At 37.1% G+C, this 288358-nt stretch overlaps 10 protein-coding genes across 23 annotated transcripts; 4 read left to right on the plus strand and 6 right to left on the minus strand.

Annotated features, from left to right (window-relative positions):
• Positions 1–16732: 16732 nt before the first annotated feature.
• Positions 16733–19774, minus strand: LOC307165630 (potassium voltage-gated channel subfamily A member 2). The gene is made up of 2 exons (XM_079883461.1): positions 19693–19774; positions 16733–18459 (listed from the first exon to the last, which is right to left on the minus strand). Exon 2 carries the CDS (start codon positions 18319–18321, stop codon positions 16843–16845), a length of 1479 nt encoding a protein of 492 aa, XP_079739587.1. The 5' UTR covers positions 18322–18459; positions 19693–19774; the 3' UTR covers positions 16733–16842.
• A 10574-nt stretch (positions 19775–30348) lies between these two features.
• Positions 30349–40626, minus strand: kcna3a (potassium voltage-gated channel, shaker-related subfamily, member 3a). Of its 4 annotated transcripts, XM_079884935.1 has the most exons (4): positions 38847–40626; positions 33540–33668; positions 33214–33310; positions 30349–30925 (listed from the first exon to the last, which is right to left on the minus strand). In XM_079884935.1, the coding sequence occupies exon 1, from the start codon at positions 40470–40472 to the stop codon at positions 38925–38927; it is 1548 nt and encodes a 515-aa protein (XP_079741061.1). In that variant the 5' UTR covers positions 40473–40626; the 3' UTR covers positions 30349–30925; positions 33214–33310; positions 33540–33668; positions 38847–38924. The 4 variants fall into 4 exon arrangements, 2 of the variants coding, with proteins under 2 accessions (XP_079741061.1, XP_079741060.1); XM_079884934.1 differs by lacking the exon at positions 33214–33310; XR_013822642.1 differs by lacking the exons at positions 33214–33310; positions 38847–40626 and adding an exon at positions 35912–37080 and having other exon boundaries at positions 30470–30925.
• Positions 40627–42279: 1653 nt separating this feature from the next.
• On the plus strand, positions 42280–117400 carry ngfb (nerve growth factor b (beta polypeptide)). Of its 4 annotated transcripts, none has more exons than XM_079884361.1 (4): positions 42280–42359; positions 44087–44238; positions 112276–112388; positions 113801–117400. In XM_079884361.1, the coding sequence occupies exons 3-4, from the start codon at positions 112313–112315 to the stop codon at positions 114409–114411; spliced, it is 687 nt and encodes a 228-aa protein (XP_079740487.1). In that variant the 5' UTR covers positions 42280–42359; positions 44087–44238; positions 112276–112312; the 3' UTR covers positions 114412–117400. The 4 variants fall into 4 exon arrangements, with proteins under 4 accessions (XP_079740487.1, XP_079740486.1, XP_079740488.1 ...); XM_079884360.1 differs by lacking the exons at positions 42280–42359; positions 44087–44238 and adding exons at positions 50653–50730; positions 53059–53164; XM_079884362.1 differs by lacking the exons at positions 42280–42359; positions 44087–44238 and adding an exon at positions 58075–58080.
• Positions 117401–121800: 4400 nt separating this feature from the next.
• tspan2a (tetraspanin 2a) lies at positions 121801–140402 on the plus strand. The gene is made up of 8 exons (XM_079884709.1): positions 121801–122049; positions 129375–129477; positions 133870–133967; positions 135561–135635; positions 135719–135802; positions 135882–135947; positions 137709–137792; positions 138018–140402. The coding sequence occupies exons 1-8, from the start codon at positions 121981–121983 to the stop codon at positions 138081–138083; spliced, it is 645 nt and encodes a 214-aa protein (XP_079740835.1). The 5' UTR covers positions 121801–121980; the 3' UTR covers positions 138084–140402.
• A 929-nt stretch (positions 140403–141331) lies between these two features.
• Positions 141332–149149, minus strand: slc25a55a (solute carrier family 25 member 55a). 2 transcript variants are annotated; one of them, XM_079884707.1, is made up of 10 exons: positions 149029–149149; positions 147704–147814; positions 147071–147196; positions 146610–146665; positions 144347–144437; positions 144126–144244; positions 142055–142247; positions 141799–141953; positions 141632–141707; positions 141332–141514 (listed from the first exon to the last, which is right to left on the minus strand). In XM_079884707.1, exons 2-10 carry the CDS (start codon positions 147718–147720, stop codon positions 141355–141357), a joined length of 993 nt encoding a protein of 330 aa, XP_079740833.1. In that variant the 5' UTR covers positions 147721–147814; positions 149029–149149; the 3' UTR covers positions 141332–141354. The 2 variants fall into 2 exon arrangements, with proteins under 2 accessions (XP_079740833.1, XP_079740834.1); XM_079884708.1 differs by lacking the exon at positions 149029–149149 and adding an exon at positions 147909–148052.
• Positions 149150–151318: 2169 nt separating this feature from the next.
• tshba (thyroid stimulating hormone subunit beta a) lies at positions 151319–154949 on the minus strand. Its single transcript, XM_079884161.1, has 2 exons — positions 154772–154949; positions 151319–152420 (listed from the first exon to the last, which is right to left on the minus strand). The coding sequence occupies exons 1-2, from the start codon at positions 154928–154930 to the stop codon at positions 152130–152132; spliced, it is 450 nt and encodes a 149-aa protein (XP_079740287.1). The 5' UTR covers positions 154931–154949; the 3' UTR covers positions 151319–152129.
• A 4434-nt stretch (positions 154950–159383) lies between these two features.
• slc5a8l (solute carrier family 5 member 8, like) lies at positions 159384–170938 on the plus strand. Its single transcript, XM_079883983.1, has 15 exons — positions 159384–159861; positions 160478–160543; positions 160754–160805; positions 161904–161971; positions 162351–162505; positions 164280–164420; positions 164534–164663; positions 164737–164825; positions 168440–168552; positions 168669–168736; positions 168869–168955; positions 169216–169406; positions 170056–170165; positions 170250–170338; positions 170762–170938. Exons 1-15 carry the CDS (start codon positions 159508–159510, stop codon positions 170879–170881), a joined length of 1833 nt encoding a protein of 610 aa, XP_079740109.1. The 5' UTR covers positions 159384–159507; the 3' UTR covers positions 170882–170938.
• A 519-nt stretch (positions 170939–171457) lies between these two features.
• On the plus strand, positions 171458–174236 carry LOC307165904 (uncharacterized protein). 2 transcript variants are annotated; one of them, XM_079883975.1, is made up of 4 exons: positions 171458–171559; positions 172249–172768; positions 172859–173023; positions 173293–174236. In XM_079883975.1, the coding sequence occupies exons 2-4, from the start codon at positions 172270–172272 to the stop codon at positions 173532–173534; spliced, it is 906 nt and encodes a 301-aa protein (XP_079740101.1). In that variant the 5' UTR covers positions 171458–171559; positions 172249–172269; the 3' UTR covers positions 173535–174236. The 2 variants fall into 2 exon arrangements, with proteins under 2 accessions (XP_079740101.1, XP_079740102.1); XM_079883976.1 differs by having other exon boundaries at positions 171459–171559; positions 172862–173023.
• On the minus strand, positions 174008–182446 carry sycp1 (synaptonemal complex protein 1). Its single transcript, XM_079883957.1, has 31 exons — positions 182305–182446; positions 181906–182032; positions 181701–181779; positions 181484–181527; positions 181153–181317; positions 180992–181059; positions 180816–180889; positions 180650–180708; positions 180463–180529; positions 180264–180337; positions 180040–180148; positions 179866–179960; positions 179539–179723; positions 178843–178910; positions 178691–178752; positions 178490–178606; positions 178286–178390; positions 178041–178144; positions 177579–177696; positions 177086–177156; positions 176910–176991; positions 176755–176817; positions 176208–176324; positions 175987–176097; positions 175450–175542; positions 175088–175213; positions 174877–175005; positions 174723–174794; positions 174516–174623; positions 174274–174357; positions 174008–174182 (listed from the first exon to the last, which is right to left on the minus strand). The coding sequence occupies exons 2-31, from the start codon at positions 182029–182031 to the stop codon at positions 174042–174044; spliced, it is 2916 nt and encodes a 971-aa protein (XP_079740083.1). The 5' UTR covers position 182032; positions 182305–182446; the 3' UTR covers positions 174008–174041.
• A 315-nt stretch (positions 182447–182761) lies between these two features.
• Positions 182762–218099, minus strand: slc16a1a (solute carrier family 16 member 1a). 6 transcript variants are annotated; one of them, XM_079883968.1, is made up of 9 exons: positions 217963–218099; positions 215592–215667; positions 213079–213115; positions 212824–212922; positions 196599–196746; positions 190544–190792; positions 185649–185792; positions 184372–185166; positions 182762–183667 (listed from the first exon to the last, which is right to left on the minus strand). In XM_079883968.1, the coding sequence occupies exons 6-9, from the start codon at positions 190758–190760 to the stop codon at positions 183438–183440; spliced, it is 1386 nt and encodes a 461-aa protein (XP_079740094.1). In that variant the 5' UTR covers positions 190761–190792; positions 196599–196746; positions 212824–212922; positions 213079–213115; positions 215592–215667; positions 217963–218099; the 3' UTR covers positions 182762–183437. The 6 variants fall into 6 exon arrangements, with proteins under 6 accessions (XP_079740094.1, XP_079740091.1, XP_079740092.1 ...); XM_079883965.1 differs by having other exon boundaries at positions 212824–212927; XM_079883966.1 differs by having other exon boundaries at positions 212824–212927; positions 213079–213161.
• Positions 218100–288358: the final 70259 nt, after the last annotated feature.

The following is a 288358-nucleotide window of genomic DNA, read 5'->3' on the forward strand; positions in this document are numbered from 1 at the left end:
AGTACTAATATTATTATTGTACTGCATATGTACATATGCATAAATGCCTTTGTGCATAGGATACTTGGAAAGACAACTTGGAATTTTGAAATCTTCAAGTTTATTCTTAAAAAAAGTGGAAAGGAAGAGCACTCAACATTGAAATTCCAACTCTGAAACTGTTAATGGTAAACATTGACTTTAAAGAAGAGACAGGTAACATTAAGTACGATTATCCCATCAAGCTTTGAATGTTACATCAATCATTGAATATTGTATTTCACAATGCTTTGAATTTACTTTTAATTTCCAGGGTGATGAATATAAAATCATAAGTTAATATCCATTTCTTTCTCTATCTTGACTCATTTGATTGCCAAAAGCCACTTTTACACACACTACTGTTCAAATGTTTGGGGTCAGTAACTTTTTTTAAATGTTTGTGAACAAAATGCTCACAGAGACTTGATCATAATAACAGTAAATTTATGAAATATTATTACAATTTAAAATGATGGTTTTCTATTTTTAATATATAATAAAAGGTAATTTATTCTAAATAAGGAAAAGGAAAAGCTGTATTTTTAGCATTATTCCTCCAGTCTTTAGTGTCACATGATCCTTCAGAAATCAGAAATTCAGAAATCTAATATGCTGATTTTCTGCTCATTTCTTATCACTTTTGAAAACAGCTTAATTTTTTTATGGGAACCCTGATACGCTGATACTTTTTTTTCTGCATTGTTTGATGAATAGAAAGTTAAAAAAAAGAAATGAATTTAAAATTTAAGCTTTTTTTTTTTAACATTATAGATGGTACATGTTATATCACTTTTGATCAATTTTATGCATTCTTGCTAAATAAAAGTATTTATTTCTTTAAAAATATCTTACCCACAATTTAAAAATTATGATAGCTGGATGGCGCTTGCTGAATTAAAGTAGGCAATTCCAGAGAGGCTAGTAATAGCGAGCTAGCTTTGAAAGCATAAGATCCTCCAAAACACAACAGAGTCTGCAAAGTGTCAGGATACACAGCGTTAAATTACCTCATGTCTCAAAGCACATAACGTTTCAATAATAATGAACGTAAACAACGTACAGAGCTCTTGTGCCACCTGACTGCTGCAGATTCATTTTGCCGTTGATAGTGTTGAGATAGAAACGCATAAATCCGAGTCTGAGGACGTGAACATCTCTAGCTAGAATGTCACGGGATGCCATCTCGTAATTACGGTTACAACATGGCGTAAATGCTGCATAAGCTCTGTGTTTTGGTTCAGGAGGAACTGTAAAAGGTTTCTGCTGTTTGCTTTTGTTTTTTATTGACTGTCTGTCTACAACTAGTATTCTATTCTAGTATTCTATTCTGAACATTGCCACACATTTTAATGTGCAGAACCACCCATCCCCCCTCCCCTCCCCTCCCCCCCCCCCACTGCACACACACATACACACACAAGTTTGTATAATGCACACATCACATATGTTTCTGCCTCTTTCCAACATATCAGCTCAGGGGGGCTGAATTGGCATCACTGTCAAACACATAAGCACACACATTTGCACACACTTTAACTTGCATAGAAACACACACAAATCACATCACACACATCTCGGGCTCTGTCCTCCCCCATCAGCTCAGGGGACCTGACTCGGCACCCAGTATCGCTGTCAAACACACACAAGCGCGTACGCTCTCACACACAAACATCTGCAGCAGTGCTCAGCCACTCAACGCAGTCCAACTTTAAACTGCTTATACAGGAGATCCAGTGCAATTCTGTGTAGGGTCCAGAGGCAGAAGTAAAAGGGGCCATTCATCAAGTCTTCTTTTAGCTTCTTGCTGATGTCTGGCAACTGCAAATGAGACATACAAAAGGTAACAATGTATCTAAGTGCTGCAGGACACCGATTTGGTTCCAGACAATCTGCATGTCTCTACAAATGTTCAGCAGAGCCTGAGTAAGGGTTTTGAGTAGGTCGCAAAAGTGCTGAATGATCCACTGTGAAAAAGGTGAGGAGAAGTTGAATGTCACCCAATTATTGATTGACGGAGGGCCATGAGACATTGGTGGCTTAAGTGTTCACTGTATCAGTTGATTGGATATGTGCTAACCCATCATACTCTGAACAACATGAATTCATGTCATGCTTTAGTTTCAGGGATGACACAACCATGGATCGTTCATGGGCCGCCTGATGCATGCTGAACACAACAGTGGATGGCGTTTCGCAGTTTCCCAGAGTTTGGCTGCACAGGTTTTTGACCACTTTATCTTGTCATGTTTACAAAGGTACGTAACAGGCTACTTCTGTGACGGTCAGTTAGTCGATCAACTCGTGTTTTGCGCATGAGTTTTGACATTTTAAGATTTCGTGTGCAAAATTATGAACAGGTTGTTGTTATATTTCTAGCTGATACAGCAAGCACTTTGATTGCAAGTGGCATATTTAAAAGAGTTTTCTTTGGGGCACTTGAAATAAATGGGATCCTTAAGCACACTTCCGCTTTGTTTTTAAAGTTAGATCTTTGTAGTTTCATACTAGCCTGGGTTTCCCCATGCTGCCTTGCGCACAGCGCGATTTTATTCACACTGCTAGGCAGCCTGGATTCCATGGACCAGATTTTCGCCTCAGCGAGGGGACCAATCACAGAACGGGGAGGGAGCAGCAAGACGATGACGACGTCTATGCGACACACCGAAGCAGTTTGTTTATATCTATGGATCCAACATGGCAGCAGATGCGAAGTTACCTTTCGATGCAGCCTTAGATAGTGTTCTAAGTAGTTTAGAACGCAAGATTATTTTGAAAAAAAATCTCTGACCCATCGTCTTCTTCCTCGTCGAATTTCTGTCGCTCTACCACGTCATCTCTGGTATAATTGAAACGACTGGCTATGAGCTACGTACAGGCGCATTTGACAGACATTCGTAGCGCCCAATAAACAGCTCTTGGCATTCGTAAACCACGCCTCAAATACGAGAAAATGAACATGTGGTTCCCAGACCACGTCTCAATGAGACGAGGTCTGACGTTAGCCAGGCTAGTTTCATACCGCAACAGTCTCTCTTTCTTCTCGCAGTGTATCTTTTAGATGCTGCATTGAACGTTGGTTGAGTCGTTCAAAATTTGCGGCATAAGTTTTGTATTTTTATGAAGGCATGAGTAGTTTACAATTTTTTATTTTTTACAAGACATTCTGTTGCACTTATAAACTTTGCGTTTGTAAAAACTATGTTAATAAGATGAGCTATTCCTTTATATTTTGATGTCTTTGCGCCAGAATAAGCTGCACAATTTACCATGTTGATAGTCAAAAGTCTCGCTATTCGAAACTACATCCCTCAAACTTTGGGAAAAAATAATTATGTCAAAAGTACAATCATTATTTAAAAAGAAAATTTCCTATGTGTTGCCCCCTGCATTTGATGGACCACCCAGGCCTACATGTGTACTCAAAGCTAGAGAACTGATCCTTCTGCCTTCCACTCATTTTGTTACATAACACCTGAATTGATTCAGTAGTCTTGTTCTCATTCACTATGTACATCATTCATTTTAAAGCTGAGGTTTCTACCTCTTGTTGTCGTTTTCAACCACACATGCTTTCAAACAACACGTGACTTTTGTTTGACGCACAATAACCCCACCTGGGAAAAACAGTCACAAGTCAAATTTCATCTAAGCTGATACAAACACAGTTGGCAGTTTTTGTGTCAACTAAAGTAGCTACTGAGAATCAATTTGAGCTTATCTATGCATATGATAATGGCATATAGAGGACTGTGAGGGGCAATTAGTGCAGTGTCATATTCCAAATAAGAGCAAAATCCCTCATTCTACATCCCAAGGTTCCTGTGCGCCAGAAGGCTGACTGTAATTCATTCTTGACGTCCTTGCCAACTTAAGCAGAACTGGTGCCAGGAGGCGAGGGTTCGCAAGATTAACAGAATGAACGCCCAGTCATGAATTTGAAACGGGAGACAGAAAGAGATAAAAATGAGAAAGAATGTAATCTACTGCAATCTTGCCAGATGAAAACTGTATAGAGGGAAAACTCCTCCAGTCATAGGTGAATTTTTTTTAATCGTAATGGAAAGGGTGGTGGACTGAAGTTTTGCAAGGTTTAGTATTTTCCTGTCTTGAGATAAGTAAATTATTTTGGCTAGTTTATTAATATTGTTATTAATTAAATTTCATCTAAGTAATGTGTTTTATGTATATATATTATAATAATAATATATATACATAAAACACATTACTTAGATGTGTTATATATACATAAAACACATCTAAGTAATGTGTTTTATGTATATATATTATTATTATAATATATATATATTAGAGATGCTGAATGATATGAACATTTTGGCCGATGCCTATAAATCTTTATATTTGAAAGCTGATAACCGATATATTGGCCGATAAATCTAAATCCAAAGTTTTATATAATTTTTGAGAGCCTGATTACAAAAACAAAAGTCTCACCTGTAAAAGCCATGTCCCAAACACACAATTATAATGTTCTCATTATAATTTTACGTAGCCGACATGACAGACTTGTTTCACTTAACTGTATTTTCCTTTTTGAAGTGATTCCAATCATATTTCAAGCAATTCAAAACCATCATGTTGAACAGTGCACATCTGAAGTGTTTCAGCTGAAGGAAATAATCCATTATTTATCGGCTTTAATATATTAGACAAATTTTCTTATCAGGCCGATAACAATAACATTAAAAATTAACCGATATCTGCCGAGACCGATATGGTGGCCGATATATCGTGCATCCCTAATTTATATATACATATATATATATAATCATAGGTTTAGAGGATTGCACAGAAAAGAAAAAACTAAAATTTCAGTTCCTGTAGGAAGTTTTACATTATGTACCTCAACTGGTTACACTTATTTTAAGGTGATGTAGTTAACTTAAGTTATTGTAGGGGTGGAACGGTACATGTATTCGTATTGAACCGAAACGGTACAGGCGTCACGGTTCGGTGCATACATTTACATGGAGAATACACGGTATAAAAATAAATAAAACTCGCGTGCAAATTAATTAATGTAATGCGGAACTACTGTTAGATACGCGGGTTCTTTAGGGACACCTAATCTGTAGCCCCGCTTTAGCTCTGAAGCGCGATGTCATTCTCTGGCGATGTTAAGATTGCAATGCTGGAATATGTTGTGTGTGCGTGCGTGTGTGTGTGTGAGGCGCGGGTGCGATCGAACAGTGGAAACATAAAAACATACTCCGTCATTTTGTTTACAGGACATCATTCAAAATACAAAGTGTTTAAGTTACTGTTAATTAAAATTTTTAAGGAAAACAAATATATTAATTTGAAATGTAGCAAATTCATTTTCAATTCATTCAGGTACAATTACCAAACATATCTCAAGGTCTTTTTGTCTTTTTATTAATTTAATTAATAAACTAATTATATAAAACTATTGTCAGTGCACTACAAATAAACTGGTTCTATGCCTTTACTTTATTAATAAAAAAAATAAAAAATAAAAGTAATTTATTTTCCTTTGGTGGTACAGCCTGAGACATGCACAAGCCTTCTACATTTTTGTTCTGCTTTTCCCTCCATTGTACCGAACTCGTACCGAACCCGTACCGAACCGTGATGTCTGAACTGAGGTATGACCGTGACTTCTGTGTACCGTTCCACCCCTAAGTTATTGTACTTTCTCAAATAAGTACTTAGTAATCTTACATTACTATAGAGTTACAGTTAGGGTTAGTTTGTAATTATCCATAATGTATTGTTATTACTATAGCAAGTACATGTAGTAACGTGTAACTACATCACCTTAAAATAAAGTGTTACCAACCAACATTTATACATTCAGAAAATGTTTTGAATATACTACTGCAGGTTATTTAATAGGAACTTACATTTTTCACCACATTATTCTGTTATATTTCTTTTTATCATTTTTTTAACAGTTTTGTTTTAGTGTTTTGATGAGCAAATACACTTTTTCCTTTTAATTGTCTTAAGTTAAGTGAAGCCGGCTACATTTGCTTCATTTGCATTGCTGCATCACACCCATTAAAGGATTGAGCTGCAGCTTCCCGATGAGGCCAGAAATGATCCACTCGCCCATAGGGATCGTGCCTATAAAGGGTTCTGGATGTAGTCCAGAGCATCACTCAGATGGTATAAATCAGCAAAAGCCCCTATAAATAGAGATAGAGGCTGCAGTGTAGAGAATTTATAATTTTTTGAGAGACCACTCGCTTGTTACTTAAGCGTCATTCCATCATCTAATGATTTCTCAATAAACAGACCAAGATACACTTAAGGTTCCCACCTATTTTGGAAGCGATCTATCTGTACCTGCCAGTTTTGAAAGCAGCCTGTTAGCGCAGCCAACCCTCTTAATTAGTTCTGCAGCGGCTCTCACAGGTGCGCGCCAGCTCTCCAGAGTCCTTTACTCTTGTATCAGTCTCACTCTGTGGAGCCATCTGGCCAGCCTATTGTACAGCAGCAGAGTAGTCCCACAACACCGGTGTTGTTTGCGTTGGATAAGCAGAAGCAATCTGGAATGCAAAAACAGCGTATTAGAGAATCAAGGTTTAAACTGAGTTACATCTGAAAATAATGGTGCCTGAAGGTAGCCGTGCCCCTCCTGATTATTCATAGCTGGAAAGCACGGGTTGATATATTTTTGGGCAAATTTCCCAGAACAAGCTGTTTCACACTAACTTGCATATATTGCAATATTCCTTTAGACTTTTTTTCCATCTATAAACTTCTAACATTCATGCTTGTGTACTCATCATGACCTTGGAGACGCTGTGCGCAGAAAGAATCATTACAAATATTTGCTTTTTTTTTTTTACAGTGACCACAAAAGTTTGTTGCACACAGACAAATGTATGAATTGCATTGCATATTGCATTGCATAGTAATATAAACTAAGTGTAATGCAATGCCAAGTGATTGTAGACCTTCTAACTGGACAACCAGAAAGTGTATACACTTTTTTTAAAATTTAAATTAATACGTTCATTCAAAATTACACTGATCAAAAGTGACATTAAAGACATTTATAATGCTACCAAAGATTTTCATTTTAAAAGTAAATACTGAATTTTCTATTCATCAAAGAATTCTGAAAATAAAATGTCACTTTTCCACAAATATATTTGACGCAGCACAACTATTTTCATTATTTATAATGATAATGAGTTTTCTTGAGCTCTAAATCAGCATATTAGAATGATTTCTGAAGGATCATGTGACACTGAAGACTGGAGTAGTGATGCTGAAAATCCAGCTTTGCTTGGATTAAATTACATTTTAAAATACATTAAAATATACAAAAAGTTCTTTAAATTGAAATAATATTTCAAATCATATATATTTTTCTTTTTACTGTAGTTGATCAAATAAATGCAGCCTTATAAGAGACTTCTTTCAAGAACATTAAACTGACCCCAAACATTTGAGCACTGCAAAAAAATGTAAAATAAATGTAAGTAAATTTTTTTTTTTTCATCTTTATCATTTAAAACTATCATTTGTGAAATGTTTTACTTGGAATTTTTGCTTCTGCTATCTCTCTTTAAAATAAAATTCACCACGCTGGATATTTATTGACATTCATACATTTTTAAGTGTGGCTTTAGTGTCCAAATGCTTTTTTGCGGCCACTGTAGTATGGCTATTTTCTGGCGTGTGAAGAGTTAAATGTCTCTCGCCTGTGTAGTCTTACATGTGAAATGAGACTTAGGCTATTAAGGTGTACAGTTTGTCTATAGTATTTCACAGACCTGCCCATACCGAAGCAGACTGTCTATCACCTTAGCAACACTCTCACGGACTCTCACAGTCGAAGGGACTCTGCTTTTAACACAGACCAGGCTGTGCTTTTCTGCTGTATGCGATCAATAGGTCTGAGAGTAATGGAATGGCTCCATTGATTTTATGCAGTCCAATTCACTTACAATGAAATTATGCTTTCTATAAACAAATGGGTTTTAACATTTACACCTCCTGGGTCTTTAGTTTTACCCGCAATGATTCTTTAAATACTAGTTTGTTTATGGCCTGGTTATGAAAATGTGTCAGGCGATAATTTTAACATTGAAAATAATGCATGTTGGGGGGCATTTATTGTGTTGCTTCAATATTTTGTTTTGCAGAGACCTGTACATCTCGTAACTAGAGGGCAACCACCTGAGGGGGATAGTTCACCCAAAAAATTAAATCATTTATTCACCCTCATGTTGTTCCAACCCTGTATGAGTTTCTTTCTTCTATGTAGAAAACAAAAGAAGATATTTTAAAGAATGTTGGTAATCAAACAGTTGACAGAAGCCAATGACTACCATAGTATTTTCCCCCCTGTTATGGAGGTCCCATAAGGAACTGTTTGATTACAAACATTCTTTAAAATATCTTCTTTGGTACTATAAACACATACAGGTTTGGAACAACTTGAGAGTTAGTGATGATAATTTAAAATTTTAGGGGAACTATCTCTTTAAGCACATTGATCAAGGGAACAGTGGTGTAGCTTATAAATCACCTTTCTGGGGTTTGAATGTACAATCTTTGTTGAACAAACTTTTCGAGTTGTGTGTCTAGGTAATTAACAGGAGAAAACGCTCATCTTCTTTTGATGATTGTTAAGAAAAGTAATCTAATACTCTCAAAGACAACCTCTGGCTATTGTTTCAAGCATGGTCAGGCTCAAATAGAATCTCCGCCCACAGAACTGTCTGTCATTCACAAAGTTCCAAACATTCCGCAGACTTATAAATATTTTGGCTAATTTGATTATGCTTTTAGCCACCAAGATGAATGTAGTACTTTCATTTTCTGTTTGACACTTGTTTGCCCAAAAAATATTCAATATCATTTTTTTGTAGGATAAGATTCACAAAATTGGCCAAAATATAACAGTTTTGATCTATGTTTTCTGAAACCTGAATACAAAACCATTGCTAGAGCTTTTCTGAAGTTGGACTTTGATTCAAAACCTTATATTTCCCTTGGGACAACAATCCCCTGTTAGACTGCAGTGACTCCAGGCCGCTAGAGAGCGCTGTCTGCCCTCTCCTGCAATGACTCTCCCAGCCACTAGGTGGCACCAACTGCTGCTCTCTGTAGGGAAACTGTTAGGCTGCAATTGGAAAGCAAGAGCACACCGTATAATAAATCATCAACGCATCTCTGGGTTCCAGTGATTCCTCTCAGGGGCTGGAAGTCTAGGCTCGAGTAGGAGAGGTGGTGGTGGAGACTGAGACTAGGCTGGTAGGACTGGAGCAGCTTGAGATATGGACTGGGTTGCTGGGACTGGAGAGGCTTGCTGAGCAGTCTTAACTAAAGAGTTCACAGGAGGTGGTGCAAGCTAGTGGCTGGGAGGGTCATTGCAGGAGGGAGCAGACAGCGCTCCCTAGCGGCCAGGAGAGTCATTGCAGGAGGAGTCTTAAACCCCTATGTAAGGAATTTAGTGTACAATTATTTACTTATGAAAGCATTTTCCATGTTTAAAAATTAGTGAGAACAAAAGTGTTATTTCAATTTGTCCTTTAGCATTTCTGTCCTTTTCTCTCTAGTGACGTTCCCTCTGTAGTAGACATGCACAGATACTGTGTGGTGCTGAAACTTGATCTAAGGAGCCCTTGTGTTGTTGCACACTGCCCCTAGTGGACAAGAGCAAAAAAATCATGTGCTTAAAGGAAAAGTGTTTAGAATAAGCCACTGATGCACTTTTATTGGATGCTTTTAGATCACATTCACGTTTGAAACAAAAAAACATAAAAATAAAACTGTCCTCATTTATGCATTTAAGTAAAAAAAAATCCCTTTAATATTAGGGAGTCAAGAGAGAATTAAACCTCTTACCCTTGATCTTAAACTATCTATAGTCTTTGGGTCTGATAAGCCTTTTTTTGTTGCATTATTTAAATTCATGTTACCTTAACCAAATTGAATTATTATCTATGACATTTCTGTTGCTTTCCATAGGAAAGATTCCCTGTTGGAGAGAGAATATGCTGAGCTTGCAGTTGGTGATGAAATATTAACTCAAGGCGGATATTTTAAGACTTCTCATATCTCTGGTAGGTTGCAAGAATCATGCTGTACCCAACATCAATACAGCTTACATCACTAGACTCAGCAGGAGACACGGTCATATAGATTTGTGACGGAGGTTATAAATCTGAGGAGGTTTATGATTACAGAATGACAGAAAAACTGATGAGTTTAGATTTAGAATAAGAGGTTGGAGCTTCAACTCAGTCGGCCTCTGGGAAATCCCATTTATTTGTTTTTTTATTTGTTAATATAACTTCCCCCATGGATTTATTCTTAACATCTCAGTGATTTAGTTGATAAAATCCAGATTTTATCAGATCTTTTACTGAAAATAACTGACATATGCAGCTAAATCCAACAGTATGTGGCATATCTGTGGTAAACAAACACAGCCGGTTAGGGCAGTGTGAGTGAAGTATGACTCGACCTCCCTCTGGTTCACCAGTTTTCCATCTCTCAGGGTGGAGGGTGTGGCTCAGGAGCCCGTGTTCTTGGATCTGAGTCCAGGCCATATGGCAACTGAACACTTGGGAGCTGAAAGGAGATTTGAGGAGATTTGAATACTGTCATTAGTGAAGTGTTGCATTATAAAATAAAACAGTTTTTCTTTTTCTATATAAGATTACAAGCAGCTATACCAGTATGTTATTTCCAGGTTAGGGCATAATTAAACAGTATACATTGTAGAAACAGTCTGTCAGAGTATATGTTTTGCAGATAATAATAATAATCATACAATATGATGTAGCTTGTGGTTTCAGAATTGCAAAGCAATGCTTTGAAGCATTCTGAAATGGCCGGGTCAAATTTCGCCCCCAAATCAAAAGAATAAAAATGACTATTATTTTTATTGTGTTCATTATTTTGTATATTATATATAGATATTATTTATATATACTGTATTTATATATTTTTTGCATTGTGACTTTTTGTCATAGCAATGAAGGACAGCAGTAGATTGATATTTAAATTGTACGATTGTAAGTATACATCATAGTGATATTCGTTGTACTAAATTTAATGTAATTTAAAATAAAATTAGATTAAAAACAAAGAAACAAACAAACATTACGACCGAACCATATGATTTTAATTATTGTAATGACAATTTGTCATAAAAATAAAATAAGTAAATAAATAAATAATAATAAAAAAGTTCTTAAGATAGTCTGTTTTCTATATGACCCAGGCATTTATTTGTGAGATTCACCCATACAACCAAATATATGATCCTGTTAGACAGTGAAAATATATGTGCATTATATTTCATGGCACTGCCTTTAGAGGGCATCTATTCTCTCCTCTCTTCAATGAAACATTACCTCATTATATTTCAGGGCACTGCCTTTAGAGGGCATCTATGCTCTCCTTTTCAATGAAACATTACCTCGGGCAGCACCAGCACACAGAGGGATTGAGATTTCCAGAATTTAAATTCTGTATTTGTAGCCTTATAGCAATGCTTAAGTAAAATGAGCTAGAATATCTTTTTATAGCCTATGCAAATAGATTCCTGACGGGGGTGTCAGTCCACATTCATATAAATGATAAAACTGAAACATATTCAGTCCCCCCCCAAAAAAAAAAAAAACTGCATTAGAAAGGAATCATTCTTTACTCTGGAATGCAGTATAGCTACTGTGATATGAGAGCGACACAAACATAATCAATATTCTATGAATAGGGCGAATTAGGATTGATTTGCTGGCAAACAAAATCTTTCACATAACCTATCCATAGGTGTCATATTTGATCCCGCACCTCCCGCTCCCTGTCATCTATTCTCGTCTCCTCTGAACATTCTGTCCTCCTCCTATTGTCACACAAATTCTCTCTTTCTCACCTTCCGCGCCCAACTCTCTAGAGCTTATGCCAATATACATTCCACCAGCCTTGTCTATATCGTCCTCTTAGACACGCATACAGTTCCCCATGATTTTTGCTTCCAAAGAAATGGCTATTTTTAGCATACCCTCATCACTGTGGAAAGTGCAGAGGACTATACGCTGAGCACTTAAAGCGGAACGAAATCAAAGATGCCACCAGGCACCTTTCCCTGAATGGTTTCAAGCTACCAACCTTTTTTCCTCTGGATGAGCTAATAATATCGACATCAAAAAGCTCCTAGTGTTCTGAAACAGTGCACTGCTGTCATTATTTCCTTTTCTAAAATTATCTGCAAAATAGTAGCTCTGAGCAACTCAATGACATTTAGACAATGCACGACAACATGGAGATCCATTGAAAGGAACAAGCAACACAGCTTTCGGGTTTCATATATCATCTTCATTGTTGTATTTGCTTTAAGACAGTATTGATCATTTGGAAGGGTTATATGCATGTCTCCGTCCATAGATTGTCCACTGGTGGTGCTTGTAAAGTGCATCTTTACATCAAGTAACACTGAAGACATTTTGTTTTTCAGTGCTTTACATCCTAAAAAGTCATGGTTGCGTTATAGTGAATATTATAGACCGGATCACACTAACAGGAATGTAAAACATTCAGTGTGTTTTGGGGGTTGTCCTTTACAGCCAGAATGGGTTGAAATAGACTACATTCAGCTCTCTGCCAATTGAGGTGTTTGTATAAGTCTAGACTCCCTCTGTCTGGCTGTTGAGCACAGACTATAGGGTCTGAAGAGCTTTACACACACACACACACACACACACACACACACACACACACACACACACACACACACACACACACACACACACACACACACACACACACGTACACACATATAACACTGTATTGCATAACTAAGCAATAGGAGAGACTTTCTTTCTTTCTTTCTTTCTTTCTTTGCAGTCTCAACAACATTTGATGGACAGATGCAGGGCTTGTCTCAATCACAGCAGCCTACTCATATACTCAAGGCCAAAGGCAATCAAAACATGGTACAACATGTTCTTGCAACTTCACTGTATTTTAAACCTCTATCAAAATCTCACTTTATTTAGTTTATTCACTATATTTAATTTATGCTTCAAGTCAACAAGGAATCTAAATATTTACTTTCGTAATAAAGTTCCTGGATTTATTGTGTATGATTAAACAAAGAGAGAAAATTGGCCTTTGAAATGATGTTCCTTTTCTGCAACACACATTGGATAACATTAACCAATAGGCAAATAGGTATTTAGGCATTGTTTTGGCAAATTCACAATCAGGTTTGGATCTTTACATATCAAGTGCCAGCCTACATTTTCCCCCATTGAAAATACTATTTCACCAGAAAATGCATCACATTACTAAAGTAAAATGGGTTGTGAATATTGATTCATGTTGCCTTAACATTAAACATTGCTTTAAAGTTTAAAATTATGTTATTAGTATTTAATTTTATTTAAACCAAATTCAATTCAATTGGTGTAAATCTGTGTGATAAATGTCATATAATTAATAATAGTAATACAGCTTTATTAAAAGGTGGTTCTTTGGTTATATAGTTTTGATTGAATTTGGCCTTTACCCAAAAATGAAAATTAGCCCATGATTTACTCAACGTGAAGCCATCCTAGGTGTAAATGACATTCTTCTTTCAGACGAATACAATCAGAGTTATATTAAAAAATGTCCTGGCTCTTCCAAGCGTTATAATGGGAGACAGTGGGTATATTTTTTGGAAGTCCATCAAAGTGCATCCACCCATGATAAAAGTGGCAATTGCCGTAAGTCGACTTGCGTACAACCATCTGCCCGAAGCTAGTTATTTTAGTCGATAACATTTTAAATATGGATATTTTTCTTACACAAACACATCGCTTCACTTCAGAAGACCTTTATTAACCCACCAGAGCCGTTCCGAGCACTTTTATCATGGGTGGATGCGCTTTGAAGGACTTCCAAAAAAATATACCCATTGACTCCCATTATAACGCTTGGAGAGCCAGGACATTTTTTTATATAACTCTGATTGTATTAGTCTGAAAGAAGAATGTCATATACACCTAGGATGGCTTCAGGGTGAGTAAATCATGGGCTAATTTTCCTTTTTTTTCTCCCCCTGTCATTTTTTTAAACGAAAACACTGTGGAGACAAAAAATTTGATTGCATAAGTTGATGTACATCCTTCTAAACCGTGGCAATGCATGGACTGATTATAAGATGCTTACAAATATGATTTTGTGACATTCAATGCTGTCATTTAGCCTTTCAAATGACATTTAGGAAATCAACACACAATGCAAACGTAATGTGAGAAGCTAGTGCACCTGCAAGCTAAGCAATGACTGCGGGTTTCCAGTGTTTCAGAGATGTGGAAAAAAGAAGGCTTCAGAGAGGTACTGTTATAGCCCTGACATTTGACACAGCCAGGTCTAGCACCAAAATCACAATAATATATGTTATTGCCACACATTAAAAATGAAGTTACAATGACAATGTGTTTTAGGATGATACATCTGATTCACCAACAGCATACTGTCCAATGTCATGCATAGAAAACTTGCTGTTTGCCTGCATTAAAGCTGAAGTGTGTAATTTCTGCTCTCCTAATGGAATTACCAAAATTATATTTTCAAAACAGACCGTCCAATCTGCCATTGCTCAGTTTCACGCTAATATCACACCATTGGTTGAGTCAATTTTGTGGTGTTGGGCTGCTTAAACAGAGCAAAGATTTGAAAACACCAAAAGATTTGTTTTGGGGAAATCAGTCCATGAAGGGATTAATTACCGCTTAGATCAAATAAATTATTTGAACATCAAAAAATACACACTTCAGCTTTAAAGCATCCAAACAAGTTTAGTACATATCTTAGGCATTGACTATACACCGTATGGTGAAATTGAGTTTCATACACTTTGTTAAACCTACCCCAACTGTGCGCATTGCAGTGATGTCTATACTCTGAATTAAAACAAGATAACATTATTAGCAGCAGCTGTGAACGCAGTATCTGCTTCTAAATGAGCAGCATCAGCACATACAGTTTGCAAAAAAAAATATATATATTAGAGAGACAAAAGACAAAGGCACCTGCAGCCCAGGTGAGATACTGAAATAGATGTGGTTGAGAAACCTTCTAAGGGTGCACACAGTCATGTGCCACATCAAATAATAGAGCCAAATCTTCAATCCATCCATAAAAAGTCAAATTTGGTGTCTAAAGAGAAGCATGAAAACAATAAGATGCTCGAGATAATGGCTATACTTGATACAATATAGTGGCTATACTGCCTTGATAATGGCTATACTTGATAATATAAGTTTGAGTAGAGGATGCAGCAACTGTGAGTGGAGCCAGAACTTTTGTAGAAGGTCAATCAAAAGAAGACGGTATTGACTTACATAGTTTCCAAAGCTCTCTGCTGATTCATTGTTAGCGATAAAACAGTCTTTAATGCAAGAGACAAGAGACCTGTGTAAGCCTGTATATCTAGATTTCAAGGTCACCTGAAACTAAGACAATCAATGTCCCAGCAATCAATGCCCTAATGCTGCACTGTCTGTCCAAATGCAATGCTGAGTGTCTTTTTATAGATTCACTTGCAAAACAAAACCTGAAAAAAGCACCTTTGGATCACAATAAAACAGATAAAAATAGATGATCCTGTATATATGTATTATTTACAGAGCAAGATACATATTGTCGCAATATCTAGCTAAGTTTCTGTATATCACTTTCTCTTGAGCTGAAAATCCATGCCATTAGGATTGAGGATTGAGGCCATGCAACACTATAATACCAGTGTTTTTTCTCGATCCAAGCCAAGTAAAAGAAAAGACAAAACATCTAACACACTCTTATCAACACCTGAAAATTTTTTCAAGACGATAGACAAACCAGTGATTAAAAATAATCTGACATCATTGCTACAAATGTGCTTGGGGACATTAAAGTGTGAACTACAATATGGCTCATTAAGTGGCAAAGTTATTTGAATATCAACTACATTTTGGACTATCTCTGCAGCTCGCAGAATATATACACTGAACAGTATCCTCTTACACACAATACATCAAGCTTTTTTTTTTCTGTGGCACTAGGGTGTTATTTTGCTTATTTTTCATTTAGCATTTTCTGTATGCTCTTTATCCTGAAGAACTGCAAATAAAAATGGTTAAAAGGTGATATGAGATGAGAAAAGAAAAGCCGTTGAACAACAGTGGACACAGACACTGTAGACTAAAAATAACAAAATATGACACATAGAGACATTCATCTTGTCTTCAAAAGCTTTGCAGAAGGATAATCAAGGAGTAGATACAAGTGTTGTCCATACATATGTATTTTGGATCCACACACAACTGTCGACACAGAAGCAGGCCGCTTCAATGACATTCCCAGCTGATCACTGTAATAACACTAAAATAATAGACAACCGTCTTGACTCTATGTGAATATTGGTGTTCTTAACAAGCAGCATCAGAGTGGATGAAACTTCTGTGAGTATTCTTTGTATCATATACGTGAACTGCGTGTGACGGCAAACCTTTTTAACAGCAGATGAAGCACACAAATGACGTTTCTTTGGCGAAGCTTGGCTTTGAGAGTAAGATGTTGACTGAAATATGACACTCATGTGCTGTTTATTTGTGTTCCACAGTTCCAGATAAATACTTGGCTCCTGCTCCGGATAAGGTGTTGGATGATGCAGATGACTCCATGCGAACACTGATGAATACTTGGATTGTGGATGGATTTGGATGTACGGTTTCAATGAGGTATTGGAGATCAGAAATCTCATGTTAATAACAATCCTCCTTCGAACACTGTTTACTAGTCCTTTTTAAATTCTAAATTAAGTTGGACCTGCTCCCCAAATGACTAGACATCTGTCAGCATTTTTTTGATATTAACATAATTTGTATTGGCTAAAGTGCAATTGGCTGTCTTGAGGTTCTCGTCCTGAATGTCCTCGTTGCTGTTGTTGACACCTTCTTGGATCTCAATGTAGTCGGACTTGCTGATGGTGGATCCACTTCGACTTCCCTTCAGCTCTTCTTGGGAATCGACTTTGCTAACCTGGAGATACTGTGCTTGCTCTTCACCTTCTGTTTCTCGATGGTAGAAGTAGTTGAAGTTTGAGACGATGACGGGCACTGGAAGGGCAATGGTCAAGACGCCAGCGATGGCACAGAGAGAGCCTACAATTTTTCCTCCAATGGTTGTGGGCACCATATCTCCATAACCAACGGTTGTCATTGTAACCACAGCCCACCAGAAGGCATCCGGGATGCTGTAGAACTGCGACTCGGGTTCGTCAGCTTCTGCGAAGTAGACAGCGCTAGAAAAGAGGATAACTCCGATGAAGAGGAAGAAGATGAGTAAACCTAATTCTCTCATGCTGGCTTTGAGTGTTTGGCCAAGAATCTGAAGTCCTTTTGAGTGACGGGAAAGTTTGAAGATTCTGAAGACTCGTACGAGTCTTATAACCCTCAGAATGGCAAGAGACATGGCTTGTTGCCCTTGCGGCACCTCTTCCACTCCCTTCTCCGCCAGCTCCGTTCCCAGTGTAATGAAGTAAGGAATGATGGCCACCACATCAATCATGTTCATTATGTTCACAAAGAAGCTGGCTTTACTAGGGCAGGCAAAAAAGCGCACCAAGAACTCGAAGGAGAACCAGATGATGCATAGCGTCTCTAGAATGAAGAAAGGGTCTGTGAAGTAGTTGGATGTGTAAATGGTTGTGAAGTTACCACCGGCAATGGGGACTGTCTGCGTCTCCTCCTCATCGCTGTGGAAGATGGGCAAGGTTTCCAGGCAGAAGCTGACAATGGAGATAAGGATGACCATGACTGATATGATCGCTATAATCCTGGCTGGCCCAGAACTTTCTGGATACTCAAACAGCAACCAGACCTGCTTCTGAAACTCATTTTCAGGCAACGGCCTTTCCTCCTCCTTGATAAAACCCTCGTCCTCCCTGAATATCTCAATCGCTTCATCTCCGAGCTCATAAAAACGGATCTCTTCCGAGAACACGTCCAAAGTGACATTGGCGGGTCTCCGCAACCTTCCGCCCGATTGATAATAATAGAGGATGGCGTCAAAGCTAGGTCGGTTTCTATCAAAAAAATACTCGTTTCTTAGAGGGTCAAAGTACCTCATGCGCTTCTTGGGGTCCCCCAGTAATGTTTCTGGGAATTGCAAAAGGGTCTTGAGCTGTGTCTCGAAACGCAGACCCGAGATGTTGATGACCACTCGCTCACAGCAGTCCTGCTCCGTTCCGGGGTCATAGTCCTGAGGAAGACCAGGGTGTGCTGCCGCCTCATCTGAGGGGTCGCCCGTGGCCACAGTCATAATGCAGGAGGGTGAGGCCTGCACTTTTCACCGAGGCAGGGCACCACAGGATGGGAAAATGCAGGGTGGGAATCCACACAGAAGGGGGCTTGACACCGTAGAGCACTAAGGGCCACAGCGTGCTACTGGATGGGTCGACTGAAAGAAAACAAAGACAACATGCGGATATCTTTAATATTGTTTCCCTGTAAAAAAATATAGGATAAAAAGTTATACAATATATGTTTTTACAGTGCTTTAACTAATTAAAATAAGTTAAGCAATAAGTTATACAAGATTCAACTAATTTTTTAAGTCAGTTTAATGTCATTTAAGTTGAAATGACTTAAACATCCAAGTTAATTGAACTAAAAATTGAAGGCAGTAACTTTTTTTTTACAGTGTATAAAGGCTGTCTGCAACAAAAGAAGGGTGAACGCAGGTAAAGTGATACACTTTCTGATAATGTGTCATGCGCCAGTGTTTAAAAAAAGGGTGCGAAACATTACAATTCTAAATCATTTTAATTTTAAAATAAGTGTTTTTATACATTTAATATTTAGTCGTTTTTTTCCTCTATATGCTGCATTGGACTTTGCCTACTTTCACTCTAAAGGAAAAAAGAACTAAGAGAAGTAAGGGATAAAATGTTTATGATGACGTTTCTTGTACTGAAACGGGTAAATCTTCTGCATTTTTTTATGAATTATGTTTATCATAATACAAGTATGTCCCTAGTATAGTAATCATAAGAGATACCACACATGCCATAAAAAATTGCAAAGCGTAGGCAAAAGAAGATCTAAAAATATAGCGCACAATTTATATAGAACAGCATGTTCTACATAGTTATACATTCACATGCGAAGCAGTTCCTTGGTCTTCTTAAAGAACCACAATATAATGAAACTCTGCGTCAAGCCGTGTCAGTTCTGTCTGGTGTTCGGCAATGGACAAATATCCATTGACATAAAACTGCATCTCTCACAGTGCTGTCACATAAAAGAGGCCCTTCTCTATGAGACATGCACATCCTACATAACTATGCTGCATCCATACAGCGTGTGCAAGCGTGTGTGTCCCATCCCTTTCTCCTCCTTTTCCATGAAATACCCGAACATTCAAAGAACCGCATATGCCGTGCTGTTCGTACATATTTGCTGGAATGTTGCTCGTCCCAAACGGTGCCAGCATGCTTTAAAATATTCAGCAGAAGCAGCCTATGAAATATTAAACTGCAAGAAAATACATTTTAGGTTAAATAAGACTTGGTGGTCCCTCTTTCTTTTTACTCTGATAATGAAACAGACATACACATAGCAAATAAAAGAATAATAAAGCTTCCATATATTCAATAGTCCAGAGTACATAATCAGAACTGAGACATTTTACCTGCTTGAATAAACTTCTAAATCACCCCTGTGGTTCCTCAGGTTCCCAGAAGTCACGACAGCCTTCTCGAAGTGAGGATAGCAATCCGGCGCCTGTGTGACCGATGAAAACGGCAAACTCATCTGATTCCTTAAATCCTGACTGCTACTGTCCGCTGTAGCTCTCGGCACACCGGCGTATTGTGCATAACGGGGCAGGCAGGGAGGAGGGGCAGAGAGGTACAGTATGCGGTTGTGTCCTCATCTACCCCAAAGCTTCCTCACCGCAGGTTGTTTGAGAAGGACACGGAGGAAAGAACAGGAAAAAAGCATATGATGCAAAGGAAGGGCGGTCTCTTCATTCCACATTAAGGAGGCATTAAGCAGGTCGCCACAGTCTTTGCTAGACAGGTTGCAACAAACGACAGTAGAGGTGAATGTGAAACATTTGCAGAAGGCACAGGTCAGGCTTGTCCTGCAAGTAAGTAATGGTCTTTCAGTGATCACATCCATTAATTAGGCAGGCAATATGTTACATTAATGGGAATGCTCTTTATGAAACTACTGATAATTGCGCAACTTATGAGGGTCAGTGACAAAGTATGTCTGAGATAAGAATTTTTTTCTTCAATACGTGATTTACAAAAAAGGTTTCAAACCTATTTCAGTACCAATATATAGATAGACAGATAACCTTAACACCATATGTAATAAATGTAGTTAATTAATATTAATCAGTACTTATTTGAGTAAGTACAATGCAACTATGTCACCAATAAAGTGTAACCATATATATATATACTGTATATATATGAATAGGCAAGAAGTTTTTGATCTGAACAAAATGTTATTTATTTATTTTTTGTCACATGACAAAGTTGGTTAGACCCCACTGACTTTGATTTGGGAGACAAACGTTTTTCCAAGTAATATTAGAACACATTTCCCTTTTACAGCTTTCCCCCAAATTGCTAATAATTATAAAAGAATATGACAATATTTTCAGGCTTGAGCACCCCCCCTCCCCCCCCCCCCCCCTCCCGGACAGTTTTTTAAATTGTTTTTTCTTCTTTAAACTGCATAATAATCTCTAAATGACCATTAACTTAGAGACTGAATGTTCATAAAAGAGGTGTTTAAGTAATTGTCTGTATGAATTGTGTTTTTACATCACTGAACCATGAACCAATCTAAAATAAATTATTAATATTGTAGCATCATCTCTTAATGACAAGTGATGACACAATCACTGTAAAAATGTGTTGTCTGGTATCCTTAATTTGTATATTAATAGTTTTATTCAAACCAATTTTGTTTTTCATTTGACTTAGGCTAATCAATCATTAGGTTGAATCAAGGGTTAGAGATATAGTAGAAAAATAACCCTAAATGAACCAGCTGCACCTGACCACTTTTAAAAATGATTGTAATACAGGAAAAACGCAAATTCTATCACGTTGTCATGTTGACATGGGAACAGATGCAAAACATTAAACATAAGAAGTCTGCAGCGACAGACATCTCGAATCTCTTCCTACCTGTCCGTCTACCTCGCTTGCCGACGTCTCAGTAGTTGTATCATTATGTTCACACAACAAGCCATTAGTCAGCTAGTTAAAGCGTTAAATGGAATCTGCAGTCAATCGTTGCTGTGCATACCAAAAGACTCTTGGATTACAGTCCGCGCTACCACTCCTCACTTTATCCGCAGAGTGGGCAGTTTAAAGGGGACGCGTCACGCATGGTGTTTCCACGACCCGCACTGTCAAAATGCTATACATTTTTTACGGAAAAATAACGTGAAATGTATATTGATATTCTATAAGACAATACGTGCTCGTTGTTTTGTTGTTGTCTCTCACAGTTGCTAGTGGCCAAATATGATGCTTTTAAAAAAAATTTGTCTCCATTTGTGTTTTTCCCTAGATGGTAGCCTATGCAGTGTATCAGATAAGTAGGACGTCCAATTGTATATATAGTGTATATAGCCTACCTTATGTACCATTTTTTGATGTCAGTGAAATAACTAAATGGAATAGTGTACTGTTTACTGCATACTTCAAACTATACCTGCCCAATTGTGGAATTGTTTACAGTATATGCAATTATGCACAGATGTGATACTGTAGGTATCCATGTATTCCACGAATGTTGTAAATCTTTATAGGCTATATGCACAATATGCATACTTATATAATGCAGAAATTGTATTCCGAACAGCTATTTTGACCTTTCTGTCTATCCATGAAGCAGAGGCATTTTTACACTGATCGGATATGAAGGTTGAGGCATGGAAACCACTGACAGAAAACAATACATACAAATTGTCTTACTGCTAACAAAAGGAACAGATTTGGCCATTTGCTGCAGTGGTAAATCAGTAAGGGACCTTTTTCTTCCCTAGAGTGGTTACAGCTCATGCAGCAAAACTGGATTCACTTCACTGTGAAATTTGATTCATTAATTTAAATTTGTTGCATTCCACATTTGATTTACAAATGATCAACCTATAGATTGCATTGCGAATTAATGATTTGTTATTTGATATCAGTTTAATTTCCTTTACCGCATTGGTTGAATTCTCTGTGCTTTCGAGGGATGATTTTGCATACAAATTGTGCTGAGGGGTTTGTGACAGGCTCATCGCTGTTTGTTTTATAGCCAGAGCCTGCATGTCAATCATGCACACATGTTCAGGAAATCTCTCTGACGGCTGAGCCATTATTCATGAGAGAGCCAATATAAAGGAGTGTGCATGCACTTCGCCTTGCATTATCTCACGTTTTAATTAAAACTGAGAGGTTCGTGTAATTCTGTGCTTGGGTGAGATGTGTTTAAGACTGGCCAAAGAGAGGAGACGCAAGCGTGAGCGAAGCCCCATTGATCCTGGGTCAATCTAGAAGCCCTTTCACGGTCACAAAAATATACAAGTTCAGTCACAAGGGACAATGCAGTCGATCTAGGCTATAGCAGTTGAGTTAAGAGTGGTGGTAAGGAAAAGCTTTTAAGGCTATTAAAATTGCTCTATATCCTGTCTGCATGTGGTGCAGTTGGGTTGACTTATGCATTTGCACATAGTTTGTCTTAAAGCATATTAAAAACACCACGTAGACATATAAACAACATTAAAAACTTGATTTTCACCACAGGGGAACTTTAAAAGATTAGATTATGTAAAATCACTCTGATTTGAATGTGATAACAGTAATAGTAGCCAATCATCTGAGCGAACTACTAAATCATGTGGCTTGTCAGTTCACACAACTGAGGAAAAATGAAAGATCTGCTTTGTTGTACATTTTTTGGAAGATGCTTATGATGCTTAAACACTTTACTTAAGTTTCTGCTTAAAGGGATAGTTCACCTGAAAATGAAAATTCTGTCATCATTTACTCACCCTCAAGTCGTTCAAAACCTGTACGAGTTTATGTCTTCTTCTGAACACAAAAGAAGATATTTTGAAGAATATGGATAACCAAACAGTTGATGGACCCCATTGACTTCCATAGTATTATTATTTTTTCTATACTATGGAAGTCAATGGGGTCTATGAACTGTTTGGTTATCCATATTCTTCAAAATATCTTCTTTTTGTGTTCAGCAGAAGAAAAATAATTTGATACAGGTTTGAAACAACTTGAGGGTGAGTAAATGATAGAATTTTCATTTTTTGGTGAACTATCACTTTAAGTGGATTTGTACAGTGTTTTTTTTAATGAATCAATTCAATAAAACGTATTACGTAAACTCGGACAACAAATGAAAGACTACCTGCTAACGTAAAGGTCTTTAATCTGTAGAAATGGTCACTGAATCAGTGCACAAATCTGAACAATCTTTTGGTAAATTGATTCAAAAGACTCGAGTCACTAGGGTGACACAGCAGGTTTCTTTGTGTTTGTTGCCAAAACAAAAAAATATTTCAGCATGCACATTTAACTTGAGTTTTATAATGAATCATGACATAAATCTTAAGAGTCTGAGTGATTCTTCATTGTTTTTCAGCACTGCTTGAGTTTGAGCCAGGAGGTTGCAGATAGTGGCAGGAATCCAGAACCCAGAATCAGCTCAAGGTCACTTTCTCACTGCAGCAGATCCATCCCAACCTGCAGCGACACACCCCCATACAGATACGGACAATGACATTACAACTTGTTTAACTGCGTGTAATGGAGAAAAGAAACAAATCTTGCATAATTAATAATTATTTGTCTTGATCCCATGCATATTACAAACACGATGATATAAAACTATGTGCAGTCACCTATTCATATGATCAAGACACAATTTTGTGACTAAAACTAGATTATGAAAGCCAAAGTATACAGATACAGTCTCATTCTGCCATCATTGGATGGTGGTCCTCTTGTTACTATGGCGACAGGCACCTAGAGCCCCTCTACAGACAGATTGGAGGGGATGAGAGCTGTGATGACATCACACAGACATGAGGAATCACTGGCTTTGGGCCACAGATGTGATATCACGCTTGCAGGGTTTTCTAAGTGATCCACAACTGAAGCGGAAAGAAAGAGCCATGACTCAGTATTTAATGGACATCCTCATGCAGTAAGATGATTGCATTTAAAGGGATAGTTCACCCAGAAATGAAAATTCTGTTATTTATTACTCACCGCATGTTGTTCCAAACCCGTAAGACTTTTGTTCATCAAATCTTTTTGATGAAATCTGAGAGCTTTCTGTCCCTCCATTGACAGCTACGCAACTACCACTTTGACGCCTTAAAAAGTTCATTAAGAGATCGTAGAACTAATCCATATGAATTGAGTGGTTTAGTCCAAATTTTCTGAAGAGACTCGATTGCTTTATGATGATGAACTGATGAACAGATTGAATTTAGACTTTTATTCACATTTAAACATTGATCAGCGAACAGAAGCACAACCGAACATGCTTGACACACGAGAACAAACCTCATTGGTTCTTGCTGAAGCTCAATCATTTTGCGTAACACGAGAATGAATCTCATTGGTTCTTGCTGAAGCTCTATCATGCTGCATAACACGAGAATGAATCTCATTGGTTCTTGCTGAAGCTCTATCATGCTGCATAACACGAGAATGAATCTCATTGGTTCTCGCACGTCAAGCGAACATGCTTGAGCTTCCGTTTACCACAAATGATGTGTGAGTTGATAGTTTATATGTGAATAAAAGCCTAAATTCAATCTGTTCATCATATAAAGCGATCGAGTCTCTTCAGAAGATTTGGACTAAACTGCTCAATTCATATGGATTAGTTCTACGATCTCTTAATGAACTTTTGAAGCGTCACAGTGGTAGTTGCGTAGCTGTCAATGGAGGGACAGAAAGCTCTCAGATTTCATCAAAAAGATCTTAATTTGTGTTCTGAAGATGAACAAAAGTCTTACGGGTTTGGAACGACATGAGGGTGAGTAATTAATGAGAGAATTTTAATTTTTGGGTGAACTATCCATTTAATTACCAATTATTTACCCTGTTTTCTCATTCTTATGGTTAGTGATTTGAACAAACTTCTAAATCTAAGTGTTAAGCATTGGCATGTAATCTTTTTTTTTTTGCTATGGACGTGAATAATACCTCAAATCATCCAATAATAATACCTTGTCCAAGCATTCAGATTGACTTTACCTTATTTTTGCTTGCCAGATAATAAAACAATTGAAGGGTAGACCCGAGCCGCATCTACGGACCATGACATCAGAGACCTGGAGGTGGGTTCTTTTATCTTGGGCCAGTAAGCAAATGCCCAACCAGAAAACTGAACCAGAGCACAAAACTGTTCACTTCTAAAAGACAGGAGTGAGTAAAGGCTCCCTATTAAACCATTTTGAAGAGCTTCCTTTAACTGACCTTCACTTTTCTCATCTTATAAGCTATTTCCCCCTTTATCTGTTATTGTATTGGTCAGTATTGACCTTCTGTTCCTGTGGTACATTATAGGACCACAAACCTTTATTTCAAGTCAAGTTTTTTTTTCTTTTAACTTTGGACCTCATGGATTATAAAGTCTTTGCTCTGTTCTCTAAGTGTACAGTATCCTCAAGGGCAGACCTCTAATGTGCTCCCGGAGTCTCCCTTTAATTTCACACTCCATTTCTTGTTCAGCTGCACAGCCATAAATACCACTGTCTGTGACACCATGGAAAAACCAATTCCATGTTAACAATTTTTATTTTATTTTTGATGTAGAGCCATTATAAGGAACTGCCCTTAAAGTTTGTATTAACTTGCAACGGAAAGTCCAATGGCCAGACCAAGATTAGTAGAGTGAATCATTTCAAACCGAGTCATATTTCACCCAAAAATCAATAGAATCAATAGGACAATAAGGAAAATTAAGTTTTTTTTGGTGGTTGCATTATGACATTATTTTTGCATTATGATTAGGCACATTTTTCACCCAAATTCTCATTACTGTAATGCAAAAAATAAAATAAAATCTAATTTATGTAATAAGAAATTCATCATTAAATTGCGTTTCATTAAAAAGAGAATTTATTGCACTGCCTTAAATTTATGATGATAAAATCATTGTGTGAATCTTTTGTGAATCACCTTTACAAATAATGATACAAAAAAAAAAAAAAAAAATTGTCATGATATACTTTAATGATCCTTGAAATATTTGTAATGTTAAATGTCTTTAATAATGTGGTGAAATGTGAAGGACTCACTAACATTGGAGGGAGATTAACCACTATGTTACTTATGAACCATAGCATAAAGATAACAAAGTGGCATGAAATTAGATAACAGATCAGATTGCTCTTTAGACCAAATGTGATAAGCACAAAACTTTTTTATAAAGTTGAGGGGGTTTAACATCTCCAAGCACTTTTGCACTTAAAGTGGTTATCGTACAGTCCAATCTCCACTGGTTTAATAGCCTGTCAGAGGGAGTTACTGCTGAGCTAGAATGACACACTTCTGGGTTTGTGCGTGGCAGAGCGGGACAGAGAGAGAGGGGGAAGACCCCAGCCTTTGCAGGAGAGCTTTAGGAGGACACATATGCTTGTGTGAACAAACACACACATAACATGCATCAGCTGGCCCCCCCGGTGAGATGTGCCGTGGCTCAGCTGTTTCGTTCCAGCAGTGAATGAGTATCTTATCACACATACACAGGCTGAGGCCTCTGTACACTTATCAAGATCCTCATGTTGCACAGAAATACTTTCTGCTTCACTAAAGCTATTTTTACTATAGGGTATTGCTAATTTAACACAGAACTCCTAGTGAAAAACTACACCACCCATAATGCTGTACAGAAAATTACACCAATCAGCAAGTTGAAAAAAGTTTGTGCCAAAATAGCTTTTAGCTCCGCCCACTCCCATGAACACTGCGAATGACGTAATCGAGTCAGTCTCTCTAAGCTCTCAAAATACTTAAATATTGGTATATAAGCATATTTTGCAATAAATGTAAAATATATAGTTTTTATATATAATCAACATTTGTAGATGAGAAGTACTCAGTCACCAAAGTACTCACACCTTTGTCATTTTGTCAGATTTTCTAAAACTTTTTTTGCTTCAAATCAAAGTTTATAATGTTGTTATGCACCTCATAGCTGATTGGCTTTGTTCATGGCTTATAACTCTTTAACAAAGCCTTTTTAAAAATGAATGGAAAAAAACTGTGCTCTGAAAAAGGGGGCGGGCACTGTTGCTCTATACAGTTAGCGAACATCCTGAAGCTGCTGAGAGCGGCGTTAATATGAATATGTAAATATGTGTTTCCTCTCAATATCCAAATAAACGCACAACAAAAATGACAGCGGTGAGAAAACCGTAGTTATATAAGAAAGCATCTGATCATAGCCATATGGATGTTTGCGCAAGCTCTGCAATTCAGCACTCCACTAAAGTCATGTCACGCTTATTTATAAGGCAATACAGTGGATTGCTTTAAAGCAGCAGCTTTACAGTACCAAACATAAAAAAGTGTCAGTGTCGCTTTCAGTTAGAATTTCAGCTTCATTTTCTACTATAAAGCAGCCCTCAAGTGTGTCCTTGTATTTTTACTCGCAGACATCCGACCTCGACTGAACAAAAGAAATGAACTGGAGAAGATTTCCACGTCAAAGAAGGCGGAGTTTTGGCCTGATTTTGTTCGAAATGACATCACACCAGTTTGTTCTTTGATTTCGCTTTAAAGGGATAGTTCACCCAAAAATGAAAATGCTGTCCTCATTTACTCACCCTCATGTTGTTCCAAACCTGTATGACTATCTTTCTTCTGCTGAACACAAAAGAAGATATTTTGAAGAAAGTCGGTAACCAAACGACTGATGGACCCCATTGACTTCCATAGTAGGAAAAAAAAAATACTATGGAAGTCAATGGAGACCAGCAACTGTTTAATTACCAACCTTCTTTAAAATATCTTCTTTTGTGTTCAGCAGAAGAAAGGAAATCATACAGGTTTGGAACAACATGAGGGTGAGTAAATTAGGACAGCATTTTCATTTTTGGGTGAACTATCCCTTTAAGTATATCAGGGCCTTTAGGGTGTTGCTTTGGTATGTGATTGCCAGGGCGTTTTGGGTGGACACAATAGGGTGTTACTAGGTGTTTGCTATGGTATGTGGTTGCTAGCATGCTCTGGGTGGTTGCTAGGGTGTTTTTTTTTTTTTTTTTACCTTATCAAGTACAAGTAGGAAGTTCAGTTTAGTTGAAGACATCAAATTAATTTACAACATGATGCTGCATAAAGTGATGTGAAATTGTAATGTCGTGTACAAAAATATGTGCTTTCATGTAAAATCTAGAGAGATCATGCAGCTCTGAGGCTCTGTGGGTTGTTCTGGCCAAATCCCAACCATATGGGACCGCTGTAGGTCTGAAACTAGCAGACTAACTCAGTGACTCTTCAGCGGCCAAACACTACTCTGTTGCACTCTAGTATTTGAGAAAACAAGTATTTAGGGTTCCACATGTCTAATTCTTCTTTTTTAGCTCAGTTGTTCAAATATTGTTTAAGAGGGATGTGGAAAGATTGTTTGGTTTGCTGTCTGTAATGGAAGAGGCTTTTGTGACTTTTAAAGTTCAGCTTTGTTGTAACTATTTGCTGCGCCACCTACGCCCTACAGGACCTGGATCATTATAACTTCAGGTTTGTGATTAATAAAACTATATTATTAATATTTTATGTTTCAAGTTTAAACATAACATGTTTTCATCTACTTCATCTTTGAGACAGAGCCTGTGTGAAACTGATTCCATTCTTCTGCGTCTCATTTCCCAGAGAGAAAGGAGTGTTTTAGGAGACTTAAATCACACTTAAAAAGACTGCATTGCATTACATAATAAAACACAAAACGAGAGTCGTCTGCACTCAAATGCAGAATTATCTTCACTTTTCTGAACCATTTTTGATCAACTGTTGCTTTGGTAATTTTTAGTGGATGTATGAAATCAGTTCTCCTAAAGTTCACACGGTTGTCCTAGCAGAGTAACCACAGGTGTAGATCATCACATTTAGGCCTGCTATGAACATGAGGTGAACATGATTTCACCAAGTACAACATGTTCCTGGATCAAAGTCTTTGTTGATCCTGGTACAACATTCCTATCAACCAATCATATTTAAGGGACAAGTTTACAGTTTACTGTATGTCAAGTTTAGGCTTATATACAACCAGGGTTAGATGCATCTACATCAGTGTCATTCACTTGTCATTTCCCCCTGATTTTAGGGATAAATTATGGGTAGGGTTAGGGGATAGGACTACATTTTTCGGACAGAAATGTTGTTCCAGGATCAACAAAATATGAACATGTCTTACTTGGCAAAGTCACGGTGACCATGGTGATACACTAACTTTGATTACCAGAAAGTGTCTAAGACTTTGTCAAGAGCAGGGCAAATTAGAGTCTGGATTAAAGGTGGTATCAGCGATTTCAGGCCCAAACATAAATGTTCACATTCATCTAATCTTACCTAACGATCCGCTAGCTGCCCGCCCCATAAGCATGCCGTCAAAAAAACGCGTCTCTGTAGGCAGCCTAGACTCTGAGATCTGCACACAAAAACAGTTGTTTTCACCCGGTTTAGCCAAACAATCAAAACCAAAATAAATAGTGTTCCAACCAATCACCGACAGGGGCGGGTGTTGTGAGGTTTTCGCGTGCAGCCGTCATAGGCAGCCGTGCACGAGCGCAAAACCTCACAACACCCGCCCCTGTCGGTGATTGGTTGGAACACTATTTATTTTGGTTTTGAGTTGTTGTGAAACCATTTGTTTTTGTGTGCAGATCTCAGAGCCTAGGCTGCCTACAGAGACGCGTTTTTTTGACGGCATGCTTATGGGGCGGGCAGCTAGCGGATCGTTAGGTAAGATTAGATGAATGTGAACATTTATGTTTGGGCCTGAAATCGCTGATACCACCTTTAAGACATGCTTTTTTTGTGTGCGGTAAATGTTGCAAAAAACAGTAAATTGACTAGTGCAAACCTTAGTAAACCACCTTGCATGATTCAATTAAATCCTCTCCTCCTATAAATTTCACATCTGAAAAGGAAACTCCTACAAATTTGATTTTTAACGCCAAAAGAGCTGTTAGTAAATCTGGCCCTTTGTCTTTTTGAACAATTCATCAAGTATTTTATCATTTAAAACCTACTAAACATCTTTTTTTGTTAAATGTTTTGTATAAAGTGTGCACGGTTTGATATTTTGTCATCTAATGCAGTGACCTTCACACATTTTTAAGTGTGGCTTTTCTAAACCACTGTATATGGAAGTAATTCAGCACGATGAATTCATCATATCATTTAGGCAATATATGACAAAAAAAAAAAAAAATCAGTCTGACTATTTATATGGTCAAAGAGCAAGAAAGATTTAGTTTTCACACAGTTCTCACATCTGGCACAACAACAGCTAAACTGTAAATACATGATGGACACCATAAAACAGCTTGATTAATATCTGCCAGATAGCAGAGGGCAGTAGTTTCATAGATTATCAGCTCATGTCCAACAGTTCAACAGTTCAGTTCTCTTCATATTGCTTTCTCCTTATTAAATGGGAACCTGCAGAATTTACCCCCAAAAGGCCCCTTCTAGAGAGTTGCGGCTCACTGTGATCCAGCCAGATGTAAATGGAAAGTGGCAGCAGAGATATGCGAGCATCTTCCGTGTTGTCTGAAGGTGAGTTCACTTCTGTTTTGGTAGCGGAAAGGTTAACGGCCTCCGTTTCTATTGGTCATTGGTCCTAGGCACTGCGTGGATCTCCCCCGAAGCCTGCAGAAACAACACGCAACGCATTACACACACAAACGTATAACGCTGCTGGAATGTGACAGATGAAATGAGGCAGTTTATTCACACGCTCAAGTGAGAGGGAAACACATCTTTCAGGCTGAGAGACTTTTATTATACCGCCTACTTGAGCACAGCTCTGTATTCTAATGTCTCTCTCTCTGTCAGGATTCTCTCACTCTCTCTTTTAGTCAACCTCTGTCTCTGGCTAATTAAAGAACTGAAGCAGACGTGACAATGATAGAACAGTTATATCACTCAAGAGCAAATGCGAGATGACTAAAGGAGATTATTTACATATTGTGAGCGCGAACACATGCACCTAAAATGAATACAGCGACAAATTGCTCCAGTAACCCAACAACGCCATAAGCTTTAAGAATCAAGGCAGAATTACAAGCATTAGTGAAAAGAATCTGCTCTATTTAATAGAACCTTCAGGGTTAAGTAAACAAAAACTTTTGTGTACTTGTAATTATCTGTGAAAGGGTTGCAATTTATATTTGTTTTCATATTATAACAGGAAAAATGTCTTGAAATCATACACCCGAAGGGCGCAATTTGTGCCGGAACAGGTCAGAAATGGATCAAGCATCTCTGCCATTTGATCCTCCACTTAATCATGTGAATTCCTCACAAAGGCATGACTCATGATTCATGAAAGCTTTAAATAATAATGTTTGCTGTCAATAACTTGCAATAATTATGTATAATTTGTTAATTATGTATAAGCATACAAAAGCACACATGCTTGCAGGCTGAGTTTGATGCACCACGACTCTCCACTGGAGTGTGTTTACTTTTAATTGCTAGCTAAATGAACTTATTACCACACTAATTTACTCTAATGCAAGATATTGAAGCCATCACTGTAGTAATGTTATTTCAATGCACCTGCCATCCTAAACTACAAATGAGTATGTGCATCGCAACATCCAGTAACTACATCAGAGCAATAAAACTCATTTGTTATTACTTATGTAGTACACTGCTATTCAAAAATTTGGGGTCGTGAGATTTTTTAAAAGATTTTTTGAAAGAAGTCTCTTATGCTCACCAAGGCTGCATTTATTCTATCAAAAATACAGTAAAAACAGTAGTATTATAAAATATTATTACATTTAAAATAACTTTTCTGTATGAATATTAAAATAAAATTTATTTTTGGAGATGGCAAAGCTGAATTTTCAGCATCATTGCCCTCAGAAATCATTCTAATACACTATCAATGTTGAAAAGAGTTGTGCATTTGTGATCAATTGAAAAGAACAGCATATTTTTAGAATAGAAATCTTTTAAATATTATAAATGTCTTTACTGTCACTTTTGAATAATTTAATGCATCCTTTCTGAATAAAGGTATTAATTTGTTTAAAAAATCGTACTAAACCCATACTTTTGAACGGTAGTGTATATCATATAAGTACTTTGAATGTTATGCTTGAATAAAGAAGATATGAGGGGCTTTTGATATGAGGGGCTTTGTTTTATTTTTAATTTCAATGACCGTATATTAACCTAATTTTATATTAACCTAATTTATTTTGCTCTGCAGGGAAAAGAGCATTCAATCTGCAAATCAATACCACACATAGCACATTCCATTCACCACAAAACAATCTCATGCCAAATAATCCATTTGTTGTCTTCCAGAACAAAAATCATATGCCCTATAATCAGTTGGCATGTGCTGTATTAGTTCAGTGATCATAGAGAAACTAATACTTTTACTCAGTAAGGATGCATTAAATTGATCAAAAGTGACAGTAAAGACATTTATAAAAGATTCGTATTTCAAATAGGCTAAATGCTGTTCTTTTGATCTTTCTATTCAACAAACAAACAAAAAAAAAAAACAGTTTTTAACATTGTTAATAATAATCAGAAATGTTTTTTGAGCAGCAAATCAGCATATTAGAATGATTTCTGAAGGATCATGTGACACTGAAGACTGGAATAATAATGCTGAAAATTCAGCTTTGACACCATAGTAATAAACTACATTTAAAAATATATAAAAAAATAAAACAAAAGTTTAAAATTTTAAATTGTGATAATACTTTAACAATATTACAGTTGTTAAACTGTATTTCTGATAAATAATAAAGAGACTTTCAAAAACCTGAAAAACATCTGACCCAAAACTTTTGAATAGTAGTGTACATTAAGTGATATAGATGCATTAAATTCTGCTGTTTCTTTTTTTAACCGCATGTGAACAATTAGGATTATACTAAGAATCAACTGCATTTTCACAAGTTCACACTTACATTTAATCAGACAGAGTAATGAACATGCATATTTGGCATGCTGTCCGTGAGAATTTGGCCCGAACCCAGAGTAGCCTGCCCTACTCCGGTCATATCCCTGACCCTGGGTGGGAGAGGAACAATCGAGAGGAAAGAGTTGGGGGTGGTGGAGTGATGCTGAAAAACTGTCGTAGGATAGATGTAAGTCGACTATATATAAAGGCCAGCTCTCATGCTGATTATGTATATTATCTGAACATGCTCCTCCTGAACTTTGTTAATAAAACACTTAACACCCTATTGGACAGCAAAAAAAAAAATACCAGAATAAAATGCAATCGCTTTACCTTCTGAATCCTGTTGCCTTCGTTGTTTTGGAGTATGTCACAAGAGTGTTTCACCCTTTGTCTTATTAGCCTAATATCCGTCAACGGCAAACACTAGAATTCCAGTGGACATTCTTCCATGTTGATTCCCTGTGAAAAAAGCACACAAGAAGGAAGTTAACTTTATCGAAGAAGGATTAAACATTGTTATCAGCACCTTTTAGGAAAGAGTTAATGGACTTCTGAGTCTCAGTGTGAGTTTTGAGAGGTGTAATGCAAGCCACGACACCTCAGACGGCAAGCTTCCATGTTAACGCCTCGAGAATAACAGCTCGCAAATGTGAGAGTCAGTGCAGGCACCAAACTAACACACATACTCTATAATAAGAAATCATCATAGACAAGCCCTTCCATGACACAGGGATGCTTGAAGGTTTCAGAGAGACAGAGGACCGAGTATGGAGGGAATCGGGCATGATTTATTTTTGTCATTTTGTCCATATGCTTGACATAAAAGCTTGTGGTGAGGAAAACAAACAACAAAGTTGCTTTCCAAACAGCAATGTTGCCAGATATTTAATTTTATGTTAAATTCATGTATGTTTTTAATTTATGTACATGGTCTAGCTGGCAAATTTAAAGTGTTTTTGAACGTTTGCACAGGAATACTTTGTCGTCTGAGCAGTGGTTGTTCTGTTGCATGGACCCGTCACTTGATGGCAGCACTGAGCAACAAGTCAGCAAGGACCTATTTGATTCATACCAGTAAAAAACAACATATCAGGTGTTAAAGTTTTAGTTCCCCGTAAAATATAAATGATCCCATTATTTACTCACTCCATCCTATATGACTTTCTTCTTTCAGCCAAACACAAAGGAGTTATATTAAAAAATATCCTGGCTCTTCCAGCTTTATAATGGGAGTGAATGGTACCTTAGATTTTGAAGCCCAAAAAAGCGCATCCATCCATCCATCATAAAAGTAATCCATACGGCTCCAGGGGGTTAATAAAGGCCTTCTGAATTGAAACGATGTGGTTTTGTACGAAAAATATCTATTTTTATTATTTTATAAACTATAATCACAGTTTTCGGGTAACGGCCGTACACAAGTCGAGTTCCGGCGTAAGAGTGACCTCTGACTCGACGCATGACGTATGTAGGAGTAGCGTAAGCTTAGATGAGAGTAGACGCCTCTCACGGTTCAAACAAATTGGACTCGGCAACAAACTCCCACATTTCTCTTCAAAAATTCTTCTAATTTGTGACGGGTGTTTTGTTTTTCTTGCATTCATCAATACGCCATATGTCGGGTCAGAGGTCACTCTTCTGCCGGAACTCAACTTGCGGAACTCGATATTTAAAGTTATAAATATTGATATTTTTCGAACAAAAACGCATCGCTTTGCTTCAGAAGGCCTTTATTAACCCCCTGGAGTCGTACGGATTGCTTTTATAATGGATGGATGCGCTTTTTTGGGCATCAAAATCTAAGGTACCATTCACTCCCATTATAAAGCTGGGTGGAGCCAGGATATTTTTTAATATAACTCTGATTGTGTTTGGCTGAAAGAAGAAAGTCGTATACACCTTGGATGGATTGAGAGCGAGTAAATGATGGGATAATTTGACTTTTTGGGTGAACTTACCCTTTAAGAATCATTAAAAATAAATTGAGCAATAAACTAGTTGTTTTCTTTCTGAATGAGGTTAATAACAGTCATGCTTGTCTTCTGTTTCTGCTCTAATTCTAGGAGACAGAAGAGCACAGGTCTAAAGCCTGAGAGTGATTGTCTGTGACTGAGCGTTTGGAACGTGTCTGGCGGACTGCCGTGCGTCCTCTTACACCCGTCAACGGGAGTGTCAGCGTGAAACCTCCGGTAATCAGCTCACGCTGCACCTTGCGTTCTGTTTTCTCCACAGGAGAACGAAATAGGGAACGCCTGAGTGAGCCCATAACCTGAACAATCACGCTTTGACAGCTACAAAGGAAAAGCACCCGAGCCACGGGCGATAACAACAATCCACCACAACCTACTTCGCGCTCTGGAGTCATGCAGGCAATTTGCATGCACAACATTTCGTGCTTTTCTGTCTGTCTGTCGGTCCGTTTCGCCAATATCAATCGTTTTCCACATGCAACACATTCAGTCATTTGTTAAAGATTAAAAAATGGAAAGATGTGGGAGTGCATCAGCTCTCGATGGTTTGCAAACCCAAGGTTATGCAAATTATTTGCAGAATCTGTTTTACATTATTGTATAAAGGATTCAGATAGATCCTTTTCTGATCACAATTCTCGCTCTCTATTTTGCCAGTCAGGCTTTGTGAACCATCTGGAGCGTTGCTCTGACAACGGGGGAGGATGTCATGGTAACATTAACGGGGGTTACCCAGGAAACCGTAGTCGCCATGGAGACTGCATCACAAGGCGGACTCAAGGCGCGATCTCTCTCAGTCTTTCAGTCTCCGTTCTCGTTGTCTGCCATTCCATTGAGTCCAACAGCTTTTTTTCACCGACCATCCAAACCATCTTTTCAGCTGCTTCTTTTTTTCATAATTCAAAACCACAGTGACGTCTCACTTTGAGGGGAAAGCGCGAACACACTATTTTTAGGCTCGATGAGATTTGAATTTTACATAATCTGGAGATGATTATATCTTCTATATATAGATGACTATATAAAATAAAGATCTATTTCCTTTCAATCAGTACAAACCAATTTCATTTGGTACAGGCAAGTCAAATTCAATAGACACACATTGCTTTGATTACATTATTAATAAAACGAATTGTTTTTTTCACATTCATTGAGTCTGTACTGGGTGATTCTTCAATTAGGGGAACTTTTTGACTATACTTTTTGAAAACTTTTTAATCTATGTTAATCTATGCTATTTATCATGGAATAAAGCTCAGATGGCCTTGATAACCTTGAGAAAAAGTTAGTCAGTTATGAGCCAATTAACCTAATTTAAAAATACATAATAAATGGATTGTTTCAGAATTAAAACAATATTTACACCTAATAGAAATCCACTCTAAGGTCATGATTTCTTTAACTCTAAACTCTAACTCTAACTCTAAAAATTAATGATATTCTGTCACATATTATCATAACCAAGTAGAAACATTTTCTTGGAAAGACTAAAAAAAATTCTGTAGTGACAGCAGTATTGGGGACAGCAATACTTTGTTATAAAAAAAAATTCTAATTTTACACATAAATAGCAAATTAATAAAAAATATGGTTTATTTTAAGTTACATTTAATATAGATTTATGGTAGAAGAGAAGTTAAAAAGTCATCGTAGGAGACAATTCTGGCAAATTAAATGAGGAGATCAACAGTGCTGGTTCCGGAAGTATTTTTTCCATTCATTTTTCCCATAGGAATTTTTAAAAAGGCTTTGTTACAGCATTATAAGCCACGAAACAGGCCAATTAGCTATGAGGTGAATCACAACACTACAAACTTTAATTTGAAGCAAAAAAGTTTTTGAAAATCTGACAAAAATACAGAAGTTCAAGACTGTGTACTTAACGCTTTAGAGATGGAAAGAACTACAATCCCATGAAGCATTGCGAACAGCATAATCACATATTCAGCATAAAAACAATGGAAAAGTATAAAACTACACATTTACAAATGTTAATATATATATATATATATATATATATATATATATATATATATATATATATATATATATATAATTATTAATTTTTTTGTGCAAAGTTTATTGCAAAATATACTTGTACATACAAACATTTAAGTATTTTGAGAGCTTAGAGAGACTGATTCGATTAGTCATTCGCAGTGTTTATTGGAGTGGGCGGAGCTAAAGAGCCATTTTGGTTCATGTTACTTTTTTCGACTCACTGATTGGTGTAATTTTCTGTACAGCATTATGGGTAATGTAGTTTTTCACCCGGAATTCAGGCATTAAACACGATTATTTTAAAAATAAGCTGAAATAATGTGGGCTGGCAGTTTCAGCAGAAGCTGAAATACTATGGATTAACAACCTCGTAGCTCACAGTAGGTCAGTCAGTTTCTTGTTCAAAATAAATTTCCCTATGGAAAAAATGAATGGGGTTTTTACCTCTGGAACCCGACTGTTTCACCCTATTAAAGAGATCTATTCTTTAAAACAAGGATAGGATTTTTTTTTTATATAAAAGTGTTTTTCTTTAAAATCATCCTAAATGACAGAAAAGTTCCCCTAATTGAATCACCCATATATTCAACAAAATACATATGATCAACACAGCATTATCTTCATTTTGTTCACATTAATAGCGACACATATTCGGTTGTTTCACTTTGCCACAAAACGTAAGATATTGCGAATACTAATGTATTATGATGACTATATGTTAACACTGATAACAAACGCAGACTTACGAGCACAATATATGCAGTGTGAGTGGTGCTTCTTTTTACTCCCTGACCTGAACCTTATCCTTTGTGCTGTAAACAAATGCAACACGTGAGTCGGAGTTTGGCACCTTTCTACCAAAAAAGAGCCCTGATTTACTTCAGTCTAATATGCTGGCTTGTCTAAAACATGTAGGGTACAACGGATCTAAAGGCCATCGGGGGTAAAAGGCCCTTTGATTTACTTACTCCCAAAACTCTGAAAAGCAACAAAAACTACCACATTACTTTCCTAAACACCTGTTGATCTTAAGTTTTGCTGAAGCTGATTTAATCTATAGTTTTTCAGTACCTGTTGAATAAGTGTATCTTAACCAAAAACTCTGTTACAGAAGGTTGATGATGCTACCTGTAGTCCAACCAACTGTGTTCTGTAATTGGGAGGTAATAGTTTTAATTTTGTGAAAAGAGGGCTAATATTACTGTAACTGGTTCAGTCACAATGTGAAATATGACTGTGCTTACATTGTAGTGCCATGAAATGCCAAAAGTGAGTAAATAAACTAAAAAAAGCTACATGGTTCGCTGAAGTGATCATTTTGAACAAGTATGTACTTAAATGTACACTAAAATAGTGCTGTCAGATCAATTAATCTTGATTAATTGCATCTAACATAAAAGTTAGATGCTTTTTATGTTAGATGCGATTAATCGCGATTAATCGATTTGGCAACACTACTGTAAAAATCTCTTGCTATATCAAAAGTATTTGCATATGGTGACAAATTCTTCCCTCTAGTTGCCTTTTAAATCAAAACATACTAATTGTTGCATTTACTTTATACAATTTAAGTTTCTCCAATAATAAACTAATAATAATAATCTTTTCACCTGTCATGTACTTTGGGACCAGAACAAAAAAAGGGGGTCTTTTAGCCCCGTCGTACCCTAATAACACGGCACCTTACATTTTCAGCGGTGCCATCATGATGATTGTTGTAAGACTGTCTGGCACTGCACATGATTTACACGTCTGTGAAAATCTTTTTAATATTCACACAGTTTTGATTGTTCTGGTTGGAGTAGTTTGTCTGTTTGAAAGCACTATTTATTCCTTCCTCTACGACCATATATTCCGATTTACTGAGTGAGGATGTGCTCTGTGTCCGTTTCAGATCTTCTGTGGAGTTGAGATGCTGACAGCTGCCGACGTGGAGGTATTGTGCATGCTCTTCCCCATCGGTTTCCCGGTGATAAAAGTAATTGAAATTGGACACAATGACAGGGACGGGCAGCGCAATGGTCAATACGCCAGCGATGGCGCACAAAGAACCCACAATTTTGCCTCCTATGGTTACTGGATGCATGTCTCCATAGCCGACAGTGGTCATGGTAACCACAGCCCACCAAAAAGCATCAGGGATGCTGCTGAAACTCGAGGAAGGGTCGTCAGCCTCCGCGAAGTAGACGGCGCTGGAGAACAAGATGACCCCGATGAAGAGAAAGAAGATGAGGAGTCCCAGCTCCCTCATGCTGGCTTTTAGGGTCTGGCCGAGAATTTGGAGGCCTTTGGAGTGGCGAGAGAGCTTGAAGATGCGAAAGACCCTCACCAGACGGATCACGCGGAGGATGGCGAGAGACATGGCTTGCTGACCGTTGGCCTGGCTCTCAGCTAACTCCGTCCCCAAAGTGATGAAGTAAGGAATAATAGCCACAATATCAATAATATTCATGATGTTTTTGGAAAAAGTAGCCTTGCTGGGACACGCAAAGAATCGCACGAGCAGTTCGAAAGAGAACCAGATGATGCAAAGGGTCTCGATCACAAAGAAAGGGTCTGTGAAAGTGCTGGACACAAAAGGACCAGTGCCATTTACAATAGGCGAGACAGGAGTTGGGTCCTTGTCATCCCTAAACTCGGGCAGGGTCTCCAAACAGAAAATAACAATGGAAATCAAAATGACCAAAACAGACACAATAGCAATGCCCCTCGCAGGACCAGAGCTCTCTGGGTACTCAAACAAAAGCCAAACCTGTCTCTGGAATTCGTGGTCTGGCAAAGGTCGCTCTTCTTCTTTGATAAATCCCTCGTCCTCGCGAAATTTCTCCATGGCTTCCTCGCCAAGTTGATAAAAGCGAATTTCCTCCGAGAAGATGTCAATGGGAACATTCACGGGTCTCCGAATACGCCCCCCTGATTGATAGTAGTACAGGATGGCATCGAAGCTCGGTCGGTTCCTGTCAAAGAAATACTCGTTTCTGAGCGGGTCAAAGTAACGCATCCTCTTTTTCGGGTCCCCGAGCAACGTGTCCGGGAACTGGTTGAAAGTTTTCAGCTGGGTCTCGAAGCGCAGTCCCGAGATGTTGATGACCACTCGCTCGCAGCACTCGTGGTCGGGCTCGTATCGATCCAGCGACAGGTGACTGGGCAGCGCCGCGCTCTCCTCCAACATGTTATCGCACGCGACCACTGTCATGATGTCCTTCTCCGTCTCCGCGTACCCGTGGTTGTCGGCGTTGTTCCCTCTGTGGCTGGCTGAGGGTGAGTCAATGAGGTTGTAGTGGTCATCCATACAGGTGAGGAGACGGAGCGGCAGAGGGCGACCCGCCTCCCCTACCTAACATCGGGTGAATTGAGGGTTTCTCTGTCGCGCGCTCTCTTTTGCTTCTTAACACACTGTCGCCGCCCCACGGAGCTTTATAAACACATGTCTACTCCCGCCCACGGCAAACATATGCCTGACACATTTCCAACACTCGCCCAATCGGAGCGCAACGAGAAAAGATAGTCGATTCTCGGCGCGCGCGCGCCACTGTGTTTTGCCTTGCGCGCATTACGCAAATCATTCACATAAAGTATACAAAATACGACTCAAGTTTAAATAATTGACCATTACCAAATAAGTGCTCTCCCACACAGTGTGTGAATCATACAAAGACTTTTAAGCAATGTATGTTTTTTTGTTGTTCTAAGGTTCTTTTCTTGCAACCAAAATCTTTTACGTCCTTAGGACATGTAACAGTCACCTATCTTTACAAAACTAGCCAGTAACGTTTTTTGGTGATTAGCCTATATAGTGATACATCTCGTTTTCCCATTCGATACTAAACGTAACTGTTGCAATGTGTACTTCCTCAGGCGAGCGCGATTTCCGAGTTTATTTAGTTTGATATGATAGTTTTATCTTCTTGTAAGAGTGCATACCGACAAATCTGTCATTATCACTTGCAAATGACAAATACAATAAATAAAAATGTAAAAAATCTAGAAACTAATTGTGTCTTAGAATCTCAAATTGGTTTAAAAACAGATCCAGACTTCGTAGGATTCTCATCGCGCAACAAACGTCATGTACGTTGTCAGGATAAAATGCCATTTGATGTATTGTTTACAAAAGGAAGAGTGTGTTGAAATGATGTCAAATGATGTCATAATAGGCTGTTTGCTTAAACGACGCAAGTGTGCTTGTTTTATAATTTTTGCAAAAATAGCTTAGCGTACACAATTACTTCCGTTTCTATACATTATGATGGTTATTATGACTTAACGCATGAATTATTGTCTTGTGTCTGAACGTTCCAATGAAGACACCGGAGCTCTCCATGGTGCTGAAGATGTGCGCGCGCTTCAGCGAGCACGCGAGGGAGGAAAACGTGTAGAGACTGACCTGTATCTGCTGAAGAAAATCACATCTTCGCAATTAGACGTTTATATCACGATGTTTTATCAAATTATCAAGGCGAAAAGAGTCTGGTGAAAAAAAAAAAGAGAGTAGTTGGTAATACTTTATTTTACAGTGACCCTTACACATTTTACATGTAGTTATTATAGTAATAACAGTCAATTATGCATAGTTACATGGAAATAAACCGAACCTTAATCCTAACCCTACAGTAATTATATAGGAAGTACATGTAGTTAATTACTATTACTTAGTACTTAATTGTATAATTACACTGAAACAAGGAAACCTCAAAATAAAGTGTAACCACACACACACACACACACACACACACATGCATGCATGTTGTGTTTTCATGTTTTATGGGGACATTCCATAGACATTTTATACTGTAAATACTCCATATTCTATCCCCTAATCCCCTAAAACCTACCCATCACAGAAAGCTTTCTGCATTTTTACATTTCAAAAAACATAATTTAGTCTGATTTATAAGCTGTTTTCCTCATGGGGACAAACAAATTACAGAGAAAAAAAAAAACTTTCTCACAAAGGCTCTTTATTTTGCTTAAATGCTTTTGGTAGTGTTCAGTAGAACAACCTTCGCCACTGCAAAGTCAATAAAAGCACATTTATACAGAAAAATCTTTTTGCAAGGACAGATAGATTGAATTTGCTTTTTCTTCAGATTTGAGAAGAATGATGTTGTGAGCCTTGATGTGTCCCTTGCACTCAATCTTATCTTCAATGAGTGGTTTGACACGCAGGGAGGAGAGGGTAATACAGATACTCTCTTCATATTCAGCCTTCACCATCGTCATCACAGAGCTGTTAAGATGGCAGCTCTCTCCTACATTTCACCCTCTCTCTTCATCTCGTTCAAGCACATACTGGTCCTCAACTCAAGTGGGAACTTGTTTCCGTAATTGCGTTTCTGTCTGTGTGTCCTTGTTCCTGAGCTCATGTTAAGCAATCCTCATTTCTGATAATGGAATCCGTTCTCCACTGTGATCCGTAGCTGGTGTCTGTCATGATTGCACAAGCAGGGATTGGCTAGCCATTGATTAAACTGGTTATTTGCACAGCATGAGCCATCAAGAGAGCACAGGGGTGATTCATCTTTGTAAAAAAAGAGCTCAGAGTAATTAAATATTTATGAGCATTTTTGGTTTTGCCCTTTGTATGAGCCTGCAAATAGTAATGCATTATTAATCGGAATTTAAAGTGAAACTATTCTTTAAATGACTGGTCGGGTGGCTTTAGAGATGAATTCTTGCAAAGCAAATGCAACAGAAAATACCACAGGGGGAGGGAAATAAAATACAGATTAAGTACTATGAGACATTGTGTCTAGACTGTCCAGCAAATATTAGCTTGGTGAAATGTAAGGCCTCTGTGCCACTAATTTGCAACTCGCTGGTGAGCAAAAGCAGAAATCGATGGGGGTTTGGAGTCACTGATCAGGAGGCTAAGCTGGAGATCATTACATGTTCACATTGGTCAAGGTCAGTGCAGGATATAGAAATATTTTCAGGACTGCCAGCAGTCAGAGACAGGCCTAATCACAAAATAATGGCAAAAGATCTGTGTGGATATCTGTTGAATGTATTTTTTTTATATTTTTTTAAACTATTATGGCGATGATCCTCAAAGGCTGGTCAGTTATCATCTACGCTATTAAAAACATAGGTTCTAAAAGTGGGTTTTCGCAGCAATGGAACAAAAGTTTTGGGTTCCCCAATTTAACCTTTCAGTGAGCAGTTCTTAAAAGTAACCATTTTTCTTTCTGTGAAGAACATTTTAATGATCTAAAGAACCGTTTTTTCCCCCACTATTTTGTGTAATGGAAAGGTTCTGTTTAAGGATCTTCATGGAACCATTGGTGCCAATAAAGAACCTTTATTTTAAAGAGTGTATGATACTGTGTGTGGTATGGAAATAAAAAAAGAATGGCATATTGTCTTGAATGATTGTTTTTTTATGTATTATTTTTAGAAAAAATCTAAGAAATTATATTTTGCAGAAGAAAGAAAATGAAGCCTATTTTAGGGTCATTAATATTATTTTTGCATAGAGACCATATGTTAATGATAATTAAGCACATTTCCCCCCAAATTCTCATTATTGTAATTATTCTCAGTGGAGATTCTGATGAAAAAAATATTTTTTTGCAATACAATGATTTCTTCAATTTAAATCAATTAATTTAATGGCAGAACAACATGATATTTGAACGCTTTAAATAATATATTATGTTTTATTTAAATTACAATGTTAAGATTGGGAGTTGGATTTAATGAAAATATGTCACAATGCCAATGAAAAGTCTTAATTATCTTAATTATTTCATTTTCTTTTAGCAGATATAATTATTTTTCTCTGATTTTGGCTGAAAATTATTTTGTGAGTCAAACCTAACTCATCTTCTCTTTTTATATAGAATAAAGCCTCATGTTTTGGCAATATTATTGAATGCATCTTCTTTTCTCACCCCTGCTAATTAGGCAGTGCTACCAATCAGAACATCTGCTGCCATGGTAATTAGAAAAACAAACACACATCAATGACTTGGACACCTATTTCCATGGGAGTATCGCTGACACCTCCTCAACCCTGCCAACCATTTTAACCATGGGGAAATATAACATACACACAGGTATGCTCCCATATAGGTACATGCACACACAAACTTACAGTTGCTTTGAAAACAATGTAACATCTCACGCAGAAAAATTGCAATTAGAAGAGAATGAGCAAGCAAAATGATGCGCATTGTTCTTTGTAATAATGGCATTCATTTGTATGTGTTATTCTTGTTAAATGAGAAAAGCAAAACAAATAATTTTACACATCACCAGTCTGGCATTGATTTGGATTAGCACTTCTAATCCACTTGAGTGTGCATGGCCAGTTGTGGGGCTTGTTGTAATATATGGGGTAAGTCGTCACAATAGGATCATGAAAATTTAGATAAAGTGTAAAATTTTGGCCTACAGCAATTGTAATCGTAAACATTTAAAAGATATGTGACAACTTATGTATTTCTTAAACATGAACAGACTTAGAGAGAGAGAGGATGGAAAATGGTCATAAAAATTGGTCAAATTTTTTTTTTTCATTACAATTGGTCTTCAGAGGGGGAATTTATTTTATATTGTATTAATATACACTACATTGTGCAGTAAGAATTTTATACTTTTATTAAAAAAGGATGCATTAAATAAATCAAACGTGACAGTAAAGACATTTATAATGTTACCAAAGATTTCGGTTTCAAATAAATGTTGTTTTGAACTTCCTGTTCATCCTGAAAATAAAAAATAAAAAATCATCACACAGTTTTCACATATTAAGCAGCACAACTGTTTTCAACATTGACAATAATAAGAAATGTTTCTTCATGTGACACTGAAGACTGCTGAAAATTCAGCTTTGCAATCACCGGAATAAATAATATTTTAGAATATATTAAAATAGAAAACATTTATTTTAATATTTCACAATATTACTGTTTTTATTGTATTTTTGATCAAATAAATGCAGCCTTGGTGGGCATAAGAGACTTCTTTCAAAAACATAAGAGAGATACGAAGGGTGAAGGTCAAAGGGAAGGAGAAGCCGTGGAGATGAGTGGCCGTAACTCGTCTCTCTTTATTTCTCTCCACACCTCTCCTCTTTAGGGCTCTGTCAGTGTAAAAAATAGACTGAGAATAGACTGGTTAATCTCGACATGCCCTTGGGGGGGCATGTGTGAATGCACCTCCCGTAACGTTATCCTGACAGTGGGTCTGTTTGAGACACACTCCACAGATTGTCTGCATGTGTCTTTCATCCATTCTTCCACAACGTCAGCGAGAGTTCTCTACATGCTTCTGTTGCCAGAGGACATCGACTGTTTCAGTTCATCAGCTGCAGATGTCTGAAGAATGCTTGATGTGGAGTTCACATCAGTCAACACGCACTGAACAAGCAGGGCAGCGGATGAGATTCATTTGAACGTCTGGCATTAGGCATGTCAATGAAAATCATTCTGCGGTTAGTAGTATGAAAACAAACAGAAGGATGACATTTCCTTTATTCTGTGGCTCAAATAAATATTAATTTCGCTGCTATTTTCTAGAGAGATGTTTTGTGGTGACTCATCATGACTGACACTTATTTTCACTTCCAACAATAAACCAAAGATTCAGTTGAGTAATATTTTGACTGCTGTGTGATAAACATGCCAATATATATATATATATATATATATATATATATATATATATATATATTTCCTACAGCAGAACCAAAGAAACGCTTTCCATGTTTTTGGCATATTAAACAAATATGTTGCAATGACTCTTGCATACAATAGAGTTGGAGTAGATGCTGTATTTGGAGGTTAGTGTATTGAACGTGTTATAGTGTTATTGTGTTCCTGGGTGTTGTTCGTTCAGCCAATTAAATATTGAAAGTATCAATGTTCTTTTTACATATTTTCAGTGCACAGTGTTTTTTTATAGAAGATTTTACAGATGCTTTTATTTGCTGTAGCTTACAATTCATTTTAGATTTGCTCTCTCATACACTACCATTCAAAAGTTTGGGGTTGGTATGATTTCTCTTATATGCTTAACAAAGTTGTATTTATTAAAAAAAATTAAAAAATACAGTAAAACCAGTACAAATATTTTTAAAATGTATTCTTTTATCAAATAATTCATTCATTCTTGTGATGACAGAATTTTCAGCATTATTACTCTTACTCAGTCTTCAGAAATCATTCTAATATACAGATTTGCTGCTCAAGAAATATGAATTAATTTATTATTATCAATGTTGAAAACAGTTGTGCTGCTTAATATTTTTGTGGAAACCTTTATGCGTTTAAGAAACTACAAAAGAAACTAAAATCGAAATATTTTATATCAATATAAATGTCTTTAATGTTAACTTTTGAACAATTTAATGTCTTTGCTGAATAAAATGTTCATTTCTTTCAACAACAACAACAAAAAATCGTACTAATCCCAAACTTTTGAAGGATAGCGTAATGGGGCCTGAGGCCATCAATCTTTAAAAATGTCCATTATGAAAATGAGTAAAAGACATGTAAAGATACCTTAAAAGTCAGTGTACTTGTGTCTATTGTCATTGACATCAAACCTAATGCGGAAGGTAGCATTTTTAGAGAAAAAGCTATCCAATGGCTTCAGAATGCTTGCAATACAGTGCACATTCTGTAAAATATCTTCTATGTTTGGAACGACACAAGGGTGAGTAAATGATGACTTTTGAATAAGTTATCCCTTTAAAATTGTATTATATGATATAAGCAGCCATATAAAGTATATATAAAGCCAACAAGCAAACCTGTTCACTGGTGTAAAACACCTAAAACACTTTAATAAATGTGCAAAGTGCTTCAAAACAACTGGATCGTTGCGCCCCTCCCCCAATACTCCTAATGCTTCCTTTAGGAGCTGTCAGACAGGCAAGCCTAGACACACATGCAATCTGCTCTACAGGGGGAAAAAGGTTCCCCTACCCCCGTGTCTCATTTATCACACCAGGTGTTCAATAAACACACACACACATAGACACACAGGTAGACAACTTGCCCTCCATACACTGCAAACCAATGGAAAAACAAACACTCATGGTGGTTTGCAGTTGGCATACATACATACTACAACATCTATTTATGTGCACAAAAAAAAGCCATGCACACACACACACACACACACACACACACAAACACGCACGCTCCTGCATAATACATGCGCGCACGCTCGCACACTTATAACCCATAATCCACCCACACAGAAATTGAGAAGGGTTTTCCCCTGGTGCAGAATTAAAGAGCTCACGCGTTCCCAGCCCCCTCTTCCTCTTACCTCTCCCTTCCTGCACCTCGGAGCTGGGAAACACTGGCAGCTGAGCACCTCACAGGGCGTATTCATTATGTAGAGCGAGATTACCCTGGACACGCTCTATAGGCTTCCATAACATAAATACATGCCCTGTGTTTATATCACACATAACAAAACTGTTCTTTTTTTGCAGTCTATGGTTTATATGCAGATGGGTGAGGTTATTGCCAATAACGTTTTAATACCATAAAAAAGAACACATGCCCATACACAACAATTATGGTATAGCACAGTGAATTATGCAAAAAGAGCAGGGCTGGTTTATCATAAAGGAAGCTAAGTGGCAAGCTGAGGAGACCCGATAAGAAAGAGAGTGAAAAAAGCATGAAATATTTCCTTATACAAACACTTTTTTTAAATTTCTGAAGGAAATGTGCCGGTTTGCACGTACAAACGTCAGCACCAGGATGCTAGGCTGCTGTGGGTGGGTGCCAGGGATTTTATTTCAGTTTTTAAATTTATTTGAGGCTTTTTACAGTTCAGAATCCTTATGATATATACAACATGGCGTGATCACACCTAAACTGTATGCTAAAAGTGTGTCTGCGTGGGTCTATAGCAATACCCTGCACTAATGAAACCAGAGTGCTCACAGCTGGCATCAGGTAATGTGTTAATATTGGTAATTGAGGTGAGCTGTGTGAAATGTTATCTGAATGGACTTTCTCCATAAAGAACTGATTGCAAGGAAGGCATCAGGACTCCCACTGGCTCCAGTTCCTGAACTAACGCACTTAAAAAACAATCTCAGATCACTCTTCAGGTTTCTGGTTAATATAATGACACATTTGAGATATGTTGTGCAACTTGGATTGATCTGTGGATTATTACTGTGGCATATTGAACTGCGTTGAGATTCTACCGCATGTTCATAACAGCTGTGTGTACTGTATTTTATATTGATCAAATGTCTTTTTGCATCTCTGTCATCTTGTGCGTATATGAATTTCAATGTGATGTTTAAGAGAGAGCTTTATAGCATGCTGTTATCACTGGCTCAGGTTAAAGTAGACTCACCTGATTTTATTTGAAGTGTTTCAGATTACACTGAAATCAATCAGTATGTGATATTAATAGCAGTGGGAGGAACCAAATTGCCTCTGAAAGGAAGGTAAGGATTGCCATTTAAATGATCCAAGCTTTCATATCCTAACTAGGTCAGGCAGATGACATCAAATGTTCACCACTTCTGTTTGTGTCTGTGGGTGACATGTATCGATGCTGTGATGTTTTCTGGAGCCAGTTGCTAAAAGCCATTATGTTAAGACTGTGTCTAAAGAACTAGTATGACCAGCTAGCAGTCAGGCTGCATTTACATAACTCGACCCAATTCCGATTCGTTCCTCCCATGTGGCACAGATCGGATATGACCCACGAACGTGAAACGTGCATTTGCGTATGCCATGTTAGTGGACGGTTCGGAAGTGGACAGCAGCGAACACTGCTACATTCACTCAGGCTTCAACAAGGGCTCTCCTTTTTTTCCCTCTGCCTTAAGAGAACAATGTCTTGCTGACCATTAAAGATTGTGCAGAAAGCTTGTATTATCATTTCGTCTGCGTCCATTACAAACGGCGCCATTCTTACTTCCTTTCCGGGTCAGTGCGTCTACCTTGGGTTGTTTCACCAAATGTAAATGCAGATATGGGATAAGGGTCACTTTAACAAAAAAGAAGTAAGCTGTTCGTCAAAAAAGAAAAGAAAAAAAAGGATATAGTCAAGTATTGGAATTGGGCATCTGGACCTGCAGTGTAAATGAGGCCTTAGTTAGGGATAATCAGTCTTACTTTTTGGTATTAAATTAGACCAATCTACATTTTTATGTAACTGACTTCAAAAAGTTCTGAACAGTATAATGAAAAAAATATGATGACTAACTTGAAAGAATATTCTGAGCAGTTTATGCAACCGGCCCCTGATTAAATGCATGAAAGCCCATTGTGGGAGACCTGTAATCTAGATGCTGTGAAACTGTCAAACCTTTCTTTTTTTTCCTCTAATTATTAGAGAAAAAAATTATAATTATATTTTCTCCAATTATGTTTTTCTCTAATATAAATACACTACAATTCAAAAGTTTGGAGTAGAAACGAGTTTCAAAAGAAACACGACAATGTATAAAAGGCTCCATTACCTTGTATCTTACGTTATGGCCCCGTAGAAGCAGTTTTTGTAAATATAGGCTAACGATTGCATCATAACCACGCGACTCTCTGTCGCACAGTAGAGAAATTACCGTATGGACAGGAGGAGAAGTTTGCGGGCAATCGGGGGGACGGGTCCGTCTCTGCAAGTTTCGGAAGGGAATGATTCAGATTTCTCTTAGCACAGCTACTAGAAGACAGACGGGTTGCTCACGTCACATCCACGTCTTCAAGCTCCGTTTGAGTCTGCGCAGTACGCACAGCCATCAGGAAGTGAGTGCTTCTAATTGACTTCACTTTTCGCCATTGAATCCAATTGGGTCGCTGTGTCCATTTCTTTTACTGTCTATGGTTCACACGGATCCGTGAAAACGACTAAACAATGTTGTATTATGCTGCCAGGCCAGTAGTTGGCGATGTCACTTTGTAAAGAAACCCTATACTGAACACATAACATATGTACATGCGCATGGCTCGTTTTTGTCATAGACAGTAAAAGAAATGGACACTGCAACGGTGCAACCCCATTGGATTCAACTTCAAACTTGCAGATTCAAACTTGCAGAGACGGAGAGTGTGAGTCCATGAGCTAGGAGCAGGAGAAACTTTTGCTAAGTATTCTGATTAATTATTTTGTCATTTTGCCTCCATGTCCCCCCGCGAGCTTCTCCTCCTGTCTATACGGTCATTTCTTTACTGTGCGACAGAGAGTCGCGTGGTTATTACACAATCGTTAGCCTATTTTTACAAAAACGGCTTCTACGGGGCCATAACGTAAGATACAAGGTAATGGAGCCTTTTATACATTGTCATGTTTCTTTAGAAATAAATAATGGACAAATGGAGTCTTTAAACGCCTCAGATGTAAAGTTATTCGCTGTCAAAGTGACGCCAAAATGAATGGGAGTCAATGGAATGCTAACAGCAGGTGATGGTCTGCTAATCAATGGCGGCCCCTGGGAAAGCTTCAATGTTTTCCGAATGATTGCCCCCCTGGTGTGAACGGGGATCATTTTGACAGGTGTTGTCTGGATGCGGAAAATGCCGTTTTTATTACATCGTTGTGGGTTAAACGTACCCTTAGACTTGGTGAGCATAAGAAACTTCTTTCAAAAACATTGTTACCAACTTTTGAATGGTGAGCCACGGTATGTGTGTATATTTGCCTTTGTTCCTTCTCTAGTTAATTTTAAGTGGTTCTGCGGTGTGACCATGTGACCAACTATTTCCAGTAACCTCAATTAGTATAAGGTCATAAAAGCTCAGTGTATATTAATTATAGAAGAAATAATTTTTAAAGAACAGCTTTAGTGAATTCTTGCATGTCACACCACAGGATAGGCTACTACAGAAACTGCTTGATTTAACATCAACTATAAAGGAGGCTTTTTGGATTTGATGGTTTAAGGGCATGAAGAATGAGACAATTAAAATGATATGAGAGATTATGTTGCGTCATTGTCCAACCCATAAAAGCCCTTAGATAATTATTTGAATTGACTGTAGTGAAATGTATAATCCTCCACAAAAAAAGGAATACAAATCCTTGTAAGAAAGGCACAATGAATACAAGCACCACAAATGATTTTGATTCCATCTTAATGATTTTAATTTGGTTCACTTCGGGATCTCTCTCAAGTGGAGGGAAAAGTGGGTTAGATCTCAAGAGTCGACTCCGTGTTCTAGAAGCAACATGGATATTTTTCTTGCACGTGAGTCTTGCGAAATGTTTATCTTCCGGTGAAAATAAAACCGTGATTTAATGAAGTTCTACGCTAAAAATAATGAAACCGACATGAAGCATTTGAAGCTGCATGCAATTTAAATAATTCCAGCTTTGTTATTTTATTTACAATAGAAATGTGTCTGTATAATGCATCAAGAAATGTTGTCATGCACAATGAGACCCAGACTCAAGACATAGCAGCAGAAAATCTATACAGAATGAAGCATTCCCTCTAATGTGAGGTGCATTATAAATAGTTTGCAACAATGCACAGCACTATAAGGATCTATGTCACATTAGTATGGACTTTGAGGTGCATTACAAATGCATGCGTTATGCCATCAAAGTATACCTTAAATAGAAAGTAGTACCAGAAGACATGCTTTGTCTTTTCCATTCTAAAGATATAAACACCTTAATATTTTTATATAAACATGTTTAAATTTTTAACAGTGTCAACATTAATTACTGTGGAACAGTCAGATTACTTCAGTGTCCTTAAATACAGCAATTGTATCTGAAGATTAAACAAAAATTCAAAGCAGAAAGGAACTGAAAAATTGAATAACAGTAACTGACAGCTAGGGCACAGTGACACAAATGCTTGGTTTGTTGCTTTTGAGGTTAGTGCATGTTACCGTAAACCTGAAACATTGAAGTGAACATGGTTTTGTTTGGGAAAAGTTGGAAGATCCGATTCTCCATTCGAGTCACAGAAGCCACAGGCCGCTTGGTAATTATTGCAGTCGTCTCACTTTCCACCCATGCTTGAGTTACAGCTAAAGGGTGAACAAACTAACTATAGAGGCCAGTGGGCTTTGGGTTGGATGAGGACGCCTCATTTTTGGGCTGTGTTCCAATCTGTTTCTGCACCCATTAGGCAGCATATGAGGATTTGTTAAATGTTAGAGCAGAGCCATCATCTGACCCCTGGAGTCATCAGGCAACGAAAGGTCACTTCCCTCCGTCTGTTAAATGCCACGGAAATGTCATTAACATAAAAATGGACAGGAAGTAACTGAACGGGTTCTAGAATGCCATTCAGAATGGACAGTTCAGAATCCTCAAGAAAGGAATCATAAAACCATTTTAAAAGTCTGTTCTTTGGTTGGAAATATACAGTAACTCTCTCTTCCTCTAGTCTACAGCATTCTCTCTTTGACATCCAATGCACAGTTTTTAATTTATAAGTAAATAAATTTAGCTGGCAGTCAATAAAGTGATCTTAGTTTTTTTGTGTATGAATCTTCTGATTTATAAAAAAACATGACAAAAAATAAATAAATAAAATAAATGCACGTCTTCTATAAATGAACATCTTAAATTTCGATATTAAAATTCATTATGATATTATTCCTTTTTATATATTTTAATGTAATGAAGAAAAACATCTCATTAAAAGGTTGAAATATATATTTAAATAAAATATTTGATTATTTCTTGAGAATACAAAGTAGTCAAATGGTGAATATTTGAATGAATGAATGAGTAAATAAATAAATATTTTTGCAATGGAAAGTACATTGATAAAACTTATAAAATAATGATTAATGCAATTAATTTGTACTCAGTGGTTACCTAGCTTTACATTTATGGCATCAAAACATTTTAAGGTAAGGCTTTCAAAAGCTGATACGCATTTCCTCAATGATATTTGCTTCTGATACTTTGCTTGTTTTTCTGTATTTCAGGTGCTGATTGGTTTTGAGGAACTGTAATGTTGATCTGCTAGATTTGAGGGTCTGGAATTGCATTGTTAATCTCAAAGGGCTAGAGTGATGAATGGAGGAGAGGAAGGTAGGAAAGCCCAGTCAGGGAATCCTAATGACTTTATTGATTGTGACACAGACATGTATAAGAGCCTGACATCACAGAACGCCATCAGAGTTCATCTCCAAAAAATTGCCCACAAATCTCATCTAAACGACTCTGACAAATGATTCTTTACATACAAGTAGGAAGGAGCTCACAGCACGCTACAAGATGCAGTTATCCAAATTACTGAAGGAGACATTAACAATGGAGGCATAAATTACTAGATTAAAAATGTAGTCTGTTCAGTCTGCTCAGTAAACCAAATCTGCAGAACATTCTGGTAGCTGTGAGACGAAACATCAGAGCGCTGCAAATCTGGGATGTTTATAAATGCACATGGCTAAATGTGTCAAAGCCTAAATTTCCCAGCATGTTAAGATTTGAGAAACGAGCGTCCCCATTTCCGCTCCATCCCCCCAAACGATCCCCCTCCCAGCTGTAAAATCCCATTCCAGTGTGCCTGTGTGCAATTGCCTCAACCCAGTGATTTATGAAAAGGAGGAAAAATCTCTGTGCAGATGGGACTGAGAGGTTAGAAAGAGGTATAAATATTCCTGATCACGAGCAGGGACGTATTTAGCTCCCCCCGAGGTCCCTCCGTAATAGACGCTATGTCTTCTACTGCCATTAACTCATAAGAACAGACGTGGCTGCATGTTACAGGGACAAGGAGAGCAAATTACGTGGAACCTCTCACGATCACACCTGTGTACTATTCTCTAGCATAACCTGGGTGTCGTTATTGTCACCTTCACTGTTAGAATATTGACACTGGGATTGTTTTCTGAAAGAAAAGCGCTAGTTGAAAGCACAGCTGTCCCTTTGTAGTGCGAATTGAGTCTTTGTTAGTGATTCTGTTTGATGATTTCTAATTGAAAAGAACATATCACAGTGTTTTTTCATTGTGTATGAAAAGTTCATGCTATAAAATCAATAAAAACAACATGCACGTCCTTTGAAATCCTTCGCGTGCAAATAATAACCGATTTAAATCTAAATCATCGTGTGAGCTGGTTTGCTGTCTACTGTCTATAACATCTGCATTTATAGGCATTTTAACGTTATTAAATACTGTATGGCTATCTCACCTCCAGATTTATCTGATTAGTTCATTGTTTTACAACTGACACTGATCCATGTCAAAAGTTGAACTATTGTTTTACAACTGACACTGATCCATGTCAAAAGTTGAACTATTTTTAACAAGACACGTCTACTGCATGTTTACATAGACCATCAATTAAAAAATAGGGCAGATGGTAACAAGTGGAACACTCTTCATAGCCCCTTCTAAATGAGTTTAAAGTCACCACGAAATCACAATTGAAAATTCGTGATTTATCCATGCACATCATTTTTAAATTCATGATCCCTCATAATCTTAAATCAAAAACATTGACTTCATATTCCCTTCGCAACGACATCTGATTGTACGGACAATAATCCCTTCTTTAGCAATCTGTCCACTCACATGAGATTGCAGCAATTATAGCAAACAATCCAATCAATCCCCAAATGGACAAGATCAAGCCTTATTTACAAGTACATGTAAGGGATAATCCACGACTAGCTGTGCATTAAACGATTTTAATATGCGACATGGAGGTAAAGAACCGCCCGACACTGCAGATTGCAGACAAATTGTTTAATGCACACGATTATCCCGCGTATACCATGGTCATTTACCAGCATTGACAAGTTAAAGCTGTCACTGATGTTTGTAATGCTAAATTTGACTGGAAGGGTTAAAATTATGGTTATTTTTTCAGCTACCATTCGTTGGATCTAGCATTCTGCCCACTTTAAATCAGATACAGAGATGAAATGCAGTAATGTGACATTTATTTGACTAAATTATAACATTTATTTGAATGAATTAGTCTATCGAGAGAGAGAGAGAGTGAGAGAGAGAGATGTGTGTGTGAATTACCTTTCTGTGCAGTGTCTTTCTACTATCAATGAAGCTGTGAGTTTAATTACTTCAAAAACAGCGACTTTACAACCTTTTTTCAGTGTAATATAATGTAGTGATTCAGAAGCAAAGTTAAGAGCTCCGATCGGCACATAGCTGTACATTAAACGGTTTTACTGCACCCCTTCCAGCCAATTACAATTATATATATAGTATATTAGAATGATTTCTGAAGGATCATGTGACACTGAAGACTGGAGTAATGATGCTGAAAATTCAGCTTTGCATCACAGAAATAAATTATATTTTAAAGTATATTAAAATAGAAAATTGTTATTTTAAATTGTAATAATAATTCATAATATTACAGTTTTTTTTCTGTATTTTTGATCAAATAAATGCAGGCTTGATGAGCATAAGAGAATTATTTAAAAAACGGTACTGTGTGTGTGTATATATATATATATATATATATATATATATATATATATATATATATATATATATATATCAAATGCAGTTAAATGTGCTCTATAAACATACTTTGACTTGACTTGACTACAATGCCTTAAACTTATAATTTCAAGCTTGATAGCTCGCTAGGTTTTGGAACAATTAATTATAAATATTTCTGAACTGACTTTGCAGCTTTCACAGTAATTTCACTCAAATTATATCTCCTCTTTGCTTTAGTTATTAGAAATCAACAGCAACACCTTTATGAAATCTTGCTAGCATAAGTGGACATGGGTTTACCATATTACATTATACACTGACCTGTAGATGGGATGCAAGTGGAAGTCAAGCTTAATTAACTAATTAATTGAAACTTCCAGCTGCTGGTTTGCAGCATCTGTTGCATCTGTTGCAGTCTCCGGTGAGAATTAATGTAGGCCTACGCTCTCTGCTAACAAGCCTTTGGTGGGTCAAATCCGCTCCCTTTAGAGGACTTCAAAAACATTATACATGCATATGCAATTTGCAAAGTATGTTTGGAAATACAGTCATCTGTTAAAATGAAATGTTCATCAGGCTGGTTGTGTTAATAGCTTTATCTAATTTATGTATGTGTTGCTGCCCTGGTAAACACTGAAATGGGGGCAGTCCAGTCAGTGTCCAAAAAGTTATCAATGCCCTCTTGTGGTTAAACATGGAGCCAGCGATGAAGATAAATGTTTGGGAGGATTGGCTGCAACACAACTATTAAATTGGGAAATTTACTTTTTGACTTTTATTTATTGTGAAACACTCCAGCTGGGCAGTTTAGAGATAACAGTTGTTCTTGTATAAACCTCTTCACACCACCCAGTAATGTATTTCTACAAGTACATTTGTTGCAGCCTTTAAGAAACAACAATGAATATGTTTGATGGACACCACAAGGAGGCAGCAAATATATATTACCATTGAGTGTTCTCTGTCCATCAGTGTTCTCTGTCTTGGTTGTGTGGTTTATATAGTAATATTTTAGTAGCCTAGTGTTTGCTAAAGCAAGAATCACTTATCTCTCTCTCTCTCTCTCTCTCTCTTTTTTTTTTTTTATTACTCAAGCTTTATGTTTGGGATTTGAACAAACCATCCAGCAACCACCTAGCAATGCCATAGCAACATGTGAACAACCACTCAGAACACCTTAGCAATATCATTGCAACACCTTGGCAACCACATACAATCAAATTTAATTAGTTAAGTGCAATTAACACATGCTCATGTTTAAGAAAATCAAAATATATCATTCTTCCAAAACATAAAAAAAAAAAAAAAAAAACACTATATAAAAATGTTTCCCGTTTTAGCGGGAAATTGTGTACATTGGCCTATGTCACTCACCCGTGCGTTTCTCGTCATATATCCATAAATAAAGAGAAGTTGCTCAGGCTACTTTGACTAGTGATGGTAGAAACAAAGCTTTTCGAAACTTTGAGTCAATTGAACCAATTGTTTCGCAATGTGATTCAGTGTTTCGAAGCGCTCGAAACTCCACACGCTAGTGACTCCTGCTGGTCAGAACATTGTAAATGCAACAAAAACTTAGTTCAAGCATATGTAAAAACACCTTTTACAAAACAACTGTAAATGTTTTGTTGAAGGTTTAATCTATTAGATGCAGTAAAAAATAGTATTTATGGGTTGTTTTATTAAATTGTAGGGCTTGTTTATTTTATTTTGTGTAGAGCTCAGTTAATCATACCAATAAGAGACTTTTAACCACAACTCTTCCTTTTTATTATACAAATGTGCACAATATCCCAGTCACAGTCGTGCCGCGTTTTTTTTATAAGAAAATGCCACTTTTGTTTTGTTTGCACAAATTTGTTTTGTGGCTTGATCTCTTGAAGTTATTTACTTTTACACTATAAGCCTGATGTTGGAATACGTTTATTGACGTGGTAGATTAAAAATTAAAAAATATATTCTTTTAGTGTCATAATTATTATAGTTAAGCTAAAACTAAAACCTTGAAAAAAACCTTGTTTCTTGAAATAAAATAAACGTTAACTGAAATAAAATAAATATATATAAACTTACAATGCTTGATGTGCTAAAATAACTGAAATAAAAATGTATTAAAAAAAATACATAGACTAATAAAAATGACAAAAACAACTAAATTAAAACTAACTAAAATTAAAATAGAAAATATAAAAATAAAAAATAAAACTAATTCAAAATATTAAGAAAAAGAATAATACCTCAAAATAGCACTGTAGGGAAAAAATCAAATGCCAAGACTAACAATGCTTAAGTCTTATAATCTAGAAATTATGTTTATCATATGATTAAGAAAGAGTATTAGAGCAAAAGACAAAAGCTATTGCCTTATTTATCCAGCCAAGCAACCTTACTCCAAAATCCCTGGCTTGTGTTGTAAGATTAATTACAATGGAATTTCCCCTCCTTTTCCCCCAGTGACAGAGGAGAACAATGAACAGTTGAATGAAGGTTGAATGGACAGATTGGAGAGGAGTGTAAATGACAGTGGGAGGTAAACCCAAGAGATGACACGGGTCACCACATGTGCGAAAGAAATCTGATGGATTTTCTATTATCTAGTTCTCAAAATAAATTGACAAACAATAGCCTGACTGTGTATTTGTGACCTAAATAACAATTATTTGTTTATTTTTATTATTATTTGTGCACTATAATTGTCATAAAGCTGTTATAGCATCATATTTTTAGTCAGTATATTATTAGCTGAATAAACTGAGGCAGTGCCTGAGGGTCGTTTAACCCTTCGGGAGCCATTCATATGGAGAGGGTCTTTGTGCTAATTCTTTGAGAGATGGTAGATTTTTGGATCTCTTCTTAGATTTCAAAGGTGAGAGGGGTCACTTGATCTGCTGGTGCTTGTTAGGAGGGGCTTCATGACATGCAATAGCTTAGGAGCTCTTCTATAATAATGTCAGTATAGTGTTTGTGTGTGCGCACATATAGTGTGGGTGGGAATAGTAGCTTGGCAAACCTAATTCCCTAACTGGTAATTCATCTTCCAAGCTGGACTTCCAGTTGATTTCCAAGTGATAAGCTTTAGACAAATTGGTGTGTTTTTAATTTGCCAGAGAATTCTAGAACATTAGTTGACATTGCTTATTAGTCAGTCTGATTGAAGAGATCATTATGAGCACTGTTAGGTGTCAGGCTTATTTATTCCTTGAACATTCCTATTAATCTTCCCTGAGGGATATATTTTGGATTCAAATGTTTTAGCAAATGTTTTTTGTCTGAATGCTCCTGACCCGTTTACCTTAAACACTATTTATAGCCTGTACACAGAAACTTTTTTAAAAAGCCATATAATCTTCCGGAGAATGCTGAAGAATTAGTGTTTATCCATTAAATCAAAGGAGTTTTTCTTGATCTGCAGCATTGAGGTCAAATCAATTATAGTTCATATCTTGACCGAATACCTGGAGTCTTGTTTAGTTTCTAGATCCTATAGATCCTACTACTCTAGATTAAATCCTAAAGTAAACCAGACTTTAATCCCCGGTTTCACAGACAAGGCTTAAGCCTAGTCCCAGACTAAAATGCAAGTTTGAGCTGGTTTAACTTAAAGCAACTTCACAGACATATCTTAAAATATGTCATTACCATTGTTTTGTCTCAAGATGCAGACCAGGTAATGTTTTTTTTTTCTACGGCATGTTTATGAAAGCTACTCAAATGTCCTAATTGAACTAAGGTCTAATCCTGGCTCAATTTAAGCCCTGTCTGTGAAACCAGGCCTATATGTTAGATAACGTGTTTGTCAAATTTCATAGCCAATTATGTACAGTTAGCATTATTTTATCTAATTTTATTTTTTGCTTATTGGGGAAATTGTACACAAATGTTTTCTGTTCCTTTTCTTTTACTGCTCAAAACTTATTTTATTGCAACAGGCCGGCAGAGAGGATTGTTCATCGCTGTTCAAATCAGATTTGTTTTATGCTCTTCCATCATGTTTCACTTATCACATTGTGTTGACAACTCTTAAGTACTGAGCGATATAAGCCGTGATGCGGGCAGACAGGTCTCTTCATAGTGTTTCCTGTACATGCCGATGATGTGTGTGGGCAGATGTTTGTAACGTGGCAGTGTTATGTGTCACTGGAAATATCTACAACATCTGGAAAAAAAACTATTATATGAACTGATGAAACAGGTGGAGGTCTTTCCATTCTCTAGCAACATCTCCAATAAAAGAGTTTTTTTACCGACCACTTTAGTTTTCTTTCTCCAATTTTTTGAGAGGAGATATTCCTTTATAAAAGCATCCAAAATTCCTTTAAGCTCCATCCACACACAGAATAGAATAAGCATATTTTAAGCCAATACATCAACATCTCTCATCATCGGGGTGGGGGAACGGATTTCGACAGCTGAACAATTTGCCGTCGGATTCTGTTCCCCCTATGTTTCTTACACAATGAGGTTCTAATATGTATTACATATAAACAAATTATTACCCTCTTTAGCCTAGTGGACAGTGCACAGGAATTTAGTATTTTTGAGCTTTGGGCAACCCGAGTTCAAGTCCCAGCTCGTCCAACTTTCTTGATCCTATACTGTCTTATCATAATAAAAGGCAAAAAAATATTTTTTAAACTGATGCCAGTTAAGCTCCATCCACACAAAATAGAATCAGCATATTTTAAGCCATTACATCAACACCTTTCATAATGGGAGTGGGGGAACGGATTCTGACAGCTGGTTTGTTTGCCATCGGATTCTGTTCCCCTCATATTTCTAACACACTGAGGTTCTATTATTTATCAAATTGATGCTGGTTAAGCTCCATCCACACACAGAATAGAATAAGCATATTTTAAGCCAATACATCAACATCTCTCATCATCGGGGTGGGGGAACGGATTTCGACAGCTGGACAATTTGCCGTCGGATTCTGTTCCCCCTATGTTTCTTACACAATGAGGTTTTAATATGTATTAAATAGAAGCTAATAGTTACCTTCTTTAGCCTAGTGGACAGTACACAGGAATTTTTTTTTTTTTTAGCTTTGGGCAACCCGAGTTCAAGTCCCAGCTCGTCCAACTTTCTTGATCCTATACTGTCTTATCATAATAAAAGGCAAAAAAATACTCTTTAAACTGATGCCAGTTAAGCTCCATCCACACAAAATAGAATCAGCATATTTTAAGCCAATACATCAACATCTCTCATTATCGGGGTGGGGGAACGGATTTCGACAGCTGAACAATTTGCTGTCGGATTCCATTCCCCCTATGTTTCTTACACAATGAGGTTCTAATATGTATTAAATAGTAGTTGTAAGCTAGCCTCATTAGCCTAGTGGACAGTACACAGACTTTCATTATTTTTGAGCTTTGGAGTGACCCGAGTTCAGGTCCCGGCTCGTCCAACTTTCTTGATCCTATACTGTCTTATCATAATAAAAGGCAATAAAATATTTTTAAACTGATGCCAGTTAAGCTCCATCCACACAAAATAGAATCAGCATTTTTTAAGCCATTACATCAACACCTCTCATAATGGGAGTGGGGGAACGGATTCCGACAGCTGGTTTGTTTGCCGTCGGATTCTGTTCCCCCCATATTTCTGACACACTGAGGTTCTATTATTTATCAAAATTGATGCTGGTTAAGCTCCATCCACACACAGAATAGAATAAGCATATTTTAAGCCAATACATCAACATCTCTCATCATTGGGGTGGGGGAACGGATTTCGACAGCTGAACAATTTGCCGTCGGAATCTGTTCCCCCTATGTTTCTTAGACAATGAGGTTCTAATATGTATTACATATAAACAAATTATTACCCTCTTTAGCCTAGTGGACAGTGCACAGGAATTTAGTATTTTTGAGCTTTGGGCAACCCGAGTTCAAGTCGCAACTCGTCCAACTTTCTTGATCCTATACTGTCTTATCATAATAAAAGGCAAAAAAATATTTTTTAAACTGATGCCAGTTAAGCTCCATCCACACAAAATAGAATCAGCATATTTTAAGCCATTACATCAACACCTTTCCTAATGGGAGTGGGGGAACGGATTCTGACAGCTGGTTTGTTTGCCATCGGATTCTGTTCCCCCCATATTTCTAACACACTGAGGTTCTATTATTTATCAAATTGATGCTGGTTAAGCTCCATCCACACACAGAATAGAATAAGCATATTTTAAGCCAATACATCAACATCTCTCATCATCGGGGTGGGGGAACGGATTTCGACAGCTGGACAATTTGCCGTCGAATTCTGTTCCCCCTATGTTTCTTACACAATGAGGTTCTAATATGTATTAAATAGAAGCTAATTGTTACCTTCTTTAGCCTAGTGGACAGTACACAGGAATTTTTTTTTTTTTTAGCTTTGGGCAACCCGAGTTCAAGTCCCAGCTCGTCCAACTTTCTTGATCCTATACTGTCTTATCATAATAAAAGGCAAAAAAATACTCTTTAAACTGATGCCAGTTAAGCTCCATCCACACAAAATAGAATCAGCATATTTTAAGCCAATACATCAACATCTCTCATCATCGGGGTGGGGGAACGGATTTCGACAGCTGAACAATTTGCTGTCGGATTCCGTTCCCCCTATGTTTCTTACACAATGAGGTTCTAATATGTATTAAATAGTAGCTGTAAGCTAGCCTCATTAGCCTAGTGGACAGTACACAGACTTTCATTATTTTTGAGCTTTGGGGTGACCCGAGTTCAGGTCCCGGCTCGTCCAACTTTCTTGATCCTATACTGTCTTATCATAATAAAAGGCAATGAAATATTTTTAAACTGATGCCAGTTAAGCTCCATCCACACAAAATAGAATCAGCATTTTTTAAGCCATTACATCAACACCTCTCATAATGGGAGTGGGGGAACGGATTCCGACAGCTGGTTTGTTTGCCGTCGGATTCTGTTCCCCCCATATTTCTGACACACTGAGGTTCTATTATTTATCAAAATTGATGCTGGTTAAGCTCCATCCACACACAGAATAGAATAAGCATATTTTAAGCCAATACATCAACATCTCTCATCATTGGGGTGGGGGAACGGATTTCGACAGCTGGACAATTTGCCGTCGGATTCTGTTCCCCCTATGTTTTTTAGACAATGAGGTTCTAATATGTATTAAATGGAAGCAAATTATTACCTTCTTTAGCCTAGTGGACAGTGCATAGGAATTTAGGTTTTTTTTTTAGCTTTGGGCAACCCGAGTTCAAGTCCCGGCTCGTCCAACTTTCTTGATCCTATACTGTCTTATCATAATAAAAGGCAAAAAAAAATACTCTTTAAACTGATGCCAGTTAAGCTCCATCCACACAAAATAGAATCAGCATATTTTAAGCCAATACATCAACATCTCTCATCATCGGGGTGGGGGAACGGATTTCGACAGCTGGACAATTTGCCGTCGAATTCTGTTCCCCCTATGTTTCTTACACAATGAGGTTCTAATATGTATTAAATAGTGATTAAAAACTAGCCTCATTAGTCTAGTGGACATTGCACAGACATTCATTATTTTTGAGCTTTTGGCAACCCGAGTTCAAGTCCCGGCTCGTCCAACTTTATTGATCCTATACTGTCTTATCATAATAAAAGGCAAAAAAATATTTTTTAAACTGATGCCAGTTAAGCTCCATCCACACAAAATATAATCAGCATTTTTTAAAGCCATTACATCAACACTTCTCATAATGGGAGTGGGGGAACGGATTCCGACAGCTGGTTTGTGTGCCGTCGGATTCTGTTCCCCCCATATTTCTGACACACTGAGGTTCTATTATTTATCAAAATTGATGCTGGTTAAGCTCCATCCACACACAGAATAGAATAAGCATATTTTAAGCCAATACATCAACATCTCTCATCATTGGGGTGGGGGAACGGATTTCGACAGCTGGACAATTTGCCGTCGGATTCTGTTCCCCCTATGTTTCTTACACAATGAGGTTCTAATATGTATTAAATAGAAGCAAATTATTACCTTCTTTAGCCTAGTGGACAGTGCATAGGAATTTAGTTTTTTTTTTAGCTTTGGGCAACCCGAGTTCAAGTCCCAGCTCGTTCAACTTTCTTGATCCGATACTGTCTTATCATAATAAAAGGCAAAAAAATACTCTTTAAACTGATGCCAGTTAAGCTCCATCCACAAAAAATAGAATCAGCATATTTTAAGCCAATACATCAACATCTCTCATCATCGGGGTGGGGGAACGGATTTCGACAGCTGAACAATTTGCCGTCGGATTCCGTTCCCCCTATGTTTCTTACACAATGAGGTTCTAATATGTATTAAATAATAGTTGTAAGCTAGCCTCATTAGCCTAATGGACAGTGCACAAACATTCGTTATTTTTGAGCTTTGGGCGACCCGAGTTCAGGTCCCGGCTCGTCCAACTTTCTTGATCCTATACTGTCTTATCATAATAAAAGGCAAAAAAATACTCTTTAAACTGATGCCAGTTAAGCTCCATCCACACACAAAATAGAATCAGCATTTTTTAAGCCATTACATCAACACATCTCATAATGGGAGTGGGGAAACGGATTATGACAGCTGGTTTGTTTGCCGTCGGATTCTGTTCCCCCCATATTTCTGACACACTGAGGTCCTAATATTTATCAAATTGATGCTGGTTAAGCTCCATCCACACACAGAATAGAATAAGCATATTTTAAGCCAATACATCAACATCTCTCATCATCGGGGTGGGGGAACGGATTTCGACAGTTGAACAATTTGCCGTCGGATTCTGTTCCCCCTATGTTTCTTACACAATGAGGTTCTAATATGTATTAAATAGAAGCAAATTATTACCTTCTTTAGCCTAGTGGACAGTGCATAGGAATTTAGTTTTTTTTTAGCTTTGGGCAACCCGAGTTCAAGTCCCGGCTCGTCCAACTTTCTTGATCCTATACTGTCTTATCATAATAAAAGGCAAAAAAATACTCTTTAAACTGATGCCAGTTAAGCTCCATCCACACAAAATAGAATCAGCATATTTTAAGCCAAGACATCAACATCTCTCATCATCGGGGTGGGGGAACGAATTTCGACAGCTGGTTTGTTTGCCGTCGGATTCTGTTCCCCCCATATTTCTGACACACTGAGGTTCTATTATTTATCAAAATTGATGCTGGTAAAGCTCCATCCACACACAGAATAGAATAAGCATATTTTAAGCCAATACATCAACATCTCTCATCATTGGGGTGGGGGAACGGATTTCGACAGCTGGACAATTTGCCGTCGGATTCTGTTCCCCCTATGTTTCTTAGACAATGAGGTTCTAATATGTATTAAATAGTGGCAAATTATTACCTTCTTTAGCCTAGTGGACAGTGCATAGGAATTTAGGTTTTTTTTTAGCTTTGGGCAACCCGAGTTCAAGTCCCGGCTCGTCCAACTTTCTTGATCCTATACTGTCTTATCATAATAAAAGGCAAAAAAAAAACTCTTTAAACTGATGCCAGTTAAGCTCCATCCACACAAAATAGAATCAGCATATTTTAAGCCAATACATCAACATCTCTCATCATCGGGGTGGGGGAACGGATTTCGACAGCTGAACAATTTGCCGTCGGATTCCGTTCCCTCTATGTTTCTTACACAATGAGGTTCTAATATGTATTAAATAATATTTGTAAGCTAGCCTCATTAGCCTAATGGACAGTGCACAAACATTCGTTATTTTTGAGCTTTGGGCGACCCGAGTTCAGGTCCCGGCTCGTCCAACTTTATTGATCCTATACTGTCTTATCATAATAAAAGGCAAAAAAATACTCTTTAAACTGATGCCAGTTAAGCTCCATCCACACACAAAATAGAATCAGCATTTTTTAAGCCATTACATCAACACATCTCATAATGGGAGTGGGGGAACGGATTATGACAGCTGGTTTGTTTGCCGTCGGATTCTGTTCCCCCCATATTTCTGACACACTGAGGTCCTAATATTTATCAAATTGATGCTGGTTAAGCTCCATCCACACACAGAATAGAATAAGCATATTTTAAGCCAATACATCAACATCTCTCATCATCGGGGTGGGGGAACGGATTTCGACAGTTGAACAATTTGCCGTCGGATTCTGTTCCCCCTATGTTTCTTACACAATGAGGTTCTAATATGTATTAAATAGAAGCAAATTATTACCTTCTTTAGCCTAGTGGACAGTGCATAGGAATTTAGTTTTTTTTTAGCTTTGGGCAACCCGAGTTCAAGTCCCGGCTCGTCCAACTTTCTTGATCCTATACTGTCTTATCATAATAAAAGGCAAAAAAATACTCTTTAAACTGATGCCAGTTAAGCTCCATCCACACAAAATAGAATCAGCATATTTTAAGCCAAGACATCAACATCTCTCATCATCGGGGTGGGGGAACGAATTTCGACAGCTGAACAATTTGCCGTCGGATTCCGTTCCCCCTATGTTTCTTACACAATGAGGTTCTAATATGTATTAAATAGTAGCTGCAAGCTAGCCTCATTAGCCTAGTGGACAGTACACAGACATTCATTATTTTTGAGCTTTGGGGCGACCCGAGTTCAGGTCCCGGCTCGTCCAACTTTCTTGATCCTATACTGTCTTATCATAATAAAAGGCAATAAAATATTTTTAAACTGATGCCAGTTAAGCTCCATCCACACAAAATAGAATCAGCATTTTTTAAGCCATTACATCAACACCTCTCATAATGGGAGTGGGGGAACGGATTCCGACAGCTGGTTTGTTTGCCGTCGGATTCTGTTCCCCACATATTTCTGACACACTGAGGTTCTATTATTTATCAAAATTGATGCTGGTTAAGCTCCATCCACACACAGAATAGAATAAGCATATTTTAAGCCAATACATCAACATCTCTCATCATTGGGGTGGGGGAACGGATTTCGACAGCTGGACAATTTGCCGTCGGATTCTGTTCCCCCTATGTTTCTTAGACAATGAGGTTCTAATATGTATTAAATAGTGGCAAATTATTACCTTCTTTAGCCTAGTGGACAGTGCATAGGAATTTAGTTTTTTTTTTTTAGCTTTGGGCAACCCGAGTTCAAGTCCCGGCTCGTCCAACTTTCTTGATCCTATAATGTCTTATCATAATAAAAGGCAAAAAAATACTCTTTTAACTGATGCCAGTTAAGCTCCATCCACACAAAATAGAATCAGCATTTTTTAAGCCATTACATCAACACCTCTCATAATGGGAGTGGGGGAACGGATTCCGACAGCTGGTTTGTTTGCCGTCGGATTCTGTTCCCCCCATATTTCTGACACACTGAGGTTCTATTATTTATCAAAATTGATGCTGGTAAAGCTCCATCCACACACAGAATAGAATAAGCATATTTTAAGCCAATACATCAACATCTCTCATCATTGGGGTGGGGGAACGGATTTCGACAGCTGGACAATTTGCCGTCGGATTCTGTTCCCCCTATGTTTCTTAGACAATGAGGTTCTAATATGTATTAAATAGTGGCAAATTATTACCTTCTTTAGCCTAGTGGACAGTGCATAGGAATTTAGGTTTTTTTTTAGCTTTGGGCAACCCGAGTTCAAGTCCCGGCTCGTCCAACTTTCTTGATCCTATACTGTCTTATCATAATAAAAGGCAAAAAAAACCTCTTTAAACTGATGCCAGTTAAGCTCCATCCACACAAAATAGAATCAGCATATTTTAAGCCAATACATCAACATCTCTCATCATCGGGGTGGGGGAACGGATTTCGACAGCTGAACAATTTGCCGTCGGATTCCGTTCCCTCTATGTTTCTTACACAATGAGGTTCTAATATGTATTAAATAATATTTGTAAGCTAGCCTCATTAGCCTAATGGACAGTGCACAAACATTCGTTATTTTTGAGCTTTGGGCGACCCGAGTTCAGGTCCCGGCTCGTCCAACTTTCTTGATCCTATACTGTCTTATCATAATAAAAGGCAATAAAATACTCTTTAAACTGATGCCAGTTAAGCTCCATCCACACACAAAATAGAATCAGCATTTTTTAAGCCATTACATCAACACCTCTCATAATGGGAGTGGGGGAACGGATTTCGACAGCTGGACAATTTGCCGTCGGATTCTGTTCCCCCTATGTTTCTTAGACAATGAGGTTCTAATATGTATTAAATAGTGGCAAATTATCACCTTCTTTAGCCTAGTGGACAGTGCATAGGAATTTAGTTTTTTTTTTTAGCTTTGGGCAACCCGAGTTCAAGTCCCGGCTCGTCCAACTTTCTTGATCCTATACTGTCTTATCATAATAAAAGGCAAAAAAATACTCTTTAAACTGATGCCAGTTAAGCTCCATCCACACAAAATAGAATCAGCATATTTTAAGCCAATACATCAACATCTCTCATCATCGGGGTGGGGGAACGGATTTCGACAGCTGAACAATTTGCCGTCGGATTCCGTTCCCTCTATGTTTCTTACACAATGAGGTTCTAATATGTATTAAATAATAGTTGTAAGCTAGCCTCATTAGCCTAATGGACAGTGCACAAACATTCGTTATTTTTGAGCTTTGGGCGACCCGAGTTCAGGTCCCGGCTCGTCCAACTTTATTGATCCTATACTGTCTTATCATAATAAAAGGCAAAAAAATACTCTTTAAACTGATGCCAGTTAAGCTCCATCCACACACAAAATAGAATCAGCATTTTTTAAGCCATTACATCAACACCTCTCATAATGGGAGTGGGGAAACGGATTCCGACAGCTGGTTTGTTTGCCGTCGTATTCTGTTCCCCCCATATTTCTGACACACTGAGATTCTATTATTTATCAAAATTGATACTGGTTAAGCTCCATCCACACACAGAATAGAATAAGCATATTTTAAGCCAATACATCAACATCTCTCATCATTGGGGTGGGGGAACGGATTTCGACAGCTGCACAATTTGCCGTCGGATTCTGTTCCCCCTATGTTTCTTAGACAATGAGGTTCTAATATGTATTAAATAGAGGCAAATTATTACCTTCTTTAGCCTAGTGGACAGTGCATAGGAATTTAGTTTTTTTTTTAGCTTTGGGCAACCCGAGTTCAAGTCCCAGCTCGTCCAACTTTCTTGATCCTATACTGTCTTATCATAATAAAAGGCAAAAAAATACTCTTTAAACTGATGCCAGTTAAGCTCCATCCACACAAAATAGAATCAGCATATTTTAAGCCAATACATCAACATCTCTCATCATCGGGGTGGGGGAACGGATTTCGACAGCTGAACAATTTGCCGTCGGATTCCGTTCCCCCTATGTTTCTTACACAATGAGGTTCTAATATGTATTAAATAATAGTTGTAAGCTAGCCTCATTAGCCTAATGGACAGTGCACAAACATTCGTTATTTTTGAGCTTTGGGCGACCCGAGTTCAGGTCCCGGCTCGTCCAACTTTCTTGATCCTATACTGTCTTATCATAATAAAAGGCAAAAAAATACTCTTTAAACTGATGCCAGTTAAGCTCCATCCACACACAAAATAGAATCAGCATTTTTTAAGCCATTACATCAACAAATCTCATAATGGGAGTGGGGGAACGGATTATGACAGCTGGTTTGTTTGCCGTCGGATTCTGTTCCCCCCATATTTCTGACACACTGAGGTCCTAATATTTATCAAATTGATGCTGGTTAAGCTCCATCCACACACAGAATAGAATAAGCATATTTTAAGCCAATACATCAACATCTCTCATCATCGGGGTGGGGGAACGGATTTCGACAGTTGAACAATTTGCCGTCGGATTCTGTTCCCCCTATGTTTCTTACACAATGAGGTTCTAATATGTATTAAATAGAAGCAAATTATTACCTTCTTTAGCCTAGTGGACAGTGCATAGGAATTTAGTTTTTTTTTAGCTTTGGGCAACCCGAGTTCAAGTCCCGGCTCGTCCAACTTTCTTGATCCTATACTGTCTTATCATAATAAAAGGCAAAAAAATACTCTTTTAACTGATGCCAGTTAAGCTCCATCCACACAAAATAGAATCAGCATTTTTTAAGCCATTACATCAACACCTCTCATAATGGGAGTGGGGGAACGGATTCCGACAGCTGGTTTGTTTGCCGTCGGATTCTGTTCCCCCCATATTTCTGACACACTGAGGTTCTATTATTTATCAAAATTGATGCTGGTAAAGCTCCATCCACACACAGAATAGAATAAGCATATTTTAAGCCAATACATCAACATCTCTCATCATTGGGGTGGGGGAACGGATTTCGACAGCTGGACAATTTGCCGTCGGATTCTGTTCCCCCTATGTTTCTTAGACAATGAGGTTCTAATATGTATTAAATAATATTTGTAAGCTAGCCTCATTAGCCTAATGGACAGTGCACAAACATTCGTTATTTTTGAGCTTTGGGCGACCCGAGTTCAGGTCCCGGCTCGTCCAACTTTATTGATCCTATACTGTCTTATCATAATAAAAGGCAAAAAAATACTCTTTAAACTGATGCCAGTTAAGCTCCATCCACACACAAAATAGAATCAGCATTTTTTAAGCCAATACATCAACATCTCTCATCATTGGGGTGGGGGAACGGATTTCGACAGCTGGACAATTTGCCGTCGGATTCTGTTCCCCCTATGTTTCTTAGACAATGAGGTTCTAATATGTATTAAATAGTGGCAAATTATTACCTTCTTTAGCCTAGTGGACAGTGCATAGGAATTTAGTTTTTTTTTTTTAGCTTTGGGCAACCCGAGTTCAAGTCCCGGCTCGTCCAACTTTCTTGATCCTATACTGTCTTATCATAATAAAAGGCAAAAAAATACTCTTTAAACTGATGCCAGTTAAGCTCCATCCACACAAAATAGAATCAGCATATTTTAAGCCAATACATCAACATCTCTCATCATCGGGGTGGGGGAACGGATTTCGACAGCTGAACAATTTGCCGTCGGATTCCGTTCCCTCTATGTTTCTTACACAATGAGGTTCTAATATGTATTAAATAGTAGCTGCAAGCTAGCCTCATTAGCCTAGTGGACAGTACACAGACATTCATTATTTTTGAGCTTTGGGGCGACCCGAGTTCAGGTCCCGGCTCGTCCAACTTTCTTGATCCTATACTGTCTTATCATAATAAAAGGCAATAAAATATTTTTAAACTGATGCCAGTTAAGCTCCATCCACACAAAATAGAATCAGCATTTTTTAAGCCATTACATCAACACCTCTCATAATGGGAGTGGGGGAACGGATTCCGACAGCTGGTTTGTTTGCCGTCGGATTCTGTTCCCCACATATTTCTGACACACTGAGGTTCTATTATTTATCAAAATTGATGCTGGTTAAGCTCCATCCACACACAGAATAGAATAAGCATATTTTAAGCCAATACATCAACATCTCTCATCATTGGGGTGGGGGAACGGATTTCAACAGCTGGACAATTTGCCGTTGGATTCTGTTCCCCCTATGTTTCTTAGACAATGAGGTTCTAATATGTATTAAATAGTGGCAAATTATTACCTTCTTTAGCCTAGTGGACAGTGCATAGGAATTTAGTTTTTTTTTTTTAGCTTTGGGCAACCCGAGTTCAAGTCCCGGCTCGTCCAACTTTCTTGATCCTATACTGTCTTATCATAATAAAAGGCAAAAAAATACTCTTTAAACTGATGCCAGTTAAGCTCCATCCACACACAAAATAGAATCAGCATTTTTTAAGCCAATACATCAACATCTCTCATCATTGGGGTGGGGGAACAGATTTCGACAGCTGGACAATTTGCCGTCGGATTCTGTTCCCCCTATGTTTCTTAGACAATGAGGTTCTAATATGTATTAAATAGTGGCAAATTATTACCTTCTTTAGCCTAGTGGACAGTGCATAGGAATTTAGTTTTTTTTTTTAGCTTTGGGCAACCCGAGTTCAAGTCCCGGCTCGTCCAACTTTCTTGATCCTATACTGTCTTATCATAATAAAAGGCAAAAAAATACTCTTTAAACTGATGCCAGTTAAGCTCCATCCACACAAAATAGAATCAGCATATTTTAAGCCAATACATCAACATCTCTCATCATCGGGGTGGGGGAACGGATTTCGACAGCTGAACAATTTGCCGTCGGATTCCGTTCCCTCTATGTTTCTTACACAATGAGGTTCTAATATGTATTAAATAGTAGTTGCAAGCTAGCCTCATTAGCCTAGTGGACAGTACACAGACATTCATTATTTTTGAGCTTTGGGGCGACCCGAGTTCAGGTCCCGGCTCGTCCAACTTTCTTGATCCTATACTGTCTTATCATAATAAAAGGCAATAAAATATTTTTAAACTGATGCCAGTTAAGCTCCATCCACACAAAATAGAATCAGCATTTTTTAAGCCATTACATCAACACCTCTCATAATGGGAGTGGGGGAACGGATTCCGACAGCTGGTTTGTTTGCCGTCGTATTCTGTTCCCCACATATTTCTGACACACTGAGGTTCTATTATTTATCAAAATTGATGCTGGTTAAGCTCCATCCACACACAGAATAGAATAAGCATATTTTAAGCCAATACATCAACATCTCTCATCATTGGGGTGGGGGAACGGATTTCGACAGCTGGACAATTTGCCGTCGGATTCTGTTCCCCCTATGTTTCTTAGACAATGAGGTTCTAATATGTATTAAATAGTGGCAAATTATTACCTTCTTTAGCCTAGTGGACAGTGCATAGGAATTTAGTTTTTTTTTTTTAGCTTTGGGCAACCCGAGTTCAAGTCCCGGCTCGTCCAACTTTCTTGATCCTATACTGTCTTATCATAATAAAAGGCAAAAAAATACTCTTTTAACTGATGCCAGTTAAGCTCCATCCACACAAAATAGAATCAGCATTTTTTAAGCCATTACATCAACACCTCTCATAATGGGAGTGGGGGAACGGATTCCGACAGCTGGTTTGTTTGCCGTCGGATTCTGTTCCCCCCATATTTCTGACACACTGAGGTTCTATTATTTATCAAAATTGATGCTGGTAAAGCTCCATCCACACACAGAATAGAATAAGCATATTTTAAGCCAATACATCAACATCTCTCATCATTGGGGTGGGGGAACGGATTTCGACAGCTGGACAATTTGCCGTCGGATTCTGTTCCCCCTATGTTTCTTAGACAATGAGGTTCTAATATGTATTAAATAGTGGCAAATTATTACCTTCTTTAGCCTAGTGGACAGTGCATAGGAATTTAGGTTTTTTTTTAGCTTTGGGCAACCCGAGTTCAAGTCCCGGCTCGTCCAACTTTCTTGATCCTATACTGTCTTATCATAATAAAAGGCAAAAAAATACTCTTTAAACTGATGCCAGTTAAGCTCCATCCACACAAAATAGAATCAGCATATTTTAAGCCAATACATCAACATCTCTCATCATCGGGGTGGGGGAACGGATTTCGACAGCTGAACAATTTGCCGTCGGATTCCGTTCCCTCTATGTTTCTTACACAATGAGGTTCTAATATGTATTAAATAGTAGCTGCAAGCTAGCCTCATTAGCCTAGTGGACAGTACACAGACATTCATTATTTTTGAGCTTTGGGGCGACCCGAGTTCAGGTCCCGGCTCGTCCAACTTTCTTGATCCTATACTGTCTTATCATAATAAAAGGCAATAAAATATTTTTAAACTGATGCCAGTTAAGCTCCATCCACACAAAATAGAATCAGCATTTTTTAAGCCATTACATCAACACCTCTCATAATGGGAGTGGGGGAACGGATTCCGACAGCTGGTTTGTTTGCCGTCGTATTCTGTTCCCCACATATTTCTGACACACTGAGGTTCTATTATTTATCAAAATTGATGCTGGTTAAGCTCCATCCACACACAGAATAGAATAAGCATATTTTAAGCCAATACATCAACATCTCTCATCATTGGGGTGGGGGAACGGATTTCGACAGCTGGACAATTTGCCGTCGGATTCTGTTCCCCCTATGTTTCTTAGACAATGAGGTTCTAATATGTATTAAATAGTGGCAAATTATTACCTTCTTTAGCCTAGTGGACAGTGCATAGGAATTTAGTTTTTTTTTTTTAGCTTTGGGCAACCCGAGTTCAAGTCCCGGCTCGTCCAACTTTCTTGATCCTATACTGTCTTATCATAATAAAAGGCAAAAAAATACTCTTTTAACTGATGCCAGTTAAGCTCCATCCACACAAAATAGAATCAGCATTTTTTAAGCCATTACATCAACACCTCTCATAATGGGAGTGGGGGAACGGATTCCGACAGCTGGTTTGTTTGCCGTCGGATTCTGTTCCCCCCATATTTCTGACACACTGAGGTTCTATTATTTATCAAAATTGATGCTGGTAAAGCTCCATCCACACACAGAATAGAATAAGCATATTTTAAGCCAATACATCAACATCTCTCATCATTGGGGTGGGGGAACGGATTTCGACAGCTGGACAATTTGCCGTCGGATTCTGTTCCCCCTATGTTTCTTAGACAATGAGGTTCTAATATGTATTAAATAGTGGCAAATTATTACCTTCTTTAGCCTAGTGGACAGTGCATAGGAATTTAGTTTTTTTTTTAGCTTTGGGCAACCCGAGTTCAAGTCCCGGCTCGTCCAACTTTCTTGATCCTATACTGTCTTATCATAATAAAAGGCAAAAAAATACTCTTTAAACTGATGCCAGTTAAGCTCCATCCACACAAAATAGAATCAGCATATTTTAAGCCAATACATCAACATCTCTCATCATCGGGGTGGGGGAACGGATTTCGACAGCTGAACAATTTGCCGTCGGATTCCGTTCCCTCTATGTTTCTTACACAATGAGGTTCTAATATGTATTAAATAATATTTGTAAGCTAGCCTCATTAGCCTAATGGACAGTGCACAAGCATTCGTTATTTTTGAGCTTTGGGCGACCCGAGTTCAGGTCCCGGCTCGTCCAACTTTATTGATCCTATACTGTCTTATCATAATAAAAGGCAAAAAAATACTCTTTAAACTGATGCCAGTTAAGCTCCATCCACACACAAAATAGAATCAGCATTTTTTAAGCCATTACATCAACACATCTCATAATGGGAGTGGGGGAACGGATTATGACAGCTGGTTTGTTTGCCGTCGGATTCTGTTCCCCCCATATTTCTGACACACTGAGGTCCTAATATTTATCAAATTGATGCTGGTTAAGCTCCATCCACACACAGAATAGAATAAGCATATTTTAAGCCAATACATCAACATCTCTCATCATTGGGGTGGGGGAACGGATTTCGACAGCTGGACAATTTGCCGTCGGATTCTGTTCCCCCTATGTTTCTTAGACAATGAGGTTCTAATATGTATTAAATAGTGGCAAATTATTACCTTCTTTAGCCTAGTGGACAGTGCATAGGAATTTAGTTTTTTTTTTTTAGCTTTGGGCAACCCGAGTTCAAGTCCCGGCTCGTCCAACTTTCTTGATCCTATACTGTCTTATCATAATAAAAGGCAAAAAAATACTCTTTAAACTGATGCCAGTTAAGCTCCATCCACACAAAATAGAATCAGCATATTTTAAGCCAATACATCAACATCTCTCATCATCGGGGTGGGGGAACGGATTTCGACAGCTGAACAATTTGCCGTCGGATTCCGTTCCCTCTATGTTTCTTACACAATGAGGTTCTAAAATGTATTAAATAATAGTTGTAAGCTAGCCTCATTAGCCTAATGGACAGTGCACAAACATTCGTTATTTTTGAGCTTTGGGTGACCCGAGTTCAGGTCCCAGCTCGTCCAACTTTATTGATCCTATACTGTCTTATCATAATAAAAGGCAAAAAAATACTCTTTAAACTGATGCCAGTTAAGCTCCATCCACACACAAAATAGAATCAGCATTTTTTAAGCCAATACATCAACATCTCTCATCATTGGGGTGGGGGAGCGGATTTCGACAGCTGGACAATTTGCCGTCGGATTCTGTTCCCCCTATGTTTCTTAGACAATGAGGTTCTAATATGTATTAAAAAGTGGCAAATTATTACCTTCTTTAGCCTAGTGGACAGTGCATAGGAATTTAGTTTTTTTTTTTAGCTTTGGGCAACCCGAGTTCAAGTCCCGGCTCGTCCAACTTTCTTGATCCTATACTGTCTTATCATAATAAAAGGCAAAAAAATACTCTTTAAACTGATGCCAGTTAAGCTCCATCCACACAAAATAGAATCAGCATATTTTAAGCCAATACATCAACATCTCTCATCATCGGGGTGGGGGAACGGATTTCGACAGCTGAACAATTTGCCGTCGGATTCCGTTCCCTCTATGTTTCTTACACAATGAGGTTCTAATATGTATTAAATAATATTTGTAAGCTAGCCTCATTAGCCTAATGGACAGTGCACAAACATTCGTTATTTTTGAGCTTTGGGCGACCCGAGTTCAGGTCCCGGCTCGTCCAACTTTCTTGATCCTATACTGTCTTATCATAATAAAAGGCAATAAAATACTCTTTAAACTGATGCCAGTTAAGCTCCATCCACACACAAAATAGAATCAGCATTTTTTAAGCCATTACATCAACACCTCTCATAATGGGAGTGGGGGAACGGATTTCGACAGCTGGACAATTTGCCGTCGGATTCTGTTCCCCCTATGTTTCTTAGACAATGAGGTTCTAATATGTATTAAATAGTGGCAAATTATTACCTTCTTTAGCCTAGTGGACAGTGCATAGGAATTTAGTTTTTTTTTTTAGCTTTGGGCAACCCGAGTTCAAGTCCCGGCTCGTCCAACTTTCTTGATCCTATACTGTCTTATCATAATAAAAGGCAAAAAAATACTCTTTAAACTGATGCCAGTTAAGCTCCATCCACACAAAATAGAATCAGCATATTTTAAGCCAATACATCAACATCTCTCATCATCGGGGTGGGGGAACGGATTTCGACAGCTGAACAATTTGCCGTCGGATTCCGTTCCCTCTATGTTTCTTACACAATGAGGTTCTAATATGTATTAAATAATAGTTGTAAGCTAGCCTCATTAGCCTAATGGACAGTGCACAAACATTCGTTATTTTTGAGCTTTGGGCGACCCGAGTTCAGGTCCCGGCTCGTCCAACTTTATTGATCCTATACTGTCTTATCATAATAAAAGGCAAAAAATACTCTTTAAACTGATGCCAGTTAAGCTCCATCCACACACAAAATAGAATCAGCATTTTTTAAGCCATTACATCAACACCTCTCATAATGGGAGTGGGGAAACGGATTCCGACAGCTGGTTTGTTTGCCGTCGGATTCTGTTCCCCCCATATTTCTGACACACTGAGATTCTATTATTTATCAAAATTGATACTGGTTAAGCTCCATCCACACACAGAATAGAATAAGCATATTTTAAGCCAATACATCAACATCTCTCATCATTGGGGTGGGGGAACGGATTTCGACAGCTGCACAATTTGCCGTCGGATTCTGTTCCCCCTATGTTTCTTAGACAATGAGGTTCTAATATGTATTAAATAGAAGCAAATTATTACCTTCTTTAGCCTAGTGGACAGTGCATAGGAATTTAGTTTTTTTTTTAGCTTTGGGCAACCCGAGTTCAAGTCCCAGCTCGTCCAACTTTCTTGATCCTATACTGTCTTATCATAATAAAAGGCAAAAAAATACTCTTTAAACTGATGCCAGTTAAGCTCCATCCACACAAAATAGAATCAGCATATTTTAAGCCAATACATCAACATCTCTCATCATCGGGGTGGGGGAACGGATTTCGACAGCTGAACAATTTGCCGTCGGATTCCGTTCCCCCTATGTTTCTTACACAATGAGGTTCTAATATGTATTAAATAATAGTTGTAAGCTAGCCTCATTAGCCTAATGGACAGTGCACAAACATTCGTTATTTTTGAGCTTTGGGCGACCCGAGTTCAGGTCCCGGCTCGTCCAACTTTCTTGATCCTATACTGTCTTATCATAATAAAAGGCAAAAAAATACTCTTTAAACTGATGCCAGTTAAGCTCCATCCACACACAAAATAGAATCAGCATTTTTTAAGCCATTACATCAACACATCTCATAATGGGAGTGGGGGAACGGATTATGACAGCTGGTTTGTTTGCCGTCGGATTCTGTTCCCCCCATATTTCTGACACACTGAGGTCCTAATATTTATCAAATTGATGCTGGTTAAGCTCCATCCACACACAGAATAGAATAAGCATATTTTAAGCCAATACATCAACATCTCTCATCATCGGGGTGGGGGAACGGATTTCGACAGTTGAACAATTTGCCGTCAGATTCTGTTCCCCCTATGTTTCTTACACAATGAGGTTCTAATATGTATTAAATAGAAGCAAATTATTACCTTCTTTAGCCTAGTGGACAGTGCATAGGAATTTAGTTTTTTTTTAGCTTTGGGCAACCCGAGTTCAAGTCCCGGCTCGTCCAACTTTCTTGATCCTATACTGTCTTATCATAATAAAAGGCAAAAAAATACTCTTTTAACTGATGCCAGTTAAGCTCCATCCACACAAAATAGAATCAGCATTTTTTAAGCCATTACATCAACACCTCTCATAATGGGAGTGGGGGAACGGATTCCGACAGCTGGTTTGTTTGCCGTCGGATTCTGTTCCCCCCATATTTCTGACACACTGAGGTTCTATTATTTATCAAAATTGATGCTGGTAAAGCTCCATCCACACACAGAATAGAATAAGCATATTGTAAGCCAATACATCAACATCTCTCATCATTGGGGTGAGGGAACGGATTTCGACAGCTGGACAATTTGCCGTCGGATTCTGTTCCCCCTATGTTTCTTAGACAATGAGGTTCTAATATGTATTAAATAGTGGCAAATTATTACCTTCTTTAGCCTAGTGGACAGTGCATAGGAATTTAGGTTTTTTTTTAGCTTTGGGCAACCCGAGTTCAAGTCCCGGCTCGTCCAACTTTCTTGATCCTATACTGTCTTATCATAATAAAAGGCAAAAAAAACCTCTTTAAACTGATGCCAGTTAAGCTCCATCCACACAAAATAGAATCAGCATATTTTAAGCCAATACATCAACATCTCTCATCATCGGGGTGGGGGAACGGATTTCGACAGCTGAACAATTTGCCGTCGGATTCCGTTCCCTCTATGTTTCTTACACAATGAGGTTCTAATATGTATTAAATAATATTTGTAAGCTAGCCTCATTAGCCTAATGGACAGTGCACAAACATTCGTTATTTTTGAGCTTTGGGCGACCCGAGTTCAGGTCCCGGCTCGTCCAACTTTATTGATCCTATACTGTCTTATCATAATAAAAGGCAAAAAAATACTCTTTAAACTGATGCCAGTTAAGCTCCATCCACACACAAAATAGAATCAGCATTTTTTAAGCCATTACATCAACACATCTCATAATGGGAGTGGGGGAACGGATTATGACAGCTGGTTTGTTTGCCGTCGGATTCTGTTCCCCCCATATTTCTGACACACTGAGGTCCTAATATTTATCAAATTGATGCTGGTTAAGCTCCATCCACACACAGAATAGAATAAGCATATTTTAAGCCAATACATCAACATCTCTCATCATTGGGGTGGGGGAACGGATTTCGACAGCTGGACAATTTGCCGTCGGATTCTGTTCCCCCTATGTTTCTTAGACAATGAGGTTCTAATATGTATTAAATAGTGGCAAATTATTACCTTCTTTAGCCTAGTGGACAGTGCATAGGAATTTAGTTTTTTTTTTTTAGCTTTGGGCAACCCGAGTTCAAGTCCCGGCTCGTCCAACTTTCTTGATCCTATACTGTCTTATCATAATAAAAGGCAAAAAAATACTCTTTAAACTGATGCCAGTTAAGCTCCATCCACACAAAATAGAATCAGCATATTTTAAGCCAATACATCAACATCTCTCATCATCGGGGTGGGGGAACGGATTTCGACAGCTGAACAATTTGCCGTCGGATTCCGTTCCCTCTATGTTTCTTACACAATGAGGTTCTAATATGTATTAAATAATATTTGTAAGCTAGCCTCATTAGCCTAATGGACAGTGCACAAACATTCGTTATGTTTTAGCTTTGGGCGACCCGAGTTCAGGTCCCGGCTCGTCCAACTTTATTGATCCTATACTGTCTTATCATAATAAAAGGCAAAAAAATACTCTTTAAACTGATGCCAGTTAAGCTCCATCCACACACAAAATAGAATCAGCATTTTTTAAGCCAATACATCAACATCTCTCATCATTGGGGTGGGGGAACGGATTTCGACAGCTGGACAATTTGCCGTCGGATTCTGTTCCCCCTATGTTTCTTAGACAATGAGGTTCTAATATGTATTAAATAGTGGCAAATTATTACCTTCTTTAGCCTAGTGGACAGTGCATAGGAATTTAGTTTTTTTTTTTAGCTTTGGGCAACCCGAGTTCAAGTCCCGGCTCGTCCAACTTTCTTGATCCTATACTGTCTTATCATAATAAAAGGCAAAAAAATACTCTTTAAACTGATGCCAGTTAAGCTCCATCCACACAAAATAGAATCAGCATATTTTAAGCCAATACATCAACATCTCTCATCATCGGGGTGGGGGAACGGATTTCGACAGCTGAACAATTTGCCGTCGGATTCCGTTCCCTCTATGTTTCTTACACAATGAGGTTCTAATATGTATTAAATAGTAGCTGCAAGCTAGCCTCATTAGCCTAGTGGACAGTACACAGACATTCATTATTTTTGAGCTTTGGGGCGACCCGAGTTCAGGTCCCGGCTCGTCCAACTTTCTTGATCCTATACTGTCTTATCATAATAAAAGGCAATAAAATATTTTTAAACTGATGCCAGTTAAGCTCCATCCACACAAAATAGAATCAGCATTTTTTAAGCCATTACATCAACACCTCTCATAATGGGAGTGGGGGAACGGATTCCGACAGCTGGTTTGTTTGCCGTCGGATTCTGTTCCCCACATATTTCTGACACACTGAGGTTCTATTATTTATCAAAATTGATGCTGGTTAAGCTCCATCCACACACAGAATAGAATAAGCATATTTTAAGCCAATACATCAACATCTCTCATCATTGGGGTGGGGGAACGGATTTCGACAGCTGGACAATTTGCCGTCGGATTCTGTTCCCCCTATGTTTCTTAGACAATGAGGTTCTAATATGTATTAAATAGTGGCAAATTATTACCTTCTTTAGCCTAGTGGACAGTGCATAGGAATTTAGTTTTTTTTTTTAGCTTTGGGCAACCCGAGTTCAAGTCCCGGCTCGTCCAACTTTCTTGATCCTATACTGTCTTATCATAATAAAAGGCAAAAAAATACTCTTTTAACTGATGCCAGTTAAGCTCCATCCACACAAAATAGAATCAGCATTTTTTAAGCCATTACATCAACACCTCTCATAATGGGAGTGGGGGAACGGATTCCGACAGCTGGTTTGTTTGCCGTCGGATTCTGTTCCCCCCATATTTCTGACACACTGAGGTTCTATTATTTATCAAAATTGATGCTGGTAAAGCTCCATCCACACACAGAATAGAATAAGCATATTTTAAGCCAATACATCAACATCTCTCATCATTGGGGTGGGGGAACGGATTTCGACAGCTGGACAATTTGCCGTCGGATTCTGTTCCCCCTATGTTTCTTAGACAATGAGGTTCTAATATGTATTAAATAGTGGCAAATTATTACCTTCTTTAGCCTAGTGGACAGTGCATAGGAATTTAGGTTTTTTTTTAGCTTTGGGCAACCCGAGTTCAAGTCCCGGCTCGTCCAACTTTCTTGATCCTATACTGTCTTATCATAATAAAAGGCAAAAAAAAACTCTTTAAACTGATGCCAGTTAAGCTCCATCCACACAAAATAGAATCAGCATATTTTAAGCCAATACATCAACATCTCTCATCATCGGGGTGGGGGAACGGATTTCGACAGCTGAACAATTTGCCGTCGGATTCCGTTCCCTCTATGTTTCTTACACAATGAGGTTCTAATATGTATTAAATAATATTTGTAAGCTAGCCTCATTAGCCTAATGGACAGTGCACAAACATTCGTTATTTTTGAGCTTTGGGCGACCCGAGTTCAGGTCCCGGCTCGTCCAACTTTATTGATCCTATACTGTCTTATCATAATAAAAGGCAAAAAAATACTCTTTAAACTGATGCCAGTTAAGCTCCATCCACACACAAAATAGAATCAGCATTTTTTAAGCCATTACATCAACACATCTCATAATGGGAGTGGGGGAACGGATTATGACAGCTGGTTTGTTTGCCGTCGGATTCTGTTCCCCCCATATTTCTGACACACTGAGGTCCTAATATTTATCAAATTGATGCTGGTTAAGCTCCATCCACACACAGAATAGAATAAGCATATTTTAAGCCAATACATCAACATCTCTCATCATTGGGGTGGGGGAACGGATTTCGACAGCTGGACAATTTGCCGTCGGATTCTGTTCCCCCTATGTTTCTTAGACAATGAGGTTCTAATATGTATTAAATAGTGGCAAATTATTACCTTCTTTAGCCTAGTGGACAGTGCATAGGAATTTAGTTTTTTTTTTTTTAGCTTTGGGCAACCCGAGTTCAAGTCCCGGCTCGTCCAACTTTCTTGATCCTATACTGTCTTATCATAATAAAAGGCAAAAAAATACTCTTTAAACTGATGCCAGTTAAGCTCCATCCACACAAAATAGAATCAGCATATTTTAAGCCAATACATCAACATCTCTCATCATCGGGGTGGGGGAACGGATTTCGACAGCTGAACAATTTGCCGTCGGATTCCGTTCCCTCTATGTTTCTTACACAATGAGGTTCTAATATGTATTAAATAATAGTTGTAAGATAGCCTCATTAGCCTAATGGACAGTGCACAAACATTCGTTATTTTTGAGCTTTGGGCGACCCGAGTTCAGGTCCCGGCTCGTCCAACTTTATTGATCCTATACTGTCTTATCATAATAAAAGGCAAAAAAATACTCTTTAAACTGATGCCAGTTAAGCTCCATCCACACACAAAATAGAATCAGCATTTTATAAGCCATTACATCAACACATCTCATAATGGGAGTGGGGGAACGGATTCCGACAGCTGGTTTGTTTGCCGTCGGATTCTGTTCCCCCCATATTTCTGACACACTGAGGTTCTATTATTTATCAAAATTGATGCTGGTTAAGCTCCATCCACACACAGAATAGAATAAGCATATTTTAAGCCAATACATCAACATCTCTCATCATCGGGGTGGGGGAACGGATTTCGACAGCTGGACAATTTGCCGTCGGATTCTGTTCCCCCTATGTTTCTTAGACAATGAGGTTCTAATATGTATTAAATAGAAGCAAATTATTACCTTCTTTAGCCTAGTGGACAGTGCATAGGAATTTAGTTTTTTTTTTAGCTTTGGGCAACCCGAGTTCAAGTCCCAGCTCGTCCAACTTTCTTGATCCTATACTGTCTTATCATAATAAAAGGCAAAAAAATACTCTTTAAACTGATGCCAGTTAAGCTCCATCCACACAAAATAGAATCAGCATATTTTAAGCCAATACATCAACATCTCTCATCATCGGGGTGGGGGAACGGATTTCGACAGCTGAACAATTTGCCGTCGGATTCCGTTCCCCCTATGTTTCTTACACAATGAGGTTCTAATATGTATTAAATAATAGTTGTAAGCTAGCCTCATTAGCCTAATGGACAGTGCACAAACATTCGTTATTTTTGAGCTTTGGGCGACCCGAGTTCAGGTCCCGGCTCGTCCAACTTTCTTATCATAATAAAAGGCAAAAAAATACTCTTTAAACTGATGCCAGTTAAGCTCCATCCACACACAAAATAGAATCAGCATTTTTTAAGCCATTACATCAACACCTCTCATAATGGGAGTGGGGGAACGGATTCCGACAGCTGGTTTGTTTGCCGTCGGATTCTGTTCCCCCCATATTTCTGACACACTGAGGTTCTATTATTTATCAAAATTGATGCTGGTTAAGCTCCATCCACACACAGAATAGAATAAGCATATTTTAAGCCAATACATCAACATCTCTCATCATTGGGGTGGGGGAACGGATTTCGACAGCTGGACAATTTGCCGTCGGATTCTGTTCCCCCTATGTTTCTTAGACAATGAGGTTCTAATATGTATTAAATAGAAGCAAATTATTACCTTCTTTAGCCTAGTGGACAGTGCATAGGAATTTTTTTTTTTTTTTTAGCTTTGGGCAACCCGAGTTCAAGTCCCAGCTCGTCCAACTTTCTTGATCCTATACTGTCTTATCATAATAAAAGGCAAAAAAATACTCTTTAAACTGATGCCAGTTAAGCTCCATCCACACAAAATAGAATCAGCATATTTTAAGCCAATACATCAACATCTCTCATCATCGGGGTGGGGGAACGGATTTCGACAGTTGAACAATTTGCCGTCGGATTCTGTTCCCCCTATGTTTTTTACACAATGAGGTTCTAATATGTATTAAATAGTAACTAAAAGCTAGCCTCATTAGCCTAGTGGACAGTGCACAAACATTCATTATTTTTGAGCTTTGGGCGACCCGAGTTCAGGTCCCGGCTCGTCCAACTTTATTGATCCTATACTGTCTTATCATAATAAAAGGCAAAAAAATATTTTTTAAACTGATGCCAGTTAACCTCTTAAGTGTCACCGGCCCACCGGTGGGCCCAAAATCATTACATATTTAAAACAGTAATATCCTATAATAAACATAAACTAATCTTGACAAACTATATATCATTTGAAAGCTTACAAACTCTAGTTTTCATATTTGGTGAATGATTTCCAAAATAAATTAGAGAGGAGCTGTAATTTATCAATTTGCAACAAGAATATTTTCATATTTATAAGGCGTGTTCAGACCTTTATTTTGAAATAGCAATGAACATGAAAAATCATGAAAGAATGGATGAAACCTCAGTTTGTTTTCATGCCAAGAGTTCAAAAGATATCATCCATTCAATTATTTTAGAAAAAAATATATTAATATGTTTTTAATAACGCATATGGAAATGAAGGCGCCCTTATATGGGCAGTAATGGAGTCTGGTTGTCACCTAGTGAAAATGTTTGGTACTGCGCCCAAACAAAATCTCACTGAAAGCTCATTTTTTGAGATATCAACCTAAAATTTGAAACACAACTTATTCAGATTTTTGGCTTTGATTTTCTAGCAGTTTTAGAGTCGGCCAGGTTTTAAAAATATATATTTTATATAAAATATGAATAATTAAATTTTTTAAATTGTACATTTTCATAAACACAAACTTATATAACTTTTTTTTTGTTTCACTTTCTTAATTTATTTCACTTCAACAAAAATCTGCCAAATGTCGTCTTTAAAACAAGACCAATTTTACGTCTATACTCCAAAGCATTCTTTAATTACAACCATTTAAAGTCGAAATGTGCATTTTCATGTATATTTAAAAAAAGGGGGGTGACACTTAAAGGGTTAAGCTCCATCCACACAAAATATAATCAGCATTTTTTAAAGCCATTACATCAACACCTCTCATAATGGGAGTGGGGGAACGGATTCCGACAGCTGGTTTGTGTGCCGTCGGATTCTGTTCCCCCCATATTTCTGACACACTGAGGTTCTATTATTTATCAAATTGATGCTGGTTAAGCTCCATCCACACACAGAATAGAATAAGCGTATTTTAAGCCAATACATCAACATCTCTCATCATCGGGGTGGGGGAACGGATTTCGACAGCTGGACAATTTGCCGTCGGATTCTGTTCCCCCTATGTTTCTTACACAATGAGGTTCTAATATGTATTAAATATAAGCTAATTATTACCTTTTTTAGCCTAGTGGACAGTGCATAGGAATTTAGGTTTTTTTTAGCTTTGGGCAACCCGAGTTCAAGTCCCGGCTCGTCCAACTTTCTTGATCCTATACTGTCTTATCATAATAAAAGGCAAAAAATACTCTTTAAACTGATGCCAGTTAAGCTCCATCCACACAAAATAGAATCAGCATATTTTAAGCCAATACATCAACATCTCTCATCATCGGGGTGGGGGAACGGATTTCGACAGCTGAACAATTTGCCGTCGGATTCCGTTCCCCCTATGTTTCTTACACAATGAGGTTCTAATATGTATTAAATAGTAGCTGTAAGCTAGCCTCATTAGCCTAGTGGACAGTACACAGACATTCATTATTTTTGAGCTTTGGGGCGACCCGAGTTCAGGTCCCGGCTCGTCCAACTTTCTTGATCCTATACTGTCTTATCATAATAAAAGGCAAAAAAATACTCTTTAAACTGATGCCAGTTAAGCTCCATCCACACACAAAATAGAATCAGCATTTTTTAAGCCATTACATCAACACATCTCATAATGGGAGTGGGGGAACGGATTATGACAGCTGGTTTGTTTGCCGTCGGATTCTGTTCTCCTCATATTTCTGACACACTGAGGTCCTAATATTTATCAAATTGATGCTGGTTAATTTATATTGGTGAAAAATGTCCGTCTTTGTGGGTATACAGGAGGTACTGTATGGATGCACTGTATGAGTGATTCATTGAATCATTCAGCTGACTCGCGAAATCAAGAGAAAGAATCAAGTCGCTATGTGAGTTCAACTTGGGTTGCGTTTAAGTCCAATTTTTCTATGCCCTTCCCTCGCTAATTTCTCTCCGTCTTACGTTGCATGAATGCCCATCACTGGCGGAACCCCAAAAATGATAACAATACAATAAACTATACAATTATTACGCAGTTAAATGTCAAAAGAACTACAATATCATATACTAGAGTTGCGTGGGGTGGGGGTAAATTAAGCGTAATCAAAATCATTTTGCCTTGTGGTCTATGGATCTGCCTGAAGTGTACATAATGGCTTTGTGCGAAATCGCAATCTCTCTTGAGTAGGTACTTATTTTGAATAAGTAATTACTTAATGACCATTTAAAAAGTATGTTCTAAGTAGTATGAATGTGTGTAGTGTGAATGTTTTCACACATTCGCCATGTTGTCATTGTCATGTTTAGTACCAGCATCAGTTGCGTCATTTAACTGCCATTCACAAATCCTCTCCTGTGTCCTCACGGGATAGTAAAGTGTCCAATGTATTCACACTACAGAATCTCAATGGAAGAAGTAGGTTATCCGGGTACTTTTTAGCTACTCTTTTATGAGTAGGCTACAGTGAATTTGGATATTCTACTTTTGTATATACAGTAGTAGATAAGTATGTGATTTCGGATGAAGCCATTGAGTAGACACGCTCCCTCTGTCAAAATCCAGGGGTCGAGGGTCCAAATTAACTTCCCTCGCCCACTTGACAAAGTTAAATGCACTTCATTCCCCTGAGGGAAGATTGCGATTATATGTCTTAACGTGGAGTTAAAGGAATAGTTCACCCAAAAAAGAAAATGTACTCAACATCAAGTTGTTCAAAACCTTCTTCAGAATATCTTCTTTTTTTTAAAAAACATAAGAAATTCTGAAGAATGTCGGTGACCAAACAGTTGACTTCCATAATCCACCCCAAACCGTATTCGTGTTTACGGCCAAAACCATTCACACAGAATGTCCTTTTTGTATTCCAGTGCTGTGTTTTTCCATTGTTTTTCTATGTAAATGTGGGCTAAATGGATGTGTTTGACCGTTGCACATGTCTTGCGTCTTTTGCAACTTCTCAAAACATTATTTTTTATTTATTGCCCTGTGTCTCATGCAAAACTCAAACAATGTTCTGTGTAATTGCTTTAATATACAGTATGCTCATATGTCAACACTCCATATGGTATGACCTTCTCTTTAAATAAACAGGAACAACAGCTTCAGAAAACAGTTTGTTGAGTGATGATAACCTTCATTCTCATTTTAGACTAGTTAAAAAATGGGACAAAATACAGATAAAACAATCATCAGCACTTAACTAGCAGTTGTTAAAATGTCTTTCAGATTCTCATATAATAAAGGATACAGCATGACCCATATAACTAGTGTAATGTCAGAAACTGAAACACTTATATTTTATTCTTTTAAAACCTCTCAAGGATTTGTAAGCCATTCATATAAAAGAGAAAGACATTTCTGTCTGAGAAGAACTGAACTCGACAGGAAATAATGCCTACATTGAAGAAAACGAACAAAGGGTGCCATGTTCAGACTGTCAGTTCAAAATTCTATTATTGTGGCATAAAAAAACTATTCCCCCTCAGGATAAAAATGCAAATTCTGTTCAAACTATGCTACATATTCATATAGAGCAACAGTATAGCTGCCGGTTTTGTTCATATTAAAGGCACTATTCATATTAAAGGTCATTAAGCACTTAATGTGATGAAAATGTGATGTATTTTTCATCCAGAGAACAGAGAATGCAGAGAACATCCCTAAAATATCTAAAAGCTTTGGAAGATAGAGTCAATTTCATCTAGTATACAGTATATTTAATAGTGTAATATGTCCACAGTCTTCAAAATATTTTCTTCTCTGTTCCACAGATGAAAAACAGTCATACAGATTTCGAGCAACATGAAGGTGAGTAAATGACAGAATTTTAATTTTTGATTGAACTATCCATTTAAATTTGAAGTGTGTAAGCACTACAAACATCCCTCTGTCTTCCATTGTTCAACTAACAGCCCAAAATAGGTTCATCGGGCTCAAACAAAAAAATTCAGCTTTAATTGTCATATGCTGAGATGAATTGAAAACTCTTTTGGCTTAATGGCTAAACACTAATTCTTCAACATTCTCCAGAGGATTATGGTTTTTAAAAAGATTCTGTGTGCAGGCTATAACTAGTGTTAAAGGTAAAAAGGTCAAGAGCATTCGAAAAAAAAAAAATCATATAGAACATGGATGAAATAAGTGTGCTCTGTTTTGTGGTCTGTAATTATATATCTCAATGTGTAGAGTTTTCTTTCTACCAAGTAGTTCACATAGATTTCCAGTCATTATCACAATCACAGCACTAAAGCCTGGTTTTTGGCAGTTTCTCATTGACGTAATCAACCGAACACATTCAAAGTCAATATTTTCAAAGAGGCTGTTGTCTGTTCCAAAGAACATAAAATGGCGGGATTTTGCGAATTCCTCATAGCTATCCATGTTGTTTTCAGGGAACTGAAATCCAGCATGGAAATCGACCTTTACATCTGACACAACACAGATACTGTCTTTCCATGTGTCAGAAGCGAAATGATGTTCGTCCTGATGGCTCAAGGAGAAGGTCAAAGGGTCATTTGGCAGCAGATTCAGTCTTCAGAGTCTGAATTCCTTCACTCTGACTGTATGGCAGAGTCTTGAGAAGCTGCAGATCTGATGAGACTTTCTTCTCATCTTATGAACAACAGTTGGCTCATACTCGCGTCAAGAGGAAATGACTTTTTCTAGCCACTCTTCATCTCAAGTGGGGGGGGGGGGTGCATAAGTTCAGTATTGTTCACACTGCTGTGTGTTTGAGTTACATAAATAGTATTGTTGAGATCATTATGCTGCTGCAGTACATCTGTATCATTTTCCAACTATGGATCCTGTTTCTGTGTTGTCACACTGAGTGCATTTGCATGTATAAAAGAAAGCTGATAGCAATAAGAAAGGCATTTACATGAGACTTTGAAATCATTGTATTTTTATCTCCAGTTTTGATGTCAAAACTTAGACTTTGAATAAGCTGACAGAAAGTGTGTTTACATGCAAAGCAAGATAAGGTTTATGGACAGGGTTAGTTAGTTAGGTTAGTAGTACAATATTGTATAATATATGCTTAATAACAATAACAGTATTTATGTATTATTAATAAATAATAATTATATAGAAAATGATTAAGTAATTAAAGTATTTGTGGCTGAAAAAACTCCATTTCCAGGTCTGAAAGTCCCTGATTTCTCCTGGAGCAGGATTGTGGAAATCACACAGTGGCATGTTTCCCCATAGCATTTATGATTTCAGTAAGTGTGTGAATTATAATCAATCCTAGCTTTACCTGAATTTTCTGAAACCGAACTGTCGGCTATATTTGTTAAGACTAGAATTAAAGTCTTAAGTAGTTCTCTCATCTACGTTGCCGTTTCCATTGTGTTCTGGCCTGCGGTTTTACATTATTTTTACTCCTTCTCCATTTTTCTTTGCCTCATGCGCTACTGTACTGCCTTTGAAGTCTTTTGAAGATATTAATCCTTCTTTCATGCTTGATTCAAAATCCTCACTGATTAGTTTCATGAAAGAATTTCAAACAACCAAGGAATTTATTTTTCATCCATTCTGGGTGTTTTTTTGAGGGGGAAATTAATAGGAAATGATCTTGTAATTCTTTTCATCTGACTGCGATTCAGAGGTGGACGGTAAATGCGAACAGATTTCATCCATCCAAAAGGTCTGTTTGCACTTATTCTAGAAAACTGTGAAAGTTGAGCTGCTTCCTACATATCACATAATATGTGTAGAAAAAAAGAGATGTGGCTGTTGAGCCACATGTGCCTTTGTTAGAGATACAGTATGTTCAGTATGTTCCTATCCAGTTACTTTTTTCACACACTTCCAAAGACATCTGATGACAAATGACTGGAGCTAATAGATTGGTCTGATACAAAACCTGCTAAATGTGTGGTATAGTTCCCTAAAAATGAAAATTCTGCCATTGTTTGCTCACATTAATGCTGTTCCAAACAAGTTTCTTTTTTTCTTCTTCTGCATAACACAAAATAAGAAATTTGGAAGATTTTTTTTGTCGATACAGTAAAAATCAATGGGATCCAAAACTTTAAAATAAAGGTTCCAACAACGCCATGGAATAATGACCATTCCACAAACCCATTCTGGGTTCCCCAAAGAACCTTTCAGTGAACTTTTTTACACTATAAAGAACTATTTGTACAATGCAACGGTTCCATGGATATTAATAGGTTTTTTGTGGAACCATCAATGCCAATAAAGGACCTTTATTTTTAAGAGTGTATTGGCGTTCATTGTGTGGACAAAAAAAAAACCAAAACACCTTTTCCAAATGTTTTGCAGAAAAAAAAAGAAAGTCATACAGGTATAAATTACATGAGAGTGTGTTTTGGTTTGCTTTCTTGGTCGGGCTGGTCCATTGGCTTTGGAGCTCTACTACTTTGGATTGTTGTTTTACATGTGATTCCGATATGGATGGTTCTTGGCCAGAATAAGCTTTTATTGCCAGGTGCACACTGTAGTGCACGATTTTAGTCCAGATTTTCACTCATTTTGTGGAAATCGCCAACAAATGCCTGAAAGCAGAGGCAAATCGGTGCTTGTTCACGTGAGTGTCAATCATGTAGTGTGTATGATCAAAGATGAGATCTGAGAGAAGCGCTGATGCATCGCCAATGCCTGAGATATTTATATTTATGAAGTTCAAGGAGAGGAGTCATAGACCTGCAAGAACATCTGCAAGCATGGCTTCTGCAAGCAACCACACTCTCCTTCATATTCTTCTTTTTTTCTTCTTTTTTGCTGCAAATCAGCTTACAGGCAATTTGGATCACAAGCTTTTTGCGTGCATCATTTTAACAAGAAGAAATCCAGTCTTGCGCGAGAACTCTTGTCTGTTGCGTGATCTTATGTTATTTCCTGTATCAATTCTCACGTGTGTTTGGCTGTGAAACATTGTCTGCGATTCTTCCTATTGAAATGTTGTGTAATGTGTCAACATTACCCTGTCGCCGATCCGTCGTGTAATGTGCACACAACAGCAACTACTTATTACTCCAGTTAGACATGTAGAGTGAGAAGAACAGCGATCTGGCGACTTTGAAAATTGTGCAGTGTTTACCCGGCATTCGATTTTATCTAAAAAAACAGCCAAGGAGTAATATCGTTAGATAAAATAAAAAAAACTCAACACAATTTTCTTGTGGTCACTTCAGTTTTGTCATATTAGTCAGCACAAGTTTTTGTACCACTGTCGGTTTTCATGCTTATTAAAACTATGCAGATCACTCAATGGCTTCTTTTCCCTGTTGTTTTTTGTTGAGAACAGCAGAAAAACAAGAGTCCTGCTCCCCATGCCAACATCAACAAGAAACAATACTGTTTGGAATGTCACGGGCTGCAAACCTCAAAATTACATTTACACAGTTACACATGGCCTGAAGACTTTTACTTGATTGTCTGTCTGCAAACATGACAAATTCCTATCACATATTCCCTTAAATCCTTTTCATGCAGCAAGCAACATCATCAACCACTGAGGGAGTTTTATAGATTGTGATGGGCTTTGATTTTGACATCATTATGCATCACTACATACGACTTTGTGCAGTTGTGAGAATCTATCACTCCGTCTCCACCAGTGAAAGGCAAGACCTTTGTGTAACACCCTGAAGGAAAAACATTGAGGAACTGAGTTGGATATCTGCAGTACAATCCAGAAGTTATTTTTATTAGTGGTGTGTGCCAAGATGAGCATCGTTATTATTTCTGATGAATAATAGTTAAATACGTTGTTGCATTTTATGGATTTCTTTTAATTGACAAAATATTTTCTATCTCCATTCCTTTTGCCTTGAAATGCAGTGTTTTAGAGAGTGTTGCAATTCAGTCTTCAGATGGAAAAACACATGTTTATGAGTCTTTGATTGGCCCCAAAATGTAAACAAACGTGTGTTGCTGGGCAGCTTCATCACTGTGCAAATGAGCCTTGACGAATCTGGACATTGCAAAATGTCATAGAACTAACAAGGACTGACTTGCATTGGAATGTTTCGGTTAATGTGCATTTGTTAAAGAAATCTCATTATAAATATATTTCATTTTTGGAATTACCTCAGGATGTAGCAAAGACTTTGGAAATCCTGTGCAAGTACCTCTCTGAATCTGTGAATCTGTAATATTGTATGAGTTGCATTTGTACAACAGTTCTATTTCTCTTTGTTTTATACTGCTAATAGTGATGTTCAGGTGATGTCTGCCACGCGGTCTATCTACGGCAACGGCACTAGATTAGTGACTGATGGTGTCACGTGTGAAATTCCAGTGATTGCTGTTGTCTCTTCGTGTTGTTTTGGTCTTCAGCTTGCTATTTTAAGAGGTTAGCATATGCACTCTGTACAATCCTTCATCAACAAACACAAATCACAGAGGGTTTCAACTAGTTGAGTCACATTTAACTTAACCATATGCAGACTCAAAGGTCCTGCTGGGAAGAATTAAATTTCTACGCTTCAAACAGTGAGACGGATTAAGTATAGAAGTTTTAAACCTTAGTCACTAGCTATTAGCTAATTTGGCTGCTCTGTGCTATGAGATTCCAATGGGGTTTTATAATGGATTTTTTAATTGATGAGTAAAATAAGGTCTGTGGTAAACATATGTTGACAATACTTGCCAATTGTTATACAAAATAAATTACACACACCAATATTGAAAACATGAGGGGCTGTTATGTTTATTTAAAAAAATATGTTTCTAATAAGGAACTAGATAAGAACGTTTGGGGTGTGAGGGTGTGTGTACTTTATGTTGTAGAACAAAACATCAAACTATTGCCAAGTTATGTTTACCACAGACCTTATTTTACTCATAAATTTAAAAACCCCATTATAAAAACTCATAGGAAAATCTCGAGGGAACCAACAGCGAATTAGCCAAGTCAAGTCACCTTTATTTATATCACGATTTATACAATATCAGTTGTTTCAAATCAGCTTTACAGTGATAATAGGAAAATGATGCATTTCGTCTGTTGTTCAGTTGAAGTCAGTTCAGTGTTGATTCAGTTCCGTTGTTACTAAATTAGTTTTTTTCATCAGCTCTGCAAAAAATGTTCTCATACAACAGCGTCAGTACAGTCAGATCAATAATATTGTTGAATATTAAGTCTCCCCAACTAAGAAAACCAGAGGCCACAGTGGCAAGAAACCCAAACTCCATCAGGTGACAGAATGGAGAAAAAAATCTTGGGAGAAAGGGAGACTGAGCCAGTCCTCCTTTGGCCAACGAACGACCGAACGAACACAAGTATCGTATGTTTATTATTGATACTTGTTTGCACCACTCTATAATGATGCATTGCTTGTCAATTTCTAGGATCTAATGGACACTTTTCACAATCCAATCAAATGCAAATGGATAAAACACCTCTATTTTTTTCTCCTTGAATATTGTATTGCACTCAACATTCATATTACTCTATATTAGGATCATTGCACATTTAATGGCTTTTCAAGGGATCATTCATTAAAAAAAAAATTTCATAACATTCAGAATTTCAATCCTTTCCTCTACTGCATGGTATATCCAATTTGGAAGACTTGTAATAGAGTTGGTTTAACTACTTTTAACTAACTTTTTTTTTTTTTGTTGCGGCGTAAATTACCATATTTCTTATATGGAAAAGAGCAGATTTGACTTTCCACAGAACATTTCATCAGAAGACAATCATGCAGGTTTTGACCAACCTGGGTGAGTAAATAATGAGAGAATATAAATTTTTTTTGGTGAACCGTCCCTTTAAGAATTGAAAATTACTTTCTTTCCATAGTAAACTAAAAGCTGAAACCTGTCAGGTTTTAGGACCTGTGGATTCCCCTTCCACAGAGGAGGCACTAAGACAGGGGACTTCTGGCTCTAACTACCACAGCAATCAATTTCTCAACAACAGGAGCTGCTTCGGACTGGATGACAAGAGCATTCTGTTTCCCCAATTCAGGATTAAGCATTGGAGCTTTAATATTGGAATATTTAAACATAAATATATAATCAAGGCATCATCTGATTAACTTTCTGAAGCGATAGAGAGTGAAGAAGAGGAGCAGAGAGGTAGGACAGTTTGACACATGCATGCATATAATACTTTAGAAGTGAAGTTGTGACCATAAATTGTGAAGTCTTTGTGCCCATAAAAATAACAAAACAAATATTGATTTTTAGTTTAACCTTAGTCCACTTTTTAACTGATTAATTTAACATTCTTGTGCATAATCTTATCTTGTTTTTATCTAAACTATTCTTCTCTGTACTTTATACAGAAAAAGTCAATTTTTTAAAAGTCAACATGTATGCATGTAATTGTATGTAAGAGAGTTTATGACAATACCTATATGATTAGCTTTGTTCACAGTCTTCAGGGGTAACCAACAATCCCATTTGTCCTTTCTTTGGGGGGGCTTAACGGGTCTCCCTCCCTTTAAACTTCAGGATCATCAGGTTACCATTGCGATACGGGCCATAGCAGCGCTTTCAGCTGCAGCACACATGCACAAAACCTCTACTCACACATGACTCATATTACCTCAGTCATACACTGGTGAGGCTGTAGCATCAGGTCAGACATACCTTTCATATTTTTCATATCATGGAAGTCTGCACAAACTGTCAGCGCTTTTTCTTTTTTTTAATGATTTTTTCCTCTGTGTTGTAAGGCAGCCATCTCAGTTACCTACATCACTCATTACTGATTCATGAGAACCAGTCATTACAAGACATAATATGTGCAGTACAGTATACACATGGAAGCCATGAAAGACGGCCTTTGACATCAGCATTCTTGTGAAGCAAACTTTAACTTTTTGTAAGGACAGTGCAACTTATAAATGATCAAGTGTTTAATACTTCTATTTTGAAGATGTTTTTAAAGGAATGGTGCACACTAAAAATAAAGTTGCTGCCTTAAATTTGTAAGTACATTCAACATGGATGTTTAAGTCAATTCAACTTTAATTAAATTAAACTGACTTTAAAAATGAGTATAATGTCGTTCTCTTGCATTCCCCCCCCCCCCCCATAAAACGATCAAATAACCCTAAGATGTAAAAAACTATCAAACCAACAGATAAGACTATCATATACTGAAAGTATGAGGAGCTGTTCATTTCCTTCTGATAGGAAACCAATGAAATACTATCAGCATACTTGAGGGAAAGATTATCATCATCACACTGTAATTCATTAATGAGAACTATATTGGAGACAATACACAGTATTTAAAACCAAGCCGTCAGACATGATATTATTGATAAAGCTGAGGTCGATCTTTTAAATAATCCTTAATCCATGAAATCATCCAGCTAATACCTAAATCATGAAGGCGCTTTAAAAGAAGATGAGTTTGGACCTTATTAAAAGCAGATGAGAAATTCATGAAGAGAATTCAAACCTGAAAATCTGTCTTTATTTATTAACCCTCACATCATTCCAAACTCTTAATAACTTTTCTATCTTCCGTGGAATACAAAAGTAACTTTTTAATGTGTTTGTAATGAATGGGAACTGAAGTACGGTGGCCGAGAGAGCTCAAAGATGTTTTCTTAATTTGCTGGTGTTTTTTTTCTTCTTCTGTTTGCATGTGTTTTGTACAGTTGCAGCGTGTTGAGCTTTCTCGGCCACCGTGCTGGAGTTTTCTAGCTTCAAGAAGGAAAAGCACCATAAAAGAATCACAAAAATTTCAGCCATTATTGACTTGAAGGATTTGAAATTTTTGTAATTTTCACAGAAAGCTATCATATGACTTCAGAAGACTTTTTAGTTGCGCACGAGTCATGCAATATGGACCACTTTATACTTACCTTTACTTAATGTACTTAATTTTTTTATTTTTGGTCACTTTCATTAAAAGTAGACAATAGAAAATAGTGGCCTGCATGGTTAAATATTCACCTTTTGTGTTCTGCATAGTTTGTTCCACAGGTTTGGAAATTACATTAGAGTAATTATCATTTTTGTGTAAACTATCCCTCTCTAAGCTAACTTGCATTTCATGCTGTTTAACCAGATGTTTATTCGGGTCAATTGCCACATAGCAAGCCAGGTTCATGGACTCTGATGTTCTCCAGACACCTGACATACTTTTAGCTTCATACTTTGAACACAACAGGTTGTCTTCTGCCCTTTAATGAAGATCCAATTTCTTGTGCCATTTCTCTTTTAGAAAGGACAGTGTTTGGGTAGGAGAAGCCGGTCCTCTCAAAGCCAAGTGATCTGTACTATTGGCTTATATTCAAGGCTTTTTAAGGCTACTAAGCCACGCACACACAAGTTTTGTAACTGAAAAGTAAATTGTTCTGTGTGTGCACAAAATACAGGTGTTACATCTTGCATTTGAGATGGCTGAAGTAGTGATAACCATAGAAACAGTTTGGCATCTCAAGGTTGTAAACAAGAACATGGATGTCATCTAAATTGTTTGGTGTGAGCTATTTTGAAGCAACATTAGCTGAATAACAGATACTACCGTTAAAAGAAATGAATACTTTTATTTAACGAGAAAGCGTTAAATTTATCAAAAGTGACAGCAAAGACTTTGTCAAATAGATGATGTTCTTCTGAACTTTCTATTCATCAAAGGCCCTGTTTACACTTGGTATTAAGATGCGTTTTGGTCGATCGGATCTCCAGTGGATGAGGGAGACACATTTCCGTTCACACCTGGTGTTTTAATCCGTCTCTTTTGTCCACTTTAAACCACTTCTGTCCTGATTTATTTAAAGGGAGGGTCTGTATTTAGTCTTCAAACCAAATCCTGTCTGGCTAACGCGCTTCCCGTAATTTTACGGATTAAGTCAGTAGGCGGAGAGTAGTGGATCTTGGACACATTCGACCACATGAGCGTTTACACTACGAACGCGATCCGGTCTAATGGTCTACCTCTGGAAGTGGTCGAAAGTGGACAAGCTCAAACGTTTTAGACTCCATTTGCACCTGTATTTAGCGTCGTCCACTTGTGATCTGATCGACCAAAACACATCTCAATACCAGGTGCAAACAGGGCCAAAGAATCCTGAAAAAATTTATCACAGTGTCCACAAGAAATTAAGCAGCACAACTGTTTTCAAAATTGATAAGAAATGTTTCTTAAGCACCAAATTAGCATATTAGAAGGATTTCTGAAGGAATATGTGACACTGAAGACATAAAAATTCAGCTTTGACATTACGGTAAACAGATATATTTTAAGTTGTAATAATATTTCACTGTATTTTTATTGTAAATTCAACCTTGGTGAGCATAAGAGACTTCTTTTAAAAACATAAAATCTTAACGATCACAAACTTTTGAATGGTATTCTTCAATTTTTATCAAACTGGTTTTTAACATAATTTTGAATAAGCCAAGATATACATGTGATTATTTTTTTCATAGTATTGCACCACAGACAAGCTGTCACAAAGATGGTGGTGTTACTTTTCACTTTTCACATAAAATGAGTTTTTCAGTTTTGTAAATAGCCGAACTCTGTGTAGTACAGAAAGAGATTGAATACTCAGAGAGGAGTGACAACCGTAATTAGCTGCAGTATCTATGTGGACATTGTAAAATCAAAAGCTGCTTCCCAACTTCTGTCCGTATGCTTTGAAATGTTTATCGGGAACCGTCAGGTACTTTAAAATTGGCTGTAACTTTCAGATTTCAACATCTGCCAACACGTTCTTGCAACAGGAAAAAATTTCCATTTGGCCTGAAATTCAAGAACAAAAGGGAAAACTTGACTTGCTGTCTTGCCATAGACCCTCACAAGACACCATTCTCTTTGGGATTTAAGTCCACCTGCCCTCTTTCCCACAAGCGTCTGGGGCTTTTCAGAGGGGTTTATGGTGTCAGCCTTGAGGGGGTTATTGGTGATGACCCTGGGGCTTCCTCCTTTGAGCCAGGGATTACCTGAAGAATAACAAGAGAAATGGGGCGAAAAAATCTGCAGCACTGTGAAAGCAAATACCCCGAGATCGAGAGGTGAAGGGGAACTGAGAGGTGATAATCAGAGCTCAGACTAAATAGAAATTAACAGCTGGATTTGCAGTCAAAATGGTTTCAAGAGGTGTTTGAAACAAGGACTGAAGGGGCACTGAAAGGGGAAAAAAAACTTTGTTTACCGTATAATAAATTTCAAGCATGTGCTAAATGGGATTCATGTGTGTTCTTATGAGTTATCAGCATGGTGGAGTGGAACAGGCAAGGGTAATTTCTGTCTTTCATCCCTTTGAAGAACAGCGACTGAGTTTTAAAGTGTCTTAACACGTGGTTTCAATTCAAAGGCACTCCAATAAATATCTCTCTAAATGTATGCCGTCAGTCCCCATACAGTTCTAAATCGGATTTTTGATGTAAACTATCCAGCATATTTACCATTTCTCCTCCAAATAGTTTCCAGAGATACAGGTGTTCGCCCGTGAAATATTCTCTGACACATCCTTTTATGCCGTGCTCTGTAAACTATTGGAACATGTCGGAGGCCTTTTCCTCAGGCTTGGATCACCGCCAGCTTCGTTCGCTCTTTTCAACCTGGCTTCAGGGAGCTGTGTGTTTAAGGACTTGAACTTCTAATTCCCCTGCAGTTTAGCTTTCAAACCTGACATAACAAGCTCTTATACAGTTGCTACAATTGGGTTGTCATGTCTTGCTCTGTGTTAATGATGTCAGTGGAATGCACCTGCAGGGAAAGAATTATATCTGCAGCATTATATCTGAAGAAGACAAACAAGTCACTCCTAGTGCTAGTGGACAAATTAATAATTTTTTACTGGAAATAAAAAAAAAAAACTGAATACAAATTTTTTTTAAATCTATTTTATTCAGCAAAATACATTACATTGATCATAAGTGGCAGCAAAGACTAAAATATACAGTATATATATATATATATATATATATATATATATATATATATATATATATATATATATAAGTGCTGTCAAATTGATTAATCACAATTAATCACATCTAACAAAAGTTTGAATATATACTGTATATGTGTTTGTGTGCGTGTGTCTGTGTGTATGTATATATATATGTATATATATATTCATGTTTGTATGTATGTACTATATATATATATATATATATATATATATATATATATATATATTTATCGCGATTAATCGATTCAGCACTATTTCAAATAAATGCTGTTCTTTTGTACTTTCTATTCATCAGAGAATCCTAAAAATCTATCAGTTTCCACAAAATTCCTGTTTTCAATGTTGGTAATAAGCATCAAATCAGCATATTAGAATGATTTCTGAAGGATCATGTGACACTGAAGACTGGAGTAATGATGCTGAAAATTCAGCTTTGCCTCACATGAAAATTTTTTTTTTTGTTTAATAAATTTAAAAGTAGAAAACTGTTATTTTAAATAATAATAATTCACAATAATAATATTGTTATATAATATTTCACAATATTACTGTTTTTACTGTATTTTTAATCAGATAAATGCAGCCTTGGTGAGCAGAAGAGACTTTTTGACAGTTACAATGATTTTTTTTTTTTTTTGTATAATCTAATTAATTAAATGCTTAACAGATAAAATCTAGTTTATTTTAAACTTGATAGACACAAACCAAAATATTAAGTATGAAGTCTCATACAAACACATTACATTTTATCTTTTTCTTCTTCTTCTTCTCTTCTTTTTTTTTTTTTTTTTGTGGCTTTCACCTGCAAACAATGTAAAGCTGTCCTGAACACTTTTAGCTTCACAGTATAGGGGCCAATTTTGTTTTTTATTTATAATAATATAATATTGAAATAAACTTCAGACTGCATGCAGCTCGAGTGCATTAAATAAAGATTTCACTCAAGTTGTTAAAGGTTTTTGCACTTTTGAACCCTACTCTATTGGAGTATAAACATCTTTACAGTCACAACAAGTGTATACTGTCATGCTGCCCAGCCCTCATTTCTACTGTAAGGGTCCATTTTGTTGTGTATACAGTAATTTGATCAGACTCTTCTTCGCAAGTAGCTGTTAAATGGTTGTAAATCAGTATTTTTATGCGGTTTAACGATTATCCCAGCTCTTAACAAGATAAAGTTGTTTATTACAGGAAGACAGTGTTCACACTCTCTTGCACACTTCTATTATAAAGTGTTTCACTTGGGTTTTCTTTTCCGTTCATATGAACAGGTCTTTCATTTCCTGCTTCAAAGGTGCTGTAAGCCATTTTCTTGGAACGCTAAGAATAAAATGGCCCTATTATCTGAGAAATCACATTGGTCTTTGTAATGAAAAAGAGTCTGTGTGCATTCTTGTGGTGCCATCGACCAATCACTGTTGGCATGGCATGACATAATTTCCTGTGCCTCCAGAGTGATTAGCCACATGGCATTCAGCCCATAAGCAAAGATGGCAGATTTTCAATCACGTATACTTCCAGGGGTGCATGCTGCAGCTGAGCCATTGAGATGAATGGGATTGCTAACAAATAGCTAGCTTTCATCCAGTTTGCTGACATGTCTGTGGACAGAGGGAACGTGGTTCAAGCAAGATGACGGAAGTTAGCAAGACAGCTGAAATCGCTTACAGCACCTTTGAAGCCCTGTTTATTTTACTTGTGGAAGAATGATCTTTTCCACTGTGACAAGGATTTATTTTCGCCATCCTAACATTGGAACAAATTTCAATATTTAGAGCGGCTGAGGACAGTTGTATACATCCACCATGAAGCACAGTGTAAATCAGAACATCTGTGGGAAATGTGATGTGAAAAAAACAACAAGAGCAGGGATTGCCATAGGACCACTAACCACGCAGCCTCAGGCTCAGGGTTTGTGGACCGCAAAGCAAAGCCAGGCTGTTTGTTTATGACAGATTCTCAACATCCTTGCCCCTTCATTTTTTTCCAAATGAGTTTTTGCTTGTGACTTGTTGATATATAATATAATTGACTCTTTTGTCAGCGGCATAGCAGCCATTAAAATGGCTTATATAGAAATGACTAAATTTGCTCCTCTCATTTTTTCGAAGATAATAATTATAATCATTTTTTTTTTTCTGTCTGTCCAATGTGAAGAAACTACCCTGAGCTGTGATGTGGAGGGCATAAATCTGTTATTATAAATATACATACATACATATATATATATATATATATAAATTACACTATATACTAGTAGGGGTTGAACGACTTCAGATTTTTTTTTAAAGGCTCACTGAAGTGCCTTGAAACGTGCAGCGTTATTCAATGTGTTGACGTAATTTCCTCTGAAACATGAAGACAGGACCTCCCCTTTTTTTACATCGCCATTAGCATTTAGTTTATATCACAGCTCAGAGCCGTTGAGCTCGGTAAAGCCGCAGTTTCCAACTAATCTCTAACCGTTTCTCCTCCTAATCTCCTCCATATCGCTTTAAAATATAGCATTCTGTGCAGACTTCAAATGGGTCCGATAAGTTTTGTGTTCTGTGCCGACTCACACATATGATCCGCTCTGTGCTATCGTGTCTCTGGACCGGAGCAGACTGTGTGTGTGCACGTGGCACTAACGTGAAACCAGACTTCATTCGCCCCAATGGAAAGCATATTCACACTCTCTGAATTGTTCCCTATCCCCTATATTGTGCACTTTGTGCCATTCACCATGTAGAAAATAGTAAAAGTGTGAACAAGTGACCGATTTCAGCCACAGCTTCAGCGTCGGGGGCGGGACACTTTAGATTCTAGAGAGCATTTGATTGGACAGAAAATCTGATGAGAAGCTGAAGTTGCAGAGTGATGTCATCAAAATCATTGATCCATATTTGCGGGTGAGAGTGAGAGACTGTAAGTTTTGAATGCTAATATCTTCTAAATGCGAATTTTGTCAGTGTTTTGGAGAACACTTGCTTATAGATGACAGTAAGGCTAACATAGTTATACTAAAAACCAAAAAACTTGCTTTGATTTCATGATGACGTCATCAATGAACAAATGAGCCTGAATCTCGAGCTGAGACTCGAACGCGGGTTGCCTTGAGCACAGATATGGCATCTGACACAGTGCTGCACACAAGGCTATTGCTCCTACCGAACAGCTTATTTTTATCAGTTCTTCGTCTATATTTCTCACAAATTTCTGCTTGTTCTAAATCATATACAGATACAATAGCACAGTAAAGATTACATGTATGTGAATGCATAAGTGAGAGAGAGAGATTGTGTGTGAATTAAGTCTACCTGGCAGGGTCTCTCTATTAATAGTGAAGCTGTGGGTTTTAGTTACTAAGAATTATATATTAGAACTTTTCAGTTTCAAAATCTATTTTATTGATAAATCACAGAACAGTGTTGACAATGCATTTCAGCATTACTGAATGTTTCTGTGTGCACAATCTGCACGTGATGTGCAAGCTACTTTCAGTCTGTGTGTGTGTTACAATGCAGCATGCATGAGTTTAGAGCGACGATTAACTTACGAGTTCAATAAACTGTTTAAAACGTGCATTCACCCAATTTTGCTTTGGGTGAATTCACTCCTGCTTTGAGCGGTTGTTATTTAACTTATCGCTGGATGGCGCTATGTTGACCAATCAGAATCAAGTATTCCACAGAGCCGTGTAATAATTGTTGTTAACCATTACCATAGTCCAAAATGATGTGGTCTTACACAGTTTGACAGCTAAGAGATAATGCAGAGATCTTGTGTAGTTCACATGCAGTGGCTGCCGAGACCAGTCTGTTTCGCTGGTATATCACTAGTGTAGCCGTAAACAAGTCCGAGGCCAAATCTCACAAATCCCTAAGACCAAAGGTATCAAGTCTGCATGCCAAAAGAGTTGCTCTTACTCTAAAGAAACATCATGCACAAGTGCAGTCTGTACTCTGTCACGGTAGATACCAAACATGGTTTAAAGCGAGTGATGAGACTGTCCAGGTGAAACCCGTGAGCTGCGGCAGTTTCTTTAAATACCTTTCGTGTCTGTGTTCTCCAGCCATAGAGTGAGCTGTTTTCGTGACTGCAAGGGTTAGAATGTCCAAGTGTTTATTTCAGGACCATTAACAATTCATTCCTAACTATTTCTGATGTCATTTTGCTCTTTTACTGGCATCCAGAGCCTTATTCAGACTTGCTTGTGAAGTCGCTCCTCACCTGCCAAAAATTTGGAAACAATGTAAATACTGTATGTCTTTTGTACTGGCAAAGGTCTTCTGTGCTGTTTTCAAAGATGAGACACTGAACTATTTGTGCTAAAGCATTCAGATTCAGAAAATGCAATCATGTGTTCGTAATGTATTTGTGCATTCATTTGAAAGTTGCTTCAGATAAAAGAATAAATATTAATGTGGAGGAATTAATGTGGCTTTAACTGACGGAAAAGCCTGGAATTTGTATTGTGTATTATACCAACAGGAACATTGTTCCCTAATAGATTATAACTTAATTAGGTCCTGTATATGTCCACACAGACCTTGAAATAGTTGTTAAATGCACTACTCTAGGGGAAATATTTCAGCTTATTCCTAAACCTACCAAGACCTCCTGGTTCTGGTCAAAAGATCCAGCACATCTGTTTTAGATTGAAATAGCCTGACAGAAGCGGTCAGATTTAGGTATCTTTGACTTCATGCCTGCGATTTCCCCACAGTTACTCAATACCATAATTCAGTAATTGGCGAGCTTTCACCTCCACACAGAGAAACAGAAAGGGTGTCGAAAAAATAGGACAGCTGACAGTTGGTCTAAATTGCCTGCTATTATGCTTTTTAAGACAGCTTCCGCAAAATAACGTCCTGAGGGCAAACGAGACAAAATCTCGGCCTCTGGATTCCAAGCAAGCCAGAGCTAGCCGGCAGCACGCAATCCTACTCAAGCATTTGCTTGGCCTGGAGCATCAATTCACTGCAATTATTCTTTTGATCAGCTTTTGTTTTTTTTTTTTCCCTTTTCTCAATTATAGTTGTTGGTTAAGTAGCTGACTGTCAGTTTGTGCAAGCAAATTAACTAAAACAACATGATTTATAAAACTTAAGACATTTGTGAAGTATTTGAATGGATTCCCAGACCAAAGCATTTCTTATGTTGTTAGTTGTTTTCTGCATGATTCCTTTTGAGATAAATTTCTTCTATTCCATATTCTTGGTGGCTCCCTACAAACCATTTGATTAAAATATATAGAAATATGTATGTATATATATATATATATATATATATATATATATATATATATATATATACAGTGCCCTCCACAATTAATGGCACCCCTGGTAAATATGATCAAAACTGGCTGTAAAAAATAAATCTGCATCGTTTATCCTTTTGATCTTTCATTCAAAAAATGTGCAAAATTCTAACCTTTCATTGAAGTAAAAGAATTGAAAGTGGGGGGAAATCACATTATGAAATAAACTTTTTTCTCCAAAACACGTTGGCCACAATTATTGGCACCCCTAGATTTTTTTACGAGTAAAATATCTCTGAAGTATATTCACATTAATATTTACCTTTTTTAGTACACCAGGGTGACTAGGAACATGAAACTGTCCAGCTATGACTTCGTGTTTCACAGGAGTTTAAATATGAGGAAACACAAAGGCCAAATCCGCTTAATCATCCATCACAATGAGTAAAACCACAGAATATAGTTCTGATGCGTAGCAAAAGATTGTTGAGCTTCACAAAATAGAAAGTGGCTGTAAGACAGAGGGCCCTATTTTAACGATCTGAAACGCAAGTGTCAAAGCGCAAAGCGCAAGTAACTTTGTGGGCGGGTCTTGGCGCTGTTGCTATTTTCCCGGCGGGATAAATGACTCTTGCGCCAGGCGCAAATCTAAAAGGGGTTGGTCTGAAGTAGCTTCATTATTCATAGGTGTGGTTTGGGCGTAACGTGAAATAAACCAATCAGAGCGTCATCTCACATTCCCTTTAAGAGCAGGCGCGCTTGTTCTAAAGCGGATTCCTATTATAACAGCGGATTTGTCAGGCGCGCGCCAGGAGCGGTTCACAGCCGAGGAGAGCAACGCTCTCGTCAGGGACGTTGGGGATGGAGAAACCCACCCAAATTAACTTCGGTAAAACAGGCGTATGATAATTTGGGTAAATGTGTAAGCTAGATGTATGCTTTTATAATAAATTGTCTATCTATCTATCTATCTATCTATCTATCTATCTATCTATCTATCTATCTATCTATCTATCTATCGTAATAATGTATGATTTGCAAAAATGAAAACTGCTGCTTCTGTGTAGATGAGATAATCATAGTGTATGCGCTTTGTGCACACGCTACATTGATTATGGCCAAGCATGCGCACTTAAAATAGCATATGAATAACATGCGCAACGCGCCACTGACTTTAAACTATTTTTTCCTGGTTAGTGGCGCAACTGTTTTCTAAACCTGCAAAATAGCATGAAGGAACGTTTGCGCCTGAACACGCCTCCTTTTTTTGCGCTGAACCGCCCAGGGAGCGCAAGTTCATTCCCTAGTTTAGCGACGTGCTTCTGTGGAGGGAAAAACACGCTTTGCGCGGGTGCAAAATAGGAATGATACATGCGTCGGTGTACAAAGTCAATTGCGCTGGGTGCAAGATAGGGCCCAATAGCTAAAGAATTGAAAATCCCCATTTTGACCATCAGGGCAATAATTAAGAAGTTCCAATCAACTAAAGATGTTACGAATCTGCCAGGAAGAGGACGTGTGTCTATACTGTCTTAATGCACGGCGAGGATAAAAGTTTGAGTGGCCAAAGACTCTTCAAGGATCACAGATGGAGAATTGCAGAGATTAGTTGAGTCTTGGGGTCAGAAAGGTTGAGTCTTGGATCTTTAATGTTGTGGGCATATTTTTCTGCTGGAGGTCCTGGACTTCTTGTTCAGATACATGGCATCGTGGATTCTATCAAATATCAACAGATAAAAAATCAAAACCTGACGCCTTCTGCTAGAAATCTTATAATGGGCCGTGGTTGGATCTTCCATCAGGACAACGATCCAAAACAAACATCAAAATCAACACAAAAATTTGTTGCGGAGCACAAAATGAAGCTTCTGCCATGACCGTCCCAGTCCCCTGACCTGATGAGTGGGCTGAACTGAAGAGAAGAAGCACCAACATGAACTTGTGAATCTGAAGGATCTGGAGAGATTCTGTATGGAGGAATGGTCTCTGATCTCTTGTCAGTTATTCTCCAAACTCATCAGGCATTATAGGAGAAGACTCAGAGCTGGTATCTTGTCAAAAGGAGATTGCAAAAAGTATTTAATAAAAGGGTGCCAATAATTGTGGCCAACGTGTTTTGGAGAAAAACATTTATTTCATAATGTGATTTCCCCCCCACATTCAATTCTTTTACTTCAATGAAAGGTTAGAATTTTTTTGAATGAAAGATCAAAAGGATAAACGATGCAGATTTATTTTTTACAGCCAGTTTTGATCATATTTACCAGGGGTGCCATTAATTGTGGAGGGCACTGTATATATATATATATATATATATATATATATATATATATATATATATATATATATCTCACAAGTAAGATATTTTTTTCTAAAAACCTAGGCAGGCCTATATATTTATTTCTAAAAAACCTGTTTACATTTTTTTTTATTTTTTTTTATTAAAGTATGACCATCATGCATCAGACTTTGTCTAATGTTAAGTATCTGATGGAGACAGACGTTTGAATACTGTGGTAGGCGAAATCCAAAACACTAAAATAATTTTGCCATTTTTTTTTAATAGTCACATTGTTCTTTATCAAATGTGACCCTGGACCACAAAACCAGTCACATGGTTTACATTGAGATTTATACATAATATGAAAGCTGAATAAATAAGCTGTATGGTTTGTTAGGGTAGGGCAATATTTGGCTGAGATACAACTATTTGAAAATCTGGAATCTGAGGGTGCCAAAAAATTCGAAACATTGAGAAAATCGCCTTTAAAGTTGGCAATTTGTGTTCGTGATTGTGCTGCATTCACTCACAAAAATAAATGTTTTATGGTAGGTAGTTCACAAAATATCTTCATGGAACGTGATCTTTACTTAATATCCTAATGATTTTTGGCATAAAAGAAAAGTCGATAATTTTGACCCATACAATGTATTGTTGGCTGTTGCCGCAAATATACCTGTGCGACTTGTGACTGGTTTTGTGATCCAGGGTCACAGATGTAGTCATTACTCTTACAGTCAGTGATTCCAAACACAGTCAGTGATTTTATTTTTGGCAATTTAGCCCTTTTTTTAAAATACCTTCTCATGATTTTATGTAGTGAAACGATTTTTGATAGTGCAAATCGTTCACAGTGTTCACAGTGTTCACAGTAAAAACGATTGCTATGACGATAACTAGTGTCCACACCAATGCACAATGTTGTTCTGTTTATTCTGCTGCTTTAAAGCAGGATGGATTCTGATTGGCTGTCAATCTTTAAAAATCGTTCTGAAAGTGATTCCAGCGATATTGTTCCTCTCCTCTATGCCGTTAACATTATAGTTGTGATGTGGACTCTGCTGTTCTTTTATATATACAATGATTTTTGGAACTATATATTTACCGTTATAGTTATTGTCCTTGGTGTGAACAGGCCTTTATACTGGCAGACTTGACACGAATGTCTTGTTGTCTGTCCTATGTGCATATAATTCAACATTCGAGCATAGTTGTGTAAATACATTTAGTCTGCCTCTCTGTACTGCATTAAAAAGTCACTCAGTATTTGTTGCTTAGATGTGGCTTCAATACAGAGTAAAAATCAGCAATGCAGCCATAACTCATAACTCAGCGAGGGGCCCCTGCACGGGACTGTCCCAAACGCCTGTGCTTTTATTGTTGTCCAAGTAAATGATGTAACTTCTGTTTCTCATTGAGGGAATTTGTTGAGATTGTTAAATTACACAGCTGCTGGTTCAGAAAAGTGCAGAAGAGATCTGGTTTTATGCTTGGGAGATGTGAGATATATTTTACATTGATGTCTTCACATTTCAACACGGCTATTTCTCTGGTGGGAAAAGTCAACCTGTTTTCTTTAGTCTGAAAAGTTGAGTCTCAGCAGTGTTTTTGTCAAGGAAACATCAAAAGATTCTCATTATGTGACCACTGATGTGTTTGAAATGTTTACTGTTCACCCGCATGTTAATTTTATACACACTGAAAACATATCTGCTACAGCCATTAATGAGTGACTAGCATTTTTATAGATGCCATTTGCTACTGAATATCTGTTGTGTGTTGTATTGAAATTGTTTATACTTTTACTGTAGGCATATATACATTTTGCAATTTTCTGTGGAACTGCTCTTATCTTCATATTTAATCTTAACTGGGTTAAAGGGTTAAGAGTAACTGGATTACGATGAACTGGGCATGAACAGTATGATGGCAGTGAGAGTAAGGGGTCAGATGAGGGACTTCAGGCCAGTGCTGTGTTCACACTATATCTTCACTCTAAGAAAAGTCAGTAACAATAATAGGGCACACATTTTCCATATTGCTTATTCACAGGTTTTCTTTACCCCTATTTTGAATTACGCATTACATTGTGTTGTGTTTTGGGGTTAAAGGAAATGTCTGTAAACTTAACTGATAATGTCATGGCAGAAAATGACCTGCACTTTTTCAGTTTTTCTACATTTATTTTTCTTATAGTGCTGCATTTATTGTGTTTTATGCAAACAAACATACACTTTTAGTTTACTGTGGTGTATTAAATGTTGTTGTTGCAAATGAACATGTCACCACAGTAACGTTATCTAGTTGGCTGACATAGATTAGGTTCTGTCTAAATGATTTGTGATAGTCTTGGAAGCATCATAGCATTGGTAGAAAGTTATAAACAAATGAGTAATGTTTTGGAATGTATATGTCCTCATTTTCCAGAAAAAATGCATTTATAATATACAGCTGTAATGGAGTTACATTACAGCCAGTTTTTTTTAAAATAATGAATTCATTAATAATTATGCTACTGTAAAAAAAAAAAAAAAAAAAAAAAGATTATCTGTAAGATTTTTTTAATTTTTTGAAAAAAGTTTCTAATGCTCACCAAGGCTGTATTTATCTAATAAAATTGAATTACTATTTTAAAATGTAATTTATTTCTGTGATGCCAAGCATCATTACTCCAGTCTTCAGTGTCACATGATCCTTCAGAAATCATTCTAATATGTTGATTTGCTGCTCAAGAAACATTTCATCAGGAATGTTGATCTCTCTTTTGATTCGTCTCTCTCTATTTTATTCTCTGAAGCTTGTAGAAACTTGACTTTTGCCATTTCTGTTCATCACTGCAAAGAGACAAAATGTACGAGTTTTAGCCAGTCCTGGGAGAGGCTCAAGCAACTGTCTGATACAATAGCCTGAACCTTACACTGTGTGCCACACACACACACCCTCTGGCTACTCGCTCGGATGAGCCTGTCCACAGACGACCAGCAGGTGCTTCATCTTGATCATGTCGGTCTACTGGGTGGCTCTTTCCAGAACACTACATGCATTAGTGTGTGTTCTTCAGTACTGTTTAACTGAATGAAATAAATGACAGATTCTTTTCCTCCTTTTTGCATATACTTATCCTAAAATATAATTAGGTGGTTAACTAATGAACTCCATTCAGGAATTTCCATCATGATAAATGTATCTGTTTCAGTGATGTCACACTTCATCATCACGGGCCTCAATGGCCAACTGTGTCCAAAATGAATACCGTAGTCACGGCTGCATTCATACAGTGATGACCTAACTATTACACCATCACTCTGAAAACAATAACTAGTTTTTTTGCATCTTTTGGAAAGAGGGATTTCCCAAGATCTTTATAAAAGCACACCTCTCGTCAATGAGCGGCATGATATCATTTATGTCTGTAGCATTATGTTACTCATCAAAGTTTAATAAGTACAGTAGGGTTAGGGGTTTGGTCATCATACATGTGTTTATGGTTTGTGAAATGATATCTTTGTATAATTGCTAACAGCATGTGTATGTGAAGGTACAATAGTGTCCAGTTCTATATCCAGAGCTGATTATAATTCCCCCATCTGGATTCATCATCGTCTGTTGTCAATAACTTCAGCAATAAGTCTTTTACACCCTCTCATAACAGAGCTCATCCAGCCAGCCATCTGGATGTGTGTATGAGAGTGTGTTCGTGTTCATTATGTCCTTGGTTGGTTTTATTAACAACCATAAATTTGTCAGTGAAACATTGATAAATGATGCTGGCAATGAAATACTTTACTTAAATCATTATTTTTATTGCCTGACTTTTGTGCAAGCAATAAGTGCCTTTAGATAAATGTTCTTTATATCCTAACATATTTCCCCGTGCAACTATACAACTCATTGTACTAATACTGCCATCATATTTATGATTTCCTTCCGGCAGGGGATAAAACAAGTGGAAAATCTTATAGAATTGCATAGAAGCAAGGACCCGAGCTATGTCTAGAAACCAGAAAATAATAGAGACTAGGGCTCTGTTTGAGGAACAACCCACAAAAGCCTAGCATTCACTTCCTTTTTCTTCCGAATATGTAAACAACATTTTACAATTTTCTTTGTAACAAAAGTTATAATGTAATAAAACATAGATTATATTTTTATTAGCTTTATATATGTAATGGTATATATATATATTAAAAATGTATATGTAATGTTGTACATTATAAAAAATAATAATTTGTATATGAACAAATATATGAAATTAATTCTAAATTAATTCAACATTTTTAAATTGTGATATATACAGTATGTATGTTATGTAATGTGATATATTTATTTATTCATTTGTAATAACAGTCAAATTATATTAAAAAATATTAAAAAATGTTATTGTAAAAAAAAAGTTGCAAAAAAAGAAGCTAGTCAAATGAAACCTAGATTCAATGAAGTATGAAAAATACCCAGATGAAAAACAAAGGTTCAAATGTTTGACATTTGAACCTATGTTTTTCATCTGGGTATTTTTCATACTTTATTGAATATAAGTTTAATCTGACTAGCTTCTTTTTTTTTTTTTGCAGGATAGTCCGAACATGCCCGCCGTTTCACCTCATCCCAAACCATGATGATTCTCATTTTATGTAATGCTATGTGACAGCTTCTGGTGAACCTATAGCACAAGTCTTCAGTGTGCACTAAAGCGGATGCTGTCTATGCATGGACTACTAGTCCACAGCACAAAGCCATGCTTCATCCTTGAGCTCTGCCACACATGAGTGCTTAGAGAAAGCTTGCCCTCCAGCCGCTGGAATCCATAGCCCTGTGGAGGCTGGAGATAAGGCCGTGCGTATGTGCGCTTGGGAAGGGCTCACGTTACACGCTGAAACTCATGCCACCCAGGAACTGTTACCATATGAAAGCAGACTGTTTTGAAAGGAGAGTACCGCCTGGCTCGGCTCTTTGTGTCAGCGTGATAACACCGGCTATGCCAGACGGAACGTGTTAAATTGTCTCTATCACAGCTAATGAGTTTGAGGTCAGCGGCTGAGGATTTCTTAGACAAGCCACACAGAAAGGCAATTTACTGGAGGTTTGTGTATGTTGTGGCATGCGGATGGTTTGGGTGTTTGGGCGTTAGTTGATGTGTGTCACATTTGGGGTTTTGGTCTGTCTTGTTTGTCTGCGCGTGTCACGCTTGAACAGTAATTTGACAGTGATTACTACATCACTCACAGAAGATGTTTTCATTGACTGAAGCTTGGCCTATGATGTCTGAAATGCGCCTGACTTCATTTCACCAGTGGAAGGAATGTATTTGGACAGATGAGGTGTTTCTCCCTGTAGGAAAGAAATAAGTCATTGGAGATCTCTTTAATGTGAGAAATGTTTCTCCTTGACAACAGTGAGACGTCATTGAGAGCAAGTTTAGATTTTTGTCTTCAGAAAAAAGTCCGAATGCGTTGAACTGGTGAATCATTTTTGTAAATCTGCTCAAATAAACTGATTCACAAGAATGAATGGGGCTTTCCGATGCTGCATGAGCATTATGTATTCAGTAAATGGTAATTATATAAAATTATAGCTTGCTTCCTATTTTTTTCTACCTCATTGCAGAGGAGCTGGAAGCAGAAGATGCCACGCTGGTCGATACATGTACCATGAGGAGCACAGGAGATCTACGCTAAAGACAGACAGGAGAAAACAGTTCACCTGGATACATTTCACAGGTAAACATTCTTTTTTTCAAGATCAATTACAAGATTACTTGCATAAAAAGCATATAAGTCTCATATTTTCAATTGAAAAAAAAAATCAATGTCCAGAAAGCAAAAGCTATGCCATGGTAGCTTACAGAGGTTCATTCAGGCTGTGCTGAAACACATGTATGAGGCATTTCTACTGCTTGAATATAATGTCAATTATATCTCAGCTCCCAGATTCAATGAAAAAAAATAAAAAATACCATAACGTCTTTTGGAGTAGTTTGGACATGGTAACATGGTACTACCATGTTTTTTGGACATGTACCATGTTAACACTAAAGTATTCTTTGAAGTATTCTGTGATTTATGTAATATTACCAATATGATATCATCAGTTCTGTCACAATATCCAGTTTAGGAGACTATAAAATATTCTTAGTTATTTTTATTAAAAGGTTTATTACATTGGATAATGGATTCTTAAAACTGATTAAACTATACCGATTTTCAGCTGCAGATGATCATGTATCTGCAGCTAAAAATCTTTTTTGAATATTTCGCTGTTATTTTATTATTTAAATATATGAGTCTCAACATCAGTTCAATAAATCTGCATTATTTTCAATATATGAATTGGCCAGTATTAAAAGTAGATAATTGTTCAGATTTAGACAGTACACTTTTGTCTATACAGTATAAAACAAAAACAGTTATCCATAGACTTGAACTTTTGAAGTGCCTGAAAAAAATGAAAGAAAATCTCACAAATATTTCAGTATTTGTCTTATATAAAGTAACCTCTTGCTAAGTGTATCTAGTGATATTTTAAACTATCCTGATGTGAAAATGTGACTTATCTAAAGTAACTTGTTGTAATTGTTTGCAGTCAGGTGATATGTGCAGATGAGCACCTGTGCTTCTAGGTCATGTGACAACATGCATATATATATATAGCATGCAGTCTACAGACTGCCATTTTGAATTTGCCCTGAAGAAGGCCACAGTGGCCGAAACATGTTGGCATGTTTTTAATGGATAGCCAAGTTTAAATAAAGGCTTTTTAAACCTATATTCCCTTTGAGTGCCTCAGAACTATTGTTTATTTGGGAAACATTTTTGGATCTCCAAGCTGAAGAGCACCAAAGGAACACACCTCTTAATACCCAAGTAGCGCTCCTAGTAACTCGTTTGTGGATGTAAAATACTAGATTGGAGCTTTATTGTGAAGCTGTTTGTGGAAAAATACGGTTTAGATCTACAGATATCAGCCATCATATTGTTTATCTACCATTCTTTAGCTGTCATAATATAATTACTGGATACCCATAAAGCATCTGTGCATCACAGTGCAGAAGAAAATCTGAAGAAATTTATTTGTATGTATGCTACTGGTATTCTGTGTGATCAAACCTAACATGAATCTGTGCCGTACTCAGGTCACGTTGAGCCCATGCGGTGGTCTATGCTTGCCCTGCTGCTCTTGTCCTGCAGCCAGATGTTTGCCCAGCGCCCAGGTGACATCTGCTTACAACACAACCACCACGGACAAGATGTCACAGCCATCCCTGTGCCAACCGTGGATCCCAAACTCTTCAACAAGAGACGGTACCGCTCGCCCCGCGTACTTTTCAGCGAACACCCCCCCGACTCAGAGCCCACTGGGCACCGGATGAGGAGCAGGACGAAGAGGAAAGCAGGACCGCCTCAACACCGCGGCGTTTACTCCGTCTGTGAGAGCGTCAGCAGTTGGGAGGGGAACAAAACCAAAGCTACAGACATGTCAGGCAACGAGGTCACCGTCTTGCCTGACGTCATCATCAACAACTCCAAGAAAAAGCAGTACTTTTTTGAGACGACCTGCAGCAGCGGGCGGACCGGAGGTTCTGGGTGTTTGGGAATCGATGCGCGCCATTGGAACTCATACTGTACCAATTCGCACACGTTCGTGCGAGCGCTGACTTCATTCAAGAACCTGGTGGCGTGGAGACTCATAAGGATCAATGTAGCTTGTGTGTGTGTGCTGAGCCGAAAGTCTTGGAGACAATGACACACTGGCTGCTTTTGAATACACCAGCAAAAGCCTTATGCTATCAAACTTGATATTCCAAATTCCTCCATGCGATGGTGGACATTTTACTTGTGCAAACCGTTAATGATAACTTGTGACACAAGATATTGTCAATGGAATGAGTTGGACTTCAGAGTTTGTTTTTTCAGTTCTTTTTTATGCATTTCTGTCTTTTTAAAATAACTGTTTTCTTTTGCAGCAGTAGGCCTACCTGAACATGTACATACATTGTTGTGTGTGGTAATTGTTATTTATTAAACTGCAGCATTATTGTCAAGTTTATTGTGGGTCCTTAGTGTGCATATTAGGACGTGGATCATTTTTTAAAGCAACATTCTGGGTTAAATTCAACCTAAAATTAAAATTGTCATGATTTACTCTTACTTGAAAACTTCAGTACATTCATTGTAATTGCATTGACATTTTGTCCTGTTTTTGTTCTGTGGAAGAAAAAAGCCATACAGGTTTGGAACGACATGAGAGTGAGTAAATGATGACAGAGTTAAATTTTTGGATGAACTTCTTGTTAACAAAAGTGAGCATAATTTTTTCCTATACATGTTCTTTTTATTATAGATTGGTGCACATTTTTCCAAAGCGAAAAAAAATTACTGAATGACTGTCATTTTTGGCCCCTCCAACCACTTCAGCATATTTTCACAGACAACTTGCCAGTCTTTAATAGTTCAAAAAGTCATGGGCCCAGTTGCAAGAAGTGTATGGTCAAGGGTTTTCTTAATTTAAGGGATTTCTTGCAACCAACTGCTGGCCTGCATTTTGTTTTTGTTGAATATCTTGACTCTAAAATTCATCACCTTATCAAATTAAAATGGTTTGGAATTGGTAAAAAAAAAAAAATCTGTTTTATGTTGACTTAAGCTCTTTCGACAGCATTTGTGCTGTTGGTTACCACAGAAAATTATTTCACGTTAACAAAATGTGTCTTCTATGATACACTTAGTGAAGCCTAGTAGATAAGCATGCTTAAAGGGGTGGTTGATTATGATTCCACTTTTCTAACTTTAGTTAGTGTGTAATGTTGCTGTTTGAGCATAAACAATATCTGCAAAGTTACAATGCTCAAAGTTCAAAGCAAAGGGAGATATTTGCTTTTAAAGAAATTGCTTTTTAAGGACTACAACAAACGGCTGGTAGAGACTACACAACATTCCTCCCGGGTTAGTGACATCACCAACCCTAGAATTGACATAAACCCCGCCCCCAGAACATGATTTATAGATTATCAAGACAGAATATACATTTACATTTAGTCATTTAGCAGACGCTTTTATCCAAAGCGACTTACAAATTAGGACTAGATTAAGCGAGTCATCATGAAGAGGCAAAAACAAAAACAACGCAAGAAGTGCTCAAGATACGAAGTTCAGGCATTATTCAGAGTAGCATAAGCCCGATAAGTGAGGTTTTAGAGGGAAAGGGGGATTTTTTTTTTTTTTCTTCATGCGGTTAAGTGCTCACGGAAGAGATGGGTTTTCAGCTGTCTTTTGAAGGTTGTCAGGGATTCTGCATTCCGGATGAGGGTGGGGAGAGCGTTCCACCAGCATGGAACTGTGAATGAGAATGTTCTGGAAAGTGATTTTGTGGCTCTCTGTGATGGAACCACGAGACGTCGCTTGTTGACCGATAGTAGGAGAACTGAGTATTCTGAAAAACCACTAGCGCGCTCTTGCTGTGCGTCCTCTTATGCTGACCGCTGGTCCTGAAGAAGTGACCTGAAACTTCTCAATTTATATCTATTCTTACAGTTGCTGTCTCAGTCGGCCAATTAAGTCAATAAAGCGAAAATGGGGCAAATCGAAACTGCTAGGAGTCAATACTTAAGTGCTATTAGAACTGCAATAATAATAATAATTTCCACGCGCGGCCGTTGATTAATGTAGCAACGCGTCTAAATAAAATACAGAATTATGTGAAGATAAAAATGAAAACTAAACAGAGAATCGAAGATAGTCTTACCTTGAGTCAAATTCAACACTGAAATAACAGGAGAACTGAGTATTCTGAAAAACCACTAGCGCGCTCTTGCTGTGCGTCCTCTTATGCTGACCGCTGGTCCATATGCTAATCAATGCTAATATGCTAATCAATATGCTAATCAATGACTAGAAGATAACTACACATAAGCTAGGTAAATTCATCAATTAACTTTTCAGAAATGTCCTGTTGCATTCTACATGTTGTCACTTCTTCTTGAGTCTCTCCATCATTGTCTGACTCCGGTTTAAACATAAAAGGCTAAAAGTTTAGAAATTTTCAGTGCATGTCTGTGTGAGGTAAAATGACATAAGCTGTTGAAGCTCCGCCCCCTGTACTGGGAGCAGAAGCTCATTTGCACTTAAAGGAACAGACACAAAACGGTGTGTTTTTGCTCACCCTCAAAAATTTACAACTTCAACATGTTGTAACATGTTGTATAACAAAGCTGTATAAAAATATCTGTGGGGTATTTTGAGCTAAAACTTCACATACACACTCTGGGGACATCAAATACTTATTTTACATCTTGTAAAAAGGGAATTATACCACCCTTTTAAAGGGACAGTTCACCCAAAAAAATGGGAATTCAGTCATTATTTATTCACCCTGTTGGTGCTATAATGCCATATGACTTTTATTTTTAAGACCCCATATGACTAATGTCATATTTTCCAAGTGTTCCGAGGGCATATGATAGGGTTTGGTGAAAAACACACCAACATTTAATTTATTATTTAGAGAAAATCCTGCACAATTATTTTGGTTGTATAATCATAACACTCAAACATTACATGTTAGCATGACAATGGTTTGATAGATTTGCTTATCACCCAGCTAAAAAAAAGTTGGGGTTACTCTTTATTGGTAACTTTTTTTTTAGCATATACCATATTTTACCACTTTATTACCATATTAATAACAGTAAATTATGCATAATTACATTAAATTAACCCTCAACCAAATCCAACCCTAACCCTATAGTAAGTACATGTTGTTAATTATTATTACTCAGTGCTTAAATATATAATTACACTGTAACAATGACACCTTAAAATAAAGTGTAACCCTTTATTTTAAGGTAACGTAGTTACATCCAATAAGTACTGACTGAGTAATATTAATTAACCATGTACTTACTATAGAGTTATGGTTAGGGTTTGGTTTAGGGTAGTTACTTGTAATTATGCATAATTTACTGTTACTATAGTAAGTACATGTAACTACGTCACCCTAAAATTAAGTGTTACCAAAGTTAAACCCAGTTAAACCTGCATTTGGTATTTGTGCAAGAATGGACATGGAAGGAAACCAGTGATTATGTTGGTGTTAGTGTATAACCAGAACTTTATCTAGCGAGAAAATTAGTTCCACCTCAAAACCTCATAAATTTACTTCATGCAAGTTACTATAAAATAAATTACCTTCCTCTTTTTGCTTTTAAATGTTGGCCCAGTAGACTTCAATTGTAATTGCTTTACTATAAATATTTGATATTATTTTTTGAACATTAAGGAATGTCCAGATTATTTTCTGTGGTCACTGAGCACATGCCAAGCTGCTGACAGAGCCTAAATTGCATTTAATCTAGCATATTCCTTTAAATATTTTCCAGTGTGCTTGAAGCCCAAAAAAGCCATTGAACTTTCAGTATAACAACCTCAGTTTAAGCTTTCAGGAGTTGAGTTTTTTTTTCTGGTTTTGGTGTAAAAAAAAAACTGTGACTCAGACATGACCTTCAACCATGTGGCAGAAAAACTAAACGGTTAGGGCAAATTTTGTCAGAAGCTTTGAGTAAGCTGGAGATTTTGTTGAATGTGTTGGTGGGGTCGACCTCACGTCTCAACAGATGTGCTTCTTACACATGGAAACGGGCCTACGCTGGAATGCATTAGATGTTATCCTTCCAGAGGCTTCCACATGATGCAACTAGCCTTGAGAGTGAAAATCGTTAAAAAGCAATTCTAACAACCACAAACAGGTGTGTCACTCTAATCAGACTCTGAATACATTTGTTTAGGCAGCATGAGGAAGTCTAAAAAACAGATGGGCCGCGGCCTGCGATACCCACCTCAGGTTTGATTGCGTAAACAGGGGGAAGACCACATGTCAAAGGTCAGGTGCATGGCCAAATGATGAGGTCATGTCTGGAAGCCTGAAAGCCTGAAAGCCACAGGCTTAAGTCTGCGAGGTCAGGCGTCAAAGTTCGGGTGGAATATTCAACAGGATTGTTAGGTTTATATATCACATCACCCACAAACGAGTCCTTCATCAGCAAGTGTTTGTTTAGCGATATAGTGCGGGTCAAAAGGGGTCGTCATTTCAAACAAAATCACGGTCACACACTCATTTGCTCTCGTTAGGTGATGTTTTGTGGTCATCGGCTATTTCAAACAGTTCTGTGTACTCGGATGAAGAATGAGAGAGAATTTTCCTCACACTCATGTAAATGGAACAAACATGCCTGTCTCTGATTGTTTGTAGGACAGCTCCCAATGGAGAGTCTGCTGTGACAAATCCAAGAGAAGCTCTTTTGTTTAATTCACAAAGAATATTAATGAGATTAATGAAGTGTGGATGGTAATGACACACTGTGGAGATTTCAAACAAGGCTACGGCCACCCCTCAGCATGCGTACTACAACGTATTTATTGTCTTTAGAAAGGTTAAAGATTCCCTAATTACATTCACATAAAAGTCTAAAAGTCTTAATCGAGATATGACTGTGTATTATGGTAAGCTATGTAAAGTGATAAGGTGTACAACAGTAAACATCGCTGGATGGAGCGATTCAAAAACAAACAACTGTCGCCCCCTAGTGGTTCATTCGCTCATTTACGCTTTCCAGGATGATGACTGTTTGCATTTTCCTCTGTAATATGAGTGAGAACGAAGTTTGGTAACACTTTATTTTACAGTGTCCTTGTTACATAATACATATACTTACCATAGAAATAACAGTAAATTAAGCATAATTACATGCAGCTAAACCTCAACCAAATCCTAATCCTACCTTAACCCTATAGTAAGTTTGTTGCTTAATATTACTCAGTAGGCTACTTAATTACACTGTAACAATGACACCTTAAAATAAAGTGTAACCCGCAGTTTATGCAGAAATTCTATTCCAGATGTTATTTCACTCAATTTTACTTTCAGTTTCTTCAATTTTACTTTCTATTGTTGTACAATACTAAACATGTTTGAACCACAGCCTACATATTTTATCACAAGAGGGAGCACTGCTCTTACAGAACACACATTTTATCTCTATGAAATTGGTGTTAAATTAATGTAACGTTATTTATTGCTCATATACCCCATGCCATGATTTTATTGCAGCTCTATAAGGTTGTGCTTGATTCATGGGAAACCATGTTCCTGAGATTATTATAAATCTTTTAAATAGCAGCATTTCCACTTTGAAATCAATATTATTTTTTTATTACTTTTCATATTACTTTATTAAATCATGGTTTTATAATTATCACTCATTATTATAAAACCATTTGTCCAGACCATAACTCAGTGCTATAACATTACCACTATATCTGGTGTGGTGAGATCTGGTATTTACCTCAGTGCCTGATTAACCCCTAGTTAGGTGGTCTTTTGCTGTCAGGTCAGATTTACTACACTGGCTAGTTTGTTATACCAGTTAAATCTAAGGTATGTCCCTTAACACAATATACAACAATAACAATCATTGACTCAAAAGATCTTACATGCTTACCGTCCGGTGAAAGCTTCTTGGATCTTTTTTGTCCTTGTCAGGTGAAGATATACAAATGCCTATTTATTTTTTTTGCTATTGAACTTTCTTTGTACAGCTGAAGTAGATGAAAAAATACTTGTCTTTATAAAATAAAAGTTTATTTAAACAAAAGAGAAATATAACAATAATCAAAAAACTTTTTAGCAAATTATCAAAAGGTTACAGATTATGATTCTTCAGCTAATCCATTCCCAGGGCAGTCCCAGAAAATGGATATACAAAGAGTAACTTACTTCTAAGCAGTTCACGCAAGCAATCTGATAAAAAATAACCTGTTCTCGTCTTGAGCTTCTCAGGTTATGAAATAGCAGCAGGTAAAAATAAGGATCTAGAGAGAATTCACTCCCTCTAGAGATGAACATCAGAAAATGAACACACTTGAACATTCTTTTCTGAGGTAGGCTATATATCCTAAACCACATACATTGTTCCTGTTTAGGCCACTTTGGGTTTTTCCAGAGGAACTGGGGAAAACACAGTCTAGTGACTTCTATGCTTAGCTTGCAACATGCAATCCTGCATAGTTGCAGATAAGTCCTCATGTGTCACTCTTGTCTTTTTATGGTGTTTCCTTCCCTTGTGCTTCTTTCGGTCTGTGTGTGTGTATGTCCGAGTGTACATTTACACTTGTACACATGTACACTTTGGAGGTACATTTAACTCCTTATTAAAATATCCCACTACACTGGGTGAATTTTAAAGATATGTCTTCTTCTTCTTCTTTAAATTCACGTCCGTTTGTGTCCAAGTACTGTATGTGAAGACTTTATTGATATTTAGCTGGCTGTATGATCAACTCAGATAATGGTCAAAGCCTATAGGGTTAGCTCAAGCTTACTAATATTTTATAAACCCAAGCTCATCATTGTTGATCTCTTCTTTGTTGGCACCACTTGTGTTTTGGCATCATTGTCTTAAAGTATTTTAAAGTTTATACCCAAACAGGGAAGGCTAAAGACCCTATACAACTAAATATGAGTAAGTATACAATATATATATATATATATATATATATATATATATATATATATATATATATATATATATATATATATATATATATATATAAAGCCTGATTTGTTTTACATTGCTATGTATAAATACTCAAACTCCCACGGGTTTGGATAAATATGACAGTCTCTAATGAAAATGTGAGAAAGATTATCTCAAGATTATCAGTGTGTCCCGAGTTTGACCTCAGACCAGCAGACAATGGTCGTTGAGATGACAGTGAATGTGACAGATTCATTGTGTAGTGAAACAAACCTTATGAAAGATACTCAGTAATGAATACCCTGAATGTCTGACCACATGATGAAGGCGTTGTAAATTACACCGTAGTTTCAAACATAATGCCTAAAGCAATTCTAAACTGACAATCATTGTATTTTGTGTGTGAGGCGTGTGTTCTATCTATCTATCTATCTATCTATCTATCTATCTATCTATCTATCTATCTATCTATCTATCTATCTATCTATCTATCTATCTATCTATCTATCTATCTATCTATCTATCTATCTATCTATCTATATTCAGGAAAACGCGGGAAAGAAGCATTGCCCTCGCCCCCGTGTCCTGCTGGACCAATGGGCGGTGCTGATCCGCGCGCGCGCTCTCTCTCACACTGTGCACACGCGAGCAGCGCTGGTGTTGACGGTCCGTGAGTGGATTCTGCTTGAATAATATTACTGACCTAAATCTCCGAGACAGGCCTGCACATTTGCGCAAACATTTTGGTCGAAACGGCGAGCGCGCGAAACGAAACGGCTGGCAGGATGAGCAAAGTACAGGGAGGCATGAAATGTGTAAAATACCTGCTGTTCGTCTTCAACTTCATATTCTGGGTAAGTGCGAACAGTGCTGATGATATCTGCGTGACGATGATGTCACACATACATGCTTTGATCTATAATGAATTGCACTGACACAAGTGTACGTGCATTTGCTGTCGCCTTGTTTTCTAGGAGTTGCTCAACATCTGTAGGATGATTTTTTTGTCTCGGCACAATTATTATTATTTTTTCGCATGATGCAGGTTTCTATGGACTCTAGCAACAACAACAGCTACACATTTAGGATGCCGATGTTTTTGTAAACTACAAACAGGTGACAGATGTCGGCTCTGTCTCAATACCTAGTGAGCCGACTATCTGGACAACACTTTTGAGCCTCATAGGCACGTGCAGACATTTTGAGCATCATTTGTGCATTATAAATAGACAGTAGATTTTGAAACACAGCCACAATGTGCCTATGTCTTAGAGGAAAGCTATATATTTTTATGTTTATAGTATCCATGGTCTATTATAAGGAAGAACGGGGCAAGCTGCACACTTTTTTTCTCCAGTGAATATTCTTAGCGTGGATTTGTGTCAGCATGTCTCAATGGGAACTTATTGTTTATTGACACTGATTTTAAAGTAGTACCTTATTTTGAAAAAGCCATTTACCACAATATATCTGTATTTATTAATTTAATGTAATATTTATTAAATAATTAATGTAGCCTATTCATTGGCTTTTAAGCTAAATGCAAATAGTAAAACCTTCATTAGCTGACTTTTGATTTAATATTTTCTGTGGTTTTATTGTGTTTACTTGTTTTGCATTTTAATTTGGAACTTATATTTTACAAAATGATTCTAGTTTTAGTACAGTTTTAACTAGGTGTTTGAAACCAACATATTCAAAAACCACACTTCTAGAGAATAGGCCAAGTCTCGGCTGTATGTATATATAACAGTTAACTAACTATGCCATACCATATAGGAGAAACGGTTTCTTATTGTTTTTTTGACTCTCTATCCATCCACTTGCATTGTGGACAGTGTCTCAATGTTTTATTTGGCCATTTTCTAGTACACCCCACCAGCTGAGAGTGACAAATGTTTAACAGGCTGTCAGTTTGTTGTGACATTTTCAACAAAACTCATGTATAGCCAGATAAACAGAATTGGTCTTATTTATTTAGGATCATTTGAGGTTGTGATGTGATTTCCTTCAGTCAAGTCTTAGAAAGTACTGTGTGGATCCATAATTGTGTTTTAAAGTGGAAAGCATATATGTCTAAAGCTGAATGTGGGTCATTCTATAATTTAGGGTACATTTTATGTACATTAATGATGATTATATTTTTTCTAACAATTTTCTTTAGAAATATCATATTTTATCCATTAAGATAATGCATACTATAATCTCACACAAATATTTTGTGCACCCTGTTTTTTAGTTTGCTTGAAATTGCCTTTATGTCCGTTAAATTAGTTCTTGCTTTGTCCGTTCTTTGAAGTCAGTGGGTCTAGAACTACATTTGTTTCTAAAATCTAAAAACCTTTGAGTTTAAATGTAATTTTCTTTCAAATAAGAAAATGTTTCATTTTACTGTAAGCAAAAATTCTGTCAACTAGGCATGTTACTAACCGAACCACGGAAAAATGGTTTATCCAAAAAACATATGACAAGCATCATGTGGTCTTTTTCTTCGGCGGCAGATATTTTGAAGACATTATGCTAAATATCCTCTTATTTTTTTTATTTTACCTCCAATGATCTTTTGTCAAGGAGTATACTAATTGCCCGTCAACTATGTTTGGTACATTGTTATGGTTTGCAATATTTTTTTTAATGATTTTTAATTCAAGTAAATATTAAAATTTGAGGTTAACCTGATCAAGTAATAAACAAAACGCTTGGTTGGCCAGACAAGGCCTGCCCTTGAAATTATGAGTGAAAATGGTAACATTGTCAACTATGTTACCTGTCAAATAAGTTACCCTGTAGAGCCAACTCTTGAATGAAATAGTTGTTATGGTCCTACACACAGTACTGTGTCCTCTGATGATAATGAATTATTTGTCATGGATTAGTTTTTAATCATAATTTAACCCTATTTGTCAGAGGAGACTGAGTGTTGATGTGCATGAGGGTGAATCAGGATGAGGAAGGATTAAGGGATATTTGACTTATTTTACGAAATTAACTTTATTGTTTACATGCCAGTGAAAACATAAGAGATCTTCACATGCAAATGACTTGAGTGTCATTGTAACAATGTGTCCAGTCAACTATGTTTCTTGTGTCAACTATGTTACTGTTAAATAACTAGAATGCTGCTTCTGATATTCTTTCAGGGTATAGTTTACATCTACACGGACTGGAGTTTTGCAGAACATCTCTTAAAACTATCAAAATGATCTTTAAGGAAGATTTCTGATTACAAAATATTCTTGTCCTTAGTGAACATGCTGAGAATTTTACAGAAATATCTGCAAAACATAAAATTCTCAGAAGTCTTGAGTGTAGCACTTAATAGTGGCATACAGTTTGCTGGTAACAGAGTTTGCAAAATTACCAGGGAAAACATCTTTTTATTTGTAATATCAAAATGGTGATATTGGCAACTAGCTGACGAGTTACACTTATAAAATATTTTAAAATAAACCAATAGTTGTTTTATTAAGAAAGCATATTGTTTTTACACTTTTTTGCCGATGTGATATGTACCCTAAATTATAGAATGTGATCGTTTTTACCTTGATACTTGGACTTTTACGTAAGAAGCAAACAACTTACATAATCCATCATAAGGGGCTTTGAAATTTCTCTGTGGCTGTGCAAACTTTTTTTTAAGATTCAAGCTGCACATGCTGAATGGGCAAACCCTCAAAGCTAGTTCTCAAAGATCGGGTTACTAAGGAAAGTTATTGAAAGTGTACAACCCTCTTGTGCTGCATTCAACACCCCTTTATTCACTGGGCTGCATTGTATTCTGAAGGGTGCATTGAGACTGAAACAACTTTCTGGATAATAATGGTGTTGTCATTTCTTCAAAGATAACGCCACATTGTTGATTAAGTTTTTGTCACATGCAAAGCAGAGTACATGCACTGTACGTCCTCAGATAATAATTTTACAGCATGTTCCGTGAGGTGGATAAGGTTAATATTTGATCATTTTATGGTCTCAGTTGCTTTATACACTTCGTTTTATTATTCCTTTGATAAAAGTTAAATCCAGCTTAGTGCTATAAGTGCATAAATTCATCTCCGTCTAAATGAATGATACCTTTGGTTTTCCTTGCATACTACTCCTACTTAAAGGGATAGAGGGTTTTCACGGACATCACGTTCTGCGCGGTAACCCGGATGCGCGGCCATTATGGAGGCACTCGGATGTGAATTGCACAATTTATGTACTACTGAACACACTGTTACACTAATAAACCACGGAAAAAACACATGGAAGCTGCGAAATCATATAGAGAAGAACATAGTAAGCAGGAAATAGCGCGAAATTTTGCCAAACTAAAGTTAATATGTGGTAAAGATCCGAACGAGCTAGCTTCTCTAGCAATTCTTCCTTCTATTTCTTATCCCGACATAGGCTACGTTGTCAGTCCAAAAAAAGCACATTAAATCCGTTTCAAGCTACATCCATATGTGGTTTGAAATCCTATTCAAATCACATATCAGGAAATCCGCTTCAGTCTGAACGCTCTGATCGGATTTTGCGTGGTATGTTACTTTCTCACGCCACGTAAAATGTAAACGTCAGACGTTGTTATAGGGAACATGCTGAAAGTCGCTGCCGAAACAAGGCTGTGTTGTTGCAAAGTGCCGGACGAGCAGAAAATTATTATTTTTGAAACCGGCGCAGATAAGAGCGTGGAAAAAAAGCTGTGCATACCAGCCTCCTACAGTTCTGCAGCAGGCTCAAGACCAATGCTCAGGACGCAGTAGTCCAGCGCGGCGGCTACACATTTCCATGTTGTAAAATTTAAATAAGACAACATCTCTATTGCAAATGCAAACCCTCCAACAACACAACGTCATTGCCATATTGCCATATTGCCAAAGAGCTGCATGGACACACAAGTCGGATCTGGACAGTTGCGATACACAGTGTGGACATCATTTTAGATCACATTCCAATCGGATACAAAGACAATCGGATTTGGAATGACAGTGTGAATGTAGCCATAGTTAACTACGTCAACATTTTAGCCATAGTCAACGCTTCATTTACACATGTGGCTGATGCTGTGCCTCTCTCAACCACAAATGGCTTCTTTCATCAGTTTTTTGCACTCTTCTCTTTAACTTCTGACAGTCTAAAGAACTCTAAATGTTTTTCCCGGTGCGACCGATTAGTACAGTCCAAAACTCTACCATTTTCAGCAGCAATAATCAGCCAAATTTGCGAGTCCGTTCAGTTCAGTGCCATTGTTTACGTTCAGTGCCTCCAAAATGGCCGACTTCCGGATTGATGACGTGTGGTGAAAACCCTTAAATGAGACACACCCACGTTTTTCTGACGCCATGTTATTCCGTCAATGCGATTAGTGCGTTATATACCGAGTCTTCGGAAGTCAGACGATAGCTTTTGCGAGAAACAGAGTGAAAGCTGTTATTGGCTCATAATCTTCACCTCCTAATTTCTACTTATGCTCAAATAAAAAATGGTGCCTTCCATTATTGGTGCATCATGTCACTGATATAAATGCCATTGGTTTTCATGTATCACGTGACCAGTTGTTATGCTGCAAGTTACGTGGCCTCATATTAAAATCTAAAGAAAGATTATTAGTAGACAATACTTTACCAGTATTTTTATACTTTTATGGTGCTTTTTTTGATCCTTTTAGTATAAATCACCATCCTGTTTTGTTGAATGTAAAAATGAAGCTCAGTCTCAAACACTCTGTAATTGAGTTTTTTGTGCTAAAGAAATATGATTTACATTTTTCAGACGCTTTTATCCATTGCGACTTAGAAGGTTTATATTTGATCTGATCATGCATATGACCTTGGTGTTGCTAGTTTTGTTATACAGGGTTGGAATTACATGGATGCAAGTAATTGATGAGAAAATGTTCATTTTCGACATTTAAGCCAATAGATTGTATATTAGATCAGTGTTATATAAGTACTGTTTATATACTATTGTGGCATTTATTAATATTTTGAATTGGCTTTTATTTTGAATTGTAGTTTAAGTTTTAGTAATTTTGTTATGTGCATTTGTAGTTTTTTTTTTTCTAGCTTTAATTTAGTTTTATTTCAGCTTTAGTAATTTTAGTACTTGAACTAAAATTAGAAATGTGGCATATATGCAATTAACTGAACTAAAATCAGTTTTAGTTGAAAAATGTTAAGGTAAGTTTTGATTTCAGCTTTATTTTAATGAAGGGTTTAAATGAAGTTCTTTTAAAGCCTCTCTTCATTCGCTCTTTGTTGCTCAAAACCACACAAATGTCATAGGAACCATTCAAAGGCCACATCACACTGTGCTAATGGTCATTAGATTGGCTTAAATGGTTAGTGTAAGATGTAATTTAGGGCACAGTGGCTTCAGTCATTGGTTATCTGTAGAGTGGTTTCACTGCGCTGGACAGCAAGGCCTTTGTCTTTGAGAGGGCAGGCAAAAAAAGAAGTGGGTCGTTGTCCTGTGCAGTTTTATGTCCTGGTGTTGCATAGGGTGGGTATGAGGGGGCAGGGGATGGCACTGGGGGATGGTGGATACCAGCAGGACAAGCCTGTCAGACTGGCACAGCCTGCCTGTTGATCATAGAGATGGGCACCAAAGTAGACAGTGGCCTTAAAAACTATTTAGATTCTCAATTTACACTTAAAAATGTATTTGCACACGGATAACATTAGTGATGTCAAAATTTAGTCGCCTTTGCAATAATCACCTGTTCCACAAAGATTATGATGTCATTTCAATGAAAGCCCGTATCTGCCACATAAGACAAAAAGTCACAAAAACTCGAATTATGAATTTAAAAAGTCAGTTATTAGCAATCAAAATGATGAGATATAAAGGTCATAATAGGTTATGTTTTTTATCTATTAATAATTTTATTTTTAATATCAATAGATTTTTTTTTCAACTGAGTTTTGTCATAATTATTATTAAAATTTCACCATTTCAAAATTGCATATTGAGGCTGATTTAACTGAGCAAACATTAACTGTTGACTCACTGGAAAGGGTAAATTTCTAAAGATTTAGTGTTAGTTCTCGAGATCGGTCTTAAGGCCATTTTTTGAAGGTCTTGATCTTGTCTCGACTGCATTTGTTCTCGGTCTCAGACTAAGAGGATTCTGGATTTTATTTCAAGACCACAACAGCGTTGATATCGCTAAATTGCCATTGCATTGTCTGATTTATTTGTTAACATCATAATGGAATTGGATGCTAAACTTCCTGCTTCAAATGCAATCAATAACTTATTTCTAATTTCATTTATTTTGTTACTGTTGTGGCGGGTCTGAAATTATATAAGGAATTGTGTCAAAAATGTCACCAAAATTAATACAAATGCCCACAAAATTCAAGATATGATTGCAGAAAAGTACTTGATATCTTGATTTTTATATTATAACATATGATATAATTAAGCAATATCATGAGCGAGAGGGGTGTTTTCACAAATATGATCACAATTGCAAAGTGATATGATCACAATTGCAAAGTGATATTAATTTTATACAAATGTTCAATAAACAAAATGTTATTTTTATAACATTAATCTCAACATTATTTGTGCATTTGTAATTGTACCAATTCAGATGAACTGTGCCACCTCTGCTGTGAAAAGATACATTTTGTTGTTAGTGATTTCATTTGATTAGTAACAGCTCTATATAGTCTCTTATTATTCTAATTGTAATAGTTTATTAATAATAAGACATTTCTCAGGCAGTAAATGTTAATCTTTCAGATGAATTTGAGGAATGTTAGTCTGGTCTTGGTCTCGACTTAGCCTCGGTTTAGGTGGTCTTGACCACATCACTAAAATTTGTAAATCTAAAATGTCTAGTAGGTTTCCCTTTGACTTGATAACTAGAAGGCAAACAAACTTTCTCTGATGACCTTACAGATGGACAAAAGGTTGTTTTAGGGTATCACAATAATACACTTTATCTTACAGAATTACAATCAATACTCTATTTTAGTCAAGGTTATCCTTCCAGTTACGGTGATGGGAAAAATACAAAGTATCCTGTTCTCAAAGTCAAACCCTGCATTCATGTGTTTGTAACTAAATAGACCAGTGCAGAATTTGAAATCAAAGGCATGGAGTAAGGACCAGCAAAGGTCACAAAAACAGCGTGAAGTGAATTTTTTCCGCACATGTTTCTGATTTGTTTCACTCTTGTTTCCAGCTGTCAGGTTCAGTGGTTTTGGCTGTGGGATTATGGTTGAGGTTTGACCCAGACACGGCCAACCTCTTAGCCGAAAACGATGCCCCTGAACACTTCTTCATTGGTGAGTTGCAAATTTTTTTTGAAGCCCACAGCAAATGTTTACGTAACAGTTTTGTAGGTTTCATAAACCTAACGCAAAATATGGTGTCATGAAAGCAGACTTGGGGGTTTTTAAGAGAGGAAACTACACTGTAAATATATGAATAGGAGAAACTGTGAAAAATGGGCCATGTGACTGAGTATAAAATGGCTAACCACAGTTTCCTTTCTTTTTCTGTACCATTTAGGAGTTTGTTTATCTGAAATAGTTGATACTACAATGATAGAGCAAAATAAAGAAAAATAATAATTGCACAGGAGTGTTGGCCAGTGTTATTTTAGCTTTATTTTTATTTCATTTTAGTCAATTTAGTAATTACGAAATTTGTGCAGACTTTGTAATCTAAATTTCTGTCCCTCTAAAAACTAAGAAAACAGAGAAAAAAATATTGTGTACACAAGAAAGACTGAAATAAACCTTTGCACCCTGACTTTTGTTGCATAAAGCCAGCCAATCAGATTAGATCTCACAAGATTAAAAAAACTTTTTGTGCTATATAGAGATATTGTGACAGTGAATAATCCCATGAACATATCATGGGATAAATAGTATGTGTTGTAATGATAATGTGGCATTTATTATGCTGCCTTCATGTGCTAGCGGAAATTTCCTATTTCCCACTTTCATGATTATTAGCTCATTGCATTTAAGTGCTTCGTTGTTGGAAAGAACAGGAATAATGGAGGTCACTAGGTTTATTCTTGCCTATTTATTGGGAAAATCTTTGGAAAGCCAAAATGAAATGTAGTGTCCCATTCATTGACAACTATATAAACATTCACAGCGCTGTCTAGATAATCAGCTTCCTGGCGATTCTGTAATTTCGGTCAAATACAGGCTATTTTCGCTGTGTATACAAACATACAATACGCTTCAAATGATTATTCATATATGTAAATATGCACTACTCTAATGATAAGACAAGGTGTTGTAGCTGTTGTGAAAAAACTAATACAGCATTCCTGTCACAGCAGCAATCGTCATGTTTATAGTTTATGGCACGCTCAACTCGGGAACTCCGATATCAAAATGATCTCAGAGATTTCCAGTGGTAAATACAACATGAGAGGGTGTTCATGTCCTATTTTTAACTAGGAAACTCATATTTACGATAATTCTGATTGCATGTGTCGTGAAGGCAGCATTAATTCTACCATGGTACGTTATCTGTTTATTAATCACAAAGTACAGAAACTGTCATAAAGAAATCCTTACTGTACCTCACAGTTTCATAAATAAGCACAACACCAATGCCTATTAATAAAGCACCGGACTCCAACGGCAATTTCAAGCTGAAATTTCCCATCTGCATCATGGAGCCCTAATGGCCTCTGTAATGGCGAATCTGATATTGGTTTTAGCTGTGATGAATAAGCAGGGACACTGATAGTTCTTGCTAATAGCCAAACCTGATTTCTCATAGGGGAAGGCCTGTAACTGGTGTCGGTTAATTATAAAAACGTAATTTCCCCTTTAGCTCCGGTTTAGTCCCTAGAGCAGCCGTTTGGTGAGCTGCTGTTGGTCGGAAAGCTGGTCTCAACATATACCTCATTGGTCTTGCAGAGGAGTGGTACAGTAATTGGTTTATTTGTAATGGTTAGTGTGTTGATTGGTGTCTCTAGTTGTAGAACTGCGGTTAAGGGCATTTATTTGCACATTAATAACGCGGCTTCCTGCTGTTTTTCCACTGGTGGCAGCAATGAGACGATCTATATGGGACTGCTAACTGCTGTCCGGAGCTACATAATGCACAAACAACTACTTTGCAAGTGCTAAACACAATGGTTATGAAACAAATTGCAAAACTGGGTCTTGACATTATATGCTGATACCCAGACACTGAAGACACTTCAACCAGGTATAACCTAAGGCATAAACGTTTCAATGATGTCTCGGCGACAGAGCGATAATAAAAAAAGAAGAAGTGAGAGATGCTCTGTGGATTCATAGTAGACCATAAGATAACAAGCATTTCCTGGCAATATGTTTGTGTTTGGAACAAACAGTGTCTACCCAGTAACAGAAGAATATCACTTGGCAAACAACTATGTGCTATGAAGCTAATGCAGCAGATGCAGGAGACAAAAACAGGAAGCAAGATTCTGCAAAAATACATAATATAGTCTCTGTTTCCTAGTATATATACTGTATAACACTAGGATATTTTATTTCCATATGAAACACAACTCAGATATTCTATTTATTTATTAACTCAGACTTCTTAGCTAAAGATATTTCAGATATTTGCAGTATTTACCAGATGCAAATTACACTTATTTTAGTCACAGAAGTGGTGGGAATTTTTTTTTTTAAATCAATTGCATCTAAGTACATGTTTAAATAGATTTGTGATACATCTGTAAATGGATGATTGGGCTTTTTGAACTTTTTTTTTTCTTCATATTTTCAAAGACTGGACTATTAAAAACTAAGAGTTACTGGTTGAAATGGTTTTGTAAAAATGTATTTTGTATTTTTTATTTGAATAATAATGTAAGTGAAATCAACCCCCCCCCCCCCCCCCCCCCAATGCATTTTTTTCGCATCTAGCTGTTGCTATATCGTGCATATATAATTCCAGTCGACACTGACAGCATGTGATCTTTCGGTAAACACCTTTTCAGAAAACTCAAGACTTTCCATTTGCTCATCTTCTTGCTGTTGATGTTCTTGCATCATTGGTAAACAACAATTGCCCATTTTCCGGGCTCTCAAGTAATGAATTGACTGAGTCCTGGCATGTTGAAGAGAGCTCTCTGCCCATTTAGAGATGTTCAGTGTTTATAGTATAAGGAAAGGAGGAGGGCTGTTTATATTAAATGTCAGCTTGTTTTCCATCCATTTGGCAATTAGGAAGTCAAGAGTAGAGGAGGCTTGGTGTTTTTAGCTTGCTGAACTCACAGAGGACTCGTGTCAAATCTCCTTTGTTCTGTACTCGGAAAACAACATTATTTTCTCCCTTGGGGATCAATTATTGTGGGTTGTGATGCTTGTCTTCCTTTAGCCTTAATAAAACCTCTGCAAAACTCCAGCTCTGTGCTTTCTGGCAAGCCTTTTGGCCTTCTTGACTCCTTCGAGGATGGAAATGTCAATGGAATCATATCTGAAATGTAAACCTGTGTACAATTGTCTTTTAAGTTATAGTCTGGCGTTAAACAACAGGGATTGTAGCATATTTATCTGCGTTTAGCTTCACCAGGCCCTCAGATTTTGCTCTAGTTTATCTTTTTCCATTAATTAGTATGGCTCTAGCTTGTCTAAAGTGGCAAGGGAAAGCAGTTGTTCGCGAGGGAGACTGTGCCATCCTAGCAACGGCGGTCTCAAGTGAGTGTGGCACAGCAGACGTGTCAGCGCCCTGCGTCTGGGGTGGCTGAATTGTTGCTATGGTGAGATAATTGGCAAGAAGAGGAGAATGACAACAAGATCATGAAGATCCCGTAATCATGAATGTCCAAAATAGATCTGAAATGTTATGTCTTTAACTACAGTTTCACATTTTCTAAAGAAAATTAGAGTGCTGTTTGCTCATGCAAAACCTGCTGCCACAATGTGCAACTGTTTTGCATTGCTAGGGTATATATATATATATATATATATATATATATATATATATATATATATATATATATATATATATATATATATATATATATATATATATATATATATATATATTTATTTTTTTATTTCACACATATATATATATATATATATATATATATATATATATGTACTATATATATATATATATATGTGTATGTGTGTGTGTGTGATCGAGATGACCAATGAAAACGGCTGCAGGGTAAGGTTTGCGCTTAACTGTTTTGGGAAAAATAAAACCATGCCGGTAAATACGATTAAGGCGTCAGGGCAACGGTTGAGCTTGTGGTGTCTGTATGTGTTGTTCACACAAAGACTGTTTCTGTTGAGCCGAGGCCTTTGACACTGGTTGTTGGAGATATGTGAGGAAGCGCAACTCAAACTTCTCACTTCAATGCATAGATATGCAAAACATTGTGTTTTTGTGTGGGATTGTAGTTTACATTGAGTGGGAAATTACCTAACACATAAAGGTGATTTTGATTTTGACCATCTGTCAGGAAATGCCTACAGAACCTTCATAAAATTTGAATCAGTTGCTTTCACTCTCAGTCATCTAAAAGTACACCTGGGTCCACATTATTTTCATTTATCTGCCATCTGTACTAGAGCATATGACAGTTACAGTTGAAATTAATAAATGATTTTATTACCTATTCATGTTCTGCCATCATCTGGTCATATAATGAACTGCATGCTGAGATTTTCTAGAACTAACTTTCAACATTACACTATACTCTGTTCTCCCTGCAGCGGTGTACATCTTGATCGGAGCAGGAGGTGTCATGATGTTGGTGGGGTTCTTCGGTTGCTTTGGGGCCGTGAGAGAGTCACAGTGTCTTCTGGGATCGGTGGGTAAGAACTAGAGGTCTTCTCGGGTCCTAAGATCTGTACCTGACCCGAATTGACTCGAATCACTTCTCACCCAAACCTGATGTGCATCAATTCATTTGAAAAAAAGAAAAAAAGAAAAACCTGACCCGATAAAATTAGACTTGAGACCCGAGAACTTTTTTTCAAACCCGATCCCCTGCATAGTGGTTGAGTGGGGACTTTTTCAACCGAAACACCAAATATGAAACACCACGGCAGGTGTAGATTTAAAAATATGCCCATCTTTCTACCTTATTTGTAGTTCACAAACGTTTACGTTAGCTGTTTAGCCATGTTGCCATATAATATCTGCTTTGAGTATGTCAAAAATGTGTGAAAATGTTTCCTGTGGATTTTCGCAAATTGCTTTGTTTGAGGAAAAACACCAAAATATACAGTTATGGTTTCATTTTTGTTCATTTGATTTAGTACTGCATATAGATGGTTTTCTGTAATTAATGTGTCTGGCAACAGTAAATCATTTTTCTTCTGGGGCGAGCGAGTCCGACCGCTCACAAGCTTTATGTTGCACCTCAAACGACATAAATTGAAATGAATGCTAACATTAATCATTCCCTCGAATGCCTCGGGTGTTGCAGAACACGGTATCCAGGAGGGTTTGGTTATGTACACATATAAGCCTGGAATAAAGTAGAATCATTCGTTTTAAATAATAAAATATTGTTGAACGGTCAAAACGAATAATGAAAAGTTGGCATATTTTGAAAGAATTCGGGTATTCTCAGGTTATATCTGTAAAAGCACATATATTTAAAAGTACCAAAGACCAGAGGCTACTAATATCACACCCGACCCGTGTCCGAGGCACTTGTCAAAGTTTGGACTCGGGTTTTCAGATCATAGTGGACCTGTGAACACCTCTAGTACAAACTACGCAACAATAAATGAAGAAATACCCTGAAACACACTGTTTCTGTATTACTGTACTAATTACAAAAAAGTATTGCATTACTTATTACTAATTATTTTCCAAATCAAATCCCACATTGAACAATACAAGGATAAACATGAAACTGCTCTTTTAATTCTTTCAAATATATAATAATAAATTGAATAAATTATTCTTGAATTGACCAAAGTATTTAAAGGAAGAAGGTTACTGTTCATTAAAAACGTACATTTGAAACATTTTGATGTTAAATCCACTATTGTTTTATATAGAATTGTTCTATTGTCTATATAATATTTAATGCAATTACATCATAAGTAACAGTAATTAAATGACAGAAAAATTAAGAGTAATCCCTTACTTTACTTTTTCAAGGGATAAGTAATTAAATCACAGTAATTAATTACATAGTAATGAGTTGCAGCCAACTCTGCCTTGAGCACTTTTTTGTCAACACTGAAGAATTTAAATTAAACATTAAATCAAAATGGAGCTTTTTTACTTCCTTAATACATGTTCCTGGTCTCATTATGCTCGACCCATGCACAGTGTTAAATTAAAATAAAATGTTTACATAATTGAAAATAACCTTCTTGATATCCTGTTATATGATCCTGTTGAATTGCAATTAGTATGATCTAAAGTGAAGTCTCTTTTGTAGTTTTTTGCTTGCCTTCTGGTGATCTTTGGGGCAGAGGTCGCTGCCGGAGTCTTTGGCTTTTTGAATAAGGAAAAGGTATTGCATGCACCGTGTCAATCATTTTATTGAGCATAAATATGAAATGAACTGTCATGTAATAATCGCACATGTGTTTCTAGATCATTAATGATGTACAAACCTACTATGAGTCCACTCTGGGAAATGACAACGGGACTGCTATTGCCACCATCTATCACAAAGTGGTCAGTCAAGCATTTGATTTAGTAAATGATCTGTGGCCATAGTGTCTGTGTGGATGTAATGTCTGTTCTTATTTCACAGCTGGAGTGCTGTGGGACTGAATCTTCTCGCCCTCCTGATCTGTGCACTGAAGCCAGTCCTAACACGGTTAGTTAAAATGCACTGATCTTTCATTGCTTATGTTAGAGGGCTCAATATCATTTCACCTCTGCCACTTCTTCTGCTTGATTGGAATTCACTATTCAGTTCACTATTCTGAAGGAATCTCTTGAATTAGTTGAAGAGAAACACATGTTTCAATGCCAGGTGATTTGAGATGATTTGCCATCCATAATTATTTCCTTATAGGCCACGAAGCTCTATTATTTTGCATTATTTTATATAAAAATAATTATTATTTTTTATATATATATATACTGTGCAACAGTAATGAGCAACAGGAAATTTTGTCAATTTCAGTGCTATCCCCGCCCACAGTTAAACTACATTGGTCCAAAATTCAACAAAAGTGTCTCTCTGCGTTGCTTTTAACTCTTTCCCCGCCAGCATTTTCTAAAAAAGTTACCAGCCAGTAGCAGCATTTTTTTTTTATCATATTCACAAAACTTTCATCGCCCCCAGAATATTTAGTTGTATGAATAAAAAGTCAATATATCCAAAGAAAGAACAGAGCCTCTGCTTTTAAACATTTCATTTGGTAACATTAGGCAGTTTTGATTTATATGCTGTTGAATGTTTGATTACGTTAGCTTACTTACTATCCATGCCTTCTAGTTATTAACAGATCTTCGCTTGTTTTTGGATCCAGAGTTGCTGTACTATTTCAGAAGACGTGTAACAGCGCCCCCTACCATAAACACGGATTGCCAGAAAAACGAGTCAGTGGCAGGGAGAGTGTTAATGAGGACAGACAAGCATGTCTTTAACAAATCCTGACAGTAGTTTTTTAATGCCAAAAGAGGGTTTGCGCTGGCGCAAGCTGTTAGTAAATCTGGCCCTTTGACTCACAGGAAGGACACCTTTCATACTCGAATGATGAGCAGTTCTGACACAGACCCTTAGGTGGCAGCCATGTTGCTCTGTACGGGGTAAAGAAAGGGAGGGAGGGGCGCAGACCAGTGGAGGGAGAAGGTAAGAAGGGCTTAGAGAGAGAAATGAAGCAGACAGCGGCAAGATGTCCAATGAGTCACTTGATCCGATAAGCCCACAGGGGCACAAAGGCGCCAGTTTTTTATTTATAGCTGTCACGAAAGCACATTGATCGGCTGAGAAACATGATGTCACATTGTGCTTCAGTTTTGAAGTTCACACTGTCAGTTGATCCCAATCAGCAAAGCACATTAGAAAGAAGATACCGCAACAGCGCGTTAACAGTGTTTACAATGGCTTTAGCCTATAAAAAATGACTACTATTCAGGTGCAGCTCATGTGTGTGTGTATGTGTGAACATACACTGCCGTTCGAAAGTCTTGGGTTGGTAAGATATTATCAGGCAAGCCACTGTGGCTTTTTTTCCTACATCATGAATGACTGGCGTCTCGGAGCGCACAGACGAAACGCAATACGCAATCTTGGCATTTCCATCCAGTTTTTTTTTTTTTAAATCAACATAAATACGGTTAAGCGTTACAATGATTTTTTTTAAAACATAGTTTATGGGTTTTTATGCACAACACAACAAAGCTTTTTGGCAACAAAGATGTGATATAAAACTCTAATATTCAATTAACTAATTAATCAGAATAATAATTAGTTATAAATGGTGTGCACATCTCTGCTATTTTACAACAGCTTTGGTGCTCGTCCAATCAGATGTCAGAGCCAGAGCTAAATCTGTAGAAGTGAACAGATGTGTGTATATCATCAGTTTGCCAAACTCATCTAATGTTCTTTTTAAACGCTTTCAAGGATTGCGTTAAAGCTATCGAAGACTTCTTCAATGAAAAACTCTTCATAATTGGATACGTTGGGCTTGGCATTGCTGGAATAATGGTAAGAATATGAAACCAACATTCTTTTTCAAAGTTGGACATACTCATATATACAACTTTATATAAAGAGCTATCGCTTAATTTTGAGACGAAGAGAAAAAAAAATCAGCCAATTGAGATTTGCTTTATAAGTGTGGCTTAAGTGTTCAAATGCTTTTTGGGAACACTGTAGCCTGTATTTATTTATCGTATATAACATCTGAACATTCCCTCACTGTTTTAACAGATAATTGGCATGATCTTCAGCATGGTTCTTTGCTGCGCCATTCGAAACAGCAGAGAAGTTATTTAGGCTCCTCACAGTTCCCCTCTCGCCCAGTTGGACTGTTTCAAAGCGCACCTTCTTTGACCTCATCGGACCATCACATTCAGGCTTGGGAGCGGGGTGGAGGAACTCCCATGAGGCAGTGTGGGTCTTGTGGTACTGTTTTGTGAACAGCATTCTCTCTCTGATCGTTTGTGTCTTTTCTGTTCCTTGCATTGTTTGAAGATGACCTCCACTGCATGGACTGCTATTGTAACCCAATTAACCTTTACATTTATTTTGTCTTTATTTATCACTGAATCATTACAAGGGGTACATAGTGTACGTCTCTTTTTCAAACTTAATAGAGAGTTCTCACATCTTGAGTCCTTCTTCGGTCCAGACTTTCACAGTGAACTGACCATTTTCTTACTGATGTAAATAAGCTTTCTGATGCCTCTTATTGATCAACTTATTTTCATGTTATTTATTGTGTGAAGTAGATCAGGTTTTCTGTGCTAATAGATAATGGGTCATATGTTTGTGTTTTGCTGGTTATTAATATTTGGTTGTTGTAATTTTGCCACATCATATAGATACTGAATGAAGCCAAAGAGTGGAAGAGTGTGATTAAAGACCTCTGGCACAGATTGTCACACTTAAAGTCAGCATGAACTCAAAATTAAACCTATTTGATTTAGTAACGTTCCTGGTTCTATTGTGAAAGATTCATGAGTGCATGATATTACAAAGAAAAACAATTAGCTTCATAATTATTCATCAAAATGTAAACTTGCTCTTCCTCTGGAACCTTTTGAGTTTGCTGCTATTGTCTAGGCTATTGGTTAATGTTAAGCAGTAGACAAATTCCTAATTTGGTTACTTTTTTAAAATCTTGCCAGTAGGAATTTAATGTTGCTTAATAGTAATGTAATATTTGTAAAAAATGTAGTTACTGCTGAGAGGAAACTCAACCTTCAGACTCCATGTTCCGCTCTTTAAACACGTTTTCATTCATTTGGACTTTTTCAAGTGTGTCACTTGTTTAAAGCTACACTGTGTAGGATCTTCTACCATCTAGCGGTGAAATTGTTTATGACTACCAACTGAATATTACTTTCTAGCCCCTCCCATTCCGAGGGTTTTTTAACTCCTACGGTGGCCGTATTATTTCAAATCTGCCGGCAGTCGCGAGTAATCTCCCCCTCGCATTCATGACGGTGCCACTGATACCCCTTTTCCACCAAAAAAGACCTGGTTCGGAACTGGTGCTGGTTCAAAGTTGGTTCAACTTGCGAACCTTCTCAGAACCTGTTTGTTTTCCACTGACTAGAGAGCCCAGCAAACGATGTTGTTACGTCACTGTGTACGTTGCCATACATCTTAGCTTTCCCAGAAACGCTTGCGCCAACTTCAAGCATAACAATTACAATGGCGGACTACATCGTCTTTCTGCAAATGTTTCTCCTGGCTTTGCGATCCTATATTGGGGTCAGAAGAAGACATTTTTCCTGGCCGAGAACCGGTTCTTTGGCTGTCGAAACACAAAGAACTGGTTTGCGAGTAGGCACCGGCTCCGAACCGGCACCAGCACTGCCTTGGTGGAAAAGGGGTAAGAGTGTCAAAACGCGAAAGGCGAAGCTTGAATTTCCAGGTATGTCCCTCTTTGGCACATGTATTTTCAAGATGGAGGCGCAACATGGCTGCCGCCATTCGAGCCACTCGTTCGTATGTATTCTAAATGGCTGATTCTACGCTTAAGAGAATTCTTGATTAGTTGGTAGAAGTAATTACACATTAATGAGCACATATCATTTTGAAAGAACAAGGTGTTTTTTGCTAAGAATCAACTTAAAAAAATGACATTGTAGCTTTAAGTGGTTAATCCACATGACCTTCCTCACTTGGCTGATTTTGAATATGTAGTTCAAACACCAGGTTTTATGGAGCTAAACAAATGTAATTTGCAATATTACTGTAAAATTGCACAAAAGCAGCCAAATCAAAAACATATCTAAATTCTTCAGCCATTGCTTCTCTTTGTCTTCTGTTCAAGAATATGACCCAATAGTTTAATTGATCGATGTGCCTTTACAACTGACAAAGCCCCATTATAAATGTGTTTGCAGTTCCAGTAATATGCACATTTGAGTTTGTAGTTCCTCAACTTCAAGTAGGTTTTTTTTTTTTACTCTTTTATAGCATTGTGTTGCATGTAAATGGCTCTGAAATGAGAAAATATGGTCACAGGTCAATAAACCCTGAACAATATTAAAACAGAGCTCACAAGTATACATTTGCTTTTTTATTTTTGCAATGTTGAATAAAACCCATTTCCATCGAACAGAAATGAATACATGTTGCATGAATACAAGTGTCATTGTCTGTAGATGTTAATACTGTAGTCAAAACATCATAGCACTTAAATATATAGTCTTTGTTCAAGGCTGGGTCCCTCAAACTTTGCCTTGAATGAATACAATGGACAAACTTTTGCAAACACATGACGTGAAAATAATGACCTATGTTTTGAGATTAGAAATCTCAGGAAGCTACAGTTGTAACATGAGCTGGTCCATGTAACAGAAGTAAAAGTCTACAAAATAGCAAAACATTGCATAAATACGATATGCATCAAATGTTGGTCTGTTATAGGAAACCATCAAGATAATCCTGAATTTTAGACTGCACCTCACATACTTTCCCCAAATCGGTTCAAAAACCAAAATGGTGTAAGATGGAGGGCATGTGCATCAACAGAATAAAAGCCAATGACATTCCTTAAAATATTAACAATTTAGAGTTACAAGGTCTGAAGGCTTCAAAAGCATTAAGTAACCCAATTGTTTAGACACTGAAAACAGTGACAGGAACAGAAATAAATGAATTCTGAGTTGGAAAAAAGACAGACAGACAAAGCAAGTATTAATGCAAAAAGAATTGTACAAAGTGAATAGATGGGAGGGGGGAAAAAAAAAAAGTCAACAAAAACATTAGTGTCATTACAGCAACACCAGTCTTCCTCATTGAGGGGAAACTTTCACATATGCTTCTAGAAAATGTAAGCACATAAGCGCTCTCCTCCAGACATATCCTTACCAACAAGTGCAAAATGTTGGCTACAGCCCATCATAGAAGCCTGTAAACCATAGAGGAAGTGCGGTAAGGCTGGATAAACTCACAGGAACTTAACCAGAGTAGAAGTTGTCGTTCTCTCGACAACTTCACCATCTTGATTAATGTTTATCTTTTCTTGTAAATGTACAGTTGGTTGTGTAGCTGCCACAGTCTTGGTCGACTCAGAGGTATGTGTGTGTGTTCAGTCAGAGATTAGCTTTAGGGGGGACTGGCTCATGATAAACTCTCCCACACCGATGAAGTACATGACCTGCACGATGCCGAACAGCGGTGCGATGACTAGAGCCCTGCAACCCGCACCCTTCAGGAATGCAGACGGCCCTTCTCGCCTGAAGATCTTGCTGTAGGATCAAAGAAACAAGCAAAGGTCACACACAGTAGATGATATACTCACATTCCAGAATTACAAATCAGTTAAATTGTAACGTTTAAAACAAGTAATGGGACTGATGCATCACCTGAAACAGTCAATTATGCCACTGTAGGTTTCCTCATTGGCTCCTTTGTTCAGAGACTGCAGCCTGGTCTTAACCACTGTTAAAAACAAAAGACAGGGTGAGCATCTGCATTCCCATTTGAAGTGCACCAACAAGATGGGGCTTAAGAGGACAAAAAAGCAGCTCACCATCACATGGGTTAACAGCAACAGCAGCTGTGGAGCCCGCAACACATCCAGAGATGAATGACCAATAAAATGGTGCCGCATCTTCAGAGGAGGGCTTACCCAACTTGTTCAAATTTGCAAAGAGTGGGAAGTAAACCATCGAGAAAGGAACGTCTCTAAATTGGAGAAAAAGAGAAAACAAAAAGTTGCATTTATGTTCTCATTATTGTGAATGTTTGCATTTAACAGTCACAGTAAAGATTTTACAATGCATTACCTCAATAGAGTTGCTCCAAGGCCTTTGTAAAGCCCCTGAATGCCTTGAGTGTGCAGTAACTCTCTTGCAATCTGGGTGGCAGATATGGCCTGGTGTGAGGTGCTGGGCATCACATTGTAGGAGCGACTCAGCACCGCGTTTGTGGTGGCCAGTCTATTGGGAGGGATGATGCCTGGTTTTCTCTGCTGTGCGGCTGTAAAGACGATCAGAAAAGTTGTTCCAAGTGAGTAATAATTACAATATGGGATAATGTTGATCATTATAGCAAAATAAACTCCGTCAGCATCAGAAAAAAGTACTGCATATACTAGATTTTAGGGCTGTACAATTGATCGTAATTGATTTTCGATTTCGGATTTTAACGATTATGAAAACAAGATAAAGTAAAACGATTATTGTGCCACTGCCACATTCAGGCCCCATCCACACTCCTGCGTTTAAGTTTAGAAACGGAGAATTAAAACGAATACGATCTCCGTCAACACCAGCGTTTTAGCTGCGTATTAGAATTTATCTCAGTCCACATTAAAACAACTGAAAACGCGGATCACGTGACCATTCACCAACACTGGGCATGCGCATGCCGGTGTAAACCTAGAGACTTTCAAACATCAAAATGTCATTTATTAATATGTATTTGTGTCAAAATGACATATAAACATTTTCCTATTCTATTGTGCCTGGAAACGCTTCCAACACGCTAGCGAGTCGCATGAAAAATAGGCGTCGGTTCTATTTCTAGCATGCACGCGTTTTCTGCGCGAGCCGCGCCTGAGACGCGTCCGTTTCTTACTGCAAGAAACTGTTCCAGCGGGTGGAGTTTACTGGTACTGAATATTACCTGTGTATACTCCATGACTGATGACACCCAATCATAGAGCCGAGCGTGAGCCTCTGCGTCATCGTTTCTAAAGTCCTCCGTTTTGACCCGTCTACACTAAAACGCCCTCCGGAGATTCAAAATGCAAAACGGGTTCGGCAGCGTTTCAAACCTTCTCCGTTTTAGGTCTTCGTTTTTGCCGTTTTAGTCTGGACGGGAGGTGCAAACGTAGCAAAAGGTCTCCGTTTCTAAACGAAAACGCAGTAGTGTGGATGGGACCTCAGCGTACCTTCCTTTCCTTCACAGCAGTGCGCTTTCGTTCCTCCCTAAAAGCCCAAGCTTGACATCCAAATCAGCCAAATAAGTGAGTGTTGTAAAATGCAGTCTACTGTTGCTAAACTGCAGGACATGTTTGATATTAAACTGTGTTATTAAAAGGGCATTAAGCCACAAAAGAGACACTGTTCCCCAGGTGGCTTTCTGTGTGCGGAACCGAATGCGGATCAGCAAATGGGCATTTTGACAAGTCACAAAATGCCTTTTTGGAGAGTATTCATGTAAACAGTGAGTTGTGTCTTAAGTAAACGTACACAGTTAAGAAAGAAAACGTGCGTGCAACAGTATATTGGATCCGTGCATTAGCTCTTAAAGTGACTGCAGCCTAATAAACCTGCAGCCTGTCATTAAAGATAAACAACAAATGGCAGGAAATCACTCACTGATCTTGACTGAATAACTTAAGTAGCTTAGTCTATATTTATATTTATAAGGATTAGTCTATATTTAATGTGTCCAGTATGACTATGCAATGTTATATGAAGTGTTGTTTTTCATGATTACATATATTTTTTAAATATATTATCTGAATACCACTGTTTGTACATATTCCTGAAAAACTTAACAGTTTATTTTGTTCATTCAAAATTTCACTGTTGTATTTTTTCCACTTTGTTTGTAATCAGTTTCTTTTTTTTTCTTTTTTTTTTTTTATTGCTGACAGTTTACTTGTCTTGTGTAATTATTATGAGGACCTTTTTCTTACATTAGTTAACCTAGTATTAGTTTATGCTGAAGTATCGATAATTGTGAAATTTAAAATGACTTATAATCAACGTCTTATTTCACAATATTGCACACCAATAATCGTGATTTCAATATTGACCAAAATAATCATGATTATTATTTTTTTGCCATAATCGAGCAGCCCTACTAGATTTCACTGCTCCAATAAGCACAAAAAGGAAACCCTACCTAGTCTCCCAGCATCCTGTAGTTGAATTTTCAGCATCTCCATTGGAGTAGTGATGACAACCTGGCACATGCCAGCAGCACATCCAGCCAACATCTCTTTAAATACAGTCAGCCCTCTCCTGTAACAAACAAGGCAATGGTTATATAACAGCACAGATGTTTTGTAATTGTTAGGTAAAACAGATATTGAATAGCACCAAGTGTAGCAGTAGCAAACATACCCGTCTTTGGAGAGGTGGTGCCGGAAGAAGTCATTGGCTGCCAGTTTGATGGCCTTCTCAGGAGTGACCAGTGTAAGATTAACTGCAGCACCTAAAAGACAAACAAACAGAGGGTTAATGAAAACCACACCACAACTGATCACAGATCAGCAAACACACATTCCCCACCACCATCAAACCAGAGATACATCTACAACATGACCTTATCAAGTAACATTCAAGCAGATTATAAGATTAAAAATGCCACTAACAGACTAAGAATATAAACAAAGCTTATTAGAAAACTGTGAGATGATGATGGAGGGGGATTTTACATAATGTGAACAAAATGAAAAATAAAATTAAAACAACTATATAAACAAACAGAGAGGATTAGAAATATAGGATAGAATTTTCAATATAGTGAGAAAAGAATGCAGGCACATTCCAGAAAGAGACTGACATTAGGGTTGTGCAGTATGACGGTATATTCAGTGCAACGGTAGAAATGTGAGATTTCGCTATGCCGTTAATGCAGCGTTAAATCTGCAAACAAACCGCTTCCAATGAAGACAGCTTTGTTGATGTGTAGTTTTGACGTGTTGCATGTGCTAACTGTAACATTAATAAAGTAAATCAACTGATGTGCAGTCACAGCCATTTTACAACAGCTTAAAATGTTGCAGACAATTATATTCATAATACACTGCATTGATAAATTCACACATGCATAAGTCTGGCATTAAGTTTAAATAAAGAAAATAATTCATATAAAAGAAAGGAAAATAAGATAAAGTAACATTCATTTATAACATATTCGATTCACTATATTACATAATCATGTAATAATGCCTGTTTTCGGTAATATATAAAATGTTTTAACTTGAATTCAGGCCAAAATAATTGTGATAAATAAATTTACAGTGATGCAAGTATTTGTTCATACTGCCCAGCCCTAACTAGGACCATGTTGTTTTAAAATACAACTGTTTAAAAGAAACAGTTGTTCACATGATCAGACTGATCTTAAAAAAAAAAGAATAGATAATGAGCATAAGTGATGATAATATCCAACAAAACATTCTAGATGTTAACAGAACATGGCAAGATGGGTTAGTACTGAATGAGACAAGAGCAAGGACAGTGAAGAAAAAAAAGTGAAGAAAAAAAAAGAATCTACAAAGAAACAAGAAGCAAAAAAGTAAAAATCAAAATGATTCAACAATTAACTATAAATAAAAACAACAACAAAAATATTGGTGCCTAATTGTAATAGAGCAGAGTGGGTAAGAACCATGATAAATGATTTGCCTCCAGCGTGGCTGCGCCTTATCGGCTAGCCTTCACTATGCCAGCAGGGACCCATGTCTGTAACATGAAAAACACAGATGCAAACAACAGCATTCCTCACAGAAATGGAGACCCGGCACAAAACACCGACTCCAATCTCCCCCAAACTCTACAGATAACACTTATATTGGTCAATTGAATAACTGAAGCCAAACAACCGATCTACCAATTGTAATAATTACAACATGTTTGATTTGCTTCATTTAAAATTAACCCTCTGATGCATTAAATATTAAAATCACATGTCTAAAGACTTTAAAACAGCATCTAACCATTCTAAATTTTTTATTTATTTAAACAACTTTATTGAATTTAAAATAAAATCTGCATTTTGAAAGATTGGCCTATTTAAAATGAAAAGATTATGGTAAATATTGCAAATGTACTTGGTGCATCACCACTTTCGTGAGCTATGTTTAATACACGTGGTCATGAATATGGACAGTCATGCAGAATTATGGCTAAGGGTAAATAAATCACCCCATTGTGATTTGGATGTAACATCACAACCTGAATGGTTAAAATGCCACTATAGTGGACACCATGCATCAGGGGGTTAAAAGTAAGGTATATGTAATACTGTAGGTTGATAGTGCGTCCATTTTACCAACCAAAGTATACTCTAAAGTATTGATTTTTAATTAAACTCTTTTAGTTAAATTTTTTTTTTTTTTTTTTTTTTAAATACTGTTCAGATGTTGGGAAAATGCTTAAATATTGCTATAAGTGCAACAAATTACAAAAAAAAGTCTGAGTTTGAGTTTACTATCACCAGCCAACCAATTCTAGAGCATTATCCAAAGTCATATGGACTGGATTCCTCACGTCTATTCAGGTGTACCCATCATGCCATTTAAAAAAACTATACTAATCTAAAAAAAGGCATACTATACATTTACATGCACTTATAAATAAATAAATGAGTGAATCTTACCTCTATACATGCCAAAGTATCCCTCAGATCGCACTGTTTTGATGAGGCAGTCAATCCTGAAAGACAAACAAGATGTTTTAACATGGGCCAGTCTACCGGTTTCCACAAATTAACCTTTATTAACAACAAAAGCCATGTGCTCTCGGTTCACTATGTATGTGTTTGCATCATGCATGGGACACTGTCTGGCTTTAATCCTTATAAGGCTTTGCAGTGACCATAACGGCCAAACCATCATGTCAGGCGGCAACTAACGCCTGCCCACGCATCACATTCCACTAGGATTAGCTACCAATGCAAGGCAGCTTATCAAATCAAAGTAAGGGGTCTGACGCACAGCCATGACTCAAACAGGAGTATAATATAACACCACTAAAATGGTGTTTGTGAATTGAAATGGAAAAGTAACAGAATTTTCGAAGCATTGAGAGGTTTAAAGAAAAAAAGTGGCAGGCTCTTACATGCTCTTGTAGACTTGCTGGCCTGGTCTCTGGTTCTGAAGTCTGGTCTTAACCAAATCAATGGGAAACACACAAGTGACCCCAACAATGCCAGCAATACCACCATTAATCAGCTTGGCAGGGAGGCTAGAGGAAAAACAAACAAAAAGAGGTGAGAATGAAAGCATGCCCATGATCATTTATATTTATATATATATACATTTATATTTATATTTATATTTATATATATATATATATATATATATATATATATATATATATATATATATACACACACAAATATTTTAAATTAAAATATACAACTAAAGTGCTTTACAAAATTCCTAAAAAACACACTTAAAAGACCCCTTGAATTCACTTATTTTATCAAATTCACTTGTAAGACATTAAATTTTTTACACAGACACACATTTATATATCCTTTTGATATTAATGAACTTATGGATTAATGAAACACACACTTTCAATGTTTATTAAATATTTAACTAAAGGCAATTCAATAAATTCAAGGTGGTGTTTGTCAATTCATTAACATCAAATAGACATTCAACAGAAGAAATCACCCAGAAACAACCATTTTCTTTGTTAAACAAAACGTTAAAATGTATATAAATGAATAATATTCTCCTGTACCTGATCTGTTGAGACATAATGAAGTTTCAGATAAAGATTGAGAGTTTGATGAGAGCTTCTTGCAGTGATCAGTGAAGGAAGCAAGGAAGTACAGACCACGAGTGCGGAGACCTGGAAGTAAAGACACAGAGATGACTGTTAACTGACTGATATACCGTAAATAAGCCTGTCTGCACGTACTCTACAACCGGAAAAAATAACTTACACCTCACTGTCATTAAGCTCTTCCTACAAATCTCATGACGCTTTAATCCACTGACCAAAACACTGAACGATAAAGGTCAAATGACACGGACTCACTCACTTCCGGCTAGTGTGTGTGTGCGAGGGTGCGCGCGCATGTACGCATGTGTTCAGTTCCGTCAGGGTTTGGCTTTGCCTTTGTGTCGTGTTATTGGATCTCTGCTCTGCTGAGTAGAGATATCTGTAGTCAGTGGGAAGTCAGACACATTTCCGCGAATTGGTTCTTACGAACAATTTCAAAGAGCGGGCAATTCTTTTACGTCCTGACGTAATTACGCCATCACGTTGTCCCCAACATCTCGCAGATTAAATGTTCTAAAACGTTATAATAAAGCCACATATATATATATACAGTTTAGTACGTTTTAATTTTTAAATAATGTAATTTGTTATTGACTCGATAAACGCTCGGACTGCTTCAGAAATCGTGAACAACTCATTCAAACTAGTTGTGTGAACTGGTTCGAAAAGAGTCGATCCAAAAGAAGGATTCAAATTCACTTCACAAGAATTTAACAAGATTACTCAAGACCTGACATGTTTCAGTGACATTCCTCTAACACACAGCTTTTGCTTCAGGCTTGCAAAGAAACTGAAGACTCTGCATGTCTTCGTTAATTTACAACACATGCAGTTCCCTATTCTTAAAATATGCTTTTTATTTTTTATTTCTGTAGCATTTAAGATAGACAAATATAGTAATAACAAGACAATGAAGTATCTTTTGCAATGCATTTTTATAAAAAAAACGGAAAATTCAAAACTACGAGGCGGTAAAGGAAATTTCGAGAAAAGCGGAAATGAATGAATTAAGTTAACTGTTACCCGGTTTCAACTAACGTTAACAGTCAAAACTGCAGGTTAGTTGGCAAACACACTAAAGCCGGTTTAATTAAGTCAAACACTTAAAAGAACACACCTCCACCACTGGAAATATTATGAGTCAAATGACTTGATAATATTACTAATAAACGTTTGGTCGACGCATAACATTTATATCTCTACTATGTTAAATTTTAACTTCTATGTTACTTTACAAGAACATAAAACTGGTTTAGGCTTTTCCCTAAATAAACACTCACCTCTGAAATCGTTCAAATATTTAAATGAGTTTCAGTACCAGAACCTTCCACAGCGAAGAAATTTGAATGAGTGGTTCTGTGGAAAATTCCTTTCAGCTTTAAAATAGGAGGCGGGCCATTTGTGCCGGGTGTAAATGTGCTTGTCCAATCATGCCTCAATATCAGTTCTAAGGACCTCCCCCTATGAGTCAAAGGCGAGGTGGTGCTTGGTGTCAAATTACACCAGCCATATGGAAAGCTACGGGTGTTTTAGTTCAATGACGTTTACAGAATAATAGTTGTTTGTGCTAAAAACAATATGAATAATATCTATCTATCGTCAGCATGAATAAACATAAAAACATACCATAACAAATAACAACAACATAAACAAATTGTTGTACATTTTGTTTTCCAGAGTAGCTGTGTTCTACAGCAATGACAGAAACTACTCTCACAGACACTAGTAAGCTAATTCTCTTGATTGCCCTGATTAACATTAGAATGCTTGTGTAAACTTTGTATAAAGGCCAACTTGCAAAAAAAAAAAAAGCCTCTATTTTTCACCTGAAACCCTGTTTTTATAAACTGTAATGAGCCAAAGTGTATACCTACTTGTTTGGTATAAGTAGCCTAACTGTGATTAAGAGATCTGTAGATCTTTCTACAGATCATGATCAAGGCAAATACCTGGAAGTTACTAATCTAACGACACTTCTTCTCAATGAGATTAAGTGAAACTCCAGAAAGATCATGTTAATCTTTGTTTCTCTGGCTGAGGTTGAAATACAGTTATAAATTAAGCAAACAGTTGTCCGATATGCTTAAAAGAGCACACAATGAACTTGCAGGTGTTATATTAAAATGACCAGGCATGCAGCTGTTGGTTATCAGTCACAGTACCAGCTTTATTTAGCTCATTGACTCATAGCATGTGATCCACGGCTATTGATCAGGGCTGCGTTTCCCAAAAGCATTGTAAGCCTAAGTAGATCAAGAACCATTGCCAGCAATTGTCTCTACGATAAACTTGGCTCACAATGCTTTTTAAAAGTCTAATTTTAAAAGTCTAAGTCTAATCTTGATCTAATTTAGATACAAAAAGCAAACGTTGTTTTATTATATTGCACGGCTCTTCTTTTTTTTTAGACTCTCTTTTTCAAACACTTTTTTTTTTTTTTTTTGAGCTTCTGACTTGTTGAGACCTGAATGACATCTGAATGTTTTTAGGTCATGCTAAACATCAAAGACACGACTGGAATGTATCTTATAGACTCAGATTTGAATGCAACGCTACTATAGTTCAGCAACAACAACCCCACTGAAATTCAGCCATTGGCTTCTCAACCTTTGGTTTATGTTTCAAGTCTAGCCAGTTTTAGCAGGAGGAATGTGGCAGAAAAAAATTCCACTGGACACTGAACACATGGGGAAGGTATTCTAGTCCCACCAACCCTGTAAAAGACTGCTGAGCAGCCAGATTCCACCAGCTTTATTGTTTGATGTATTATTATATCAGGGCATTGGATTATCACAACACAGACTCATGCTCTATTGTCAAGCAAGCATCTGCGCCATTCTAATTTGATTGGCCAGATTGTGACCAAGCCGACAGGAATCCTTGAATAATATAAAGGGGATCACAGTGGGATCACGTCTCTACATGTGAATGAACATTAAAGAGAGATTAGCAAGGAGAAATAATGACATAACAGCTGAAAGATGAAGAACAACTTCACATTATGCTATTGTGTAATCCTTACACACCAATATAACATATTTTGACGGGAACAAAAGGACATACAGTATTTTTACTCATAATTATAGAACATGTTGCACCTTTCATGTGTTTCAAAAGAGGAGTAGGTTATGTTTGTACTGGTTGTTAGGACACTGACTGAGAGGCGGAACATGACATATTTAATTTGTTGTCCTGTTATGAACCAAAAGCATGTAACCATGGTGTCAGTCCTTGATTCACCTCTAGGCAATTTTTTCCCAACCCTCCCCTGTAGCCCTTATGTTCTGACACGTAAAAAAAGAAAGATATATTATTGCGTGACAGCCATAAAAGAAAAACATAGTAACGGCTGGTTACAAGTACCCATAAAATACAATATGGCCTATAAAGACAGAAACAAAAGGAATAGAATGAATGCAAACTTGGGTTAACCATCCTCTGAGTTCGTAATATAAATAACCCACAGCTATTTGCCTCTCTAAATGTGCATTATCTAGCAATGATTGCTCATTTACTACACACAAACACACCGGCTACTTCTCGGACAATTAAAAGTCAATGACACTGTTTGGTGGTTCAATACAAAGCAGGACTTTTAATGAAAAACATTTAGGCAACACAGTGTTTTACCAAGTGGCAATCTCAGAATCAGTATTCAAATGGTTCTCTAAGCAAAGCAACATCGGTTCAGCCAATGGTATGCTTTTAAGGTGGGACTATCTGTTTGATGACTAATGGCAGACGGGGAATGTTTGGCAGTCGTTTTTTTGTAAGTATTTTAAAAGGCAGCAACTTTGTATGAATTTGTATTATGTGATTTGAATGGAAATGTGAGTTTTTTTTTATTTTTGTTTTAGAAAAAGTAAGCATGATGGTTCACCCCTAAACCCAAGCAGATCGTAGAAAAACGTACAAAAGAGATTGTAGAAATTCATGTCAACAATTTGCCAAAACATAAAATGGTTCAAGCCACTGTCCTTACAACCAACTGGATGAATAATTTCATAAACACCCATTGTTAAACCATATACACTAGCAATAGTGATAAAACACATTTTTATGGAAGGATTTTTCCTCTAAATGTTTTATAGAGACACTGCCGATCAAACACTAAAGCATCATTAAAGTTCGCAGAAGGTCTATTATCCATAAAAGCATAAGTATTTGAACCCCATTAAAACCACACCTTTTTTTTTAACCACTTTTGGCCTCATTAAAGACATCAGATGCTTGATATAAAATACAGCAAACATAATGAGTTAGGTAACTTGGCGACATAAGGTTTACTCAATGATTATCTGAAAAATAATTGCCCCCAGTCAACTGCTACAACACACACACTTTGTTTTAATTTCAGTTTTAGTCAAGGAACTATCAAACATTACTCGTACTGTTCCCAATATGGCTGGATGTAGTTCTCCTCAGGGTCGGGGTACAGATGAAGGACAGGTCTGGAGCATTTCCTCGCAGCGCTGCTGATTTTGTGGGCACATTCATCACTGTGGGTGTTACAGGTGCTGCAGTGGCAACTAAGTGCCACTGGATAGGTGAAGTGAGGATCTGCATATGAAGGACAGCCAGGCAAGATTGCCGTCCGGTACTCGACTTCCTGATAGGTGCAGCCCCTCTGAACCAGGAAACGAGGACCCACCAACTCCTTCACATTACTGTCCTATAGTACAAATGTACGTAGAGATGCATATTTAGCCAAATTGCCACTAAATCATTTCAGAAAACATTTGAGGGAAGGGATTTCCTGGAATGATGTGTGAGCGCCGTACTTCACTGACAAGCTGCGCATAAAATAATCGCAGCCTTTGCCAAATCGCCTGCAGTTTCACTTCAAATTAATCATGCAGCCCTACTTTTAGTGAATGATTCCTTGGTTTTCTTAGTGTAAAGAACATTTAAACCCTTTGAACACTGTAAAAAATTTGGGGCTAATTATGAAATCACATTTTCTTTATATTTTACATACATTTAAGGCTAAAAATCATTTTCCAAAATCTGACCTTTGACCTTTTTTACGGTGCCGTTGTGGTGAACAAATGAGTCATACTGAAGAGATGAGTCCGAGCTTAGGACCCAAGCAATCCGATTGGTTCAAAGCACGTTTTATGGGTAATCGCCTTAGTGCCTGTTACAAATCATACAAAATCACTTTATTATAGAAGACGTTTGTACTACGTTATAACGAGTCATTAATGTATTTTAACTTATATGTTTCATATACTAGTATTTAACCGAAGCTATAGATTGTGAAATTAAACATTTCTCGTTGTTAGTGTTTTTTTGTTTTTTTATATATAAATAAACAACATATTTGAGCTTCAAACAACTACATTCACAACTGAGAAACTCTTAAAACTACATTTCGTGACACAATAACAGTAGTATTTTTAAATTTCGTGGTCTTTCTCTTCTGCTATTTTAAATATTAGCTATAGAATATATACAATTTACATATATAATATACAATTTAATTTAATCTTACCTTGCATATAGCAGCGGGATTTAGCATTCTACATAAAGCTACCACATAATAACACTAAAACAGCTCACGTTAGCTACAAGTTGTCGCGAGAACTGATTTAGATCAGGCATTCTAATGGGGTCCTAACCTCGGACTCATCTCTTCAGTGGGACTCATTTGTTCACCACACCGTCATTTGACTTTGTCCTATTAGGGTAAATAATTTTGGAAAATTTTCTGAAATGTCACACACTGTCTTAAAAGTAGTGGAAAGGTCTTAGTGTTTCAAAAAACATCAAAAGGCTTTATTAAAGTCCAACTGAAATCAAAATTGACCCTATTTACTTTGTTAGCGCATGTTACTAGTCTTGTGTTGAAAAATGAATCCGTGCAAGTTAATACACAGAAAAAAATTGTTTGCCGTCGTAATCTTTAATCAAAGTCTGAAAAGTTACTTCCGGTCTGGAATGGTGTTCCTTCTCTGATGATGTAGGTTTGGCGGCTTGGGTTGGGAAACGCTTAACCACTCCCCTCAAACCGTTAGTCTGATATGAGTGAGAGATGGAGAGGAGGAGCACTAGAGTAAAACCCTGCCCTCTGTTCAATATTCCGTTTCACTGGGAAATAAGTCACAACACTGGAGAAAAGTCGTTTGCAACTTTAAAATTCCATTGTGCTAATATATTTCATTTGGAACTCACATGTGAAAATGTGAAAAACTTGACACAAATTCAGATGAAACTTGGACAGAACAGATGGAAAGTAATGAAACCATGTCTTAGTTTTTTTTTTTTTAAACATCAAACAAATCTTTAACATTGTTTCTTTCTTGGAATTCCAAACCAATTGTAGCACAAGTGAAAATCAACAAGACTCTTCGTTTTCAGTGTATGACTGGATTTTGACCTGTTTAGTCATCATTTCTGGAGCATCACTGCTTGTCGGTGTAGTGAGGCCAATAGGCAGTGGCGTCTAGTATGGATCACATCTTCCAAACTGGCATAGGATAATGTACTCAAATGCCTGACTTCCACAACAATCTATGATTTATATTCTTCATCTCTGTTATCACCCTCACTGCTTCTTCCTTTCGCCTTATTTTCTGATGCACTGCCGTCACTATCATCAATATTTCTGGAAAAGGTACAGTGTTTCCTCTCTTTCTTCATCCAAACAACATCAACCTAAAACACAGGCAAAAAGGCTAGCCTGCTAGTACTGAACAATAGTGCCATCTACACAGAAAATGCAGGTAATTAATGACAGAAGGTTAATTTTTGGGTGAACTAACACTTTAAAAGTTCTTCGTGGAACAATAGATGTCAAAAATGAAAGAGATTATGATCTTTGTTATTCTGTGGAACACAAAATAAAATGAAATGGAATGGAAAAATCCCATTTGTGTTCCACAGAAGAACGAAAGTCACAGGTTTGGCATGGGTATGAGTGACAGATATCATCTTATCATTTGTTAAAATCAGCTTGTCACACTGCATGCTGGAGCGTCTCTCCTTGGATCCAGCTCTCTACAAAACCCTCCTCACACTTACCCTGGAGAAACAGAAGCCCATGCAGATGGTGGTGTTGACAGCCACACAGTAATTACACTCCTGTCTCTCGATGTAAATGGTGTACTCAGTGGGGGCACACATAGGCGCTGATATCTTCATCAAAAGTCCCAGCATGCCAACCACATACAGAGGAGACATTATAGCTGGCAGGGTATCAGGATGTCTGTTAGTGGGATATGGAGAACTACAGTGAATATAATGAGAAATTTACACTAAAAATCACAAATATAGACATAGTAAACAAGGCAACATGATTTAAAAGTCGTCTTAAACTGGATTTGGCATTTATTGTGAAATGTGAGTGGTGATAGCACATGATTGCACAAGTTGCCATTGTGGCTTGTTGTTGTGGGTGGTTTCCAGGGTTTTGTTTTGCTGCCTTTAAGTGCAGCTGGGAAACTCTTATCTCGGAGTCGGGCATTAGTTATTACGACATGTCGAAATATTGTGCAAACAATTAACCCAAATAACCACATCTGAATTCAAAATGATGAAAATTTCTATCAGTTATTTTCTTTACATGGTATCACAACAAAATGTGATGCAACCTGTGAAAGTTGAGTGATTAACATCATTCGCTACACACTTGCCCACTATCTCTATATAGATTATGCATATTTATTATCTATCTTTCAAATCAACACATTCCTTCCAACATCACAACTTTGCAACTCATATATCATCTAGAATTTTAAGTTTTCCACCCGTAAATTTCGACTATGTTCGGTCATTCGTGTGCTCAGAACTCGTAATTATAATATTTCTGTCTCCACTTGAAGGGCACAGGTTAACTCTAATCATGTTTTCATGGAAGCCTATTTCCACCACATAAGAAATAAAAAATCATGCTTTTGTATAATTATGACATAAAACGAAGAAATTATATTAGATGAAAAGTCAAAATTATGACATAAGTCACAATTTGGGATGACAAGTCAAATTTTGTTAAAAAAGTAGAAATTATGACATTAAGTTTAAATTTTGAAATCAAAAAGTCATAATTATGAGATAAAAAGAAGAAATTATAACAAAAAGTCATAGTTATGATTTAGAAAACCATAATTTCGACCTCTTATCTCAATGACTGTCAATGGCTTAGTGTGTCATAAATAATAGTGTGACTTTTTTTTTTTTAAAATCATAATTTTTTATTTCATAATTTTTAGTATGTCATAACTATTACTTAGCATGTCATAATTTCGGCATAGTGTGTCATAATCATATTTAAGACTTTTTTAGTCATCATTTTGACTTTTCATCTCATAATTGACAGTCGACTTTTCATCTTATTAGCATGTCATAATATTGACATTTTATAAAATAGGCTTCTATGATTTCGTAGCTCCACTGACAGCGGAAAAAATGTAAAGGGTCATTCACACAGAAAGCGTTTATGCAGTAAAAATGTGAGGTGTAGCACGACTGCAGGGACGAGCATGATGAATGGAAAAAAACACAGAGCTTGGAGAGCCGTTTTGAACTTGATCTACTCTTAACCTTAATTTGCAGGGGTTCTCATCTCTGGCACTCGTGGTCTTTCCTGAACTTTCCTGCAGAGTTTAGCTCCAACATCCAACTCACCTGCTGCCTGTAGCATTCTAGTAAGCCTGAAGATCTTGATTAGCTTGTTTAGGTGTGTTTAGGGTTGGACCAATGCATGAAAGTTGACCTTGATGACCAGAGTTGAGAACCCCTGGTCTAATGCATGTTTAGAAAAAAAGACACCATTGTGGAATTCAAAAAATACATTCCACATTGCCTACTTGCCTGGAACAGCATTGTTTTGCAACGAGAAAAAATTGTCCTTATGATGAAAGAGTCATAACTCAATAATATAACTCAAAAATACATACAGAATCTCATTGCTATATTTTCATGTGTCTTTCCTAATTTTTGGCAGCCAAACAGCAGTGTTATAGTAAATCAAAATGACCACTTACCTGGAGGATCTGGTTTAACCTGCTTGTGTTGAAAGGCTGCTGCTCTTATACAGACACAGAACCTGATCTCTCTCTGTCTCTTTCATCTCCATCATACTGTGCAGCATGCATAAAAATGACTCTTTTCTAATCAAATCACTTACATGCTGTATGGTCACTATTAAGGGCCTACTAAATATTCACACTGCATGTCAATACCCCTAAATCTCTGTTACATTTAAATATCAATTTACTGTAAGTCTCAGATGTTTCTTCTAAAATTACTTGCAAAATATACATTAAAAATCCAAAAATAATTAAAAGTAAGCGAAAAAACAAATCAAATACATAAATGACTCTTGCGTCTGACGCAAATCTAAAATGGGTTGGTCTGAAGTAGCTACATTACTCATAGGTGTGGTTTGGGCGTAGCATGAAATAAACCAATCAGAGCGTCATATCACATTCCCTTTAAGAGCAGGCGCGTTTGTTCCATGGCGGATTGCTATTATAATGGCAGATTTGCCAGGCTCACACCAGGAGCGGTTCACAGCCGAGGAGACTGACGTTCTCATCAGGGCCGTAAAACACAAGAGAAGTGACATTGTATGGGGATGGAGAAACCCACCCAAATTAGCTTCGGTTAAACAGGCGTATAATAATTTGGGTAAATGTGTAAGCTAGATGTATGCCTATTTTCTCACATCTTCATGGACACCACAATGATTTCCCTCATGTGGAATATTTTTCCTTGTAATTATGTATGGTTTGCAACTGCTGCGTCTGTGTGTAGATGAGAGAAGCAAAGTGTATGCGCGTTGTGCACACGCTACATTATAGCCAAGCATGTGCCCTTAAAATAGCATTTGAACGCGCCACTAAAACGCGCCACTGACTTTAGACTAGGTTTTTCCTGATCTGTGGCGGAATTGTTTTCTGGAACTGCAAAATAGCACCAGGGAAAGTTTGCGCCGGAACACACCTCCTCTTTTCGCTGAACTGCCCCCGGGAGCGGAAGTTCATTCCCTAATTTACCGATGTGCGTCTGTGGAGGGAAAAGTCCGCTGTGCGTCAGGTGCAAAATAGGAATGATACATGTGTCGGTGTACAAAGTCAATTGCACTGTGTGCAAGATAGGGCCCATATACAAAGTATTTTTTATTTTACATTTTTTTTTCATTCTTAAAATTAATATTGGTCTTAGACTTACTTAATATTAAAATCTCTGACCTTTGCTTGCAACTTTGTAGCCCAAGAGACATTGTTGAGATCTCATTTAATCTCATGAACAGACATAAGAGCCTTTTTTCCAGGAGAAAAATCTGAGAAGCAGGAGACGTCACTTAACTGAGAATCAACATCTGCTTTCGCAGTATAGGAGAAACAATTTAGATACTAGGGAGATCTCATTTGGGATTTTCCTTTCCTACACAGTAGCTTTTTGGGTCTGATCCAGTATCAATGTTGCCAATGTATGATATATAGCTTCTTTGGCTTAAACGCATACCCTATAAATGGTCACTTTTCCACAATAATTACATGATTCATTTTACAATTTTTTGGTGTTCCTAAGATACTCAGTGTTGAAATATATCCTATGTGGGTTATGTACACAAATCAAGCTGTATTATTACAAAACATGGCAACAAATGGGCTTCATTAAGTCATCTCGCTTGGCAGATCATCACACAGCTGATCTTTAATTAAGATACACACTGTCAGTTCAGTCAATTTACCAAGCTCTCATTGTGTAAATCTTGCAGGCCTTATCTTGTGTTCACAATGTTGAAAATGGAAAAGTAAATGCATGCACAGTTAGTGCGCAGTTCTTTCCTGAGTGACGCGTATCTTCAGCACTCAAATTGGAGAAAGAATGCCATTAAAAATTGTTTTGCAGCTTGGAGAACCTATAACAGCATACAACATCAAGATGTTTTGACAGTGTCACAGATTAACTTCCTCAACCATCACAGCACCATTACTTATGTTGTTTTACTGGTGTGAATTGTAAGGTTCACGTTCACAGTACACCTGTGCAATTAAATGTCTATCTGAGATTTTACAGCTCTTTTGCTTGCTCATATCAACCAAGAACCCTGGTTTCATATGTGGTTAATAATTGCTTCATCTTATCGCGTGTATTGTTTCTGTCAAGCTGTAGCTGATTGGAAAGCTGCTCACGGTTTCTGATTTACCTGGAACCGTCGATAGATAATGATTCAACACGACCTACAGGAAACTTTTTAAGCTAAAAACAAAAGTCTTATTTCAAGTAAACATCAAAACAGTACCAGGAACTGAGGAGTTTGACATGACCTGCTATGGACTCACGATGAAGTGGTATGTTAGTCATATTCTGGAATTCATCTGATCTTGTTAAAAATGATCTTAAAAGAGCCAAGTTCTTTTTTTGGTTTATCTTGTTACCTTATCACCTACAAGTTGACTGACTAAGCGAGGTTTAAGTCAGCACAAGGCATCCTCCTGAATTCATTTTAATTTGACTAAACGGTTTCTGCAAGATTAGGGATAAAAAAAAACATTCACTTCCTTTTACAATGTAACTTGATATATCTTCTGGCCTTGAGGGATCATTAACCCAAGTTTTTTTGTTGCTGGTCCAAGATTGCAGAAGACTTGAATTCTTATCAGTCATTGGCACTGACCGGAGCTACTTGGTGTCTTCCTCCTGTTGGCAAAAGCTTCGGAAGGAATTTCCAGCAGAACATCACTTCTAACCGGCGTGACACCGGGTATATAACTTTTTAGGGTCTCTCAAAGAGCACTTTCCAAATCATGGTGGGTACTGGAGGTCCAGTTGCGACATTCTCAGTTTGGGACTATGTGGTGTTCGCCGGCTTGATCCTTTTTGCTGCGGGCATCGGCTTGTTCCAAGCCATCCGTGGACGCAAGGAGACCAGCAGTGAAGACTTTCTACTGGGTGGCCGTCAGATGACCGCAGTGCCTGTGGCTTTGTCCCTAACGGCTAGTTTCATGTCAGGGATCACTGTTATTGGCACCCCTGCAGAGGCGTACATGTACGGCACACCGTTCTGGATCTTTGTCTTCTCCTATGCCATCATGTCCATCATCAGCGCTGAAATCTTCGTGCCTCTGTTTTACCGCCTGGGAATCACCAGCACATATGAGGTAAGAGGGCGACACCGGGCACAAGGGGTTTGCATGAGGACAGAGAACAGAGACAGACTGGAAACACACTCATTTGTGCCTGTGTTTGATAAAGAATCAATAGATGGAAATGCAATGAGGACGAGAGAGGGAGAGAGGATTAAAAGGAAAAAGGCAATGTCAGGATAGATTATTGACAAACAGATTTATCACCTCTGACATTGTACTGGATTTGACAACTTCATAGTCAGAAGTGCTTTATTGTATAATCCAAAGTGCAGAAGCTGGTCACTGTCTATATGAAAAAGACTAATTAAAATGAAATAAAAAAGTAAAATATATCACAATTAACATTAAAAAAATTATATATTTAGTGTTAGAATATATTCATTGAGTGTATTTCGAAAACAGCAAATCTAAAAGGGTTCGGGTGATGTGACTTGTCACCGATAAGTTACAGTATCAGCACACGAATCTTACGATTAACCTTTAAAACAACAATGATGTTAATCTGAGAAAAACAGTATGTAATAGTTCATCGTACAATATGACTTTTGTGTAATGATGTAAATGATATAATGTAAATTTGTTGTTTCGTTTGCTAATAATTAATTGAATTGGTCACTTGTTTTTGCAGTACTTGGAAATGCGTTTCAACAAGCTCATCCGAGTGATTGGGACCAGCATGTATATTGCTCAAACCGTAAGTTGGATTTTAGCTTCTTGCATGACTTTATACATAACCAAACATGCATCTGACGAGTGATTGTGTCATTGTGAATCACTTTGGAAAAACAATGTCTGTTGTGTATATGCATTTTCCACGTCATAGTCATAAATGTTGAATATATTAACGAATTTTAGGCAAAACAGATTTGTTCAATCATCTAATGGGTGGTGTTATCTCTCATAGGCTTTATACACAGGCATGGTTATCTATGCCCCTGCACTTGCACTTAATCAGAGTAAGTAAAGAACTATCTTTCATTTATTAATGTCAAAAACCATTTAACAAAGCCTGCTAGAAGAAATAGTAATGCCTCCCCATGACTTCACACATGTATATTAAACCAAACAATGCTTGCACGGAAATGCATAAGGGTGATTCTTCAAATATAGAAACTTTTACAATTACAAAAAAATGTATTTAGATTTTATGTAGCCTACAATTAAAAAAAAAATTGATAAAAAATATTCCCCAATACACCAATACATTACCAACTATCATTCATTGATGAAATAGTTTAAAGACATTTTGAGCAGTCAAAAGTGCCGCTAATTGATAAAACAGCCATAGGCCCTGTTTACACTTGGAATTAAGATGCGTTTTGGTCGATCGGATCTCAGACGAGGGGAGACACATTCCCGTTTACACCTGATGTTTAAATCTGTCTCTTTTGTCCACTTTCAACCACTTCTGTCCTGATTTCTTCAGATGGAGGGTCTATGGGCGGGTAAATTTATGGGTTTTTCATATCTTTCGATTTAATGGACAAAATAAGCTCACACTATTTACCCAAGTTTGGTTTGAAGACGAAAACAAACCAAGCACAATGTTCTCTCACCATTCCTGATTTCTAACACACACTCACAGCGTTCGGCTGGTGTTGTGGCTATCAGAGCAAGAACTAAAACGACTGCTCTCAGTGTTTTTCAGTCACACAATTTACATTCATAAGTAAATCGTGTGAGCTTATTTCATCCATTAGATCAAAAGATCTGAAAAAAAGACCATGCATTTACCCACCCATAGACCCTCCACTTGAAGAAATCAGGACAGAAGTGGTTGAAAGTGGACAAAAGAGACGGATTTAAACACCAGGTGTGAACGGGAATGTGTCTCCCCTCGTCTACTTGAGATCCGATCGACCAAAACGCATCTTAATACCAGGTGTAAACAGGGCATATGAAAGCAATCTGGTCGACTACTGGAAGTGGTCGAAAGTGGACAAGCTCAAAACGTTTTAGACCCTGTTTACACCTGTATTTAAACGCATCTTAATACCAGGTGTAAACAGGGCCACAAACACATTAATGTCTATAAATAAGCTCTTGTGTTGCAGTCACAGGTCTGGATCTGTGGGGAGTGCTAGTGGCAACAGGGGCTGTCTGCATCATCTACTGCACCCTGGTCAGTAACATCATTCAGTTTAATCACAATTTTACTGTTTGCGATTGCAGAAAAGGACAAGAGCAGATAATGTCCCATTCACCCCTGGCTCATTTACTAGTTTTGCATTAACTTCCAATCGATACACTGGTATTGATGGTTCCATGAAGAAAAGGTTCTTTATAGTGAAGAAATGCTCTTTAGATTATTAAATGTTCTTTGCAGTAAGAAAAATTGTTCACTGGAATTGTTCATTGCTATGAAAACCACCTCTTTTTTAAAGAGTGTAACTCGAAATCACCAGCATTACTTATTTTTATATGTTGTTCTTGGTCATCAGGTGCTCATCTAAACTATGGTGCAATTTGTGCATTTTACGCGGATCTGCTTTTGTTAACAGGGAGGGCTGAAGGCAGTGATATGGACAGATGTGTTCCAGATGATCATCATGTTGGGTGGGTTTGTGGCGGTCATCGCTCGGGGGGCTGTGCTGCAGGGGGGACTCGGGAAGATCTGGAATGACAGCTACTATGGAGGACGTTTGGAAACATTCAGGTAAAGAAATCTGGACTAGAAAACGATCACATACTGATTAAAAAAAAATTAAATAATAAATATATATATATATATATATATATATATATATATATATATATATATATATATATATATATATATATATATATATACTTTTATTCAGGTTCAAGAATGCATTAAATTGGTCAAAAGTCAAGTCACCTTTACTTAAAGGGGTGATGAACTGAGAAATCAAAGTTTCCTTGAGCTTTTGACATATAAGAGATCATCATACTATAATAATATCCTGTAAGTTTCAGAACTGAAAACTACCTTGTTAGTCCAATAAAAGCTTTTATAGACATCAGGCTCAGCAAACGACTCGTTTTTCAAAGTGGGGAACTATGACGTCAAAGAGGATAAAACACCGCCTCCACAAAAGAAGATCAACGCCTTCTTCAACACGGCCTGTTTAGCCCCGCCCACCGATTCGCCCAAACATGCTAAATAACATAGGACGACATGATAGTTGCTACCGGATCGAGCTACTTACAAGCAATAAACATGCTGTTGACTAAATTGTGCAGTGCCTGTTTGTGGAAGAAGACAGTCTAGCTTCCTTCGGATTCCAGCATGGTTAAACTTTATTAAATCAGTCAATCACAATTTCCCGACACGGATCTGCCAGCAACATGTAAGTAACCATGTGTATTCTAATGCCTGATCTGCGATCAGTGATTTCGGTGTAATTATTCAAGTTCAGATATTTCTCTTAAAATCGTTCAATACTGTAAATGCATCAGTGACTAAACGATCAACTTCACATAATTTCTCGTAGTATTATGAAAATAATCTTTTTTAAAACTGTTATTAAATTATATAGCCTACAGAAAGCGATCAAAGAACGATCCCTTTCAATAGCCCAAGCTATCAATCAAACAGCACAGCGCGAGCCGCGAGAGCTTATCTGGACACTTGCCAAACTCGTGATGAAATAATGACAGTGTTACACTACACAACGAAGCTCTTACTGTGTACTCACATCGTGTTTGCATTGTGATTTGGTGTAAGCATTTGTGAGAGTGCAAAAATTGCGTTGCAATGATAAGATCTTTATTCACGCGATCAACAGACTGTCTGTCATCTGCTCAGTCAGTGCTCATCATGCTGCAACCTTTCATGTGATGGAATAGATTTAAATATAATGCTTTAAACGATACTTTTCACGATTTGTTAATCTCGATAGCTGTAATAGTAAAAACGTAGTAAAAGTTTTCGAGAGAGTTCATGTAATACTAGCTATTTCATATGCAAGCATGTCAGCCAATCACAGCAGTGGGCGTTTACACTGCAGTCTCACAGCAGACACGCCCCTTAAAACGGAGCGTTCAAATCTGAAGCTGAAATCAGGCTTGGAAAAATGGCTTTTATTTATAAATTATGACAATTTTTTTATGTAAAAATCATACTAACATTATAAGGGCACCCCAGGCAACATTATAAAATAATAAAACAATCCAGTTCATGACCCCTTTAAATAGCGCTTTACACAATACAGATTGTTTCAAAGCAGCTTTATAGTGATAACAGGAAAATAATGCATTCGTCTGTTGTTCAGCTGAAGTCAGTTCAGTGTTGATTCAGTTCTGTTGTAAAGATCATTAATTATTAAATGAATTACTAGATAGATACTTTTTTTCAAAAACATTAAAAACTTACAGCCCCAAACTATTGAATGGTGGTGTATAGTTAGAAGGTATAGGTGTAAAGAAAGAGACAGACAGATAGACTTACCTCTCAAATGTTTCTCCAGTTTTGATCCTGATCCTTTGAGGCGTCATAGTTTTTGGACAATCGTAGTTGGCGGCAGTCTGATGTGGGCGTCCATGTACTCAATCAACCAATCACAGGTGCAGCGCTACATTTCCTGTCGGACAGTAACGCATGCCAAGCTGTGAGTACTCACTCAAGACATGATATTATTAGACATTAGACTCATGCTCCTACAGCTAATACTGCATATGTTCAATGCAAACACTGGTGTCCTGTCAATATTTGTCCACACAGATCTCTGTATGTGAATATGGTTGGTTTATGGGTCACAGTGAGTTTGGCCATGCTCTCTGGTCTCACCATGTACTCCATATATAAAGACTGTGATCCTCTCACTAATAAAGATGTAGGAGCTTCAGACCAGGTAATACAAGTGACCTCTTAATTTTTTACTCACAATGCTTACAATTAATCTGACCATATAAAATGTTTTCCAGCTCCTTCCTTATCTGGTGATGGACATACTAGCTGATTTCCCAGGACTGCCGGGCTTGTTTGTGGCTGCAGCTTACAGTGGAACATTAAGGTGAACAACCAATAAGTCCATCCTGATCCTTTTGGGAAAGTTTTCTAACCTGAAACAAGGTCATTGTTAGGGGGAACAACCTAAAACCAAAACCAAAGCCAACAAAAAAATGAACTAGCCTATATATTTTATATCACTAGAATAATTAGAAAATATAAAAAAATCATTAATATATATACAGGGTTCCCACGGGTCCTTGAAATCCTTGAAAGTTTGTGAATCTGAAAAAATGTTTTCAAGGCCCTGGAAAGTTTTTGAAAATAAACATACATAGAGACAGGTCCTTGAAAGTGCTTGAATTTATTTTGATGGTCAGATACACTTTTTCCACCGTAATGGTTCTGTTGTTGTTACCACTTGTGTCTATTCTCAAACTGTATAGTGCTGCGCGGATCGCGGCTAATCGCGGGTCGGGCGGGCCAAGTAATACAAACATTCCATTCCAATTAATCGAGGGTGGATGACAGATAAATCATTATAATGTGTTGAGTTTAAAGGGGGGGTACAATGGTGTTTCATGTATTCAGAGTTGTTTACAGTGTTAAAGAGATAGATTCTCATGCTAAACATGGGCAAAGTTTTAAAAAAATATTTTGGACGAATAACGGAGAATTTCTATGCTGAAAATCTTACTTCCGGGTTGGTACAAGTTTCGGCTGGTTTTTTTTAGATGGTGGATCTAATGACGTAGATCAGAGTGCAACTCCTTATATGAGCATTTCTCTCGGAAAAGCTCGCCCGCGAGCACGTCGACTAGAGGAGAGCGAGACCGCGCACATCAACGCGCTTCAACAGGAAATCATCGGCAGCGCTGCATAGGATTTGTTCAAGAATGTCTCCAAAAAAGTGTGTATTTGGATGTGAGGGAAAGCTTACCGTGTTCAGTTTTCCAAAGAACCCAGTGTTACAGGAACAGTGGATGCAGTTTGTTTTTCCGGGGCAGCAACGGAGTGTAGGAAGTGCGGTTGTGTGTTCTGGTCGTTTCAGTGACGAATGTTTTATTAACAAGGCTCAGGTCGACGCTGGATTTGCAAATCGTTTGCTATTAAAACGTGGAGCAGTCCCAGTGATAAAAGACCCCATTCATGTAAGTACAACTGGATCAGATTTCTGTCTTTTGCTGGAAATCAAGCACTACCGCTTGACTCTATAGCTCCGCCTCCAGGACCTCGGCTTTTTCCGGAGAGAATCGGAAAGCTGTATTTTTCTATTCTAAATATAATAAAACTAAACACTTTTTTGAGATATTAAGGATGCACTACTCTATAGGTACTCAAGATTAACATGAGATTAGGTGAAACTGTGCATGTTATGTACCCTTTAATAAAGACACAGAACTCTCATCACGGTAAAACGCAATGAACGTGCGTGACTCTTTTACTTTCGTTTTCAACAACGTAATTCTCTTCAGGGAAAACCAATCAAGGAAAACATATCAGGGCTCGACAATAACGCTTGTCTGGGACCATAGACTGTGTCCGGGACACGTGTGTTTTTTTCTTTTTTTGAAGGGGAAAGTGAGAGAGAATTGTAGAGGCCTACTACTTGCCCAACCAGACAAATGCCCTGATTAAAACAATTTTTAGTATAAAAATACAAAATAACTAATTCTGTTTTATTTCATTTAATGTAAGTGGCGATTGATAGCCTATAGTTGATAATAATATAGGCCTATAATGTACTGATGGTAACAATGTTGCGCTGTTGAGGCTTGCGCAGTTATTTATAACACTATAGTTAAGAAACAATATTTTGTATAGCCTAGGCTACACACGACCAGAGAGCCATCAAGATTGAAACCGAGACTGATTTCATAACAGTTCAATAAACAAATAGTTAAAATTAAGTCACTTACATTTTGAACGCAATGACTGTTTTTGTTGTTTCAGCAGCGAAAATAGTTCCAAACAAAGATCACAGCAGAACCATCGCGCACCTCACAGCAACACTTGCTATACTGAATGATTCAGCGTTTTGAACGAATCGGTTGAGTCAAAGATTCAATTACCTATTCATAAACTGCCTCATTTTGAATAAATCAGCCGTTTGAACGAATCGTTTGAATGAATGACTCAATGACTCGCTCATTAAGACGGTCGCCTGCCGCCTCCTACTGGCGGTTTAGTTTCATAAAGTATATTCTTTTCAACATTCCTTATTTGTATTTTCAAAAGTATTTAAAATAATCTCATTTAATACAGTTATAATTTTTCAGTGTAAATTATTTAATTTGATTGGTAACAGCCTAGTGTCTTATTATTTTAATTGAATATATTGATAAAATGTAAGAATTTGAAATGAAAGATGGAGCAAACATTTAATAAAATTAGGGGAAAAATGCCCTTTATAAAAGGTACAAAAAAATTAGTGTTTTCAAACAGTGACGTAATGAAACATTGACAATTTAAGTTTGAAGGGAGTAAAGCCTCTGTTTAGGCTATTAAGGAAATGTAATTTTGCCAAAGGAAGAACTTTTATTTTAAATAAATGTTCATTTTAAATCAGCCTACTTCAGTGTGATATGTTACCATCATGCTTAACACTGAGAATCTGAATAATTGTAATGTGATGATCAGATGCAGATATCTAAATCAAAGTATATGGGCGGTTTGCGGGTGTATTATCTATTTTTAACAGTGGATTCGGGTGACTCAAAGTGCACCGGATTAATGAATTTATCTTTAAAATGTACAAAATTTTCTTATCGGGGGGGCATGCCCCCAGACCCCCCCCCCTAGAGGTACCGGGCTCCACCCACAAAAATAATGTGGGAAACACATTAGGCTATATGATGATCTACAAAAAATACTAATTTAATTATCTTATTATTAAAATACATTATTAGGATTTTACCACCTCCGCCTCATTTTGAGCCAGGAAAAACCCTGGGTACGTTAAGTTTTTCCGCATGAGGTAGGCTACTTTGTGTTGTACGTTGCCATGACGTTCACGGCGCATGAAACTACCATGGTACCTCAACGTTTGTTGTTGGACACAACAAATGTGTCCCCACATTAAGTCCTTGAATTTGAGGGTATTGGACCTGGAAAGTCCTTGAAAGGTCCTTGAATTTGAAGTTAACCAAGGTGTGGGAACCCTGTATATATATATATATATATATATATATATATATATATATATATATATATATATATACTATAAATGTTCGTACTATATTGTATTCTATTTAAAACTATGCTAAATGTTAATGTGCTACATATATATATACACACACACACTGTATACACACAAATATATACATGAATTAGTATTTAGATTTTTTTAAATACATTTTTACATTAACATTTAAATATATTTAAATACATTACAAATGTTCTAGTGATTATACATTTTGAATTATTGACATATTTCAATACTATACTGAACATATCATATTAATGATATTTCAATATTTTTCATTATTTATTTAAAGTTTAAAACATAACTTGAAATATCAGAGTGTACTTAAAATAAAAAATAAGGTCATTAGGATTTAGTTGAGAAAAAGTATGGGATCCTGATTTTTAAGGCTTGATGGAACACAATGTGAATCTTGTTGAGATCAGGTCACACATCAGACACCATTAGTTAGCTTTTGTGTTGTGTTTCAACAGTACGGTGTCATCGAGTATCAACGCTCTGGTGGCTGTCACAGTGGCGGACTTTTTGAAACCAGCAATGCCCTGGCTGACAGAGAAACAGCAGTCCTGGATCAACATGGGCATGAGTGAGTTTCAGTGACAGCTGTATACACTGACAACTGCATGCTTCACGTCAGAGTGAAGCAGGGGATGATGGATTGATGTGCATGTTGATGTGTAACGGTGTACTGTTCATCACTAGGTGTATTTTTTGGAGGTGTATGCATTGGAATGGCTGGTATCGCATCTTTGATGGGCAATATACTGCAGGTAAATCTATTCTGTACACAAATCCAATTTTAATGTAATACTCCAATAATGTCCCTGCACTGACTTTTTCACTGTCTCACCCTCTGCTGATAACAGACTGTAATGACATGCTGTGAATCCCTTCCTCCACAGGCAGCTCTGTCCATATTTGGTATGATCAATGGACCTCTCTTGGGCCTTTTTTTGCTCGGCATGTTCTTCCGCTGTGCGAACTCCACTGTAAGAACTTAGATATTTCAGGTGTCACTTTTTTTAAACAAATAACCAAAATGTCTTAAAGGTGCTCTAAGTATTTTTTTTTTCCACAGCAAGTGGGTATTTCTATAGCATCAGTAACCAAAAATGTTTGTCATGCTACATCCACACCAATAGCTCTTGGTATAAATTTCAAGATCACTGTCATATAAACAAAAAGTACTTTTTGCACTTTTAACACTAAACTAAATACATACAAATTAATGATGTACTGTTTCCAACAGGGAGGTTTAGTTGGTTTGATTTCCGGCCTGGTTATAACGTTATGGGTGGGAATTGGAGCTCAGTTGTATCCTCCTTTACCTGAGAAGATCCTCCGCCTTCCTTTGAGTGTGGAAAGATGCATTCCACAGGGCATGAATGAAACCACCACTATGATACCATTCAGCACAGTCCTACAAACCACAACTCCACAGTTAGTAGTATATATATATATACACACACACACACACACACACACACACACACAACTAATAAAAAGTTTGGAGTTAACAAGATTTTTTAATGTTGCTGAAAGTCTCTTATGCTCACCAAGGCTGCATTAATTTGATCGAAAATACAGTAAAACTGTAATACTGTGAAATTTTATATCAATATAAACTAAATTTTCTTAATATGTTTTAGAATGTAATTTTTTCCTGTGATCAAAGCTGAATTTTCAGCATCATTACTCCAGTCTTCAGTGTCACATGATCCTTCATAAATTATTCTAATATGCTAATTTCATGCTCAAAAAAACATTATTATCATTATTACCAGTGTTGAAACCAGTTGTGCTGCCTAATGTTTTTGTGGAAACCATTTTTTTCAGATTCTTTGATGAATAATAATAATAATAAATAAATAAAAAAACAGTATTTATTTGAAATAGAAATATTTTGTAACATTATAAACATCTTTACTATCACTAATTTGCTTTAACATTTAATGCATTCTTGCTACATAAAAGTATTAATTTCTTCATATAAAAATATTTATTTATTTCTGCTGTTGTTTTGATGAAATCTATACCGCTCACATTTCAAAAACTAACAAATACACAAATGTCTCATGCTGTCCTTAAGGCCAAGACCAGCTTTGGCAGACAACTGGTATTCTCTGTCCTACTTGTACTTCTGCCCTGTGGGCATACTGGTGACCATGATCACAGGACTAATCGTTAGTGCAATCTCAGGTAAGATGACACTTTCTCATATGCCTGTTGGTGAGGCAAACACTCAAAGATTGAACCTAAACTGATTTTTATTTTTTACTTCAGGTGGTTGTAAGCAGAAGAAAGCTCGACCTGAGCTCTTTGTCAGAAAGTCAGATCTCATTTGCTTTGGCTGCAGAAACTCAGACTCAGAGGTAAGACCTTTTATTACCAGTGTGACACAAACAGTCCAAAAATATTGAGCAGGATTAAAGATCATAATTTAGGGGCCATTTACACAACACAGTTTTCAAGAGTTTTGGTGTTCATTTACACAACAACATTTACTGGCCTGGCAGCATAATAAAGCGTTTTTAGTTGTTTTCACGGATCCGTGTGAACAGAGATCATTTTGACAACGTTGTCGTCTGTACGCGGAATATTTACAATTGTTAAAATATTGTAGCAATGCAAACATATATATTTATATGAAAAGTTTTAGAAATGTCTGCAGTAAATGTACATTTTTCTAGATGCTTAGCTGTTCAGTTCTGATTGTTTCATTGCTGAAGTTTTAGTAAAGCTGCTTTGCAAAAGACATTTATTAAATGCATTGCATATTTTTTCTTTCTTTCTAGGTGTCAGACTTAATTGAGAAAGATCCAAACCACATCCAGGGTCTGGACAGTCCAGTTTTCTATGACAATGAAATTGCACTGAAAGAGAAAGACCACAAGGAGAAGATCACAAAGTTTTAGATGTGAGATATTGATACATTTTAAATAGTAAATTATGACTGTGTTTTTGTCTGTTGAAATTGCTAAGTGATGATGATGATGAATTCAGTTATTTTAAACTTTCCCATAAGAGAAGGAAGAAATTAATAGCAAGCATCTATTTTTGTGCCAAAAATATACTATAATATATAAATATAAATATACTTTATATTGCATATGGGCTGTCCTCAGTTTTGAATCATTTACACAGCTATATTTAGTAAAAGGTTTTGTATTAAATCTGAATGGTTTTTAAATAAAATTTGACACATGATTACATGTCAAACTCACTGAATATCATTTACTCACACACACACACACACACACACACACACACACACACACACACACACACACACACACACACACACACACACACACACACACACACACACACAAAGGAAAAGGGAGAAAAACACTGAAATCAAACAAGTACTTCAGAGTGAAGGGTTAAAAATGGCTGAGCACTTGCCTCCTTGATGCTGGATAAGGAAGTCAGTCATTCAAGGCCGGCCCACTCTACCTGTTTGTTTGACGTGGAGCCGAGCCATTTTCTTTAGGGAGTGGAAAAAGCATTGAGCCTGCAGCAGGTGGGGGAGTGTAATAACCGCTGCGAGACACTTCCTGGTTTCACTAACCGGGTTCGTTTCAGCTTACAAGGTAAGTTCTGCTCTTGTTGTCATATATTAATAATGTTTATATATATATATATATATATATATAAACTACTACAATTACGCAAACAAGAGGGTGTAGGAGAACGAAAGTGAGATGAGAGAAAGAGAAAGAGATAGAAGTACAATTAGTTTCTTAAGATTCACAGCATACAGTTGTTCTCAAAATAATTTACATGATGTATATTCTACAAAATTGTGAGAATGTTAAATTATGTGAGGAAAGTCTGTGATGGATGGCATTAATAAAACTGGTTGCTCGTGATTGTTTGTTTAACTTATGCACAATTCATGTGGCTCTTTGTTGTCTTAAGTTTCATGTCAGTGCCATTTTAGATATACAGCAATTTAGAAGAAGATAAGTCATCATTATGTGTTCTAAACATACAGTATGCATTTTATTTTTTAATCCAGGACAATAAAATAAAAATGTATTGTTTGAATCAAGTGACTATAATCGACTGAATATAGTAGTAAAATACTAAGGAAGTCATAATGACTTTTTTTTCGTTCTTTTTTTTTTTACCAGAAATAACGCCTAGCAGGAAACCACATGTCAACACCACACACATACAGATAAAACACACTGAACTAGGTCATGCGCTGTATGAAAGTGTATGCCTTTATTTTTTTACCTAGACTGAATAATGCTCTGTGTATGTTTTTTTTTTCAAGGAGAAAGCAGTTGCAACAGTTATGGGTGTGTTAACTCTTCGGCTTTTGGTATGTGGCCAACTAATATTGTTTTCATTGGTTGTGAATAATATAACCAATGCACAGATGATCGGTGAGTCACAAGCTTCTCCTCTGAATGCAACAAGAAACCACACAGAGAACAATGCTTCAAATTCATCCAGCAATTCAGTGTACAATGATAGTAGTACAACTCAAAACACCTTGACAACCCAGACGACCCCTACTGGCTTCAATAGTACTTTGGGACCCATCCAAAGCAATGCAACAGTCACAGGATCAGCAGTGCAGCCAAACTCAACAGAAAATGCTCAGACAACCCAATCAGTCACATTCACAACAATCAACATCAATTCAACAGCTGGCACTTCTACAGACAACAGCACTCATAGCAACAATGAAACTGCTGCTTCAAGCACTGCAGCACCAGTGACCAAAACAACAGCGATTACTTTTCCCACTGTAACTCAAAATGGCACAACTTCTTCCAATGAATCTCAAGGTAGGTTTGAACATATTCTAGCATTAATAATGTAAGCCAAATAATGAAATATGTGTATCCTGCTTAACTATTCCTACCTCTATTTTAAAGCAGGTGGTGGCCTGAATCATTCAGAGAAATCTCTGACTATTTTATTCAGCATTCTGCTTGGTGTAATAGTTCTGGTAATTCTGATGAACTTTGTGTACAAGTACGGCAGAAGCAAAGAGAGAAGTATCCAATATACTCATCGCCGTCTCCAGAATGAAGATGCAGGTTAGGAGAATCTGTTTATGATCTTATTAGTGGTGTTTACCAATAGCCTTGATTTTTTTCATAAAAAAAAAAACAAAACCTTATGAGCTGATGACACCATAGAAATGGGTTATAGTCTGGGAAAGTTGTCAGGCAAAGTCCAACACCATGCCATCAATTTGTGCATGGGCAAGCCCATTTAATCTAGTTCATAGTAATCACAAAGAATATATACTCACAATAAAAACTATGAATAGTATTACTGTATTGTCTGTAAATTGCTTTCACAGGTGAGCCATTTGCAGTGGCAGATGACACGCTGGTCATTTCAGGAGGACTCTATGATGGCCCTCAGATTTACAACCCCACCATGACAGTGCAGAACGAGGAAGAATTCCAGACAGGCATACCTGGATTTGCTTCCAGACCTACTCAGTTCTGCTTGGAGTTTCTGAGAGAGGATCAAGACAGAGCATTTGACAACGAGACCTCCACCTTTCAGACATTTCATGCACATGACCAAGAGCCTTAAGATCTCAGCAACAAACCTCTTTTTATTCAAAAAACAAAAACAAAAAAAGTTTTTTCAGTTCACATTTTGAGATGAAAATGTTGCTTTTACTTAAAGCTTCAATGAAAAAGGCTGGTAAAAAAGGCTATTTTCAAACTACTACTTTTAAATTTTTTTTTTTTTTTTTTTACTTTGAACTAATGAAATTAGTGAACATAACAAAAAAACACAATTATAAATGTAAATACCGTACACACATATAAATGTAAATACAAAGATTTGTAACTGCAACCAACAACTGTACCAGGAACATCTTTTGATAAATATTGTAAGGTACTGTATATTAACTGAACATACTATCACGTGAAATTGTTTTGAGAGCTTAGAATAAATAATATAAATATTTCTGCTAATTCAAACACCAGTAGAAATTAAAAACAATCAAAAGCTAGTGTCTAAGGTGTGTCATGTGCACTATGTAATAAAAAAAAAAAAAAAAGGATAATCACATTTTTTATGCATACAGTTTCAAGCAAAGATTTTGTCTATAACTTTTTTCTTCTTCTTATCTGAACTGCTAACGGTGGTCCATCCAGCATCTCGCATTCTCTTCATTGCAGCCAGTTTCAGCGCTGTTCCTGGAGACTTGCACATGAAAGAGCTCTGCACCTGCACATCATTTGCACATGAAGACAGTCAAAATAAGAACATAAAGAAGACAATTTTTTAAAAAACTGGTGTAATGTGATTTTTTTTTTACCTTCTTGACCATGTCCAAACTCTCAGTGTTTGGGTCTTTTGGCTGCATAGGTTTCTTTGATTTAACAGGTCTTGGAGAGAAACTCTGCACACCAGATTAAGAAAGAATTAAGAAAGAGTAAAAAAACACAAGCCTAAGGATTTACTTGAGTTGACCACAAATAAATAAGCAGAGCACTGAAGAGTCTGTTTATAGCACAATACTAATGGTATGCGAATAGAGTGACAGTAGATACAATTTACCAGTATGTCATTGCTCTCGGAGTTGTCTGACTTTGGGTCCAGCTTCAGAATGTTTTTCTTCCAAGACCCCTTAATCTCAGGTGAGGGTGGTGTGCGGATTCTGAATGACTGAAGCAAAATGAATGAATAAATAAATAAACTGTCTGGCTGGTATAAACGCTTAAGATGAATAATAACTAGTGCAAACAATTTAGGTTGCCCCCATACCTTTATTTGAGGTGTTCGAGTTTTTTTGCTCAGGCTCCATAATGGGGTATGAAGGACTTCGTTCACTTCTCCCTTGCACCAATAATAATAAAAAAAGATTGTTAGATGTGAAGAATATGTACAAAATGCACAAAGATAATGGAAAAAAACCTACAACAGGAGTGTAAGATGTATTTCGTGATGGAGTTTCATTTTCTTCCTCATACAGTCTCTTCTTAGTGGTGCCAGCTTTTTGAGTTTTAGAGATCTTGTTTCCTCCCTTCTTTGGTTTGATTTCAGTAATCTAAAACAAGATTTACATGTTGTACTGTTCAAGTTAAATTCCCATGTATACCTATGGTATCTCAAATGACAAGGTACAATACCTGGTAAAGTGTGTCTTTTTCAAGAGATGAAACTGGTGTCCTCAAGGCCATCTTTTCTCCTTTGAGCTTTTCAAGTTGTTGTCTCAGCTCATCATTTTCCACTTGCAAGTGGGACAGCTCCAGGTCCTACATTTATAGGTTATTTGGTTTTTAGAGATTTCACATATTATACCTACTAAAGGTACAAAGTCTCGCTTCAGCAACCTTTGGTTAAATGTCTCAAACACAATGATAACTCTACAATAAATGTAATTATTAATCTTTTGGACCTAGGACTTTTGGATTAGCATCTCAGGCATTTAATGACAACTCAGTTATGCTGAGTATGATATTCAGTGCAAACAACAGAATTAAGTATTTACCAGTGATGCTTTGCTTGCGTTGACTTCAGCTTCTTTCATCCGTTTTTCACTCAGCTCTGCATCTTTTTCCTCTACCATTTTGTCATACTCATGCTGCAAAAAAAGAAAGAAAATACATTAAAATGAATGAAAAGAGGCTAAAAACTGGGGCTGCGTCCACTACTGTGGAGATGACGAGTCAGCATCATTGACTAAATCTCTGCAGCCAAAAACACAGAAAACATTACCAATAAATTATTACAATGTTTAAACAGTGTCCTTCTGTTTTTACACGACACTCATAATCATTACTTTTGCCGGTGCGCTGTGGCAAGCTTTATGAGTGCGCTTGAGTGTATTTTATATAGAAGGCTCGTTATTTTGATTTATGGCTTATTAATATAAACACGTGATTAGTCGACTAATCACCGACTAACTAGTAATGAACGACTACTAGTCGACTAGAAAAATCTTGAGTCTAGGGCAGCCTTCCTAAAAACAATTGAAAATATTGTAGAATTTTAGAGACCACTGGAAAATATTAAGAATGATAATGACCTTGTGCCTCTCCATCAAAGCAACCATGTCTGATATCTTCTGCTGGCATTTAATTTCTGTGTCATCTTTACTCTTCAGTTCCTCCATGGCTGTTTGCTTCAGTTTTTGCATCTAAAAACAAAAACAAAATACAAAACAACAATAAAACATAACCATTATTTGCATCATGTCTTGTTATTGTTTTTTTCCAGTTACTGCATTTAATGGGGGGAAAAAATCACCTCAAGGTTGAGTTGGGCCTCTGCTGTTGATTTTTCTTCAAAGTCAGAGCGAATTTTCTGAAGCTCCTCTTCCTGACGTTTCTTTAAATTATCCGAATCTTCCTTAAGTTTACTCATCTAAGAGAAATATGTAAAATACTGTAACATGACCACTGTTTTACTTCATAATTCAAATGTATGAAAAAGCAGTGTATGCAATCTAAATCCTCTAAAGAAAACTTGTCACGAATGAAATGAATTTCACCAGGGTCTTTTATTTTTCACACCCTCCCCTCTAAAGACCTGCTGAAATAAAAATGAATAAAATCCTGAATACCCTTTAAGCAAAATGGGTTGCAAATGCCGTTTCATGTATTTCATGTTTATGTACTTCATGTTGAATTCAACAAGCTTCTTATAACATTATCATTTTATAAAATAAGTGAAACCTCTTTAATACATTCCTTTTGAGCTTTTGTTTTGGTTCTAAGACAATTTTCAGTTTAAAAACATGTGTTTGAGTACAGTGCACAATACTGTACAAGTACAACACAATCTGATCTTTTACCTTTGACTCTAATGCTTTGATTTTTTTTTCTTTTATGAGAAGTTCTCTCTTTGCACCTTTGCCCTGTTGGGGTGATTAAACATGAATTGTTGTTAAACACATGAGATTACACACGTCAACAAACTAAATAATATAGTATAATAACAAGAACGCACACTCTCTCTCAACTGCTCCTGAGCATTCTTTCTCTCTTCATCCTGACCAGCAATTTTTGCAGATAAAATATTCACCTGTTCCCTGGAATATGAAATTGTACATGCAAGACAAAATAAAATGATAAATGAAACCAAATTTGCAATGTCGCAAGACAAAAAGTCTCCTCCAGTCTTACTGAAGCTGTTGCTTCTCTCTCTCAAGTCTATCTTTTTCTGTCTTTTCCCGTTCGGCATTTAAATTGCTTTCCTGTAAAAAACAAATAAACAAACAAACCATCACATGCAGCATTTGAGGTCATTCTGTAAATTTACAACATTTTAGGACAGGGCATGGGCAAAATTGTGGTTTGTGCAATACAGTCGATGCTTTCCTGTTTTCTATATGTCCTTTGTTGTCCATTCTTGTTGTTATTGTTTGTTCTAACATGATGTGATCACTGTTCTTGTCCTTGTCTCTTTGTATATAGTCTGTATATAGTGTCTTTGTATGTATTTATTAATTTGTGTGTAACACCAACCTGCCAGGGGGTCTGCAGATGGAAATTATCCTAAGGCTATAATCTGACATATTTACATTTGTGAAAATGTTCATTAATATGTATTGTCCCTTTTTTTTTTTCTTCAAATAAATAAATAAATAAATTTAGAGACTTGATTTAATTTACAAACCATTAGATGAGACTGAAGGACTTTCTCCTCTAAAGCACCACTATCAACCTGTTGTTGAATGATGTCTTTCTGCATCTGCAGGTCATTAAACTTCAACATCAGCTCCTTGTAATAATCCCTTCAAGCAAAAAACAACTTTAATAAGTTCAATAAAATACTGAACAGATCTCAATTATACAATAGAAAATGTCCAACACGCTTAATTTAATGAGATTTAAATTAACATTACATTTTTAACTAATTTTCTCATAAGAAATTTAGCCGACATCCCATTAATTACACATATCCATTTGCAAAACATTTTGATGCTAAAATAATTCAAAGATAGATTACCTCCCTTACATTACTACCCATATCAAGATTAACTGTATAGTATGTGAATCAGTATGCAATAAATTAGAGGTTTAGTTTGAGATTTGAAGATTAATGGTGTAAAACCAGACAGGTTGTGGTTGCTCTTACTTCTGTTCCTTTAAGTCCCTCTCCAATCTTTCTACCTCTTTAGATGATTTACAACAGCTCTCCAAAGCTCCTGACAATTGTTCCTCCATCTCTTTCAATTTAGCCTGGATGAAAGATGTACACATTCAATTTGAGTATCTAAAGTATTTGTCATACTTAACTCAAATAAATATACATGATGTGTAATATAGTGAAAAACTGTAACAATATGCCACAAATGCACAAAAACTGAAGAATGTCTTGACCTCTTTTAAAACAACAGCTTCTTGCAGCTCTTCATTATCATGTCTAGCTTTTGTCAGGGCCTCCATCATGTTTTTATTTTCTGTGGTGACACTCTCCACTGCATCCTGAGAGGGGTGAATGTTAGATATGAAGCACATGTAGCATTGAAATTATGGAGGATGCATTTTACTATGCCGATGAATGCTTAATGACCTTCTACTCACCTTCAAATGATTTGCCTCACTTTGTTTCTCTTCAAGTGAAGCAATAACCTGGAGCATCTGAACCTCACTAGTCTTTAATTCCTCCTTTATAGAGCAGAGTGAGTTTGACTTCTCATTCTGTTAAAGAAATACTGTGAGCTTAGTTTCATAAATGCATAAATCATAGAATAAAAATGCTTAAAAAGAGGGGGAAATACATACCAGCTCATCTCGGAGTATCTGTATTTGCTTGCTATGGTCCTCTTTCTGACCCTTGATAACTTCTGCATGAAAATAATGAAACCAATGATCTTAGAATGGTACAAAGCATGCAACTGCGCCATTATTTATTAACATTTACAAACTTAACACACCCAATTCTGCGCTTTTGACACTGAGTTTATTCCCCACTGAGGTTATCTTTGTCTCAAGGTCTTGTACCCTGTGAAAACAAAGGAATCATTTCAATATGGATTAAAATGAATTATTAAAGTTCTTGGTTTAATATTGTACTTCATTTACACCTGTGCTATAAGCTTGAAATGTCTACTTTTAAACGAACCAATTCGAATCGAAAACAAATACTCTCTGATTATTCAATCCAAATGAAAGGTGCATTTCTCTCTATAGGCGCGTGTGTGTTCACTATACTGCGGAGATGACGAGTCAGCAACGTCAACTTCATCTTTGCAGTCAACACAGTCTCAGAAAACACTATTTTATTAATAAACAATTAAAATGTCTCTTGCTATTTTTTCCCCGACACATTCATAATCATCAGGCTACTTTTGCCAGTGCTTTAAGGAAAGCTTGAGCGCGAGCCACATATTCGGCCCCCCAGTGGCTTATTTGAGTCTTTGAGTATGTAAAAAAAAAAAAAAGTCAACAAACCAAAGTTTTTTTTAGGTAATCTGTAAAGTAATATTGTTAAACCAGATTTCATAAAATTGGTATGGAAGAAAAGTATCGTTCAGGACCTGGTATTGAAGTCAAGGTATCGGTATTGAAAATCTTTGAATGATATCCATCCCTAATTATGCTAGATCTTGAACTTATATACTATGAAGTACCTCTGTATCTCAGATGTTAGTGAGGACTGCAAAGAATTCACTGTCAGCTGCATCTCTGCAAGTTGGTTTGACTGTAGCTCTTTGATGTTGTTTAGTTCCTCTAGTTCAGTGTCTTTCTTTTGAAGAACTTTCTCATGGTTTTCCTTGCTTAGCTCCAGTTTGTCAGTTAAGGCTCTCTGGTTTTCCTTGGGAAAGAAATACAATACAATACAATATAAAACACTGCAAAACAATAACATGAATTATTTTAACCTTTATGCACTACCTACCTTTACAAGTAAGTCCAAAACAATTGTATTAAGAGTAAGACCTTGTTCAAGGACAAACCTCAATCTCCCATTTGAGTTGCTCCGTCACCCTGAGTTTTTCCTCAAGCACCTCCCGATCCTGTGTAACATTCTCTAGTAATTTCTGATGTTTCCCTAAAAACAATATGAGTGAACATACATGGCTTGTGGAAAAATTAAGGAAAGACTTATGCAATATGTCCTGCATTCTTACTTGCAGACTCCTCTAGCAGACTGCAGCTTTGCTTTGCCTCTTGTAATTTAACTGAAAAATCTTTGAGATTGTTTTCTTTTTCTTGGAGTTTTTCTTGAAGCATGGCAACCTCAACAAGTCAAAGCAAGGAACACAACATAGATATGCGTTTTAGTCACAACATGAACACAAAGACAGGTGAGTGTTACAGTATGCATAAAAGATCACTCAAAATAAAGACTAACCTCCTTCTCCTTCACATGGCATTCACTCTGGAACTTCACTTTAAGATCCTCAAACTGTGCAAGGCATTCTCTTACTGTAGGATGTGTTAACAAAACAATGTTTAAATGTTTCATTTTGTTGTGTCAAATACAGTACATGCTTAAAATGAATTTACTTAGAGTTTTAAAATAATTAGACAAATGATTTAAAAATGAGCACATGTCAACATTTCCTGCTGATCAGCCTCTGCCTGCTTTCGAAGACTTTCAAATGCTGCCACCATCCTCTGCAAATGAACAAATTACAGTGTCGTGAAAAGGATTGTCCCAATCTAGGGTTGGACATATTCCCCACGCTTCACCAGCACTAGATAAATAAGTAAATAATACACTCATTATATAGTTACCTGAATATTCTCACTGTTCTGTATAAACAGATCATGAGTTTCTTCCCGTTCAGCCTCAACTATTTCAGGCAAAATGAAAAACACATTATTGTTCTCTAATAATTGGTAATGAATTAATACATTATGTTATGCTATATGACATATATTAACATGCTCTCACACTTACACAGATTCATTTTCTCAGCAGATCTCTCAAATGTGTCCTTTAGTATGTTACACAAATTTCTGGTAGCATTACTTCTGCATGATAAAAATATAATATAATATGATATAATATTATTATTATATAATATAATATAGTACTGTATGTACTTATTTAAATATTACCCATGATGTACATACTTATTTCTAAGGTCTTCATTCTCATTGAGTTGATCCTCTAATTTCATGCTCAGAGTTTCATTTGCAAACTGCAACAGACATAATTTATAATTCTGTCTTTAGTAAAGCAGACAGAAAATAAAAATGAAGTAAAACAAATGTACTACCCAAAAATTATTTACCTGAAGCTCTTGAATGGCTTTGCGCTGCGTGTCAATGGTTTTTCTGTTCTCCTGAAGCTTCCTGTCTTTTTGTGAATTCTCAGAATCTACTCTGAACTTCCACATTTTAATTTTCTCAGCTTCATCCAGCAATCTGGAGTACAGCTGGCTGGATCTTAAGGATGTCTATAATGCAAAAGCACCATAGTAATTAAACTGCTTAGATTTATTTTCATTATGCATTTTACGGAATTCATAACATGGACCTCACTATATAGTATTCAAATATATGAATGATTAATCTTTTAAGCAATAAACTAAAATACAAAATGAAATGAGCATTCGATCTGACCTCCTCCTTTTCCATTGGCATGACTGCAACCTTCTTCATACCCTCTTTAATCACAAAGTATTAGGTTTAATGAACATGTTGCTTTTAAGACTGGAATTGACACTACATTAAAACCTTTTATTAAAAGGTTAATAAAATTAAAACCTACTAAAAACATTTTATTCATAAATATTAACGTGACGTTACACCTCTACATTTTAGACTTTATAAATGTTACCTGGTCTGGATGCCTTCGTAGGAAGCACCATTTTGGATGGTAATGGAAGGCTTGTCTCCATATCTGAACACTTGTAACTCTACAAACAAAATACATGTAGCCTATCATTCTAATTCATTCAAAGTTCACACAGCAGTTTTAGCAGGCAGCCACAGGTCAAATAGCAACATTGTAGCACAAACAGAGAATTTACAAGTTTGCCAACCTGATCCGAAGGAGAAAAAACAGAGTTTTCTTCAAACAAGCCTGTTTCCTGAGGCTTCACTGCATACACTTGATTCAAATGAGCTCTTGGGGGCACCAACAGTTTGAAGTTGAATGGTTTTTGCATTCTGTGGAGTCAAACGAAATAGCACTTAAAAAATCATCAGGACTTTACACCGAATAGTTTTATTGTTCAGGGCTTTTCCCTTTTGAGATAACATTAACTGTTACTGGCTAACGTTAACGTTAGCTGAGAAAGTCGAAAATGTTGAGACAGTTAACGTGAACGGTAGGCTGTAAGTTCTTCCTTACAAATGATCAAAATCGTCACATTTTCGTTACTCCTCCACTTTTATAAACTATGTTTACGTAATTAAACGTAATTTTAAAACATTTTTACCTTCAAACAATTCACACGAGCTCCTTCTGAACTGTTTTTATGATTGATACGACTCCGTTAACCAACGGTTTTTCCCTGACGTCAGTTGTTTGACTCGCGTGACGCCGATTTTGAAATGGTTTGCGCGCCGCGGTTCCAGCCACGCGCTACATTCACTTTATGCAACAGCAGTAGCAACTGAAATGAACACGGTTGCCCCATATTAGTCATAACTTCCAAAATATTACTAATTATTACAAAACCTTTTTAACAGTTTTAACCTTGATGGCATGCTTCAAAGGTATTTCGGAAGCTTTCAAATACTTGAAACATTTCGGCGCCTCAGAGACCCAAGGTAACATAAAACAAACGCATTGCATTCTCTCACATGCTGACATTTTCTGATTGGTGTAGAGATAAACTTCTGCCAGTTGTTTATTTCTTCTTTTATTGTATATGTATTTATTTATTATTATTTCCAAAAGCACAACTGAACATTTTATTTTGGATAGCTCCTGTCACATTTATGAAAGGTGCATCCAACAAAGGGTAACATCAAATGGGCTTTGACTTAAGGTCTGATATGCATTTTGCAAAAGAAGTCATCGAGAAAAATAAGATTTACATCATTGTAAATCTCAACAGAACACAGGAGTTAACACCCAGCACTTGAAAGGTGATATGAAACAATACAATTTTTATTTAAATGAAAATCATTACATAGTTTACAAAAAGTAAACAATCTTTCATCACTACATTGCTAGGCTATGCACATACACATAAGAATACACAAAATAACAGACATTGGCAAGTGTGCATGGATACTGACAAAAATGAAAATATTTACCAAGTTATGTTTCATTTGTGCATATATTTAACAACATACACTATTTGTATATCTACTGCTTTTTTTATTACTCCAGTGTCTTTTTTGTTAGAAGGCAACATTTTTAAACTCAAGTTAAATTCTAAAAATAAAATTAAAAAATATAATTTGCATTACTGTGCAGTGTGCACTCATGCAAGGCACTTAAATGTTTGCATCACTGACTCAGTCGCCTGAATAGGCCAAGGATGGATATCTGTAACTAAATCTTCAATGTGGAGAGTGTATAAATGTAAGGATCACCCAGAATAACACCAATCAGCCAGTGTCACACACCATCCTCTGCAGTATTCTTATTGGGTACTTTCAGTGCATCTTTAACTTCTTTGCCAGGTTCCTCCTGCAGTTTGGCTCTTTTGGATTCCTCTTTGGCCTCTCTATGAAGCAGCCTGTAGTTGATGCCCATTCCGATGAACAGAAACAAACTGCCAACCAGCAGGATAAATCCACAGGCCATGTAAGTATACTTGTAGTCATGGTAGATGTCGTTGAACTTACCTGTGAGCGTAGACATAAAAAAAAAAAAAGGTCAGTGATCCAAGTGGGATCCATCAACCCATTATCAACAAAATGTGATAAAAATTTAGGTAATACTTCTTTTTTTTTTTTTTTAAATAAACACCAGGATTTCAGGTTAATATTAACCTGAATGTATTAGGGAAAATGAATTTCTTAGGTCATTTGACTGTTAATTTCTTAGTAAAAAAACAAAACAAAAATATTTTAACTACCCTTTGCCTTCACTGATTCATTTTAAAGCGTACCTATGCAATTTTAAAGGTTCCTAATTTTGTTTTGTTTAAGGTTGTACATGCATTCACGGTAGAAAAAAAAAGCACTTTAGTTTTCTCATACATTGCAATGTCTGAAATGGTTCGATCAAGGATTCGGTCTCTATAAACAACCCAAACATGGAGGCTGGAATTACTGAAGATTTGTTTCAGAATCGGATTCAGTTCAGAATCGGTTCTTTCTTGTGTCATTCACTTCGATGTTTTAAAACTTTGCAGACCTTTTACATTCACAAACAGCTATATTACACACTACATGAAAGGTATTATCCGAAAAAAGCATAAAAGGGGCACTTTAAATGCTTCTGCTGTGTATAAATACAAATACAATATGTAGTCTCTCAATTAATATGAGGTCATAAAACATGCATGTATGATAAAGTATGAGACGTAAACACACTCCATACTCACCTAGTAAAGGAGGCCCCAGTAACACTGGCCCACATTCCACAATCGTCACCAGTCCTACAGCACTGGAGAAACGTTGAGCCCCTACGAGATCCATGAGAGTCTCAAACAGCACTGAGCTCAGCCAGCCATAGGCAAACCCAAAGAAGATAGAGTAAATCACAAACCCTAAGTAGTCTGTGGACAGAGGGGCAAGCAGGTGGCACACACCATTAAGGAAAATAGCTGCGGCGAAGAAGTACTGCACTCTTGGTCTCACCCATTTCAGGTTGGCGACCATTCCCATTGAAGGCCGTGCAACCATATCTACAAAGGCCAGGACAGAGAGCAGAAAAGCTGCCTTCTCCTTGGGAATTTCTTTACTCTTGGCGTAATTACTGAGGTACACAAGAGGAGTGAAGAGGCCGAAGAACATGACCACATTACCCAATAGGTAAAGCAAGAAGCCACGATGCTTGAAGAGTGTCAGATCGATAAAGCCATTGATGATCTCTATCATGGTCTTTTGCTCTCTAGCTCTGTTGTTATTGTTAGCAGCCTTAACAGCAGGTTGGGGTTTTGGCCCAATGGGCCTCATCAGTGATCCAGCTACACAACAATTGAGCAAAAGTCCACCCAGAATCAAGAAACTCCCTCTCCAGCCGAAACGTTCAAAGAACCAAGTGTTTAAAGGAGCCAGAGTACACAAGAAGACTGGGCTACCAGCCATAGCGATACCATTAGCTATCGGGCGTCTTATGTAGAAATATTTTCCAATCATTGTGAGAGCTGGGTTGAGATTGAATGCCAGTCCCAGACCTGGAAAACATCATAACAAACAGTTAAAAAAGAAAACTGGTCCCCAGGGTGATATTAAAATGTGTCACAAGAGTGTAGCATCAACAGGAGTGCTACTACAAATTGCATGACAAGTGCAACGATTTATGTTTAAAAGATCCCACTTTATATTAGGTGTCTTTAACTAATATTTCAGTCCTACATTTAAACTAATAATTTGATACAATACACTTATTGTGTACATACATGTTTTTACATTGTACTTGTATTTAAAAAAAATACCTGCATATAATTACAGCTGCCTAACCACACCACCAAACCTGTCCCTAACCTTTGCCATATCCTACCTCAATATAGCAGCAAAAGTGTATTGCGATACAATATGAATACAATACGTACATTTTACTTGTTTTTTTTTTTTTTAAATGTAACTATAGTAGTTAAGGACACCTAATATAACATTTGACCATTTAAAAAAAATAAATAATTGATTTTATTTATACCTCCTAAAACACCGACACAGAAGTACAAGCCCTCAATAGTATTGCAGAAAGAGGCAGCGATGAGCCCTGCTCCTGAGAGACAGCCTCCTAAAATCATAACGATCCGACTTCCATACTTATTGACCAGGATACTGCTGACAGGACCTGGGAACAAAAATTGGAAATACAAGCTGTCAGATTCTGCACACACACGCACACAAAAATAAATAAATAAATATAAAATAAAAACAAAAACATGATTGCACATAATATATCTATATTTAATTTTACGCATAACGTATATATATATATATATATATATATATATATATATATATATATATATACAGTACTGTGCAAAAGTCTTAGGCATGTTAATATCCCCCCTTGGTTACCAAGAAGATAACGGGGCTGTTGAAACGTATGCTTGAGAATAAGTATTAGATATGTGGTAAAGAAAAATCAAGCTACAAACTAAAAAAGAACAATGGTTCAAGAAACAGCCAATTCCAAGTTATCAGTAAACTCAACAAGAGAGAGAGAAAATGTAACCCAGGATTTGATTTTATCCATTGGGATTTGATGGTATTGAAAAAAAAAAAGATGGCTTGGCCTATCAAAGGAATGATGTTTTAGAATATAGGAGCAAGTTATTACATTATGATGAAAGATTACAAAGATGTACATCTATTTTCTTTTAAGCACAGATTAACTGTTCACAATAACATCAGCAATGTATATTCAAAATTAAAAAGGATAAATAAATATTTAGATTTCATGGTGAAAGTTGATAGTCTCCGTTCAGACCACTAGAGGGCATTGCAGCTCTGTGGGGAAGAACAATAGAATTTGACATTGCATATTACTGCAGTAATCATCAAACTGCAGATTTTGCTGTTTCTCACCATCATCCAGCTAACTGAGGAAAAGATGTTACCTGTGAAATGCAGTGGCTGGAAGACATGCTCTACTAAATCATAATTCAGATATGTTTCACTCCAGTGGCAAACTTTAGCCCTAACAAACCAAAGTGTTCTGATATACTCCCCTGCAGTAGCAAACACAGTGATTACAAAATTATTTGCAGTTACGTGAGTGTTTTAAGCATTTCATGTACAGAGTCCAAATCCTATCATGAATGTAGGAAGGAAGCCTGTTAATCATGTAAAAACCGGGGAGCGATGGCGAGCGCCTGCACGTCTTCAGCCTCCCAGTACAATAGACTGCCTTGTTTGCCTCTCTAATCCACCTCATACAGTGGAGGAGCGAGTCACTGTGAGCGAACATGTACGAAAGAAAACATTTACACACTTATAAATACGGAAATTCATTAGTGTCAGGTTACATCCCTGGTTTACCCCACAACAACTAGTAATACCAGTACTTTAACCAGATTTGAACATTCCTGCTCTATAAGAAATATGAGAGAAGTAGGCTATATACATGTAGGGCTGCACTATTTGGGGGGAAAATATAACTGCGATTCTCTGATAAAAATTGCAGTTGCAATTTGAATAAACAAATGCAATGTTTGCTGTGCTTGTTCGTAGGGCTGTATAATTTGGCCAAAATGTGAAAACCAGGGAGTGATGGCAAGCGCTAATCCAAATGTGTTGTGATACTCCCCTGCAGTAGCAAACACAGTGATCCCAAAGGTATTAGTAGCTACGTGCGTGTTTTAAGTCTTCCATGTACAGAAGCCAAATCCTATCATGAATGTAGGAAGGAAGACTCCTAACCATGTGAAAACCGGGGAGTGATTGTTAAAGCCTGCACGTCTTCAGCCTTCCAGTACAATAGACTGACTTGCTTTTTTTGATAAAATTGCGTTTGCAATTTAAATAAAAAAATTCTGTTTGCTGTGCTTGTTCGTAGGGCTGTATAATTTGGCCAAAAAGTTGTGATTATATATCATATGGTTATAATAATAATTATAATTTTTTAAACGTTATACCATCAAACCTGTATTTTGACAGGTAACCCCAGGGAGCCCTTAAGCTTCTCTTTAGTTGATAAGCGCTTCTCATTACAAGTATGGAAAGATGGCTGGCACATATTGCTTCCAAAAGGCATGTTATAAGCAACCCAAACTCACAGCAGATGCAGAAATCGAGTTTGTGTGGAACAGCATTTACTGCAAACCAAGCAACTCTGAAAAGCACTTGCAGATAATGAGCTGCTCGTGTGTAAAAGAACACAGTGCTACGCTTCACTCTGAAACACGCATCGCATATATTTGTTTCCAAATTGCAGCCTTTTGAGATTTGATAATAATTGCACTAAGCCATACCATGATAATCATTAATTGTGCAGTCCTAGATAAATGTGAATGAACACTCCTCACAAATGAGCTTGAATACTTGCAAAAGACCAGCACAATACAGCAACATTGTTTCAAGCAAAGCAATGGTGTGAGTCTAGGGCAGGGCTATCTATTTGACCAACCAATGGCAGACAAGTGGAGTCTTCAGGAAACCTGTATGAAAAAAGTCATTATTTTGCGAAACAGCACAGTTTAGCATGAACTATCTCAGGGTAATTTGTAGCATTACTACATTCTGTGCACTTTCTTTTGTGCAGATTTGGTATTAAAACCACAGTACATCAAATTAATTTATATTAACATGACTTTACATGTGGTACAGATAGAGTGATTTTAAATTAGAATATAAGCCCTTGGGTGACATTAAATAAAAACCCACTCCTGACATATCAGATCAGTCTGCATTTGTGTAAATATCCTCATATCTGGACCCCTCTATCGCTCCAGGCGAACTACCTCTGGGCTGCCTGGGTCATGACAACAAGCTTAAATGCACTAGAGGTCTATGTAGGAAGATGTCTTGGCCTAGAATGCCAAAACAACATCCTTGGAAAAGAAACAAACACCTTCTGACAGTATTTAGCTTAGAGGGCATTCAGACTTCTTTGCAAACGGTGGGTGAGACAGTGGATGAATTCATAAAGAGGCAGAGGGGGCATCAGAAAACAGATAGAAAGGGTAATGACAGCAAAAAGGGGACCACAACACATGTCAGTCATGGACAGCATAAAACTAGATGCTAAAACAATGCCATTCTGATTTATTTGCGAGCATGTGAACTATTAGGAATATGGAATATTGCTACACAGACTTCTGATGTGCATAACTCAGCATAAAATATTCACACAGTTATGTCTTGCCTGCAAATATGTTAGTACAAACCATAGCACTACATGTAGCAATTCTGTACATCATTGTGTTCAGAACAAAACGCTTGGATTTTTTCATGAGTGCTTGTTCTTTGATCATCTGGGTCATGTGCTCTGTATTGCCCCCAGTTGGGAATTAGCTCACTTGGGCCAGAAGGGGCAGCGTAGGAGTATGAGGTCAAATGTAAAGTCATGTGCTTCCCCATGCCACGAGTTCTCATGGCCATAATGTCAACCCCACTGACATAAACTGAAAGGTCTGTGTTTCAAAAACGCATCCAGATCGACCACCTTATTCTTTGTCAAGACAAATGTGAGGGCAAAAGCTCAAGTTTGACGGAAGTATGTGGGACAATGACATATACAGATTGAGTGTCCACAATAATAAAAAAAAAAGGAAAAATCTTTTCAAAGAAAGAAAAATCCCATTGTACAATCAGAACTAACAATAATAATAATAAAAAAATGATGATGATCTCAAGCCCCACCTGCGATGATCTGAATTATTATCATTAATATTATTAGTCTACTTTTATTATTAAATTAATATTACAATTTATTTGCCCCGCATTCATTTCATAGTGCATCACCGCATAACTGATGCTCTGCGATGATAATATGCTAGATTAGCTTACTCCTAATCAAAAACAACTTTTAGGTTTGAGACTTCTTCACCAGCATAACTATAGCGCAAAGTTTGCATATTGCTTGTGTGATATTCACTGGTTCGCCTTCGTTATTTAAAACGGAAATATTTCCAATATTGTGACATTTCTCTTTATCAACAACTGCTTGCAAAATGATGCTTTACATTACTTCACTGTATGCTTGCACTGAATGGAAAAGAAGAGTATTAACATTCTTCAAAACATCTTGACATCTTGTTTGTGTTCCACAGAGAACAGAGAGTTGCACAGGTTTGGAACGACACGAGGATAAGGGAAAAAAAATGAAAAATAGTATTTATTTTTGCCTCTTTTAAAGGATGTGTGAAAGCATGCACGCAAGCCATACTGATAGTATAATTGGCTTTTGCAATAAAACTAGACTTATAACTAAAAAGTAGCACCATACTGTCAGAAACATTCAAACCTTTTTTTCATATTATCTGTAATGGTTGATATTTTTTAAACTCATTTTTGATCTGCTCTGACTAGTAGCGTGAGAAGGAGAAGGTACAATTTAGCCTGCCTATGTGAGTGTGCTGACATCATTTGGTGGTGCTCCACTTCCTGAGACAAGTTTGCTATTGACGCTAGTCATCACAAGTCTGTGTGACTCCTGAGTTAGGCGTCTCATCTCCTCATCTCTCTCCAAGGAAAACATCTGACACTTGCAGAATAAAGAGCTGACTGAGAAGAAAGACTCCAGAGGGAGATAGAGTTGCCCATTCAGAGCTCAATCTCTCAGCAAAGAAGCCGGTGGCTGATGTCTAAGCCTTGTCTAGCATGCCTCTCGTTTCTACATTCAAATGAATAAGGTTCTTTCACTCACACAATATCCATTGATAAACTGTGCCTTCATTACCTGTGCCATGATCTCACCACTGGCTTGAATGGACAACAAAACAACATTATTTAAAAGTGACTCATGGACAGAATTACTGTATTAAGCAACTCGGATTTAAATCAGTGCAAACGTCTAGTACGAAATTAAACCATTATGAATTCACAAACAACTTTTTTTATGATATATAGAGTGTTTGAGTGGAAGACACCGCTTACCTCCTCCATACATGACAGCAAGCATGATGGAAGAGATCCAGGACACTTGACTGCTATTGACATCAAAGATCACTTCAATTTCCTTGAAGAACACAGTGATGGACTTTGGGAAGGCGTAGGAGAAACCAATAGAAATGAAGGCGCCAACCACCACGGCCCAACCCCAGCCCCCCTCAGGAGGGGTGTAGCCCACAGGACCTCCAACAGCAGGTGCCATAGCTCCAGGTGTTTACAAAGCTCTCTCTCTCTCTAAAGAAATAAAGAAAATGGTCAGTGAAAAAGAGTTCAAGGTCAAACAATTAGGTCATTAAAACAAATGTTTTCATAATGAGCCTTAGAAACATGGATTTTGACATCATATTTGAATTGCATTTTAAATAACTAAATAAAACTAAGTTTGGGGTCAAGATTTTTTTATATTTTTGAAAGAAGTGTCTTATGCTCATTAAGGCAGCATTTATTTGATCAAAAATACAGTAAAAACAGTAATATTGAGAATTATCATTACAATTTAAAATAACTTTTTTCTTTTCTTTTTCTAAAATAACTATTGTTTTCTATTTTAATATGCTTTCAAATGCAATATATTCCTGTGATGGCAAAGCTGAATGTTCTGCATCATTACTCCAGTCTTCAGTGTCACATGATCCTTCAAATATCATTCTAATATGCTGATTTGAGGCTCAAGAAACATTTCTTATTACTATCAATACTGAAAACAGTTGCGCTGCTTAATATTTTTGTGGAAACAATGATACATTTGCTGAATATATGTTGAATACAAATGCTGAGAAAAAAGAAAAAGAAAAAAAAAACATACTGACTCCAAACTTTTGAACAATATACATTCAACTGCATACATAAAAACTCCTATAATATTAATGGTGTTTTTAGTGTATTGCTATGGGTTTTCTGGTCTCTATATGGCTCAGATCGCTCATTCAAAGTAATTCTATAGGATTTTCTCATCCATTTATCTAGAAGGCGAGAAACGTGAGTCTTAAGTCAGAAAACCTCCTCAACCGCATCATTTGAGGTATCATTCATGTTTGAGGCACAAGCGCTGTGGTATGAGTTACGTGCTGAAGTTAAACACCTTAGGTTGGGTGTTCAAATCCCTAACACTGAGTATGAGTAATAGTAATAGTGATGCTATAGCACCTCTAATACTTCGATTCATGGGCAGGAAATACAACATTTTCTGCACAACGAGTCCTCTAAAGGTAAACCTAAAACTTCAAAGCATCACACATCAATAAACATGAATCACACCTAAAAGCTTCAAGAAATCATTGTGCATACATGTGGCAGAAAACCGTTCAAAGGAAGCGTAGATGGTACATAAAGACTCGTGGTGACTTTACATATTAAAGCCTCACAGCCGACCTGAGTGCAACGAGTATTTGTAAAGCCACAGCAGGAGGCTTTTAAAGTGAACATTCCCTCCAAAATGGAAATGTGACTTACATTATTTAAGGAGGATCAGAGGTTTATGTCGGAGAGAGGCATCATATACCAATATCAGGTTGTTTCCCCCATTGGAATTTAAGCCTCTACATGTGCTCTTGTATTTGTTTTGCTAGCCCAGACAACATGATCTTGAGGCATCAGGGCACCCTGCCATTAGCTGCTACTAGACAGTTTTTTTAATAACGACTTTCTCATTAAAACAACAATGTGCAGTCATTATCACAAAACAAACCCAGACAAGACAATTGGGACCCCAATGCAAAGTGGGTCTTGCATCACCCTGAAGAGGTTTATTTTGTGATAATGACTGGCTGGCTGTACGTTCTCCTCCATATTACATGGCTACTTACCAAACAAATGAACATGAAATTATACTACCTTTCAAGTATGGGATCGGTAAGATTTTTGTAATGTTTTTGAAAGTCTCCTAGGCCCTGTTTACACCTGGTATTAAGATGTCACTTCTGTCCTCTTTCAACCACTTCTGTCCTGATTTCTTCGAGGGGAGGGTCTATGGGTGGGTAAATGTATGTTTTTTCCCCCCAGATCTTTTGATCTAATGGACAAAATAAACTCGTACAATTTACATATGAACGCACCCGAAGACAACTGAAAAACACAGAGCAGCAGCTTTTGTTTCTGCTCTGACAGGTGCAAGACCACGCCGAATGCTGTGAGTGCGTTAGAAATCAGGAATGGTGAGAGGGCATTGCTTGGTACCTTTTCATCTTCAAACCAAACTTCAATCAATCAATCAAAACTTTATTTATAGAGCACTTTAAAATCCAAAGTGGACACAAAGTGCTGTACAGTAAAAATAAATGAATACATAAAAACCCTAAATACAAAGTATTTTTTACAAACTTGAGTCAACAGCCGACAAAGTTTAAATCTTGTTAAATCAAAATCAAAGTTTGTCTGGCTAGCGTGCTTCCCATTATGTTTACACATTAGGTCAGTAGGCGGAGAGTAGGCGTCTTTTGTGGCTGTTCGAACGCATTTGACCACATGAGCATTTACACTACGAAAGCAATCCGATCTAATGCGTTTTTGACTTCCTCAAAACGTTTTAGACCCCGTTTACACCTTTATTTAGCGTCGTCCACTTGTGATCAGATCGACCAAAATGCATCTTAGTACCAGGTGTAAACATGTTTTATTTGACAAAAAAATGCAGTAAAACAGTAATATTGTGAAATATTGTTACGAATTAAACAGTTTTGTATTGTGATATATTTCAAAATATAGTTTATTACATATACAAATATATTTGCCTGCAGAATGACTGACCAATCAGAATCTAGTATTCCAGAGTGGCGTATAGTAATTTTTAAGGTGTGTCAAACAGCATCAAATGTGGCAGAATTATCTGAATTCATACAAGCACTCTTAACATCTCGCCATTTATACAATTTGGTATTAAATTCTTACAAGATGTATTTGGATTTAGCCATTATTACATCACTGGGCTGTTCACTTTGAATTTGGACCATCTGACAGTTTGATCATGTTGGCAGAGCATATCGCTCTTTTCAGCTGAAGTGCTGTATGGTTTAAAAAGAAGTGAGAATGAAATGAATCACTTTACAGGTAAAACGGGTCCTTGACACACCGTCAGGCTAGACATTTTAGCGCATTCAAGCTTAGAATCACACATTCCACACAAAAGTGCTCCTACCTTTCTGGCACAGTCTATAAATTCTCTGCATAAAATAGTCCAAAGTACTCTTCTATTCCACTGTGACGGCAAGCAGCATTTTAAGGGACCACACTGGGTCAAGGCAAGTCTCTAGTTTCTGTGAATAATCCAGAGGAAAAACACAGTGGTTGAAAATGAACTGCTGAAAGTTCTATAGGCCTATGATATGGTCAGCCTTGTGAAACTGTGTCTAACTGAGTTCAAACCTGCTCTTATTGGCCCCCAATGTCTACAGAAAACTCAAAATAGATTTCTATTGGTTCCTTGATGTCTGCCACCATGCCCACTTGTGTCCCTGCTCTCCTCCTCCTTGTTCTTTGTTTAAAGCCATTTAGGACTCTGTTGAGGTCTCCTTTGGAGGATACAGGTTTCAATATGGAGTCATTGAGATAGCATGTTGTTTGATGATCGTGTCAGTGTACCTGATGTCAACAAACACCCATAATAGACCCCGCTATTATACTTCCTACATGTATACATAGGTCAGTCATTGTATATTGTTCCATGACCCGATTGAAGGATAAGGATGAGCATTTGTAGCTGTGCATGAGACGTGACGCACAAAAACCATCACACACTCACAGTTTCCTTTGAGCACAACAATTGTTTACAATGTAAATCACTTGACATCTGTGAGAAAGATTGCATAAAATGCTAAGTCATGTCATGTGTTTCAAGGTAGTGAAATTCTTCTAATCATTTGCAATATTATAACGGTAGCAAATAGCTATCTATCTCTAAATCTATGTCTATACTCATATGTCTGTCTCTGTCGATCTAGAATAACTTATTCCCTGATTTGTCACTAAATATTTCTCTAAACGAAGTTTAATACTGTCAATGATCAAAAAGTCAGATACAATTTGATAATACTGTAATTCATATTAAAGGTCCCGTTCTTCGTGATCCCATGTTTCAAACTTTAGTTAGTGTGTAATGTTGCTGTTAGAGCATAAATAATATCTGTAAAATTATAAAGCTCAAAGTTCAATGCCAAGCGAGATATTTTATTTAACAGAAGTCGCCTACATCGAACGGCCCGTTTGGACTACATCCCTCTACTTCCTTCTTTAATGACGTCAGTAGAACCGTTTTTTTGACTAACCTCCGCCCACAGAAATGCTCCCTCAACTCTACCGAAATTCGTTTATGTAGGCTACTTGCGCACTTCTTATAACTTACTGTGTTTACTCAGCTCTTACGTGATTTTCTGAAGTAAAACTGACGCTTCATCTTTTGTGTGATGTACAATGTACATCACACAAAAGATGAAGCGTAAACTTTATTAAACTCATCAGTATATGTTTGATCATCATTCAGACAGCAGACTTAGGCTATTAATAATTAATGGATACATACAAGCAGATGACAAATACGTTATAATTAAACTACTAAACTATACCTGTTTCATCTCTATACAGCACTCTGACTCTGTAGGCATTATTGTCCGACTCGAAATGAACACCGTTACTGAGAGTTTCTGATATTATCATCATTCCGTGAGATGAAATTGTCCTGAGAGACTGAGCGCGAGCTCGTGAAGCTCCGCCCCCTGTGTCGTGCAGCAGAAGCTTATTTGCATTTAAAGGGCACACACTTAACAGCGCGTTTTTCTGAGCCCCAAAAAATGACAATTTAAACATGCTGTAAAAAATGATCTGTTGGGTATTTTGAGCTGAAACTTCACATACACACTCTGGGGACATCAGAGACTTATTTTACATCTTGTGAAAAGGGGCATAATACGGGACCTTTAAAAATAAAATGTTATATGATAGTAATATTTAAAACCTTTTCTTACAGCAGTCACGATTTCTTTGTAATTCTACTTCCTTAAATTCAAATTACATTTCTACACCCAATTCAAATGTTTAAATCAAGAACTAATTGGAATTTTTTAGAATGTTGTACAACCCTAAAACCCATTGTGTTTTCATACTAAGCATCTCAGAGAGAAGCATCTCAATTGTACCCAATATTCTACAGAATTAATAAATTGAAGTTGAAGTTGAAGAGCCTTCATTGTCTCTCATTCTAAACAAGACAAGGGAACGAAGAGCAAAGGTGACAATCTTTTGAGCCATATTTTCCAAGTGAGAATAAACTGTGACAATCATTTCACTACAGTTTTTTTCCTCATAAAACTAGAAAATGTTCCGCTCCACGTATTAGCAGACTCAAACCGTAAAACAAACCATTCTCCCCAATTCCTGTCTGTGACTTTCAAAGGCGTAGTTACTCTTTCATTTCAGAGTGTCCTGGACGTGACACCAAGCCAAAATACTGTATTTACTTTCTCTGCTTTGCGTAGTAAAATCTCCATAAAAGTGACAAAAAGATTTCTTCTTCATCTCAGGAAGCTTTGTGCTCAGCCCAGGCACGGGAGGAACAGTTTGTGATGTGTGCTCCTACGCCCAAACGACAAGATCTGATGGTCACACATTCATGGTGAAAAATGGACGTGTGTAAACAGCTGTGATAATAAACATGCCACGAAAAAGGCAGGAAATAGTAGACGAGACTGTGCTCTCCCGTCGAGGTCTCTATTGTTCAACACATCATGGTTTAATGTGACAGGAAGTGCTGTGTGACACTCCTAATGGGGTCATATATGGAGTTTATAGGAAAGAGGAGGTTCAAAAGACCGACCGGTCTGGTTGTCTCTTTCAATCTATTTTTTTTTACTTCACAGATTTCTGCTGCTGTGACCGTCAAGTTTGTCACTTCATAGCTAAAGGCTAAGATGAAGTAGGGGAGACTTTGACCTTCACAAATTCTAATTAGCTTTGGTGTGCATTGAGGTTAATTGTCATCACTCTTGTGAAACATGTTAGACAAAAATAGTGACAATTTGTTAAGAAGCAGTAAGGATTTAACACTAGTCACCTGGATCAGTACCATCTCAGAGTTGGTGTCTTGATCTTGTGGTCTTGGCATCTTGATCTAAGTCTTGGCTTATAGTTCTCCGTCTACTACATCTCCACAACTTCTGATATCTTTAATTTCATTTACACCTGGACACCTGCTGTAACATCTAGAGAAATTCAATTAAAAGTTGTGAGAGACGGATTAGCTTTTAAACCTGGGGCCAGATTCCATCATAAATGACGGAAATTTCCATCAATGGCAGGGAAAGTGTTAATAAATGAATATGTCATTGCATTTCGATAAAGTACAAAAAAAAAAAGGGGGGGGGGCATCCATTTATACTGTACCTACATATTGCAATTTCATCACAAACATGACAATTCAAGCAGAAAGCTTAGTGTTATTTAACTTGCAGTATTAAACTAAATGCACGTCACTCCATGTTGATATCATATTTAAAGGCGTAACTGGCAAACAGATTACTTATTTGATCATGTTTTTCAGCGTGCAACATGAAACTGTTAGAAATGAAGGATACAATATTTTTCTTTATTTACTGTAGTTTATAAATCATCAAGTCTGGTATGTGAAATCTGGTATTGATCTGTTTCAGTCAAAAGCACAACAAACAAGCATGAATCAGTAATTGCTGGCAATAAAATGTATTTTCTTAGCCTACATCAAGATGTTAGGTCTGGCAACTCACCACAGACACGGCTCAATCGGAGGGGCGGGATAAACGGCTGTCTTTCAAATTCCCTCTGCACGCAATAGGACAGCGCTTCAACCAACCAGAGCGTTTTCCCAACAGCGGAGCTAACGTTAGTTGATAGATTCAACTTTTGCCATATCTGGCCGGCAAAACTACGAACACATCTTCCTTTTTTAAGAATGACTTAAGTGCCGTTCTTTGCTCTTTCCTCAAAGAAAAACTTAACTCCAAGTCCTCCAGAGTCGCGGCCAAAGCCGATTCGAAAGACTGTTCGCCAGCAGCAGCCGCCATTCTTTGTTTTCAAGTAGCAGGGAACCGTCGCAACTCTGTCGTCATTATGTTAAGCCCGCCCCGCCTACTCTATAGACGATGTGATTGGCCTGACCTAATTTAGCTTTTTGCAGCTCGAAAGTCAACGGAGAGTTGCTAGACTACCCTGGCTGCAAAATACATTTTGCTGCCGCTAGGGTGCGTCTACATTTCTAGGCTAGTATTTTCTATAAGCTCTAAAGAAAAGAAGAAAATAAAATAAAATCAAAGATATAAGGCCATGATTAGGACAAAACCGGGATGAATTTCATATTTTCTTCATGCATATCATGTAAAATAAATTAGAGACAGTCATGTTAAAACACATACAGTCACATATTTTTCAATATTGACGCTCACACTGATGAGCGAGTTTGAAAGTGCATGTATGTGCGAGCATCACTGATTATAGTAAGCTCTCTGATTTGTCCAGCAGAAGAGGGCGGTTGACCTTGAAAGCAATGGAGAGAATTGACAGGAGGGAACACTGTTAACAAGGACTGGCCATATATCAAACAGCCAATTTGGATCTCTTAATCCACTGTGGGTCAATTCTGGCCAGGTGGACATAGATCACAGTGGTTCAGGACATATGTTACACAGCTAATGTTTGTCTGTTCAAGTCTCCATCCAGCCCAGCATTGTATTTACACAGAATGAGAAATAAGAAGCAAATGAGCCACACAGCACACTGAACCATGCACATCAATGCTTGATTAGGGAGTCAACATTGCTTATTGTACAACTGAATGCAATGCATTGGGATAATTGCAAATACATCCACAAACAGATTGCATACATGCTGATCCAATCTGTGTTTCCACACATGAGCTACATATGCAATAATTAAACACCAATGAGCTGAGGAAATAGATGTTACATTAGCAGATTCTGATGTATGAAGTCTTATTTGTATTTCAGATCACACTTTATTATTTGGAGTAGGGCAGTTACATTAATGGCCGGACAGATCTTCTGAAATTTATTTTTGCAATTCTCTTAAATTGCACCAGTGCTCTAGCAGGCAGTAAAGTCATTGCTAATGGCTCTCACAGTGGAGCTGTGGCATTAGCTCTGTTTACTCATTGCACACTTCATCTTATGCCTTAGAAAGTCACTTGTGCTTTCTTGGAAATGTCCAGCTACAATCTGGTAAGATCATGTAAAACCTTAGTTTAACCAAGAAGAAAGTATTATTGATTTTTTTTTATAGCTGAAGAAGAGAGATTTTTAAATCGTCTGCTTTGTTTTTTTTCTTGTCAATCATTTGTCATATTTGTCAACATCTTAGATATTTTTCCTAAAATTTCTTAGGAAAAATAGACACACATATAGGATTATAGAGGCAGGATTATAGACAGTAGGATTATAGAGCTGTAAAGTGTAGATCGTACAGTCCAGATTATTTTGGTTCAGAAGAATTTGTTTGAGTGCATATTGAGATTTCTAGACTTTGGCAGTTCTGAAACAGAGACGTGAAACCTGAGAAGCCAACAAGAAATATATGAGAAGCCAACACAAATTAAATTTGCTTCTGTTAAGAACTTTAATGGTAACATTTCATTTTATAGTGTCCTTGTTACATGTTGCATGTAGTCACTATAGTAACAACTATAATTATTTAGTCTGGATGCCAGCCGAATTTAGCCCCGCCCACAACATTTTTAGGTCGGGAAGTTCATTTTCTGACTAGAATCTGAGTATGACGACGTCAGGCTAATAATTATTTATAATTACATGCAACTAACCCTAAACCAAACCTAATCCTAACCCTATAGTAAGTACATGTAGTTAATTACTATTACTCAGAACTTAATGAATCATTAAACTGTAACACGGACAAATTAAAATAAAGTGTAACCAAAAAATCTCTTTATTATAATTCATAAAAATAACTAGTTCTGCCTCTGGAACAACTTTCCTTTTTGGCTGTCATGACCTAGGTCATACAGGCTATCAGAAAATGTTAACCAATAGCCAAACAGCAATTGAGGCATTTAAGTAGTGCAGCCTTTCTAAAATATTGCCAATAGTTAAAGCAGCAATTTCATGGCAGTTGACTTTAATAACAAAATTGGATGTCAAAAACAGTCAGCGTTGAGATGCATCAAGATTCTCTCAAAGGTGAACTTTACCTCCACACACAGGTTCAAATCCTCTTTAAAGTCCTCCACAATCCACTGCAAACTCAACTTTGTTAGAAATTTGCATAATGCAAGTTCCCAACCTCAAATACTGGAAGAGTTCTGTTTGTGTTGTCGACACGTCGATAATATGCTACTTCTGCGATGCGAAAGCAAATCCACTTTGCATTAACTTTCAAAGGATCAGGACTCGTACTCGAATTGATCCGATAAAACCACACCATTGCTACTTTTGGAATCATTGTGTATCCACTGAGGAAGATCCGGAGCTGAAATTCAGATATGGTAATGGACGTTTATCCAATCACAACAGACTGGGCCATATGACCATTCAGAGTAGAGTAGACTCTCAGAAAGGCAGGGTTTAGAGAGACCGAATCCTTGATCGAACCGCTTCAGACACTGTGAGAAAAGAGGTGATGCTGCAATTTGGGGTGGGCGATATTTGACTAAAATCTTATATCAAGATTTGAGTAATTTATTTCACAATAACAATATAGTTATTTTTGCTTTAAATAAGGATATGATATACATTTTTGATACCATTGAAATGTCATAATTATTGTCCCCATTTTCAATTTCACAAAAAAACTAATACTAGCTAAAAAAAATAGACCTAGGCCTACCTGAAAAACTTCAAGCACTACAAATAAGAAATACTACATAAATTGTATAAAGTAATCAAATGTATAAAAAAAAAAACACTGCATAGTCTTCACTTTGTAAATTAAATGTATATTTATTCTTATTAAAGTTGCAAAATTTATTCAGAATTAACTCTGCTGTCACTTTAAGACAGACTGCACAGATCCAATCTACTTGTGTGTTTTCTCAACAGTTTACGTTCACTTAAGTTCAATTAAAGGGACATCACTTCAGTTAGTGACATCACTAACCCTAAAATTTACATAAACCCCCGGGAACACGCAGTCCATGTTGAGAAGAGGAAAAGTTGTTGTATAAGAGTACATTTGTGAGTCAGCTCAAACTTTAGCATCAGTCTTTTCACATGCAATAGAAAGTCACTCTGTGTGCATCTCACAACAGTTCCTATATGAGTGATTTATAGATTACCATGACAGAATATGCTAATTGAAGATAGTCAACTCCACATCAGCAACATAAATTCATCAACTAACCATTCAGAGGTGTCCTGTTGCATTCTACATGTTGTCACTTCTTCTTAAGTCTCTCCATCTTTGTCTGACTCCATTTTAACATTAAAGGCAGAACAGTTTCTGTCATTTTAGTGTGTCTGCGTGAGGTAATCGCAGCTGTTAACACACATGAGCTCTTGAAACCCCGCCCTCTGCAGCAGCTCATTAGCATTTAAAGGGCCAGGCACAAAACGGTGCGTTTTTGCAAACCCTCAAAAAGTGACAACTTTAACATGCTATATAAAAATATCTGTGGGGTATTTTGTGCTAAAACTTCACACACACACTCTGGGGACATCAGAGACTTATTTTACATCTTGTGAAAAGGGCATTTTACCACCCCTTTAAATTACGATGTTTACTTGCAAAGTACAGTATGTATGCATTTAACCGCTCAAGCCCAATTAGTCAGCAAAAAGCACTCTGTTCAGTTCTCACACACTTTATGAGCAGCGGCTTCATGTGTGCGTGTCTCTCAGACAGTGCTGAGAAACAGTCTCTCTGACAACATGCGCATATAGCAAAATGAGTTGTCTTTCGCTACCTAATGCGCTTCAACGTTTTAAAATCGCTTGTTTTTAAATCGCAATACTTAAAAACGCATGCAAACGATAAGCTTTCGCAGCTGCATAGCACAGCAACGTCACGTGAACGTAACCGCGATAGAGACGATTGTCCAGAATCTCTACCAGTTGACAAAATGTCTACCGATTAATCGTGTCGTAGTGTCTACCGGTATATCACCCACCCTTAGCTGCAATGTATATTATGAGAAATTAAATTGTTTTTGGAGAGACCTCAAAAAAAAAAATTAGGAACCTTTAAAAAACAAACTTTACGAAGCAGGGTGGTCAACTTAATTGTTTCCATTTTTGAGCTTCATTTCTCAAGACATCAAATAAATTCTTTGAGATTATTTAAATCAAGACAAAACCCCCACAAAATATAACAGATTACACTGCTTAATTAATACTGCAGTTTATTACTACATTTGCGTGAATCCACGCGTGACAACACTTATAACTCATATTGACGAAACACAGTCACTGACAGCAACATCGTCTGATGTTAAATATTCTTTAACACACAAAAGGCCCATGGCCCCTTGAACAGACACTGAAATTGATGCTCTTAAACTTCTATATAGTGCCCTCATTGTGTCAACACAGCAGCGAGTACATTCCCCTGCGTTATGCTGGATGAGGCTTGTCTCTGTGTAGTTCTAAAACCTGCGCTCAGCAGATAGTCTAAACAATTCTAGGATCCATTTAAGTCCCCATATGGCTGGGAGCTGCAGCACTCCAGTGAGTTTACGTCAGAACCCTTCTTTTTGGTAATGTGTAACCTCTGCAATATCTGTGGCTAGGTATGATTTGTATTTCTGCCCTTGTTGTAAAGACAAGCCAGATGGCCAGCCTGCTGAGTGGGTACAATCTGTGAGACAAATCATGCGTCACCACAGTGAGGCCTCTGGTGGTGGTCCTGTAGACGAACTTTGAATTTTTATAAACCAGCTTTGTCAATATACGTAAAATGTTTCTGATATATATCTAGAATATAGATTCTGCTCAACTGGTCTTGCTTTAGATTTTACATTGGGCTTCAAGTAGTCTCAGCCTCAGACATCACGCCCATGAACCGCTGGCTGAACGTCTGATGTGTATGGCACACTTAACTGGAAACACTTCATCTGATTGGTTGAATTCTACAGGATGTCTGGGAGACGTGTGTATTGTGTTCTTAAATTGTCCATCTGGAAACAAAGATGCCGTGACGGCAAACCCCCAGTCGTGTTTACAACTGTGACAGTGAGCGCTTATCAGGATCAACTACATGCTGGATTTTCAAAAGTATGTGATGTAAAGTTCGCTCTTTATAATAAATCCAAGAGTTTTACTCACCGGGGCATCAACATTACATTTTCACGCCCTTAATCATGACGCAGAACAAAACAAACTGTAATTGGTTGCTTTACATGTCAGTCAGATGGCTTTTGGGCGGTCCTTGTCCAATGAAAGCTGCTATGGACTCCAGACCTTCTGTCGTCAGTCTGAAGGTCTGGCTACGTGACACTAGGCTTCAAGTGGCAATCCAAAACTGTTCCAAAATGAAACAAAACAGTGCTTCAAATCGAACACCGAAAAATGTTAATATTATCACAGATGCACAATGATATGAACAATTATTCATATGCATTACTATTGAAAAGTTTGAGGTTGTAAGATTTTTAATGCGTTTATGTCTTATGCTCACCAAGGTTGAATTTATTTGATCAAAATACGGTAAAATCAGTAGTATTATACATTTTTTGTCTTTTGTAACATTATGAATGTCTTTAATGCCACTTTTGATCAATGAGCAACTGTGCTGAAAAAAAATGATATATAATTTTTTTTCCAAAAAAGTTTTGAATGATAGTGTAAATTCCATCCAAATATACCAGAATGGTAACTGGGATTTTTCTAAGTAGGATGTGTCCCTAGATCCACACTCTTATTATCCAATTCGTTTGTAAGGTTAGGTTTACTGTTGATTAAGGGTTACATCTGAAGTCAGAACCTGAACAACATTTTATCAGCCTACCATTTCTATCTTATGTTATTTTGACAAGAGTGCTGTTCTAAGACCAACAAAACATGTTGATCCAAGAACACATCCCACATGGCACCATCACACTCCCTTTTTGTTTGTTGATAATTGTTCTAAACTATTTAGAATGACATTAGAGCGCCACCTCGTGGAAATGGCTGTACTGGTTCCATAATTTGATATAGATGACTGCTATTGATTTCATCAAATATCATTTAAATTAACCTAATATAGAGTAATCAAATCCTTACCCCAAACATAGGGAGATGACAATAGATTTCACAGTTTGTACTCAATAAAATATGCCTCGGAGAGACTATGGATTAAAACCCACTCTTGCACCGTGTTTGTCTATTAAACCACATGAAACTGTATCACACCCTGTGGGTCTGCTTGAAAGAGCAGGACTGCATTACAAACCTTGCAGGTCATTTAAAGATTAATGCTGAATGCCACAATTTAACTGATGTTGGCTTTCCATGTAGACATCAAAACTGGTGTAAACAAGCAGACATTAATTTTTAACAAAGCCGACGAGAAACGAGTGATGAGAAAACTGTTTAACCATAAAACTTCCTAAACAATGGGCAGCTGAATGGCTGCATTGCCATGGAAGGAAGCACCCTGGAGTTTTCTTGAATTTAAAACTAAATAAAATAAAATGAAACACATCAAAATAAAGGTCCTGTTCTTCGTGATCCCATTTTTCTAACTTTAGTTAGTGTGTAATGTTGCTGTCAGAGCATAAATAATACCTGTAAAATTATAAAGCTCAAAGTTCAATGCCAAGCGAGATATTTTATTTAACAGAAGTCCCCTTTCAAAGCCTACAGCGAACGGCTGGTTTGGACTACATCCCTCTACTTCCTGCTTTAATGACGTCACTAGAACAGTTTTTTGACTAACCTCCGCCCACAGGAATACACAAAAAAAGGGGGCGAGGTCTTGTTGCGCTCCCACGGAGAAGAGGAAGAGTTGCATTTGTAGAGTGTGTTTGTCGCCATGTCGTCGAGACGCTGTTATTGATAAGGTAATATTAAAGACATGTTTACAATAACACTGAGCGCATGCATCTCCACGTTATGGTAAGAGGCGTGACCTTTCCGGGCAACGTGCGCTAAGCTGCTGTCAAATCACAACACAGGAACCGCTGGCACAATCAGAACTCGTTACGTATTTCTGAAGGAGGGACTCCATAGAACAAGGAAGTCATCAGCCCGTTTTTAGGACAGTGAAAACAGCGGTATACAGGTAAGTAAATTGTGTGAAAAATACTGTGTTTTTTTACACGCGAAACATGAACACATGTTATATTGCACAGTGTAAACACAATCAAAGCTTCAAAAACACAGGAAAAACGGGACCTTTAAGACCACTTAAATAATAATTATAACTTTTGTTAGCATATCAGATTTTAGGATCTTAAATTTGATCTGAATTCTTGACCTGCCGAGACCCTGCATAAGTAAAGCCGCGGTCACACTAGACTTTGAGCATGCGAAATCTCTTCGGACACTGTTTTACAACGTTCGTGGTATGATGTCACGCTCTTCAGTGTCTTTTGTTTTTTAATAAATATGAATTCAACATAGAACTAATAGTAATACACTTAAAATGTAAAAAATATACAATCTACTCAACTTTACTGCAAAAATATACAGTTATTTTAATTCAGCCAAGAGGTCACGGCATGACGTATCGATCTTCTATTCGTGATGCGAATTCGCAGCTCAGAGTTCACCAAACTTAAATTTGGAACGCAGCGAAATGCGAAACCTTTCGCATGAGCTTGCGTTTCCGGTCTGACGCATTCGCATGCGTTTGAATGGAAGTCAATGGAACGAAAAGTGCAGTGTGACCGCCATTTGAGTCTAAGAAAAAAATTCAGACATGGATGATACCAATTGTCCAGCTAATTAAGAAGTGTGCTACAGTATTACAATTATTACCTGGTAGAAAATCAAACGGGTGAAAAATCCCATAGAAAGACTGACATTGCAACCATATTAAAAGCCCCTCAAAACACATTAGAAACCACTTAGCAATACCCTGGCAACCTTCCACAACACTCTATTGTAGCATTACATTTTGCATTTTGCATACATTTGCATTTTTCTTAAAAAATGAAAAAATATAGTTAATAGATGCTGCTGTTGAGGAAAGATGCTATTCAGGCTGCATCTGCCCCCCTCCCCAAACTTGATTCCTAACCTCAAGTTTCCTCGGCATCTGCAGCATACTTATTCATGTATTCAGGCATTCTAATATACCCCTGCCTTGGCACGGCAATTACCAGTCCATCTTTTCCACCCCGCTCTCCACTGCCAGCCTCAAATCGTCCCTCAGTTAGGGGATAAGTATTCACCCCAGGGTCTGGGCATTTAAAAATACTCCGGAGAACTCATTTAACCACTGTACTGCTCCTTTCTATTGGGACCGATTCTGTACCGTGGCCACAAACCCTGACTAATTCCTAAATATTGGAAATTTGTAATTCCTGAATGAATTTCTTCATGACCGGCATTTAAGTTTAGGCCAATATCTAAAGGATCAGGTTTAAATAGGGTGACACATACAGTTTTGACATGATTCTGAGCTGCTGTGACCCAAGACAAACATATACTGAGAACTCTATTAGGTGGTATTTAGCGGCGTATTGATGTTAATCACAAGGAAAGAGCTTTTTTAATGCACTCTCATTAAGCAAAATCTCTCGAGCAGCTTTTAAACAAAACATCACATTGTAAAAAATGCTGTTCGTAGAATTTAAAAAAAATAAGTCGATAATATGCATGGCTTTTATGAGCTGAATTAATTAAAGTAAATGTATTGAGTGATTTTAACATGTCAGAATGCCATGACTTACAATCTGCCATCATTGTAACAATTATCCAATTAGATTACTAAACTCAAATTGTTCTCTTAAATTACACGGTTTACAATTATTCAAAATGTTCTTCATATCTTATTGTATGATGTACATATCATGGGCATGTCTATTTCTATGTAATTTATTTCTATGATTGCAAAGCTGAATTTTCAGCATCATTACTCCAGTCTTCAGTGCCACATGATCCTTCAGAAATCTTTGTAAAATGCTGATTTTGTGCTCAATTATTAATAATGTTTCTTATTTTTAGCAATGTTGAAAACCATTTTTGCGACTTGATATTTTTGTGGAAACCGTGATACATTTTCAAAAGAATAGCATTTATTTGAAACCAAAATCTTTTGTAACATTATAAATGTCTTTACTGTCACTTTTATACTAATTAAAAGTATATATAATTGAACAATTTGCTACTTCAATATTCAAATTGAACTAATATATATATATATATACAACACATTCTCATACCTAAGGCGTCACTTTTTGTCACTTTCAACCATGCTTCAATATCTGACGCTCAAAGCACCCTTTAGCGTCCATATGTGACGCTTCGGTTATGGGTAGGTTTAGGCGTCATGTAACTGACGCTTTCGGAAGCGTCAATATCTGACGCTCAAAGCACCCTTTAGCGTCAATATGTGACGCTTCGGTTGGGTAGGTTTAGGTCTGTGGTAGGGTTATGCGTCTCATATGGACGCTAAAGGGTGCTCTGAGCGTCAGATATTGAAGCATGGTCGAAAGTGACGCCTTGGGTATATATATATATATATATATATATATATATATATATACCTTAGATTAGACCTTAGTTCAATTTGAATATTTAAGTAGCTTTTATAAACGTGCCCTAGAAAAAAAACTTACTGGTGTGCATCAATGGCACTGGGATATTTTAAGATATGTCAGTACAAGTTACTTTCAGTTAAAGATTCATCTGAAACATGCATTTTAGTCTGGGACTAGGCTTAAGCCTTGTCTGTGAAACCGGGATTAGTGTATCATTAAACACTAAATCTGCATATTAGAATAATTTCTAAAAGATGATGTTACATTGAAGACTGGAGTAATGATGCTGAAAATTCAGCTTTGCCATGACAGGAATAACTTAAATTTTAAATTATATTAAAACAGAAAACAGTTACCGGTACTGTATACAAAGTTAGCTGAGGCTTTGACAGAATATTCCGAAGAGATGAGAATGTCACAAAAATGGCGTTTAGATGGTGCTGTACTGTATAAAAGTTTCTACAGCAACGTTTCCCTTATGAGACTGCCCTGGCATTTGAGTCATGTGACTTTTAAGGTGTGCAAATGTTCTGTAGGTTTTAGAGAGAAAAGAAATGGATGCATCTGTGGATTTTCATTAAGTACCACACAAGTGCAGGTTTTTGCAGGTACTCAAATCAAACGCTTCCCATATGATTACTGATTGATTGCCATGTCTGTCTCAAGGGTCCCTACTGAAGCTTTTAACATTAGGAGTCTCATTTCTGTTCACCTGAATCCCAAAAAGGCAGTGTTTTGCATTTTTAAAGACTGGTGCAAAAAAATAACTGTTCCTTATGCCCTTTCCCTATAGGGAATGATTATATTCTTGTTTTAAAGTAAAAAAAAAAAAAGTTACATGTTTTTTCCCTTTTGTAATTTAATAATTCATGCATCAGAGGGTTAAATTAATGGAATCCATCCATTTATACCTGATACATATGAATAGTATGGAGGCAAATGTGATTTGATTTACAGCTAAAACCCTTAAATCACATCCTACACACATTATCTCAGAATATGTGCACCAAGCAATATCCGAGGCTCACGTGTCTCATATTTTGTATTCCTTCTATTTTCCGCATGACGAGGCCTGGAAAATTGACTCAGCGATGTTTCCATGCAAAGTGGGTTTACTTTTACATTAACATAAATAGGAATGTCTCGGGTCATCAAAGCGGGACGCAGGTGTAGCCTCATTGTTAACATTGCAGCGATTGTCAACCCTCAGCAAAGACACAGAAGCATCTCAGATGCAAATGAACGGCACGCTGCCATTCACCTCACCGCTTGCTTCCCTCTGTCACACACATGCAAACACACCGTGTGATTTGCGACGACGTTTATGCTAATATGAGCTTATTGTGCAGCAGACAGTCGGCCTGCGTTTGTTGAGCATGTGATGTATCATGGTGTCAAAACTGTTGGGTACCACTGTCAAAACATGTAACGTGACCCTGAGGCACTCAAAATGAACACGGAAGCAAGAGTTTCCACCAAAATACAGTAGTTAGTAAAGTAAGTTATAATATTTACCTGGAAATAGATGACAAGCCTTGAGTTGAACGATTGGAAAGGTTAATAAGTTATTGTGTCACACTAGTCTCATGACGTTGTTGCAGTAGCCTATTCGTCTTGTTGCTTATTTCGCGATTATCCTTGGAGTAAAAGAACATATAGTCAGTTGATCATTATTGCAAAATCACTTACATAACAGTAGTGGCAGTAAATTTAGCAACTATAGTATTTTGGTGGAAATAATGTGCATTTGTATAATACAATAAGTAATTAATGCATCATAAATTAATCTAATCCATTTATTTAGACCTGAACCTGATACATATTTTTAAACCTCAATAGAGTGCAACTTTCGGGTTCCGGAAATAAAAACTCCATTCAGTTTCTCCATCGGGAAATTGATTTTTAAGGATAATTTATAAACAGCCTTACCGTGAGCTATGCGGTTGTTGATTGACAGTATTTGCGTCCATAGTTTCAACTAAGATTTAAAACATGCTTAACATCAGAAATCATGGTTAAATAAGTACATTACCCATTATGCTGTACAGAAAATTCCACCAATCAGAGCATAAAAATAAGCAAAACACACCAAAATATCTCTTTAGCTCCGCCCACTACCATGAAGCACCGCAAATTATGTAATCGAGTCGGTCTCCTTTCGCTCTCAACATACTTAAATATTTGAATATATATGCATCTTTAGCAATAAACTTAAAAAATATTGTTTTTATATATAATCAACACTAAAGCCGTTAAGTACACAGTCTTGAACCTTTGTAAGTTTGTAATGATATGATTTACTCAGTTGGTTGGCTTGGTTCATGGCTTATAACGCTTTAACAAAGACTTTCTGGAAATCCCTATGGAAAAAAAATACTTCCAGGACCAACACAGCTGAAAAAAGTGGACGGGCACTGTTGCACTCAATATACTTTCTCATAAATTTACTATCAACATTTCTAAGTGCAGATATTTTGCATTTTGCTTGTTTCAAAACCACAGATGATTTATTTGTGTCTGGTATCTTATGACAGTATACCATATAATAAATCAGAAGTCTAGATATTATTTGAACAGATAACGCCTAAAGAAATGAATTAATCTTCTCAAGACTCCTAATCTCCACCATTCCCAATTTACCTGTGTCTCTTTTCACCTTCATAAAAGAATATAAAGCAGTTCACCCTGGGGACAAAGGGCTACACTCGCAACCAAACAAAATGAAGAGCGCAGAGCAATAATCATTTGCATTTCCAACATCTGCTTTCTTGACTGAGACCAATAATTTGTTATTTTGCTGCCTGGAGCACTGTCTTCATATTCAGGTCCCCTATCGAGGTGTTTTGTCACAAGAGTGCATTTTTATGACACCGGAAAAACTCCTGTTGGGTGATTTATTTAATCTACTTTCTTTCTTTTTACATTTATTTATTTATTTTATTAGTGGTTAGGGGCTGGCTGGGTAATTTACCCTACACATTTCAGATTACATTAGACACTGCTCTAGCTGGCCGGTCAAACTGAAAGCCATGTAAAATTCAATGTGCATGATACATGGGGCGATTTTCTAGCCTCAGGATTAGTAAAGTACAAAAAAAAAAGAAAAAAAAAAAACCCTCTAGCTGCAGCAACAACAACAACAACAGATCCTTCCTAGTTGTAAAGAGCCATCAGGACTAAGTCCCTGGGGTGGATTTGTGACAGGGTTTTTTTCCAGGAATGCCCCGAGAGCTCTAATAGCAATGCCACTTTGAGTGGGGTCGCAGGGGCAGAAGTCTAAACTGCAGGTTGGTGGAGGGAAGAGTGAACAAGTTCTCACTTTCATGCTCCTTCACTTCATTTTCCATTTTACTAATGCTGCCATATATCTCCCCGTAGGGAGGGAGGTGGTTTAAACCCCTGGGAAGAAAGCAATGATCTAATATACTGTGTCGTTTTTTAGAAAGACAAGATGTTATGTTAGAGAAGTGGTTCTCAACTGTTGGGTTGCGAGGTCTGATCTGATCTGATTGCAGCAGCAAAAAACAATACTATGTACAAATGAAAAATATTTATATATTAAATACAATCAGCAAAATGGGCTAATTATCATTATTTATTTTTTTGAGAGAGAGAAGAAAACAATTTAGTTTGTTCAGCATCAATGGCAGAACATTAAATCAAACTCTAGCATATTTTGGTGTAAAAAAAACAAAAAAACAAATGAACCGGACTACAAGAAATACAGGCACAGCAAGAATAAACATGGTTTGTGATAAAAATTAAAGATGAATTTAAAGGGAACCTATTATGCCCGTTTTACAAGATGCACTGTAATATAAGTCTCAGGTGTCCCCAGAATGTGTCTGTTAAGTTTCAGCTCAAAATACCCCACTGACAATTGATTATACCATGTTGTAATTGCCCATTTTTAGTGGAAGGAGAAACATGCTGTTTTCGTGCATGTATCTTTAAATGCAAATGAGCTGCTGCTGCCCATCCTGCTTTCCAGAAGAGGGCGGAGCCTTTACAGCTCATGCTTCCGATACTCTGCCAAAAACTAAGGCCCCGTTTACACGAGAACGCTCGCGGGTGAAAACGTAAAAATATTTTATCAGATGTGCCTTTCGTTTAGACGGCGACAGCGTTTTTGGGGCTTAAAAACGCAAAAAAGTGAAACCACCCTCCAGAGTGGAAATCTTAAAAACGCTCCACCGTCGCGTTCCCGTCTAAACGGGTAAAAACGCAAAAGTATGCTAGACAGTGAAGGCACCGATCACCGGTCCATTGCCACCTAGCCGCCTGGAGTGCATACTACATCGAATTTCACACACTTTTGCATCACCATATGCACGCAGATTTCCCCCTCAAAACGCTCGTCTAAACGCAGAATAAAAAAGTGATAACGCAACGCCACTTTTGCATTTTCTCTTCAGATCGTTTCCGTGTAAACATAGCCTAAAACATCTGTTTGGTTTTGATTATCATCTCTATCATGGTCACGCTCCCTTTAAAGCCATATCAGTCTAAACTTCTGATATTTGCTTTTCTGAGCGTCAGACGGCATGTTCTGTAAGTATTAAGAACTAAGATCTCTTTTACTCTTATTGCGCTTAAGCTGTCAAATAAACACAAGGTTATGTCAAAAACGCAAAGTTCTCATTAACAGTCGGTTATGTCTGTGAACCTAAACAGCAAGTAAAGAAATCGCATGTGTATATTAGATCAGTGTATTAAAGTGAAAGCAGTGTAATATACAGTACCTACTGCTATATGCTGTTAATATGAATCAAACAACAAAAGAAAAACAGAAAATCACTCAGTGCTCTTGATTAATAACCCTAGTAGCTTTAATAAGAACACATTTCTTTGTTGAATGCTGCTGTTAAATGCTCTGGCGAGGAGATAAACATGGCGGACTGTGTACAGTCTATCAGCTGTCGTGGGCGGGCCTGTGCAATGTGACATCATATTGCATAGAAACTGCAAACGGCTTAATCTGAGACACTACAAGGAGTGGGTAGATTTTTACCATTATAAGGTGGATGTACGCACACTGCCGACAAACATTTATGTTCAAACAGCATTTAAAAAATGAATTTTGCACAATACGTCCCCTTTAAAAAATAAAATTGTTGATTTTTTTTATTCAGTCTATGCCATATTAATAATTTTGCATATTGTTGGGCTTATGCAGTTCACAGTAATATAAATGCATATTAATTTGTAAATGTATTAATATTATATTAGATTCCTATATATGTTTACTTTTGTACAATAAACAATTCAGGTGTATTGGGTCACCTCTTGATGCCCAATGTAAAATCTGGATCCTGAAGCAAAACATTCTGAGCAACAGTCTTTGTTAAACACGCAAATGTCATGGATGCATAAAAAGATAGGCTAATACTGCCCAAATCACAAAACACCTATTTTGTTGAACTGTACATTGCAACTGTCTTCCATATCTTCTCTTCTCCCATTCTTCCAGGACTGTATGACCAGCCACTTCATAATATAGACACATGGTAAAGTGCATAATGGACATAATGGAAGTGTGCACCATTCAGTCAAGGGAAATGGTTTGTCCTAGAGTCTTCACTTTGATTATTTTTTACTTGGCCTGTATCAGATATAAGGAGGCACGTGTTGAATGGTAAGCAGAGGCTTTACTTACACCAGGGCATGTTGATCGTAAAGCTCTGAACAGTCTGATCTATGACCAAGATTTTGATGCATCAACAGCAGATCATCTGTTCTTTTTCCCCAGTGTCATCTGCACTGCAAACAAATCATATTCTTAATTAATATTTTGCCTTGTTTTTTAGTAAAAATTACCAAACATTCTATAAACATCTAAATTTTCCTGAGAAGCAAAACTGCATTAAGACTTATTATCACACAATATTTAAAATATGTCAATATCATTTACCTTCATGTTGTTCCAAACTTGTATGGTTTTCTTTCTTCTGTAGACAACAAAAGGAGATGTTAACATGTTGATGCTGTCAAGCTCTAAAAACGACAAAAAAGCACCATAAAAGTCCATTCTACTATATTCAAAGTCTTCTGAATATATAAAAAATTGGAGCCATCAATCAGTTATGAGACACAAAAACAATGACATTTGGCATTATTGATGTCAAACCTAACATGGCCTATATTGAAGCGCCACATTTGAATAAAAGTGTACGTGAAGGAGATTTTTAGACTTGCAGCAGAGAAGATTTGCTTTAAATAATGACTTAAAGTCTTTTCCTTACACAAAGTTATGACTTCAGAAGACCTAGAATATAACACACAATAGTTCCAAATGGGCTGGTAAGCCCCAAAAGTAAAAAAACAAAAAAACATAATAAATGTAGTTAATTATGGTGCTTTTTGTTATTTTTGGAGCTATTGTTACATTATTTCTCTTGTTGTGAGCATATTCCTCATAAAATTCTCATTAAGTTTCTAACAGCTGTTTTTTGCAGTGTGAAGTTGATATGGCAAAACTCTCCTATTTAAAAGTTATAAAAAATGATAATGCAGCATTGATGGATTTTGCACATTTCCATTATAAATTAGAATAGTTTGTCATTTTTCTTCACTGTCACTGTAATGTGACAATATATCCAAAAATATACATTTTGCAAATCTTCAGGTCCCATTACTAAAAAGAAGTTTATTTAAGTGTGTTAAACAAAAAAAAAAGTATACTCAGTCTTATAACTGATAGAAAAGTCTAAGTATATTTGGCCTATACTTGTACTCAATCTTTTGATCGAGATACTTAAAAGTATGATTAAGTATTCTATTATATAAGTATACTTGGATTGTATTTGTGTTTACTCTTTTGATTGAGTAGCCTATTAAAACATACTGTATTTTAAACGAACATTGTTTGAAAATATTGGTTTATAAAGAAAACAGATATGTTCATATTTATGTGGTATGTGGATTGTTGTGCAGTTCACTGGTAGTGTACAGGTACATAGGTAATTACTACAAATCTACTTTACGCTTTCCCTGCCATTGATGATTTTCCGGCAAATCAATGTTTTCACTGTTATAAGGTAGGGGGCGCTATAACGCATCTTCTGAAATAGTACAGAATCTCCTGATCAAAACACAGGCGAAGCAGAAACAAGCAATAGAAGCATTGCTTTTATGCACATGTAAAATAACGCAATCATAACATGAAACGGCCTAATGTTACCGAATGAAATGTGGACCCAGGAAGAGATGCAGAATTGTGAAGCTTTAACTGTGCTGATGGACTTGATCTACTCTATCTACTGTATTTTTTGATCATCGTTCTGAATCCAACCCGGACGTATTCTTTGACAAAATGTGATTTTCTCAACCTTTTGTTCAAAATGTTACTTTTTTTTTTATTTTTTTTTTTTAAATGAAACTTACCCATATTCAAGTGTTAATAAAAATGCATGAAGCATGATTTTTTATTTTTATCTTTTGATATAATGCATGTTCAGATATTCATACAACAAAATATTCTGGGGGCATGAAAGTTTTCTGAAAAAAAAAAAAAAAAAAAATGCTGTCGCTGGATGAGAACTTAAACACAGTTAAAAAAAGAGTTAAAATACAGGGAAAGGTATATTTAAATACCAAAATAGGAACATTGTAGTATACTTAGAGTGCAAAAATAATATATAAATAGTAAACTGTAAGTATGATGTTAAATTCACTTGAAGAAAACCACTAAAATAGTAGTTTACTAAGAGAATACTTTAAAGTGTACTTTCATAAACTAAAAAAAAGTGCTACAAGTATTTAACTAGAAAACTATCAGTATATGTTCACTTGTAGTACAGTTGCAGTACAAATAAAAAACGTAGTTGTAAATGTTGCATTTATACTTAAAAGTATACTTTTATACACTAAAAAGTGGGCCAATTTAGACCCAAGTAGTATTGAAATAGTACACGTACAAGTATACTACTACATTGACATTAGTATACTTACTAAAAGTATACTTAAAAATATACTCAAACTTAAGTATACTTTATAAAATTAACTTTAAGTATAATTATTTTTTGTAAGGGTTGGCAAAGCACATGGATGCAATACCAGTACCACTACAGAAAAGTATTCCAGTAGCTCTACTTAAGCAACCAATCCGTTCACCTACAAAATAATCAGTATGCAGGCAGAATACTGGTGAAATAGGCAAAGAAGCAAAAGATATAAAATATTTATAAAACAATCCATTCTAACAATGACCTGACATGAGAATTGTCTCAATTTCGAACTGGGCTAAGGTGCTCCGAGCCAAGAGAGACCTGGCATTACCTGACATAATTTCTGCTTATTCTGTTCAACACATTTATGCCATGGCACATAATCTTTCATAACAGGTCTTAACAATTAAAAAGGGAGCCAGTGCTGATGGGCCCGCTGTGAATGAATGCATTCAGAGGACTAGAAAGGAAAGCTTACCTGGTGGTAAACTACATGTAAATTGCAGGGTACGGCAATGCGTCCATCTTTGATTAGTGCAGTGCCTACTTGCAGCCTGAACAGGAAGAGAGAGGTTAGTCTTTAAGTAAAGCCACCATTTCTTCATTCTGCTTTAAAAGCTATTCCATGTTATCAGATTTTGGGCACCCATGTAAGGCACGACATTTCTCCCAGATTACAGCATCTTTTATTTAAATGTCAGGGTCCTCTGAGGCTCTCTGGTGGTGTACGGTCTACCACAGATGTTCAAAGCTGTTCTGAGGTCAGTAGTGGATGTGCGGGGAGACAAGGGACTGAGACTCAATCTGTACCTGCAGCTAGAAAGGTCACAGGGGGAAACTCATTCGAAACCCACAGTATTTAATATATCCACAAGAGACTAACAAAAAGTACTGTGCAGGTACAATGTACTTTGATTTAAACCATGGTACTGAATTATTACCATATTCAAGTCAACTACTGGATTTAACAAAGTTTACCAGGTTGACCATCGTTAAAAATTTTGGGGTCAGTACAATCTTTTTAAAAATTAATTACTCTTATTGAGCAAGTATGCATTAAATGGATCAAAAGTGACAGTGGAGGCATTACTAATATTACAAAGGATTTATATTTGAAACTAATACTGTTCATTTGAACTTTCTATGCATCAAAGAATTCTGAAAAGCAAATGAGCAATGATTTCTGAAGGATCATGTGACACTGAAGACTGGAGTAATGACTCCAAAAACAAGAATTCAGGAATTTTGTTTGTGAGAGATAGTTGCAAGTAAACAAGATGTTTCCCAAACTATCACTTCTTATGCGCAATCTATTTCCTGCCCCTTTAAGTCACTTAATTCAAATGAAATCGTACATGCCCATTTTAAGCATTGTTTCCAAGCTCCAGTAAGATTCATTGATTAATGATATACACTCAGCATTGGATTCATCCACTGAGAACACTGATTTACTCCTTGGAGTCAACAATGAGCCACAAGACACCTGAGTCACTATGGTTATCACCATCATTGCTGTAATCCCTTCCTGTGATTTCAGCGTAACTCAAATAAAGGTGGAATAAAGGCTTGCACTTGCCTTTGGGTGAAGGGTGTCCAGAAACTTTGTCACATTAATTGATGGCTTCATTAGATCGCAATCAGAGCACTTCAGTTTGCCTTCAGGGCCCGGCTAACCCATTCCTATGCATTTGAGAATAAAGCTGGGAAAATAGGGTTTTACTGCAGTGGATATTGCGCCTGTCACACCGGGAGAACCAAGAGAAAGCCTCTGTCTGCTACGAGCATAATGTAGATAAAGTAGAAGCAAGGTCGAGTTACATGGAGACTGATTGTGGTGCGATAGGATTGCGGCGAAAAAATTCAATGACAAAGTTGTTTAGTCAGATATGGACTTTTTAGACATGGCAAGACAATTTGGGAGGAATACATTTATATCTGGAGACCATATTGTTTTGTGACTACAAGGCCTGCAATCATTATTTTAGGTAAGATTTTTCTTGGAAAAATCTAAGGATTTGCTGAAGGAAAAAAATCTGGTAAGGGATCAATTGTACAGCTTGTCTTTTGATAGAATAATTACAGACAATAGCAGAGTTATTGTGTGTGTGTGTGTAAAGCAACAAGAGATAACAGTCAAACTGCAGCAAAGTAACAACAATAACTGCAGACCTATTACTGAATTACAGCCACAGTGAGTGGTTTTGAAAGAGGACTATTTCATCTAATGTAGGAGAGCCGAAAGACATTTTTCGAAAACAATGATAGCTTCAACCATAGGCATTGCTGCAATTATGTAATCTTTTCAGTAATAGTGGACACCGGTTTTTGTGGTGGTAGCTAGGTGGTTGTCTAGAAATTCCTGGTCAAGATCGAATATGAGTCAAATCATAACAAGCAAGTGCTTGGTATTAGATTCTGGTGTCTTCAACTAAATGCTTAACTAGCTAAACCAATAATATCTTAAGATCTTAAGCCAGCTGCATTAACATAACCATTATGATAAGACTGTGTATGAAGAACTAGTCTGGCCAACTCATTTAGATCACTAACTTGTAATAGCCTACTAGTTTATACAACAGAGGCCAAATACCTCATCTAAGAATGACCTAATAATAATAGGCTACATATGACTTCAACAACTCCAATTTAGATGTTACCATATGAAGCACAATTTTATATTATATGCCAGTTTTACAGCGTACATATTTCCAAGAAAAAGATGCATTCTTCCACGATTCACGAATATCACAAGAAGAGCTGGTCTGAGTGCGGCCGAGGTTGACATCAGCAGATATCGCTTTTTATATAACAGTTCAACTAACAAAAGTAATATTAAATCAGAAACTTACATTTTAGACACAATTGGCCTGTTGCTACTTTTACTCCTTCAAACGAAAAGCGCCCCAGACGAAGTCAAAGAAGGAACAAATGTTGACTGTCTCCGATCAACACTCAGTAGTGGTGTTTGGTTCCTCCTGAATGAATCATAGAGTTTGATCGAATCAGTTGAATGAATAAAGAAAGGCATCGTTCCTGAGTTTCAAATGAATCAGTGCTTTAATTCAATACCTCTATCGAATGTTTTGTTCCTGAATCGGAATGAACCAACAATTTCGATTCACATATAATCACAGTCCCTTGTCGCCATCTACTGGTGTCTGTAAAAGGGTCGCTAAAAAATCCCCACTTTAGACCAACCAAATATACTTTGTATGAAAAAAATAAAATAAAATAAAATACATTTGTAGTAAAATACTTTCTCAGCAAATAGGTGATTTCTGTACATTTCACTTACAATGGCAGGAGAAATGCAGGTATAGTATTACTGGTAGTTTTAGCTAGTGCCACTGGGTTATAAATTACTATTTGACAGATATTGAAGTTGTCAGTTATTCTCTATCCAGTGTCTATAAGAACAGGGAAATATTTAATCCTGTACGATCTTTGACAGGAATTGCCTCTAAAGGCATCTTATAAGTCAAGGATTTGTAGTAAGTTAGATCCTATTCTCTGAGATCTGTGACAGATCTTCGATCCTTAGAATGAGAGGTCAGTAACACCTGGATGCGTTTTTTATTTTTTTTTAATAACAACTTTTGAGCTTCTCTGAGTGTCTGCACAGAACTGTGGGTAAACACAGCATGCGGCTGATTGCTGAGTGTGTGGTTACTAATCTGCAGATGTGATGTGCTACGAGGGATAATTAGGGGCTGGTTGTTACTTTGTTGGGGCTTTAAGAAGGAAAGGAAACACTCAAGCTGAGATGATCGCACAGGGAGCCAGGGAGAGGACAACAACAGATGGATTATACCTTGTGATTGTAATAGAAACAGCCCAAATCTTTTTGCATATGAAATAGAAAGGTTGCAAGGGTTGTTTGAGAGAGTTTTATCTTCTCTCTAAATCCGTTTTTAAAAACTTCCAAGAATATTAACAGTCTTTTTCAAAGTTATTATTTGACTTCTGTGCAAAATCTGTGTGCTTTGGTTTAGCAATATACAAAAAGGCTTTTAAAAAAGAAAAAGAAAGGGATGGGGGACGGGGTTTAAGATTTCTGCAAGCAAAAGGGGATTAAGGCTGATTCGATGCCAAACAGTTCTTGGCAGATGGGTTCTGGTTCTTTTAGGATGCCAAAAAGAGTCAATAAGTCATCAGTGCATTCAATCCTGGAGATAATACATTTAGGAGAGGGGATTAACGGACACAATAAAAACAGGCCTTTTCATCCTCTTTGCACGATGAGGACATATTCAAGGAGATATTTGTTCCTCGTCACTCTGACGCAATTCCCTACTGTCTTTCAGTGCAATTTGACTGTTCCAGCTCCAGTCCTTTTACACTGAACAGGTTCCAATCGTACATTGTGCCAAGGGCAAATGAGCAATGGACTGAGAAGCATGCTGGAGACCAGAGGTGTGCATAATGCTGAGAGGTGCACAGTCTCATTTATAATCGCCTCCATTCAAGTCTTTGACAGTCAGAGTGTATGAAAGCATCCCTTGAGTGTTTTTGCTGTTGTATCTAATGCCATTGCGTTTTATTCTTCACAATCAGATTTTACAGCCTTGTTTCGACCGAATGCTGCAAAGTCATTGATCAATAATATATCACTGTTATTCCATTATTAGGTCAGGAACATGTCTGGGTCATATTTCATTCCAAAATCAAATGAAAGAAAAATTAAGTTTTATTATATAGCCTACCAGTATCAATTTCAAATATAAACTCAGAGGCGACTTTATGGTACACTTGTTCGACTGCTCGTTAATGCAAATATCTAATCAGCCAATCACATGGCAGCAGCTCAATGCATTTAAAGGGTCATTTCACCCGTGGAGACATGAATGTGTATTGAAAGTGGGTCATTTAGAAGAAATGTGAAATTATTTTTGAATTTGGAGATTTCTAGACTGAGAAAAGCCAGAAAATGTATTTTTGGCTTATGTGGATGAAAGACAACAACTCCCAGAATGCACTTGCTTCGCTGCCCTACAAGGCCACTCCCAAGCCACGCCTACCGGTAAGACAGCGAGCGCAGTTGAAAACAACAAGGCAAGGCTAGGCTACGAGTGAGTCTCCGTGACGAGTTTGCCCAAAATGTCCGGGATTCGGCTTTTGCGTTCTACAGTCGCCATTCATCATGTTTACTGTGGCGAGCAGGACGAGGCTGAGGGGCGCGGGAGAACGGCGCGAGGCCGGTGGCGTGATTACTGACGACCGACACCTGTGAGGCACTGTTCTCGTATCTCGCACGGAGGAGCAGGTATTTTCTTAGCAATGGTAAAACACACATCAACCGATCACGCCACCGGCCTCGCGTCTTTCAACCGATCACGCCACCGGCCTCGCGTCTTTCAACCGATCACGCCACCGGCCTCGCGTCTTTCAACCGATCACGCCACCGGCCTCGCGTCTTTCTCCCGCGGCGCTAGCCTCGTCCTGCTCCCTGTATTACTGTGATTACTGATGAGCGCACCTGTGAGATGCACCGGTCTCATGGGCTATCTCTCACGGAGGTGCGGGTATTTTCTTAGCAATGTTAAAACGCAAATCAACCGATCACTTGTTTAGCATTCATGTAAACATTACATTCAGATTCACCAATCGGGTGAATTCAGTTAGATTGAAACAAAAGGTGAGCATGTAAACAATGGATGGCGACCGCAGAAAGCAAAAGCTGAATCCCGGACATTTTTGTCGATCTCGACGGCCGGACATGTCCGGGAAATAGAGTTTGGTAACCCCTACTACTCAGCTTTCTTCGTCCCTGTTTTCTGCAGGTTTCTGCCGTTGAAATCAAACGCACTCGCACTGATCTGTGATAGGTCTGTTAGCGCATTAGGTCCAACCCCCTATGGGCGGGTTTGAAAGGGTGGATCTAGTGCTTGTAGTCTTAACAGAAATCCCCCCCTCTTACACTTCCTCCTACAATGACGCAAAATGACGATTTTTGCGTCATTGTAGGAGGAAGTGTAAAGAGGTAAATACAGATTTCTCTCGTCTCGGGGGAAAATGAAAAAATGTTGCATGACCATTCAATAGTATGACTGGGTTTCTAACAATGCAAAGCTTAATGCAAATGGGTGAAGTGTCCCTTTAAGGCATGTAGACATGGTCAAGACGATCTGCTGAAGTTCAAACTGATCATCAGAATGGGGCAGAAAGGAAATTTAAGTGAGTTTGAAAGTGGTGTGTTTGTTGGTGCCAGACGGACTGGTCTGAGTATTTCAGAAACTGCTGATCAACTGGAACAGCAGTTTCTGCACAACCATCTCTAGGGTTTACAGAAAATGGTCAGAAAAGAGAAAATATAAAGTAAGTGGCAGCTCTGTGGGTGAAAAGGCCTGGTTGATGCCAGAGGTCAGAGGAGAATATAGCCAGACTGTTTTGTGCAGATATAAAGGCAACAGTAACTCAAAAATCCACTCATTACAACCGAGGTCTGCAGAAGAGCATCTCTGAGAGTATTACTACAGCAGCAGAAGACACACCGGTGCCACTCCTGTCAGCTATCCTGCCTGGTATCAACGCTTCAGGCTGGTGGTGGTGGTGTACAGTATGGTGTGAGGGATATTTTGTTGGCACACTTTGAGCCACTCAGTACCAGAGCATCATTTAAATGCCACAGCCTACCTGAGTATTGTTGCTGAACATGATCATCCCTTTATGACCACAGTGTCCCCATCTTCTGATGGCTACTTCCAGTAGGATAGCAAGCCATGTCACAAAGCTCAAATCATCTCAAATTGGTTTCTTGAACACGACAATCAGTTCACTATACTCAAATGGCCTCCACAGTCACCAGATCTCTATCCTATAGCGCACCTTTGAGATGTGGTGGAACAGGATATTCACATCATGGATGTGAAGCCGGCAAATCTGCAGCAACTGAGTAATGCAATCATGTCAATTTGACCCAAAATCGAACATTTCCAGCACCTTGTTGAATCTATGCCATGAAGAATTAAGGCAGTTCTGAAGGCAAAAGGGGGACCAAGCTGGTACTAGCAAGGTGTACCTAAGAAAGTGGCGTGTGTATATGTATATAGTGTACATTTAAAAAATAATATATATATATATATATATATATATATATATATATATATATATATATAATTGTGTGAAAAATATATTTATCATTTTTTTGGCTGTACTGGCTTTCATTTTTCATTTTAAAAATTGAGAATCTAACAAGGATTATTAGAATGATTAGAAAAAAAAGCTAAAAAAGTAGACGCATTGCGATAATGAGGAACAGTTTGCGGTGGAATATGTGCTTGATTATCATGAAAATCTTAAAGATCATGACATGTTTTCATGATATTTTCCCCAATAGATCCTTAAAACGTCCATGTGTCAGTGATGTTTGATCCATGCACACCAGACCTGGCTGCCACGCCATAATCATCACAGGTCTAAATGGCATGTGAAATTGCCTCTTACCTTCTCTTTTACTAATGACCAGGGTGTTAGAGCTCAAACCTAAGAAGCCATGTGAGTGTTAGGTTATCTACATCTTCTCTAAAGGGCAATTTGTCTGAGTAATTGCACTAGCAAAAATCACTGTCACACTCCCTTGGCCAATTAACACTTGGGGAAGATCCTTTCTTCCGATCAGGAAGTGGCCAAGGAAGAAAAGGTGCAAAACAACTTTAAGTGCACAATTTTAGATACAGTGGTCAAAAGAATTTAAAAAGCAGTATGGGATATGAATTGTCATAAGTTTGAAACGCGTACATCTTTGACAGGCAGCCGATTTGAGATTCAGTGGTTTAGCAATTATGCTGATCTTTACAGTAAATGGCATTAACAGCTCAGAGCCTATAATAAGTGTGACAATGTGAATAAGGGTTCTATTTTACATATTGAGTAATATCATCTCGCTGTGTTTGGATGTAAATTGGATAATAAGTAATGCAATACAGTATGTAGTGTGTCTAATTGAGCATGTCTTTATAACGTAAGGCCTGCATGTTTTGATATATTATTTAATTGTAAAGTATTTATACATCAAGGCATTTTAATAATTTTACGAATATAAATATTACAAATCCTTTTTTACTGAAATATAGTTAAAGAGTAACTAAACCCCTGGTCAGAGCCTGACTCCACCCACTGGCAATATTTGAAAAATGCTGGAAAAGTAGGCAGAGCCCAGTGGAGAGGGGGCGTGCATCTGAGACGTATCTCTCTGCAGGCAAGGGCGTGGTTATCTGGTACCCTCTGACATCAGAGTGTACCACAACTTCCAATAGGAAAATTCAACTGCAGTAGCCACTGTTCAACCTGAAGAGGGCAGCACTCCATATGGTTTTTACACCATATTTAGTAAAATTTAAATACTTTAAACACAAATGTCAAAAAAATTACTTGATTCAATGAACAGCACTAATAAAGCCCCATTCTTACAGATCATTCACTAAAAAAAGTTGGTTTAGGGTTTAGTTACCCTTTAAAGATGCTATATAATAGTAATGAGAATTTAATTCGAATCACAGCTGAGAAAAATATGAAACTAAAAACAATTAAAAGTAAAATGTCCAGATGTATAGTAATGGGAATATTGGGGGGAAATGTACTTAATCCTTTTAAAGAAAATGTCAAAATCCAAACAATCTTAATGGTAAAAAAAATGAGCCTATACTTGACCGGAAAATGTTTTTAAGCGATTCGCCAAACAACCATGCACCATTCACTTCATTCAAGTAAAGGGATTTTGTCTTTAATGTCTCAGTGACATTAAAATGCTTCACGTGATTCATGTTTACATATTTAAACGCTACCCATTAATTATTTATAGAACATGTTTTTCCAACTTATTAACAGAGCTTGTGATTTGCCACACTGGAAGGGGTTTATAATTCTTTGCCGCCAATTAAAAAGATGAAAAGACAAACACCATCCTCAGACATAATATCATGCCTGGCTTTCCTTCAATGAATTACAATGCGATCCATGACTCAATTCACTCGATCACTTTACACGAGTTTCATTAACTATCAATTAGCAGGTGTCTGCCAAGCGGTAGGTTTTAACCACAGAGGAGAGCATCACGGGAGTGGACTTCAGAATGAGAAGAGGCGAAGCATGACGGAATTTTCCTACAGGACGATCGAGCTGCACCAACATTTCCTCCCAGTATTAATGAAAAGAGCTGACCTCTCACCCTCAATGGTTTTACATTAACAGAGAGGGAGAGAGACGTATTATTACTTGCACCAGTGCCCCTTAGAGATGGACTGTGAGACCAAAAGATAAACTGAGAGAAAACTGTAGAAAGGCTATCTCTCTCCAGACAGTTCTACTTCTGCCAGCGTGATCCTTAATTATACTGCAGGTACAAAGCAGTAGATATCTGATTTCCCCTCCTCTCTCCCACAGATTTTCCTAATTAGATAGTAACAGAAGGAAGTGTGACCAGCCTCTTTCTGTATTTAAATCAGAACATGAGCAGTGGATTCTGAAACCAGTCAATCAGAACCAGAGGCCCGTCATTCAAATCAAGACTTTATTAACTTGTTCTAAATCCTGTCAATCAAAAAAAAAAAATCCAACATATTTCACCTCTTCTGTCAGAGCTGTGGCCAAACATGTGACATATTGAGCCATGAATGGTGCTAAATGGTATATATTATATTATATTATATTATATTATATTATATTATATTATATTATATTATATTATATTATATTATATTATAGGAATATAATATAAATAGAAAATAGGACAGACTTGATTTTGTTCGTCATGAATTGATTAGATGGTTGTGGTCTGCTACTGGTCGATCTCATGTGAGTGACAGGTTGTCCCGCTCTCATGCCAGTAAACACGTCATAAAGGGGAGGGAAAGTTATTTTGATTAAAGATTTTAAGGGTACATGATTTAAAAAAAAAAAAATTATGATGTGCACGGATAAATCCTTTATAATAAATACTGCAATATTCCATTAGAAAATAAGAATTGTCTTTATTATTTTTATTAGCTATGATTATATAGATTTTAGCTGTTTCCATCCATCTATTTTTATGGACATTTTGGGATATTGCATCAAAAACTGCTGGATGGAAATGCTAAGATCTGCATAAATTCTAAAAATGCACAAAAAAGTATGGAAACACATTTACCGAATCAATTTCTCGATGCGCATGAAAAAGAAATCATGTGACTTTGCACAACTGACTAACCAGCTGAATGATCTTTTTGCACAGCATCTGAAATGCTGTTTTGGTCATTCTGAAATTCCTGAGCAAAGTCTGTCGTCAAAGTGGTTCGGTATAATTATCTCCCAGAACTATCTTACACAACTGCATTCCCAAACAGCAGCATTTGCCTTCGAAAAGCAAGATAACGTTTTTTTTGCGTTTCGTCTGCGCGCTCTAAGACATTATAAACGAAAATGATTACAGTGGCTTCTCCTACTTTTTTTTTTAGTGATATTTAGTGCCAGTTTATCAGGAAGTGACGATTTTGTTCTCTTCGACTGACTGGATGGAAACAGTGCTTTATTCACAAATGTTTTATGCGATATTCCAATTTTGCGCATACGTTAAATTCGCAACTTTGGATGGAAACATATAGCTATTGTGACTTTATAAAGACATTTGAAGGCAACTCTATTGGCCCCTTGAGTAATGGGATTGTTGTCAATAATCAATAACTTGATAACTGTCAACAGTTACAGTTATTACAATTTTTCTCGATTGCTTAAACACATTTCTTGAAACTATGCCTCGTATTCTCAAAACTGTAAACACAAATCCATAACGTCTCACCCAATTCCCCAAACATCCTATTTTCAGGTCAAAATGAAGCTCTACAGTCAAAACCATTCACTCTTGCTGAAAAACCAAACATTGCCCTCAGACAGGACACACATGCCCTCAAAATCACACACACTACACCCCCACCCCCCACAAACCTTTTCACATGATGAACACAAAAGACACAACCAATGGATACACTGGCACATTTTTATTCATTCATGTACTACACAGTACAACACACACACAACAAAACAAAAAAAAACTTTTTTTCCCTGTTTTACTTTTTTTTTCTTTTTTTTTTTCTCCTCTAAATGTCTTTTTTTATATTTACTTAAGATGTGTGTGACCATCATATGACAGTAAAAGAGCACACACAAACCTTATTCTAATATGGAATTGTATTGGAATGGTAAAGAGTGTTGGTCGTGACAGGAGGGCCTCCACTCAAGGAGACAATATGATGAACACGTCTAAGAATGTTCCACATATGGTTGAAATACCATCATTTGCTTAGAAAGATAACATTCTGGGAGTCAAGACTATAAAGGAGAAAGGATGCCTTCACTGTCACACTCTGCAGCCACTCTGTGTGACTGTACGACTGCTGGCCTTTTCTTGCAAGAAAATAAACCTCATCAAAGACTATTGGAAATGTTTGTCTTTTATTCAGTGAATTTTGTTTGCCACCACACCTCCCTGAAGGCTCTCGAGGCGACGGTAAAGCGACTCAAATTTGGCCTTACTCGTAGCCCAGCCTCCCTCATAGTGATACCACTGACTAAGACATGGGCAACTAGAGTGGCTTGAATTTCATCTGAGACTGCTTGTCTTCTTGCCCTTCCTCCTCCTCCTCCTCCTTATCCCTCCTCGATCTCTTCCTTCATGTCTTTCTGGATACATTGTTCCAAAACTCAATAAACTGATTTGGGCCCTTTTATATATCTATTGAAGGTTCTGATTGATGTGTGTTAAATTTTGACTCTTAGTGTTTCCACCTGGGTAATTGTGTGCTAACTGAGCTGAAGCTGTGCTGACTTGAGTGAACAATATTGAATGCTAGTGCTTTCTAAATGACAACATGGTCTAGGCAATGAGAAATGAAGGGATTTGTGTCTAGAGTTTTGCAGTGAAAGTTCAACAAATCTGACTCATGTGTCAAAACAGGGAATAGTGTTTATAGTTTAGTGAAATGGGTGTGATTTTTGATAAATGGCATTATGGTTTTGAAATTTTAATTCAAAAGCCTGGTTATAGTGTTTAAGCAATCGAGAAAAACTGTAAATGTGGCAATTGCAAATATGCATGTTTGTGGCCTAAAGGGAACCTTTTAGACTTTGAGTTGGGAATTTGGGTGTTGGGCCATTAAAAGGTATTTGTACATCAACTGCTTGGTAAGCTTCCACGAGCATGTGCCAGTCCTTTCTTATAAATTGAACAGTTACTGATGTGGCATCTTATTTTGTAGTTTAATTAAGGTTTTCATTTATGAATAATTAAATTGATTATACCCCCTACAGATCCCAGTAGCTCTGTAATTAGGTGGAAGTTGTTAAGCAGGTGCTGCAATGAAAAATGTCTTGTTAAATGATGTGAGAAATGTATCGCATTCATGTCATTGACATGACACTTGCATGCAATGCACCCAAATCCCATGTGTAATCCCACATATAAGGCAGCATTAAAGTTGGTCTTGTCCTATTAAAATTAATAATGATTTCTATAAAGAAGACATATTGTGAGGGATTATTTTTTCCTTGATCTTTTCACAATAAAAGTCTTATGAAAACATAGTGTAACTTCCAGTTTTTAATTAAAACAACAACAACAACAAAAACCTCCAGAACATCATTTGTCTAATGTCCAATCAACATCTACTGTACGTTTGCATTTTCTTCAGCCTGAGTCTTATTCATTTCACTATTGGTGTGAAAGGGCCTTTACATTTGCCAAAATAGAGCTTTTTTTGTTATTACAATACAAGCAAGACCAGCCCAGATGAGACAAAGTAACACAACACATTACTTAAAGTAACTAAGTAACGCAATTAGTTACTTTTTTTAGGGAATAATGCAATATTGTAATGCATTACTCTTAAAAGTTACTTTCCCCAACATTGCCATCAATGAACGACACCAAGGTTGCATGACAACATCACCACCATAAGCTTCCGACAACTCTTTCAGTCTTTATTTAAAATCTTTTTCCCTGAAAGTTTGATATAGTGAGTAGATGAGTTTACCTGTAGTACTGATGCAGATTTTGTTGTCGTATAAAATGTGAAAAATTTAACTTGTGTTAACCACAGGCTTTATTTAAGGCAAAAAATGTATTTCTCATTTCACATGTAAAGAGGATATTTACATATAAACATTGGAACACACACACACACACACAAAAAATTAAGTTTTTAGAAGTTTTAGAAAATAGTTGCACAAATTTTTCTTTTCGCTTTTTGTTGGATTTATTTATTTTTAGTTAAAAGTCTAAACTAACCAAAACAAATGCATTTCAGTAAATTCTCTTTGAATTCCCACACTAAAAGAATCATCTTAATATGAATTTGTGCTGCACACAGCAGATCCATTAAGATACTGTAATCCCTGGGTGTCTTTCACTTGGTTTTGTTGCTGCTAAACAACCCTTTCCTTGGTGGAGTGAGCCTTTGTATCAAAATTAATTTCAGGACAATGAAGCTTTTAATGCGCTCATAACAGAAATGGTTGGATGAAGATGAATGAGTGCAGCTCAGGGAACCGCAGGTTTATCTGCTTTAGAAAGAGAGAGTGAGAGAGAGAGAAACGAGTGAAGCAGCATGCTAGCTGGTCTCTCAGGCCTTTGATTAATAGCCTTAGCTCGGCTCCGGGCCCTCCTCCCTGAGCTTGTGCAATAACTGCCTCGTGGCTGTGCTCTACTCAAGACATTTTGAGGAGAAATGGATGGCTGACTGTTCGTCTTCGAGACAAGCATCAGCCGGGGCAATTAAACAATACAAACATGCAGCTCTTCACAATTCGTTACACTGTTGGGTCTGACAGAACAAGAACTATGGGGAACAATCCGTGAGGGCGATCTCGAAGCCCAACCAGTCATGTTTTGAATTAGTGGTTAAGAGCACACGTCGATAAGAAACTGAATGATGACATTGTCTCTCAGTGGTTTGGGATGCAGTTAACGGGTGGTTAAGTTGCAGTTTGCGGTACAAGATTGTTAGTGTCAGTAAAGGCTGAGCGCATGTTATTTTGTTGAAACAAATATGGAGTGGTATGCGACAGCATATCATAGACCTTGGTCAGGGTAGTGCCATATTGAATTTTTGACAGGAACGAAAACAAAGCTGTGAGGGTTAGAAGTACAATTGATTGTACTTTTGTTTAATTACTGATTGTTCAGCTGACAAAACATCTTTCCAAAAGACTTTCAGAAGACAAAAACTCCATAAAACAATTCTGAAAGTTCTGTGTTTTGAAAATTATATGATCTAGGACCTTTGTCCATCTTATTCTGCAATGTGGAAAGAAGCTATTTTCTGAGGTGAATAACTAAGAATAACAAAGTGTAATAAATGATAAAACTATGACAGTAAAAAAATGATGGCACTAGAGCCATAAATGTATTTTCTATGCATGTTATTAACAGAAAAAAAATAACGGTATTTATTGTTAATTATTTAAATTAGCGTAAATTAATAATAAACTAATCAAATATTGCATTTATTAAAATACAGTGGACTGGAAATGTATTAGGAAGAAAAAACGATATAATACTACTACTACTAATAAATTCCTACAATTATTCAAAACGTGCATGTGGTATCTGGAGTAAACTGATCATTAATTTTAAGGACAAACGATTATGACGATCATTAATTTAAAAAAAATAATAATACAAAATAACAGTGTTAAAAACATTGTGTAATTTTAACTGTAAAATTCTGTAAAAATGGTATGGAAAAAACTGTTAATAGAAAGTTCAGGTAAGTTCCCGTTCTATTACAGGGAAAAACTGTAAAAGATCGGACATTTTTGGACACTTTGTGTAATTTTTACAGTAATTTTTACATTTACTGTTAAATGTACAGTTTGCAAATGCAATGTTTTTTCAAATAAATAAATCAAAATTTACAGTGAAAAACTGTAAACTGACATTCCCAGAATTCCCCGTGTGACACTTCACGTGTAAAAGTATTTAGTTTAAATAATTTTTTTAAATCAGTTATACACAATTATGTTTTATGTTGCATCTTCTGTTGTTTATTGCATTATTTTAGTGTCGTGTGTTGGTGTTTTGTGTTTGCGTGAATGACTTTTTTTCAGAATGTTTTGTGCCCTCTAGAGTTTCATGACTGAACTAGATATTTATTAAGAATGGATAATGCTTTCAACTAACAATAACACTGGGCCTATAGACAACACAATACACCGCCAGTGATCTCTGCTATTGAGTATTTGTCCTAAACTTCAGAGACTCCACATCATTTAGTCTCAGCTAGTGAAACCTCATTGGTCCAAACTCATCTTCTGATTGGCCAATGGCCATTGTTATGCTCAGGCACAGTACAGTGAAGTATAATATTATTTCAGCATATAAAAAAAGCACTGACTTGTTCTGTTGCATTGAGAGTTCACCTGGATGAGTACACATATTCTCAACCACACTGACTCAACTTCACAGTTGGCATTTGAATCTTCCCTTGACTTCTTCATAGTAGCCGAAATATGAAGTAATTTCTATTTGATTTCTCTGTGAAGGATCATTCCTCATGAATCCTCGGTTGAGAGTCTCCCTCCATGCATCCAATACTCCGTGAGCTCCATCTGGCCGTAATTAAAGAGAGGCTGTTCCCAGACACCAATAACTCACAAGTAATTATACATCAATTAATAAATCCCCAAAAGCTTATTAAACACAGTGTAATAATTAGCTACCTGCACCTGACAATTTATTGACTATTTATTGTACAAAGAATAATGAACAGAAAGAGAATGTTGATAATCGTCTTCCTTATTAAGAAATAGGGAGGGAAGTGTGCAAGAGAGAGTAAGTGATGAGGGGGAGAGAGATTTTCCTTTAATTACTAGCTTTTATGACCTATAATCCTATTATTATGTACAGTCATTCGGAGAAGCAATGATAAGCTCATTATTCAAGCACCAATGCAATATGAGACGTGCTCTTGGTACTCCGTCATAAAATACGCAGTCTTAAAGAATCAGCGCAGAAACTCCTACAACAAATGCACATGAGGGGTGACCGTGTTCAGGCTAAGCGTATGTGTGTGTCGTCTGTGGTTAGCGGGAGGAGACGATGTGGACTGAATTGGATATTGATCCGCGTGTGTATTGAGCAGCATGTAATGAATGAAGACGACTGGGCCTGAACATGAGTTCGGGATGGTGACCCTGGACGTTCAGAATGAAATAGCTGTGCTTTAGTTAGTGTCCTTACAAGCCCAAAGTTAGAATACCTTGGGAGTTTTTTGTTTTTGAACTACATGCACTTTTTGTCCTACGAGTTCATTTTTATTCAGACAAATAGATTTAAAGACCCCCTGTGGTGAAAATCAAGTTCGCCATGCTTTAACACAAACCATGTGCAAATTCATAAGTCAACACCATTGCTGAGTATTTTCTCCTTAAAACTCCAGTGAAACAAAGACAGTCTCAAAAACGCGGTTTGAAATAGCCGTGCTTCTTACGTCACAAACTACCTTGTACCCAATCACATCAATGTGCAGGCGGGCTTTAGCATATCATTAACTATTCTCTGAAGCAGGGGAGTCTCAAGAGATGCCAGGTTATGCCGCTATATTTTTCTGTTGATATGAAAAATCGTGAACATTTAGCAATATAGCGGGTGAATTAAGTATATGATGTATATCACGATGTAATGATGAACTATATGCCTTTCTCCACTGATGTTCTAAGTTGTTCAAAGCGTTTCTAAGGATGCTGATTTTTAGAAGGCATAGATGGCGAACGGGAACATGGTTTGTGTAACATTACATTAGCAACGCATTATTAGCGGTTTAATAATGTAGTCAAGCAAAAGGCTATCTTATTACTTACCGTTATGTGTCCGACGTTGTAAAGAGCGATACCATTGTGCAGCGTTTACTACTGTAAAGTTGACCGAGTGGATCTCTGAGCTGGTGTGTGTGAATGGAGGCGGGGCTAATTTGCATATTCATGAATCCGCGTTTACTAAATGAAGCAAGGGTGTAGAGTTACATTCATGACATGAATTATTTTTTTCACAGATTTTTTTTTTTTTTTTTTTGGTGATTAAAGTTTTAAAATCACAAGCTTTGGATTTTTATCGTGCCTGCATTATTTTTACGATCTTTTTATGTTTTGTAGCTATTTATTGCTTTACTTGTCGTAGACCAGTAATTAAAAAAAATTGAATCAAATATTTTATTATATATAGGCTACATTCTTTATTATATTTTACGTTTTGATTTTAATTGAAGTTCAAGTTTTAGCCTAATTTTGTTGTTTTTGATATTTGGATACATTTTTATTTCTTATTTCAAGTTAAACTAGATAAAAGATTAATTTTGCTTTGCCAACTAACTGAAATAAAATAAGTTTAAGATAAGTTATTAAATATTTAAATAATACTTTTATAAATTTGATAAACTGATAAAAAAACGAAGACATTTTTATGGATTGTATTTGTCTTAGTTATCTACTATAATGTAACTATAGACATTATACTATGTACTATTGTCATTATTTTGAGATTTCTCACTGTATATTCCCATATTGTTAGACAGATAAACTAGTGAGAATATGAAAACTCTTTTACCGTTTAAACATCTACAGGGCCAAAAGCATCCATAGTTAAAGGAATATCCATTCAGTGATGAAAAAAATTAACTCATACACTGATCAATACATATGCCAGTGCGTGAAAATGAAAGGAACTGAGGGTAATCAAAGGTCACAACAACAAACAATCAAAACCACTGAGTCTAATAGCGGTGTATAATTTGATAGTCAGGGATCTAATTCATTGATTTGCCACAATTGATGGCATTTATTTGTCACCAAATACTCATACATTAATATGATTAATGTGTGATAGTTAAGAGGCACGCCTGTAATCGTCTCACTGATTAATTTCTCGTCCTTCAGTCTATTGGGATTGAGACTGGAAAAACTATTGATCACCCGCTATCATCTGCGTTTATCTTGGTTAAGACATCAATTCCTCTAACACTGATAGACTCAAACGTTCAGTCAATCAATCCCTCATGTGAAGGTTATATGGATTTTACACAGGTACACCTTTAAGACAATATGAGGAGAATTCACTAAAAATAGTATGCTCGCTGATAAAGTTTTTATTTTTTTTATTTGCACACACTAGTTGTTTTAGCACCCAGTTCACTAAAGGAATTATGTAAATCAAGTCGCAAAAATGTGCGCAGGCATCTGAATCGACTCTTTAAAATGCAGAAAGTGTGCTCGACTACAACGCTCATGACTTTTATGAATAAGGCGTAATCTATAATAAACCTTATTTGCATATAAAGGAAGCGTGGTAGAGAAATGTAAAGAATGACAATTACTTAATTTAAATATGCATTACGTAGCGCCATACCAGTCAGGCAGCATCTGATTAAAGTGAAGTGCAGGTTAGTGAATAAAACAGGTTTTGTGCTTAAAATCATGCTCAAAACTGTTTAGTGAATCTGCTGCAGAGTGAATTTATGATGCAATCATTTAGTTGAGATAAGCTTCAAGTTTGTTCATATTTGAAAGGATTGTTGGCTGATTGCATTCGCTTCAATACCAGATTTGATATTACAAATTTCATTGTTAGTGAATATTAGAGTCCATAAATCATATCTCTGACCCAGTGGACTAGCTCACATTCATTAATAAACATGCGGATGTTTCGATTTTATCATCTAATACCCGACACACATGCTAAGGAGAGGTTATTCCTGTCTGACTTCTGATATGGATTCTTAGGAGACCAAGTGAGGTCTCACATGAAGTACAAACACAATTTCTTTCAGAAAACACAGAATGTGAGTTGTTCATGGTACTTTATTAGCATGGTAAGAGGAAAAGGCAGGATAACTAATCAACGAATCTCCTGATAGTGGATTTCATGCCAGTGATGAATTAGGTGCTGTCTGCCAGTCGTGAAATGTATTTTTAATTGCTCTTTGTAATTAAGGATTGCCAGTGGAAGACATATTACAGGTCTGGGTGTGTATTTGCTCATGTGTGTGTGTGTGTGTGTGTGTGTGTGTGTGTGACCCACACTCTGCACTTCAGAGGTTTTGTTTGGTTTTAGGCAGTTAATTGTGAGATTGTGCATGTTGCGAGAGAACAATTCTCGGCTGGACAACCGCTGGGAATTAGGAGTAGGAACAGTGAAGTGAGTCACACATTATAATGAGTGCCCTCACACACAGACAAATTGAGTCTCCAAATGCAGAAAAGCACCAAATTTTGGTATCAGTGCAGAGGGATGATAGATAGATAGATAGATAGATAGATAGATAGATAGATAGATAGATAGATTGATAGATTGATAGATTGATAGATTGATAGATTGATAGATAGATTGATAGATTGATAGATTGATAGATTGATTGATAGTAAACAAATTAATATTTAGGTAATGAACAAATAAATATCTTTTGCCTGGAAAGCAGCCTGGAGTCTAAATTCATGCCAGACCAACCTGTGCCGACCAGACGTGTGGATGATGAATGACATCATTAACCCGCTCAGGTCTCCGGTTGGTACAGAAAAAGCTGATGAGCCAGTGAGACACAGATGAAGGAAGCTATGAAGCACACTAGAACCTAACTGACATGCCAGCAAAGAAACACGTAACACGTAAAGGTGCATTAAAAAAATAGGCTATTTATGGTTTGCTGTTTCGTATTACCAGGTCTTGAACTGGATTTTAAAAATGTATATAAAAAAAAAATATATAAAGTACAATATATACCATTTAAAAGTATGGGGTTAGTAGAATTGTTTTTTTGTTTTTTTTTAGAAATTCATAATTTTATTCAGCAAGGATGTAATATACTACATATACCACAAAATATTTCTATTCGAAATAAATGCTGTTCTTTATCAAATAATCTTGAAAAAATGTTTCCACAAAAATATTAAGCAGCATAATTGTTTTCAACATTGATAATAATAAGAAATGTTTCTTGGGCACAAAATTAATCAATTAGAATGATTTCTGAAGGGTCATGTGACACTGACTGGAGGAATGATGTGATATATTAGCTAAAATATGAAATTATAATAGAATCTATAGAATCAGATTATAATTTGACAAATATACAAACATATACCATTCGTTGTCAACTGAGAGAAAACTTATTATGTTTAATCCACCATCAGAGCTCGTGAAGCTGGAGTAAACCTTCTCAACTCCTTTTATTGAAGTGTGGCTATCTGAGGTCACTTGCATTTATTTAAATCAAATCCCAATACTCCAGCCATGCATTGGCTTCCCCAGCACGCAGGGCCTCTGACACTTCCAGGACGTGCCCTTGACATTTCGGCAGGTTATTAACCTTTTGGGATGCGAGCGTGAGAGATACAAATATAAGGGATTCAGGTGATGCGCTGAGCCGACGCATGATTTGGGATGAGTTGTGAGATGTGAATGAAATGATAATAATATTAATAAAAAAGGAATCACTGGAGAACCCAAGCAGAATTAGGGGAAGATTGGGATTCCCTAAAAAAAGTTGTTAGGAATTTACTTTTGGGATTTGGCACCAAACAGAATTGCAAAATTATTGATAGCCAATCAAGTTTCCCAAACACTCCTTCCTCTCCAAACCAATCAGTAGGCGCGTTTCCATTACAGATTTGCGGAAAACTTTTGCGTTTTTTTCTAAATGTCGACAAAAAAATATTTTGAAATGACGGCGTTTCCATTAACCGATGTTATGCGACTAAAACGTAATTTTTTCCTCTCGCAATAAGTAAAATCATTCCAAAAACCATGGTAACGGACGTTGGCAGGTTTATGTACTAATCCCAGCAACTGCACTGGCCATTATTATTAATCGAAGGAGATGTATGTGTGTTTTCCAAGCATTAATGGTAAGGAATGACCCACTTGTGAGCGCCACATATGAGGTGTTTCTGGGTGTTTCTCCCTCATATTTGCTTCGAGGTCTTGATTGTGGCATTTATTTGAGGTTTAGAATCCATTATTCCTGTAATTCTTTTGTCTTTTATGAATTTAATAAAGAACTCTGTCTTGCATTCTGTCCAAACACACCGCGTCATCTACGTCAGGTGACATTTAAATGCGCAAAAACTGTTTCCATTACAGGTTTGCGAAATATTTCTTTTTCGAATTGCCTGAAAAACCACCTCATGCGAGCTTGAAAACGTTTTTGCGATAAATGCGAGTTTTTGCGAAATTGACGTGTTTCCATTGGACGTATTTTCAATTCGCAATTTCAATGTGCGCAATTTGAAGGGTAATGGAAATGCGGCTAGTGTGTGCCTAAGAACAGATTACCTCTTACCTCCAACACATGCCTGCCAAAACATTTTGACTGCCCTCTGGTGGCTGACTGCAGTATAGGTCATAAACCCCGCCCTAAACTAACGACAAACTAAAAAATATAATTACACCTCAAATGAAATGATTGAGAGCTGTGCATGCGATCGAGTCTGTGGGAGTATGAGTGTCATCTTGATACCACGACTACTGCTCAGACTTTCAAGCTTTCAAGTGTTTTCAAAACAGTTCATTTACACAACAGTGGCGTTTTGGAGGCCTGTAGCAGCCAACTTTTGAAAACGGGTTTTTAAAGGGGAAGTCTTTGAATACATACCATTATCGTCTACGTGTAAACTACAAACATTTGTGAAAACGGTGACACCATGCGCATGCATATTACTTGTTCAGTAATAAACTAACCTCATCGTCTGTCCAGACAAAATCGCTCGATGCTTTTACCATCTTGATTGTTTGTATTCACCGCTCTGTAAAGAATGCGTGGCGCAGTGTTTCTTTACAAAGTGACATCGCCAACTACTGGCCTGTCAGCATAATACAGCGTTTATAGTCATTTTAGCGGATCCGCGTGTACAGGGATCGTTTTGACACCGTTGTTCTCTGTACGTGGAATTTTCAAAAACACAGGAGGAGGAAAAACTTTTCTGTTTTTAGTACATTGTTGTTGTGTGTCGACTGGATCATCACTTCCAATGTAAAATCTGGGTCCTGAGGCAAAACCAGTTGAAAATCACTGCCCTAAAGTATAGGAACTTTCTTCTTATATTTAATTGTCAAACATTGACCTATTATGCCCAGGTCCAAGCATTACACACAAAAAATATGTTTCCCCTTAGCCTTTACATCTTTAATACACTCACCTCAGTCTCATGGCGCACCAGGGAGCAACAAAAGAGTTCCACCCTGAATATAGAATAAAGGGCGAGAGTAGAGAGGAAAAAAGAAAAAGTGAGATGGTGATGGAATGTTAGCTTCATTATTCATGTCACACTGGATTGGCCAGCTCATACTTTCTCCCAAAGGAAAGAATATGAAATTTCAATTGGCATCATTCTGTGTGTTGAGTTTTTATGTCAATATCATATACTGGCTTTCAGCGGCCTTGCTGCCACAAGAAACAGGAAACTTCAAAGGAGCAGCTCTGCGGAATCCCTTAGTCTTGAATTAAAAATGTTAACCTTGGAGACATGTTAAGTACAAGGAAGGTAATGTTGTAGAATTCAAATGAACAGCTCAGATGATGCTCAGAGATCAGGAGAGTGGGGAATTATTTGCAGTTTCTGTGTTTCTAAATTTGCCTACAGACTAAAAATGCTCTTTTGGTCCAACACATCAAAATAACTGAGAAGACGTTAGATGTTGAAATGCATTCAGAAGCACATGGCAAAAGCGTTGATAGAGGCGCACTCAAGTGCTGAAATATGCATGTGTGATTGAGAAGTGTTGAATGAGAGTCTCGAAACGACGGGTGATTGAGAGACAACACAGAAGCGGAGAAGTGGAATTAGAAAATTAGCTCTAACTAGGTGCGTGAGAATTAGGGCTGTCAGTTTAACATGTTAATTTGATATGATTAATTATTTAAAATATAATGAGATCTAAAATAATTAACACAAAATTAATTACGCCCCCCTGAACCCAATAGAATTTCAACCACCAAAATGCAAAGCATATTTTTGAGAAAATTACATGTACATAGACCAACAATTGCTCAATAAGCTCAACTAGATAATGATGGGTTTGATTCCTAAGGAAAAGGCATACTGAAAAATTTATTTTAAAAATAAATGTAATGTAAAATATAAACAATTAAAAATAACAAAGATGTCAATGGCTGCTACTATAAGTCTAGCTCAGACAAATTGTCAAACTTGATATGTTGTGGACTGTAGGCCAGTCATAGGCTTAAGATCAATGATATGGAAATAAAACAAACAATATATGATTTCGACATCCACTTTTTTATCTATTTAATTGTTTAATTCGATTGGTTCCTGCTGTATCAGTAGCCAATGAGCTTGCTGCTCAACCTTCAAAGTCTTGGTCAGCATCTGCTGCAGTTGCAGCGCGCTTTCAGAAACCCTCCACCTTCCCCAGCTCCACTATATATATGCTTCGGGTAATTCACGTATGCTATATTGTACAGCAGCAGCATGTCTTAGCTCACAGCAGCGTGTTGTGTGTGTATTGGCAGTAAGTGCCACACTTGCTCTATATAACAGCAGCACCGTAGCAGATCTATTCCGCCAAGACCAAACATATCAACATTGTCACATCCATCACCATGCCATAACATTACAGAAATGGATCTGTCTTTAAACTAGCTTTATAAAACAATATCCATCCATTTTCCATACTCTGTAGGGCCGTGGTAGCACTGAAGCCTATCCCAGAATCTTAGGTTGAAAATATCGAGATATGCAATTAAATGCAATTATTTTGCTAAATTAATCAGCATCTCATAATTTAAATATATATTTTTTTATCTTATTTTTTATTTTATTAGACAATCCGGTAACACTTTACTTCGATGGTCCACTTTTCTGCTAACTATAAGTAACTTTGCAACTCTCCTGTCTGCTAATATCTGCACTTTATTTTGATGGTCACCCAACAGACATTCTACTGACTATAAGTAACTTTGCTACTACGTGTTAACTTCTTCAACTTACCCGAACCCCACCTAACCCAAACCTAATAGTCTACTAACATTCTACCTATAGGTAGTAGTATGTCTAAAATGGACCATCGAAATAAACTGCAACTGACAGTCCTACTAAAAATCAATGCTTAACCCCTTACTGACCCGAAAATAAAACCAGAAATGGTTGGTCCCCCCTGCAGTGTATCTTGCCCAGGATTATAGGCACATAATGTTTGGCAGATGCTGTTGGGTGAGGGTGCCAATGCTCTGCATCCAGACACAGGCTGAGGTCCTGCTTCAGTGGATAGAACACCTAGAGGCCTGCGCTGGCCTGAGGCGCAGCCAAGCACATGCTAGAACAGAGCAGCCATGCCATCAACATACAGCACTGCATACATGCACTACTTCGTTCTCCTCTGTGCCTTGTTTCAGTTAAAATGATTTGTAGGTCCTGTGGTGCACAGACAGAACTGCAGAGGCACTATTACAGGCTCTGGTAATAAGATTTACAGCTTTGTTGGTTTGTAAGAGCATTTTGTTTCGGTTTTAAAATGTCTGAGAACGAAAACAGCCTGATTAGCTTTACAGCTAATAACATGGATTATTTATCCTGTGGTGTTTTTTTTTTTTTTTTAATTTAGAAACCTAGGCTTAATTGACTGCTGTTCCCTGAAGTTTGGGTTCAGTCCTTGGACTTAAAGACCTCATGCAAGGATCTCAACTTGGAGCTGATTTGCATAGCAAACAAAACATGATTAAAGTAATCGGTTGATTACATTGAAGTTGATGTAGTAACTGTAATTGGATTTTTTCATCCATCTTAAGAGATTACTTTGTAATTAAAGACAGTATGAAATGTCTGAACACAGACTTTAGATTTAGAGTTTAGTAGCTGCAACCTCTGTAGCATTAGAAATGATGCACTGCTGTTTAAATGAGGATCCTTGTAGTTGCAGTACCTCCAGTGGCCTGTGAGTGGGTAGTGGTCTAGGTTTTCAAAAATGCTATATAAAAAGGACATAAGAAATATAGAGAAAAAAAATATTTTCTCTCTGTTTCTTCTTTTCTGCATTTCACTTCTGCTCTATACACTCTTTAAAATAAAGGTTCTTTATTGATATCGATGGTTCCATGAAGAACTTCTGAGATCCATAGAACCTTTCCGAAAATTATTTATTGGGAAAAATGTTCTTTAGATAATTAAAGCTTCTCACACCAAGAAAAAAAACAACTTTTTTTTCAATTGTATTGCTAAAAAAAATAAATAATAATAATAATTTAAGAGTGAAGCATGCGTACTAATCTAGTTTATACTTAAACTTGTAATTGTGTACTGCAGTTATTGTGACTCAAAGTTCTTTGGATAAATGATTTAATGTAAATGTAAATTTACTTAAACAGCCAAGCTTCTTTTTTCCACTTTTCCATTTCCATGGATGGTGGTTTGTACTGTCAAGCTCCAAAATGGTCAAAGAAACATCATAAAAGTATACATAATCACGTACACATAAAAGTAATACATACATCTAATGCACTATATTCTTATAGTGTAGTCTTAAGTTCTCTAAAACCATTAAATAGCTTTATCGGAAGAACTGAACAACATTTAAACCATAACTGTCACTGATAATCTGCCAAGTCTTTGAATAGTAGTAGAGGTAAGCATATTTAGAGTAATTTAAGGCCACCTGAACTCTTTGTGAGCATAATAGGTGTTTTTGAGTCGCCAACACAGAAGAGTCACGAAAGGACTGCAACAGCTGTTGTGTAAATGCCGAGGGGAGCAGCAAACTGACTCACATGCCACAGAGGGTACTATCTGTCAGCTTTCATCTTTGTTGCATGAGTTCACTCCTCTGCCCACCTCTTACTGTGCACTCAGCAAGAAAGTGATGGGAGTGGCATTTATTGACAAGTTTTGTTTCATTACATTCCCCAAAACCTCTGTAGCTAATTGTTCACAGTTTTTGGGTGCAATATTGCAGTGTCGAATTGTTTTCAGAACATATTTTGTGAGTATATTCATGTTACAGTACTTAAATTGCAGAATTCCTTTAGTGAATTAAAACAATTAGTCTTTAGGGCATTAAAACAATGCACACACCACACAAATCTTAGTGATTTCCCTCTTCATTCAGCCATGTCACTTGAACTATTTCTATGTTTGGTTGATAGCTTTTGGTGGTGAGTTACACAAAAAAGTTGCATTAGCGACTACATGATAATATTGGCAACCATAGCAACAGGTTAACATGTTATCCTCGTAATGAGATTAAATGTCAGATCTGGTCGAGAAAGATAATTTGCTCTACCAAGGTACATAAAAATCAAAATGTCAGGATGAAAAAAAAAAACCCATAAAATTGTACATTTTCTGTAGAAGTTTTTTTCTGCACTTGTAGAACTCAAAGTGTAGGTGGTGTTGGCAGTTCTGGCTTGTTTGGTATATATATAGTGAAAAGTGATATTTGTTTTTTATGACCCTACAAGTGAAGCCTGGAAATCCAGACCTAAATCTAAAAGATTAATGGTCTGGCGTCGACTAATGAAAATCGCCCAGCTCGAGTGGCGGCACCAAGCATGCATTTGAAAATCTCACTGCACGCAATTGGATAACACTACGACCAATCAATCACAACAATAAACCCCATACACTTAGCTACCAGCGGAGCTAACTGGTAGATTGAACTCTTACCGTATCCGGTAAGCAAAACAGCAAAAACGCCCTTCTTGCAAAGGAACGTCTCGAGCGGCTTCTTTTGTTCCTGTTTTAGATAAAAGGCCAAGTCTAACTCGTTCATTGTAGCGGCCAAAACCGTTTCAAACAACTGGTGTTCATCCATAGCCATCTTGCAATGTTTGCTAATGACTTCGACGTCACAGCGCTGTCGTCATCTGTTTAGCTTGCCTCTGGCCCGCCTATATCAGATAACCCGATGTGATTGGTGCAGCTCAGATCGAGGGGCATATTTAATGAGCATCATTATTCGACACCAGAGTAACTCGCTGAGCAAATTCAACTTGTGCTCTCGCGAGAACTCTGGATTACCAGGGTACTACAAGTGCGATTAAACCATCAAAACATGAGGAAATATGAAGGAAAAAGAAAACACTAAACTTGTTTGAGGTTGTCACGTGTGCAAGACAAATAGTCCAGTCATTTTATGAAAAAAGGTTGAACAAATTGCAACAGAAGCAAACTCAACTGATTTTGTATCCTCAATATGTCCTGAGTAAGGAAAAAAAGCCCAGAAGAATCCCATTAGGGGAAAGTTTCGAAAAAGACCAAAATATATCCTATTCATACGCCTATTCATTCTTTTTCTTACATGAATAGGGTAAAAATTTGAACCTTTAGATATCACCATGAAAATTACTGAGTTGATTACTTGCATCAAGACAAACAAAAAATGTATTACAAGTTTTTTTAAATGGTTTGTTAACATGGACAAACGGTGCATAATCTAATTACGTATGTGCAAATTTGCATAAATACCACAACAGATCTAAACATTGGGTATAGCCAGGTGAAAATGTTGTGTTGAATCTTGTTGACACATAACAGTAAAATACTTAATGTTATGGTCTGAATGGAACCCATTTAGGCTACCCATGAGCATTAATACATAGAGGCAGGAAGTAGTACTTTAGAAACCAGCCCTTATTAATTTTTAAGAGAATGGGTTTGGGGCTGGGTCCGTGGGACTGTTTCTGGGGGTTCACTTTTTATTTTGCCTACCTTTTGTCTTCTGCATTCTCCTTACCATTGTCTCCTGTTCTTCCCTAAGACTCGTCCCCCAGAAACAGTCCCACGGACCCAGCCCCAAACCCATTCTCTTAAAAATTAATAAAGGCTGCTTTCTAAAGTACTACTTCCTGCCTCTATGTATTAATGCTCATGGGTAGCCTAAATGGGTTCCATTCAGACCTTAACATTAAGTATTTAACTGTTATGTGTCAACAAGATTCAACACGACATTTTCACCTGGCTATACCCAATGTTTAGATCTGTTGTGGTATTTATGCAAATTTGCACATACGTAATTAGATTATGCACCGTTTGTCCATGTTAACAAACCATTTCAAAAAACTTGTAATAGATTTTTTGTTTGTCTTGATGCAAGTAATCAACTCAGTAATTTTCATGGTGATATCTAAAGGTTACATTTTTACCCTATTCATGTAAGAAAAAGAATGAATAGGCGTATGAATAGGCTATATTTTGGTCTTTTTTGAAACTTTCCCCTAATGGGATTCTTCTGGGCTTTTTTTTCCTTACTCAGGACATATTGAGGATACAAAATCAGTTGAGTTTGCCTCTGTTGCAATTTGTTCAAGGTTGACCCCCATTTTGGCTTAAAATGACTGGACTAAAAGGAGAATTCAGAATCACAGTCTTTAATAAATCCACGCAGGGAAAACACAAGAGAAAAGGCTAACCCATCCACACTGACGACACCAGACAAGGAACAGAACCAAACAGGGAGTATAAATACACAGAGGAACTAATGAGATATCTTACGACCAATTTGTACGAATTCGTATGATTTGTCTAAACCCCAGTGATGGGTAGGTTTAGGGGCGGGGTCAGGGGTAGATAATTTGTATGAATTCATACAAATTGGGCAACTCGTAAAATATGTATGATTTAGCAAAAATCGAGTGAGGTTGTATGAATTCGTACGAATTAGCCACCTCATAAAATACGTATGAATTGCTGTGAGATCGGGTTGGAATGCTTCAATCAAAGAAACAAACTGACACATAGGTAACTGGGTCAACATAGAAAGACAAAACTGAACATAAACCTAACATTACACTCTTGTTTTTGACAGCCTGGCCAATGATTATGTCCACCTGATTTGGCATGTTTCATTGTGTTATCACAAATAAAACAATTGACTCCTTAAGCAAAACTTTGTAATATGATTACAAAATCTTTAACAAAGTTTTAATAATACTTAAATAAAGGGTGAAGATGTCAATTTTCCTAGGCATCACTTTTGAACACTACTTCATATAACATTGAATGCCTAATTCAGGTGTCTAATTTGCAAAAAGAAACACCTTTTTTGTGGCCAAATGAATAGCAGAGGTCTTTCATCCGGTCACTCAAAACGTAATTGATTGTGACATCACCGAGAGTGTCTTTAATATACAACACTCGTTGAGTGTTTGAGACGATATGTTAAAGTGAAAGGCTCAGGGAAAAGGCTTGGTGTTGAATACGGCTCCTGGTGCTCATAACCAAAACATGATGACTAGAATCTTATTATCAGTTAATCATCTTTCTACCAACAGCTCTGATTTCTCTAGTGGGTTTGCATAAATGACCAAGAATTTTTAATTGAAGTTGATTATACAGGCTTGATTTTTAGCAGCGACCGTCCCTTTGAATGCTAAACTATGGCTGGATGACAATAAAATGACCTCTCTGAGAGCTCACCTGTGCAAGGTGACGTGCGGCAGTCATCAGTATTCAAGACAGGATCTCGCTTAGAAACCATTAGCATCATCATGGATCTTCACTCTAATGAGGCTCCAGGTTTTCATGTCTTAATTGGATTGCTTCAACACAGTCCCTTATTGATGCTAGTCCTGCACAGTTTATCATGGTAAGTAATGAGCGGATAATTCGCTGGCCATATCTAATCTTTGGCCTCATCGATGAATTAGGTGAAAAGTGCTTTTTCAGCCTTGGCCCCAAATGGGCAGAGGAACAACCCCACCAAAATACGCAGTTTCCACATTTAAAATACATCAATGATGGGGTAACATGTTGCAAGTAACATTCATTTAATAATTTCCCTCCAAAACGTTTTTATTTTTTTATTACTTTTCTATTTATTCAAAGGTGTTTTTTCACCATTAACATACTTTGTTGCATCCCAGCTTAATCTGTTGAGACAATATAAGTTAGCAGGGTTGATTTCCTAAAAAAAGTGTAAAAAAATACTACTTAATGAGTTTTTAATTAGTAGTTAATTTTTTTTATTCGTTTAGCAGTTAAAATGTCTAGATAAATTTACTTGATATTAAGATATTAAGAACTGTTTTCAAAGAATGTATCTAGATATTTACAAGTTGAGTGAAAGTAACAAAATCATCTTTTAATAAAGATGCATTCTCTGAAAATGGTTTTAATATCTAATGCAGTATTGAAAATGTATCTTGAAAGAACAAATAAGACAAAAATACTTGATTCCACACAGGCTTGCAAATATTGCTAATGCTACATTTTCACTTTAACATATCACACAGGGGTTAAAAACTAAAATAAAGGTTAAACAAATACATTTGCCAGTTATAGCACACATTTTTAGATGTCCTTGTAACAACTAACCACATCAGAAAATATTACTTATCGAGCAGCTTCACCAGCTAAATTTTGCAGGTTAACACCATTGCTGCTAGTCCAGCAGGGTACAGAGTAAATCTGGGGTGTATGTATGTGACCATTTACTCCCAGAGCAACAAATAATCAGGAGAATAGAGCAATGCAAGGAGACAGTGTTTTATCGGCGGAAGGGGAGATGATTGGCTTTTCGAAGGCCAAATAAGTGCAGCTGGGGCTCTTTCAGTTGTCTCTCTGATATCTCAGGCCCTGAAGGAAATTGATACTTACACTTGGAAACTAAACTGTCAAATATAATTCATCTATGGTCATTTGTTTTATTATCTCTAAAAAGGACATCGCTAAGTAAGTGAAGTCAACCCAAACAGGAAGAGCAGCTGTGGAGAAGACACGCTCGGAGAGGAGAGGGCTGGAATATTTATTATCTGCAGAGAGAGAAGGTAAGAAAAAGAACAGTTTTACAAGGAAACCATGGTATTAAAAAAGCTCCCATCTTCATTTATAAACCAAGCAACACTCTATGCAATGATCCTCTGCTCATCTCATTTACCTAAACCCATATATCTCTATAACAAATGCTTTGTATGTTTAACAGGACATCCACTTAACCAGTAAGACTAACATATGCTGTTTCGAACAGCTGACTATTGGACTTCTGAAACTACATTACCATTCTAAGTAAACAAGAAAAGCCACAGTTTTAAGTTTACAACATGATATATTTAAAGGGATAGTTCACCCAAAAATAAAATTATCCCATAATTTACTCACATTGAAGCCATCTATAAGACTTTCTTCTTTCAGCCAAACACAATCTGAGTTTTATTAAATACTATCCTGGCTCCTCCCAGCTTTATAATGAGTTTTTGAAGATCCAAAAAGTGCATCCATCCATTATAAAAGTAATCCAGGGGATTGAGGATCCAGCAGCTCCAGGGGGTTAATAGAGGCCTTCTGAAGTGAAGCGATGGGTTTTTGTAAGAAAAATATCCATATTTAAAACTTTATAAAATCACTGGCTTCCAGCAACGGCCGAGCTCGTGATCAAGAGAGAGTCGAGTTCCAGCGGAAGAGTGACCCCTTTGACCCGACGAATAACGTTGGGGAATGCAGAAGCGCAGAGAATTAGAAGTCTAAAACCAGAAGTTTTAGAAAATTGTTTTCAATTTCGATTTAAGAGAAAAGAAGCTATGTCCTACATCAGGTCAGAGGTCACCCTTCCGCCGGAACTCGACTCTTGTTGCCGGAAGCCAGTGATTATAGTTTATAAAGTTTTAAATACGGATAATGTTCTCGCAAAAAAAAAAAAAAACATCTTTAGAAGGGATTTATTAAACCCCTAGAGCCGTATGGATTACTTTTATGATAAATGGATGCACTTTTTGGAGCATCAAAAACTTGGACACTGTTTAATGCCATTACAAAACCAGGATATTATTTAATATAACTCCAGATTGTGTTTGGCTGAAATAAGAAAGTCATGTACACCTACAGTAGGATGGCTTGAGGGTGAGTAAATTATAAATTACATTTTTGGGTAAATTATTCCTTTAAAGGGTAAGTGTCTAATTTGTGTTTCAATATCATCACAAATCTGGATATTATGCTAGGATTGGAGAAAGTATTTTATTATTGAAACTATAGCTATGTTATGTTGTGAATTTAAATTACGGCGATTATCGCAAAAGCAATTCGCAAATAAAGCAGGATTCTGGTAATTAATAGTAGCCAATCATCAATCACATGATTTTTAGATAAGATTTTGTGCAGTGAATGTGTTTTCATCGCAGTTTATGCACATCTTGCACACGCAAACTCTGTTGAGATCTAAATGATTAAAGGAGCATATAGCCTATGCGTTTTTCACATAATAGTGATAAGCAGTTTGTGCTTCACATTAAAAGTGTGCAGCTGGTACTAACTTCCTATACTATAGGAATGGGTCTCTCTTTTGTTCTTGCCAACCACAATGCATAAGCACAGCTCCCCTCTGAGCTGCTGAGGAGCTGTTCTGAGAGACAAAGGCCCCGGGCAGTGTATGACACTTCACTGCATCTCATTAACAAGGACTTGGGAATGCAGAAAGAAAAGTTCTCAGTCATGCAGCAAGAACGACAGCACTATCTCAGCCGCTTAAAGGTGCGGAACATTTTCTTACTTCATCAGAAACTGAGAAATGACATCAGCGTTGTCCACACAACAGATGCCCAATGTGACTCACCACAGAAAAAGTGACTGAATTCAGGCAAGATCCATAAATCTTTTCAATTAATTTGTGATTAATTTATGTCTTTTAGGGAAAACATGGTATAGTAAAATTGAAATATCTAACATTGTTATACTTTAATCAACAGAAGAACATCCTACCAAAAAAATACTTTAATCAGCATGAATGTCCATCAGTGATGCTGACGAAGGTCAAGCTGCATGGGCTTTTTGATGGAGCTGTTTTACCAAAGATGTCTTGCTGGTTAAGCTAGTCAAGAACCTTGGTGGTCATGCCAGTACAGCAGCATCCAAAACAGCACGTCTAAAAAAATAAAGTGCTCATACATTGAGAGTTTGAGTATGTATCAAAAGATATGCTATCACACACACACACACACACACACACACACAAAAATCCAGTTCGACTTATTTTTTATAGCTCGATTGAACAGTTTATTTAAAGGCGATTCCACCACTATCACACACTTTCTTTGGTGAAATAAAGATAAAGACCAATTCACACTGCATCGACAGACATTGACCAACGGTAATTACAGCACGTCACTTCTCAGACATTCCAAGACCCAACAAATGCAGATTCAACATGTTCAATCGGCAAAAACAAGCACTGACCAATGCCAACAGACGCCGACAGGACTAACACTGATCCGATAAAACCCGACAAACCCTGTCGGCACATTGTAAATTGGCCTTAAGGCACACAATTTTAAAGAATTATTTGAAGAGTCTACAATCCTTTTTAAAAAGTCTCCAATATTATTCCTTCCTATACAAATTCATTGTTAATACCTTTTGAACAGAATTCCCACACTTCCCCGCAGGAACCCGATTACAATCTTTCAGTATCAGGAGCTGCCCTTTTCTTTCTTCTCTGTGCGGCCATGCTTTTGAATGACAGACTTCATTAACAGCTTTGGGAGCTTCTTGGGATCTCATACGTTGAAGCGCTCTTTTGGCACTGTGTGCTTTTCCCCAGTTGCTCCCCTATGGTTTATCTAATCACACAGATGCAGACAGACTGGTGGGGGCGATGCCCCCTGTGCCACTCTCGCTGCGGGCAAGGTCGGGCAGGAGGAGGCGCTGCCAGGCAGCCAACAGTTTCCCTAAGACTTTAATCTTGGCACTGATTCAATAGCCTGTCCTGCTTGTTGTTTTTCCCCATTAACAGGTTTATTTGGATGTTCCTTTTATGTAGGCTTTGTAAAATGAATGTGGACATTATTATTCATTATCTAGCATTATTTGCCTATTGAGTGCTGAAATTACTCTCTTCCAACAGTTTTTTCAATTTCTCTTGTTGGGGATTTGGTTTTAACTTTAGTGATTCCCCATTTCCAACACCTAGTGCTTTCTCATCACAAAAAGTAGCCCCAGGAAGCGTTACTTTGGGAATTGTCAGCCAATTTACATTTAATTTGATTGGAATCTTGATCAATAGAACAACCAATATAGTCTTCCCCTCAAACACAACAATTTACAGTCTTAAAGCTAGAGCTAAATCTGTGTAGTAGTAGTCGGGATTTCTCAGTGATTTGTTTTGTGTGTTACATCATTACACAAACAGGTGGCGCTAAGTGACTGCCTTTCATTCAGTCATTTAAATAACTAATTCAACCAATTTGTTCAAATCATTGATTCATTCAGTAATACGGCTGTTTCCGAAATCGCATACTTATATAGTAGGCAAAAAACAATATGTGACAAAAGAAGTATGTCCGAATTCACAATACTCATAAACGAGTAGGTTAAAAGTACCCATGACCTGCTACTTCCGGTGAGATTCTGAAGTGTTCATATGATGGACACTTTACGTTCCCATGAGGCCACGGGAGAGGATTTATGAATGGCAGTGAAGCAACGCAACTGACGCTGGTAGGTCACATGATAATGACAACATGGCGAATGTAGTACGTCCAGATTACATTAATACTACACACACTTTACTATAAAGAACATACTTTTTTAGAGGTCGTGAAGTAATCACTTATTCAAAATAAGTACCTAGAGTATGAGATTTCGGATGCAGCTTGTGTCTTAATGAGTGAATCATTCACTCAACCAATTCGCTAGTGGCATCTGACAACACTGACGTCAAACCAGCCCGACACAGGCTCAACCAATAGCATGTGTTTGTGGTGGAACTATAAGTGTGTCCAACCGGTGGCGGATGGAATCATTATTTTTGTTCAATTACACACCCATCAGCTTTAACTAACAAACAGAATTCAACACGTTTTGGTGTTGTAAGATACAAGTCGCTGGAGTGTTGCTTTTGTAAGTGTGTTGGCATTAGGATGTTCACAGCTCTTTATCCTGGTCTCACCTCTCTTTCTCTAATTTGTCACAGGCCGAAATCAAAGTGCTGGGGGGTTTTTGCAGTCTGAGCTGTCTTTCATTTGACAATTGGCAATGTCGAGAGGTGGGCACATGTGAACAAACATGCAAAGCCTCCAAATGAGTGATGCTGCTGTTTTCTCTCATCTGCTGCCTCAACCACCACCAATCTCTCTCTCACTCCCTTAACGCTCACCTCTCCCTGTTTCTCACTTTTTCTCAGGTGTTTTACTTATAACACCTATTCTAGGCTTTCTGTTTCTGGCAGAATGTTAAGAGATGATTTAAATTGCTAAACGGTAAGCGACTGAAAATTGAAAAGCACACAGTAATTGAGAATGAGATATATAACTGAGAAATAGTAATATATTGTGGGTCTACTATTTTTGCAGGTGACATTATTTTCACTTACAGCGTAGATGTAACAGTTTTCCTTGCACAATTTCTGTCTGTATTCATCAACACATTATATAGCTTAATGTGACTACTTCATTTGTCTTTATTTACTCACCCTCATGTCGCTTTAAACCTGATGACTCTTCTTCTGTGGAACACAAAATGAGATGTTTTGCATGTTCTTTTTCATACTATGAAATCAAAAGGAAAGAGAAACATGAAAAAAGTGCATAAAACTCTTCCTTTAAAAAAAAGCCATTTGGTCATTACTCATAAAATTTCTCAGTACATAAACATTTTTTGACTGTAAGACACTTGTTTAATGTGATTTATTATTAAATGTAGACTCGGACTTGTCAGTTAATTATAAAATTTTGATATTCAGTTCATAGGAAAGTAATAAATATTGAAGGTTTTACATCCAGAGTCATTCTTTATGATTTTTAAACGGATTTGCTGTAGGCCTGCACATTGTAAAGTGGTTCACCTTTTTTTTAATGAAGACATGAAACTTTACCTTCAAGTTTGCAGGTGGTTCAAGACTACTTTAAAATCAAATCTGCCAACTCAGTGCGTAAAAAGAGACGTTTGATGGCGAAAGAGCGAAAGAAATAGAGCTAAACACAGAGAGAAACAGCGTAGGGCTCCTCTAATAAGTTTCGTGATACTCCCATGTGCTTTTTTCTTTTGATGTTGCACCAGGGCAAGATTTCAGAGGAGTTAAGCATAATCCAGGAGACTACGGGAGATGTACTCACAGACAGGGTGGAGCTCCACGTTTGACAACTTTCTTTATCAGGTAGCAGGAAAAACAGAAACCATTCGATACCGATGAGACTTATGCAAGACTGCGGAAGATAATGACATGGGGCATATTTACAGCATATTAAAGTAAACTGTTTGGTTAAGTTATTCATTGTGAGCGGTTCAGCCAATACCTGCCAGAACCCAAGTCACGACTCAATGGTACAGTGAAGCAATAAGGTCAAAATATTAATATATACATATAATCGCAACTTCCGTTTCATGCCAACTTTAAAACAAGATTTTTATAGAATGAGAATGACAATTAAAAGTGGTTTGTGTTCATTCATTAGTCACAAACCTATTACTATCTCCAACATTAGCCTGTCAGGGTTAGTGTCAGGTTTTGCTGTAAAAAAAAATACATTGATACATATTTCTGTATTCATGATGGGCTCTTGTTTACTTGCACGACAAACAATTTCATTTCTATGCTTCAGATTGTGGTGCACAAATGTTTCATAGACAAATTACATACATTCATCCAGGGTAAACAAGAACAGGCTGGTTAGGAATGGAAGCTTCAGTCACACTTTAGTTTGGGGAACACATATTCACAATTATCTATGATTTATGTAGATGTTGTAGTGGTTAAGTTTAGGTATGGGGTAGGAATAAGGGATGTAGAATATGGTCATGTAGAATAAGGCATTAATATGTGTTTTATAAGTACTAATAAACAGCCAATATGATAGTAATATGCAAGATAATAAGCAACTTAATAGTGAGAATTGCTCCCCAAACTAAAGTGTTACTGAAGCTACGTAAGTGACATTCAGCGGAGGCACGATGGCAATTCATTTCTCACTTTCTGTTCACATATTCTGCCAAGTGGCATGCGGATGGATTTCTCAGCCCCTATATATTTTCCAGATTCCCTTCTTCAAGTAGTCTTGCAATAATCTAGGATTACACCTGCAAGATAAAGTAAAAAAGGCGATCCATCTTCTTTAAGGGGTTTAATCTTTTATGGAATAGACTGGATTATTTCCTCGGGTAAGGTTTTATGACCGGGCTTAATTCCCAGAGAAGTTTCTGCACCGTTCTGAGATGCCCCCCCAACACATCGTAACCCCCTCCCACTCACCGCTTCCATTGCACCTGGGATGTTTGATTAATGGCCACCACTTGACCCGTTATGGCAACACTCTGCCAAAAAGCTAAGATTAAGTGGCAATGTCGGACCTGACGGGGCCCCTGCTGCTAATTTTATGTGATGTATGGAGGTAATACTGCTGTAGCATCTAGACCGGGGAAACAGGAATCCCGGCCACCCTCATTGACCGTTGTGAACTTACTGAATGTATAAAAAGTTTCAAGGCAGTGGGGCACTAAGATTTTCTGGTCATGCCACACTTGTGGGCATACTTGTGCCTGGAGTTGCAAAAAAATCTCCATGTCTGTGCAGTTTAAAAGGATTCTACAGCTGTCAGTACTGAGCATGCAAGTTCATTTTTCCCTTAAGGCAACAGAAAATATACGTGTATGGGTGTTTCTTCAAGTATAGATGATTTTGGGGTTTGAATTTCTTATTAAAACTAACACATTTCAATGGTTATATGAAGGTCACAGCTGTCTACTTAGCCTTTAAATTTTTTTTTTTTTTTTTTTTTTTTTTTTTTGGAACTAGTATTGTATTATTGTATCCTTGTCCTAGACTTTCATTCTTAAAATATGAAAATCTATTCTAAAAAAAAAATTTAATTATTAAATTTTGAAACTATAATGTGAAAAAATCATGAAACATTTCAGTATTTATTGTGTGAAAATGTCAATTAAGAGATTAATTAAGATGTCAAGTCAAGTAACCTTTACTTATATAGTGCTTTATACAATACAAATTGCTTCAAAGCAGCTTTATAGTGATAACAAGAAAATAATGCATTTCGGCTGTTGTTCAGCTGAAGTCAATTCAGTGTTAAGTCAGATCTGTTGTAAAGATCATCAATTATTAAATTAGTTCATTTCATCCATAAGGCAGTTTGCACAAAATGACTGCAGAAGATGTGAGAAGATTTTTTATTTCCAATCGAACTGTAGTTTTATCTTGTTAAGCAAAAAGAGTTCAATCATATTTAATTGCGTATTTTTGGCTAGCATAACACGATTGCTGTGAAATGAGCCTTTAAGACAAAGGAGTTGGCCATAATGTTTCTAAAATGGTTAAAATGTAATTTTCACCATTGAATGCTATTAATCATAATGCATGTTATTAGATGTGGTGGTAATGACATTTGTTGGATAAGAAAAGGGCAAAAATGATACATTTTATGGCGTGCTTGTCTATTCACTGTTGGTTAACAGGCGATTTAACTAAACTATCGAGGGTGTGAAAAGTTCAAATTCATGGAGCCAAAAGTGCCAATTTGAAGAAACACAGACATAGGCTAATTATATTTTCCTATTAATTTAGCTTGAACATTTAAATCAAATCAAATAATACAAATATTAATAAAAATAAAAAGCAGACAATGACAAAAGAGATGTTCTCTATGGTGCATATTCTTCTCATGGTTTGCAGTTCAGTAAACATAGGCCTTTGGGCCACCTTCCGTATTGATATGCCCAACAAAAGTTTGTCCTTGGAGGACTGTGGGATGCTTAAGCACAGAGCTTTGAGGCATCGAGCAGGATGTTCTCCGCTGGCTCCTCAGAGGCCAGTTATGCTATGGCATGATTAGTGAGCATGCTCATTACAAATGCATTCATAGTCTTCTTTGAACTCTCGAGCGGAACATGATCAGAATACCGCCGCGGCGAGGGATGTTTGAAAGAGAAAGTGTGACAAATTTTGATGGCAAGTTAAAGGTGGAGTGGAAAGGAGAATGAAAATGGAGGAACAATAATTTTCCAAAACCAGTTTGTGCTCAAAGGTCTGGTGACTCAGAGATTCAAAGTAAATCAAAAACTGTCAATGCCACTGTTAATAGGCCCTACAGCCAGCGTGAAAGTGAAAAGCTAATCTCTGTGTTTAAAATCTTTTTTTTTTTTTTTCGCCAGTCTGTTCAGGCGACCTCTACGGCAACGTACAAGGGTATAAAAAAAAAATCAGAATGACACCTCCTGAGGCAGATGATAAGATGTTGAGGTAGAAATGTGTGTGCGTCCATTATCTACCTCAGAAACTCGCACAAAGCAAAATGTAATTGCTTGCTACTATGGAGTCCATGGACTTTCTCTGATTCAATCATTTACATGATAATGAATTTCAAACAACTGTGTATATCACAGCATGCAGTGCATTGCATTAAGGAGGAAGTATTAAATTAAAAGCCATGTACATGGTATAATATCATAACGGTAAATCAGATGCATTTTGTTAAACTCACATTTACTGATAATTAGATTACTCAGAGTAATCTTCTGACCCAAAGGGTGTTTCTTAAATGTGTAAGGAACAAAGAGATCTGATGGAAGTTGATGTTGAATGAAAACCAATAGCAATGGATCACAAGAGGAAGAGAGAAACACAGAGAACTCCCAGGACCCTCGACAATCTGCAATGTTACCTGGGTAGTCAGATCCCTAATGAGCATGCTGATTAACTTTAGTTTTATCAAATGAACGCACTCTCAGGAGGAGAAAAGAAAAAGAAAGAACTGACAGAGCATTCTCCATAGGTTGGATTTGATTTATGAACATATGCACTGTGTGTCAGAGTAATATAATTCCCCTTGAGGGGTGTCTACGGGGGTTTGAAGACCACTGAGATTGTGCATTATGCTGTTCATTCTATACATTTCCATTAAAGCTTAGCTCATGACAGATTAGTGGATATTACTGCACGCCTATACCTTCACATAATAATTCAAGGCACATTTTTTTTAAATTTTGATTTGATGATTTAAATGCTCATGAAGTTTGGCTGTGGCTGACAGAAGGAGATCTCCATGTCCAAAATTGCCAGGAATGTCATATTGTATCCCATAATAAATAAATACAAAATGGAATTATATTTTGCTTAAATAATATTTAATAATATTTTAAGAATTTTTGCATAGTGACATTATTTTTTATGAAAATTAAGCACCCCCAATTCTCATTACCTCAACATTTTTCAAAAGTATTTATATTATTATAAGTAAAAGAATCAGTATAATACAGTTAAAATAGTATAATGTCTAAAGTAAAAATAAATAAATAAATGATTTTCATGGATGAATTGCTTAATTGTCAGGAAAACATTGTCACAAAAATATTTGGGTAAAGTGTGACCAAAGCATGTTTTTGTGAGATTCACCCTATTATAGCTCACACGCTCATTATAAACAAAACTTCAATTCAGTTTTTAAGACCTCAAACGGCATGTGCCACAGAGATTTGTTCCTTATTTCAGAGAAATAGTCATTGGCCTTTGGGTTCAAAAAGAAAGAGTTGCAGCATGCACCATGATCTGAATTAGTTCAGACCCTGCTGGGGATTACAGAGTCTAAAATGTTTTTGTGATTGGATCAAAGTATGTGACAGCATGATATTTGTAGTGGAAATGCTTTCTGCTCTGAATGCATCCTCGACCGCAGTGAAGCACCACATACTAGCCGCCCACTCACGCAGAACCTGATTTCATCAAGTATCCCAAGTTCCTGGTTCAACATATTTGTTGATCCCAGAACAACATTCCAATCAACCAATCAAATTTGAGGGACACGTTTAGAGTTTATGGCAAGTTTAGACTTACAACCAGGGTAAGATGCTTCTACATCAGTGTTATTCACATAACACATGATTATTTTGGGATGTGGGCAAGTGTACCGAAACAAGCGATTCAAACTTCCCCGCATTGTACAAAAACACACGGAAAATGATCAAAATCGTGGCTTCATTTGAAAAGCATTAATACCAAGTGGAAACAGCAATGCATCTCTGAAAATAACATATCACATGGCCCTACAACCAGTCAAATTCAGACAGTTGTCTTTGACCTTGTGCTATTTTTAAGATGTATGTATGTACTGTACAGGTAGGCTATATATATATATATACATATATGGTCTATATTATTACAATTGAATGCAAAAAAGGGGCTGATAAAATGCTCATTACAGTTTTCTCTGAAAGCAAGAGTCTCATGGTGCATTCAAGTCATGTCACAAATGAATGAATGAAACCTTTATTGCCCCGAGGGGAATTTGTTTTGCTCAAGGGAGCCACATTGAACATTAACACAGATAACATAGAGGATACAGTAAAACGAAACAAACAACAACAACACAGCAATGATGGTGACATACAATCATCAATCCAATCACTACAATGAATCAATAAAAAATTATATAAATAATCAATAGTACACATTTAAAAATGTCTATGTGCCTGTGTCTGATCTGTTCAGCAACTGAATGCTCCTCGGCACAAATGATGTAATGGCACGTTTGGTTTTTGTTAGGGGCATTCGAAATCTACGTCCAGAGGGGAGGGGGGAAAACTCTGAGCAAAGTGGGTGGGATGGATCATCCAGTATCCTCAGAGCCAAATTGAGGATATACTGATCTGTGAGATTGGAGATGCTTTTAATATCAGATCCAGTCATTTTCCTGCCCATTTTAGTCACCTTGTCCAGCATGATCCTGTTCTGGACTGAGCATGTCCCTAGAACCCCCCCCCCCCCCCCCCCCCCATTGAAACTACACATTTTTCCTTAAAAAATAGAACCGTTGCTGTGCTTTCGAGTATCTTGCTAGTGTGTTGGCAGACCAGGTAAGTTTGTGATCAATAATAGTGCCCAGATACTTATACTCCTTCACAGTCTCAATAACTGTCCCTTGAAGAGTAACAGGTTGCAGTGGAGGGGGCCTTTTCCTAAAATCGATCACCATTTCTTTTGTTTTTGAAATATTTAAAATTAATGAATTTTGATTGCACCATTCATGGAAGTGGTCAACCTCAGTCTTGCAGTCATGTTCATTATTTGTTAAAAAACCGACTAGGGCAGCATCATCTGCAAACTTAATCAGTGAACAGTTAGAATGGTGGCTGACACAATCATTAGTATATAAAATAAATAACAATGGTGATAAAACACATCCTTGTGGCACTCCCGTGTTTGTCATGATGGTTCTAGACTGGCTGTGACCCGCCCTCACATACTGTTGTCTGCCTGTTAAAAAGTCCTGAATCCACTTTACAAGATTGAGGTTTACACCCATGTTTGTCACCCATGTTTGTGACAGCATCTTCCACATCCCTTTTCTCCCTATAAGCAAACTGTAATGTGTCTATGTGAGCTTTGGTTTGTATTTTGAGATGAATTAAAATGATCCGCTCAAAGCACTTCATAGCAACAGAAGTGAGTGCTACTGGTCTAAAATCGTTCAGTCCAACTGGTTTGGGTTTCTTAGGAAGTGGTCAAATTTCCGCTGTTTTCCATATCTTTGGGACTTTATGTGTGTCAAGTGATTTCTGAAACAGTCCTCTGAACACCGGACTCAGTTGTTCTTTGCAGCTCTTTAGGATGGTGCCTTCCAGCCTGTCAGGGCCGGCAGCTTTCCTTGTCCTTATATGGGAGAAGATCCGCCCCACTTCCTCACAGCTTACCCTGATTGAGGCACTTGCTCTTCCATCAAGGCTTATTGGATTGGCTGGCACGTCACTCTCCCATCTCGCAAAGTGTTCATTCAGGGCATTTGCTTGCTCGACTGTATGTTCCGGGGTGTTAGAGTAGTGATTTTGACCTATGATAGTTTTAATACCCCTCCACGCCATACGTGAGTTACTTTCCTTAAGATGTTGTTCAACTTTGTCTTTATATTGTCTCTTGCCCTGTTTGATATTCGTCTGTATTTCCTTCTGAATCAACTTTCCTCCATATTTGCTTTAAACGCTCTAACAGTTTTTTAATTTCAGTTGTAATCCAAGGTTTTGAATTAGCAAACTGTTTCACACGTTTTGTCGGGATCACATTATCCAGCCCGTTCTCATCCTAGGGCGTCATATACTGACACTTTTGACATTTCGTCTACATCGAACGCACATGGCACCCTTTAGCGTCAATATGAGATGCAGATAGATATGGGCCAGAAGGCGCCTCCTAGCGGTCTAACCCTAACCCTACACCAGACCTAAACCTACCCATAACCAAACAAAGCTCTGTGCGTGTCATATTGACGCTAAAGGGTGCCATGTGCGTTCGATGTAGCCGAAATGTCAAAAGCGTCAGTATATGACGCCCTAGGATGAGAATGCGTAGCATTATCCACACAAAAGTTAATATATGGCGTGACAACATCCGCATGCTCGTCGAGATCTACACAGTCAAAAACGCTCCACTCTGTGCAGTCAAAACCGCCCTGCAGAGCTGTCACACTGTCATCGTCCCACACACGCACTGATGTGATTTTAGATTTTTCCCTTTTCAGCTTTTGTCGATAAGAGGGCAATAAAAAGACAGTGTTATGATCTGACCCGCCTATCGCTGGTTTGTTGACTGCTTTGTAAGCATTTTTTATGTTGCCATAACATAGATCAATTATTTTTGATCCACGCGTGGCGCAATTCACATATTGCTGATAGTGGGGTAATGCAGATGACAAAGAGCAGCCATTAAAGTCACCCAGAATAAATTTGGGAGTGTCTGGGGACACTGCCTCAAGTTCTTGTATGTGGTGATATATCGCATCTGCAGCCGCTTTGTAGTTTGCGTCAGGGGGAATATACACTAGACATACAAATAGTTGCCCAAACTCTCATGGTAAATATATAGGTCTTAGGGAAACTGATAAGAGTTCTAGGTTTGGGGAATTGATGGTGTGTCTAATGATATGGTCTCTACACCACTTGGTGTTAATGTACATGCATAGTCCTCCACCAATTGATTTCCCCGTAGCTTGTTGTTCTCTTTCAAGTCTTAACGGTGTACCAAAGCCAGGTAGGGAAAGACTGTCATCATTCACTGTACGGTTTAACCAAGTCTCACTGAAACATAACAGACAACTATCTCTGTATTCATACCGGTATTGCGTAGAGGCATGGAGTTCATCTAATTTGTTCCTTAGCGATCTCACATTAGAGAGGACCATAGTTGGTAGTGGGGGTTTAGATCCTCTTGCACGAATGCAGACTTTAATTCCTCCTCTCGAGCCACGCTTCCTCTTTGTCCTGACAAGACGCTGTTCAGTTGGACGTAGGCATTCCAAGGGAAAATCCGTTGGAGGTGTCCGCTGCAGCTGGGTTGTTAGGCCCAGCTGAAGTAGTTGATGTAGGTTATCCTGAATGGCTCGGCGTAGACAGGAGTAAAGAGAGTAGCGTGATCGCCAGAAAGAGTTCCAAGTAAGCCATGTTACCGTCCATTGTTTACATCCAATTGCAAAAAAAACCCAACCTATAACAAACATTGACCGAACAATCAGAGCTCCCGTGTGCGTGTCAGCCGCTGAGCAGCGCCACGTGACCACAAAGATTGTATTTACGAGTTGAACACACATGAACACCACAAAGTTGTAATTACGAGTAATTTTTTCATAAATTACTTAGAGCTAAAAAGCCTTGCTGTGTTTTTGTGTAGTTAATTAAGAGAACGCACCTGACGTCGTAATTAGAACCTTCCAACTCATAAATACGACCTTCCCGGGAGGACTTGAACACACCATCAGCTAACCAGTGGGTACATTTAAATATTATTTCGATTTAGGTTGAGAAACACAGAGGCTAAAATAGCATTTCAAATAATATATTATCAGGTGTTAAAAGCTGACAGATCCACCTTAATGTCTGGGCTGTCTATGGCTGAATAGCATGTTAGTATGCATGTGATCAGGAGCTTTTGCAGGGAGGTGATGCTAGTCTCCAAAACAGCTCTTTTGTCAAAGGGTGATGTATATGGACAGTAGGAAATGAAAAGCACTTTATTAGGGGAATTATCCTGCTGACCTTAGTGCAATGAGAGGGATTACAGACGGCAAAGAGAGTAATCATGAACCCCTCTATCACCAGGGAAATAATTCACTCGCTCTCTCTCCCAACCCAAAGAAGTATAAAGCTCCTTATTTCCACCGTCTTAATTGCTCCTCACAAATATAGTCACCTAATGCCGGGTATTAAAGAGTAAAACCATAATACCAACACACCAGTCAGCCAATAGGTGAAGGTGTACTGCTTATCCACCCCAACAAGTGGAGGGAATATGTGACCTGGCAATAAACCCATTTATAAAAGGGCCTAGCTGAGCCCCCAGAGCATTACGAGACACAGGGCTTGGGAAAAGGAAACAGGCTCCGCTGTGTATACACCGTTGAGGAGGGTAAGCCAATGAAATGCTGGCGTCTTCAAACAGGGAGCTGGGAAGAGTCAAAGGTTAATAAAAGGGCATCTGGATGGGAAGATGAAGACATGGCAGCCAGAGGGATTAACTAGCTCACATATCAAAGAGCTTCCCAAGCAAAGGGGCTCAACGCACAGATCAGCCAGGAAAATCTCTGCCTCCTTCACCGCTACTTGAGGTGAAAGGCCTCCGTCTCTCTCTCTCTCTCTCTCTCTCTCTGAATGTTTAAGCATGGGTCTAAGTCAGTGATTCTCACCTTTTTTTTTTTTTTGTCACACTGCCTTTTGAAACTAGAAAAACTTATTGGGTCCTCAACCACAATTTGACCTGTCTATCGATATTGTTGCTAAATGTTTTGGCATTTAATAAAAAAGTTATACTTATTTATATTTATTCATTTATAGATAGATAGATTTGGCCAAATGAAAAAAAGTTTCATTTGGCCGATAAAAAGTTTATTGGCCAAAAGAAACAAAACAAAACAACATGTTATTTTAGTTTTTGCAGTTTTATTAAATAATTAAATGTTATACTCTTCATTGAAAAAATATACTGCAAAAACATATAAACTTTTTATTTATAGAAAATGACTTAAAATATCCTAAATACATTAAAAACGATACAGCTTTGCAGGAGTAACATTCAAGGAATATTTCATACAAAAGTGATTGTTTTCTTCCCCCCCATCTTTGAAACACAAAAGTAGACGAATGAGGGATAGGAGGATAGTGAAGGACTGTCAAGCTCCAAAAAGCCCATAAAAGTATCATAAAAATAGTTCATATGACTTATATGCAGTTTTTAATTGTTGACACATATTATGGCTGCGAATGATTCCTTAAATCATGCAACTCATGTAGAAAAGGTGTGCTTTTACTTCTCTAAGTGATCAGACTTTTGTTTTGATTTTACTTAGCAACTACCATCAATACCCTAGCAACCACATGGCAACACTTTGGCAACCATAGAAATAGCCTATATAGATGCCTCATTGGTGTCTGTTTCTATGGGCTCCTATGCATACACCTCCCACCATACTGAAACAGCTCTGTGACCACTCATGATCAAATTAACTGTGCATCATTTCTGCGATATACATTAGCAGATGATTTAGTTTATCATTAATGTGATAATTCTGCATATACTATTGAGTTATACATACAAACACAAACCAGCACATTTTCACATCTGAAAGATTATCCCATTTCATCTGGAGTTTATAGCCACAGGCTGCACAATGCTGTGACATTTTCGATGAAAATTCATAGATTTGTTAGTATGAGTGATGAACACATCATGTTAACCGTTCCGTGTCTAAGTGTCAGGAGCAGTTGAATGTGGCGTCTATACATATGTTGGCAACCACCCAAAACATGCAGCTTTGAATTGTGGTGACATGTTATGCAGGAGTTTACATTTTTGATTTGAATCTAGATGAGATTGTAATCCTTTAACACAGCACAATTACTGGCGTCATTAAAATATTACCAGGAATACTAATTTTGATGAGACTATGATTTACTTCAGTAAGCAACAACCCAGAACACTGCATTTAGTTGCTGATCTCTAGTAAAATATTCATACCATCTACAAAGCTCAGAACATTTATGATAATTCTGAATGTGTGTTTATTCTGTAAAGGAGGAATAATGTGGAGAACTAGAGACAGAAAGACTCTTTCAAGGTGCATCTCACACGTCAGACGTCTCTCCCTCCTACTGAGACAAATTCAGGAATATTTCATAACCTTGACACGTTTTTCATGTTATTGTTTTTCCGACACTGCATCAATTATTCACGCTGACGACAAAAAGAGAAACAAACCGTGGCCCTGCAGGTCACTCAGGCGAAGCATTTCAAGCTCTCGCTACTCATCCAGTCAAACATTACATTATGTTCCTCTGCAGATCACTGGCACCAGGAAGTCCTCGGCGTCGCATTTACCGAAACATGCTTTTGATAGCACCCACAGGAGAAATAGATTTTGATCATAATGCTGCGCCTCATCTCTCAAATGCAGATATTCACACATTATTACAAGCTGCGCATTTGAGAGAGACGTGTAATCTGGAAACAAAATAAGGATTTGCTTCCCCCTCCCCTTTTTTGTGAATGATTGTTTCCCCTGCTTTCACTCCCTATATCAGTCAAGCAAATGCAATAACACTGTGTTGTGCAGTGGGTCTTGGTTAGGCGAGACTGAGCTCATAACATTTCATTTATCAGATGTTGGGATACACACAATGTACTGCATATTGGTGTAGCATGCGACAAAAGCGTAATAAAGTAATAAAGAAAAATGACCATTAGAGCTTCGAATTAGCTGGCCACAGTGACCAATATGACAATATGACCATGGATCATTTAGTGTGGCCCTGTTGTGAATGGTAATTTGAGACAGCCATGGCTAGTGCCCACTAGTGCTTTGCAAATGAACAAACATTCCCAGCGTATTTGTCATTGGTGTCTCATTAAAATAGTTGTTTCATGCGTTCGCTTCAAAGACTCCAGTGCTCTGTTTCTCAATGCATTGTGCATTCTGTAATTCAATGAGCGGCTCGACAACTGCCTGCCGTGCATAAATGACAGATCTAAAAAGATGCTCTGAAGCATGCATTCTCCCGTAACACTGCGTTCTTCAAACAATTCAAACAGCTATCGCATCTGACACAAGAAACTGCAATGGCTTTTACATATAGTGTAATGTTTCTTGCTCATTTCTAAAATCTACAAAGTACCTACGGAGACAGCATTTAATGCATCATAGATGATACCACATTGAAGCTGCTTTAAAAGTTAAGCAACTTTAAAACCTTTTCACATAAATCACCTTATGAGTGCAGTTTTCTGTTTTGACGCATGTCTTATATAGGGAACAGGAAATTCGGAGGAAACATGCTCAAACTAAAAGAAACAAAATGATTTTTTTTTTTGTAATGAATCATTTTAGACAAATTGTAGCATCACATTTATCATTCACTTTAGATTGCAATCCAAACATGGCCTGCAACAAGTTCAGTGAACAATATCCTAGATGGCAGACAGGGCGAGAGTATTAAAGGTGCAGTAAGCGATTTCTGAGAAACCACAATTTTAGCCAATCAGCAGTAGGGGGCGTGTCCACTCATGAAGAGGGAGGAGAGAGAGTGAGCAAGAGGGAGATTTGAAGAAAGACTGTAGAAAGAAAGATGGCTGAGAGAAAAGGTCAGAGGAATATCACTGGAAAAAAAGTATGATCAGGCAAAAGCATTAATATTAGAAAAGCTTTCCAGCGCTGGAGAGACCTAAGTGGGAAGGCCTGAAAAGAGACACAGAGGTTGCATTGCTTCTGCTCCATATGTGAGTAGTTTTGCTTTTTGCTGTTTCACAGAACCGAGATATGCTGTTGTTGTAATGTTACAGTAGCTATAGTAACAACAGGACAGTTTTGAGTGGCATTGCTTGTCTGAAGCTGCTGGTGACTAACAGAGAAATCTTGCTTGTATACTCTTGTGAACTGTATGTTCATTTTTTGTTCTTCCTTGTTGTTCGTTCGTCCTCTTTGCTTTATTTTTTGCGAAGCATTATTTAGCTTTGCTTGAGCTATGATAAAGAGACATCCACTCTTGCATTGCTTTGCTTGCATGCTTTCCTGTAGCTCAAACAGTAGAGCATTGGCGCTTGCAACACCAAGGTCATGGGTTCACTGATAAGAATATAAAATGTGTACCATGAAATGCAATGTAAGTCGCTTTGGATAAAAGCATCTGCCAAATGCGTTGGGTGTTCGTGTTTATTTGGGTTGATTTCAAATATCCACAGTGTTTCTCAAAAATCGCTTAATAAACTTATTCATTACTATTACTATCAATACTAGACGATACTGATAAAAAGTCTCAGTGTTTCATTAAATAATTACTGTGTATGTTTTTTTTATTCTTCATGTTTTTAACGAAACAAGTTGCTAGGTCTAGGCAGCATTTACACTCATTGGCCACTTTATTAGGTACACCTTGCTAGTACCGGGTTGGACCCCCTTTTGCCTTCAGAACTGCCTTAATTCTTCATGGCAGACATTCCACCCAGATTTTGGTCCATTGGCAGGATAGCATCACGCAGTTGCTGGTGTATTGGTGCTTGAGATTGATACTCATGTTGGTAGCTTAGCAACTCTACTAGAATCAAATGCATTTACAGCATCCAAATCCGTCACTTATGTGTTTCCACGAGGGTTAGGATGCTTACAGGCAGAAGGCAGGGAGTCTGCAGTCAGGGCATCCTTAGCAGTGTTGCTATTTATGCCAAAGACACTGCATTAGTTTAAGGGGGTGGATTGGGCAGGTCTGTTAGAAGGGCTCATTAGAGATTCAACCTTCAGCATTACAGATTCTTTAAAACGTTTGCTTGCAGTGGGAGGATTTTTGCTCACTTGACCTTATCACATTCAAACGCACTAAAAACTCTAGATTAGGGCAACAGTGTTCAAAAAAGATACAATGAATAATCCAATACAACAGCAAGATTTACATAAGATGCAGAAAGAAGAACAATTAGAGAAGGCTGAAAAACTATGATATACGGCCGAGAACAAACCAAAGCATGAAGATTAATGATGCTATAGTTTAATAATGAGAAAGCAGCTATAGAAAAAAGCATATAATACATGTATGCTAGCTGCAGGTGAAGTGAGCACATGAAACTAGTCTGTCTTATTAACTGCTGAAATGCATACAATTTGCATACCAATGCACTTGAAGGGCTGACAACGATTTTGCATTCTTAGTAACAGGTGTTACTAAAACAGATGTTTTTTAAAAGGTGTGTAAGCTATGTGCACATGGTTATTGCTCACTTGTCACGGTTTAAAAAGTGTGATTATACAACGTTTGTGTACTAATGAGACAGGGCATTATAGGGTCTTTTGCTCATAGTATTTTTTTTTATTCTCTTCTAAGTGTTGTTTTTCAACCCGATCTCACAGTGATGGGGTTTAGGGGCCGGGTCAGGGGTAGGTAATTCGTACTAACTCATACGAATTGGGCAACTCGTAAAATATTAACGATTTAGCAAAAATCGTACAAATTCGTACAAGAATTCCAACGCATTCTCATCCTAGGGTGCATCATATGACGCTTTTGACATTTCGTCTACATCGAACGCACATGGCACCCTTTAGCGTCGATATGACACGCACAGAGCTTTGTTTGGTTATGGGTAGGTTTAGGTCTGGTGTAGGGTTAGGGTTAGACCGCTAGGAGGCGCCTTCTGGCCCATATCTATCTGCGTCTCATATTGACGCTAAAGGGTGCCATGTGCGTTCGATGTAGACGAAATGTCAAAAGCGTCAGTATATGACGCCTTGGGATGAGAGCGGGCTGAGAATTCATACGAATATAGCCACCTTGTAAAATTCGTACGGATTGCCGTGAGATCGGGTTGAAAAACATCACTTAGTGCGTACTATGAACAATAACCCTAAGTATGAGCAATAACAACGGCACAATTTATACAACATTGTATAGTTGAAGAAAACAATCAGAATTCAGTGCATGAAATACACTATAGTTCCCCATAATGTGCCAGACTGCAATCCCTGAAGAGAAGCATTTCTTACAGAACCTGTGCGATAATGGAAAACAGTTTTCTGATTACCATAATTCTCTGTTTCTCATCATGTGGGTTTAACCCTTACATAAGAATTATTAATAAACACAATTCTTCGAAGACACTTACAAAACAACAAATCTGAAGTGGAGACTTCAAAGCGTGATGTATTTTAATCATGTCGTGATGCTAGCTTGGATGTCGCCTCCGGCTCAGGCAACCTCCCCAAACGCTCCTCTCCATTGTCTCTGCTTCACTGAGTCATGTGATGGGCGAGGTCCCTCCATGGTCCCACAAGTCTCTGTTGCTCTCTCAGAGATGACAGTCCAGAGAAGCACTTTTATGATGATTTATTTGAGCCAGTCACTGCTCAGTAATGGAAATTCATTTGCTGGAGTTCCTGATGCTCTGCAGGGGTAGAATGGAGGCTGCAGTGCTCATCTGTAGGCTCGGATAGTAGGAGACCGCAGAGCGTTTGAAAACTGTTGAAACAATGCCTGGGGTTCAGGCAATAAGCATGGGGTCAACTGAGGTGGACATTTGTGACCTGAATAGGAGTTCTGCAAAGAGCCTTTCCTCATATTTTGTGACTTTATCAGTAATACATTAGAGGCCATAATCGGAACAATACATACTGTAAAAAGAAAACAAAAGAAAACAAGGTTGCCTTCATTTTTCAAGTACTTGGATGTTTATGTCATTTCAACTTAAATGACATTAACCTGACTTAGAAAATGAGTTGAATATTTTATAAGATTGAAAATTGCTTAACTTACAGTATTTTTATAGCCTGGGTTTCCCCATGCTGCCTTGAGCGCAGCGCGATTTTATTCACGCTGCTAGGCAGCCTGGATACCATGGACCAGATTTTCCCCTCAAAAAGGGAACCAATCACAGAACGGGGAGGGAGCAGCAAGACGATGACGACGTCTATGCGACACACCGAAGCAGTTTGTTTATATCTATGGATCCAACATGGCAGCAGATGCGAAGTTACCTTTCGATGCAGCCTTAGATAGTGTTCTAAGTATTAGAACGCAAGTTTATTTCGTCTTCTTCCTCGTCGAATTTCTGTCGCTCTACATACGTCATCTGGTATAATTGAAACGATTGGCTATGAGCTACGTACAGGCGCATTTGATAGACATTCGTAGCGCCCAATAAACGGCTCTGGGCATTCGTAAACCACGCCTCAAACACGAGAAAATGAACATGTGGTTCCCAGACCACGTCTCAATGAGAAGAGGTCTGACGTTAGCCAGGCTAGTATTTTTATTAAAGCAATGTAAAAAAAAACATGTTGTCATAACTTGTTGATCATACAATTTTTTTTTACAATATATTTATGCAACAGTTAGTTCAAGCATTTCAGCAACTCTTTCAAGTTACATAAGTAGGTCTTTTCAAGAACGTTTTTAAGTACTAAATTTAGTAAATTATTCAAACTAAAACTGAAATAAAAATAAATTAAAGCTTAATAGAAATAGTAAATAATATAAATAAAAATAACCAGCACATAACAAAATAGAATCTTCTTTAAGTAAATTTGAAAATATAAAAAAAGCTGATTCAAAATATGAATAAATACTATAAGAGTAAACATTTAATACCAAAATAACACAGATTGTGTTGGTTTTTGTAGGAACATGTTCGTTTTTCAACATTTCAACAACTTTTTGTTTATTGAATTATTGTATACAAGCAACATAATGGGATTTAACTGAGTCGTGGAAATGGGCATGACATATCAGAACAGACGATCCGCTAAAAAAGGGTTGATGCTTCAGCTGAAAAGCAAATTCATTTAAGAAAGAAAGCAGGTTACTTTGATTTCATGCACAAGCAGAGCAGGAGCGAGCAATACATCGATTAAATGTATGTTTTTGTATTTCCATTTAGTGTTTTAAGGTTTCATGTTCTCATGTGCAAAGATTAATTAGAAAAATCTATTTGTGTATTAAGCTGTCTTAAACGAGTATGAGAATCTGCATATGTGTGTGCTTGAATGAATACATGATATTGTGTAGAGAGAGAGAGAGTCACTGTGGCATCTGCTAGGCTTTTCCTATGTTTATGGTCAAGTGCAAGCAGTGCATTTTTGTGTAAAAATGGCATTGGAATCCCATTTAATTTTCATTATCCATAAAAAATTAATGTATGACTTTCCATGGTCTTCAGAGATTCCCTGGATGGTTCTAATGGCCTTTTTTGACTACAACAAACCTTATTCACCAAGAAGCCCAGCCTTCGTACAGCCAACCCTCAGCAGTAATTCAGTTCATTTCAGTTGTCCATTAGCTCAACAGAGCAGCAAGTCTAAGGCTATTTTTCCTTTCCCAGTGTGCTGTGCTGCATGTGAACACAAAACAAAATCACAAAGAGACAAATAAATCTTTTGCCTTTAAAACAACACAATGCAAACCTTGACTTTATTTTTTCCCACCCACAATGTATTTACGCTCCAATGACCCTTCCAGAGTGTCTTCACGGGGAGATAAACCTCCTCTCCAAACCCTCCCAGTGAAGCGATTCAGAACCAGGAAAATTCACCTCTCTGAACCTTTCTGTTTGACAGCCTACTATTTTTGCTTGCTTTCCCATTTCCAATGAAATTCATATCACAAAACTATCAATCATTACACTGCAAAAAATCATTTTCGTAATTAGTATTGTTGTGTTGTTTTGCAGTAAAACTATACTTAAAGTGTAACTGCATCCATTTTCAACCTGCTTTGTATTATTACAATGTCGGCAGTACATTATGTATGTAAATGAACAACGTTTACTCGTTCTCTGTGTTACCTTGACCAAGAAATTCACAAAACGCATCATCCGGCGGATTTATGACATACAGTGCTTTTGTGAAAACAACAGATTGTACTTCCAGATTTTTTTATCCACGCCCACAGACAGTCGGATCAACAAAACACATATTGTAAGGGAAGGTTTATCACTGAAAATTGTATTGTACTTTGTCTACTCTTTAACAAGCATTAAAGGGGGGGTGAAATGCTATTTCATGCATACTGAGTTTTTTACACTGGTAAAGAGTTGGATTCCCATGCTAAACATGGACAAAGTTTCAAAAACTAAGTTGTACGTTTGAAGGAGTATTTTTGTTCCAAAAATACTCCTTCCGGTTTGTCACAAGTTTCGGAAAGTTTTTTTTCGAGTATGGCTCTGTCTTACGTAAGATAGGGCGGAATTTCCTTATATGGGTCCTAAGGGCACTTCTCCGGTAAGATCGCGGCCGCGCGCGCACTCGTAGACCAGAGCAAGAGAGTGAAAGCAGTTCGCCATCAAAGCGCCCTGCCCGGCTTTTGGGAAGTCAATGTCACCAAAGAAGTGTGTTTTTGGTTGCCAGGGCAAGACAACCCTGCACAGATTCCCAAAGAACCCAGCGTTTGTTTTCCTGAGCATAACGTTAAACGGAGTTGTGTAACTGTTAGACTGTTTGTTCCCTGCATTTCGACGATGATTGTTTTATAAACAAAGCCCATATCGACGGATTTGCAGATCGTCTAATGCTTAAGGATCGAGCAGTCACAATGATAAAGGTTCGCGGTCGTGCGTTGGAACCGGACGGTGAGTAAAACTGTTTGTTGAACAAATGTCTCTGTGTGTTGTCACTAGCTTGGCGCGTTAGCACAGCTAAGCTTCGCCCACAGGGCCCGCCTCCAGCCGCTCGTTTTTTTCCGGAAAGACTCGGTACAGTCTATCTTTCTGTTAAAAATTTAATAAAACAAAAGACTTTTTGGAGATATGAAGGATGCAATATTACTCTATAGGTACTCAAGATTAACAGGAGATTGAGTGAAAATGAGCATTTCACCCCCCCCTTTAAGGAAAAATTGAATACAAGACACCGGTCTTGACAGGCTACATTGAAAGAAGGAAGTCGGAAGGACGCAAGGACACAAAACGATCTTGTTGCTCAACTGACCGTCCCAGCATATCATAAGTAGCAACCAATGCACAATAAATTCAACATAACATCACAAACAAATGTCACAACTAATTAAAACATTTCTATTAAATTATTATAGACATTGTTGTCATATTATTTTATATCATTTTATTTTATGAGTGTGTTTGTGAAAAAAAGTAATGCTTTGTCAATGTTAAGATTCTTTTTAATATGCCTATAAAAATACTGCAGGCTTTCTTCAGGTCTTTATCACTTTATTAAAATTAAGCAAAACAAACGGACAAATGTTTCTTTTTCATATTTGCAAGCCTGCAGCTGGAATGTGTTAAGTGAGAACGAGAAGTTTAAAGCTTACAGGCTTTCGTACATGGTCCTCCCGCAGGGTCCTCTGGTATTTCTAACGGTTTGATTCTCTCAAGTCTGCATTCGATGCATTTTCATTACCAAGAACACATCTGAGTACTTTCATGTGTTCTCTGTACTTCTTGAGTATTGAAATTGAACTTCAATGGCTGATGATAGTACGAGAAGACAAGAATGCAAGATAGCTTAAGAATCCTAACTGAGAAACGGCCTATTTATTTAGATATACGACTCTTTTGGCGTACTGTTTTTCGCATAGCCATACTATAACAGGGGAGTATTCAATTTCGGACGCAGCAACTGTGATCGTGGGCATCCAGTTTCAGATGTTGACTAAAAACAATGAGTTTTTTTTTCTCTGAGCCTTTACTTGCCTACACACTGGATCCTTCACTGGAAACTGAAAGGAACACACTCTCGCTAAACGTCTATCTTTGGATTATTGCACCCGGGAACAAGTTGACACCACTATGACTAAAAGTTTGCTAATGGGTATTTCCTGCTAAAGCAAGGTGGTATTTTACTCTGGTAAGCGTATCCATAGCAGACTGAGGGGAGTGGCCTTGGCTGGCAACATGCCCAGTGCATTATGGGTGTTGAAGTTTCCACTACTTATTTTGGCAAAAGAGACGACAAAAGCCATTTTTTGTTTTGTTTTCTCTTGTCATGTACAGGCAGCCAAGTTTTATTGAAAGCCCATTTTTGCCAGCGAAGCACCCCCTTTAAAAATGCAACTGTGCAAGTTGAGTTTTTTAAGGCTACAAGTAAAAAATGTGATACATGACAGGAAAGAGCTAAGGGGGGGGGGGGGAATTAAAAAATGTAATTCATTATATTTTCCCAAAAAATTTTCCCTTATTATCAACCTGAGTTAAATGTCTTGTTTTTTAGAGTGTATAGAGACCATTTTTAGACCGATCAAAGGTTCATAAACTAGTCTTTAAACTAATGGATGTGACCCTGACATAAAACATACCCAAAGAGCTTATAGGAGGTGTAAGCATGCTGCCTGTGCTGCTCATAAATCTCGTGGCAACATTTACATGGAAATCAGCAGTGTAATTTACTGAGGGACATCCTGTAGCTCATGATTGTAAACCATAGGTTACTTGCTTCTTTGTTCCAGGGGGGAAAAATCTATACAGTTGTCAACCTTTAACCTTTACTTGAGTACTTTGTGTGTTTTCCTCTTATGTGTGAACTAGGAAATTGAACTTGATTTAACATGTCACCTGTTCATAATAATGTTTTATGCACTCTCAGGGTTTTTCTTGATTGCAATCAAGTGGCAGTATTGATGTAATGTTTCACATTAGAAGTGGGCGGTATACCAGTAACTGTGTGTGTGTATGTATGTATGCGTGTGTGTGTGAATATATATATATATATATAAGCTGCAAAAACAACTCCATATTAAGAGGCACCAGAGCTTAAAAAAATAAATATTTAAAGGGGTAGTTCCCTCAAAAAGGAAAAATCTGTCATAATTTACTCTAAAGTTCCAAATCAGTTTGGCTTTCTTTCATCCATGGGTCGCGAAAGGAAGTTTCAGGCTGCTATTTCCCATGCAATGAAAACAAATAAACAAATAAAAATGCTAAAAGTGACGCAGCATCTTTGAATATGCAAAATATGGAGATTGAAGGGCTGCGGCAGAATGCAGAATTTTCAGAGAATAATGAATTTCCGTGTGGAACTGTTGGGTATCATTCAGCTTTATGTAAGGCACATTAGGATTATTGATGCATAAGTCAATATGCAGCTACAGGGACTTTTCATGCATTCATGCATCTCTATGCGCCATATTTGATAAATAGAGTGCAGCTCGCCCATCTTTTTAAGGAATATCACTTCCCATCAGGCTGGCAAAAGCGCTCCGAGGTACTAGATTCCAGGGGTGTTTATGGTTTGCAGGGTGCCTCTGGGATATGCTGACATGACTTGAGGGATTTAGTGCTGAGGGGCCAGATCCCAATGGAGCGCTGTAAGTGGTTCTACAGGAAATGAGGGTCACCTTCATAATCACTCAGAGAGGGAAGCCTTGAACCTTTGAAGGATTGAATTTGGCCACTCTGAGTAGGGAAATACTAACTCATCCGAATGGAAAATTAAAGGAAAATTACCTCACTGTGATATATATATATATATATATATATTTTATTTATTTTTTGCTGAAAATCTTCCCCTCCAGCATAGCTGTGAAATCTCATTTGCGTCTTGCAACCATGATGCAAGGTGTTTGAGATTTTTTTTTTTTTATCGCACATAAAGAATATCATATGGCTTCAGAAGGTGTGTGTACTTTTGTGATGTTTTTTCTCATATTACGCTACTTTATTGTATAGAAAAAAAATAGGCTTGACATTTTACTAGCTCTGTGTGTCACACATACACATACACTACCATTCAAAAGATTGGGGTCGGTAAGATTTTTTTCTTTTTAAGAAATTAATTCAGCAAGGATATGTAAAAAAAAAAAAAAAAAAAAAAAAAAAAAAGAAAGTAAAGATTTTACATTGTTACAAAAAAATACATATTTCAAATAAATGTTGTTTTTTATATTCATCAAAGAACCCTAAAGTATTGTATCTCCGTTTCCACAATATAATATTAAGCCACAAAACTGTTTTCAACAGATAATAATAAGAAATAATTCTTGAGAAGATTTCTGAAGGATCAAGTGACACTGAACGCTGGAGTAATGATACTGAAAATTCAGCTTTACTATGACAGATATTAATTACTTATTAACAGATATTAAAATAGAAATTGTATATTTCACAATTTTGTAGTTTTTACTGTATTTTTGATCAAAAAAATGCAGCCTTGATGAGCGTAACAGACTTTCAAAAACTTCTGAATGGTAGTGTAAGAAAGAACAAGATATATTATACAGAATTGTCCTTTTCTTTTCTAAAGTATCCCTTTAACTAGAAATATGGTAATGTTTTCAGAAAATCAATTTGTTTCTGGTTGTGTAATTAAAACAGAATTCCAGATGAAATTTTGCAAGTGAGCTCCTCAAAGTTCGAACCAAGAAAATCATGGCACAAATGACAGAAATAAGACATTGTGCGTCAGCGCCGAGATTTTAATGAGTAACCGTGTCTGATGTAATGTTTTCACTGAGAGCAATATCCGTCAAGACGCAGAACAGTTTCATTGTTGATTTTAGCTTGTCACAATTCCAATCCTGCATCTTCCTCTCCACTTGCAGTCAGTAAAGCAGAGAAAACACAGAGAACACTACTGACCCGAGGCAGAGAGCTGTCAGTCATCTTGAGTGACAGCTCTCATTGGAGTTCCATTTTTTAGGTTGCTGCTTTCCAATTTTAGCAAGTCTTACACATGTAGTATGCGCATAAAACATTTTTAATACAGCCCACAAAACATTTGGGATGCGTGCAAAACAAAATTCGATCCTCAAATGGTGCCTTTAGGCTCTGAGCCACATACTCAACAGCAGTGAATAGACTCAAGCATGTTTCTTGGGGAATTTGCATTGGAGGGCCGTTTGTCAAAACACTTCTTCCCAATTGATCTGGACACATATTTGTTATAGCTGTTCCTGGGTATCTGTGTTATTTCGCTCTGGACGTTGGGACTTAATTTGGTACAGGCGAAGCCTCAGGCTTTTTTTTTCCCCTCCACTAAACAAGCAGATGCAAGCCGGTAATAGTAGAGCCAAGGTCCATCTGGTGCTTGGTTCCCTGGCCTGTGTGACAAATAATCACCTTCATTGCCTAGTGCATCTGAACCAACCAGGGCAATGTCCAATTTATCAAGTGACCACTCTTGGTTTCGTATATTCTTTGTCAGACCAGTGGAAAAAAATTACAAAGAAAATTCAATACATTTTTTTTTACTGGTGAAACAAGATGATGTCAAAGGATTCTGGTGAGAAGCAGGTTAGCATCTTTTCTAAGCCTGTAATGGCAGTTTCCATCTGAAAACAAAATTGTGTTTTAAAAGTATCTGGCTGATCGAATAAGTGCTCATCATTGCTATCAATAAGGACTATCATTGCATTTGCCAAAGTCTGTCAAGTTATTTCATTTTTGAAAGACAGAAATCCATGGGAAGAACTGCATGCTCTACAATCAAAAACAGTAATACTGTGAAACATTATTACAATATAAAATAACTTTTTTATTTTATGATGTAATTTATATCTGTCATAGTAAAGCTGAATTTTAGCATCATTACTTCGTAAGTGTCACATGATCTTTCAGAAATGATTCTAATATGTTGATTTGCTGCTCAAGAAACATTTATTATTCTTATCAATGTGGAAAACACTTAATGTTTTTGTTTGTTTTATTTTTTATATATTTTTATTTTTTTGTTTTTGGTCAGGATTCTTTGATGAACATGCAGACAGTTCAAAAGAACAGCATTTATTTGAAACACAAATCTTTTGTAACATTATAAATGTTTTTACTGTTACTTTTGATCAATTTAATTAATCATTTCTGAATAAAAGTAGCCTACTAAGTTCTTAAAAAAAATAAATCGTACTGACCCTAAACCTTTGACCGGTAGTGTATATCTGTAAAATAGTGTGTACTTATTTGTATTAGCAGAAATTCTTATTAGTTTTTACTACACCATTTTTTGTGTGTACATTTTACTTACATAACCATTTGCATACTGCTGCACCATTAATTAAATTACATTTATTAGTGTGGTATCTTCTATTTCAGATAAACCGACCCTAAATGACACATTAAAAACTGCGGCTGGTTGCTTGACATGTCAGATGGCCTTTCCCTGTCCAAGTATGTGAGAACATTAGTAATAGTGTCCTATAAAAAGATTTCCACCTACCCTTGACAAATTAACTCCAAAGACTTCCTTTTTTTTTTTTGCAAAACATGGATCTCTAAGATGCTTAAAGGCAAATTTAATTTGTTGAACAGCTTTGAGGGACTGCTCCAATGTATCTGTGACCAGCTTTATTCCTTCCTGCCTTCTAAACGTCCAGTTTCTTATTAACATCTTTTGCAACTTTTCCCTTGCCAGATCGCTTAGAAAAGGCACTGGAGCAGCTCTTAGTCGCGTCTTCCAGCTGTGGGAGTAAGATACAGTAGCTTGCTAATCCGTTGAGCGTCGACTGCTTCAGCTCAAGGACTCTGCTATTTGTCAAACAGAGGCTTGTGGGAGTTACCGATGGTCTCCTCTTGCTTTATTGAGTCACCAGGGTTTGGACAACTCCGATTGGTCAAACTCTGATGGGAGCCGGGGAAGCCATAGTGCTTTTCTCGGAACAGCGGATAGATAGGATTTTCAGAGCTTTTCAACCAGTTGTTCTTTGATAGCAGAGGACCACTATGTTTTTGAGAAATTCAGTGTATTTTTGAAAAGTGCACCAAGTTTGTATACTTCTGAGCACATTGCAACATGGGTTTTCACACAATTTCAGACAAAATTCCGTGCAAAATTTGGTTGTGTTCTTCTTTTTGTTTTTCTAAACCAACAAAAAAAAAGTTTCAAAGGAAACCAAAAAATAGATTGACAGAAGTGGAGCGAAGCAACAAAGATTTTTTTAAATCACTCCGCTCCAGCTCCATTCCGGGTCTTTTCCCCTCCTTGCTCACTGGAGAGAGAGAAACCCCTCAGAGCAATCCTGGAGTGAAATCACACAGATCTGTGGCCAAACTTTATAGAACTTTATATTACAGACTGTAAGACAAGATTAAAAAATAATAGGAATTCAGCAAGAATGCATTAAATTGAGTAAAGGCATTTATAATATTACAAAAGATTTATATTTCAAACACATGCTGTTATTTTCAACTTTCTATTCATATGTTTCTGGAGCAGCAAATCGTCACAGAACGATTTCCGAAGGATCATGTGACACTGAAGAATGGAGTAATGCTGAAAATTCAGCTTTGCATCACATGAATAAATTACATTTTAAAATATATACAAACAGAAAACAGTTATTTGAAATTGCAATAATATTTCACAATATTAACGTTTTTACTGTATTTTTTGTAAATAAAAGCAGCCTTGGTGAGCATAAGAGATTTTTTGGCACTATATAGGAAATTATCAAATATACAGTTTAGTGATCACTACACAAAAATAATGAACTGCAGAATTTTAGAGTCCCACGTAATAATTAAATCTTTAAACAATTCTATTACCTGTGCTAGTTTGTTTCACCAAAGTTCTTGTTCTCCAGCACTTAATTCTGCTGAACAGCTTACATTGCATTTTGAGAGGAGACTTCTTCACAGTTGGACACACTCTCTCTTTCTCTCTGGCTGTGCCAAACCCACTGTGCAATCCAGTGGGACTTATTACCTAACAGGCATCAGCTTAGCTGGGTCGAAAGTTTTTAATTACATTTAGAGTGAATGGAGAAGTTAAGGAAGATGGAAATCACAAGGGGAACAAAAACAGAAATTTAAGCGTAAACACACACATAGATCTAAAATCTACTGTGAATAATGATGCAATAGATAAAATAAAGCATCCCATGAAAACCAAATGTTTCTACTGTAGCCTAGTCTATATATATTAACTGAAAATTGTATTAAACTGTTTCTCAATGCAATACAAAATAATAACAGAAGTTTTGGGTGAACTATGCCATTGAGAATTATTTTCTCTAAATTCCTGCAACTTCAAAATATAATCTTTAATGCTTTATCTAATATTTTCATTAAAATATCAAAAATATTTTATACACATTTTATTTTGAGGTTTTATTTTAATACAGCTTTGAAATAACAGTTTCTTGCAATTAGTACATTTTTGGCATTGACAGGCTCAAAAATGTCACTTTCATTAATGTTTATGAATTTGAAAAGCATGCTAATTGAGTAACAAACACTGAACAGGCTATATAACACTCCTGTGTGCTAATATGTGTGAAAATATGATTCCAATTCCATTCCAGTTAACTGTGCATGTTTCAGATTGTATGCTCATATTCTAAATTTAACACTGTTTTCTCACCTCTCACCTGAGACAGTGAGATATGATGTCAACTGATCTGTGAGAGCAAAATGGGCGAGTAAATATAGGTAAAAGTAATTAACGACAACACCTCGTCGCTCTCAGAAAGCAGATGGTTTTGAGTGAATTCACTGTTCGTACACCGCTCACTTCTGCATCTTCTCCTGCTTTATGCTGTCATTTGGAAGTTGATTACAGGTTACCTGAGAACATTACTGTACACTATGATAAGCAAGCGGATTTCAACGTTTTTCTCCAAAGTGCTGTGTACAGACAGTTCTTGTCTTCTTCCTGCAGGATGAGCTTGTCATATCCTGAGGACATCAAATACCGCAGTATCACACGTTAAACTCAGAAGGTTGCTTCACTGTAAGCAGGCTGACAAAATCTCAGAATATATCTCAGTTGCATAATCTACCTAGAAAGCATTATAGAATTATATCTTGTGTTCTCTCTATAGAGTTTGACATGAGCTCTATCTATCTATCCATCCATCCATCCATCCATCCATTTAAAATAGCTGTTCAAAAAAAGGAATTATACAACCATATAATATTTACCAATGAAGTCACATGGAATTGCAACACCAGTTATGAAAAATTAAATTAAATTAAATTAAATTAAATTAAATTAAATTAAATTAAATTAAATTAAATTAAATTAAATATATGACTTCAAGGAAAGTTTCAAACATGTAATGACCATTATTTAATTATGGTATCTTGACAACTGTTCAACTGATCATTATATTTTATTAAACTGGATAATATACTTGTTTAATTATTTCAGGTTTTATAATGTAGTGTTTCGCTTTAAACACATTAATTCTGACTAAAGAAAATAAATAACATCAAATATCATTTAAAAGCAATAACATTATTATTGTGAGACTGAGTGAGATAGAGTGAGATAATGTCATTGATTTATCAAGTGTTTTTACAGATTTGTATTACATTTTTGATCATGTTTGAAATGTTTCTTCCAAAGTCGACAGGAAGATTTAGTAGTCTGTCAGTGAAGAAGGAAAATGACTCAGAAAACTAAGTTCTACTCGTGGATATCTAGTTACCTTGCTACTTATTGTCTCAAAGTATAAACAGTTTATGCCACTAACCTGGCAAACTTTGGCAACCCCAGTGATTAATTCCTCGTCAAAAGCTCTCATTGCACACAACTTTATTTCCAGACAGAATGATAAAAACACACCTGTGCAGCCTTTCTCCTGGAGGTTGCATCAAGCCAGCCAAAACCTTAGATCTTGCCAGATGGAGAAACTGCTTTCCAGTTTTGTGAGCAATATACATCAGGCGGTCAGTGAAGGGAGTGTGGGTGGACCGTGGGTGGACCGTCTGAAGCGGAAACTGAGTAGAGAAGGACGTTTCTTCGCTGCTTGATAGCTGGAAGTGCTTAGAGGTCTTGCGGGACAGTAGAAGTCGGGTAAATATATCTCTGTCTGGTAGTATGTCATGTTTCTGTCAAAACATTTGCTTTAAGTACATTTGGATCTTCTACTGTTTCAACTCCTGGCTTCATTTTCATTTGACTTGTTTTCGTTTTGTAAAGTAAGGAAAAAAAATATACATATACAGAGAGAGAGAAAGAGAGAGAGAGAGAGAGAGAGAGAGAGAGAGAGAGAGAGAGAGAGAGAGAGAGAGAGAGAGAGAGAGAGAGAGAGAGAGATTCCTTAAACTGATGCATGAGTGTCACTCACTTTATTTTAAAAAGTGGTGAGGTTCACTAACGCTTATCTTTTGAATATTAATTAGGTTATAATTAAGTATAATATTTTGTTGTTTTGTTGTGTTCAAATTATCTTAAATTCATTTATCAAAAAGTATGACTTATTGGTCTGGTGGCCACGTTTTTTCGTTTTGAGTACAAACTTTTTTTTATTTTAATAAACCAAAATTAGTAGATGCATATCAGGGATTTGTTTTATGTGCTTTACAATCATTTAAAATCCGAAGTGTATAATTTATGAACAAAAATAATAGCAAAGAAAAAAAAAAAAGAATTGCTGCGTCCGAAATAGAATATTTGCAAAAAACAGTACGCCAACAGAGTAGTATGTCTGAATACATAGCATTCGAAAAACAGTACGCAACAGTACGTAAAAAAGTCCCCGGATGACCTACTACTTCCGCCCATATTCTGAAGTGCACATTCGATGGACACTTCACTATCCCATGAGGCCAGAGGAAAGGATCTGTGAATGGCAGTGAAGCGACGCAACTGACGCAGGTCACATGATAATGACAACATGGCGGATGTGTGTCTGGATTACATTAATTCTACACACATTCAAACTATATAGAACATACTTTTTTAACGATCGTGAAGTTCAAATTCAAATGTAGTTCCTACTCAGACAGTGCGTGATTTTGGACGCTGATTTCAAATCAAGTTACTAGAACACACCCCATATCAGCCATTGGTCGGACAAAAGAGTTAGCCCCGCCCCAAACTCACGTCATTGGTTAAGCCAGTGTTGCTATGCTGGGCTGAGTATTCTCAAACAGAATGTTTTGTTTTAAAATCACTACAAATCCACAGTGTTTGCATTTTTCAGCAGAATAAAAAAATGTTTTTTGCTGAAAATACGCACCTCAGTTTTAACCTGGAATATAAGAAAGTAACAACACGCATCATCTTTAAACCAACATGCTTGTACATAAAATACACACAGAAGGTGCTTCTGTCGGACTGACTGTTTTGCTGGTAATTCGAGTGTAGGCTATGTGCTAAGGAACCCTACGAGGCCCTATGTAATAATTGTGCAAATATAATATTGAATGAATGTTTGCGCATGTGGCACGAGAGTGAGTGTGCATACATAACAGAGTGAGACAAGGGGAAGCAAGTGGGCCAGATTTCATGAGATGAGAGAAAAAGAAAGATTGGAAGCAAAAAAGAAGGATGGAGTGACATCTTGAAAGCAAACTCATTGCATCAAATCGAGCCTCTCTTACTGAGCCCGTCCACATCTTACAAGTTCCTCACATCAGAGAGGAATTCAAAGAGCTCCATTTTAGAGACAGAAAGAGAGAGATGCTGGGGGTGGAAAGCTCAGTAGCGAACCGTGAATTTTGGCCTTGGCCCTCTCACTCCCTTTACTCGTCTGGAAAAAAAGTAAACAGCCAAAAATCAGCCAAGCTTACCAAGTCCTCCTCTATAGTACGGCACAAGTTACCTTTGACAAGAAATGCAACAAGCAATCAGGACGGTGACTTTGAGAGTTATCACCAAAATAAAACAAAAATGTAATAAAATGAAAATCCTCATTACAAATAATTGCATCATCACACAATCGGTGTGTGCATTTCAGCGGGATATGGTGACAACTGGCAGGATTGCAAAACGTATGCCACACAAAACCAACCAAACTGAATGTAAGCCGACACATCATGACAGCACTCAGACCAAAGCAAATTAGCTAGACATTTCCACATCACAGACACTGAACATCAATCGTGGCATTTTGGAGCCAATGTTGCTAATAAATAACAACATTAGACTGGCATAGTAGACGATTAAATGCATGTAACAGATTGTGATATACTTATGGTTTATTTAGGGAAAAGTTTTACTATTATGCAGAATTACAGCAAATGTTCACGGTCGGTGAGTTGGTAAATGTACAGGTAATTCTGCAAAATACTGTTTTCTCAAATAAAGCTTATAAAACAGTGGCAGCGTAAAATAATGGCCAGAATAAAATCCGTTGGCACATCATCTATTCGATTTTGTATAACTTACCCAACAGCAAAAAGCAAATGTTCTCGACCATTAACAATGAACGTGTTTGGGTCATTGACGAATAAGGTTTTTAAAAGTGTAAGAAAATAGAATGGAGATATAACTATATTTGAAACCATTTTTTTTAGTTTACCTAGGTGTTAACAATAAGATTTTGTGGTTTGTACAATCAATTAACACTGTTTTTTGTCATTTTTTACAAGATGGAAAAAATGTCACCAAAAAGTCATTCGGTTTAACCACTGATTTGAAAGTTAAAAACTGATTTGACATTGATGTTGAGATAGTATATAGTGTGTACCACAGAAGAAATATTTTAAAAAATTATCACTGATCTCATAAATGTAATCATTTATTGGACTACTCTAAACACTCCAACATATTCAAGTAAAACATTTGACAGGGAAAGGAGAAAAGGGGAAATGTAAAAAAAGAGCCTTATCTGCTTTATATTTGTATTATTGTAGTTCCTTTAGTTATTAAAAACAATATTATTCCATTTAAATATTTACTATATCGGTTTTACCGAATGACCTTTTGACACTTCAAAATCTTTAAAATACCTTTATATGTAGTAAAATATAATTAAAACCTTTTGGATTCAGTAAAAGAGATCAAGTTGTACTACCTTACATACTTTGGATGTTATATATTTGTTTTTTTTATTATTATTAAGGCAAAAAAAATGACCCGTCATGTCATTGACCCGTTTACTGCTGGGCTTTTAATGAACACCACGTGATGCAAATAATGGGCAAAGCATGAGAACTATACTCAATATTAGTTTAAGTGCCTGAGCATAAATCCACTATGGCATTATACTCCCCTTAAAGGGGTCCTATTATGCCTTTTTACATTTTCAACTTTCTTTAGAGTGTAATGTTGCTGTTTGAGCATGAAAAAGGTCTGCAAAGTTACAAAGCACAAAGTCACTCCAAAGTTAACTATATCTCTATATCAGTGCGCAGTGTTTCTGAACTCCCTGAAACGCCTCGATTGTAGTCTTGAGTTTTCTTCCGGGAATGTACACATCACAATATGCCTTATTTAAATCATTCCCGCACAAGGAATTCGCAAAATAAAGGGACAAGGCCTGGCTGAGCTGCATTAGTGATGAGATGGATACGGTGAGGGCCGTGACATTTCTGCAACACACTTGAAGAGTTTTACACTTTATTTACTTGTGTTTACACTTTTATTACACTTTATCTATTTGTGTCTGTAAATTTCCATCATAAATCATTTCTTTTCTCAAAATGTATCAAAATTTGTCCATAATTCTGAATATTTAATAAGATAATGCCTCAGTTGCATATTTAAAATAACTTTTCAGAAAACTTCTAATACAAAACAATTGTCTTAATGTACTGTGATTAATCACCTGGAAAGTGTGGTGATATTTTACCCTATTGACCTGAAAGACCCTGCCTTAATAGAAGCATATTATTTTTTTCATAGGTTAAAGGAGTTCAGAAGGCACAAGAATAGAATTTAGTTACTTGTTGAGAGAGTCAACTAAATGCTGTCCCATATACCTTTAAACTGGAAACCATGTAATGATCAAATCGAACTGAAACGCCGGCCACTGTCACTGAAACACAGAGAAAGAGCGAGAAATCTAGAGAAAAAGTGCAGAGAGAAGGAAAGAGAACTCAGAAGAGACAATGTAATTTGGTGGTGGTGTTTTTTGGCCGCATGCTCCATTTGCCCTTTGAAACGGAGAGAGAGCGATGAGCATTGGCAGGAATTGAATGAGTAGATTAAGACCCCCTCCGCACAGTCCTTCTCTCTCTTTCCCCACAGGCCTGAGAGCAGCAGAGATGGAGAAGAGATTGCAGGCAGAGATGTTCTATCACAGGAGCCTTTGTCAAAGGCAAGATTGATTGGATGATTAAGTACAGAGATAGGAGGAAGAGAATTAGTGGCCACTACCAACACTCACTAGGTACGTTTCCATTGAAGATTTGTGCAAAACTTTTGCGTTTTTTAAAAAAAATATTGCAAAATGACGCCGTTTCCATTAACCGATGTTATGCGACTAAAACTTTATTTTTTCCACTCACGATAAGTCATTCCAAAAATCATGGCAACGGACATAGGTAGGTTTATGTATATCCCAGCCACTGCACTGGCCATTATTATTAATCGAAGAAGACGATGTGTGTTATCCAAGTAAGTACTGTATGTGTGTTATCCAATCATTAATGGCAAGGAAAGCCCCTTATACTTGAGAGCGGCACATATGAGGTGTTTCTGGGTGTTTCTCCCTCATATCTGCTTCGAGGTCTTGATTGTGGCATTTCTTTGAGGTTTAGAATCCAGTATTCCTGTAATTTTTTTGTCTTTTATGAATTCAATAAAGAAATGTCTCGTAATCTGTCCAAACATACTGCGTCATCTACGTCAGCTGACCTGAAAATGCACAAAAACTGTTTCCATTGCAGTTTTGCGAAATATTTATTTTTTGAATTGCCTGAAAAACCACCTTTGCGAGCATAAAAACTTTTTTCCGATAAATGGGAGTTTTTGCGAAATTGACGTGTTTCCATTGGCCGTATTTTCAATTTGCAATTTCAATTTGCGTAATTTGAAGGGTAATGGAAACGCGGCTACTGTCACTCTCTCAGGGTTACATGAGGGAAGGCTCAGCATCCGCTGTATTGTCATTCTAATTATGCAGTGCCAGAAGTTTCCAGCTCTGTGCCTAAAAATAAATATGCTTGTGTGGTAATTTCAGGAAGTATTTCTATAAAAGGTCACAGCAGGCTTCAGAAACATGCTCTTGTCAAATTTATCAATGAATAGGATGGAAATAAATAGTTATCATTAGGTTGTCAAATCTGTCTTTTGGAATTTTGTCATCCTAATTTATGTAATTTCAAACACTGAATGTTTTAGAGTGAGACCGGTGTTGGGAAAGTTACTTTTAAAAGTAATGTATTACAATATTGCGTTACTCCCTAAAAAAGTAACTAATTGCTTAGTTATTTTTTATGGAAAGTAAAATGTTTACTTTTCCGTTACTTTTTCTCTCCTGGGCTGGGCATGATGGTTTGTTTTTTAATAACAGAATACACAACATTTTTGGCAAATGTAAAGGCCCTCTCACACCAAAAGTGAAATTAATAAGCCTCCAGCTGCACTCTGCACTCTTTCATGATTTCTCTCAGCATGATCAGTTAATAAATGGGAAAACAAAGGGTAACACTTTATTTCGATAGTCCACTTTAGACATTCTACTAACTATAAGTAACTTTGCAGCTACATGTCAACTAACTCTCATTAGAGGATTAGTAGACTGTCTGCTTAATATTTGCTAATTAGAGTTGACATGTAGTTGAAAAGTTACTTAGATTTAGTAGAATGTGTAAAGTGGACTATCGATATAAAGTGTAACCAAACAAAGTTGCATTATTTGAAAAAGTAACTCAAATATTTTGTTGTAAATTTAAAAGTAATGCGCAACTTTTCTAGCTACTTGAACTCGCGCTACTTTTAATGCGTACCCCCAACAACAAATGAGACAAACCAGTTAATATATAAAGATATCATCAAATTCATTACTAATACAACAAATTGAATAAAGATTTAAAATATAATTACAAGAAAACATTTTTTTGAAATAATTCAATTAGCTAAAGGGGGCAAAAACACCAGGAATTTCTTAATAAATTACTAGTATTCCATTTTAGACATTAGTGAGGAAGCCAGGAACACAACACAAACTGCAATTAAATTAAAATAAAATAAACAAAATTGCAGCATCTGCAGAGAGCAAGTTATTTAATTTAAGATTTACTCTTGTCTCTTGTTTACAATTGTGATATTGTGAAAAAAGAAAATTAACTAATGCAAGAGGCACAAAAGTTGCTTTCATTATTTTAATTTAATGGTTTAAAATATGAAATTATTTATATGGAAACATGTGAAATTTCAATTTTTCATTATGAAATATTAGCGTTGTTATGACAACAATACAGCTGTTCTGATGCAGCATTATATTTACACAGAATCAGTGCAGCATCAGAGCATTAGTAGGAATGACCCACATGTGTCCTATAGTCTTCTGGACTCTTGACACTTTATTATAGACGCGATAATTGCCGGTTTTCCCCTTGAGGGCTCTATAGCGGAGTCAGATTTCTGCTCTGTCACCTTCAAATCCCACCAATAACGGATCACATTCAATGCGCTGTGTTTTTTCTTTCAGCAGGGATTACTACCTCGATGCTGATCAATACGTCAATATGACATCAAACCTTCTGATTGCGAGGCCGCTTCCATGGCGACTTTGTTGAGATCTCTGAAACTCTAAAGGAGACACATGTGAGATTACTAGGGTCTTTTTCTCATGAGAACAATCGGAGAAGCGGGAGACTTCAGCTAAATTCTCCATTTGCTATAAGAAAACCAAATTTAGCCATTACAGAGATGTGATTTCTCTTTCCAACAGGTGCAGTGCTTATTTACACAACCACATTTGGCTCTATTATTGAAAATAATAGCATTAGACCAGGCTATATTAAATTTTTTTCTTTTACCCACGTTCTATTATTTAAACGTATTTCCACAAAATAGATAATGGCAACCTGTGAGAAACAAGGAAGTATGAGGCCTTAAATTCAATCGAAATACAGCACAGTAGGATGTAGTGGGGGGAAATAGCTTACGTAGCTTATTTCATTCAAGTATGAGTTCAATTAAGACAACGTGCATCACAAAGGAAGCGGGAGACTGAAATCGTGGCAGAAGAGAAGCACACAATGGATTTTTCAATTTGGGCCCTATTCATTTGTGTTTGTGTAGCTAAGCAGGCCCACCCTGTCTCCCCTCTGAAATCAAATGGCAAGCATTGAATGGAAGCCATTAGGAGCATTATTCCAATTTAATGTATTGATTTGTTTGGTAAGGCTTTGAATGGTCTGCTAAAAGAGTGAATGTGCGCAAAAAAAAAAAAAAAAAGAAGGAAAAAAAGAAAGATAAATACTGACAATCTAGCATGAAACAAAAATAATGAGGGTTATTCAGTTTCATAGCTCCCTTTATTTATCATTTGACCTCCTTGAAAAATGTTAATCATTTAATTTTACATAAAATGCTACGGTTTTGCCCTACGAGGACTTACATTTCCATGGACTGTCATTTGAGATTCATATTGAGCATATGGGGCCGTTTGCAAAAGCAACTGCTTTGTCCCTGAGAGACCAAGTTATGGATGAATTTTGAGAACCGCTGAAATGTATTTGAAATTCAAAATGAGGACTCGCTTCATATATGGCGGTCTCAGAGGACTCGGGATTCAAACGGCTGCTAAAATGTTTGGATTGCAAACACATTCTGTGAGATACAGAGGTTATTTCCAAAAACTTTGGGCCAAATAACCACTTCAAGTTTATTTTTTCCTTTGGATGCATGTTGGATATGGATATGGATATGGATATTGAGCGCTAAAGAAAGTTATTTATGGGGGATGAAGACAATCTAAAACAGAAAATAATATTTATTTTGCATTTGCCACTTTTCCTTTTTATATTCAGTTTGCCCTGCTTCATTACAAAATGATGAGCAGGTAAAGGAAAATGAACAAATAACAGCATGCTCTGTTTTAAACCCTAAGCTGCCAACCTCAATAACATTATTATAGGCTTCATTGGTCTGCACATTAGCTGTAGACAACAAAATGATGCCAAGATGATCAAGTAGCTCTGAGTATATCATAGTATCACAGTATATCATATATTCATAGATAATGTAATCCCAGAACGTATTGCCACAAGATTATCCTTTCATCCAAGATGATGGGCAAAGTCAACGAAAATGCCTAATTTAAGTATATTTTTTACATGTAAGTATGCAAATCTCACCAATTTTATCGGTAGGCGAAAACCGTCCGAATTCCTAAAAAGGTACAAACACAAATGATTTGAGTTACTTGTCAAAGCTTAATACTTTGGGTTAAGGGTTTCGAAACCCCCCTAAAACTAAGCATGATCAATAGTAAGTGATGTTTGCCTTGCCAAGCATTTTTGCTACAGTGTCCTTTTTTGTTAGTGTCTACTAGTGGACATACTGTATAAATATTTAAAATATTTGATATAACATTTCATAAGTTCACATTTTGATTTAATCCTTGACTATACTGAAGGCCCAAAGATTTGCCTCACTGCCTAAGGGTTTGAGCTTGAGTGTGTATCTGAATGCACAACACAGCTCCGTGTCACAGGATGACCCGGCATATGCATCTCAAAGATTAAAGCAAATGCCTACTTGTGTCATCTCACTACACACACAGCCCACATATGATTCTGTAGGGAGCCATTGACTCAGCTTACTCTCTGGATCGATCCAGCCTTGCAGGTTCCTTTTAATACTGACTATTGACTCCCTCTAGTCTCACAGAGTCATACTTTTACATACAGGTAAGTCTGGTCAACTTAGCAGCTTATTCTGACCAAAAGTGTTCACTCACACTAACATGATGTGATCGAGCAACAAGCTATTCAACTTTTTTTTTAAATCTGATTTTTATTTTTATTTTTACGGATACAAACCTATGCACTGATTGCAAAATATGGGTAATCAACAGTTCACCTCTGGTTCACATTCATATCAACCACGAGGAAAGTGGTTTTCACGTTAATCAAACCATACAAACAAACCTGGGACAACAGCAAAACCTCTACTGGGAAAGTGAAATTAGTGTTAAAGGGGTGGTATAATGCCCTTTTCACAAGATGTCCCCAGAGTGTGTAAGTGAAGTTTTAGCTCAAAATACCCCACCGATATTTTTCTATAGCATGTTAAAGTTGTCACTTTTTGAGGGTGAGCAAAAACGCAGTTTTTGTGTCTGTTCCTTTAAGTGCAAATGAGCTGCAGCTCCCAGCACAGGGGGCGTGTCCTTTTACCTCACACAGACATGCACTGAAAATTTCAAAAACTTTTAGCCTTTTATGTTCAAACCGAAGTCAGTAAGATGGAGAGACTCAAGAAGAAGTGACAACATGTAAACAACATTTCTGAATGGTTAGTTGATGAATTTACGTAGCTTATGTGTAGGTATCTTCTAGTCCTTGATTAGCATATTCTGTCTTGATAATCTATAAATCGTGTTCAGGGGCGGGGTTTATGTAAATTTTAGGGTTCATGATGTCACTAACCCGGGAGGAATGTCATGTAGTCCCTTACCAGCCATTTGTTGTAGTCCTTAAAAAGCAATTTCTTTAAAAGAAAATATCTCCCTTTGCTTTGAACTTTGAGCGTTGTAACTTTGCAGATGTTGTTTATGCTCAAACAGCAACATTACACACTAACTAGAGTTAGAAAAGTGAAATCA

This window comes from Squalius cephalus (genome assembly GCF_949319135.1).
Source record: "Squalius cephalus genome assembly, chromosome: 10".
NCBI classification, from domain to species: domain Eukaryota; kingdom Metazoa; phylum Chordata; class Actinopteri; order Cypriniformes; family Leuciscidae; genus Squalius; species Squalius cephalus.

What these genes read in the sequence shown, in the direction of transcription:
- LOC307165630 (XM_079883461.1), bottom strand. Translation starts at nt 18,321, where the DNA reads ATGACTGTGGCCACGGGCGACCCCTCAGATGAGGCGGCAGCACACCCT.
- kcna3a (XM_079884934.1), bottom strand. Translation starts at nt 40,472, where the DNA reads ATGGATGACCACTACAACCTCATTGACTCACCCTCAGCCAGCCACAGA.
- ngfb (XM_079884361.1), top strand. Translation starts at nt 112,313, where the DNA reads ATGTACCATGAGGAGCACAGGAGATCTACGCTAAAGACAGACAGGAGA. An exon ending in CACCTGGATACATTTCACAG is followed by an intron (nt 112,389 to 113,800) that starts GTAAACATTCTT and finishes TGCCGTACTCAG; the next exon opens with GTCACGTTGAGCCCATGCGG.
- tspan2a (XM_079884709.1), top strand. Translation starts at nt 121,981, where the DNA reads ATGAGCAAAGTACAGGGAGGCATGAAATGTGTAAAATACCTGCTGTTC. An exon ending in CCACCATCTATCACAAAGTG is followed by an intron (nt 135,803 to 135,881) that starts GTCAGTCAAGCA and finishes CTTATTTCACAG; the next exon opens with CTGGAGTGCTGTGGGACTGA. An exon ending in TTGGCATTGCTGGAATAATG is followed by an intron (nt 137,793 to 138,017) that starts GTAAGAATATGA and finishes CTGTTTTAACAG; the next exon opens with ATAATTGGCATGATCTTCAG.
- slc25a55a (XM_079884707.1), bottom strand. An exon ending in ATACTTTGGCATGTATAGAG is followed by an intron (nt 144,438 to 146,609) that starts GTAAGATTCACT and finishes TTTGTCTTTTAG; the next exon opens with GTGCTGCAGTTAATCTTACA. An exon ending in GGCATAATTGACTGTTTCAG is followed by an intron (nt 141,515 to 141,631) that starts GTGATGCATCAG and finishes TTGATCCTACAG; the next exon opens with CAAGATCTTCAGGCGAGAAG.
- tshba (XM_079884161.1), bottom strand. Translation starts at nt 154,930, where the DNA reads ATGTCTCCTCTGTATGTGGTTGGCATGCTGGGACTTTTGATGAAGATA. An exon ending in TGGGCTTCTGTTTCTCCAGG is followed by an intron (nt 152,421 to 154,771) that starts GTAAGTGTGAGG and finishes TTTGTACTATAG; the next exon opens with GACAGTAATGTGAAGGAGTT.
- slc5a8l (XM_079883983.1), top strand. Translation starts at nt 159,508, where the DNA reads ATGGTGGGTACTGGAGGTCCAGTTGCGACATTCTCAGTTTGGGACTAT. An exon ending in GAATCACCAGCACATATGAG is followed by an intron (nt 159,862 to 160,477) that starts GTAAGAGGGCGA and finishes TTGTTTTTGCAG; the next exon opens with TACTTGGAAATGCGTTTCAA. An exon ending in CTGGATCAACATGGGCATGA is followed by an intron (nt 168,553 to 168,668) that starts GTGAGTTTCAGT and finishes GTTCATCACTAG; the next exon opens with GTGTATTTTTTGGAGGTGTA.
- LOC307165904 (XM_079883975.1), top strand. Translation starts at nt 172,270, where the DNA reads ATGGGTGTGTTAACTCTTCGGCTTTTGGTATGTGGCCAACTAATATTG. An exon ending in TTCTTCCAATGAATCTCAAG is followed by an intron (nt 172,769 to 172,858) that starts GTAGGTTTGAAC and finishes TCTATTTTAAAG; the next exon opens with CAGGTGGTGGCCTGAATCAT. An exon ending in TCTCCAGAATGAAGATGCAG is followed by an intron (nt 173,024 to 173,292) that starts GTTAGGAGAATC and finishes TTGCTTTCACAG; the next exon opens with GTGAGCCATTTGCAGTGGCA.
- sycp1 (XM_079883957.1), bottom strand. Translation starts at nt 182,031, where the DNA reads ATGCAAAAACCATTCAACTTCAAACTGTTGGTGCCCCCAAGAGCTCAT. An exon ending in TCAGCAGGAAATGTTGACAT is followed by an intron (nt 180,338 to 180,462) that starts GTGCTCATTTTT and finishes CACATCCTACAG; the next exon opens with TAAGAGAATGCCTTGCACAG. An exon ending in TCCTTCAGTCTCATCTAATG is followed by an intron (nt 177,157 to 177,578) that starts GTTTGTAAATTA and finishes TGTTTTTTACAG; the next exon opens with GAAAGCAATTTAAATGCCGA.
- slc16a1a (XM_079883968.1), bottom strand. Translation starts at nt 190,760, where the DNA reads ATGGCACCTGCTGTTGGAGGTCCTGTGGGCTACACCCCTCCTGAGGGG. An exon ending in TGCTGTCATGTATGGAGGAG is followed by an intron (nt 185,793 to 190,543) that starts GTAAGCGGTGTC and finishes TTTTGTTCCCAG; the next exon opens with GTCCTGTCAGCAGTATCCTG. An exon ending in ACTGGGGCCTCCTTTACTAG is followed by an intron (nt 183,668 to 184,371) that starts GTGAGTATGGAG and finishes CTACGCTCACAG; the next exon opens with GTAAGTTCAACGACATCTAC.